Genomic DNA, 288358 nt, shown 5'->3' with positions numbered 1-288358 from the left:
GGTTTCCTTTCACATCCATTTTTAATCAAGATCTCTGAAAAGTTCAACGAAAATTAGAATAAGAAGCGGCATCCCTGATAAATTGGAATTATACCCGTATAGCGGGAAGCATAATTATGTATGACTAGCTGGCCCGGCGAACTTCGTACCGCCAAATAGTTTAATGCATCTCATGAAAAACTTTAGCTGGATGCACACCTGAGGAGGTGCGATGCGGCATTTTATTTATATGGATAACTAGCCGTCGGGCTCGCTTCGCTCGCCATATCCGTCTAGCCAGGGAGCTCCGCCCCCTGGACCCCCGACTGAATCGTCCAAGAATGAGATCAGCAGGCTCGCTTCGCTCGCCTGCATTTTTCATTTGAGCATTTTTATCATATGTTAGGACAATCCAGTCGGGGGTCCAGACTAAACGTCTGGCTAAACGGATATGGCGAGCGAAGCGAGCCTGACGGCTAGTAATATAATATTCCCAGGATTGAAGTAGCAATGCCCGATCAATTTTTCCGCGATAAATGCATTTAAATCTTCAACTTGGTGCCAACCTAACAAAGTCAACTCAACTTAATGCCAACCTGACAAAATTATTAATTGAGTTGCCAGTTAACAACTGTTTCGAAGAGGTACTCTATCTAGATTATAGTTCTGTAGTAACATATGATATGGAAATTTTAATTATAATTAAGAGATTGGGAGAAGAAGAATATACATGCTGAAAGACGAACTTTAAACCCTTGAAAACAACCCTTAGAGTTAAAATATTGCCAAAAGATTTCTTAGTGCGCCTCTAAAGGGACAACTGAATATACCAACCAAATTTGAACGTTTTTGGTCCGGTAGATTTTTAGTTCTGCGAGTGAGTCAGTCAGTCAGTCAGTCAGTGAGTCAGTGAGTGCCATTTCGCTTTTATATATATAGATTTTCCACTGCAAAATAAATAATTTACTAAAAATCAATTTATTCTGAACACCGAAGACAGCACAATTATTCGAAACAAAGCAATGTCTTTAGAGCATGTAAGTCTTTAACCTGAGGCCGGACTGCTGGACACTCAGAACAGTCTTTTTTTTTTAGTCTGGGCGTTTGGATTGTAAAAAAATCAAAAAATATTTTTGAAATGAACTATTGAGCTTCAATAGAGTTATAAAATAGAAAGAAAAGATAGTCTAGTCAAAGTACCACTCAAGTAAAATCGAATATTATTGGTGATAAAGAGTATCATATTATCTAAAGCGATAAGAGAATCAAACAAATTGTAATTCAACAATAATGAGAATCCATTGGCAGAATTAAAAAATTATAAAGAGGCTTATTTATTATTGGCAGATCATAAAAAATAAAAGTTTGCATGTACATTTGAGGTTAGAATTCTTTGTTTTTGTTCTAAATGAATCAATCGATCTAGGATAATTCGACAGTTCTTTGAATCAATACCTAACGAATCAGCTGATTGCTCGATCAACCAATAAAAAAATAAAAATTCCATAAATTTAATTATAAGTTTTACTCACAAAACATATATTATATACACTAGGGAAGGTTTATGTAAATAGATAAGGACAACTATTATTGTTACATGAGTATTTATTGCAATCTAAAAAAGTATGAAAATCAAGAGTACACAAAGCTCACATAAAAAATTAAATGTATACTGTTTTATAGTATTGTATATCGAGATTTATTTATTGGAATAATCTAAGACAATCACTCAATTTATTTATATAAAAACTTTTTATTTATCTTTGTATAACAAAGTTGGAGAAACCCTGAATCTGAAGTAACCAATTGAATTGAGTCTTACTAAAATTAGAAAGCCAATCAGAAGGAAGCTTACAAATCGTTCAAGGAAGAGATGAAATTTTTCTGAAAATCATTTCTCTTTTGGCTTGTGATCCCGATCTGTGAGGACGCACATGGAGATTAGGGTTCTTTCTTCCTATTAAATTCTAAAATCATCAAGCCAACCCCTTTTTAAATGTAAAATATTTGTAATTAATGTTTGGTTATTTGTGAACTCAGTGTTGCTAAAGAGTTCTTAATTGTTATCTGTTCCCATAAATATATTTTTAATACTGAGAGAAATTTATAAGAAATCTGGACCACACACGAGCCCAGCAGAGATGAAAAGGACCTACCTAATTAATTATTGGAATAATTAATTTACTCTACAAGACCTTCAAGAACATCATTTTTGTGAGTGCAAAAATTAGTCTTAAATGAGCTCATTTTTTAAGGCCTTTAACAGTGAATTGGGGAATTAATTAAAGCGCTATATAAATTAATTCAAGTTTAAGAAATTCGCAACGTGTTGAATACTATCATAATATAATCTATAAGAACGTTCTATGAATTTATTGATTTATGTAGGAAGCTTACTTCCATGCACGACACGAACTCGTAAAACCCTGAGATTATTGAATGGTTATTTTTATTAATTATTATTTACTCATTGATCAAAGTATGTCATGTTGAATCTACAGACCAACAGGTTTTAAGTTGTAGAATTCTGAATTGACTGGAAGTCCATGTATCAGTATTAAATACAAATTTATAATTTTTAAAGCTCACAACTGTGAATGCTATTAAGCCTTGTGATAATTATTCAAATTATAGAAAAGAATTTATTTGAAGAAAATTATAGATATAAGAATATTTTATATATATTATTCTATGGGAATATATTTTATGTTTTATGTCAGCATACAAAATCATAGAAGTTCTTATTATATCCCAACTCATCTCGTGATATACAGTTTGAGCTGTCTTGGTACCAAGAAAAAATATTTTGCAGCACAAAAAATTAGTGAATCAATTAATATTGATCTTATCAAGAGCATTCATTACTTATCATCCTTTGATGATAGTCATACTAGTCCGCCAGAAAAATCATACTGATAATTATATTAATAAGGTTACAGTTATATCATATAAGGATCCAGAGAACTTCAAGAACTGGCGTTGTAAGTTCCAAGGAATTTCAGAAGGGTAAGTTGGGGAATACCTGTATTCATGATAAGCGTTTTAAAAATCAACTAGAAAGATCATAGTTAGTTTTCATTATTCTCGATTGAATATATGGTTACTGATAATCAGTCACCAATTATCTTTTGACTTCCTTATTGGTATTCTTCAAGAACTTCACGGAAGTGGCGGTAAGAATTATTGATCACCAGTCATTGAACCCTGTGGTGATTAATTATATTGGGAAAATTCATGCATCTACCACTGAGCTAGAGCTGCGGTCTGAACCCAGTATATTTGTGAGCCGGACGGCCTTAATTTTTTGCGAATTTATTTGCAAAATAGGGATTTTAGCGACTGCTCTTACAAATATCAAAAATACCACACCACATATGAATGGGCAAAAATCTACGCCTTTACAGCATCAAACGTAGAAGTCTGTGTTTTTCTACTTGGATTTTTTGCATATTTCCACTTTTTACTCAAAAACTACTCACACTACAGCGTCCAGACTAGTTTTATTAAATTTTTCAGATATTTTTCCATACGAATCCAGCATAAGTTTCTCAAGATCTAGTCCCCAAACAATTCAGAATCGGTGTATTTCACCAGAGGAACTGAGTTCCGGGCGAAATTTTTCACTCTGTATAGCTCGCTAATGAAGCATTTATGGAAGAACTTTTTTCCTTATTTTTACCTCTATTATCACGTATTGCCGATAGAGGGCAGATCATGAGAGATGCTCCTAGCAAATAGGTCTGTGATACAAAAATTTGAGCTGAGTCTCATCTGTGAGATAACTTGAGATGAAAAATTGATCACGCGACTAATCAACACCCTTACTGACAACGATTTTCTAGTAACTAAGTTTTATAGAAATTTATTTCAATGAAGCTTGAAACGGCGGTCCTATATATAATAACATTTTCATCTAGGGAGAGCACCTTTTCGAATATAAAATTCTATGACAGTGACGAGACTATATTAATTTATTATTCAAGTTATATTCAGCAAGCAATTTTTGTTGGTATGATGGATCTCAAAAACGACTATAACGACTTTGGTAGGATTTAGGTTATAAATATTTTACAAAAAAATCTAAAATCTAAAATTTTTTTAATTCCCATAGCGAAGCACGGGTACCCTGCTAGTATATTGATATAAGAGTTACTAGCAAGGCACCCGTGCTTCGTTACGGGAATTAAAAGATAAAGTTATTTTTATGAAACATTTATAATCTAAATCCTACCAAAATTATTGTTATAATCGTTTTTGAGATTACGCCAAAACTTGACATGAAAATTATTGAGTCAGATCATTCGAATAATTAATTAATGTGTTGGAAGTGCTCTGTAGAAGAGTAGTCCAATTGCAGCAAATCTTGTAGAATATTGGGCGGGGCTTAAAGGGCCCTACACACCTACGGATTTGGCTCGCGGATTTGGCTCGGCTCGGGAGAAATCCATGAGTGTGTAGGCGATTTAATTGCGAGCCGAGCCAGGCCGAGCCGAGCCGAGCCAAATCCGTCCAGGGCTACTGACGCGGCTCGGCTCGGGGGGAAATCCGTGAGTGTGTAGGCTCTCCCGGCTGGGCGCGTGTAGTTACCATAATCGAAATCGCCTAAAAATCGAGATAGCAAAATTTTTATTTCAGATTCGGATTAGTAGAATGGTTCGCGGGAGCTCTATGAAAACGCTGTGCACTTTAATGATAATTATGAAGAATTCTATTTCTATGAAGAATTTGGTTGAACTTATAGCAAGAAAGTACTAGTACTGTAAAATAATAAAATACCAGTGTTTCACAACAATATTTATTAGCATTAACATATTTCAATTCTTTATTCAATAAAAATGAACCTTTTTCTATATTATTTTTGTCTATTTGTAGGAAATTTTATTGAGGAAGCTGAAATTGAATAACAATTTTTTTGTATCTATTTTTAACAGGTTAATATTGAGTATGACAACCTTTTTCGATCAAAGAATTGTCATAGTATTTTAAATACTATCTTACATAAGATATAAAGAGTTCTATACCGTACTTATTGGGAGCTGGTTGAGTCTTTACAATATTTTAAGTATAGAGGGCTCAATTCTCTATCTACTGCCACGCTGAGTGAATTAAGAGTTGGTGTGTCGCTGTAAGAGAAAGAGAGAGATATTGATTGATTGATTTTATTGATGGTGTGCTAGGTCTCGACAGACCCATTGCACAAAAGCATCATTACAAAATATACATACATATAATTAAACAAAATAAACGATAGTAACATGAACAAAATGGTATTAATGCAATTAAGAAAAAGAGAAATTAGTAGATAATTGGAAATGACAGATTAATTGTTATAATTAAAAGATAGCAGAAAGCTCTATCCAGGAGGAAGAGAGAATAGAGAAAAATAAGGGCACAGAGAGAAGAGATGGAGAATAAAAGTAAAACATATATAAAAGAAACTAGAAATGAAGCACAATTACTTTTAAGTGGCGTTGAAAGATCTGTTAATGAAACTGCACTTCATCGGACCTCAAAAAGCTTACTGAATTCACATCCGTCAGAGAGAGAGAGTGAGTGAGAGAGATTGATTGATTACTTTATTTATGTAGATTACAATATATACTGGCTTATACACTTATATACAATAGCTTATAGATGAATTTACATAATATAGACTAAGAAAATAATTATTGAACTCTATATGATATGAAAAAGCAATTTGTAATATAATAACTATAGATAATTATATTGTTATGCATCTACATAAATTGGCGGAGCTATGGACATATCAATGTCTATTCTTCGGAAAGAATATTGAAAATATCCTAGATAGAGAGGGAGAGAGAGAGAGAGAGAGAGAGAGAGTGTGTGTGTGTGTGTGTGTGTAGAGAGACAGATAAGATAACAATAAGGAGGAAATGGAAGTGAAAATGGTCAGAGTTGAATCCATATTCAACTCTTTTCATATTCATAGTTGATTTTTGATTTTCTGATTTCATATTTGGATTCATCTTTTCAAAGTTTAAAATTTTAAAAATGTTCATGTTTAGACCTAAACTTTTAAGTGTTCAAACACTTCTAAAAACCTTTCCCTTTGTGAGCAAAAAATTATTATCTTATTAACCTAGTACGTTTTTACTATGATAATAGAAAGCTATATTAAAAACAGCCATAACTCCCTTGTTTTCTGGTATTTTCGACTATGGGACTTAAGCTTTAATGAATTTGGGGTTGCTGAATTCAAATCTGAAATCGAAATTCCTCTATCTCCAATATTGGACGATTTAGATTTTGATGGAGAGTATAGATAGCGTTGAAAAGTAGGGCAGGCCGGGCTCACGTTGCTTACTACTAGTGTGTAGCGATTTTGCTCCGAGTCGTTCAAGGACACGAGCCAAGACAGGCCAAATCCGCGAGCCAAATCCGTAGGTGTGTAGGGCCCTTAGAGTCCACCTCGACTTTATTCATTGGTAATTAATATTTCCCGTTGACAGTTATCAAATTAGCAGTGATCATCTTATTTTTGTTTTTGCTTGATGCAATTGAGCATTAAATTCCAAATTAAGTTGATTCCGAATTTGATGACTCTGGTAGCCTATCCATGGATCTCTTGCTTATTCTGGAATTTTTGGCATAGCCTGTCACTTACTATTCGTTTCACTCATCCAAAAGTGTAAAAGCAACCAATCCACTGATTCTTTCTTCCATGGAAGTCCATTCATACATAAGAGTTCATTCATAATAGTTAGTATAACATATTGTGGCTGATTTCTCATGTCCTAAACTTTACTATAATAAATATTGAAGTGGGATCATTTTAATGTAAATTTGCATAAATTTGAATAGAGTGTATTCAATCACTTTGATTATTGACTACCATTATATGATTTCTTTCTTTGATCTTAGCTTACAATCTAAAGCTAAGGGATGAAAATTTGGATGTAAACTAGCAAGTAACTCAATTTAATTTCTATCTTAATTGACAACTTTAGTATTTACTTGCGATCTATCAATATCAATAGGTTTGTCTTGTGCCATGCAATGACATCATGGAAGGAAATAGGAGCAGCTGATGGAATTTTTTTTTCGATTTAGTTTTTAGCTGATTTTCAAACATGAAAATATCAGGCCCAGTAGCACAAAAGCCTGTTCAATTTCAATCAGGTTTAAATATCATGAGAATTAATCAGAGCAGGGTTTTTTTCTAATAGAAGGCGAATGAGAATTCTCTTATTGGTTCTCGTGGTATTTAGTCCGGACTATGTATTAACAGATCTTTTCATTTTGTAATCTTTTTCATTTGCTCAAACTTTCTTACTTTTTCAACATACTATGGGGAACTTTTTTCTGATCAGCTGCTACTTGAGGGATTAATAATCCTTTCTCAAGGAACTTCAGCGAATTTTCCCAGAGTTGAGACCTGTTCCAAAATAATGTTTTTTGTCGCCAACCCACTATATTCGTGATTTAATCAAAATCGTTAGATCTGTTTTCGAGATCCGTCCGACATACATACATAACCACAAACACACATATTCAAACAGAATTGCTTTCTTAGTATAATTATTGACTTCAATGATTATAATTACATGCAATGAGAGCTTATCTCACATAATAATAACAGCTGGCATCAAAAGTAAAAATTTAATGTCAAACATGATTGAAATTGAAACAGTCGCGATCATCAACATTATTATCTTCATCTGATCTGAAGTAACCAAATTATAGTAAGATTCACATAATTGTGTCAGAATTGTTCGAATGGGGAGCATTGATGCTATTAATGAGGAATACTGATAGTCAACTGTTATGCATATTCTCCTATATTTTTATCAAAAGCTACCTCCTATTTTCTTTAGTAAAGCAATCAATGTTTGAGAATAATTGATTCATGGGGAAAGCGCCTTACTTCTATGGAAGATATTTTTATATTAGGAAAAGCAACAACAGCTATTTGGCCGTTTTAATAAATAGTCCTACTCTTTCGCCCAAGTTAAATTTTGGCCGAATTTCCTCATTCTTTACAAATTCCACAACGGACACTTCTGAAGTTTTAAAAATACCCTCCATTTATATCATACTGATTTATTGAAATTTCATCGAAATTGTTTAAGCAGTTTTCGCGATCTGCCGGATATAGAAACATAGTGTTGAAATATCGCCAAAATATTTCTTAGTGAGCACCTAGGACGTATAAGAAAGCTATATTCCAAGTTTTGTTGCAATCCATCCAGTAGTTTTCCAGAAATCGTGATCAGTGAGAGAGTGAGTGAGTGATTGAGTCAGTGAGATAAGAATTTTATAAGTATAGATTTAGGATGTTGGATTTAGACGAGCTATTCAATAACTCCTGCTCTTTGCCGAGTCAATGCTATACTATAGCACAGAGAAGAAATATAATTCCTTCTACTTTGTGACTATAGTAAGTAGTATGATGCATTATAAAGCAGCTGATACGAATAATAAGAAGACTTGGAATATACTAGTAGTTCTGTGAACAGTAGACCTCACGCAGTATTCTCATCCACAAGTAGTAGACCTATGGTCTACTAAAAATAAGTTCCAAATTTGGAACTTAAGGTCCTTACAGTATAAGGATCCGACACGAACAATTTCGATCAAATGCAATTCAAGATGGCGGCTAAAATGACGAAAATGTTGTCAAAAACAGGGTTTTTTGCGATTTTCTCGAAAACGGCTCCAACGATTTTGATCAATTTCATACCTGAATAAGTCATTGATAAGCTCTATCAACTTCCACATGTCCCATATCTGTAAAAATTTCAGGAGCTCCGCTTCATCTATGCAATGTTTGATTTTAGATTCCCAATTATCAGGCTTCAGATACAGTTTAAACAGAAAATTTCAAGTGGAAAAGATTGAACATGAAAATCTCTACAATAAATGTTCAGTAACATTTTCACCTAAAATAAGCTATAATAAGCTCGAAATTCGATAAAATGTGATTATTTCAATTGCAAAGTGTTGGCAACAGTTGATTCTATGAAATCATTCACTATGAAGAGATAGCAGACATCGTTTGTCTCCAGAGTTATTGTCCTGACACCAGCTGGCTCAGATCTTTGAATAAGTAGACTTTAGATGCGCGGGAACACTAGCGTCAGGTAATCAATTTTCGTAACGGCAAGGAAAGTTGTGTGAGTGCGCCACACCAGATTTTTACTCTAATATTGGCGTATGAAGGAGGCTCCTTTTTTCTTTTATATTATCCTTGAAATGCAAAATTCCCAAAACCTTGTATATACGTCGACGTTCAATTAAAAAAGGAACGTACCTTTCAAATTTCATGAAAATCTGTTACCGCGCTTCGTCGTAAATGCGCAACATAGAACATTTAAACATTAAGAGGAATGCCAAACCATCGACTTGAATCTTAGACCTCACTTCGCTCGGTCAATTAGCTGTTTATCACAATATAGTGGATACCCCATACCTCCAAAATCCTTAAAACACCAATCAAACTAATATAGCAACCACCAAACATCTATAAAGATTTCTCAGTCCATCCCTCAAATGGCGCCGACCCAAAATAACAAACAATAACAACAATGAGGTTGACATGTGACACTGTTCAGAAAAGCGCACGCCAAGATGAAATCGCAGAGCATATAAGAGCACATCGCATCGCATCGCATCGCAGACACACTCAAATCTCCTTGACTGCAATTTGTCACCGCTGTTATTACACAGAGAATTCTGTGTATGTTAATGAGAAGGCGGCATGATTTAGTGTACACCTGATGGAAATGTAAGCTCTTCCACTTGCTGCTCGCTCGCTTATCCCCCCCCAAACTCAGCACAGCTAACATCAACATCACCATCATCAACATAGAATAGTAGTACATGTGAGTGTGTATATCTGTGCCTAGTATTAAATCCACCCCCCCCCCCCAACAACATCACTACCAAGTGTTATTATCAAAGGGACCGCGGTATCTCTTTCCCCCTCCCCCAGCCATCACTGCATACTCATCCCAAATATGTTTCCTTATCTCCTTATTTCCCACTCCTCCTCACCCAAATACAAACCTCATTGCTTTATTGCAGCAATACTACATGCTTGACTGGAATTCGCAATTGCGTTAGCCTGGCCCGAAATCCTCACAAATGAAGGCCTTCTGCTCTACTCAACCACCCCCTCCTTCTCCTACACCTACTCTCCATCTGTCTTCTGTCTCTACCACCACCACCACCAACATCACCTCCTCCTTCACCACTTCCTCATCTCATCGTCCTCCTTCACCTCCTACTGGACACCCCTAGGCAAATTTCGCAGGGCCTAGGACCCACGTGCCTCCAGTTATATTAATAAGTCAGCTGGAACTTTGTGTTATTGTTTGTAGTGTTATTATTATTGTTTGTAGCTGCAATCTCCACGTGAATGCCGGCTATTTGAATGCAGCGTGCAACCGAGCATGCACTCTCACTAGTGAAAGATGACATGAATAGCAGAGAGTCATCACCGAAACAATATCGGTTGGTTGCTAAAGCTAGACGAAGTAGAATTTTTGGTGTCAACACACTGAAAGAACTTTAGTACGATTCAATTATTTATATACTCTTACCAGCTTTTGACTTTTGTACATGATAGGTGAGATATTATTATGTGATAAGGAGTTTCTATAGAATGATCACGATCTGTGTAGGCCATGTCATGATTCATGAGAGATGGTATTTCTTGTTTTTAGTGAATTTGATCAAAGTAAGTTATTTTCTGAGCTCAATCATCAATTATCTCACTTTTATTTCTTACAAACCACCAGTAGAAGGCTAGTATCTACTTCTCAGTAGAATTTATCAGTGGTCATTGCACATAGAATTATTGTTGAATCGTGCTCAGAATATGATGTGAAATGGAAGAATGAATTAGCCAATACTGAAGAAAAATTATTACGAACAGGGATCGTCACTTTAGCAGGCCACAGGCCAGCCAACATTGATTCTGCAAGAACCCAGAATTTCAACTATATTTTGAAGAAAATATTTCACCTGGAATATTCTGCATTTCAAAAATAGAGTATTTCTTACAAAATGCATTATTTATACGAATCATAATTCAATTTAATTTTCTTTGTTTTATTCTGATTTGTATATTCAGATTGATGATTTAGTGTATAAATTTAATGGACGTATACATAATATTATGGATATGGACGTAACCTACATAATATTTGGACAATTTGAGACAAAATTAGAAAATTGAAGAAGTTTTGTGCCATAGCCTGTTTTTCTTTTCCGACTACTGTATTGTTTATTCTATCCAATATATAAATAAATATGAGTGATTCTGTATGTATTAATCCTTAATACGTGTTCAATAGGGTAATCATATTTTTAAATACTATAAATATTGTAATGACAAGTTGAATTCTTGAATAACATGAAGAATGTTATAGAAAACTAACGTTTTATTTGCCGAGCTCTGAATAAAGTTAGTCAAGTGGAGAACTATAGTATCAAAAATCCCAAATGCAAATCTAAAGAATCAGCTATCAACTCTTTCTAATACAGAGTGAAAAAAAACAATATCAATTTTTCATGATACTATTCATCCAACTTGAGTAAAATAGTTGTAAGTTTATTCCATTTACTTTTCATGGAGAAAAGTATGTCAGGAAGATGGAATCCTTCTTCCCTGAGGCAATTTTCTATTCTAATCAGGAAGCTCTTATACACTCGTTCCAGTCACCTAATGACCTACTAAACACTAACTAATTAATGATTCGAAAAAACAAAACAAACAAAACCTACTCTAGAGCTTAGTACGCCATAGTGGAGTAGGTCAATTTCCACACAGAAAACACTAAATATGTAAAGGACACACTTTAAGAAATTTGTATTGTAACTAACTATTGCATGTAATTGTAATTGATCTAATATTTTCTGTAATTGATGTAGTAGTTTCAGTTTTTTTGGAAATAGACATTTTTTCATTCATTTTAGTGTGCCGTCAGTGATCTAAGCCACCTCAGTAAGTATCGCCGCTTTCAAGTCATCTAAAAAGATTTTTGTTCGTGAGGATATTTGAAAAAACAGGTTTATCGACATAAAACCCATACTTTGGATGACGGCAATAAGTACTGAGGTAACGATGATCACTGAGGATACACTTGAACGAGTGTGGAAGAGCTTCCTGAACAGAATAGAAAATTGCCTCAGGGAAGAAGGACTTCACCTTCCTTACATAATTTTCACAATGTAAAGTGGGTGATACTCACAACTATTTAACTCAAGTTGAATGAATAGTATCTTTAAAAATAGTTATTTTTTCTTATTCCCAAAATGTAAATGTTTCTCGTAGTCACCCTGTAGTTACTCAATCTTCTCTGATAAAGAAAATGAACTTTTGTATCAAAGGCTATTGTATATCCAAGCTATTCAAGCCTATCAATTGAGAGCTTAAAAATGCTCGAATGAAACAAAATTCTAAGAGACTATTATGATCCCGAAATAGACCATGAATACTTATTATGCAGGGAAATTAAGCTTTCCGTTTTCTATTTAGAAGTTTTTCTTTTTATCAGTAAGAGCTAATCTGTAAGAGCACCATTGAATTCGCTCAATAATTGCTCAATATGATTTGATATTGAGGCAATACTGAACTCGAGTTTTGCAATAGACAGCTAATCTGAAGCGTCCCCCTTCGGTAAGCCTTTCATTCGAAACCGTGAATGCAATGAAAAGATCTGTCTCTTCCTTTTGTTAATCTGAAACAATAGAATTCACCAATGAAATTCAACAAGAAATGTTTCTTAATAGTAGCTACATTATAATCCACTTCTCAGAAGACATCTATTTTGATCAAAATTGATTTGAGCTCATTGATGTACCAAAGCCGCATCTCCAAATGAAATAAATATGAACGGGAAAAAATTGTCAGTGATATTCCTTCCATTTGGAACAATAAATTCACTATTTATTTCTCTCGATCCTTCCCGATCTTTGTCCTCTATCCTGCAGTTTTTTCTTCAATATAACACATTCAACTTGAACAATAGCAAAAATATCGTGAATAATTTATTATTCACTTTATCATAATTTTTTTTAATCATAAATTAGAGAATTTACTAAAAGTTGAAACATATCGAATCAACTTAATAATGATTAGAGAATTTATAGTTACCCTAAGCTGTAATACTCAATACCTCCATTATTACTTCACATGAAGCTGATTGATCCCTTGAACGTATTATCTCTGTTAGAAAGTTATCTACTTTACATAATTTCTTTCAGAAATATAAAACGTAAACTTAGTAAGGTTGCTTGATAAAATATCACCTATTAAGAATTTTAATTCTTCAAATTCACTTTTTAGAATAATTAATATATGTAAATAGGCTATCAGGAATCTATGAAAATCATTATGGGAACAATGAAGGTCTGAAATTAACAGAATGCCTCTCTTGTTTTGAATTTCAGCTTCACCTTTCCACCTGATTCCCAGCTAAACGGTTGCAATATTTTACGTACACGCAATTGCGTGTATGGTTGAGAAAATTAATGATCAATGACTTGGAGCTAAGTGGCCGACGAATACCTTGATTAGAAACCGCTATTTATTTCAGCAATTTAATTATCTATAGATAGACATTAGATCAATTTAAAAATATCTATAGAAAGATGATTAGAATAATATTATGAATGTTACCCACCAACCGGATGGGTTTTTTCTTCTATTGATACAGAATTTCTGTATTTCAGAGGAGAAACCTGCTCACAAACATTTAATCCTGCAACCCACAACCACCACTTGAAAGGCAACCACAAAGTCCACAAACCACAAAATTCTCAAATATAAGGCGTCACTTCGTACCCTGTGAAAGCTGTGCAATATCGAGGTAAACCTATCAGGTGTCTACGATGAATGTTGTGCAAGTGTGAGAGACAGGGAGTAGGTGAGCGAGATGGAGAACCTTCTCCAGTATTCGCGTGAACGAAGCAGCACCATCGTCCATTTGCAATTCATGAGCCATTAAAACGAGTTAACGATAAATTACAGTACGACAGAGTCTATAGTCAATTCTGGATTAGTTAGTCTAATTAATTTTCGACATAACAGAGAAGGTAAATGGGAGCTGCCATAGTGAAATCCTCTTCAAATTGTCAGCGTACTTTAAATCCGACATCAATGTACCCTTCCAAGCAATGCTGACAGTTCGAAGCTCTCTTTACCTTAGCTGGGATTGGTGGCACAGTTCTCATAGGTTGATGGGGTGGGGGAGGGAATAGTTTCGGGTGCTGATTCAGGGTGGGTGGGGGTGAAGGAGGGCTCGCTTTTATCCGATTAGTGAGTTTCGCTGTTGTGTCTGATGTTGGAAGGGTCTGGCCTTTATGCATAGTGAATAACTGCACACACGTCAAGAGAGTGTTGAGAGGTTGCGATCTAAAGACTCGGTTTTATGTATCTAGGAAACGGAGTCAGATTTTGGAGGAAATTGGTTCGAGTTGAGGTAGAATGTGATTGACGATCCAGTGACTGCAGAATTTACCTATTTAATTCGAAAATTGGCTGATACTGGAGGACATTTCCACCAACCAACCCCACAGCGTCAAGTACGTTCCACTAAGTTATTGTATTTCTTATGCCCATATAGTGGTGCCCTGAACCTGAATAAGAAATAAATCATCAAGATAAGTCTATTATATTTTAAAAATATAATTTGTTTTAATCCAATAATTGGATCATGTGAGCGTCACATGAGCCCTAGGCTTGTGCCAGAGTGATACTGGGAGGGAAAAGTGAGAAAAGAGTCTAAAGTTTATTATAGCACTATATTAAAAGAAATCAACACGGATTATCTTGATTTTGGAAGATTGTCACTTCAGTATTGAGAAGTTACAAGATTACTAGAACATTGTATCTTCCATATTTCTCCAACAAAGCATATTATTTTCGTTTATACTATTATTGGGAGTAGCTTCAATAAAACTTGATATTCATCATTAGCTACATGACAGTTTTGTCTTTAGAGGTCCAAAAAGATCTAATTCAGACTAGCCTTTTCTTAATCACCGAGTTGAAAGGATATACTGCTCTATGGAAAAACACACATTGAGATGTATTATTGTCTGATTTGAAAGTGGAGAATATTTTGAATTGATTTGTGAACAATTGCATTTCACAAATGGAATGATAATTTTTGAAATTGAATTAATGTGCTTGAACGGAGGCCATTCAATTGATTCTGGACAGAAACATAAATAAAACTAATTCTCCGATTTGACACAATTCTCTCGCTGAAAGATTATGTGTAGCAGTGGTGCAAATGAAACACTTTTTGCAGAGGTATATCACGTTTGTAATAACTTACCGGCACTTCACTCCTGCAGCTGAAGGAAATAGAAAATATGTGGGCAATATCTCAAGCGAGAATAGCAACACAGCCGCTCTTACATGCCTTAATGTCCTCGAATATGGCATTTCAGAAGCCAGGCAAAGCACAATCCAACTTATACTTCCATATCTTATCTACATTACATGAGTTGTTCGCAGCCTGGTAATTGGATTACTTGAAAGTATTGTACATTCATTTCTCATTCAGATTCTGATTACCCATTCTAACAAGGTTTAGGGGGTGTTATGCCGTTAGGGAATTTTACCATTCTAGTATGAGACAATAAATGAATTAATGTTTTGGAGACTGTTTTGGAGGTATATTTAGACTCAGACTCAGGATATAAACTTGATATTTGATTCTCGTTTAAATCAGTTTTTCTATTCTTATTCTCTAAAAATCGTGATAATTTGGATGAATGAATTGTTGAAATTTACCGTTTACTCTCCTCCTCCTCAAACACGTTTATGGCCGTTTTGAAGTATTCAGAAAAATTATTCGAATGAGGTTGCCAGATATAATTTAAGTACGATGCTCCAAGAGATCTTACACAAATTATATGAAAAACGTTTACACTCGATACAGAAATAACACATTTATAGAGATATTCATGAGTATTATTCACATATTTGTGAAAATAATATATTGAAAAAATGTCTTCATGCTATGAAGAAGTATCCTGCATGGAGTATTCATCTCTATTTTGAGTGGGAAGAAACTCACTTCAAAGAATACGAAACCGTGTTTGCCTGTGAAGCAGGTTCAAACTCGATCTCCTCTCCAAGACCTGAGAGAATAAATTGTCAAATTACATTTGAATAAACTTCGAGGGGCATCTGAAATTGCAGAATTCTATTGGGACGAAGAATGTGCTCAATCCGCTTTATAAGCTCGAGCAGAAGTACAGGTTTAATTTTGAACTCCTTGAGAGGTTTCGCAGAGCTTGCTCATCAGACCCCAACGCTTGCAAATTCAGAGACGACTTATTCCTACCAGCATCTCTGTATCTCTGGAACCGTTTTGACTCTGCATGGCTTCGTTCTATTCAATCTGCGATTGGAATGAAACACTTCTACACATTCAATGCCTGCTGACACGAATATTATCAGAATCATTGCAATATGAATATTCGTCCTTACAAAATTTCTTTTCAAAGGGAGTGGTGCATAGAGGTAACCAAACAAAATGGAATAAAAAATGGAACATTCTCAAAATGAGAAAAATTGTACTCAATTTTAAATTGTAGTCTACATATTGTGTTCAGGACAAATTAAAAAATTTAACTCTGACATAATTTCCAACATTCAATTTGAAAGACATGTATTGTGTTGAATAATATAAGAGCTCACAGACATATCTATTACTCTTGTGGAAACGAAATTATTAAAAATCATCACTAGTTTGAGACATTGTTGAGAAGTTCCATTACATCGAAGTACCTAAGTCACTAAGTCAACTAAAAATTCCTTATACCATACTCTTTTAATTTAGAATCACAGACAAAGTTATCCTGTCTTGTCATCATTATTCCACAATGGAACATGGGATAATTGATTCGTCCACAGAAGCTTTATGCGAATTGCATTGACTCAGTCCTAGATCATAATTCTGTTTGTTATTCACTTCATACACTTGCTTGAAGGAACCCCGATATCATTTTGCCGAGGAGTTGTGAATTGGAGTTGGTGTCAGGGTATCCATCAACCAAAACACGTATGTGTTTTGAAGAACTATTCTGACCAAATATGCACCTTCGTATCATGATATCTTTCTGGGGTATTGAGTTTGAACTATCGACCAACCACGTACGTCTTTGTGGGAAACTGAGTCGGATCTATCAACCAATCACGTACGTCTTTGTAGAATAAGGTCTGAGTCGAAGGCACCAGCAGCTTTTAGGCGAACTTGTCCCATTGGACAAACACGCACGCGCAGTCGCGAGTTCTTCGTGTGGAAATTGTGGTGCGGGGGTGGTTAAAGGAGGGGAAAAAGAGCGTTCACTGACCCGTGTACAACTGGAGTCGATAAATAATTCAGGGGCAGTTGTAGGGCAGGTGACCATCAGAGGCCAAGTCAGCACACAGTTTGCGATGACGTTTTGCGCCCGATTTTGTGCGTGAGCGTGATTTGTGGCGGCAAAGAAATGCCCCAGCGGCCGGGGCACGTTCCAACCCCACACACCACATTACACCTCCACACTTATCGAACAAATAATCTGATATTAGATTTGGGCGCCGCTGTATAGGGTTATTTGACACCGAGAAATTAATTGGTATTGTACTGAAAATATTTCGTGTATCTAGGTTAGCTGGGTGAATTGAGGCAGTCAGTATTTTGAGCAGAAGGGAATTTTCCAAAGCTAAAGATATTCTATAATACATGAAAATCAAGACTCAACGTTGAAAAAATTTTAGCATTGAGCCGAAAGAAAAAGAAATCATTGAGAAGTATCACAGAAAAAGTTACAGAGCAATGAGTTGAGAGATGATAAATGAAGAAAACCGGTAGTTTGATATCTGATAGTAGAACGAGAGAATAAAAATGGGAGGGTATAGAATTTGAAAGAGAATAGAATAAAACTGATCTGGAATGAAAAAGCACGACTGAGGAGTAGAGCAGAATATGGATAAATAATTGTTTTTTTAAATGTGATCACCAATGCTTCTGCATAATCAACTTGAATTCCAATTTCGTAGTTCAAAAATCCGTTTCAATCTATAGTATTACCGATTCTATTCAAAATCACACAATTCATGATCAAATCAAGTATAATATACTGTATAGTTGTATCATACCAGAGATCAAACTGATTTGAATGTTGAGCAAAGAAATTAATCGCGAAAGATCGATATGGTGTATGAGAACACTTGACAGTTATCGCTTCAGTTTAGAAGCACAATGGAGACTGCATTTTACCAATAATTCAATCCCACCGATTGAATCAGGAAGAAATAACTGGATTCATTTTGTTTTCGCTAGAGGGTTCACTTTCGAGTTGGGGTGGACCATGCCCTAATATTGTGATGAAAAGGGTGTTTGATCAGTGAGCCTAACCTGATCCAGAGTAGTGGTGGTGCAGGAAATTGAAGGAAATTAAATTGAGACAACTAGCGAAATAGTGGGAGAGGGAAAAGAGATGGAGACAAAATGTATATATAAGCAATTTGCTCAAGCATGATGGTTTGCTGTCTCTGGTACCCAACTTTATGTTTTGACTCCCCCTCAAAAACAAATATATCTCCTGCCCCTATACTAAAAGCTGGTCCTCTCGGGGAAACGGAGTGGTCCCCTCTCAATCAGCTCCATACTCACTAACATATATATATTTCGAAAACTTCATGAAGGCTACAACACCACTTCTGTTAGCAAAGAAGCATTATTCTCAACCAGGTTATGCTCGAATTTTGGGATCAATGAAGCTGTTATGTGCCGAAGGAGATTAATGTAGTTATTCCTGGATTGGACAACTAATGGCTCCATATGGTGGGGATAGATTGATTACTTTATTTATGTAGATTACAATATATACTGGCTTATACACGTATATACAATAGCTTACAATACAGCAAAATTATAGATGAATTTACATAATATAGACTAACAAAATAATTATTGAACTGTATATGATATGAAAAAGCAATTTGTAATGTAATAACTATAGATAATTATATTGTTATGCATCTACATAAATTGGCGAAGTTTTGGACATATCAATGTCCATTCTTCGGAAGGAATATTGAAAATATCCTCCCCACTAACTCTCTACCAAAACGTTAATTTCATTAATTAAACTAAGGATTCATTTATAATTGGGAATATTGTAAAAGTTTTAATTAATATGAATATTTAAGATAAAAAAACAGAAAATTGATAAAGTAAAATAATTATATAGGTAGATAAGATCAAATTATTGATTAATAAAATGAAGTAGGCTGGAAGTAGATCAGGGTTATCAACTTTCAGTAATATACAGCAGTATGCAGTGGATAATTAAAATAACATGAGTTTATATAATATATATATATATATATATTATATATATATATATATATATATATATATAATATATATATATATAAAATTCTTTCTATAACAGGTTTGAAGGTTGTCATTCTATAATTGGTGGGATGGGTGAGGGATGGTTCTCATGTGATCGTTCTAGGGCCGGACAGTTTCAGTCATTTGTTCCAAAAGATGTTTTTTTAAAATCAAGATGAAGCTCGCTCAGCTCTTGATGGACCTGATAGGAACAGGAAGTGCATTCCATGCACGAAAGGCACTGACTAAGAAGGATTTTGTGAAAATAGTAGTTCGATGATTGGGTATCCTTAAAGTACTTTCTCCGGTATGTGAAGCATCTATCCTCCTACCTTCAGAGACAAAATTGAAATCATCTTTAAAATAGTTTGAATTACCGTATTTCAAGATATCTCTAACAAGCTTGACTATTCGAAGAAGCCTTTGATCGGGAAGCTTTAATGTTGAACTAGCAATGTGGGCTGGGGTGATATGATCATGGCGTTGGAGAGAGTAGACGAAACTTAGACAATAATTTTGGCAACGCTGTAGTTACTTGCATATCGTTAAGAACAGAATTACAATACATTGAATGTGGGAAGGTGAGAGATTGAACCAATGATAATTTAATGTTTCTAGGGAGGATATCGTGCATTTTCTTTGTTTCCTATTTAAAACCTATTTAAAACACATTGTTTCCTACCTAATAGATAGGATTTGAACCAAACTAACGAGTTGTGACTGAAACCAAGTAAAGCCAACCTATTCAAAAGGACTGTATGATCAACAGTATCGAATGCTTTAGAAAAATCCAATAGGGTGAGGATGGTGCATTTTCTTTGGTCCATAGCTAACCTTATATCATCAGTGACACGAAGCAGAGCTGTCTCAGTTGAATGGAATATCCCAAAGCCTGATTGAGAGTTATGAAGCTTACTATTGTTGTCTAGAAATTTTACAACTTGAGCATGAGTGAGTCTTTCTAGCACTTTGGACAATGCAGGTAAAATACTGATTGGTCTAAAATCCTCAACTTTATTGGGTGATGGAACTTTATTTAGAGGGCGAACTAGAGCAAACTTCCAGTTTTGGAGAATTGCCTTCTTCAAGTGACTTGTAAAAAATGTATGTAATGGTTGGTAAAACAGCAAATAACATCTTCTTGATAAATTTAATAGGAATTTTGTCTACACCCATAGCATTACTATGAATACGTTGGATTGCTTTGAAAGTGTCTTCTTCTGAGATTGGATGAAAATGAAATTGATCAGTGATTGGTAAATCTAAGTTTGTAACCTGCTCTACAAGATCATCGATATGAGTAGCAATTACAACTTCGTCACGTTGGTTAGAGTGTGAAACGAAATGGTCATTTATATTGTTCAATGGTAAGTCAACTCGGGGATTCGATTTCTGTTTGCCAAGCCCGAATTCTTTCATTCCCTGCCAAAGTGATTCAGAGTCTTGTCTATTGTTTGTCATGAACGAATTCAAGTACTTAATCTTCGAGTTCCGTAATTCCTGTTTAACTCTATTTCTAAGGCTCCTATACTCAATCAAACTGTCCAAGTCAATTGTCTTTTCAATTTTTCTATGTGCTTTGTCTCTACGTCCCATCATCTTAAGTATGTCTTCAGTCATCCACGGTACTCGTCGTTTTCTATAAATCCTCCTTGTCACATAAGGTGCATGTTTGTCATACAAAGTCAAAGTCCAATTCTCGAAAGTCTTGACCATGTCATCAACTGAGGGTAACGCTTCAATTTGATGCCATGGAGTATGGGCCACATCAGTCAGGAAGGCGGCTTCATCAAAGTTTTTGAAGTCTTTATAAGTGATAATTTTCTTTTCTGGCTTAGGTATCTTATGGGAAAGTACACAGTAGATCGAATCATGTCCAGAAATAGCTGGGACTGGGATTTGGCCAGCTTGAACAACCTCGTTGGGATCACTAACAATGAGAAGGTCAATGAGTGTGTCTGATTTATTAGTATGATGAGTTGGATCGAGAGGTAAAATAGTCATGTTTAGGCATTGGAAAATAGTAGTCAGTTGAAAGAAGTCAAAGTTACGATTTGTCATGTTCAAGTCGGTGTTCATATCCCCCATAACTAGTATACGGTTATAACAAGGCATAAGAGAAAGCAAGGCATTTTCAAAATCTGTAAAATGACCTATTTTTGGTGGGCGATAACAAATACCAACGAGTAATTTATCAGTACTAGATAAGGATAATTTATTCAAGTAGCATGAACTCTGGTCTGGAACAATACTTTTGTTTAGATGTGATTAAAACTTTTGTTTTGAAACCATCTTTCACATCAATTGCTACACCCCCACAAGCTTTATTCAATCTATCATTCCGGAAGAGATTATCTCTAGGTAATGCAACAAAATTCGATGAAATACTAGGCTTCAAAAATGATTCGGAAATTCCAATTATATTGAAGTCCTGAAAACGGAAGATTGCTCTGAGTTCATCAATGTGGCAGCTGAGGGATTGATTGGACGTTAAGGTGAGCCGCCTTGAAAAGTTTTTTGAAAGAGTGGAGCTTATTTGCTAGAAACATACCTGCCTCATTATTACTATTATTGAAATAATCACACCTACTTGAGGGCGAGCGAGCTGACGTGTCAGTGAGAGGCATCATGGAAGCAGCATACCAACCGTGAACCGACCTCAGAACGACACATGACGGGGAAAATGGGGATGAAACTGATAAAACTTAACCTAAATGGAAAAGTCTCTTGATTCGAGTGCATCCTGTATGCCTTGACAGTTCGGCTCTCTTCACTATTTAAAAACACTAGTTCAAAAAATTCACTAAACACAATAAGATGTAGATGTTTTGATCTGTGGAGTTCCGGTGATGAATAATCAATCCTAATGGTGAATGAGATGAAGATTGAGGAAGAACTGGTAATGGAAGATCAAGTCCAAGTGGAGATAGAGCGAGTAGGTATCCAGTAGTGGAAGAATCGAGTCCAAGTAGTGGAGGTAGAGCGAGAAGGAATCCAATATTGGAAGATCGAGTCAAAGTGAAGATTGTGCGAGAAGGAATCCAGTAGTTGAAGATCGATTCCAAGTGGGGACAGAGAGAGATGGAATCCAGTGGTGGAAAATCGAGTCCAAGTGGAGATAGAGAGAGATGGAATCCAGTAGTGGAAGATCTTGTTCAAGGTGGAGATAGAGCGAAATGGGATCCAGTAAAAACTGCAAAAGAGAAGAAAAAGCCCGCAGAAAAACGAAAAATCTTTGAAGAAAGTTATCAATTGAGGAAAGATACATAATACAACTGATAATGAATAATATTTGCATGAAATGGAAAAGGAATAGTATGATTTAATGTGAGAAAGAATCGAATATCAAATATGGATATTATTAGAAAGTAATCATATAGAAAGAGGAAAGGTAGAAAGAGAAACTGATTGATTGAGTACTTTATTTTTGTAGATTACAATATATACTATCTCTAAGAAATAGAGATAGAAAGAGAAATAAACATTTGAACATGCTGTATAGCTAGTGGAAAAATCACAAGGAAAATAATGATAATAATAGGGAAGAAGAGAAGAGAGAATAGGAATGTACACAATTGAGAAGAAACTGAATGAAACTGAACTATAGAATAAGAAATAGAACATCGTATTGTGATCTTGAATTAATCAAGGAAAGAAGAAGAAGAAGAAGAAAGGGAAAGAAAAAGAAAGAGAAGAAGAAGAAGAAGAAGAAGAAGAAGAAGAAGAAGAAGAAGAAGAAGAAGAAGAAGAAGAAGAAGAAGAGAAGAAGAAGAAGAAGAAGAAGAAGAAGAAGAAGAATATGAAGAAGAATAGAAAAGAATAATAACATCATCGCAAAAATCACAACAGTTATATTAAATGTAATAATTACAACAATATTCTAGTAATCATAATAATTATAAGATTAAGAAGAGAAATGAGAAAGAAAAATAAGAAGTAGAGGAGACGATTGAGAAAGTGCTAGATTATTTCAGATGAGTTTTGAATAGGATTGAACGGTGAAGTATGAAAATATTATTTAGTATTAGAAGTATAATTAACTATTGGGAGTTGCAATAACGATAAAAGTAGTAAATTAAGTACTGTAATATTCTAGTGATGAATGTCTAAGATAATGTTAAATGTAACACAGCCCCTCTATAAGCATATGAACAGACTACCCCCCCCCCTTCTGCTCTATCAATAATTCTTCACACATTAGCTTCTATTGTTCTAGCTGTGGCAATAGTAGAAGATATCATTATGTACACCTAATATAGAAGAGATTACTATCTATACCTATAGATTACATCTATATCTATAACGTATATTAATCATCCAATTCATTTGAAATTCAGCATTTCAAAAATTATTAATTATGGAAATAATTTTGGTAAGAGATGTAATTATTAGTAAGAATAGAGATAATGATTTTCTAAGTACCCTCTTTAGTATAGTAGTTGATGCATTGAACGTAGTTTTGGGAATTAATATCAAGATAAATTATAAATCAGTATTAACAAATGTGGTCTCCTTAGTTTGAAATAATTGCCTTATACAGGGTCTGTATAATAAGTAACCGGACTGACCTCAGGAAATTTTTTATTGGCAAAATATGTACAATTGTTTTTTAGAAATCTTCAAAGTAGTCCCCATTGGAGTTGATAACACGTTGATACCAGATTTTCCAATCCCTGAACGCTCCCTGGAAGTCGGCAACCTCTATGTTGTCTAGAGCCCTCGTACTAACACATTGAACGTTTTCCAGAGTTCCGAACCGCGTCCCCTTGAGTTGTCTCTTGATCTTGAGGAACAAAAAGAAGTCCGGTGGTGCTATATCCGGGCTGTAAGGAGGATGTGGCAACGTTACCCTCGACTGTTTGGCCAACTGCTCGGTGACGAGCAGGCCGGTGTGCGACGGAGCATTGTTGTGATGGAGGATTCATGAATCGGCAATCCCCAGACGGGCTCTATGAACCCAAGTGGTTAGTCGACGGAGCACCTCTCTGTAATACTGAAGTTTGGCCGGGTGGCACAAACTCTTTGTGACTGACCAGTACTACAGAGAGTTGCTCCATCGACTAACCGTCCGGGTTCATGGAGTCTGTCCGGGGATTGCCAATTTGTGGATTCCCCATCACGACAATGCTCCATTGCACATCTGCCTGCTCATCACCGAACAGTTGGCCAAACAGTCGAGGGTAACGTTGCCACATCCTCCTTACAGCCCGTTCATGGCACCACCGGAAATCTTTCTGTTCCCCAAGATCAAGACACTTGAGGGGACGCGGTTCAGAACTCTGGAAAATGCTCAATGTGCTATGACGAGGGCTCTAGACAGCTTACAGGTTGCCGACTGCCAGGGAAATTCAGGGATTGAAAAATCCGGTATCAACGTGTTATCGACTCCAATGGGAACTACTTCGAAGATTCCTATAGAAAAATTGTACATATTTTGCCAATAAATAATTTTCTGAGGTCAGTCTGGTTACTTATTATACAGACCCTGTATATAATCATAGATAGCAGTGAAAAGATTCATTTATAGAACAGAAAGCCAGCTCATGAAAAATGCCAAGGTATATCTACTGTGAAATCTATTAATATGAATTTCCTATTGTTGTAGTGAAGGGCACCTTAGTCATCGAATCCTGGAATTTACCTTTATTTTTTGAAGGTCGGTCATCCTCTCGACTGTGTGGACCCTCTTGGATCCTTACTCGCCGATGGAGATCTTGATCCTCCCGTCAGATGACCAGACATTCCTGTGCCCATGATGGTCGCCCGCAGCATTGAGGATCTTGAGATGCTCCACAGTCAGATCCTCGCGAATGGTGATGCCGGAACCGTTCAGCTTCCTCTTAGTGGCGAAGATCATCTTCCTGGTCTGGTAGCTGCAGAGTCGAACTATGATGGGTCAGTCCTTGGGTTTCGCTTGCCCTTGTTGAGGTGGTTGACGCCTTCCAATGTGATGTGAGCAGTTGACATCTGCCAGAGTCACGGGCACGTTCAGCTTCTTGTTAAAGACATCAAGCGCCAGCAGGGGATCCCAAAAATATGTATTGAATGTCGGCGCCCGTATTGCTCGAGGTCTTCGACCTACAGATGACAAGACACCTCCAGCTCACGAATTCTATCGTGCAGCTGCTTGTTCTCCTCCTTCAATGCCTGAAGTTCCTCGAAAATAGACTTCACAGCCATTGAGACGGCATTTTGTACAGATTCTCAGATTTGCTGTCGAATAATGCGGAGAGTCTCTCCAGACAATGATCCAGAAATAGCTGGAGAAGGCCCTGGCTATGGAGCATTGACCTCATTCTTCGGAGTGCCTCTGTTTGGTCGAAACATAGTGTACCGTTACGTGGATTTACACTTTTACAGGCGAGAAGGTAGACTGAAGAATTAGGAATGTTTTTTCAAGATAAATAAAAAGAGTGTGAGTTAATCAAAAATATAATTGAATTTAGCTCGAGAAACTGAATAACTTGATGTATAATTTGTAGTGAATTGAACTGTATAACCCTACAAAATATCTATTAGGAGACAGAGCCAAACTAACGCACATTTAATCACTTGACATAACCAGAGAGAGCCATAACCAGGGATAGGAGAGAAAGAGGAGCTTGATAAATGAGAAGGGGAAATCTGTGATATCAACGATGTACTCCGATAATAATCATAAATAATAATGTATGGGCTGAAGATGAAATAAAATGTTTTCTACTGAATTCCGTGAAAGCGTGAGAGCTTGAAGGGAATATACTCTAATTTGTGTTAAGTTCAACTCCGAATAGGCCTATATTATATTATATGTATTTTATATCTTATGTGTTACACCAAGTTAAAAGTTACATCAAATAAAATATAATCAACTTATTTCATGTAGGCCTAATTGTTTTCACTCAGAATTGAGTGATACAGCCTTCAACTTGGAATATGAATTTTCGATTTTTGACCTTTAGAAAACTTTTGTTTACAGAAATGCTCCCAAACTAATGCCCGGTTGCAGAGTCGTTATATAAAATCAAACATAGCTATGTGAGACATCACTCACATAAATGGTTGGTCGTTGCACAGTCGTTTGCGGAAGCTCATTCAGCTATATCTCGAATTAGCATCACACATAGGTCACACTGCAGCTCTATTAACTTTTTTCCGTACATTTCCGCACATGCTTCTATCCAACCAATGTCTTGGCATAAAGGAAAGTTTTAATCGATATCACTGTGAACATACCTAAAAGACCTCACATGAAATTGATAAACCATATCTCTTTGCGTCTCTTGGCTTTTGGCGAGATTTCTCACCATATTTATTTGGTGCCATAGCGATTTGGAGCTAATAAACAACTTGAAAAAACATAGGGAGAGAAAAATATTAGATTCAACAGCACGACTTCGGGCCCATAACTTAAATGACTGTTTTTAGCGATCGGAGACATAAATAAGCTCTATTTGACGACTCTGCAACGAAATCATGTGTCTAATTGTGCGTTTTTAGTTTTATGGGAGCTATAGTTTCCTTTGACATCTGTGCAACGAAAAGTGGAGTTATGGCTTCATAAATAAGTTAAATGCCTGATTTTAACTTTATGTGACGACTCTGCAACCGGCCATAAGTTCCTTTCCAGAATCTTACAACTTTAGAAGAAAACTGAAGATTTCATACACAATTTTTCTTCCGATTGAAATAACTCGATCAGTTTCCAATAAATGACGTCATCTTCTGGAACTTCCTACATGGGACTCAATATGGTGAGCAGCTGAGAGTAAGTTGGCCAAAGTAACTTGCCAAAAATATGGAAAAAGTAGAATGCACTTTGCTACTAGGTAATCTGCTACTATCTGACATGCAGAAGTTTATGGTGTATATTGGAGAATGGAGAGCATTCATAGACAGATATGAGCGAAAGTTCGCTAGACACTAACTCTATGGCACTGAGAGGAAATGTAACGCACTGCTACTCTTTTTATGCCAGCTAGCAGGGAAGTTTCTGGGTCAGACCATTGGACATGAGGAGTAAAAGTAGTCTGGCCGTTCATAACTTTGCTGCAAAATTAGAAAAGGTTGTTTTAAGATGATGGCAAACAATGCATCTAACGAAGAAAGTTTTTCACAACTTTTCAGTGCGCTTGTTCTTTTGTTAGCTATTTTGCTGACGATGCTACTCTTTTGGCGTACCATTAGCTCCCCCTTGAAGAAGATGAACAAGGGAGGGGGAAATGACGAGCAGAGAGAGAAAGAGAAGTGTGAGATGAGGAGTAGGAATAGGAGGGAGGAGGAGGAGGAAAAGGAAGATGGAGAAAATAAGGAGGAGGGGCGAAATAGGAAAAGGATAATGAAGAGGAAGGGCGTGGGAGAAGTGTGACGTGAGAGTGAGAGAGAAGAGTGAAATGAGGAGGAACGAGAGAAACAAAAAGTGATGCTTGAAGAGGTAAAGACGACTAGGATAGATATAAGAAAAATGAAGGCTGGAAGAAGGATTTAGAAAATCATAGGGAAAATAAATGAAGAAAAAAAGGGAAGAATAGAGAATGATTGGGAAAGATGAACGTGGAAAATTGATAATATAGTAGAAGAAGGAAGAAAAACGAGAATGGAATTGAAAGCGGCTTGACGGTAGTGGTAAATAAAGTAGACAGTTGAGTATCAAACATCTGATGAAAGTGGGAAGAAGATAAACATTGAAATTATCAAAGAGGATTGATGAGATGAGTGGAATATTAATAATTGTTGATATTGAAGCAGATGGAGGGAAATGTAACCAAGAAACAGGAAGAGGCTAACACGAGTATTATTGATTGATTGAGTACTCTATGTAGATTACAATATATACTGGCTTATACACTTATATACAATAGCTTACAATACAGCAAAATTATAGATGAATTGACAAAATATAAATTAAGAAAATGATTATTGAGCTGTATATGATATGAAGAAGAACAATTTGTAATAACTATAGATAAAATAGATAATATTGTTATGCATCTACATAAATTGGTGGAGCTTTGGACATATCAATGTCCATTCTTCGGAAAGAATATTCCAAGTATCCTTCCCACTAACTCTCTACCAAAGCTATTATGAGGAGGAGGAGGAGGAGGAGGAGGAGATGAAAAAATGTTATGATAATGAGAGAAATTAGTAGGAAGGAGGGAGTGAAGAGGAGATACAGAGATAATATGTGAAGAGATTGAGAAGGAATGAAAGAAGTTGATAAAAATGTTGGAAGGATAAGAAAGATAGAAAGAAAAAGAGAAGGAAGAGGAAGGAAGCTGATAAAAGGACGAGAAAGGGAAAGAGAGAAACAAGAAAAAGATGAAGAAGAAGAGAGTTAAGCTGGTTCTGGCAAATATTTAGCAGCAAATTAATCACCTTGCAGCCTTACTTCCCTACTTCTCATCTTTCCATTACGGTACTCTGCCAACTTTATTCATTTTGAGCAACATACCTTATGCACGTAGCGAGCTTATCTGTGTAAAGAGAGCATTAAATGCTCGCGCAATATGGAAAAGTTATCGGAATATGTAATACCATTCATGAACGTAATTCTTACCCAGTTTTCTAGCTCTGGAGTCGCTACTCCCAGCTCAGAAAAACAGAATGGTTTGCTGCTCAGTTACACTTTTTCATCCATGAATTATAATGTTTTCCAAGTATACAATATGCAATACCTTCTTCAAATATCATCAAATTAATAATTTCATTCTATTGATATTTGTATCAGCAACATAAATCTTTACATTGATGAATTTCGACATAAAAGGAAAAACGCAGGATGGAACGATTTCTAGATGGATATCAAAATTATCAAATAATGCCATACTGTTCAATAATACCATTGTTCAGTTTCATTCTACCATCATCAAATAATACTTTTCATTGGTGATTCTACTCTCTAAATCCTATCCTTTGAAGAATTGTTGTTTGTCATAAGTTTTGTTAATAGTAATACTGGTACAGGATGGATATGGATAGAGTTGGAAAAGTCTGTTGGAAGATTCCAATCATCTCTCAGGTTTTTTTGTAATTCAATATGAACAGAATATCTCGAAATACGTATCTCCCATCAGCTTCGAGAATATTTCATGGAAATCATTCAAATTGAATAATTCATGGAATAAAAATTCGAATTCCTTATAGTGCATGACTTTCCAGACACTAGATTTTAATCTTATTCTTCTAAATAAAGTTATTCAAATTAAGATGATAGATAAAAGAGGATTTCCATGAGTATCTTTTATTCCACCTTCTACTCCTGATAATTTGGAATATTTTATTCTATAATTCATTACAAATGTCTGTTTGTCAATAGTTCCTTCCACATGAATCACTTTCACCAGCTTCACAATACTTCTATTCTTACTACAACACAAGTGACTGTAAAATACTCTGGTGAGAGGAAATAATGTAGTTGAAAGCGACACATGCAACTAAATCGACAAGCGACAGTATTACAACCTGAATTATTACGACTTGCTCCAACAGCAATGAACAACGTTATGGACTACAGAGTGTTCTACATCATCCTTCCCCGCTCCTCTTTCACTTATACTGTATGTTGTCATAGCAGATTTCATCCTTGCTATGTTTACTGAATGCACACAAACGGCAGAAAACAGTCGATTGTTTGAAAGTGCTGTTCTATCTCACTCTCTCTCTCTCTCTCTCACTCTCTCTCTCTCTCTCTCTCTCTCTCTCTCTCTCTCCCTTCCTCACATACATCTAAACCTTTCTTCCCACAATTCCTCTCTCTTTTCATCAGTCCCCGCCACACTTCATCATCACCGACTATATTAAATTGGCTCTCCGACTTCACAAGAGATTGCTTTTTTGGTCAATTGATTCTAAGCGTAACACAATTTCGTGAATCCACGCCGGAGACTACAAACGCCCTGGGCACAAGCGCCATCTAAATCATCAAACGCAAACGGAGCCGACGACCACTCTAAGCTCTTCTGAGCTCTGACATAACGACAAACTGATAATGATTGTGCTATCATCTCTCACCAATCTTACATGCTTCTGGGTATTGCTGTCTACTGATTGGAAACCTTGAAGGAAGTCTTACAAAGAGAACATATGGATCTAACAAACCTAAGCATGATAGAGAGATAGGTAATTCAAAGGATGCTCCTGGCTTGCATCCATGAATGATAAAATGAATCAACTGATTCGTAGAATTGAAGAGGACCTCTTAAGGCGAAGACCACCAGTGAGGCATTACAGTATTACTTGTGGTCAAAGAACTCATTCCATCCCTGTAAGTCTCATTAAATATTGTGAAACGTTGGTTAGAATAATGTAAGGTCCTGAAGGATTTATTTGTTATCACTAAGGATGATGATAGCATTGAAGAGAAATTCTGAGAAATATGAGATGCAATATTATCATGATGGAAATCATGGTGTAACGTAAGCATTACTCCAACTAATAATAACATTTATTCGGCATAACCGGAGTTGTCAGCCAAAGATGGTAGTTATTTAATCAAGATTGAAATTGCACAATAAATTTGACCAAATAATGAGATCAGATTGCAATTATTATTGATTATTACTGCAGTGATTATTATTTTTAGTACCTGATTACAATTTGAATTGGCATTAATTCCATCCCCTCACATCAACTTCATAATCTCTCAGGTGTTGTGACAGATAATATCCAAATAACACTCCAACTTGACACGTGAATGAATACAGTTTTTCTGACTGAATCCTAAAAACGAGAGACTACGATATGACAAAACCAACATGAAAAGTGTATTCATGTAGCATTTAAATGTTTTCAAACACCACTCACAACTAATTTAGTACCTGAAAGCTGAGCTCCAGAGACTCGTGCAGAATTAATCTGAATCGAAATGAAAGTTGTTGAAAAATTGTTTGTATCTGACACACTCAAGCAAGCTGGAATGTTTTGCAGCCACATTTAACGGACTATGAAACGCGTTTCCGCCTGCACTAACCGAAGCCTCGCATCCATTTAGCTTCCATTCAAACGCGCATAACAAAAACGTACCTTCCACTGTGGATCTGACATAAATAGATATAATTGCCGACCGTAGAAACAATATAGATATCAGCAGATGGAATAGAAATAAAGCACAATACACGTTATATCAACGTGGCACTAACCGCGAAATGCTCACAAAAATTCAACATTGTTGCCTCAACATGTTCGAAATACTGTACCTCCACTTTTATTGGATTCAGTATAGATACAAGGTTGAGTCATGGTTATGTGGATGCACAATCAAGAAATAGTGAGTATGGTTGTGAACTAAGGATTCCTCACCATGTTCCATCTTCAATTATTTGAATTTATTAATATGAATCAAATTCGTAATCCATTCAATTGGTTTATTGATTTGAATCAACGTACCAAGAGATTGCAACGGGTTCTGTGGCATTGAATGACTTTTTTGCTCACTAAACAATCAAACTACTGTAGGCTGATATTATTACGATAATAAATAATAGTATGGCTATTATCAGGATGATAAATATTAGATCAACTTTTGAAGTCAGAAAGGAAATAAGGAGATGGATTATTCACAATCTATGAAAATTATAAATGGAAAAACATATCAAACTAAATCAAGCTAGCACAATCAATTAAGTATACAGAACTTCATACTGAAAAGCATAAAAAAGATGAAGATCTCCTCAAGAAAGATGAGAAAATGGCAATTTAATAAATTTCAAGAACTTCATAGTTTCTTGTTATCTCGTTTATTATTTTCAACTATATTGACTAAACTAACCTTCACAGTATACAAATCAGTGAGTTGATCATTTTTGTCATTTGCAGCTCACGGAAGTCTGTTTCAATCATATTTACTTGGCTCAGCGGCTAGAATGACTTTATAAAAAATTATAACTCCATAACAAATTATTAAAACAGCTTGGAATAATCGTGTCATCATAAATCACATTCCTAAGAAATATCGTATTTTACCTAAACTATACTTTTAGCGAAAAAACGTTACTGAAAATATCGTATAGTTACTTTTACCGAAAAAACGTTACTGAAAATAGATATTTGGAAAAATACACTCTGGAAAAAATGTTCTCGGAAAAAGTGCATTTCTGTTGGTTAAAATAATGTTTTAGGTAAAAATGTGTAATGATAAGCTTTGTAAAACAGTTCATTGTGATTCTATTCCCGAGTTCACTAGAGATCTTCGGTGGTAGCCATTCTAAGGCCGTTTAATAAAATACTAAATCATCAATTTGAATCGGCCCAGTCGCGACGCCAAAGGCACATCAAGTGAATCAGATATCCTGAGGTACTCTAGAATCAGAATATTTTGGTATGCTTCCAACTTCATAAACTTGCCCACGAAACCCTGTTTTTGTGACATAAGAAGCCCAACTATTCCCGGTTTACCCTTATTTTTCAATCAAACTGTTTCATTGGACTATTATTGAGCCTTGCTAGAATTTTCAAATGGAATAATCTACATTGATTAAACGGGGAACGGTTCCAACAAAGCTTAGCCAACTTTTTTTATTGGGACTTCTGTGACGCTCTCGAATTTTTCAATTCTCTTGTGCTATGATGCTCATGTGTGTTTTACCAATCTCTAGTATGCTTTATTCTTGTGAATTGATATTTTATGATTCATGAAGCTTTCCTGTTCAGGATTCCCTTGAGTTTTGTGATACTCTTCAGGGCTAGTGTAATATTCGAACAATCATCATTATCTTGCGAAGTACCAAGGAGCAGACTGTTGAAGCAGGTGATAGGTGAGACTGGAGATGGATTAGTTCATTAACGGCAAGCTGTTAATCAGAGCCAACGAGTTGCCGGCAACAGTTTCGTCTGAATTGGCCAAGCACTCACACGCCGCCGCCTCCTCAAAGTACCTCAACGACTTGCTATGCCTTGTCTTGTCTCATCAGATGCCGCTGAGGAGCTGAGGAGCTGAGGATGTGCATCACTCCTCACTTTGCTGCGAATCACTCCAAGACAACCCATGCCTAGTTCTGATCGTAATCGTACTTCAACTCCACCCCTTTATTTCCTTCTCCTCGTCATTACCCTCCTCCTCCTCCTTGTCATTTTCCTCCAAGTCCTTATGCTCATCCTCCTACTCCTCCTCCTCCTTTTTCTCTTTTTCCTCTACGTTCTCCTCCCACTCATCTTCCTCCTTCATTATCGTTATAACTACCCTCATTATCATTACTTCGATCATTGATACCGCAAAAGACAATATGAATAGCAATTTATAGCTGAATCGCTAGTTTATCTTATTTCTCTTTGATATCCTCTTAGACTCTTGTACTGTACCACAATTATTGTTCTTCCTTCCTCTATAATAATATTGTTCTCTCGATTTTCCGTTTCTTTTTTTGCCTCCTTCACCTTCTTCCACCTTCCCTCATCACACTACTCATTTTTCTGTTCCGTTTCCACTATCTACTTTTCCAGGCACCTGATAGTCGCTTTTCCTCTTAACCTCAATTCCGCTCGGGTTTCCTTTTCAACCTACTTCTTCGTTTTACTTATATTCCCTTTTCATGCTCCTTCTCAACATTTTCAGCAACTCCTTTCATTCAATCTTCTTTTTCCAATTCTTCTTCATCTCCTTTGCGTTTCACTTTTCCTCCTACTTCTCACTCACTCACTCACTCACTCTCTCCTCTACGAATCAATCTGAAACAAACCATCCAACTCTTCCTCCCACTCCTTCTTCTCATCATCTCTCCTTTCCGCTCATTCGTCTACTCCTTCTAAACGCGTGCCTCACCAATCCAACCTAGCCATGAGCGTGTAATTGTTTGTAATTGTTGAAGAGAAGCAGTTGAGGCATGTAATAACGGTGACTTTGTTCCACGATGAATTCAATCAACCTGCACCGGCATTGCAAATAGTTTAGACTTGAAAACATGATAATACAGAAACACAGTAAAGCACCTCTAATCCAATCCAATACAATGGAGGTATATGTTTATTAATGGGAGGGAGGAAGACTCCTAGCTGCCTTGATGAGGTATATGATGATTAGTCAACACAGAAAAAAAAGATAAAAATAGATAATAGCTTCTGAAATGTTTATTCTCAGATTGCAAGCAGGAACAAGGAAAATTTTAATATCTGTATATATGAATAAGTGAATAAATAAATATTTATCAATCACTTCATTACTATAATTACTATCGGATGTGTGTACTGATAGTATGGACCACATAATGTTATATATTCATAACAGAAACAGCGTGAAGTACTAGTAAGTGTGATCAGTACCAATCAAGGTCAACGTTTCAGTTATGTTATGCAGAAAAAATCATTGTCTGAGGTTCAACAGCTTATATTCCGGCTGTTCATTTGTAAACGCACGCTGCACTTATATTGGATTCGATAAATTTTTCGATGTAATTTAATAACGAATACATCAGATTCTAGAACGCCGTTTTCGAAACTCTTAGATTCAAGCTACAGAGGAGGATACGATAGCGCACCAAGAGTGGAATATATCTTATACCACTTCTTGGATTCATTAAAAACATCTTCTAGAGCAAATAGAACATTATTGGATAGTGTGTTATATCCATACATGCGATAGTAATAAAGTAATAGTGGTATAGTGATTTGTGAATCCTCAGATGCACAGGTAAGTAGTTTCCGCTACCAGTAAACAAGTATACATTTCCTTCTCAAGTACAAGAAATTAAAGGCTACTCAACAGCAAATTGAATATTCGGAAATGATTATTATTCTACAGTAAAAATAACAAATAACAGACTACTGGACGATTTTATTGGGAAGTTGTACAATTCTCATATTCAATACTTGTCAAAAAAACGTTACTAACAATATTATTACACATTTTCCAAAAATTAAGTAATTATCTTTTTATTCCACCTGCACACTGCAGCTCACTTGTTCAGACAGTGCATTATCAGTCAAATTTTCAGAACTATCGTTTGATTCAGATGTCAAAGAAGTTGTCGTCTCCTCGTTGCCACACTCAGAGCTGGTCTGAGTTGAGCAGTCTTCGTGACTGCTCGAATTAGTGGAGTTTTCATTGATAGTGGGATAAGTTTCCGTTTGTTGGTAACATCCATCCGGTGAAGTAAGACCTACTTGGTAGCAATAATTATTATTTTCATCCACGCAGTCATAGGCATAGTAACATGGAGCCCCGAATGGGTTTACATGAAGGATAGTATTGGCTCTATCACTTCCATTGAATACAGCAAAATCGTTATTCGGGGCTATGTACGGCTGGTAGAAGATTGGTTGGGGGTATTGATAATTAACAGGATAGCATGAGTAGTCTGTATAATAGTAGAAATCCATAGGAACACTCCCTTGCTGAAAGTATGGAGGAAAATTATGGTTCTGTTGGTGAGTGCTTGGAGGGTTGTTGAGATACCCAAGCTTGCCATTGCTCATCATGATTGGATCCCCGAACGTGTAGAAATCCTTGGATGTTGCGGAATCAACTTTTTCTGCTTTTCTGCTTGGAGGTCGACCCGATCTCGAAGATGGCCTGGATCCTCTAGGAGGAACATTATTTGAAATGTTGTAGGTTCCTTTCATTATGTAACCGTCAGCATCGTTGGCGTTGTGTAGTGTCGACTCTGTAAGTGTGTGCATAGAAGTTATGATACTAAGAAAATCAACAATTTTCTTGGAGTATCAGTCGAGTTCAGGACCTTATAAGGTAAGGAATTTATAGCTGTCAAGAGAAAATAGCTGTCACTTGGTGGGAGAATGTATCTTAAATTTTAGTTGTAACGTTCCTTTCTATTGGTGGAAATTTTTCTAGAAAATAGTAACTCCCAATCACAGTTAACGTTGGTTAGGTCTATCTAGTATGGACGATCACACAGCTGTCCACGGCAAGACGAGAAAAGCGAAGTGCATTCACTCAGCGTCTGTCCTCTGTCATAAGCAGTACAAAATGTACAAAATGAGAATAGTCCTTTTGATTTGAATGGAAGATGGTAATGGTAATTCAAACTGATAAATGTTGGAAGAAAATGAACGATATATGTTTTGTAGAAATTTAGAATACCTATTAGTAGGAATTAAGATATTTTTTTATTTAAATTATTTTTGAAGAAGAAGCTATTAACCTAAATTTCAATAACTGTTGTTTAAATCCAAATTGACTGATGTTTATAGTATATTATTATGAGTTCTATCAGGATTTTGTATTATAGATTTTATTTGTTTGTTGATTCTAATGAAAAGCTTTCTTGATTCTCAAGGAAACACCTCTCATGTAATTTATTCTTTTAAATTACACTATATATGTAATTTATGTAAGAGAACTGACTAAACTAACAACAATACTCGAAAGACCTTGTTATGAAATGTTGTTCAATCAACTTGTGATTTATGTAGGCCTATTATGGAATACTATGTACTCACTTCTTTGTATAAAGGGCATGACCCTAATTACAAATAAATTCTTTTCTATTAAATCTAGATATTGAAGTAGGTAATGTCTATCTGTGTTTTAAAGTAATAAGTATTGATTTGAGTTTTATATAACCTAAAGTAGGTTGACTTTATGATAACTGAAGTTAAGTTAATGTTGTATTATCCTAGTTTATTTTTTTAATCTAACAGCGGTCAAAGTATGGGATCAACGTACGAATCCATCAATTTACGGGTTCATGAACGTGTGTCTTTAAGCCGCGGAGACGCCTCTGAATCGATGGCCGTCCTAGAAGCTTGGGGTATGCTGTCTCCTGTCCATCTGGACGTGAGGAGCTCGATCACCGAGCCAAGATACAAATTGAAGAAACAGCTATGAGGTAACAACTTTTTCCAAATTAAACGAACGTCCCAGGAACTCCGGATGTGACAGAATGGGTTTTAATAATTATAGACTTTCAAAAAAGGGTGTAAAACGTGCGGAATTAGACTTTTGTTAAATCGTAATTTTGTTTAATATTGACTAAACATTGACAAGGGTTGAGTTATTGTTTCCCATTCCACCAGCGTTGAAGGAGGGGTATTGTTCTCTCTTGACCGTTCCATGCCCCCATTCAGATATGTTTTACCCAAAAAATGCACCGGAGCAAAACTATTTATATCTTACAAAGTGAGAAAATGCTTTGCTTCATTCTTATCTGGGAAATCCAAGGTAGAGCTGTAACCTTAAAATCTATTCATCAAACATACTCGTATAGAGAATAAACAATATTAATATTGATTAACTAAGAGAGATTGAGCGACTATGATAATAATTTCCAGTTGTTTAGGTATGCGTAAGCATTTTCGTTGCACACGAAAGTAAGCTGTAATTAATGGTATTAGACGAGGGGTGAAGATAGCTCATCATGATTCATAGAGTACCCTTGCTTTGCAATGGGTTGCTGAGTTTAGCTGTAGGGTAACATTCTACAAATAAATTTGAAATACCATCTATGTATTTTCATCAGGTAAACTATGTTTTAACTATGTGGAATATGTCAAATTCACTTTTGTTGCATTCCTCTTACAAGTTATTGACAATATTTTCAATGGATCATTATTTTACCACAATGATCTATTATAATGACATCTAGAAGAATTAAAACATCAAGTATAGGATCTGAAGAAAATATTCAAGAAGCTGTCTTAAAAGTTAGGTTGATGAAAAATATATCAATCAAGTAGAATTATATAGATAAATAAAATACATTACCTAAAACAACCGCGAATCATTCATTTATATCGTAATAGAAACAAAAAATTTAGAAGATATTATCAAAATTTAACATTATTCAAACTCTTGAATACTTTGGTTATGATTTTGAAGGAGTTTACTGTTTGTAAATAAAATATTATTCAATCATCTGTTGCCTTGGTAAGATTATGACATCCCTACCATGCAAGTGACAAAATTGCTCGTTTTCTCATAAATATCTCTAAAAAAATTGTAAATATTATTTTCTATTATTGTGTAGCATTCTTCTTGGATAATAAAACTTTAAATTTCCACTTTAAAAGATTAAAGCTAAAAAGTTCCTTTTTTTGTAATTCCAACAGTAGAAAGCACTCAATGATTCCAATTTCATGAAAAAAGAGCACCATTCATGAAGATGAGCTCTGTTATGTCTACATAGTTTTAGCACTCGTTCAATTTTTTGTCAATTGCAAATAATCTATTGGCAGACTATTTTATTCTGTTTATTTGAAATTCCATATGTATTAAAAATTTTCGACAACATTTAGGAGAGGAAGACTACATTGTATAAATTTTTCATGAATTAATAGATTCAAAAAAAAAATTAAAAAATCTGGTGTGGCGCACTCACACAACTTTCCTTGCCGTTATGAAAATTGATCACCTGACGCTAGTGTTCCCGCGCATCTCAAGTCTACTATTCAAAGATTTGAGTCAGCTGGTGACAGGACTATAACGCTGGGGACACACGAGGTCTGCTATCTCTTCACAGTGAATGATTCAATAGAATCAACAGTTGCCAACAGTTTGTAACTGAATAATCACATTTTCTGGAATTTCGAGCTTATTTTCAAATTTATGTGAAAATGTCACTGAACATTACTTGTAGAGATTTTCATGCTGAATCTTTTCCACTTGAAAGTTTCTGCTCAAATTATATCTGAGACCTAATAATTGGAATCTAAAATCAAACTTTGCATAGATGGGGTGGAGCTCCTGAAATTTTTACAGATATGGGACTTGTGGCAGTTGATAGAGCTTATCAATGACTATTTCAGGTGTAAATTTAATCAAAATCGATGGAGCCGTATTCGAGAAAATCGCGTAAAACCCTGTTTTTGACAACATTTTCGCCATTTTAGCCGCCATCTTGAATTGCATTTGATCGAAATTGTTCGTGTCGGATCCTTATAGGGGAAGGACCTTAAGTTCCAAATTTCAAGTCATTCCGTTAATTGGGAGATGAGATATCGTGTACACAGACGCACATACGCACATACACTCATACACTCATACACACACACACACACACACCACACACACACCACACACACAACACACCACACACACACACACACACACACACACCACACACACACACACATACACACACACAGACCAATACCCAAAAACCACTTTTTTGGACTCAGGGGACCTTGAAACGTATAGAAGTTTAGAAATTGGGGTACCTTAATTTTTTCGGAAAGCAATACTTTCCTTACCTATGGTAATAGGGCAAGGAAAGTAAAAATCTGATGTGGCGCACTCACACAACACTTTCCTTGCCGTTATGAAAATTGATCACCAGACGCTACGGTAGTGTTCCCGCGCACTCAATTATTCTACTATTCAAAGATTAGAGCCAGCTGGTGACAGGGTAATAACGCTGGAGACACACGAGGTCTGCTATCTCTTCATAGTGAATCATTTAATAGAATCAACAGTTGCCAATAGTTTGCAATTGGATAATCACATTTTCTCGATTTTCGAGTTAATTTTTAATTTTAGGTGAACATGTTACTGAACATTAATTATTGTAGAGATTCTCAAGCTCAATCTAATCCACTCGAAATTTTTTGTTTAAATTGTATCTGAAGCTTGATAATTAAGAATCTAAAATCAAACTTTGCATAGATAGGGCGGAACTACTGAAATTTTTACAGATATTTGACTTGTGGCAGTTGATAGAGCTTATCGATGACTATTCCAGGTATAACTTGGTATAACTTCGAGAAAATCGCGAAAAACCCTGTTTTTGACAACATTTTCGCCATTTTAGCCGCCATCTTGAATCGCATTTGATCGAAATTGTTCGTGTCGGATCCTTATATTGTAAGGACCTTACGTTCCAAATTTCAAGTCATTCCGTTAATTGGGAGATGAGATATCGTGTACACAGACGCACATACACTCATACACTCATACACACACACATACAGACCAATACCCAAAAACCACTTTTTTGGACTCAGGGGACCTTGAAACGTATAGAAATTTAGAAATTGAGGTACCTTAATTTTTTTCGGAAAGCAATACTTTCCTTACCTATGGTAATAGGGCAAGGAAAGTAATGAAACGTATAGAAAACATGAAATTATGGTACCTTAATTTTTTTGGGAAAGCAATACTTTCCTTACCTATGGTAATAGGGCAAGGAAAGTAAAAAATCAATAAACACAATCATCCAGTGTAATTTTATATTGCAGCACAGGTTATCATAATCATCATGATCATCATCTTCATAATCGTCTTTTAACCACCCAAGCCCCAAGCAAAATCCTAGGAATTGATCAGGTATCACCCTAAGCAATAAGAGAATCATGCGTTTCCAGTATAAATAAATTCATCTTCAATTTCGTGTACTCACACTACTAATAACTTCAGAAACATTCCCATTTTTAGATTATCCAGAAGTAAACCAGCATCGGTAAAATCCGCCATCAACATGAGCCGATTTTAGAAAGTAGAGACACAGATTCAACTTATTTTACTTAGTCTATGATCTAACCATATTTAGATGTTTACCTAGTCTATGGTATAGAATGATAACTGTAGTTTTTTTCCAATGTTTCCATCCAGCAGATCACTGAACCAATTTCCATCCATAGCGAGATTTACTTAAATCTGTCAGCATTATCTTATTAAAATGGAAACGTAGGTGTTATTCACAAGGAATGCTGTACATTTAACAAGCAATGAGCATCTATTGCAAACAGCACCTATGCTCCCCGTTCGAACAATACTGACAGTTTTAAGTGGATTACACTGTTAGGCTTTTGTTAGTAGTGACTGAGTTCAGCCCACATGGAAAAGCAGCGTCCCAGGGGCTCGCATGATTTGGCCCACTAATTACTGAATTCCTGCGCACGCTTAATTGGCTTACAATAATGGCGACTCATCTATTCTCTAGTGCATGCATTGCTTATGCAGCCGCGCAAATAGACCAGGACGACTGTTCACTTTTTGACAACACTCATTGTTGGCAAAGTCCCATTGTGCAGTCGCTCTGAATAACACATCAGCACTGAACATGATGCTCTGCTACAGCACAATAAATATACTCTACACAACATATACAGTATACAAGCTCATACCTATGGAACATAGGTATACAAATCATTGACAGGTTGGGAGACTCTAATTCATATTTCATGGACCACACAGCGTTGCTGACACTTTTCCGCCACACGCGACTCGACACGCGTTGTTCTGCAAATTAAATCTGAAAACGGTGTTGTTCGACAACAATGCCAACGAATTTGGAAAAACTGCGCGTCAGATTTCTGTCAAAAACTTGATGACACCATCCAGATATGCAGCATTTGTTTCTATTTGAAGTGTCACTTTTATTATTTAAGTTGTATCGCTGGTGATCAGTGATAATAGTTTACTTTTGTTATTTTTATTGCATAACACTATCTATTGAAAAATCTTTATGCCTATATATACAGGTTTGGTGAAAATTATGGAAAAAGCTTAATTATTGAATGAGCGAAGCGAATTCTATGTTTCAAGTAGTCAATCGGCGTTTGTCTGTTTGTTTGTTTGTTTGTTTGTTTGTACCGCAGTTACAGTCGCAGTTATGGTCCGATTTGGATAAAATTTGATATACAATTACTTTGAAACAAGGCGCAGAAACGTATGTATTTAATTTTTTTTTAATTCATCCCCGTTTCAAGATGGCGGCCCTTTATTCGGAAATTTTACCCTAAAAATCAACCTAACTTTTCTATGCTTCATCAGATCAGGTTCAAATTGGGCTCATTCTTCTCAGCGCTTCAAAGCTGTATTATTAAATGTATCACATGTTGAAAATTCTCTAATTTCTTGAATTCGATTTTTTTTAAGTCCCAATCCAAATTTCAGATTATTTATCTTTTCAACCGTGCTTCCGAGCTCAAAAGTGTAGAAGACCTTTATTCTTCAGCGCTCCAAGGTGGTCTTATTTCATATATCACATGTTCAAAATTTTAAAAATGTAGAATTCGATAATTCCCCCCCTCCAAGTCCCAAATTCCAAGTTTCAGACTCTTATCTCTTTAGCCGTGCATCCTAGCTCAATAGTGTAGGAAACTTTTATTTTCCAGCGCTCCAAGGCGGTCTTATTTCATACATCACATGTTGACAATTTTTCATAATTCAATCATTCCCCCCCCCCCACCAAGACCCACATTCCAAGTTTCCGATTTTTTATCTCTTTAACCGTGCATGCTAGCTCAAAAATGTAAAGAACTTCCATTTCTCAGCGTCCTCCACCGATCTTATTGCATTTATAGTCAGTAGTGATTTTAGTGAATGTAGCGAATTCTACTGTTCTCTGAACTACTAGTATTATTTTTGAAAGGGAAATTTAACGGTAGGTTTCATTGGGTATCCTATTTGAATTAAAAAAGAAAAAAACACTTTTCTGTTGCTTCAAAATTTTGGTCAACAGAGGAGGGTAGAATCTCACTAGAGAGCTGGGTTTAACTCTGGACTAACAAAATAATATTATTCTATTTCTCCCAAAGGTTTCACACGAACTTGGCCAATAAAATAAACTGAAAACAACTCGATAATCAATATGGGTATCTAACACAATATTACCTTTACAACAAGACAGAAAGTTACATTATTACAATGTTTGTCGCAAACTGGAAAAGTTTTTTTAATTCATGAAATCGATACCACTTATGAGTTAGCCTTTGTGACAATAATTTGTTAGCGATTTTTGAAATTGTATTTCACCTGCCGAGGGGAGAATTCAACAAAATAACAGCATTGCCGCAATGCTTGCTAATATTATAATGACACAAATATAGAAACATAGAAACAGGCATATAGTAATACATGGACATTTACTCAATAATCTCATAAGTGGCTAGCTCTCACAGGGAGAGAGAGGGTGTGTTTGTGTGTGAGAGAGAGAGAGAGTAGAGTAGAGAGCTGTCTAAAACTCATTTGCGTTGATTACCTAATACTCATCTCACTATAATCAATTATACTCACTGACGCACAATATGAAATTGGATCAATATTAATTAGTAAGTCCTTTGATATTGTAATATATTATTCGTGTTATCTATCCAAATAATAGAATTGCGTGCTTGGTGTTGTGGATTGTACACTATTTACTGCCGGATTAGTCAACACAGTCAGATCCAATTTGCTGTCCACTAATTGCATGCATAACGGACGAGTCTCCCAGCAAGCAGAGTCCAGCTGCTCTCTCAGCTGCTGCACAATTCATCCATCCTTCATTGTCTGTAATCGTAAACACAACATAACTCCTACGGTTCCTACATAAATTTATCTATCTGGAAAAATATAGACAAAATTTCCTGATTCTTCCAAGTTTATCTATAATCCATTGGATTAATGGACCTCAATTCCTGATTTTTCTTCATACGTTTAATTATCCTGTAGCCTACTGTCCATCTTTTTAGTAGATGTAAACAAGAATTTTCGTCTGGTCTGGCCCAGGTTAAACTTGCGCAGTCATTAGAGCAAAGATTCATAGATCATAGGAAAGCAAAAAAATAGATTCCGAATCAACTTTTGCCGCTCACCTGATTAAAACAGGACTCGCAATCACATGCATAGATAGCTACCAACCGCAGAAGAAGTTGCACAAAGATAAATGGAGGCTATTCTGAATTCCTGTAAGCAATGAGCATGACATGTAACTTGATTATCATCTGAATGATTGCCATCAGTTTTTATTTATTCTGTCATTCATCTACTTTGAATTATAATTCTATGAATAAATTTTGTTGGATCTTGTAAAAGTGCATGATTAATATTTTATATAGGATTATGCTACAGAAAATTATGCAATAATCAGATGATTCCACCCTTGGCGAAATAATGCAAGTTATTGAAAAAATCATATCATTGTAGAATTTTAAAATATTGATTGAAACTTGTGAATATTGTCAGAGAGAAATCAGGTGATTTCACCCTAGGATCACCACTTGATGCTTGCTGTTTGTGAATTTCCTCATTTTGAAGGTATTCATTCCAGATACTAGCAGTTTTTAACACTTTATCATTGAACTTACATTTTCGAATTTATACTCACTCGGAAGCTTATGAAATGGAGAAGTTTTTGAATTATTGAAACCACTATAATCACCCGGAGAGAAACCGAGAAAAAACGGTTTGAAATTTCACTTTGAATTTGAAGAATAGCACTTTTCCAAGTTCAAACCCTAATAAAAAACTACAAAATATCTTACAAAAAATAAAATCGCATTAATCTTGTTAGAAATGTTTTTCACTTTTCAACAATACCCTTGAAATTGGAATTTGACCAGTAGTTTTTGAGTTATAGAGTATTTAATGACCAGAAGTACGCTTATTCTGAAAATATCGAAAAATCTATATATCTCGAAAACTAAGGTCGATAGGAAAAACGTTTACTGAACATTTTTTGTCAGAAATGTCGAGTAGAATCTAAATCTGTTACAACTTTGGTGGGACACCCACAAAAATGTTGAGTTGAATAATATGGAATATTAATAGTGTAGAGTAATATGCAATTTTCCATAAGAATTGGAATATATAATACAATATTCTGTGATGTTTTGAATGCATTGAAGAATCTCGTACATTTTCCCATCCAATCAAAACTAACTCATCATCTTTATAATGAGAAACAAAGAACGAGGGGAGCTGAGGACTTTACTTCAACTATAATTTCCTATTCTATCAATGAGCAAATCCATGAGAAAGGTGGAAATACAAATTAATTAAGGTTACAAACCATTTATTACATGGGAGAAATGAAGAAATATAATTTTGTTCAGTTATAAAACTTTGGAAATGTCATACATTTATTTTTAGTTATAAAATTGAATTCTATGCAGGAACTAAATTAGGAGATCTTTAATTTCAGATCTGTAGATTGTAAACCACGATTGAAACCATGGTAAACACAATATACATGTTCCATGGACTAATAGTGATCATGACAATTTTTTTTCCAAATGATCAACCTTTAACTGTGTTTATTATTAATCCTGCATAATGATATGTTGAAGCTTGTCTACATAAGTATCGTCAATATCTGCTAAAAGAGTACTGAGATTTATATTTTTATTTATATCAAAAGTAACCCTGAAGAAAAACAACAATCTTTCCAATTCTTCTTTGAAATCCGCATCATCCTTCTTTCTGATATCAATCGGTAACTGATTGAAGAACTTGCTAAAAGAGTTGCATCACAATATTCCATACTGCATTGAATATTATCCGTCAAATTTAATTCACTGAAGAATATTCGTTAGAAACTTCCACCGAACTACGAAAGCTCAGACTACGTCTCTCTGATATTAGTAGAAAGAAGTAGTTACAGAGTGAAACTGCGGGTGTAAAACTGAGAATGTGCGAATAAATTAGTATGTATGAAATTTTATGAACGACTATCATTGTGGAACACTTCCAAGTGGGAAACTGGCAACATTTATTTGCTCGTATCGTTTTATCGGCGTAAAGTAACTGGAAAACTATCCATGTAATGGCTCGTTGATTTTACATCGTCTTCTTCAATTCGAGCCAAGAACATCAAAATTCAAGCATCCATTGTAGAGCTCCAGTGTTGCACGTTTCTTCGTACATCATATTTTCATAATATTATTACATCAGAACCCTATCTCCTATTGTTTCAATCAAATGACTGGGAAAAATTATGAAATCGTGATATAAATAGAATGTGTGCAATTCAATGCCTACTTCTAGTGTATCCAGAAATCTCTCAAGGGGGTCGATTACAGAGAGTTGACTCCATTGAACACCGATGTTCAAAGACGCCACTTTATTCTGGGGATGCCCGCAAAACAATTTCACCCTACTTTGTAATTAAATAACTTGGCATAATCACTATAATTCATTTACTTTAGATGAGATAGAGATATGTTTAATCATTTCGAGTGATTATTGTTTTTTTCACAGAGATAAATTTTATTTGAGATATTTCCTCAAAATTTTTATCCTATTAACTACCAAAAATATCTATATCTAAAAAATGATCTGTGTTTGAGAACAAAATGTGCTTAAAGGGCATCAAAACTCAATATTTTTAAACATTTTCAACGGCATACCCACGAACATTTTTTATGAAATGAGCGATTCAACGCTAGGTAAGTGAAGCACAGTAATCGCTAATACAGTACTAATATCCAAATCTGACACTTTCATTTCAAAACTGGAATGATCACTTCAAATCCTATCATTGGAAAACATGCCAACCGAAGTGTTTCGTTTGGAAGTAGAGTAGACTCTGATACATGGAGCAACTTTGACATCAATCAGAGTCCTAGTTTTGTTTTTCTTCCACTTTGCAGGCCAACTTTGACTCCCTTTGACAACATTGTAATTTTGTTGAATGATTGAATCATTCATGACCCTGAATACCAACCACTTGAAGAGTCAAACGATTCCATTACAATTTTACAAATTGTTCCCTGAATTCAGTTCAACTTTTCAAAGAGATAACACCATTTAAATATGTTTTACACAGAAAAAGACCATTTGCAGTGAGCCTCCAAGCACAACTCACTTCCAAGCTTGGCTTTTTATTTATTGGCAAGTCCATTAAGAACCTCTTTATTTATGAAAGAGCTCTTACGGCTCAGTGGACAGCGTTATTTTCTCCCTCTCCCTCCATCCGTCCCCTTCCCATACTCCCAACCCTTCTTAATTCTGCCTACATCGTCTCCTATCCAACCGCTTCCTTGCCTTGTCCTTTATTTATTGGTCTTTTTATGAACGTTCTTATCATGAGACACTCACTCCTTCTATCTAATATAACGCCTCAGCAGAGATGAGTTGTCACTTTTAGAAATGTGCGGTTTGGTGATCTCAAGTCAACTAAATACTGTCGAACTAACATTTTGAAATTCTACAGTAACGTAGAGAGAAAACATGACTGTATTCCAATAGCCTAGTGTTAGCCACGTCATTTAATCTTTAGCGTGATATTTTATTACAAGCATGTTCTGGGTTGCACCAGGCACGATAAATTCTAATACTGAATGAGCACAATGCTGACCAAAGAATCTAGAATTCTAGATTCATTGACTGTGGGGAGTTGATTGTTGTAATGAGTATGATCGATAGATTCAAAATGCTTGTTCCCGGTAAATACAATGAATAATAATGAATGTACTGTAGAAATCCAATCCGAATGGATTTTAAAAGTAAGTAGATTGAATTTCAGCATAATTCCACGAATTTCAGATATGCTCAGAAAGCACCCTTTTAGCAAAGATTGATTCACACAGTGGAATATTTTACCGGCTATAATTAAACTGAATAATACACTTATAAAATACTGAATAATTGAATAATACACTATATGTTATTTAATCGAGACTTTTTTTATAAATTTTGGTTTTTGTGAAAACTTCAATTATCCGAATATTTCACAATCCGAATGAGGTCCAGTCCCATTCACTTCGGATAATTTGGAGTTCTTCTGTATAAAACTGTTTCAATCTACACCTAGAAATCAGGTAGCTTGACAAATTGAATAATATTTTTAAAATTTTATCATCATCATAGAAATTAGAGCACAATGTTGTCGGGCAATAAAGTCGTCATGAACTATAGTTAGCTTTTGATCGAAGAATCATTCATTAATGCAGCTCATTGAGTTGTTTTAAAACATGGCATTCTATTTACTATATACAATAATAAAACCGAGAAAGCAAAGCTATCGATAGAATCGTAGGACAAACCTCTCTGTCAATGAAAATTCTGAGTTCTCTTCATCTAAACTTCAAGTGAAAGTATAAATGTGGATCTCAATCTCATGAGTTGACTAGTATGTAACAGTTACAATTTTATATGATTATTGCAACACATGAAGCTTAATTAAGCTTCTGATGATTTTCTGAGGGGAATTTATCTTGATATGTTGTCTTGATGATGATGTGTTCTATGGCATGAAAGTGGATTGATGATATTGTAGAATTCAAACGTTCAAGACAACCAAATTGATTAGAAGTGTTCAGAATTTGTTTATAGGCGTGTAGTTTTATAGATAATGTAGTAAAATATGCTGTCAGAACAAATTGGAGCAACGTTGCACAGATACCAGTTGCGATAAGATCTTTCGAAGAAAATGTAACGTATTCAAGATAATAACATCCTATTTTGTAAAAAGAAGTGAAATAAAGGTACCCTATATCTTGAAATATTCTGGTACCAGCCAGTTTAGTGAGCAGGGCCCTAAAACTGCCCTGGGGACTCCTGAAATAGGGCCAAAGCACAGCAACGCCTCTTTCATTAGGGCAATGTTATCACTGGCTTATCCCCTTCATTTACATTTACAACTTATTCGCTTTTCGCAAATCCTCCAAGGACATTAACGTCCTACCAAATCTTAAGAGGAAATCTCCTTATATCCTAACACAAAAGAAATTTCCATCGCTCTTATAAACGTTATACAAGCTAGCAAATTATTCGTGAATCGATAATCTCCCTCACAAAGAACGCAACAATTAGAAGATACCTTCATAGAAATAATGAAAAAAAAATTATTAAGATTACAAACTCAAATTCGACTAGAGTCAGGTCCACGTTACAAAGGCATTGAATGAATATAGAAAAAAAACGTGGCCAATTCTCTGCCTTGCTACTGCCATATCTGCCTTGCTACTGGCTGATACCGGTATATCTGACATTATATTAACAGTTTATACTTGTTTAAAATAGTCAATAATATTTTATTCGCCAAGAAAATATGTTTTTCAGTTATCTGATTCTCAGTTAATCAATTTTCATAAATTAAATGTAATATATTTGTAATTGATTATATTTCTACATTGTTGAAGAACAATCTGGCAATGTCACAGAGCTAGAAAAGGATAGTATCATCTGCTTTGACGAATGATAGACAAGGATATCAACACCAATGCTAGTCAACTACTGCCATTTCAACGTGGACCTTACTATATTGTACAACAAGTATAATTTAAAAAAGCAACGTATGAGTTTAATACAGGTTTTAAGGAATTAGAGAAAAATTGATCATTGTGGAATTTCTTTAAAAATAAATGTGATTGGACAGATCTTATAAAGATCGCAATATAAAGTTTGTATCCAATGAAGTGCAATAGAATATCCTAAAGAAGAATCGCATTATGAGTATAACAATGATATTAACGTTTCGAAGTAGTGGAATGAATTATTCAAACTGAGTTTTCTTGAGGCTTGTCACACTAAAGATGTCATCAACCACTAACAGTTTATGAGACAATTCTAATTAATTCATAATTTTCATCCTAGCAGTAAGTACTTTCTCCTTCCACGTTGTTTGAATATATACTGTATACTGTTTCTGATGAACATTTGTAATGGGAGGAAAAATACGTGATGTTGGCTATTGAACAGTTTGCTCCTTCCTCCCATCAACTTGATTGCTCCGATAAATAAAGAAACAATTCCACTGTAACGGTGACACACTATCTCTAATCACTCTTGTTGTCAATAAAGGTGTTGACTGAAGCAGAATTCTAGAGCAGACTGTAATCGGAAGCGAATTGTGCAGAATTTGAATCTAATACATTGTGGCACACTTCATTTCGGAAGGCGGCAATGAAACTGGTGACGTGGCAGATGCTAAAGAAGTAGTGAGTGTGTGTAGTAGGTGTGTGCGTGTGTCAAGTGAAACAGAATAGCGCACACGAAGCGGGAGCTATTTCTCGTGGCGGATGCAGTCTATTAGTATTTCAGGGCTCGATTTACAGCCGGGGGTCTCTAATTAAGAAATGCGGGGTTGATTTTGTTAGAGTAAAAGGAAGGGGGAAGGTGGTGACAAGGTTGTGGTACACGGGCTCGGTGGGGGGGAAGGTAAGGAGGTTTAAGAGCAGATTGAGTGGATCCAAGGTGCTACCGCACGACGCACGTACATAGTAGTAGTGTCCTGTTTTGGCCAGGGGAGGGGAATGGTGGGAAAGGAATGAAAGCAGCAGCAGATTTTGCCGGGAAGCTGCAAGACGACGTGAGGGCAGGCGGCAAGATTTGGCTTGGATTCGTCGGCTTGGCAAGAGGTGGTGGTTCTTCGTGGATGAGCACTACTTCCTCTAACTCACACTCTCTCTCTCGCGCACCCTCTCTCACAATGCTCCTCCTACCCCTTAATACGTGTGACAAGGTGTGGAGGAATTCGTAGTAGCAGGCGTCCTCCTCCGCCTGCCTGCCTTAATGAGTGCGAATGTATGTATTTATGTGTCAGCGGTGACGGTTTCGTCTCTTATTAAACTCACTCGAAAGCCAAGCGAGTATTCTGTCATTACAGCTTTGAAAAGTCCCGGCTCTACACTGTTTTGTTCGCGATCTTAATAAGCTGAGCAAGCAGGATTTCGTTCGTAGTCCTGATCTTCTTCGAGAGAAAGACACAGACGAGAAGAGAGCAGGGTGTTTCGACCCTTTAAAGCACAAATTTAATGACTGCGTCGCGTCTCTTCTCAGTCGTTATCACGTATAGTGAAATTCGCTTGAAGCTGTCACCATTGCTTGAATGGGTAGAATTGATGTTATCCATAAATTATGCTGACAGTTTGAAGTGAATCTGACTGTAGCTGCCAGGCTGCCAGGTCTGCCCTTTTATTTTCTCTGTGTGCAAATTTCACCATTACCACCTATCCCATTCTACTCCAGCGTGAAATCTGCTTCGTTTTTATCCGGCCATCCAGGATTCTGTTTTGAAAACATCCTTTGACCTCTATTCTTGATCCCCAGCTGGTTCAAACGACTGAGTAATCACCAGAAGAGTTATAGATTCATCGCTGTATGTGCTGTCATAACTGTCAGCAGTAACGTAGATTCAGTAGCACTATAGAAAAATAAAATAATACTTTTCAAACTGTCTGCATACTTTTCAAAGCTATTTTTCATTCAATGGAACATGATGCGGAACAAACGTTTGAAGGCTGAATTAATTTGAATGTTGACTCCACTTGAGCCGCTGTACTTTTGACAATTGGTTCTGTCGGAGAAGGCTCAGTAGTCTGGAAGTCGTGTGATACCCCGAGGTCAGTCGAATTTGAACTGATCAATGATGTAATCTTAATTTTAGTGGTTTGAGGGTTTTGAAAATTATAACTTAGTTAAGGATTGACTGACTGCACTTATAATGAAAGTAATAGATGATAAACGGATTACAAAAACATTATTCACGTAAAAAGTCAAATCAGTCTGTCTTTAAGAGACCAAACCTCTCTCTTAAAGAGACCAATATTCACAGCGTCACATTCCATTTTGTGGTGGGGGATATCAAGTACTTATCTAGGATCTGTCGTCATCGAGTCCGGTGTCCAAAGGGGTGTTTGAGAGGGTTAGACCTTCAGGCATCGGGCTAGTGGTGATCAGATCAGAGACAGTCCTCCGGTCCCCCATGGCAGTGTTGTCCGTTATCACTAACCATCTCGGTCGGCAAATTGATCTTCCACAGCAAGGCATATTTACAGCTCAATACAAGAATAATTGAAGAATAAGAGAATAAAATAACTCAAGAACCTGCAACATAAGTCACAACTACTCAGTAATGCTGTAATAAATCACAATATGAAACACATCTAAACGTCTACAATATGGAAATGAATATCTAACATAAATTTAAAATCAATAATTGATTTAGAAAATTATCCAATTGTGATACATAATGTTCACATGGTAAAACCTTCATAGTTATACAACTGAAGATACTGAATAATGGATAATTCATATAAATAGAAATAGAAATCTAAGTACCCTTTTTAAAATTATTTAGTCAAAAAATGTTACTAATAGATTTCTATTTTCATTTATATTTAAGAGTAGCCCTGAAGAAATAAAGACAATTGGATGATTTGATCTGATATGGTCAGATTTTTATTTTGGAGCATTGAAAATTCTCATGTTGAAAATTCATTATCACCTTCTCAAAAGATATTCGGTTATGCCTACGATCTAAGCGAACCAGATTCCACAATTATTTTGAATTTGTCGATAAACGAATTGAGAACCAATCAGCTAATTAATAAGAATCAGTAGTGGACGAACCTGTATCCTGTAACAATACTCATACCTTCATGACAAATTTCAACATTAACTAGGCCTTTCTCTCGTCCGCTGGAACGAATAAATAGCAATGAATTACTCGAATAATCTGCAAGAGAGTAGCGTGAAAATTTATTTCCCCAGCGAGTTGAAGTCTGACATAAATCATGAAACACAGATTCAGAGCTCTTCGAGGCTGAAACTTGGAAAGTGGAGAGCCCCAAACATGTGGTTGGAGCTGCTGTCTCAAGTTTAGCAATGCAGGCGCGCACAGCACAGCTTTAACTTGAAGTTTACACTCAGTTTAGGCAAAGTGAAGGCTGCAGAAAGAGACAGACAGAGCAGGAATAGTGAGAGAGTGTGAAAAAGGGAACAGGCAGAGAATGTCACCGACTAAGATAAAGCAGCCAGATTTTGTTTTGTCCACTCGCAGGCGGTTTTTTTGTGAAATTTTTCCAGTTCAAGTACCAGTACTTACATAGTAAATGTAGATCCTCACAGGAACTGAGAGTCAAGCTGTGAAGAACTAAGTCCAGACATATCGAAGTTTCTGAATGAGTTCAAACATACTTTTAAATTGAAAATAACTTAGTGTAGAAGTAAAGACCTATATGTCTATATATCTATGTGGAATTTTACTGTAGAAACAATTTTCATCAAGAACAGTGTAGTAGTAATAGTAAACAATATAATAGTCATTTATGTAAGAGCGTAAAACGCGACTTTATCGCTCGAGTCAAAACAGTTACCACGCAACGCTTAGGGGAGCGTGGTAATTTTCACAAGAGCGATGAAAAAGCTTTCCGCTCGAATTGCATAGTGTAACGTATCAAAATCTGATGGGTAAATAAAATCCCTACTTGAAAGAAATTTATAGGTCTAAAGTGGAATAATAGTCTAGTATCGCCAAATGCGATAACGTTTTTTAAGATTAGATAATATCAGGTATCATGGCTAAATTTAGAACAGCCGAATAGAAATAGAAATAATTTGCCACCTATATAATATTATATAAAGTATTGAAAATTTGAGGTTAGGTGTAAAATATCTATTGAACGGCGACATAATGATCGATTGAGTCGCATAACGTAAAATCTAGCCAGACACCTTGGCAGAAATTTATTTATCTATTTCCATCAGATGCCGAATCTTGCACCCTGAGATATATATATTTATTGGAAACTGTAGAAATTAATATATATTTGATTATTGATTTGTCAATTTATCATGCTCTCATTTGGGAAGTAATATATAAAGTAGGATTATCCAAATCGACAAGCAACAGCAAGTTGATGTCAAAGCTACATGCAAATAAATGCATATGATCAATGAAGTGAAAAGCACATGGTAAAGTTTCGTGCTATAGAACTGGAAAATAGTACTGATCTGTGATATTTTATTTGATTTCGTTCTTGTTTCATTATATATTTTGTTGCTCTATATATTTTCTATATTGATCTGACTTTGAGATTATTCGTTTAATATATGTATCAAATTTTTCATGGTGTACCATTCATTTTATTCCCCAATACCATAGGATACAATTATATATATATATATAATATATATATATATATATAATATATATATATATATATTTGTTAATTATCAGTATTAATTATTGTAAGAGCTCCTGAATGAGCCTATTAGGATCTGGGTGAAATTATATCCTAGAAAACCACGACCAGATTTTATAATTATTAATTCTCATGCTCTACCGATTGACGCCAAGCAGGAGGCAAAGCGTTATTCCATCAAAAATAACGTTACAATAGGTACACATTTTTTCTACAACAACTGCAGTATTGGATTCCAATACAATAACAGTTTTTTTTATAATTTATTCAATTATTTTGATAAATCAATGTAATAATAATAAAATGATACAATTTAATTATTCTATCTGATCATAATAATTAATTTTATAATAATTTATTATTAGAATAATATATCATTAGAATAACAATTAGTATCATCTGCAAAAAGAAATTAGTAGGACCGTGATTTGAGCCTGGGACCTTCAGCTTAAGAGGCAACGCTCTACCATACTTTGCCACTATAACTGTTGGAAATAGGGCGAAAAAGTAGGCACATGAACTTATTGGAATTGCATTTTTCTAAAATATAGCCTACTGCACATGTGCTGCGGTTAGCGAGCGTAAAGAAAACAGCTGGCGAGCGTAAATTATATTATTGCTCGCTTCGCTCCTCACAAAACAACTGTTTTATGATGAGTTTTCAGTTCGTAAAGAAGAACTTTAAGCCGGCACCAAAATGCATCATTCGGCAAACACCGAGCAGCGACTCGCCGAGTCGCTAGTAGTGTGGATGGATGTTTGTCTATTCAGCAAGCACCAAAAATTCGTGCTCGTTGTTTCAGCCCAAGAATAGTATATAGTGAACATATGTGTTCACTGAGCATATGAACATATGTGCTTGTCAACTTCCGTTCAATCTAATAGAATCTATAACGATTAAGTTATAACCATTTTGTTAATAACTTTGGTGTAAACCCAGCTTGAAGATGCATACCTCTTTAATGTCTTTGATTGAAACTATAGACCTTATACAAATACAGTAATAGACTTGCTTCTCCACACATCTGTGTAATCACTTGTCAGCTGATTTATGATGAATAATTCTACAGTCTGATTTTTACTTTCCTTGCCCTATTACCATAGTATTGCTTTCCGAAAAAAATTAAGGTACCCCAATTTCCAAATTTCTATACGTTTCAAGGTCCCCTGAGTCCAAAAAAGTTCTTGGATCCAAAAAATCAAAAAATTCCATTCTTTCAATTATGGAGAAATACCACAACATCTCATACCATAGAATCAAATTCCAAAAAAGTGCCGTAAATGCGCAACACATAACTATATAAACATTTAAACATTAAGAGAAATGCCGGTCAATTATACATAGGTTACGTCCATTTCAGATCATCACGGAACTGGATGAATTATATCATATGAAATACAAATTCAAACGTGAACTGAGTTTGTTAACATTTAAAACAGTTGACATCTGGTACTTGTGGATGAGAATACTGCGTGAGGTCTACTGTTCACAGAACTACAAGTATTTAGACAATTTGAAACTAAATAAGAAAAATTGGAAAAGTTTTAGGTAATAGCTTGTTTTTTCTTTTTCGATTATTGTATTGTTTTTGCTAACCAAATAAATGAATAAATTAACATTGATCTCGATATTGAAGATGCTCTTCTTGCTTATCCAGCTTTTATAAATAAACCAAACTAACCCTATGTACCCGGGTCAATAACTGTATAGAACATGAAAAGCACTAGAATTTCAACTTCAATTGATTAAAAAAAATTTGTAGAAATTTTTAAAACATTTAAATAATTTAGTAACCTGGACGGGACTGGTTATTATCTAGTTTTCATCAAGATTGAAAAGGAACATTCCTGCCAAATTTCATGAAAATCTATTACCGCGTTTCGCCGTAAATGCGCAACATTTAAATATATAAACATATAAACATATAAACATTTAAACATTAAGAGAAATGCCAAACCGTCGACTTGAATCTTAGACCTCACTTCGTTCGGTCAATTATACATAGATTACGTCCATTTCAATTTCTACACCAAATCAGAATCTGAGAATATAGATATTTGGGTATATTGATAGTAAAACCTTCCTAAAGACATGAAACATTTAAATTCACAAAATAAAGAATGAAACCACTTTAATTTTGAGCTCGAAAATATCACGTTTACCTTAGCTACATAACAGCTGTTTCATGTTGACAGAAGATGACATTCAGTTGACGAGTATTTGCATAGCCACCTCTAATACATTAGATATACCTCTATATATAATAGATTATCTATATAAATAGATATATAATAGATACCTCTATATAATAATAGATTAGATATACATTAGATAATACCTCTAATATATTAGAGGTGGCTATGGTATTTGCTATTCCCAAAGCGAGCAAGTACTCGACAAACCACGCATGTGTGTAGATGTGTGCTCGTTGATCAGCAAATATCAAGACGAATAGTTCGCCGAACGCAGAACATTCGCTGCTTGCCGAATGACACTTGTCTGCTGGAGCCGGCTTTACGAGCGGGCTTTATTAGCCTTTTAATAAAAACTTAAAAAGATTTTAACAACTAGTTTCAATCATAGGTCGTTTTCAAGTAATGGTCATGGTCGAAAGTAGTCTTTAAAATTTTAGTAAAAGGGTACTAAAAGTTTTTATATTGTTTTCATTTGAATCAAGTAGTCCATATAAGCGAAGTGATTTTCTAAATTAATACTGTAGTAGATTGAGATATTTCTAATAGTACTCTTCAAGTATTCTAATAGTACTTGTATATAACATAGAATTGTAATATTTTTTTTAACACTCATTTTTATTATAATCGACTAGAAAATTACCGTACAACACATCCAATGTGATCACCAACGCAACTTTCAATCTATACTTATAAAATTCTGAACTCACTCACTCACTCACTGATTACGATTTCTGGAAAATTACTGGATGGATTGTAACAAAATGTGTAGCTTCCTGGAAGGTCCTAGGTGCCCACTAAGAAATCTTATGGAGTACAAAAGTTGATATTTCAACTTGTGATTCTTAATTATTTGAAGTTTGTCTTCTAGCATTCTTATTCCAATCTTTCAATCATAATATTGTAATGCGTCCATGTTTCCTGTGTGTTTCCATATTTTCATAAATAGAAAAATAATAATAAAATGACAGTAATTTCCAAACGATATGTTAATAAAACTATGATCTAGAGTGAGTACCTTTTTGGAAAGCTGCTACAACTGAAATTGGCAACCAAATTAATTATCAGTTATAATTATCAAATAATTATAACTCATAATTAAATAATAACTAAACTTATTATTAACAGTATAAATTTATCAGATTGGCAGGAAGTTAAGGATGGTTTCTGAACAATATTTGCGTTCTATCATTTTTTTCTGGTTAGCACTATGTTGGAGAAATAATTTAAAATACACTTTTATAAAAAAATAATTTGATCGATCGCTGCTGCTCCAATCAGAGCTAAGCCCGGGAGTATAGAAGATGATTAGATTTTTTCGTATGCAGTCTAGTCGAACCGGAGACCAATTGAGAGAAATTGCAAGAGAATTATCATACGGTAATGACATTCTTAAGGAAACAAACAAACCTCTTCGATCCACAGACAAAATTCCAGAAACTTTAGAAATTTGAGTAAATAAGTTCTGCGCATGCATTCACGTGTTGTGCCTTTGAAAGTCTGTCGAAATTCTTCTTCTCTGGAATGATTTTATTGAAGGAAAGGAGGGATGTCCACGCCCCAGGCCCCAGTGCCGAATATACTTGCCAAACTAGCAGGAACATAAGTTGCAAAGCACACAGCTTCCAACTTGAGACTGAATAGGCTCGCTTGGTCTACGGCCCTGAACTAATGGCCTTCCTTTGTCTTCCTACTGCCTCCGTTCTGTTCCTACTCTTTGCCAACGTCTTCTAGAGTTATCGCGTTGTCTTCTTCTTATTTATCAAGACATTGCTTTCCATTTTGCACGAAAATGCCAAAGTAGAGCTGATCCGTTCTATGTCTGTACATAGATTAGCTTCGATACGCTCTGCTTCTCTAGTGGTTTCAAAGTATGTAGGTACTGAGTTTCAACTTTGAAATCTACGGTAGTGGTAGGAAATGTTTCTGTTGGTTTGGAAGTTGAAATGGTATTCAGCGAACAAGGAGCGCATTATGAACGAGTTTGGAAAACTCAATCACTATCATTCACGATTTTCATGAAACAATTTCAATTTCAATTGAGACTGAAAACAAAAGAGAAAAGAAGACGAAAAGGGGAATATTTTGTCTCTATAATAACACTTTAAACTCAGTTGCTACTCATTGAATGTGTTGTTACGGTACTAAAAACAGTTCAATCTCAGATTGAAGTCTTAAACCTTTGTTGCACAGTCCACTAACCTTTGAGAAAGTAAAGATGGATCTAAAGTTAAGATGTTAACCCATTTAATTTGTGGTTGAAAGATGAAGTGAAAAATGTGAGCAATATACACTAATGTTGAAAGTATTGGATCCCGGTTCTGATCTGATTATAACGTTCTATTGCTTAATAATTATTACTGAAGTTTGGAGCTTGGCTGTGGCTTTATTAAGTTATGAACTTATCAAACAACAGAACAGTTGCAAGCGATACTTGGCAGCAATCTCTGCATTATTCAACTTTTTAAATCGGATTTCAGGCTTCATTGGTAGTTGAATCAATTCATTCGATCAAATTATTAATGCATTTATGTTTCCAATGCGAAAGCTCCACCATCTTTGTAAAGGCGAACAAGTTTTGCAGCAGCTCTTGAAATATTCGTGTTTCCATCAGTCTGAATCAATATCCTTTGTTAGAATTTTGTCATGACTGAGCAAAAGAAGAAAACTTGAAAAATTAGAGAACCAATAAGTGGATCTTTCTCTAATTATTGTTCCTTCTAGACTTACTATAATTGAATTTCAGATGGTGGGAGTAAACAATTATTACTAATTATACGGTACCATATTTTTACAGTACCACTACCGTTCACTATAATATATACAATATAGCCTACTTAACTATAGTTTTCAATAATGGTACAATACACTATAGTAGGCCTATATTTAAATATTGATAATAAATCAATAATAGGCTATTTATTTGATAGTGATGGAGTTTATTTTATTCCTGAATCATTATTTATTTAGAAACAAATAAATTCATTCATTTATCTCAATCCCGATGTTTTCTAACGCCCATGATATCAATATCAATTTCAATATATCAATCACTCAGGAGAAACATATGCTTCATGCCTTCATTTATACTACATATAATAAGGGAATGAACTGTCGGGATAGGAAAATTATGTTTGACGCATCATTACGTCTGAACTTCTTCTTCTTCTTCTGGTGCCTATCCGTTACCGAATGTTGGCATTCTGGCAATTATAACCTTGTTGACAGCCGCTCTAAAAAATTCCGGGGTGGATACTGCAAACCATGTTCTCAAGTTCTTCAACCAGGAAATTCGTCTCCTACCAACACCTCTCCTGCCAAGAACTTTACCCTGTAGTACACATTTTAACAACTGTTATTTAGTTCCATTCCTCATAATGTGTCCCAGATACTTCAATTTTCGTCTCTTGACAGTGTACATTATTTCCGTCTTCTTATTGAATTGTTGAAGAACCCTGTTGTTGGAAATTTTGTCCAACCATGATATTTTCAGGATTCGTCTATAGGTCCACATCTCGAACGCTTCAAGTTTCTTTGTTGTTGTTTCAGTCAGGGTCCAAGACTCAACTCCATATAACAAAATGGAAAATATATAGCAACGGAGGAGTCTAATTTTCAGTTCAAGGGTCAAATTATGCGACTTGAATACTTTTGACATGATTTTTAATGCCGCTCTCGCCTTTTCAATCCGAGCCCTCACCTCCTGAGAATGGTATCACTGCTCATTCAAAACTGTGCCCATAAGTTGGCACTCTCTCCACTACCCTACCATCAATAGTAAAATGCACATTGTCAACTTTTTCTTTACTAATTATCATTGTCTTTGTTTTATTAATGTTGACTTCCAGACCATATATTTTACTAACTTCAGCGACTTTGTCCATTAGCAGTTGAAGTCCTTGCGGGGTGTCGGGCAAAAATTACTGTATCATCCGCATACCTGAAATTGTTGAACTAATGGACTGATTAACTTGAAATTTTGCATATAGATTTTCAATTAAACGAGAATGGTTGAAAGCCTATTTTCAATTCTTCAAGATTCCATTATGTCAAGTATTAAAATAGACCCTTGCGGAGCACGCGTTACCTGCTAGTCCTGCATAAAATTGCAAAATTTTGATAAATAATATTGATTATGTCACTCTTTGGATCTTATTGAAAATGATTAAAAATAATTTTTTTCACCTAAGTATAGTGAAGTGCTAGTGCAGCTGTAGTCTCCTCTACCTACTATCATAGAGGAACGATAGTATAAGTAGATATCCCATGGTATAGGGCGTTTATGTCGCAACTTTTACTGTTATCCCAAGCCGATAGTTCACATAGTTCTTTCCTATGCAGCTGTGTGACGCTGGTAGTCTCTCAAATTGTGCCGCCGTTCATACACTATCACTCCAACAAAACAGTGAAAATTGACAATAATCGACAGTAATCGGCTTGAGGTAACAGTAAAAGTTGCGACATAAATTCCCTATACCATGAGATATCTACTTACGTTATTGATTCTCTATGCTACTATCACATATATCAGCTACACTTGTCTGACTAAGTAGCTTCTCCTATCTGTGTTTCTAGAAATGTTTATGTACATTTCTTTAGATTACCAAACGTGACTTTACCTCGTTATTATGGATTGGAATGTGATTAGTAGTTACATTTCTGTGTACCTTATACGGACCAATCTAAAGCTGCGTTCTAATGCTCATCTAATGCTGACAGCTAGTAGCTTGTGCTGCAGTAAAAACCAAGTAAGTATTGTGGTGCTGCAAATAGCCTCACGTTACGAGCCAAATTGTGTGGAGTACTTCTTGGGGGAGTTACTATCGCCTCCAAGGTTAGGTCGACACACGTATAATGAATCTTGCACTGAGTCACCAGTATTGAGGTTAGAAATTTGAAAATGCGCGCGTGGACGCTAAGTGAACACCAGACTGATTGAGTCACTACAAGATTCGATACAATCGTCTGAATCGCAGGAGGCATAAACACTCGCTCACCCTTGATTCTTCTTATGACTGATTGTATAATGATAAAACTTTCATAGGTAGTGTAGCGGTCGCTAAACACTGAATACAGATATCTTAGAACTATTACCTGTGATGAAACCGCATATAAAATCATACAGGTCGAGCAAAAATCCCGATGTAGATAATCTACGGGACTGCGTCTCTAATAAGTTCCGAAGGATTAAGATAGGGTACTAAGGACCAGAGATCGTTCGGAATATATTTCGAGAACAGAGTCTTGTCGGGCTTTATGCTCTATTGTAGGAAATTATATTATTTCCAGCTGCATCTGCCATACAGTCGAAAAATTCGTTTCCAAGCCGAAGTTGGTAACAGATAAAAGCTGATATATGAGCAGGTAAGGACAGAGAATAGGTAATCTCGATCTGACCCCACACACTACATCCACTTAGATCTGTTCCAATATCCAGGTTGAATCAATTATTTCAATGATCGTACTTGATCGGTTCTTGATAATATAGAACGTGTCAGACACAATAATTGACAGGCTTAAGAAATAATCGAACTCAGAAGACGAATTGACAAAATGGAAATATAATATAATAAAATATATGATTTGACAGTGCAGATTTAAAGCTTGGATTACAGATTGAGAATAGTTTAACATTAATAAAATAATTAGAAATTTGTTTGTGCTCGCATGATACCATGCATGATCCGACAGAATTTATAATTGACAAATTTAACAGTTTTTTAAAATAATGAGAACAAATAATAAAAGATTTTTCAAAATTACTCAGGTCGTGGTTCTGGCAGCGGAGGATAGTTAATCAACTACAAGTTCTTATAAATTCTATACCAGATAAAGTCTAGGATCTTAATGGTTATAAGCGCTTGTCGGCGTGGCCATTACTTTAACAGAGAAAATTCTATATTCTCTGCACTGTATTTTCTTTTGAAGCGAAGATTGGGGCCCCAAAAATATAAAGCTCACGTGAATCCTCTTGGTGGTCGTGGTTCCTTTAGATCAAATTTTGTGTGGTCGATGGCTAGTCCAGGCTTCGGTCTTAGCATGTGTGGAATTTTAATTAAATATTTCCTTCACCAATAAATTAGGGAATAATTAAATTAGAATTTCTAGAATAATCAATTGATGAGTGAATTTACAAAATAATAGATAAATTAGCCTAAGATATTGGCTCACAGATAAAAAATACAAAAATCGAACGAAATTTCAATAATAGGTCTTTGGTAACTTTTTAACAAGGTCTTAACGGTGAGGATTTTAAAAGGGAAGTGTCTTGCCTTCTTCTAAGCCTTTGGCTAGAACCCTTTTCTGAGAATCTCTGTGTAATTAATTTGCATGAAAATTTGCCATTGGTAGAATGATTATGACGTAGGCATGACGTCAGTGGCAAGCAGTAAAATATAATTCCTTTGATTACAATAATAACTTAATTTGTATAATTTTTTAAATTGCTTAATTCTCTAGATACAGTTCCTCTATACAGTGTACATGCACTAGCATATATATTATGATAAGGCAGGTTTGCTGGCTGATAACAGATTAACATATGTTGCTTTCAAACGATCATCCCTTTTGGTGCTATTTCTATGACATATGATTGGCTTGCCAAAGAGATTCATTCACCATGTGACTCAGTTGAATCAATAATTTATAATTTAATATTTCTATACAATTCTTATTATATTCGAAACTGTTATAATTAATTTTTGCTGCTCTTATCAGTGATACAATATTCATGCTATGACCTAGTTCGTTATAACAACATTTGACATTATAATGTAATTTTGTGAGTAATAAATAATTTTAACAATAATACATACATTTTATTTTTCTATTTGAAATTCTTTATCCTTTTTCGATAGTTCTTAATTTTAGAAATAATATTATAGTTTGCATGAAAACCTGGCATGACATTTATAATATATTGAGTCAGTCAGCTGTGTCTGAGCTGCTACAAAACATCTGATGAATTGTAAACAAAAGTGTAACCTCCAAAAGTTCAATGAGCAATTCATAAATGATTTGTACTTAATTTGCAAAATAATTGTAATTTCATTAAATGATTCTTTGAAAAAATGTGTAGTACAAAACGGTACTCTTATCTTATACTCAGCTGTTGATAAGGAAGCCTTATCGCTCGGGTGCTAACTGTTCGTTTGGCAAACCTTTTATTTTATAAGGGTAATTATAATTTTTCTAGTTAATTCTCTCTTTTCATGAGATTCACTCAAAAAAAAATCATCACAGTATATGTAGTATATCTGAAGGTGTGAAATTAAAAAATACTCATGTAGAATCAACAAAAGCATAGACTCACTTTAATAATAATTATATCATGATGGAAGAGTGCTGGAATAGTAAATATACATCTCATCTCACATAATATAATATCAAGCATATTTCGGTTTTAAAACTGATCTAAAACAATATTGCAGCAGTTTAAAAATATAGGTACATCAAATTATGAATAATATAGATAATGTAATAGAGAGCTGGTTGCAGTCGAGACACCGAGCCGAACGGTCGTGCTTATCAGAGCTCTCGTTCATGATGGATTTGGCAGTTTATCGTGCGCGTATTGGCTTGTTTCGTCAACTTAAATTTCGTTTATTGAATTCAAATGTGAAAGTAAATATCATGCAAAGTGTATTGTATTGGTTAATTGTTTCTGTGTTACTTGTGATCGGAGGTGTCGAACTTAACCCTGGCCCAGGCGATTCAAAGGTAACCTTAGAGGACATATGGTCGAAACTAAACGATTTGACTGACATAAAAATGATATTAGTTCAATTAAACAATCAGTGGCTCAATTTTCAACGGCAATCGATGATATCACTAAAGATGTTTCTAGTTTAAAGGACAAAATAACGTTTTTAGAGCATGAAAATAGTGTGATTCGTAATAAAATGGACGATTTGGAGGGTTACTCTAGGAGGTCGAATCTAATATTTTATAACATTGAAGAGCGTAATAATAATAATGATAATAGAAGATCTACGGCCGGTATCAATCAATTGATTGTGAATCTAATAACTACGGTTATGAAAGTTAATTTAATCGATGAGGATATTGAGAGAGCTCATAGACTTGGTAGATATGTAGGGAAAAATAGACCAACAATAAATAGTGCGTTTTAATAATTCCAAGAAGAAAATGGAAGTTCTATGAGCTTCTAAAGCTTTGAAGGGTACAAACATTGGAGTATCTGAGGACTATACTAAGCAAATTAGGAGTGTTAGGGAAAAACTGAAAGACTTTTTCAATCAGGCTAGAAGACGGGGACTCAAAACGTTTATGAAATATGATCACTTGGTTATTAATGGAAGAAACTACTTCCTTGAAGATCTTGAAAAAATGCGAAGCGATGGGCGTTGGATTGATCTCATTGGTCAGGAGCCAAGTCAGGAAAATGGCCGTGAAAATTGCCAGGAGGACGCAAATATTAGTGGAAATCGTGAACATCGCGACGCCGAGTGACCAACTACCAGTTCTCACACTAGTCAGGAGATGCAGACTTCCAGCCCGGGTTTCCAGCATCAACAACCCGTCGACGAGCCGGATGTGGGGACGGCGGCTGACGCGACGCGGCTGACGGCACGTCCACGCGAGGCGCGGCGTGGCAATTCTGGTCTACAGAGCTGGCTGAGAGGTGGCCGAACCCAGGCCAGAAGCATGCCAAGAAACCAGCAGGCTGAATTCATATAGCAGCAGGAGTGTGATCGTTCACGTGTGTCGCAGCCACCAGCAGGTTGTATAGATAACTTCAGATTGTTACATTGGAACTGTCACGGTATTTCAAACTTATATAGACTTGATGCACAACAATTAGAGTTTATAAACAATTTTAGTGTTGTAGGGTTAACTGAGACCTGGGTTTGTGAGAAAATTAACGATATGGACTTGTTTAAAGACTACAACTTAATTGAAAAGCAAGCTGTAAAAACCAGTTCATATGGTAGAGGCAGAGGAGGTTTACTTGTACTGATAAAGAAGGATTTAAATTATGAAATAATAGAGTTTTTTTGTTAGAATAAGTATTCCTCATCAAAACATTTTAGTTGGTATAGTTTATCTCAGTTCAAGTAATTTTGTTAGTGATTTAGAAAAATTGAAAGATTTTCTTATGAGGAGAAAGGTATTATCATATTCTAACCCGGTTTTGATAGCAGGAGACTTCAATTCGAGAATAGGTCAACTCAATCAATGTTTGGATGAATCTCTAATTAGTTATACGGATTTGCCTTATGATAGGATTTCAGAAGATAAAGTTGTAACGTCTGAAGGAAAAAGACTTATAAGTTTGATGGAGAATAATTCATTCCATGTGATTAATGGTAGAAGTAGAAGTGACACCCCAGGCAATTTCACTTTTGTTGGCCCGAATGGAAATAGTACAATAGATTTAATTTGGGTAAATAATAACTTTATTGATATTGTTTCGGATTTCAAAGTAGTTGAAGAAATGTTAACATCCGATCACTTGCCTATACTATTGGAAACTAAACTCCAACTAAAAAGAATTAATAGTAGAGCGAATTGTTATCGCAATGTAGATAGATTAGAAATTAAGCTACGTTGGTCAGATGATAGGGTGGAAATGTACCAAGCGTCGATGCAAAACTCCGATAAACTGTTTATCATCACTGAATACAGTGATACTGAATCATGCTATAATAATTTGATAAGCGCAATAAAAGAAACCGCTAGTAGATTAGGTTTATGTATAAGTCCTAAGAATAACTTTATTTTTAAGAATAAACCATGGTTCGATTTAGAATGCAATAAACTAAAAAGGTGTCTAAGAAAAGCATACAGAGATGTAAAAAAACATAATTTTGTGGACGAGTATTCAAATATCTACTTTACAAGAAAAAGAGAATATAAAAACTTATTGCAGGCTAAAAAAGAAACCTATTTCCAAAAACTTAGAGAAAGACTTGGTAATGTAAAAAGCTCTTATGAGTTTTGGAGTGCAGTGAGGACATTCAAAGGAAGGAAAAGTACATCCAATGATATCAATTTAAATATTTGGTTCGACTTTTTAAAAGATAAATATAGAGAATTAAATATAGCTGTAGCACCAGAATTACAAGACGCTACTCATCCTTATTTAGATAAACAGATCATGCTGCAAGAATTGAAACTCGCATTTAAAAAAATGAAAAATAAGAAGGCTCCTGGTCCCGATGATGTAAGCAATGAGTTTTATAAATCCCTACCTCTTCAATGGAAATATTATATTCTAGCTCTTTTCAATCTGGTTTTGAGTGGAAAAAATTTACCGCAGGAATGGTCCCGGTTGAAGATGTTTTTCTTATTGAAAAAAGGAGATCCGCTGGATCCAAATAATTATAGAAGTATAGCACTTCTTAACACTATTGTTAAATTATTCACGGGAATTTTGGAAACTCGAATTTCAGCTTGGGTAGAGAGCTGTTCATTACTACCGGAGGGTCAAAGTGGGTTTCGAAGAGGGCGTAGTTGCACGGACAATGTATTTGTTCTTAACACGCTCATATACAATAGTGTAGAATTTCAACATAAAATATTGTATGCAATATATGTAGATTTCCAAGCCGCTTTTGACTCAGTCCCACATAATCAACTCTGGCATGAATTAGGAACGTTAGGTGTTAGTGGTAAACTGATAAGAGTTCTGCACCAGCTTTATGTGAATTGAGTGAATGCGAGATTGGATATAGGTAGTCAGAGGGGATTGATAGCCATAGAGAGGGGGGTTTTGCAGGGGGACACAATCTCTCCTTTGTTGTTTTCTCTATACATATCACATATGGACTCTTATTTCAGAGGAAAGGGTTTTCGCGGTACCAGAATAAATGAACATAATGATATATTAATGTTGCTCTACGCAGACGACATAGTTATTCTGCCTGACAGCGTTCCTGATGTGAGAAATAAACTAAGTTGTCTATCTGAATATTGCAATGAGCTAGGATTGAAGGTTAATACAGATAAGACTAAAATTGTTCCATTTCATAGAGGCATGTTAAAAGGAAATTTGAATTTCAGTTATCAAGGGGAAAAAATAGAAGTTACTAATAAATATAAATATTTGGGAGTAGAATTTAGTAGTTGAGGTCGGTTTGTAAATTTTTGTAAATTAGTTCTGAGTAAGGCAAAGAGTGTGACCGCTTGTGTCATGGGAGTTCTGGGTAAAGCTAAGTCTGAGTCTTGGGACAGTAAAATGAAATTGTATGAGGCTACGGTGCTGCCCGCTGTCCTATACGGCTCTGAAATCTGGGCTCTAGGATATCTGGATTTGATAGAGAAGGCCCAGTTACAGTTTTTTAAGAGACTTCTACTATTGAATAAGTACACACCAAGCTTTGCTCTAAGACTTGAAACTGGAAGGTTGAGGTTGTCACATATAATTTTTCGTCAAGCATTGAATTTTTAATAATAGATAATAGAATAAATGAGAATAGAAACAACTGGATTAATCTAATGAAAGAACAAATGTCTCTTGCTAACTTAAGATACTTTTTAAATGTAGATTTCACTATATTGGAGAAAGAAAGTGACTATATTATTAGGAAACATGCAAGAGCTTTGTATATGGCAGATATAAGTAAAGCAATAGAGTCCAGATCTTTTCCTGGTTACATAGTTTTAAATCCAAATTTCATTTTAGGGGAGCAGCTAGGATGTATCATGTCATTTTCTAGAGTCAGATGCATAACACAATTGCGGATGGCAACGCAGATGAGTATGTATTTGTTTATGGATGGAAGTGGCACCTTTTTTGATTGTACTATCTTATGCCCTCTATGTAATTTTCAAGAGGAGGAGAGTCTGTTTCACTTTCTTATTAGATGTCCCATGTACAATGATATCCGGCGACGTTATCTGGCCAAATACTCTGTTAACATTGTTCAGGACGAAGATAAAGTTTTGATTCTCTTGTCGAATCTAAACAGAGATAAAATAAATAATATCTATTTTTATACCTTGCAGCTATTCGGATAAGACGAACAATATTAAGTTTAATTGGATGATATGGTGTAGCTTGTACTTGAATCCACATTATTGATTGATTGTTATTTTTCGAATTTAATATGTTTTATTGCAACCTCCAATATTAGCGTTGTTGTTTATTTCCATGTTATTTTTTCCATGTATTTTTGCAACTCATTTGTGTAACATTATGTTGAACAAATTAAAATGATTTATTTATTTATTTATTTAATAGAGAGCTGACTTACAGTATATTTACATTTCTTATTCACTTTACTGTACAAAAACAAATATGGAATTTTCTTCATTTTCTTTCAAAACTATAATAATAATATGGATATCTTCCTCCAAAGAGGAAGAATAGCATAAGTTAAAGAGACTGTATAATCAGTAGTATTTTTATATTTATTTTTAAAAGCAACTTTCCACAAGTATTTGAAGCCCAGATGATGATGAGGGGATGAATGATTATAACGATTATAGCAACAAACGTTTCTATTTATGATGATTTCATGAATGGATTATACAGTCTATAGCATAAACTATATGCTTCATTTCTCTATGCTTCCCCTCAAATGATGATGTTGAAAGAATAGAATAACCATATTATAACTGGATACATAAGACACATCTTCAAATAAAGAGGATGTGAAGTTTCAAACAACGCTTATTTTCTCACCCAAATTAATGAAAACCGTTGATAATATTGATTCATAAAACATTGAGCATAACTTACTCCATTCAGATAACACTAAATCAATTCAAAAGCGGCGCCTCCATCAAACAAGTCAACATGGGTGAAGAGGCGAATGAAATGTCTCTGATGCTAATTGTGGCCAACAATTCATTAATGATAACGCGGTAAGTCACTGTAATTAAGGACCCTGAGGTAACTCACTATTGATTACCTCTCTCACCCCAACCAATCCATTGGCTCATTGCTGTTTCCGATTTCCATTTTGCCACTTCCACTCTTCACCCACCCTTAGAACCCCCCCCCCACCACCGCCACCAACCTACAGTCGGGGGGAGTGATCCCTGTTCCAAAGTCAGTACAGTGCAGTACACTTCTGTCAGCATTGATTAAATGGAGTGCATTGATGTTAATCCTGTAGGGAATGCTGACAGTATGAGATGAATCAGCAACTTGCCTTCCTCGCATTTCAGCAACAGTGTTCTCCCCATACAGTGAGATTCACCTTGAACCGTCAGCATTCCTCATAAACAACACCATTGCTTCCCGTTCGAACAATGCTGACAGAATCTTATCTGTATTACTATAGCTGCTCGTCTTATCTTACCGACCAGACAGAGTTGATGTGTTGAAAATTGGACGGACACAATCGATTTGCATCAATTCTCAATAATTATATTAATGAACATGCAGAAGGTGGGCTGCAGGTACCAGGTATCCTGGTATATAAGGTTACCAAATACTCTCCTGTTAAGCTGCGTACACATATTCGTGCTTCCAACCCGCACCGAGCACGCTCCTCCCTCGTACCGCCCTCGTACCACCATCGAACCACAGTCGCACCGCCCACGCACCCATCATGAACGTTACGGAAGATGTTAGATCTTCTCGCGTTCCCCGGTCGACCACTGTTGCTCGCCGGTCGATCATCAATCGCTCTGCTGGAGTGACGTTCGGTTGCGGAGCAGAGCGACAGTCTGTACGCACCTTTACTTAGCTCAGAGCTTAATTTGTGCCGGAACGCACCGGAACTGCGTTCTGGTACCACCCAGGGCGAACGGAACGTAACGTAATTGCAGCTAAAAATATCAAAACTCGCGTCCACACGCATGTGAATGAGTAAATGAATGAGTAAATATGACGCAATCATGGGAGGGGATACTCCGTCTTTTGAGGATCAACTGTGGGTTGCGTGAAGCCTTCAAACCTTAGGTTTCTTCATTTTTTAGGTCGTGTTTATACTTTACAGTTTGGCTATACGTCACCGTATGACTCTCGGGAATACGATATTTTGCCTATCACAGTCACTGCTCATCTTGAGGAACCTCCCATGTTCAGAAATCTACTTTCTGTAATAAACAGTATTGCAGTGTCTAGTGCCGAGTGTGAACGAGGCTTCTCAGCAATGAACTAAGTTATGACGCCCCTTCGATCTTCCCTTTACATAAACACGGTATGTGATCTTCTGCGCATCCGCCTCCTGGGACCTCCTGTGGCAAGATACTTACCTGAAAGTCAGTCAGGTGTTGGCTGGCAAGAGGACACCACTCTGCTATCGACACAAATTCAAAAAGTCGAAGTGAGCAAACTTACAATGAAGACAGTATTGTGCTGTGGGAAATATTTTCTTAAAACTGTTACTTCCAAAAACAAACTAGGCCTACTTTCACTACTTCCATTTTATTTCTTGAGTTTTGACAGTTTTTCAACAAGTTTTGTAATAATATTGTAGACATAGAAAAATATTACAGTTTATCTTACAAGCTAGTTTTCATTCTCATTTCTCTCCCTTCTCAAGGTTCTGGCAATTTAAAGTATTATCCTTTACCATATAATTTGATCAAATCTGAATTTGTTTGACGTTAAAATTAATTGAAAACAGACTTGAAACTGGGGTTATAGGCTAAATTTAGACAATTTTTCCGGGGGTAATCCCCCGGACCCCAATCCCATGGGGGTATTCTATACCCCCCGGTAGTCGGGCTAGCCAGAGTTTCGGCACCTCAAAATTTACAAATTAAGCACTGACTTAGCTACATCAGCGGCTTCTAATGTAGAGATCTAGACAAGAGACAGCATGCTCTAGAACTTGGCCTCTGTTTCTCACTACACAAGTGGGTCTCAGAGGTGTACACAAACAGAAAGTATAGTGCACGGTACTATAACTGAACGAGCGTTAGCGAGTTCTCACTTTTGACTTACTAAAGGGGTCACTAATTAATATAATATTGAAAATAAACTAGTATGCATCAAATGAATTATGTAGGCTGATAGAATTATAAAATGAAAGTAAATTAAATAAGCCCCACTATTATAGTACGTGGTTGGATCTTCTATGACTGAAAAGTCTCTAAGAAAATAGAACACGCATTATTTCCTACTAATCAAGGAGCACATACCTCTCTTGAATGGAATAGAATTCAAGTAGAATAGGTAGTATAAGAGATGACATTGAGCCAGTTGAACAATAGCCGGTTAAATTTTAATCATGATTAATTCCAAGAGAACCAATCAGGAAAGCCGTCTTATCAAAAAGGCTTTCTCTGATTGGTTCTTGTGAAATTAATCACGTTTAAAATTGAACCGACCTATCTATATTTATGTGTCTTACAACATCCGATAAATCTTTCTACCCACAACAGAGCTTAATTTTGTTACTTCATACAATAATTCATTTAATATGAAATGTTATAAAAGTATCTCAATAATTTTTCTATCCTTTTCAGGTTGATAACAGGACCTGATTATATACCAGGCCATCTGCACAGAATTAGAATGGTGAGCAGTGGTCCAGGCAATGAATGCTCAAAAAATGGTATAGAGGGAAATGTTTGGAAGACAATTTTTGACCCCAAAGTTCTGTTGAGGGTAGTAAGGGGGTGGTTTAAAGGTACCATTTTTTGGTTTCTCGCATAAAACTCAAAAAACTATGTACCTTAAGGAATGGACTGTCATATTTGTTCTACAACTTTTCTTATAAATCCTCCAGATTTCTAGATATCCGCTCTTGAAGGTGTCACATTTTTGAAAAAAAAACACGTTTGCCAACATTTTTTTTTTTAAATCCATGTTGATTATAAGCTTATGGAGCATTGAATTCTCTACAATTTGAAGTATAATTTCACACTTTTACGAATTTCCCTACACCTTTTGCAGCAGCTTTAGTTTTAAGTGTGAAATCTCCATTTTTGCAACAATAGACCAATTGACAAAGGAATTTGGAGGGAATGTCAAATCAAATTGGTTTTTATTATCATGATTTCAGGGTACAAATATTCATATCATACAACAACGTTACATCTTCTGCAACCAAACAATCATAAATGAAACTTACAGTTGAACTAAAAAATTAATCATTATAACTAAATTTAGTTGCTATTATATCGTAGCTACAGAAAATACAACATTATATTTTAAAGAACTTCATGAAAACTCTCCACAAAGGCAAAGCCTGTGTGTGGAAGAGGGTCTTGGCGATGATTGGCTAACGTCGGACTGTCCCCATACTTGCATCTATCACATTCTTGAGTAAACCAGGTATTAATATCAGAGAAAATTTGAAGTTTAAAGGATTTTAAGTATAAAAGATGTAAACATTTAGAGTTAAATTTGGACTATCATTACACGACATTTGCTTTATTTATACAATGAATGAATTATCACTTCTATATTTGTCCTCCCAATCTCCTTTAACCAGTCATTAAGATTTTTTTATAAATATATGTATTAAACCAAATTTTTGACTTCGCAGCTTTGTTGAGACTAGTAAGGAGGAGAAAATATCAAAAGTCCCCATTCCTAACTCATGTGCTAAGGGGATGAGGGTGGTTTAAAATTTTCATTTTTCAGTGTTTTGCTTTCACGCTCATTATCTTGGGAACAAAGCGTTCAACAGACATAACTCCCGAGATATTGACTCTAGAAGGTGTGTAATTGTTAAAATAACAGGTTTTTATCCAATGTTTTGATCTTTCAGGGATTATAACTGTCCAACAATGCATCATAAAACTTATGTGTATCTAAGTTTTGTAGAGCATTGAATTCTCTTTGAAATGATATATTATTTCACTGGTTCTCCTTTAATTGTTATAGCAGCTTCAATGAAGGAGGTGAAATTTCCATTGCTACAACAAGTGTCAACTCAGCGGTTCCACACCTTCAACAGAGGGGATAAAGATGCACACTTTTGCTTTATTCACCTACTAACTAGTGCAAATCAAGCTGCAGAGTCAAAAATTATGTCACAAACACCCCATTCAAATGTCATTGTCAAACGATTAATTGTTGCAGCAATGAAAATTTCACCCCCTACATTGAAGCTGCTATAACAATGAAAGGAAAACTTGGAATAGTGGAATAATGCATCATTTCAAAGAGAACTCAATGCTCTACAAACCTATGATAAGCATAAGTTCTTATGATGCATTGTTGGAGAGTTATGAGCCCTTAAAGAGCAGAACTTTGGATAAAAACCTGTTATTTTAACAATTACACACCTTCAAGAGCGAATATCTCGGGAACTGTTGGGAATATCACAAAATTCCACTGAACAAAACGTATAGAGAATTTATCAAGCTTCATTTGTGAATAGTTAGTTATGTCGGTTGAACGCATTGTTCTCAAGATATGATCGTGGAAGCAGAACACTGAAAAATGCACATTTTAAACCACCCTCATCCCCTTGGAAAATGAGTTAGGAATGGGGGCTTTTGATATGTTCTCCTCCTAACTAGTCTCAACAAAGCTACAAAGTAAAAAAATTTGTTTAAAACATTTCCTCCAAATTCCTTTGTCAATTGGTCTATTGTTGCAAAAATGAGGATTTCACACTCAACACTAAAGCTGCTGCAAAAGGTGTAGGGAAATTCGTAATAGTGTGAAATTATGCATCAAATTGTAGAGAGTTTAATGCTCTATAAGCTCATAATCAGCATGGATTTTTCCCATGCAAACTTGTTTTTTTAAAAAATGACAAACCTTCAAGAACGGATATCTCAATATATCAATAACGAAAACTAGAGGAGATATTATAAAAAAAGTTGTTGACTGAATATTGTAGGAAATTATGTAAGCTTTAATTTGTTATATGACAGTCAAGTCCTTAGGATACATAGTTTTTGAGTTTTATGCGAGAAACCAAAAAATGGTACCTTTAAACCACCCCCAACTTCTTATCACAGGGAGTAGGGGTGATTGTTTACTTCCTTACAGAACTTAATAGAACTGCAGGGTCAAAAATTGTCTTCCAACTTTTCCCTCTATAACCTTTCCTTGACTGGCCTAAAGGGTCAAGCCACATGAAACGTTTTTTCCAAGCTTTTTTCACTGGAGGCGTTCGACTTGGCAGGGCAGGAAGCTCTCCGATTGGCTGATTATCAGCTGATTGGATTGACGTTCGGGTAGGCCTATCGCAACACACAAACGGAACGCGAGCAGTTCGCAGGTCGCAAATTCCGGTTCGTGCGCGAACTTGTGAAGCTCACGTATTTTAACGTAGTATCAGCATTTGTTTCTGAGCGTTATGAAAATGGAACGAATATGCATTGCAGAAAAGAATGAAAGTGTGATGACATTTCAATTTTTTAAATGCTTTTCAAAGCCATGAATTATCATGGAATCAATGAAAAAGGGTACTGTATACTTCTATTTTATTTCAACTTTTTTGCTTCAATTAAAACCAGGCAAACTACACAAATACTTACGTATTATGCTCTGTGGGTATATGCCATGTGCTACATTCCCTGCCTAAATCCCCCTTAGATACTTGCATGCAATTCATTTGAAGAAGTTAGACATAAATTAAAATGTCGGTCTGATAATATATATTGACTGCATGATATTTCCAAGGCCGAAGTGCCGAATATAATGAACTATATTATTATAATGATTTATACATTATAATAAAAATATAATTGAAATGAAACATTTTTTCATTCTAAAAATTACGTTAGCCTATTCAATAGGCAATAAATTTTTCTTTTAAGCGCAATATTATCACCAGAATATTGCGTTAGCAAGAATAGAAAGAAATGCAGTCCGCAATAATTACCTGATTGGGTTTGCCGAATAAACAGACAGAGGAACGTGATGTGAAAGACTACCATGTGAATGTAACAACATGTCGAAGAAGAAGGAGGAGGAGGAGGGTTGAACAAGAAGGGAGTGAAGGTTGAAAACAAGAGTAGGAGCAACTAGCTAACGGAGTTAACAAGAAGTTTGTTGAAAACTCCATTTATCTGCCTTGTGTATGGAATACAGCGGCGGCAGTTCAGTAGTGCCCTGCCCAGTAAAGGTTTGTAAACAAGAGAGTATCTTCTTACAAGCTAAGAGAGCCATGACATACAAGGCTATGGTCGTCGTCTTTGTGCCGAGTTACGAACTACGTATCACAACTATCTTGTTACGCTATGTCTAAACCTCTTTGTTTCCTAACAACTCAATACCTGTCCAAGTAAACAACCACAAAAACACGCGCTCATCGTCAATGTTTCAATTCCCGTCAGGAAGGATGTTGACAGTATTTTTGACGTATGACGTATCATTCTCCAGAGCTGTACAGTATTAATATTCATGAAGCTTATGGGGCAAAAATACAGGCATTCCACACAGGAATCCATTAAAATAACTCAGTATGAGTAAATCAAGTCAAACTAAGAGGAACAATAATATGCGGAGTAATAGGTACTTGTGTTGTTTGGCTTGTCTCTTCATAGTTTTCATTCATCGCAATATCATATTCTAAATTGGTCTTTGCTTTATTATATTTGCTTTGTACTTGTAGTTCTTAATATTCATAGGTACTCTCAGTAATGATTATAATTCAATAATATTATTATACTATATTTCAATAATAGAAATACTCAATGATTTTAAGCTGAAGGTGCTATTTCATGTTGTAGGCCACTTAGGCCTACATATTTTCGTAGGTTTTATTCTGCTATATGATATTTTCTTTTATCAGTCTTAAATAATTTAGTATAATATATTTGGTGTGTGATATTTTTGTTCAGGTAACAGTTTTGCGTTCTTATGCCTGTTGTTTCCAAAGTTGTATTGGTTTTTTACCTAATGAATAAATTAATTAAAAGTGCAGTGAATTACCTCAAGGGTGCCCCTTCCCAAACTCAATCACGCATTTTTAGATGTCGCAACTTGCGACTAAATTTTGGGGAGATTTTTAGAAAAAAAGGGAAAATGGGGGGGGGGACTTTTCCAATATAGGCTAGTTTTTATGTACCTAAATTGATGCCAAATTTAGGGGGGGATTGTGCGACATGGACCATGGGGGGGATGGGCACCCCTGATAAGTCTCCCTTATCCGAATTTGATAATACTGAAGTAAGTACTACACTACTATGACTGTACTGGTTATTCACTCCACAGCTCTGCTTTTTCACTGGAGAAAAACACCAACACTAGGCCTACACCAATTATTCTACAAATTCCCGGGCTGACAAATAATTTTTGAATAGTAGCGCTCATCCAAATTCTATCTAGCTGTTCACCCTGTTGTCAATATTTGCAGTAGTAGAATTCTTCCGGGTGAGTTACAGCATTTAATTTGGATTATCGTTCAATAATAATAACCAATTATTCTGATGTTTTCTTTCTTTTGAACCTCCTTACTACGATTTATAGAGGTAGACAAGATTAAAAAATCGCAAATAAAAGTCATCATTTAAATCTCATTCATCAATAAGAAGTGCTAAGCTCTACAAATTCAGATCAGAATATCTTGCAAAAATGTTATAAAACGTAAAACAGTAGGCCTAGGCTATACCTGTAAAAACTGAATGCTGTTTTCATGATTGATTTTTTACAAGTTTTTTAAAGCAGATTGGACTAATCAACTCACATCATTTCGAAAAATTATCGGCGAATAATTTCACTAATCTGAGTGAAATAAATAGCAAGCACTATTCTTACTTTTGTGAAAGTTAAGAATAAATAATCTACCTACTTTTGTTTGACTTATGCTGTTATTGTAGAATAACTATTGGAAAAACCTTTGTACAAGGAAGAACTGTCTTTCTTTATATTTTGTTACAGTACGAGGTTGTACTTGAATATTGACTATATCAAGGTTCATAAGGTTGAGAATACTACTGTAAATATGTGAGCTCTTCGGTTGACCAAATAATAAATAATATACGCATTAATATTTTCAGCCTACATACAACAAAATGTAATGTATAACAAATAAACAATTACCAAGGAAAATGGGAGCCAATTGAAAAATGGAATACAAAACTTTTAGTTCTGTAGAAAACTTTAATACCAAAATAATAAAGTATATTTGAAAATAATGAGGTAAGAATATTTCTAGAACATAAGTATGAATCTACAATCACATAGTTCATTGATTTTGCCAAATGAAAAGTTCAAAATCATAAGTTGATAAATATTGGAACACAATAACTTACATTTAACGTTTAAAAATATAACAGTACATGACAAGCATATTGACAGACAGAATATGACTTATAAATATTAGTAATGACTTCTATTTTCAATTGATGGGGAAGTAAAAAGGTATTGCAAGGAAGTAAATAATGAATTAAAGATTCCAATTTATTAATGTAATCACGCTCCAGTATAGCTTCTTGAATAATAATGTTTCTTATATTTTGAAAATTCAATATTTCCTAACCAATTCTACAGATTAATAAATTTTTGAATTCATATTTGGCATTTATAACGAAAGCCAAGTTCTTGGAAACTGTAATTTAATAATGATGAATTGTTTCCAAGGTTCATTATATTGCAAAATAAATTTATAACTGGATAATTTTTAACCATATCAGACCGATTATGTTCAACACCAGATATATTATCAACTATTTTTTTTACCCCCAGTAATCAAATAGATGTGTGAATATACTGAAGATTCCAATTTTGAAAAATATGAGTTGGAAGTTGAACTCTTATTTAAGGCATTTATTTATTTATCATGGATAAAGCTAACGTCGAATAAATTCATGGAATGGTCACTTCAGATAGGTCACTTTATGCATTTATAACTCTTGGTTCCCGGTCATTGATTTCCAGCTCATTATTTTCTCCTAGCTTCGAGTTGGAAGAGCCGATCCCACAATTAATGAGAAAAGGCAAGAAGATTATATTGGATTACAACCATTTTATACCTTTCCTTCAACTGTTAAATTTTACATAGAAGAATAACCCATTTCAATTCATTGTTTGCTGATTTGGCAACTTGTCTTGACTGGTACTCAACTTGAAGTTTCTCTAGAAAATACCACTTTCTAGTAGTATTCAAGTAGAAAATCGATAATCAATCCATATATGACACAAAGAGATAGTTTAAGCGATCTATTCCAGTTGGTACACAGGAAAGACAGAACATAATTTTAATGAACAAGAATAAGGAATACGCTACCTTATTACATTGAACTTACTCAAGTTGGTACAGTATTTGAGATAAAACAAAAGTCCATTAATTCAGGCAAATTACAGTAAAGCATAAGCCTCCTCTGATTGGTAAAGGTATGAATGGAAGATTGAATAAGGATAAAATAAAATAAGGGATGTAGATACATAAATATAAATAGACAGTAGGTTATAGCAGAACGCTACAAAACTAAATAGTTAAACTTGAAATGGCAAAATTGGTATAAACAATAACAAACATAACAAAATAATCGGTATCACTATGAAACATTCATCTTAAAGTTATTTTTATCTAAATATAAAGATTCTCATGCTCTTTCTTATTCTGACTAATAAAAGAGTTCCAAAAATCAACTCTCATTCCATACTTTCTTAACAAAAAAGGTCCATTACTTCAATGAATACAAAGCTCATATACATGAAAAAGATTCAGTTACTCATTGCTTGAATGAACAGGATTTTCATATGCGTAAAAAAGGTTTATGGCTATCAGTCAAAATGAAAAAGTGCATTGAAAACATATTACATTATAATCATCACAGAAGGAGTATAGCATTAATACTAGAGTATTGAATCGGTCACAAGTCTAGTTTTTGCCTGTACTCGAGTAGGAGGGGAGGCTCCTTGAACCTCCATCTTGTCACATACACAAACTTCAGCGTGTGATCCTTCCCCAACAGCTCATCACTGCACAAGATGTCAATCTGAAAAAGGAACAGTCATGATTGAGACTTTGCAAGAGTCGTTCGGTAGAGACAGTTGCTCCCTTATCAGTAGTACTTTGTCACCCTGTGTTCAAATCAATCGGGGTTTGTGTTCAATATTTCTGGTGACTCGTTTCGACAAAACTTCTTTCAGTAAAATACGTGAGTTTTTCCCCCGTTCCGTTTGATTTCCCAAGTTAAAAGTATGTCTGAGTGTACTGTTTGTAAAACTTCAGCATCAGCACGTAATGCTAAAATTATTTGCAGTGATTTTGATGAATCGTGTTATGGAAACTGTGTAAATATGTACCTATGAAGTTTTGAGGAATGTGTGTACTGCTCTAGATTTAAATATACTTCCAGAGAATATTGGTGTCTGTCATCGCCTGAAAAAGATGCTAGATAGTAATCGTCCTGCTGGTATCATAGTGAAATTTGTTAGGAGAGAGGAAAAAATGAACTTAATTCACAAGAGAAAAGTGAAAAGAAATTTTTCTGCTCGTCACTTGGGTCTCAAGGTTCCATAACATCTAGTTTATATAAACGAGTGTTTGAGTCGAGGTAAGAAGAAGCTCTACATTGCAGCGCGACAGGTGAAGAAGGATTTAAGGATACGCATATCTCTGGGTGCAGAATGGTCACATCCTCACGAGGAAGGAGCAGGGATCGCAGGTGAAAAGAATAACATCTATGGACACTCTAAATTCCCTGTGAGAACGACTTATCAACATAAGAACTGATAAAAATTTAATTTCTTGTTTCATTACATTTTTGTTTTCAATTATGTTTTTGTTTTGTTTTTTGATTACAGATTTTTATAGAGTCGATAACTTTTCAATTAAACATTTACTTTATTCTTGCTATACTTTTTTTGCTATTATAATCGATGAGTGACGATTCTTTTGTAGAGTTCAATGATCTGTTGGAGGTTGAATATTTTACCTTCATTCAATGATAGAAATTTAATGCTAATAGGCGATATAAATTTATGCTTACTTGAATCTTTTCTGAGTAGACTTTAATGAGTAGTGGCGGTTTCACGCAGCTAATAAATTCTCCCATTCGTTGTAATCGATGTATAGATCATATTTATTTCAGGTCAAGAGACAATATATTGTCTCAGGCCCATGTACAGGGTGACACAGAATAACGGGAACTTTTAAAAACGCCATAAAACAGTAGTGGTAAGGGCAAAAATGATTTTTTTTCAAACTAATGTAATGTACAAGACTTGCCATTTGGGGAATTATTAATAACATCTATCACTTTCAGACAATTACTTCTTTAAGATGGCTTCCTTTTGAACGAATACACTCTTGAAATCTGTGTTGACGATTCATTGATCGCTGCTACATCTGCGTTTCCTGGTCCCATGATCTGTCCACCTGCGATTTTCTGTTTGTGGAGCTATCTCAAATCAAACGTTTTTACAACTTGACCAATAGCTGTGGTTGAATCAACAGACAATTCAAAATGAAATTAACAATATCCCAGCTGAAATGTTGCAGCAATCGTTCAGGAATCTCAACACACATTTCAAGAGTGTATTCGTGCAGGAGGCAGCCATCTTGAAGAAGTAATTGTCAAATGTGATAGATGTTATAAATATTTCTCAAATGGCAAGTCTTGAACATTACATTAGTTTAAATAAAATCATTTTTGCCCTTCCCACTAATGTTTTATGGATTTTTAAAAGTTCCCGTTATTCTGTGTCACTCTGTATTATCATCTGGTCGTAGTGATCATGATGCAACTATCTGTCTTTTAAAATCAAATATCGGGGACCGAGCTTCGCTCTGGAGTATAGAAGCATAAAAAATGTATTACGATAGAAGAAATTATAATAACATTCATAAAATTCATACAGAAATGTTCCATCTAATAACAGTAAATTGAGATTAATTCCCAGAGGAATGCAAAAATTTCCCTCACAAAGGCCCAGTTGCACAAAAGCCAAAAAGCTTTTAAGCCAAAATGTTGAATTTTAATCCTGATTAACTTACGCGTGAACCAAATCAGAGAAGACCATTTCAAAAAGATGGATCTACTGGAATTAATCAGGATTGAAAATAACCCGGCTTTTTTACAACCGGAACTAAGTACCTGATTGAATGGTTACAAAAGTTCAACAGCTGAGTCATAATTTTGACAGTCCCACACACATGAACTCGCTCACTCACTTCCATCACCAACAGACGACGAAATAATTATTATCAGATGTCTTTCCAAGGATGAATAATAATTATCCTTTTAATGTCTTTCAGCGAATTTTTCCAGGGATGAGACCTAGTGCAATCGAATCTTTATATTATAAACCTACTATGTTCTGAATTTCGTGAGAATCGTTAGAGCCGTTTTCGAGATCCGGTGAAATACAAACATCTAAACATATAAACAGAAGTTGCTCGTTTAATGGTATAGGATTTATTTTCTATCAAATGTCAAACCGTTTTATTGTACAAATCAGAAAATTAAAACTATTATTTATTTATTCATATGCAAATACAATTCAGGTAAAAACAACAGCCATTCACCCAAAACTGCTTTAAGCCTTAATTTGGAATACACAGTCTAAATATAACTTACGTAACTTAAATGATAACTTAATTCGCACACAATTTTGAGTCCAAAAAATGTATCTACTACAATTTTGAATTTATCAGATTAATCAATTTCCAAATATGAATCCAAACTAGAATCTTCCTTCACAATTGCAAAAAATATTGAAAATTTTTCTCAAAACCAACATTATACTCATGTAAACATCAAAACCTCTGAAAATATATCAACTGCATCACTCTCATATGACCGCCATCTTAAATTTTAATATTAATAGAACTTTACTTTCTAACCTTTTGAAAAATGCAGTTTGGACTGAAGTTTTCAACACAATGAATGTGTCTGATGGATTTGATATATTTTTTTAAAAAAATCACGAAATAGTAAATAAAGCCACCATTGAGGGTTGAAAATTAAATAGAATAAATTTCAAGATTTTGAAACCCTGAATGACGGTTGAGCTATGTACAAGACAACATAATAGAAATTGGTTATATAAGAAAGTAAAGAAAAATCCAATGAACTTTAAAATGAAAAGAGAATTTGACATTTTTGCATTTAAATTGAAACAGGATAATGCAATAGGAAGAACCAATACTATCATAATTTGTTTGAAAGGAATAAAAATAACCCACGAGAACAATGGGATACAATCAATAAAGTTTTGGGTACAGCGAATAATAAGAAAAATTCCCTAGATTCAATTAGGACATTTGACAATCCATATTTAACTGTTCAGCAACCGCTTGAAGTAGCTGAAGAGTTAAATAAATTTTCGTCTCAATTGTAAAAAACTTACCGATCAAATCGATGACTCTAGAAATTTGAACCCTTCTGATCATAATAAAGTGTTTCCTCCACTTTCTGTGCAAAACTCTTTTTTATTTTTCCTTACTTGTGTGAATGAGGTAAAACGATTAATTTCTCTATTGAGTCAAATTAAAGCATCTGGAATTGACGGTAACTTATCTTGGCGTTAATCGTTGAACTCTCCAGTGGTTTCATAAGTCCTTTGCTAACTTATTTGATCAATCTAAGTATTGAAAGTGGTGAATTTTCCGCATGCTTGAAGAGGACCATAGTCATCCCATTATTTAAAAAAGGTGATTGCTTGGACTCAATTATAATATAATTATAGGCCTATTACATTATTATCTGTGTTCTCGAAATTATAAAAAAATAGTTAAAGTAAGAATTCAAAAATTGTTCTATTTAAATAATTTTCTGAGTGAGAACCAATATGGATTTATTGAGAAGAAATGTACAGAGGATGTTTTGTTATCTTTCTGTTCAGGAATTTTCAATGGGCTCAACAAAAACTTAAATGTCTTGGGCCTGCTCATTGATATAGCTAAGGCTTTTGACTCTGTGGACCATAACATTCTTTTGCATAGATTGAGGGAGGCTGAAATAAGAGGCATTGCTTCAAACTGGTTCAGAAGTTACTTGGTGGGCAGAAGTCAGTGTGTTCGGGTTAAGAATGTTCTGAGCTCTTACTTGACCATCCCATGTGGGATACCCCAGGGCTCGGTATTGGTACCAATTTTATTCCTGGTGTATATAAATAAATTATGCGCAAGTAATCTGAGTGGAACAGAAACTTGTTTTGAGGATGATACGGCTCTGCTGTATTTTGAAAAATAAATTGATACTGCAACTTCTAAGATGCAAAGTGACCTGGATTGGCTAAAAATTTGGTTCTCAGTGAATAGGTTGACTAAGTAAAACCAAATTTGTACGTTTCTCTTTGAGATCAAAACCCATCCTGCAGGTTCCCTTACTATTCAAATGTGGTGTCTGCCTATCAAATCATAATGATTCTTGTGTAAAGATAGATCAGGTGCAGAATATCAAGTATCTTGGTTTAGACCTTGATGAGAACTGCAATTGGAAGGTTCACGTCCAATCACTCAAAAAACACATGAATATGATGCTTCGTAGATGTTATTTATTGAAATTCATTTGCCCTAGTAAAATTCTGAGATCTGTATATTTTGCTATTGCAAATAATATGGGCTTCAATATGGGTTAAGCTAAGGGGGGTGCATATAAAAAAAATTAAAATCTATACTTTTTGCACAAAAAAGACTAATTAGAGTGATGACATCATTACATAGGAGAGCTTATTCATTCCCCTACTTCCAGGTCTTGGATATATTGTCTTTAAGGCATTTATATATTTTCAGGGTCTTGAGAATATTCTTTTCAAGAAGTGGTCAGATAACAGGGAATGCCTTAGTTTTCTCAAACAAATTGAGAGACAGAAATTTGGTTGTTGTGGCAAACCCTTTAAGTGATGCCTTCAAACGGAATTACGATTACAGTGCTCCAAATTCCTTTAATAAGTTACCTTTACATATTACATCCACGGGCTCACTGGTAACATTTCTGAAGAAATTAAATCACTTTCTATTCAATTTCGATTTTGATAAGATTGAGGAGTTCTTTTCCACATTAATTCTTTTTCACAGCGTTTTGTGAATTTCTACTATTGCTTCCTACGGTTCTAAATTTTTTCTGTCCCAGGATTTTTCATGAATACATTATTACTCTAGTTTATATATAAATATATAAAATCTCAAATTCTTCTTAATTTTATTTATTTTCCTAGAATTGTATTATATTTTTTGGTTTCTACAAATAACTTTCGTAATGTTCACTCCTTTCAATTCGTTTTCTGTAAATAGACAGAGCTTCTTTTATTTTTTGAGGCTCTGTCTCTGCAAAGGTCAAAATAGTTTAATTTTCAGAGTAAGTAACTTCAACTCAGCAAATAGCTAATGAAGTACATTAATCATAACTCTAACAATAGATAATGTTTTTGTTAGTTTTGATTTATTTTCATTTATATAACTTGAATCAGAAGATAATATTTTATGATGTATTTTAGTTTATTATTCCGTTCAAAATTATTGTACTGATTTGTTTTAAGAATAGTTCGTTCTTTTTTGTTTGTAAATTAGTGTCAGTGTTATGAATAAATTTCAATTTCTAAAATTATTCAAGACTCAAAAAGCAAGCAATAATTTGTGATTTATGTATTATTAAATAAATAAATGGAATGAATAACAACACTATCCTCCCCGCACCACCTATAACAATTATATTATATTTATGTAGGAGTGTACTATATATATAATTAGGAAGCGATTTGTTGTGGTCGCGCTTATAAACTATCAATAAGATAAGTTAAGATCCATGCGCCTGCTACTACCGTTGCAAGGGTCACTACTTTGAAAGTTGAACCCCTCTAAATACAATTTGAGTTTTAAAAATTATCATTAACCACGCACAAGCCTAGAGCTCATGTGAGTATCAGCCCCAGCAAGAAAAAAAATAAAAACAATTATTAGTAAACAACTTATGAAAGTAGCATACGGAATAACCGGGATTATAATGCATACTGAACTCCCTCTTTCATTTATAGATGATAAAAAATCTCATTTGGATAAGATGTCAAATTTTCAACCACTTATTATGAGGTCAACAAATTCTGTTGACTGTTATAGATCACAATTTTTGGAGAATTTTCTGGGGACAACCGACTCCCTCTTTTTATGAGAGAGCAAAGCAAGAAAAAAGATGATACCTGAAAATAATTTGTCAAAAAATTGAGTGACTTGCCGAATAGTATAGAATGAAAGTGCAGAATGATGGTACTATAGTAGAACGCAATGATTGAAAAGTGTTTTGTAGAGCTAACATGGAGCTTTACAATGGAACTTCGGAATAGAAAGGTTAGAAACAAAGGAAAATGAGAACCTTAGATGAAATAATAGAATAGTTGAGTTTCAATTGCTACTCACATCTCTATATTTTTCAGTGCCATCCAAAATTTTCTTGGCAATGAATTTTTTCAAGTGCGTGATCGTTGCCTGAGAAGACAGCCTCAAATATCTCCTCTTCATTGATTTCAAGTTTTCAGCAGTGCACTCCAATATAACATTCACCTGAAAATTATGAAAATGTTAATAGCGATAACAAGCTTTAATAATCATTATTGAGTTTTCCTAAATCGTCTAGAATTGAAAGTCTGAAATTTTCGTCTTAAGTGCGTCTGTGTGAGTAGGCCTATTGCCTTGGAATAATTCGAACGATAGGTGAACAATTGACCAACTGAATAAATATCCTCAATGAACAAGAGTTTTCTCTCGATTGTATTATCATTGTAACTACGTGCTAGAGAGCTGGAGTAAACAGTCTAGTCCTAACTCAACCTCATGAATAAATTATTCACACATTACAGCCGTTTATAATATGAACATATAACCAATATATATAAACATATAACATTTTTAATTATAATTGGAAAATGAATCATGACACAAGCTGATCTATAATTGGCATAGCGATTTTAGTATCCGAAATCTAAACAATAAATGTGAAATGGGATGAGTTGTTTTATAAAGGAAGATTTGTTATTGCATCATTTTATAGCTATTTCAATGTAACTAATAATTTAGTAGTGATCTACTAAACCTAATGTATAATGGATATCAATAGTTAGAAATCCTAGTTTCCTATAAATTTAAAAATCCTAGCTGGAAATAGATCCTAGTTCATTCAATGTTGAATGAAGTTGAAAAATGAAAATTCATAGAATATTTTCAAGGATATGAATGACGTAGATACTGTAATTAACAAGTACTAGACACTTCTTATGTAGGCCTACGCCTACATGTAGAAGAACGACCGCTTTTGTAGCTGAACAAGGAAAGGTGGGAAACAAAAGCGAAGCATTGCAACTGGAGGTCATTTGATACAGCATTCAGTGATGTTATGCTTATCAAAAATGAATGCTTTTGTTCAGGAGAGCCAAAAGGACGAGGAATACACTCCACTCATAATATGCATTCAATTTTAAGAATTTAAACAAGTACAATGGTAGAAAAGAGGCATCACTGCCTAAATTTCTTATCCAAAATTCAATAAACAAACCAGATGGAAGCCAAGCAAGATATGAAATAGAATTAAATTGAAACTAGTTTCTCAATTACGTTAAAAACATATGATTGATGGTTGGATGGATATTATATAAATATTATTCCGTCTTTCTGACCTTTTCGGCGACTCAACATGGACAGCAAACAGGAGATAATAATAATCAAGATATAATAATAATAATCATCAACAATAAAGATAATAATCATGAACCAACGGAATAACACTTCATACAGAGTTCACAAGAAACAGTCATAGAAATACCTGGGCGTTACAATGAACTATTTTCTGCGCTGGGATCATCATCTCAATGAAATATGCGGGAGACTGAAGAAGACCAACAACAGATTCAGGATCCTGACAACACTGGTCGACAAAGAATGCCTAAGAGTAATCTACTTTTTTCTAGCACAGTCCCTCATGCTGTATGGGATTGTAGGATGGGGAGGAACAAGCTTCGTACACATCGAACCGTCTTCAGGGTACAGAAGCTGATCATGAGGGTCATCAACCAGAAGCCACCACGCTATTCATCGGAGCAGCTATTCGATGAGTTTAACGTGATGATCCAAGACAGCTTTACTCCAAGGAGATACTATGCAGATTACACACGAATCCAACAACATTTCAAACCAGAAACCACAACCACAACACCAGATACAGGAATCTTCTCATCACCAATGTTGTAAGAAAGGCAAAAGACAATTCAATCATTTAGCACCAAAATTATAGCTCATCAACAATTTGTAAGATAATTTTGTATGAATGTTCTAGTTCATGTATTGAACCAGTTGACTTCATTGAGCTATCCAATTCTGTTTAAGTTCAACAAAACATACATTGATTGAAAAGTAGCTGCTCCTACTATAGTGGAATAAAAACATCTCCCAAATCGGAGGGATATGCGGAGCAGAGGAAAGCATAGACATAGCGGCCGTGATGTTGCCATGCTTAGGCTAGTTTCACACTCATTCGGTTCGTTTCGTTTTCGGCAAATTCCGATAAGTGTGAAACGGTAATTCGGTTTGAATTCGGTACCGAATAGAAACCGCATAGAACCGAACGCCCCCGCAACACGAATAGGTTTCATCATATTCGAATTCGTTGCTAGGGAAACAGGAAAAAAACAAAGTTTTAACACACGCTTGCCTTTTTTGTTTTTATTTTAACCTAATATCGTGATTATCTGTTTCAAAATTTTCCAAGTCAAAATCATATGGTCAATTCATTTCAGTTAGTTCACATTTATTTCTCAATGAATAGTTTGCTAAAAAAATATGAAAGAGATAAATTAAAACTCAGGGAGAATTTATATTTTTTCATCATTATTTTTCATTTTTCCACGAATATTCCACGATTTCATCAATGGAGAGAAGAGATGAAGTTTATATAGCTTAACATGTTTCAAAACAAGGAAAAAAATTTTAATTTAAAAAAATAATCTCTCTGAACATCCACAATTAACATAATAAAAAAGAAACTATTCAAATAATATTCACAATATTTTCAATTAACTTTAAAATTTTGTTGTTCAAGAAATAACATCTTACAATTTAACATCAGCTGTTATATTTAAATATACCAGCATGAACTGTGAAAATCCAAACACAGCTGTGTTTGAGAAGAAAATACCTAATTAGAACCGTACGAATTAAAATCTGACATGTATGAAAGCCTCATTCGTTTTCGGTAACGAACCGAACCGAACCGAAAACGAACCCGAATGCGTTTGAAGCTATCCTTAAGCGGATAGCGTTCTGTAGTATTCAGCGAGTGTTCTACACCTCATGATAATAGCGTACGCAGTTTCCTCTTTGGGAGCACTGCATAGAGTGAACCTGTTTGTCAACTTTGGCAACTGCACTTGTTTCTATGACTTATGACATGTTAGCCAACTATTCTCGTTCTAATTGGAGGTAGACATCTCCAATGGAAGTTGGCCCCTCCAGGTGAAAACGAAAGAAGATTTAGTTCTAGTATAGGCGAATGTCGTGATGTAATCTTACTTGTTCGTCCATGCGATGTAAGTCGAGTTCTGCCACCTGCTCGGGAGTCGGTTTCTCCTCTTCCATGCCCGCATTCGGCAGAATATCTTTGGGACAAGGCAGTCCTCTTATCCGATAGAATTCTCTTTCTCGCTTCATCTCATCTATTTGAAAAAAAATTGATGAAATTGTTTTAATACATGACGATATGAAGACTTGAAAGTAGGCCTACTTACAATAAATTGACATTGAAATGGAGAGTGGAGACTTGATAAATACTTGAATTTTATCTCTACTTCACTTCAAAAAACGAATGAGGATACATAACAATTTAGGAGCAAAATAGATTTTATAAAATTGCCTCAATTTCCATCGTATGTTGATCATAAACAAGAACCTCATCAATAATACAACTAGCGCATTACATAGTAATAATAGTGTATAGCAAATGATAATGGATAATTGTTGTATATTAAACATTCAAAATTATAACCTTCAACCTTGTCTATTCGATAAGAAATGCTTGGATAGAATTGATATTTTATCATGTTTTATATAAACTGGTTAATTCAGCAAGTGCAATTTCTATATTTTATTCAACTCAGACAATCTTCTTCTTCCAATCCGAATTCTATAGGAATTCGTTAGGTACGTTAGCTAGATCTACTTAATTATTATACTTTGCAATTCAAAGACAATACTGAAGGAGATAATAACAATCAATTGTTTGAATGGACCACTAAAAATTATGGAGCATTTTCAAACGTTATATTGACACTACAAATTTGAATTGATGTGATCAGTGTTTTTTCAATTCCAACATCAAACCAAGTTTGATTGGAAATGAAACAATGTTATTCAAGTGAGCCTACTCATTTATACAGTGAAGAGTTTGCTGACATATACTTGAAGTCACACCGAGACGATTGTTAATTAAGTAATTTTATGAAGATAATTTTCGGAGAATTTTGGACGAAATAAATTTAACTGACGCATTTTCAATAGGAATATATTTTCTACAATAATAAATTGTATAATTTTCTGCATTACTTTACTGACACAATTCTCGAAAGCATTAGAATCAAAAAGAGGAATTACACATAAACTGAAAAGTTTGCAAATTTGAACAATAAGATTTCAGAATATGGATGATTAAACGAAATGCACATGAATACAACAACTTGTATGAACCAAATATTTTGAAAACTATAATGAACCTGGTTATATAAGCGACTTTGTTCATTCACTATGATTTCCACAGATAGGCCAACTGCAAGAAAGAGTTATCATGCATTAAGCTTTTGTAGGATCGTGAAATTCAAGACAATAAGTTTTTAATGAATGAAGCCACTTACTTTCTTGTAAATTCGGTACTAATTTGTAGACTATGTCTTGCATTGTTCTATCGAAGCTTATGTACTGCAGTGGATGAGACTGATGTATGACTATATTACAGGTAGGACATGTGTTGTTCTCTTCTAAGTGTTTCACCAGACAGCTTTTACAAACTGTAAAAGAAAGAGCAAATGTTGAAGTGTGAACAAGTTGAATCAAATATGAGTTATAAATGCTACATTTTTCACTTCTGCTGATGAAAAACTCATGCATTTGCTCATCTAAGAGGATAACAGTACATTCATTTTCAGTGAACTAATATTATTTGATTGTACACTGTTATCAGAGAAGTTGTAGAATTGCTGAGAGATTTTGATAGTGTAGAAGTTCTGCATTAGAATTCAAACGTCCGGTGGGATTCGAACCCACAACTAGGTAGTGATGGGTCAGAAAGCAGTCTGACGGTGCAACGTCGAATGCAGTCGTCTCGTCTATCCTGGCCGATATGCTTAGTTAAGTAGTAAATTTAAGTTGAAGTTTTGTTGTTGTATTTGTAATTTTCTGAAATACATTTTCTGTTTACTTTTGATAAATTGATTTTCGTGTGATAATAATTAGGCTCTATATTATAGTTAGCCTATTTATAAGTTTCTGTCTATATTTACATCTGATACCGTATATAAATTAATGGGACTCATTGCACAACAATGTAATGTTTTTAAAGACCTTTTATTTTGGATTAAACACCAAAGACCCGTTAAGAAACGTATTAATGATACTTAGAAGCCCATTTTATCTAATTTACTTTTTGTGTAATTGAGAAGTTTTTTATTTAAAGTTATCTAATTTAAGTTAAATCCAGGATCCACCGACAAAAAAAACTGTTTTTAAATATTTTATTTATAATGAATAATAATCACACGTCAATGAAAGTAGAAGGAATTACTTACATGTATGGAGGCACTCAGTAACGGTTGTGGCATCGATCAAATATCCTCGACATATTTTACAAGTGATGTGCACGTTTAGAGTTTTTAATTTGATCCGTCGCTCCATTTTTCAGACGAGTGGAATCTGTAAAAGGAAATTGATTAGAAACACATTTTAACTTCTCTAACCCCTTCTGGATTCTCCAAGCCGTTACATTAAAGCTAAGAAACCAAAATGAACAAACAGCTTTGTACTTTTTAATTAGAATGTTTATGGACCTATTTATGTATGTGTGGGTAGAATCGAAATATATATAGATTGAATATAAAATACCAATATCTAACCAATTTTATCAAAAAAGCTGGATATCTCTGCCAAATTTCTCATTTATTTTGCTTCACTCCACTCTTCGTAAATGCGCATGAGACTGAAGACTGAATATACAGAATCCAGATAAAACAAAAGCACCATGCAAAAAGTGTGCGCTCACCGTGAAGTATCACTGCCATTGAAACATGAAACCCCCACAGTAAAAGTTATACTGTTATACTGTATTATGAGTGAATCAATTCATAAGACTGCCGTCTTGCAATGCCCAGTATTGTAGTAAAATACATCTATAGTTACTCAAGTGGACAAGTAGGCCTACACTACAATTCACAATTTGTGACTTGTAAACTCAAATAACTAAGGTTTAACGGATTAGAGGAAGAAAGTACAGGTACTATAGTGTTCATAATGTGTCTGTCCATAGAAAGGCGAGACCATGCATGCAGATGAAAAACAAAATCTGGAGAAACACATTGTGACTTGTCTGTCTTGCTTCTATGGCTCTTTCCAGATTTCGTTTCTGGTGCATTCAATTTGATCATTCTGTAACGATACTACAAGTCTGTACAGAAATGTTATATCATCAGCAAAAGGCTTTGAACTGTACACTACACTGGAACTACACTGTGAGACTAAACTGTGGAAATAGTGGAGCCTGTGGTTGTTGACCATCAGACAATTATGCTTCCATTCAGTCACACCTGTTCTATGGTATTTTGGCATGGGGGAGAGATACCAATATGAAGAAACTTTTTGTTGTACAAAAAAGGGCCATAAGGATCATTTGTAAAGTAGATAGTAGAGCAAATTGTCGACCTCTGTTTAAAAAACTTAATATATGATTGTTTATGCTTTGTATGTGTTTGAATGTCTGATGTCTACCAGAAAAAATCTTTCCATCTTACCCATAAATAGTAATATTCACAATCATTTTACAAGACAAGCAGAAGCACTTAGATTATCACAGTGCAATTACCATTTAACTTTGAAGTTTTGTTGAATTTGGAAAGAGGTTATTTAATAAACTGCCTGCTAATATTAAAGAATGTGATATTAATAGTTTTAAGTTTTTCGTTAGAAAGATTCTAATTGACTGCTGTCCATATGGTTATGAGGATTTGTGGTGATGTCTGTGTATTTTCTTAACTGTGATATAACTGTTTTAAAAATGTTTATTATATTATATAGAATTTGCTTATCTTTGTCTTCTTTTGTATATATTACGATGTGACTGTGATGACTATTAATGTTTAATGTTATATTTTAGATTTTTTTATTTAATTGTTGACTTTGTCTTGCATTTTTGTTAAAGTGTTCTGACAATAAATGAATCTTAAATCTTGAATTATGAAGATAATTATGTAGTTAATTATGAAGAGTTTCCCACTCTTCGCGGGATTGAATGGGAAAACCCGGAAGCACTTCAGGGTCCAAATGTGGTTTTCAGTGAGTTTTTCAATGTCTTCAACTCACTGTTTACTGTATTTTTCCCCTCCAAACTGAATAGGTCCTATGGAGTCTCGAGTGGTAAGCCTTCATCAGTGGATGCCAAGCAGTGGTATACAGCCGACATACAGCAGAGCAACATCAGGGCACTGGTGCTAGTTGCCAACAGGCTCTACAGATCGGCCGTTGCTGGTGTGAAGTGAAGGACAACTATTAATCAGCCTATCTCAGACTCAGGGACCTCTCCTCTCCCTCATCTACATCAATGACCACGGGCTGAATGGAAGTGCTGTGCTATTTGCTGATGACACAACCCTAGTTGCCAGGGATGAGGATGTCGACTTGGCGTTACACAGGTCTGCCCAACTATTGGAGGTTGTCAGTGATTGGTTCCGGATGAACAGACTTGCACTGAACGAGAGGAGGACGCAAAATCTACTCTGCACTCTGAGGCGGAACCCTCCAATCTTGGGGGATTGCGGTGTGACGCTGCTCGGATTCATGATGGATGCCACTTTGACATGGGAGCAGCATGTTGACATGATCTGCAATAGACTGTCAAGAGTGTCTTATTTGATGCGTAAGCTGAGGGGTCATGTTTCTTTGGAGTACATGGTTACGGCATACCATGGCCTCTTCCACAGCCATATCAATTATGGAATAGTGCTTTGGGGTCATGCAGCAGGCTGTAGAAGGATCTTGCTTCTGCAAAAGAAAGTCCTCCGGATCATCACCTCATCTCATCGGCTGGAGCACTGTGCGCCAATCTTTAGGAGGATGAGGATTATGACGGTCTATAGCTAGTATCTCTTTAGTTCCCTGTTACTGTTGAGAAGAGGACATCATACCTTTCAGCAGAGAGGACATGTACATAGTCACAACACAAGGAGGAGGAATGACATCAATTTGCCTCAGGCCAGACTGACTCGATCTTATAATAGCTTCCTTGTCCGTGCACTTGAGATTTACAACTGGATGCTTGTGTATTTCCGTGAACAGGAGAAAAAAATCTTCAAGAAGGCACTTTGTGAGAAGCTTGTGAGTCTGGATGAAGAGTCAATCCAATGTTTTCTGAGATCTATGGCCGACCTCCCATCTTGATCTCAGTCTAGTTATCAAGTTTCAAGTTTTATTTTTTATGACGCAATCTATCCAGCAAGTGCTGGTCATGGATGGAGACTACTGAATTACTGAATCACTGTATTTCAAATAATATCAAAATATTGTCGCAAAAACTTAATCTCCCTAACCTACCCTTTAACCTTTAAAACTTATTGAACAACAAATTTCAGGTTCGGTTCTAAACAAATGTGTAATTTTTATAAGATTTAGGATTCAAGATTCCTTTATTGTCAGAACATTAAAAACAATAATGCAAGACATTGTCAAAAAATATACAATCACAAACTTAACAATGTATCACAGGTCATAAAATTACATCACATTATTAAGTATTTCAAACTGTAAGGTTAGCAGTCAATTATAACAAAATTTAACATAAATATATCACAGGTCATTAATGTTACAAATTACATCACATTATTTATACATTACATCAAGTCATTACTGTAAGGACAGCAGTGGATTAAAATATTTTTTAAACAAATTTTGAACTGTCTAATCTCAAGCTCTTTCATTTCAACTGCTAACTTATTGTACATTCTTTTTCTAAACGCAACAAAACTATTCATCATAGTGTGGTAGTTACACTGAGTCATTCTAAGTGCTGTAGCCTGTCTATTAAAATAGCTGTAAACATTACTATTGATTGGAAAACTGTATTAACATTTTTCTTTGTGTACATCAGGGCCGCCCCGAGGTTAATAGGCGCCCGGGGCGAGATTTTGATATGCGCGCCCCCCCCCCAAAGTATAGCGTGGTGAGGTAGTATTTAAAAGTAAAGGTACATTGCTCTTCCAGGAGGAGAACTTCCATTATGGGCTGCATCCTCTCATTGATAATCATGCTATAGATTTTGTAAGCAGTGTTTAGCAAGCTGATTTCTCTATAGTTGTCACAGGAACTTCTTAGTCCAGTTAATATAGACATAAAAAAGGAGGTGTGCTTGCAATTTATATTGTAGTTATGATTTTTAAATGTATTTTTTACAAATAGTCCAGAACCTCGTATTTTCAGCTCATTTTCCAGTTTTCAGCTTTTTCTGCCAAATCCAGTGATCTGACGGAAAAATTTGCTCCAGCCATTGTTTTAGATTATAAAATGAGATCATTCGCAACTATCTATCTCCAATAAGTACTGAGTTATGATTTTAAGAAATAAGTGAAATTCAAAGAAAAAATCAACCTGTATCCTGATCTTAGATTTTAGAGCACAAAAATACGCCCAGAGGGACTTTGAATTATACATTTAAGTAATTGGTAAAAATCGGAAGATATTGTTGATAAAAAATTAATGCTCATCAGAATTAATTTTGTCTTTAAATTTTAGGCTACTCATTTTTGAAAAATCATAACTCAGTACTTATTGGAGATGGATATAGATAGTTGCGAATGATCTCATTTTATTCAGAATTTTATAATCTAAAACAAAGGCTGGAGCAAATTTTTACATCCGATTACTGGATTTGGCAGAAATAGCTGAAAACTGGAAAATGAACTGAAAGTACGAGGTTTTTGGGCCACTCTGTATCTAGCACGAGAAAATTTTGCATGAAGAAATTGGTTCTGGACTTTTCTCATGTATTCAAATAATATTATATTAAAAATCTGGTGAGGCGCACTCACACAACTTTCCTTGCCGTTATGAAAATTGATCACCTTACGCTAGTGTTCTCGCGCATCCCAAGTCTACTATTCAAATACATGAGACAGCTGGTGATAGGACAATAACACTGGAGACACTCGAGGTCTGCTACTTCGTAGTGAATGATTTAATAGAACCAACAGTTGCAAACAGTTTGCAATTTAATAATCACATTTTCTCGAATTTCAATCTTATTTTCAATTTTAGGTGAACATGTTACTGAACATTAATTGTAGAGATTTTCATGCTCAATCTTTTCCACTTGGATTTTTTTGTTTAAATTGTATATGAAGGCTGATAATTGAGAATCTGAAATCAAACTTCGCATAGATGGGGCGGAGCTCCTAAAATTTTTACAGGACTTGTTGCAGTTGATAGAGATTATCAATGACTATTTCAGGTAAGAATTTGATCAAAATCGTTGGAGCCGTTTCCGAGGAAATTGCGAAAAACCCTGTTTTTGACAACATTTTCGCCATTTTAGCCGCCATCTTGGATTGCATTTGATCGAAATTGTTCGTGTCGGATCCTTATAGTGTAAGGACCTTACGTTCCAAATTTCAAGTCATTCCTTTAACTGGGAGATGAGATATCCTGTACACAGACGCACATACACTCATACACACATACACTCATACACACACACACACACATACAGACCAATACCCAAAAACCACTTTTTCGGACTCAGGGGACCTTGAGACGTATAGAAATTGGGGTACCTTAATTTTTTTCGGAAAGCAATACTTTCCTTACCTATGATAATAGGGCAAGGAAAGTAAAAAATCAGAACTACAATATAAATTGCGAGCACCAATGTATATAGTGACTGGACTATATCTCCCTTCTTGAAAAGAGATTTGACTGTAGCCACTTTCCAAACTTCCGGGATCCTTAATTATTGTCTCCAGCCATATCAAATGGAGGAAGCCAAGTTTGAAGAAGAGTTCCCTATGCTTGAACAGCTCCATATTTGAACCATCCGGTCCAGCTTGTCTTATTTTATTCTCTTTTCTCACCTTGTATTCTGCAGGCTAAAACCTATTTTATTTTAAATTTCCGTTGATATTCCTAAATTGAAAAATTTTGAATTTATTTTAAATTGAAAAAATTCAATTTAGAAATACCAATGGAATTTAAAAATAAATAGGTTATAGCCAAGGTTTTAGCAGAATACAAGGTTAGAAAAGGGTATAAAATAAGAAGTTTTATCACCCAGCATTGGACAATGAAGCGACCAATGACGACTTGCAGGTTGCCGGGGCAGTGGGCGCGCACAGGCTCACTCAATGACTGGAAAAATATACACCTATGCTATGCGTAGAGTGACTGTATATACCAAAGTTTTTATTGTTTATGCCACAATTAACACCACACATATAATTAATGAGTTATACATAGAAATGGATTGATAAGAAAATGGTTCAAGACCTTTAACGTGAAGGTGAAATAAAGGTACTTGAACCGAAAATGTCGGGGCGCTAATCATCATAAGACCGCGGCGCCCGGGGCGACCGCCCCGGTCGCCCCACCCTTTGGGCGGCCCTGGTGTACATCATGCATTCAAAAACATAAAGTGCAGCAATTGTCATGATTCTTGGGTTCTTAAACAATGGTCTACAATGGGTTCTACTATCCTTATTACAAATTACTCTAATAACTCTCTTTTGTTTATAAAAAGTTTCTTTACATTCGAATCTCTCCCCCATGCAACAATGCCATAATGCCAAATGAGACTGAATATAGGCTATGCATAATAAACAGCAATTAACACATCATGACTTACAATATGTCTTAATCTGCTAAGCATAAAAATACCTCTAGATACCGTACCTTACTACACAGTAAGCTGACATGTTTTTCCACTTTAATTTATTTTGTAATGTGATGCCTAGAAAATTCACATGATTTATATTAACTTACATCGGCCACTTGAATCAAATTCTAACAACTGTGTTTTGTCTTTGTTGAGACAAAAAGAGATTAGCATATTTTGATATACTATCAATCATTTTCATATTGATAATAAAGGCTACCTACGTACACCAGATACGGAGTTACTGTACCCCTAAACTAATGTAAACATTCCTTAACTGACTGATTGAATAATAGCAATTATTATAAGACCTAGGAAAAAATAAGTTTCCTGAACTTGTAAAGATACTATCAATATAGGCCTAATAGTGATCACTGGTGGACGTCAACTTAATGTAGCCTAAGCCATAATAAAATTAAGACATAATTAGAATATAGTAAAACTATAAAAAAGAATAACTTTGTATGAAATGATAACCAGTATTGACAAACTTGAACATTTTAATTTTTGCAGGTAATTTAAAGTGTTAACCAGTTTTTGTATATTATAGTTCAATTGCTACAGGCCTATTCGCCTATTAAAGGTTATAAACTAGGTTAGTTTCCATTTATTCTGCTGATTCAAATGAAATCTTGGAATATGTAACACAACTATATAAGGAAAAAGTGTTAATTTCTTGTTACTTACTCAAATATTGACGTGAAGAGCCTTTAATCCGTAATTTGTTTATTAATACATCATCAAAAGATGTTCAAGCAAGTTTCAGCTTGCTTTCTGCTACAACAAACACCATTCCAAAATAAAACTTCTGAATAATTCACATGAAAACAGTTTAAGGATTTTAAATACTAAAATTAAATTAGACAATCTGAAATATAATTTTATCTATTTTAATCTACAAATAAAATGAATTAACCAAACACAAAAAATGCAGAATGCTTAACCACACAATAAAGCCACTGCCATTTTTGTAGCACACAAAAGCTTTGACAAAAGCTCATCCTTGCCGGGTGCTGACACGAATACATCATAACTAAAAAATTTAGTTGGAACTGACAAAAATCATCATTCAATATTATTTGCCATTGATAAAATCCTCTTTAATATTTTAATTTTTTAAAAGTATGATTTACATTACCTCTATTCTTCCGATATTCAATAGGCAATGACAAATTTCTGTATGAGATTGGTCAAATTGGACGGGCCAACCCGTCACTCCCGTCAGCCGTCACACTCTCCTAACCCCAAATTAGAAATACCAATTTATTTTTGAAATAAAACTACAATTTTTAGTTGAAACTTAATCATGGAAACGTATGATGTTATTGTCAATCAACCAGTTGTCATTGATAATGTAAGTACTTAAAGCTTTAATTCGTAATTATATCTGTGGTGAAAGTAACTAATTCATAACCTTATCGTGTGCCGTACCAAATCCATAATATCTAATGAATTTTAAATTCTAATGTGTTGTATATTATAAATGATGCTCAATGAGCAATCAGTCATTATTTCAACAACTTTCTATCTCATTCTGTTTATCAAACAATTGCCGACAAAAATTCATATACTTCGGCTATTGACGCACTAAAATCTGCATATGTAAAACCAATAAATGAAATATTCGCTAGACATAAATTGGCAACTAGAAAACAGTCTTCAGATGAGACAATTGACCAATATAACCAAGCTTTACAACAACTGAGTAAGAATTGTGGGTTTGCAGATGTTGATTCTGAAACTCATAGGAAAACATACATTCGTGATTCATTTATCCGGGGCCTCAGCTCTCATCAGATAAGACTGAGACTTTTGGAGTTTGACAAACTAACTCTTGATGAAGCTATTGAAAAAGCACGTGCCTTGGAATCTGCCAGAAATCAATCAGCTTCTTACTCTTCTGAAATAACTCTTAATGCCACTTCAAATAATTCTTCAGAAAATTCATGTAAAGAAACAAATTTGTCAGCTGTAAAAACTGGAAGCTCAAATTTTCAAAAATGTTATTTTTGTGGTCGTCAGCGACATAAAACACGTCAGCACTGTCAGCAGTGCCCTGCACTAAATGACTCATGCGAAAAATGCCAGAAAATAGGTCATTGGAAAAATGTCTGCAAATCTACTAAAACTTCTTCATCTTCGGCGCTTATTGCAGCCTCTACTGTTCTTGAAAATGCTACAGTACAAGCTCAGGTAAACAACATTCCTACTTCTGCTTTGATAGATACAGGAAGCTCTGAGACATTTATTTCACACTGTTTTGCTAAAAAATGTGGACTTGAAATGTACCCTACAACTGGTGTAGTGTCCATGGCTTCAACATCACTAAGAAAGAACATTTCCTTTTATTGTGTAGCTCATTTAGAATTTTCAGGTCAACATTACCCCAAAACAAAATTCAGTGTATTGCCTGATTTGTGTGCTAATGTTATTGTAGGACATGACTTACTTAATCAACACTCTGAACTTAGAGTTTCATTTGGAGGAACTAAACCCCCATTGACTATCAATTATCTGGCTCCAGCAAAGATAGAACCTCCACCACTTTTTGAGTTTTTAACTAAAGACATTAAACCTATAATTACTAAATCCCGAAAGCATTCTCTTGAAGACACTAGTTTCATGGAGAAAGAAATTGAGAAACTGATGGAATTATTGAAGAAAGCAGGTCTCCCTGGAGAGCTCAAGCATTTGTAGTGAAGAACGAAAATCACAAAAAGCGAATGGTAATAGACTATTCTCAAACTATTAACCGATACACACATCTTGACGCATATCCCCTCCCTAGTCTTGAAGATATTGTTTCTAAGGTCTCAAAAAACTCTGTATTCACCACTATTGACTTGAAAAGCGCTTACCACCAGGTACCCCTACGAGAAAAAGATCGACCTTTCACTGCATTTGAGGCATGTGGCCGTTTGTATCAATTTCGAAGGCTTGCTTTTGGTCTGACAGATGGTGTACCCACTTTTCAGCGAGTCATTGATAATGTTATTAATAATGAAAAACTTGAAAAAACGTATGCATACCTGGATGATGTGACAATATGTGGTAAGAATCAGAAGGAACATGATTTGAATCTCAAAAAATTCTTAGATGCAGTACAAAAATATAATTTTACAATCAATACAGAAAAAAGCAAATATTCACTTACTTCAATAAGCTTGCTTGGCTATAAAATTGAAAATGGGACAATTTCTCCTGACCCTGAACGTCTGAAACCATTGCTCAATCTTCCACCCCCAGATAATAGAAAGGCTCTTGAGCGAACAATTGGAATGTTTGCACACTATTCCAAATGGATATCCAATTATTCAGATAAAGCTAAACGGCTTCTTACAGCAAAGACCTTTCCTTTGACTTCTGAAGCTATAGCTGACTTCAATCAACTCAAAACTGAGATTTCTAAGGCAGTAGTTAGTACAATTGACGACTTTGAACCTTTTGTGGTTGAAACAGATGCATCTGATTTTTCAATTTCAGCTGTCCTATCACAGTGTGGACGTCCAGTAGCATTCTTTTCTCAGAAGCTGAATGATAGTGAGCGTAAACATTCATCCATTGAAAAAGAGGCTTTTGCTATTGTGTGTGCTCTTAAAAAGTGGAGACATTTCTTACTTGGAAGATTCTTCAAAATTATCACTGACCAGCGCTCTGTATCATTCATGTTTGATATGACTCATCAAAATAAAATAAAAAATGAAAAAATACAACGATGGCGACTGGAGATGTCATGCTACAATTACGAAATAATTTACAGACCAGGAAAGGACAACCAAGTAGCAGATGCACTTTCCAGAGTGTGTAATGCAACTCAAACCGATAAATTACACTCCCTACACTGTGACTTGTGTCACCCTGGAGTGACCAGAATGATTCATTGGGTAAGAACTCATAATTTACCCTATTCAGTTGAGGATGTCAGAAAAATGACTTCTTCATGTCAAACATGTAATGCCATAAAACCTCAATTTTTCAAGAAATTGAAATCTACTCTCATAAAGGCGACACATCCATTTGAAAGATTAAGCATGGACTTCAAGGGTCCTCTTCCATCAAAAACTAAAAACAAATATTTGTTGACAATAATTGATGAGTACTCTAGGTTTCCGTTTGCATACCCTTGTCCGAATATGAATTCATCAACTGTAATTCAGTGCCTTGTGAACTTGTTTACCACATTTGGTTTACCTTCTTATGTACATACTGACAATGGAACCTCTTTCAAATCCAGAGAGCTGCAGGAATTCCTTCATAATCGAGGAGTAGCCACTTCCATGTCATCACCTTATAACGCACCAGGAAATGGCCAAATCGAACGAGAAAATGGTACAATTTGGCGCACAGTGTCTCTTACATTGAAGCATAGAAATTTGGATGTATCTGATTGGGAATCTGTGCTCCCAGATTCTCTACATTCTATTTATTTAGGTTAATGATGCTAATTTATACAAACAGAAATGGACGTGGCAAAAATCAGACTTATGCCAAATCTGTCGGTAGTAAATACCAACAAAATGACAAATCCCCTACTAATTTATCAAAAACCGAACAAACCTATTCTTTTAAAGATAAACCATTACTGGTTGGCTCAAACAACTCTCAGCAAGTCAATGGTCAGGATTATAGCCTAGTAGGTGTCAAGCTAGCCTGGTATCATCTTGGAAAGATAAAAGCGGGTACAACCGAGAATAATCTAAAAACATTTTTGACAGATACCTTCCCTGGACTTAATTTTATTGTAGAAAAACTGGAAAGCAAAAGTGTATCATATTGTAGCTTCAAACTTTGAGTTCATTTTGATCATAAAGATACTATCCTTGATAACACGAAATGGCCAAAGTATGCTACTCTGAGACGTTTTTTATTCAAACGCCCTCAGGAAGCAAAACTGATGAGTATAATTATGAATAAGAGCGAAGTTATCATGGATGTGAATAAAGTTACCATGAATGTAAGTAAAGTTACCATTATTGTATTAAATGTTCAGTGTATTAGAACAAAACTCGACCTTCTTAAATTTTTATTTGATGACATTAATACTGACATTTTCTGTATGACTGAGCATTGGCTGAAAGAGGAGGAGTCAGAATTTTATAGCGACCTAAATAACTTGAATCCAGCTGCCGCCTATTATAGGAAGCACCATTCAAACGGTGGTTCAGCAATATATCTAAAAAAAGAACCTGAAATATAAGAAAATCTATGTTAATAAAGTTTGCGATGAACTGGTCCTGGAGATTGCTGCTTTACAGTTGCTTAAGCCCTCAATGATTGTGGTATCAGTATACCGTTCCCCTAACAGTAGTTTGGATCAATTCTTTGAAAAGTTTGAAATCTTGCTGAAGTTTTTATCTAAATTCAACAAAAAAATGGTTATAGGTGGTGACTTTAATATTCACCTTGAAACCCAGAATGAACTAAGCTCCAGGTTCACATGTCTACTCCGAGAATACGGGCCCTACACTGCCAACCAGAGGTACAGCAGTACTGGATAACATTGCAATACTAATCTTGATTCTTGGGAACATAAAACAACCGAGGTGGACCCAATGATTTCTGATCACTGTGCTGTTGTAATGGTAGTCCAACCCCAAATTGGCACTGTCAGCGTCCAACCTGAAATAGCATGGAAGGCTGAATATATCTTCTACAAGAGAATAGTCCGGGAGGAGCACATTCCAATACTTCGCGGAGAACTTAAACGCATAAACTGGATGACAACTCTTGATAATGTAAGACCAGAATTTAGACTTGATAAACTCATCTCAGTCTACATTAACAGTTTCAATCAAGTATTTCCTCAAACGTATACAAAGAAGAAATAAAATAAAAATATAACCTCCAAACCACACAAATCCTGGTTTACCAAAGAGCTTCGCAACATGAAGGACTTGGTGACACTCTTACACTTCTTCTACAAAGCTGCCAACTCATCTGAGCAACAAACTGCATTGTATTCTAAATACACAGACATGAATAGAAGGTATAGAAGTGCTGTAAATGATGCAAAAAAGAAACACACAGCAAATTACATCAAATCAGCCAGCAATGTCTGCAAGGCTGCATGGAGTGTAATAAATAGTCATAGGCCCAACAAAGGAGAAGTAGAATTTGTACTGAATCCCGACGACTTCAATGACTATTTTACAACAGTTGCTGAGAAGATACAAGCAAGTTTACCAGCCAACGATATGGAACCATCTTCTAACATCATGTTAACACAACACAGAATGACTGAGTGGAAGGAAGTTAGTCCATCACAGATAGTGAATCTAGTAAGAAAATTCAAAAACTCGAAATCGCAAGACATCCACGGCATATCATGTAATATTTTGGAAGAAACCATCACAATGATTGCTGAAGCAATGGCCAGCGCAATAAATGAGTGTCTGAAATGTGGCAGATTCCCTGACATTTTGAAAATCTCAAAAACCAGACCAGTCCACAAGAAAGGTGCAGTTGACCAGCCAGCTAACTTCAGGCCAATATCAATTCCTCCCACCATGGCAAAGGTGCTGGAGACTATCATGAAGCAACAAATGGTGGATTACTTCGAAAGTAACAACCTCCTCTGCCAACAGCAGCATGGTTTTAGAAGTGGCCGCTCTACAACAAGCGCACTGATTGCCCTGACTAGCGAAATCCAGAACACACATTTGAGACTGGTGATATAATGGGCCTTACACTGTTCGATCTGTGTAAAGCCTTTGATTGTGTTCCACACCTAATCCTCCTAAGAAAGCTGGAAAAGTATGGAAACAGCGGTCCGGTCCTCAATACCATCAAAAGTTATCTTGAAGACAGAAGCCAAGTAGTCACAATGAAAGGAGCTTTGTCAAAGACCAGAGATATCAAACACGGAGTGCCGCAGGGTTCTGTCTTGGGTCCCCTTCTATTGATCCTTTTGACGAATGACTTTGTTCCCAGCAAGGACTCCATACTGTTTGCAGATGATACTACGGTGATGTCTAGAGGAATATCAAGTGAACAGGCAATGGCAAGGAACGAAACTCTCACACAGGAGGCAAAGAGATGGTTCCAAATAAATAAACTTAATGAGGACAAATCCCAAATATTAATATGCTCTCTGAAAAGCGAAAAAACCCGAAAGCACTACTGATCAGTAAAATTATTGGGTTTTTGGCTTGACAGAAAATTGAAATGGGACACACACATTTCAAAGACTTGCTTAAAACTAGCAAGAGTCCTACATCTCCTAAAAAATTAAGGTATGTTGTCACTAGAATACTTGATGACAGCTTACTATTCGTTGTTTTACAGTCACATAACATACGGAATCCTTCTTTGGGGACATGCTTCACCCAGCTCAGATATACTATTGCTACAAAAAAGGCCATTAAAATAATCACATTCTCTGACCACCTGGCACACTGCAGGCCACTATTCAAAAAGCTGAGAGTACTTACAATCTTTAGCCACTATGTACTCTGCTCACTTCTATTCATTAAGGACAAAGCAAACAACATGACAAAGAGAAGCAACATACATACCTACAACACTCGACATGCGGCAGACCTGGATGTACTTCGAAGCAGACTTACAGCAACTCAAAAAAGTTTTGAAATATCAGCACTGCGACTGTATAATCAACTCCCTGAATTTATAAAAAAAATTGTAAAACAAAAAAGTTCAAACAAATATTGAAGGAACGCCTTATACAACGGCCATTATACTCATTGGCAGAACTAGTGGATGAGCCCTTATACTCAAACACGAACAGCCGCCATCCCACAGTTTGAGGGGTGACCCCCTGAACTCCCTGACACAGTCTTTCCGGTTCTCCCGGTCAAGGACGAAGAATTCAAGTATCTAGTTAAGTAAGTAACTTGAATGTTATCTAAGTAACATGCAAACTTTCTTTTTCAGGGTTCAGGAGTTATAAAGGCAGGTTTTGCTGGAGATCAAGTTCCAAAATGTTGCTTTCCAAACTAGTGAGTATAAAGAATATTCTGTTAATTTCCGAAAAATAATAAGTTGGGATAAATAGGTAATTCATAAAATAAAATTTAGTAAGGTTTCAAAATAGAAGTTTCATTATTAATAAATTATACCTAATTCATTTAATATTATACGTATTAATCATTGATGAACTAGGATCTAAAGTACCTACTACAAAAAACTTGACTGTTGGGCTCAATTAACATAAAATACACACAAAGGACGTCGCGCAGAGACACAGTATAGACGTAGGGGAAGTGTGCCGTATCCAATGCACAGCAGACGGGCAGGACAGTGGCATTCTCATTGTTTAACATAATTCCTCTGGTCGTGGGTACAACACATTCAAATGTAGGCATTTAAGTTGTATCTGTTCTATTCAACAGGAATTTTTGCTCGTTCTCATTTGCAACAAATATGGGGAGGAAATGGCTTTGATGTATTTGATTAGGTGTCACTGCCTCATTATTATTGTAATTGGAGCTTGCATTCCACGAAATGTGTTCTTGAAACAAACAAGCTCTTGATGGGCTGCCTCCTTACACTAACCAATAAAGTAGTATTCATAGATTTGTGACACACTGTTTGTTTCATATCCAGCAGATTTGAGGTACGAACAGAACGGCCAGGTCGATGTGTAGATTCAGCTCGCTAGCAATCTCCTATTAACTATATTTATTATTTATTTACAACAATATGGGAGCACACGGGAAAATCCCAAAAATTACTTCCCTATCAAAAAAATACAAAGAAGTGGAAAATTGAGTGAAATAAATACGAAGAAAAAACTATTCTATATTAGTGAAGAAAATAAAATGTTATGAGAAACTAATAATATACTGAATACTGAGACTATATGAATATATACCGGGTGTTTCAAAAAAAATGACTCAATTTTAAACAGTTATATTTATTTGAAAAAATGGTGTACACGAACCAATTTTACATCAAATTACTCGAAGAAGTATCAAGTTTATGATGATGCATTATAAGTGTTCTATGTGCCCTACTTTTGAGGCTCGGACGACATCCAGACGGTAGCCAAATTCATCCCAGACTGTTCGGAAGATGTCTTCTCGGACTGTAGCTACTGCATCAGTTATCCTGGTTTTAGCTCCTAAATATCAAGTGCTAAGGGAGGAACATAAACACGATCTTTAACATTGTTCCAAGGTGGGATAGTTCAGTCCGAGAAGACAGACATCTTGCGAACAGTCTGGGATGAATTTGGCTACCGTCTAGATATCGTACGAGTGGAGGTCACATAGAACACTTATAATAAATCATCACAAACTTTATACTTCTATGAGTAATTTGATGTAAAATTGGTTTTTGCACACCATTTTTTAAAATAAATATAACTGTTTAAAATTGGGTAATTCTTTTTGAAACACCCGGTATATCAATGACTCAAAATATTTTATAATTGCACAGTTGCTTAGTGGCATCTATCTCCCCCGCGACTTACTCGTTCTGTTCGCACATTTAGCCAGTTCATACATCGCATTGTGAATTTTTATATTGGATATTGTAGTGTAATAATTCAGAGATCGGCTAACCAAGTGTTTTTTTTAATAATCATTTTTTATATAAGTGTTTTATGTCATTTTTATGTCTAGTTAATAAAACAATTATCACAGTTAATAAGTGTTTCATTAACTCAAGTGATTGTTATAGAATTTCATCAGAATTTTCAAATAAAACAATAGTATTTTAATGTCAATTGAATGTCTGTAAAATCTCTATGCACAGCAATGCACGCTACGATTCAATAGAGATGCGTTATCCTTAACCTGTTTGATATAAATAAATTGTTGATTCATGAGACAAGAGGCGTTTTTCAAAAGATTCGGCACGACAGGACAGGAATCTCTTCGATTGGCTGATTCAAAAGAGCTTTCTTTCGATACAACAACCCAATCAGCCAATCGCAGAGCTTCCTTTCCTTTTGTGCCGACTGAAAAACCCGTCATGTGATTTGGCTAGTAAAGAGGGCGTATACGGCTGCCTTTCCGACTAGTGCAAAACAAACAGATCACGAAAATTGCGCATGTGAAGTACTCTATTCCCCTCATGCCGCTGCAAACCCAACCATATTCTCCTGATCATCTTTGAATACACTTATCACTTCTATATATCTAAAATGATATACATCCTTTAATATGCATCTGATTTATTAGTTTCATCGTATGTACTAGGATTTGAACCAAGCTAGATCATTCACATCGTGAATTTTCCTTTGCTAGAACTATCGTATTTTGCTTTGACAAGAAAATTTACCAATAGTTTTTTTTTTAAGTTCTTAAAATCTCTTTTTTCCGCAGCATCGGCAGGCCTAAACACGTACGTGTAATGGCGGGTGCTTTGGAGGGCGATCTATTCGTGGGACCAAAAGCAGAGGAACACAGAGGCCTACTAAGCATCCGGTACCCCATGGAACACGGCATTGTCACCGACTGGAACGACATGGAAAAGATCTGGCAGTACGTCTACAGTAACGACCAGTTGCAGACTTTCTCAGAGGAACACCCCGTACTTCTCACCGAGGCGCCGCTCAATCCTCGCAATAACCGCGAAAAAGCAGCCGAAATATTTTTTGAATCGTTCAATGTGCCCGCTCTATACGTATCAATGCAGGCGGTGCTCAGTTTATACGCAACAGGTCGCACGACGGGCGTAGTGCTGGACTCGGGCGACGGTGTCACACATGCTGTGCCCATCTATGAAGGATTCGCCATGCCTCACAGTATCATGCGAGTGGACATCGCAGGCAGAGATGTTTCCCGGTACCTCAGATTGTTGCTCAGAAAGGAGGGCAACAATTTTAAAACTACCGCCGAGTTCGAAATTGTGCGGACAATTAAGGAAAAAGCTTGCTACCTGTCAATCAACCCCCAAAAGGAAGAAACAGCAGAGACCGAAAAACAACAATACACACTCCCTGATGGCAGTACCCTCGACATCGGACCTGCTAGATTCCGAGCACCCGAGGTGTTGTTCCGACCTGATCTGATAGGCGAAGAATACGAAGGCATCCATGAAGTCCTCTTATACGCTATTCAAAAATCTGATCTAGACCTTCGTAGAGTACTATTTCAAAATATAGTTCTATCTGGAGGATCCACATTATTCAGAGGTTTCGGAGATAAGCTACTATCCGAGATAAGAAAATTAGCTCCCCAAGATATTAAAATTAGGATATCAGCGCCCCAGGAGAGGTTGTACTCAACATGGATAGGAGGATCAATTCTAGCTTCCCTGGATACATTCAAGAGGATGTGGGTTTCGAAACGAGAGTTCGATGAGGAAGGTCGTAGAGCTATTCAAAAGAAAATGTTCTGAATGAATGTGGTTTGTGTTGTGCTGATTAATGACATTCGAACAGTATGCTACCATGTGGCTTTAATTTATTTTCGATTAAAATTTAGTTTACTTAGGTGATTTTTTACAAAAATATCTCAATAATGTAAATTATTTATCTTCTTCATCCTGGAGAAAACAGGTACCGTACTCATAAACAAATATAAAATCTCATTTGTACCATCAAACCCAATGTACTAAAATGAAAAAAAAAATCGCAAATTCTTCGTATTGTCATGTAATAAATCTAATTTTCAATTCTGGTAAAGTATACTGTAATAATGTTATAAAATTTATTGATTTCATCAAAAAAATCCATGAAAATTATAAAAAATTTAAATTTTCTTGTTCTATCTTGTCATAATATAATTATGAGGGTTTAAAAGATAAGTTACTTGAATGAACAGAATACTATGATCATTCCACCTTACAAAGTTTCCTAGTGAAAATTAACCATTCATTCAATTGAATAGATACAACCTCTTATTCAATCAGTCAATCGCTGAGAATATTGAAACCCATCTATTAACGCACACTGCACAACATAAAGAAGCATATTTTCAACACAATATTGTTTATGGATTATATTGTATGTTATTGAAACAGAATGTTTATCCTGTGTTGGCTTGTAAATGTATATTGCTGATGGAAATGTTATTCCAATCCACTTGATGTGCGGCCCTTGAGATACAGTAAACAATTCTTGTGTATTACATTCGATTGTAATTAATTCTTGAATTTCATATCTTTCTAAAAACCTGATTAGCAAAAAAGACTCGTCTCAAGTATCAGTAAGAAATATATGGTGAAGTAAAATAATATATACAGTACTCTAGTAAAACTACAGAGCTATTGTCTTGCTGATGAGACAAAAAACCTGTGCTAGACAGACAAAAAAGTGCTACCAAATTGAAAAAATGAAGCTATAACTTGAAAAAGTTATTTATTTTCGAGAAATTCAAATACAATTCCAGCCTAACCTTTTTAAAGCATGTTACTAATTTATTTTCAATTTAAACAGAATATACAATTGATGAAATAATATGTATGAATGTCGTAAAACTTGAACTAATAACCTAATTTTTATGCTTAAATTGAATTTTTTATTCATTCTGCATTGAAATTTGATATTTATATCAGTGTATAGATAAAAATATGGCTAATGTAAATTGTAAGTATCGTAATTGCTATTATTAAATAAGTTAATTTTGTAATAATTTAAGTTGAATTAATATCACGACACAGATTGAATGCTATTGTAATGTGAATGGTTGTTGAATGCCATTTAGTGTTTATGAGAAAAAAATAATTTTGGTAATTTATAGAGCACATTAATAAAATTGGCATTTATATTTAGTTTCATAGATTTCTTATTATTCCAACAGCCTAGTTCTTGTAATTTTATTTTTTTCCACCTTATTTGGAGCCTTGTGGCGAAACTATCGATGGAAAAGAATGCTATCAAATACAATCAGTTTTTTTCCTAATAATTTTGACAGCTTCAGACCTGGTTGCAAAAAAGCCGGTGAAAATTTAATCGTGATATTATTTCACGAGAACCAATCAGAGAAGGCGTTTTTGAAAAGACGGCTTCTCTGATTGGTTTTCGTGGAATTTATGACGATTGAAATTAAACCGGCTTTTGTGCAACCGTGCCTAAGGCTGTCAAAATTATTAGGAAAAACCGATTGTATCTGATAGCATTCTTTTCCACCGGTGTAAAGTTTCGCCACAAGGCTCTTAGAAGCAGGGGTACCCACAAGGGGGGGGGCATGGCGCAATTTGCGCCATCAACATTTTTATGGGGGGGGGCATGATTTTTTTATATTTTATGTAAACATTTTGAATCATGGCTAAAAATCAAGGTATTAAATAGAGATATTATCCTAATGTAGTTAATTTTAATACTTTTTCCCACCTTTACAATGTTATATTTTGCTAAGTGTAACTCAATATAAAGCATAAAAAATACAATTGATAATATTTTGTATGCAGGAGTTTTAGCAAATCTAAGCCTATGAGTTTGAAGGTAAAAATAAATTATCTTTGACAAAAATAAATTATAACTTCAACATCCACTATTATTCTGATTTCCTTTGCTTAGGTAATTAATTTTCAATGGTCCTTTGTTTGAGTTTCCTTGCTGTTGCAACTTAATTTTCTTAAAAGCACAATGATAAGTTAAATTGTAATGTACATTTCAATCTAATAATTATTCTAATCTCGAAGGCGTTTCATGATGATATTAATGTCTCTGAAATGGGAATGCAATTATAAACAACATCGCAAACTCTAGTGAATTTGACAGAAGAAAAAACGTCTCTTGTCAAAAATTTGTAAAAAATATCAAATGAAGCCGATTTCAATCTTTCAAATGTAAACCCTATTCACCACAACCACACAGTAATCAAGTAATAATTGTAATGCTTCCTTACTTTTTTCTGTTTTGTATAATAGTCCAGTCAAATAGTCGTTTTTCAGGAAACAGCCCGAAAGAATTTTTCGCGACGGTTCTATATGTATTTTGGGGCGCTGAATTCTAATCTGGAATTTGCTGACACGCCAGAGGCGGCTTCACCCCCAAAACTCCCAAAAAAAACCCAAAATTTCGGACTTTTTTCAAGTTTTCCATTTAATCTTGAGAACTTTTCGAAAAAAGCATTCTCTAAAATATTAAACATAATAAAATTTTCAATAAATTGAGTGGTCGTGCAGGACTCTACGATTTTTGATTCCGGAGCTAAGAGTTTTCAAAAAAGGGGTATTTTTTAAGGGGTTTCCAAAATTATGCAAACCTACCACTTCTACCCTATACAACTAGGATCTTTTTCTAGTAATGATAGAAAGCCACACATCACGTGAATTAACAATATTAATTCTGAACAGAATTCCTTGGGTATTTTTGAATTTAGTAGTGGTGGGAGGGGGAATACACCCAAAAATAGAAAATCATGTCCTACAGCCAAAATTCACATTTTCATGGCCTTCCTAACAAAAAAGAAACACATTTCGGCTGAAATCACCTTACGAGGGTTATGTTCTATGAGAATCACTCGTTAGATTTCAGTATTTCCTAGTGGGGGGCACACATAAGGATAAGGATAAGTCCAGGATCAAAACTTAAATCACTTATATAACTTTTGACTGAATGATCACATCTCCTCGTACTACAGCTCGTTCATATCAGCACGTCAAGGCGGTTAAAAATCATGTATCATGCCACTAAAATTTGTTAAAAAAAAATAGGAAATTCCTCCTTTAGTGTATTTCAGCCCATATTTCAATGCATAGAAAAATGACCGATTTCTATATTCAAAACTGTGTGTCTCGGTAACTCAAAATGATACTTGGTCTTGATTTGAAGAAAAGAATCTCCTCTTTTATGGGAGGTGAATGATTTTTGTAAAAATATAATCGTGAAGTAAGTCTCGACAGTTTTTCGATATAAACAGTAATGCAAGATCAATTTAAGGCAACTCAGCTTATAGAGCATGAAATTTTCTCTCATTTAAGATTAATCGCAAGTTTCTATCATGTATTGTAGGTACTCATTTTAGAGACTCTTTAATAACAGTAGAATCGCAAGAAAAATTAGAAAATAAAGATTATCATTCAATTGACTGTAACTCTTGAACGGTGTTGAAAAAAGAAGTATAATTTATGGGAGTGAAAAGAGGAGAAAATTCATCACAACATCGACTACTTTTTGGATTTTTTATCTGAAGTGTTCCACAAGATACGCAACGTTGCATATGCGAGATTGTGAAAATGGGGGAAATATCACAAATTTCTCGCACATTTAAAGTTGCGTATCTTGTGTAACACTTCAGATAAAAAATCCAAGAAGTAGGTAGTCCTGCGCTACCACTCAATTCATTGGAAATTTGATTATCTTTAATGTTATATAGATAATGCTTTTTCTCGAAAAATGCAAGGTTCTCGAGATTAAATGGAAAACTTAAAAAAGTCCAACATTTTGGGGGTGAAGTCGCCCTCTTGCGTATCAGCAAATTTCAGATTAGAATTCGGCGCCCCAAAATACATATAGAACCATAGAAAAAAATTATTTCGGGGCTGGTTCCTGAAAAACAACCATTTGACTGGACTATAAGTTGTTATCCTATTATATTAAGCGAGCAATTTCTGTATATCTGTTTATATTTTTCTATTTTTATATCTGGTTATATGGTTATTTATGTTCAAGGGATCTTGGAAACGGCTCTAACGATTTTCACGAAATTCGGAATATAGTAGGTTTATATCAAAATTCGTTTGCACTAGGTCTCATCCCTGAGAAAACTCCCTGAAGGACATGAAAAGGATAATTTATCCTTGGAAAAATAGATGATGATTTCGTCGTCTGTCGATAACAGAAGATGCGTGTGCCTGTGTGGGAGATCAGCTGTGTAATAAATTAGCTTATCATATCTCGCGAGAAATCTAGAAATTTTAATTGACTCGATCAAAATACAGTAATCTGATTTGTTGACATGAGATGGTATATATATCTTAATATTCAAAGTTAATCATTATTTTACAGTTCTAAGTGATAAGTGAGTGTTATTTTGTTATTCAATTTGGTATGTAAACAATCCAAATTAGACGTTTTATGTTTTTATAAATAAATTTTCAGCATAAAAATTTTGTTTTTACTTCTCTTCGTTATAAAAAACAAGTATTTTATCTTCGGCGCCCTGCTATGATGCCGATCATAGAACGTGTTCGCTAGAGAGGAGTCTGGATTTCTATTGTTGTTGGATACTTGCGCAGTAGGGTACAAAAAAATTTCAAAAAGTGAAAAATCTAAATTATATGATCTTGTGGAGCCCTTAGACTTTGATAGCTTTGGACACCCAGACGATTTCACGTATGTAATAGATGGTGGTTTACTGCTACATCGAATGAAAGTGAATAAAAAAAAAAAAATTGCTGACATATGTGATAATTTTTACTGGTATATACTACTGAGAACTTTATTTTGCAATTGTGAGACAGGATGTGGATCCAGATGCTGGTGTAGAAAGGGAGGTGTACACTGTTCACCAGCTTGCTTAAAATGCAGAGAATTTGGTTGTACAAACAATCCACAACCAATCCTCAACAACAACGCTGACATTCTAGAACAACAATTAGCAACTACTATGGGAGACGATAATACAGTTTGAATATTTTAAATAATGTAACTTTTTAAACAATTTAAAAAAATTGTAAAAATATTTTATTTATTAATAAAGTGTACTTTGGTTTCATTAATTATTGTTTCAAATTATTTTTTATATCGGTACCCTTTAAAATAATAAAAAAAAAATTCATGAAAATCGAATGCAATTTAGCACTTTTGCCCTTTGACCCATAAAATTGCAGGGAAAATTAAATTTATAAAATTTTTGTTCTAATTCTTTAAGTTGCTTCCCATTAAAACAACATTCAAATAAATTTTTATGATAATTTAACGCTATATACACATTTTGCCCTTAAGGGCTGCCCTTTGGGTTTTGGATGATGGAATATATAAGTTTCAAACATTTCAATTCATTTTTTAAATCGCTGCCCTTTTAAACACACACAGTAAAAATTTTATTGAAATATAACGAAAGTTACCAAATGTTGCCCATAAATGTGTCCTTTTTAACCCTTACGTTGGGCTCATTTTGTATCTCAAATTGGTATTTAACTAATTTTTAATATTTCAAAAAAATTTGGGCCTTTAATTAATTATTTTCGCATTTTTTTTTCGAAATTTTATAACTTTCTTTTATTTTACCCATTTTTACCCCTTTTTTAACCCTTAATGGGTTAAATTCAATTTTCTCCGCCCTGAAAACTTATAGCGTTTTTTCTACACATCCTAACGAACAATTTGAGCTATTAAAGATTAAAATCGAGGCTGTGGTTTTTTTTTGTTTCACTTTTCGATATTTACGGTTTCAGGTGCTATACTAATAAATCAAAATTCGGGGAAGAAAAAGTTTTGGTATGTGCCTGTTAGTCCTTCCCCAATCATTTTAAAGAATTGAGTTCTGTTAATCAATGAATAAATAACGAACAAAGCTCGGTGCCCCGATATTTGGTATTAATAGATAGAATTTACAAAATGTACTTGTTCAGATGATATCTTTATTCCAAAAAACAAACCATTTAAAGATACATTTTCTTCGACTTGTGTTATTTACTCCTTTAATGTTAAAAAGTAAATACTACCAACAACACAACATCAGTGACAACCTGTTCCAATTTATGATAAATATCGGGGCTCCGAGTTCCGCTCTGGAGTACCTACAAAAGCATATAAAAATTATTACGAAAGAAGAAATTATAATAAATATTCATAGTTCATACAGAAAGGTTCTATCTAATCACAGTGGATTGAGATTGATTCCCAGGGGAATGCAAAAATTTCTCTCACAAAAGCATGTTAAATTTTAATCCTGATTAATTTCACAAGAACCAAATCACAGAAGACCAACTCAAAAAAATAGCTTATCTGATTGGTTCTACTGGAATTAATCAGGATTAAAATTGATAAATTCTTTCAATTTCCTTCAGCGAGTCTCCCCAGGGATGAAACCTAGTGCAATCGAATTTTTAAATTATAAACCTACTATGTTCTAAATTTCGTGAGAATCGTTAGAGCCGTTTTCGAGATCCGGCGAAATACAAACCTAAACAGAAATACAAACCTAAACAGAAATTGCTCGTTTAATAGTATAGGATTTAGAATACCTAAACTTGCCGACATTATATATTGTATGAATAAAATCGTTCCAAATTTGTATGAATGTTTAGGTACCAAAATTGCTATGCAATATTCTTTTGCAATAAAGAATTATCAATGATATTATTATTCAACTTTTTATAAATAACCTTAACATTTAAAAAGCAAAGCCTCCCTTACTTATCTTTCAATATCCTATTAAAATATTTGTCATATAGTTTTTCCTGATGTAATGTAGTACTTTCTAGTCCTCCCGAACAAGAACGGGTGCACTGCTAGTCTCAAAAATGATATCAAAAAGATACTTTATTTCTATTTTAAAAGAGATAAGAAACGATGGTATATATTTTCACAATATTATGAAAACAGAAAGAACTCCTCACAAGACCAAAGGTAAATAATGTCCATTAGAAGCTTAGAATGTAAGATGTGAATTTTATTGTCATACACTGACTAATGTTAAAAACTAAAGGGTTGGGAATTGGGGTACTTTGGGGGGGCATTACACTTGGATGGGGGGGGGGGGCATGCGCCATTACCATTGGGGGGTTGGGCACCCCTGCTTAGAAGAACTACACCGCTGGATTCTATCACGACTTGAGCCTGTCATGCGTTGTCTGTACCTGGAAGAGACACGTTTCTAACTTGAAAAATTAAACATCGATATAAAACTTTTTGATTCGATGTTCTGTAATGAATATTTTCAGATTCCGTATTAGCACAGGCAACGAAGTGTTATAGAGGGGAAAGTTTGGAAGACAATTTTTGACCCGCAGTTCTGTTTAGGGTAGTGAGGAGGTGAACATATCAAAAGTCCCAACCCCTACCCCTGTGCTAAGGGGGTGGGGGTGGGTCAAAGGTACCAGTTTTTGGTTTCTCGCATATAACTCGGAAATTATGCATTTTACAGACATGACTATTCTATAAGAAATTAAAGCTTACATAATTTCCTACAATATTGATTCTACAACTTTTTCGAAAACAAAGCTCTACAAATCTAAGGTGAGCATTCATTTTTACGATGCATTGTTGGAGAGTTGTAGGCCCTGAAACATCAAAAAATAGGATTAAAAGCTGTTATTTTAACAATTTTACACTTTTAAAAGTGTATATCTCGGAAACTGTTGGAGATACCACAAATCACCACAGGACAAATATTGTAGAGAATATTCATCAAGCTTCATTTTTGAATAGTTAGTCATGTCGGTTGAACGCATTTTTCTCAAGATATGAGCGTGTAATCAAAACATTGGAAAATTCAACTTTTAAACCATCCTCATCCCTTTAGCACAAGGGGTAGGGATGGGGACTTTTAATATGTTCACCCCCTTACTGGTCCCAACAAAGCTGCGAAGTCAAAAATTGGTTTCAAAACATTCTCTCCAAATTCCTTTGTAAATTGGTCTATTTTTGCCTAACTGAAGATCTCACACTCAACACTGAAGCTGCTGCAACAGTCGTGGGGATTTGCGTAAACTTGTAAAATTATACATCAAATTGAAGAGAATTTGATGCTCTGTGAGCTCATGATCAGCATTGATTTTTCCTAACGATATTCAAAAAGTTATGAGCAAAAAATTAAAGGAAAATGTGTTTTTTTAAATGTCACATCTTTTAGAGCGTATATCTCGAAAAGTGAGAGATATAGAAAAAGTTGTAGAATCAATATTGTAAGAAATTATGTAAGCTTTTATTTCTTATAGAATAGTCATGTCTGTAAAATGCATAATTTTCGAGTTATATGCGAGAAACCAAAAAATACCCTTGAAATTGAAATTCGACCAGCAGTTTTCGAGTTATTGAGTATTTAATGACCAGAAGTGGGCATATTCTGAAAATATCAAAAAAATCGATATATCTCGAAAACTAAGGTCGATAGGAAAAAAGTTTACTGAACATTATTTAATTAAAGTGGATTTTTGACAACGTTCTAAGTCTATTCAATTATGGAAAAGTTCCACAACATCAACATTAACACTACAAACTTAATTACTGAACATTGTTTGTCAGAAATGTCGAGAAGAATCTATGGTCAACGGCTGTTACAACCTTGGTGGGACACCCGTACATCGAACTACAAAAGGAAAAAGTCAAGAACACAAAACATTTTAAAAAATGATATCTTCTATTCATTACATATAACACTGACAGTTGTTTTAGAATAATAATACGAACTTGATTGATGGAATTTACATTCATTTGTTCAAAAAACGATGCACGATTATTATAAATGTGTTCACTCTTCATTATTATATAGTTCAATTACTATTATAATTGGCGCTTTCAAAATACATTGTAGTTTTAATACGTTATGTTGTTTGGATACATAAAAGAAGTCTAGAACTAATTTTTGCATGCAAAATTTCCTTATGCTGAATGCTTCAAAAACCTCGATTGTCTTTCCAGTTTTCAACGATTTTCGCCAAATTCAGCAATCAGACAGAAAAATCATTGTTATCTTTTCATAGATAATACAATTTCGAGAACAATGGAATAATTTGCAACTCTATCGTAATAAGTACTGAGTCACAATTTTTTTAAAACGAGTCAAATTTTAGTAAAAAGTTGAATTATTTTACTTTTTAATTAACAATAACTTTTGATTGTCACCATTTGAACGAATAATTCAAAACCCCTTTTGGCGTAATAATAAAATTGAATGTCTTGAAATGACCATTAACTTTAATCTGCTGAATTGATTGTTTTGGGATATTCATTATTGGGATTCGGATTATGATTGATTTCGATCGTTCAAGTGGTAAAAATCCTTATAGTTGCTATTGAATAAGTTATTGTTGATTGAAAACTGAAATTCTTCAACATTTTTTTACGAATTTGACTCATTTTTGTAAATTATTAATTCAGTACTCATTGACGAATGACAATAGAGAAATGCGAATGGTTTCATTGTTCTTGAAATTTTATCTACAGAAAAAAAGTAAGAATGATTTTTTCTGTCCGATGGCTGGTTTTAGCGGAAATCGCTAAAAACTGGAAGAGGAACACAAAATTTGAGGTTTTCGAGGCCTTTTGTATTTGACTCAAGGAAATTTTGCATGCAAAAATTGGTTCTGGACTTCTTTCATATATCAAAACAATATATTTTTCCTACAGATACCTTGAAAAGTGACCATTTCTGCACTAATTGCAGGCCGCAAAGAGTCACTTTTCCGCTCTAGTGCGCAAAGTATTACTTTGCGTACTCCAGATTTGCAGCATGACAACGCAAAACAGTTAGTAGGTTATATGGAGCACCAGTGCAGGAAAATCAAAATTAAGTTGGTAACACTGACTGTGGTATAGTGTGGTCCACGTTATAATATGACAGTGGAGAACGGTGTTGCCTTGCCATTATGTGCCTTGATTAATTTAATTATTATTATTCAATTTTAAATAAATTAAGGTTTTTATTATTAATAAAATTACATAGAAAAACATTTGATGGATTTCAGGGAATTTTACCCATAATTACCCACTTTTCATATTCAATGGTAACTGTAGGAAAAATTTAATGTGAAATACGTGCGCAAAGTTCGTTTGCTGCACTCAAGAAACCATTATTCCGCACTCGCCTAAGGCTCGTGCGTAAACGTTTCTTTCGGTGCAGCAAACTGTCACTTTGCGCACTAGTTGCACAAATAACTATTAAAATAGGAATACAATATATTTTGCAAGTACCCCTCCTTTTTCATCTACGGTATTCATGTTGATTGGACTATTTTATTGTCTTTTTTCTTTAGGGCTACTCTTAATATAAATAAAATATAAATCTTAGTGCTTTTCGAGCAAAAAAATGGCATTAATGTCCGAAACATGTTGTGATAAAATAATTTAAAAAGGGTACTAAGATTTATATTTTGTTTATATTGACTGGACTATAAAAAAGATGGTCATGATTGTAAATTGAATGATCATATATTTATAATAAATCTCAATTTTTCATGTCAGTCATGTGCATAACTTATTCTAGAAGTTGGAATAGACGCCTGAATACAGGAAATTTGTTATGTTTAAAAACTACAACGAGCGAGCAGATTTTATGCTGCTGTCAATGAGTATTCAAAATATAAAACTAGAGTTTGTATGTGCTAAAATGCTATAGAAACAAGCTCACAAAGAAACAAGTCTGCTTACAGACTTGAGCGCCACAAACACGCGCATATCAGTTTTCATCAGCTGATTATATCTGCATTTGTATAGAAACAGTACGTATCATCATCTGATAAAATGAGCGTATTCGTGGCGCACAAGTATGTACGCACTATAAGAAGACAGATTATAAAGACCAGCATTACAAAACGTATAAATACAACAGCTTAGTCGAGACAGTAACCAGTTGATTCCGTGATAGAGACATGCAATTCGAGTGAATCAGTTCATTTTGGTTTTGTTTCTTGGTCGGTGACGTATCTGATGAACACATTATTTTCGGGAAGTGGATCACGGACTGTTTCCTCCTCGTACATGTACGAGCAAGCGATTGCCAGAGCGGTTCCTGCAAAACCAAATATAAAATAAAACGTTTAAATGTACATCTTCTAATTCTGTAGATTCGTTAAAGGCCGGTTTCCGAGCTCGGGATTTAGCTAAGTTCTAGAATTTAACTGACTTTAAACTCGAGTCAGAAAATTGGCTTTCCGAGTCAGAGCGTTAACGTAGTTGAGGACTTAAATAGACTCTGGAGTTTAGAGATCACGTTAGAGAGTGGAGTTTATAATTTCGCTTTCTGAGTGAAGGGCTTATAAGTCCAAGACTTGAATTAGATTCTCGCCTCTTTCCGAGTCGAGGATTTATAAAAAATCGTCAAGTCCAGAACTTAAATCAGCGTAATTTTAAACCCTCGACTGGGGTAGGGTTTAAATTTAAGTTCTAGATTTAACTGAGCAAACACAATTCAGTTATTGTTTTGGAGTAGATGAAAAGCCAAATAGATGTCATGGAATACCTAAATTATTTGGATTAGTCCATCTTAATTCATAGTTTATAGTTTGCAAGTTTTTTTTGCAATAAAATTGTATCAGAATTATGCGTAAAAAACTAACCTTATTTTACGAATGTGACATAACCTAAAAATGTTCAAGAAAAATAATACAAGGATTGGCTTGGAATTTATATTCCAATCTGAATGTTTTTGATCTGAATGTTGTTGTTATTAATCAATGTCATATTCAACATATTAATATAACAATAATAAATTATTATTCCAGTTTTTATTTAAACAAATACGTTTTCGAACTCATGAACTTACGCCTTATGAAATTTTTATTCCAAAATCACTGATTAGGATCAATGATCAATAATAGCATAAAGTAAAATAAAATGTTTATTCATTCATCTTTCAAAAGGTTAGGTTTTGCTTTGATTAGGCCTACAAAGAAATCGAAACGTATTTTCACAAAATAGTTTGGAGAGCATGCTCATTTGAATTATCCCGCTGCAATCAGCTGTTTTCGTTTTGCTATAATGCCAACAATATAACAGCAAAATATTGTGAATTTCCCTCATGTTTACTACATTAAAGTCCTTGACTCAAATAAGTCGAGAACTTTATAGACCCCTGAGTTTAGAAGATAAAATCGTGACTCAGAAAGTCGATTTAGACCCGAGCGCTTATTTCAGTCCTGGACTTTGTAAGTCCAGAACTTATAGATCCCGAACTCGGAAACCGCCCCTAAAAATATGGATATGAAAATTCAGCTCTTATAGTCTAGTTCACATTTAATTGTGATTGATAATATAATAATACATGGATTGCTGATGCCAGAAATTGAAAAATAGCTCAATTCGCAGAATATTCAACACAATTATTTTATTGGATGAATAGATTTTTTTCAGATATGGGTAGAGCTCAAGAACTTTAATCTTACCCATATCCACATAGCAAAAAGCTTGTTTACATAACTAGAGCAAGAATTATAATAGCCATTTTATTTATGGCAACAAATTATAGAATGGACAAATAAGTAAGATAATGGGTGACAATAACTGACCATCATGACTGAAGCAGATTGATGAAATGGATGTGTTGTAGCGATGGAATTGGCACAGCCTCTTCTTGTTGAAACCATCCCAGATATTTACATAGCCATCGGATCCAGCTGTTGCGAATGTGTTGTATCCTTGATGGAAGCTAGAATAAAATGAGATATTTCAAATCAATCAAGGATTTATATTTATTTAAGACTAATAATTGTTTTAGAGTGTATAAGATAAAATTGTATACAGGGTGATTCATAATTATGGTAAAATAATTTAATACGTGATAGTGTTTTTTGTTTAATCTATTAACCAGTTATTTGTAACCATTCCACTTTGCTTTTGTGTTAAGTGTTAACTTTTTAAAAAATGGCAGTTAATCTTAGACATTATTCATATTCCGAATTAGCTGGCATGCATTTAATGTATGGAATGGGACACTACTGTAATAGTACTGAAGCAAGACGTTTTTATCAAGAGAACTTTCCTAACCAAGTATGTCCAAGTTCAAGGTTTTTTGCCACTATTCATCAACGTCTGTCTGAAACAGATTCTTTGATATCCAAAGAGCACATTTATGCAGACAGACCCCGATCTACTATGACTGTTGAGTTAGAAGAACAAGTTCTTAATGAAATTTATGAACATCCAGAGAAGAGCACAAGAGAATTGTCAGTGCAGTTAAATGTCAATCAATCTATCATTTGGAGGATACTAAAATAGCAACAATTACATCCATACCACCTCCAGAAAGTTCAAACTCTATTGTCACGAGACTGTATTCCCTGTGCTGGTATTTGCCGATGGTTTTTAGTAAAACTTGTTTACCCAAACTTTTTAACAACCGTTTTTTTACCAACGAGGCACACTTTACAAGAACAGCTATCGTTAACGTCCACAACCAACATATTCGGGCAGCTGAGAATCCTCATGCCATTAATCCTAATCTTCCACAACATCAGTTTTCAGTAAACATTTGGGCAGGAATCGTAGGAGATCATTTACTTCTGTTCGAGCTTCCTCCCAGGCTCAATGGCATGATCTACTAGTCTTTTGGTATAAGTTTAATGTCATTTAGATATGCTACTTTCATATAAAAAAAAAACTTTTCATAAAAAACTGAATATTTTATTTGCAATCAGCTACAACTTATGAGTTAGTTCTCTCCTCATAAAACAGCAAATTTTTGTGGTGTAATGTACTACATAAGAATACATTTTATCCAACTTTTATTTAAATTTAGTTTACACAGCTTACATCATTCTTTTCAGAATTAAATTCTCTAAAATTTTTATTGCGAGGAATTATTTGTTTACTGGTCATTAAAGAAAGTTATTGGGCATCAAACGTAGAAGTCTGTGTTTTTCTACTTAGATTTTTTGCATATTTCAACTTTTTTCTCAAAAACTACTCACACTACAGCTTCCAGACTAGTTTTATTCAATTTTTCAGATATTTTTCCATATGATTCCAGCATAAGTTTCTCAAAAACTAGTCGCCAAACAATTCAGCATCGGTGTATTTCACCAGAGGAACTGAATTCCGGGCGAAATCTTTCACCCTGTATAGCTCGCTAATGAAGCGTTTATGGATATATGTTTATATGAACTTTTTTTCTTATTTTTACCTCTACTATCACTTATTGAAATATTTTACCATAATTATGAATCACCCTGTATATCAAATATAAGAATCGAAATCACATTGTGAAAATTCAGCTTGAAACTGGCCAGAGAATATTTATAAGTTTTATAACTAATCGAATCCTTTTTTTTGATTCTATCAATTATTATAAAGTTATTACTGCCAGTTTTGACTGGAAAATCGAGTAGCTGATGAATGATTGTTACAATTATTCTCAATAGTATTGAGAATGATAGATCGCATTAGCCAGTGGATGAATTTTTGTTCAATAATCATGAATAACAATTGTTTTGTTATATTTATCTTAATGTGATCTATGTACTCTAGGTATAAACCATATTGGTAAGCTTGCCAAGTTACTTCAACAAAACTTGATCAATTCATAATTTGACTCGTTTTGAAATTGACGAGACGGAATCAAATACGTATAATATATGCACCACTATATATGATCATTTAGTTTGGGAATTTATAATTTCCAATGTCATAATATTGTATTATGATTATAGTGTTTTATACAATAAATGAATAAATAAATAAGGTAGCATGAATCACACAGAGTTGTCACAATTTAATAAACCTAACGATTCGTAATGAAAGTGATAACAAAAAGAGGTAACTTGATGTTTGTCTTTCGATGAGGCGGCTATCTTCTTCCAACTAATAAAAAGTCAAATGTCCATTTGAAAAAATGTAATATTCTTAATAGTCCAGTCAATATGGACATGAAGAAGGGGGTGTGTGCTTGTAATTTGTATACTAGTTCTGATTTTTTAATATATTGTTCGGATATTACGACAAGTCCAAAACTAATGTTTTCATGCAAAATTCCCTTGTGTTAGTTACAGTGGCCCAAAAACCTCGTATTTTCGGTACATTTTCCAGTTTCCAGCTATTTCCGCCAAACCCAGTAATCGAACAGAAAAACGCTCTTGTCTTTTTTTAGATTACTGAATATAATTATAATTTATTATTACTCAATATAATCTTCTTCTTCTTCCTTGCCTTTTTCCCATTATTTGGGGTCGGCTCTCTTGGATCTTAGTCGCCAGTGATTGCAATCTTGGGTCGCCTCTGGCATTAGTTGCAATTGTCTCATATCCCTAAGCACTAGTGCCATCCATGTTAGGCGTGGTCTGCCTCTGCGCCTTGGCTGTGACTCTATCTCCAGCACTTTTCTAGTCATGTTTTCGGGTGGGCGTCTCTTTACATGGCCATACCATCGCAGTCTTCCTTCCATCATTTTTTCAGCAATTGGCACAACTTTAAAACTGCCACGTACATGAATGTTCTTAATGTGGTCCAGTCTACTTACTCCTCCGGCCCATCTCAGCAGTATGAAGTTTCTCTGCGTGTTGCTTTTTCAGAGGCCAGCACTCTGCACCATATATCATTGCTGGACGCACTGCAGCTTTATACACTTTGCCCTTAATGTGTATGGGCATTCTATTGTCGCAAAGCACTCCTGTCAGCTCTCTCCATTTCATCCAACCCGTATTAATCCTGCTCGAAATGTCTGCATCAATGCTTCCATCGTTGCTGATGATCGACCCCAATTATTACTCAATATAATACGGTATATAATTCTGAATAAAATGAGATCATTCGGAATTCTTTATCTTCAATGAGTACTTAGTTACAATATTATTAAAAAATAAGTAAACTGTTGAAAAAAATCAAGATTGATGATTTTCAGTTTTTGATCAACAATATCTTACGATTCATCATCAACGTAGCCTTCTCCCATGTTATTTGGGATCGGCTCTCCGAATCAAGTTGCGCCATTCTTCTCTTTCAATCAAAAATATCTTACGCTGTTGCATATCCATACTTTTTCACTATTAAAATTAAACTTGAATTTTAAAATCATTTATGGAGTGAAAATGCACTTACATTGGTAGTCACTACAATACATGTGGAGTGAAAATGCATTGGTAGTGTTTTTTAAAATTCATGTTCAATATCTTACGATTGTTAACATTTATATGTATAATTCTAAATCCTTTGAGGCGTAATTTTGTGCTCTACAATCTGAGACCAGGTAGAGCACTCTATCTCTTATAGATTTCCCGGTACACCTGATAAGAATGCTTCTTGTATTAAAAAAAAAACACTTCATTGTTAACTTCAACCATCATCACCGAGTCCATTGTCCTCAGATTGAGATTTCACTCAATGATATAAGTTCATAAGATCATGTTATATAGCAGTAAGAGTTCCTAATGTGAAATTCACTGTTAAATTTTTCAAGTAGTATTTTAGGATAGAAAAAATTAGCTCATCAGTCTTTAGACTAGATGGCTAGTATTGACCAATAGAAAAAAAAGTTATATAAGAATAATCCGTTAAATGCACTTTATTTAGTTGAGAGGCGCGCATAAGGACACTTCGAGGATCAAAATTTTAAACAGTCATAGCTTTTGACACAATGATCGGATCTCTTCGTACTACAGCTCATTCTTCTTGAACTACGATCAGACTACTGTATATATAATTGTTTTCAGAGTACTTTTTCCTTTGTGTAAATTGTGAAATTCGATGATTTTTCAAAAGTCGTCAAAACAGCTGTTCTACCTACAGATGTAATATCTCGACTATGACTGTGTTATTTTTATAAACTGCTCTCCCTACCTACCTCATGCACGAGAAGGAGGTTACAAAGTCAATTTCTCAAGGATGGGGTGGACCCCACATTAGTTTCCCAGGGAAAAGACTCATGCCAGTTGATAGAGCCTATAAAAAACTATACAGGGTATGAATTTGAAAAAAATCGGTCAAGTCATTTTTGAGAAAATCGTGAAAAACATGGTTTTTTAGTAATTATCTGCCATTTTTCTCAAGAATATTACGGAGCTCCTGCAATTTTCCCAGAAATGAGACTCATGTCATTTGATAGGACTTTTGAATAGCTATCTATGGTATAAATTTGAACAAAATCGGTGAAGCCGTTTTCGAGAAAACCGTGAAAATATGTTTTTTTTAGTAATTATCCGCCATTTTTTCCGCCATATTGAATTGAGTTTTATTGAATTTCTTATTGTCGGATCCGGATCCTCATGGACCTTAAGTTTAAAATTTCAAGTCAATCGGTTAATTAGGAATGGAGTTATCATGTTCACAGACATATACACACACACATATATAGGGCAAGGAAAGTAAAAATGATACTGAACCATGATCATTTTATGAACGAGACTAACCTTATAGCATTTACTGGATAAATTTTCTCGATTCCATCTTCCTTGATACGGTGACACTTGAAAGCATACTTTTTCTTCTGCATTTCAGCACCGGTATCCAAATACTCCACTGCCACTCTTCCTTCGATACTGCTAAGAACGTAACCCTGAGAATTGAAAACAATTTGTGTTCATAATAACTTGAGACAGTAAATTGTTTTCTAATCATTCCACGAACTTCAACAGCTAGGGTTAAATTTTGTCTGAAAATTTACTGAAAAAATTTAAGAACATCATCACAGAATATTTAAAAACACAATCAACCATTTTCTAATAGTGAACGTTTGTTACCATCATCTTGAATTGAATGGGTAAAACTGTATTCAAACAGGATATACTGTGTAAAATGACCATAATAAATACGAAAGAAAACTTGCTAAAAAACTAGTATGATATCGTTTTTAATTCTCATAAATTCGTGAATACTGTAAAGTTCGTTTAAATTTATTCTGATATTTATCATCAAGAGTCTTATATCAACAGTCATTTGCGCATCCTCTTATTAATGCGTTAATGACATTACACTATGTTGGTGTAATGGTAAAATGAACTAGAATCTACCGAATTTATATTTTGGATAAAGAAATTGTAAAATATCATTTACTCAATGTGATGTTCATGTTTCAAAATGAACATTGTTTATTCGACAGAGGCTGGCTCAAACAGCACTCTGGTTTGTGGACTGTATAAATTACATCGAGAACCTTTTGGGGTTGTCTGGCGTCGGGTAGCAAGTTGAACAATATAATGGCTAAGTGCACAATAACATAGGCCTACCTTCATGTCCAAATCCTCCTTGCTTCTAGGATCCCGGGTCCAGATCACGATACGAGACGAGACGACACTTGTAATAAATCACAATAAATCAATAAATCACTTTGCAAAAATCGACATTACGAGAAGTGAGCTGTTCGGTTGGCTGGCAAACGGCAACTGGCTGCGATTATGCTATGCGCATCAACGTTCAATTGCCCCCTCTACCACACAACACCAGACAACAAAGAGGAACATTCATATAACGTCCGAACAAACATGGTTTATTCTAATCTAATTGAATTTGATTCATTTCACTTTCATAAAATTGCCTTTCACTAGCATTTCCTGTAGCATTGTGCTGTTCTTTCCTTGATAGAATATTGAATCGTATTATTTTTCAAATTATTCTCACCTGCTTGTTAGGGAAGCAACGGATGCAGCGAGTCTGATACTTCAAGCTGGACTCCCTTCTCTGCTGTATGTAGCCCATGTTTCGCAGATCCCAAACGAATACTTTGCGGAAAGCTGTACCGACAACCAGCTTCTCACCACACAAACTCATTGTGTAAACCTGAAACAAACATACAATTGATTTATAATGCAGGAGGTTCCCATATTGCGGATATTGTTAGTTGTTTAATTTAATGAATTAAATGACGTAAGTCCTAGCAAATGAAAACACTATATTGTTATTAGTGATGTGGATCGGGAATATTCCCAGTGGGAAGGAACTTATGATTTGGCAATATTTCCGGGAATATTTCCGAGGCCAAGAAATTTTTGGAATTTATGGGAACTTAAGGAAATTTATAAAATTGTTCTAAAAATTATTGAGATTGACCAATCACACTCATATTTTACATTAATATAATCAATAAATCATCATTCTATTTGATATTGATCAAGCTCAGCCACATTTTACATTGATATAATCAATAAATCATCATTCTTTCAGCCTGTTTTTGCTCACTCACTCACTGTCTTTTAAATACTCGTATAGTCCAGTCAATGAAAGAATATAGAGGGAAAATCTTGGAACAGAATTTTTGACACTGTAGCTCTTTCAAGGGTAGTAAGGGGGTGAACATATCAAAAGTACTCACTTCCACCCCCTGTGCTAAGGTGGTGGGGGTGGTTTGAAAGTGCCATATTTTGTTTTTTGCATATATCTCGAACAATATGCGTCTTTCGAAAATTTTTGTCGAATATAATCATAATATTAGCCTAAAGCTCAAAAAGTATCCTACAAGTTTCATTCCCAACATTTTTACTTTCCTTCCCTATTACCATAGGTAAGGAAAGTATTGCTTTCCGAAAAAAATTAAGGTACCCCAATTTCTAAATTTCTATATGTTTCAAGGTCCCCTGAGTCCAAAAGTGGTTTTTGGGTATTGGTCTGTATGTATGTATGTATGTATGTATGTATGTGTGTGTGTGTGTGTGTGTGTGTGTGTGTGTGTGTGTGTGTGTGTGTGTGTGTGTGTGTGTGTGTGTGTGTGTGTGTTGCGTCTGTGTACACGATATCTCATCTCCCAATTAACGGAATGACTTGAAATTTGGAACTTAAGGTCCCTACACTATAAGGATCCGACACGAACAATTTCAATCAAATGCAATTCAAGATGGCGGCTAAAATGGAGAAAATGTTGTCAAAAACAGGGTTTTTCGCGATTTTCTCGAAAATGGCTCCAACGATTTTGATCAAATTCATACCTAAAATATTCATTGATAAGCTATATCAACTGCCTCAAGTCCCATATCTGTAAAAATTTCAGGAGCTCCGCCCCATCTATGCAAAGTTTGATTATAGATTTCCAATTATCAGGTCTCATATATAATTTAAACGAGAAATTTCGAGTGGAAAAGATTGAGCATGAAAATCTCTCCAATTAATGTGCAGTAACATTTTCACCTAAAATTGAAAATAAGCTTGAAATTTGAGAAAATGTGATTATTCAATTGCAAACTGTTGGCAACTGTTGATTCTATTAAATCATTCACTATGAAGAGATAGCAGAGATAGATAGAGAGTGTGTATCCAGCGTTATTATCCTGTCACCATCTGGCTCAGATCTTTGAATAGTAGACTTGAGATGCGCGGAACACTAGCGTCAGGTGATCATTTTCATAACGGCAAGGAAAGTTGTGTGATTGCGCCACACCAGATTTTTTCATATCTCTAATAGTTTTCTAGGTATGAGCTCTCTAAGGTATCACATTTTGAAGAAAAACCCTTCCGGCTCCGACATCTTTTTAGCCTTATAACTTTTTAACGATTCATTGAAAAAATCCGTGCTAATCATGGGCTCATAGAGCATTATATTTTCTTCAATTTCATCTATGGTCTCATTATTTTACGCATCTCCCAACGATTGTTGCAGCCGTTATAGTGTTGAGTGTGAAATTTACAGTTTAACAACAATAGATCAATAATTGTCAGGGAAATTGGGAGGGAATGTTTGGAACACAATATTTAACTTCGCAGCTTTGTTTGAACTAGTTAGAAGGTGAACATATCAAAAGTCCTCATCCCTACTCCTTGAGCTTAAGGGATGAGGGTAGTTTAAAAGTTGCATTTTTTTCATTTCTGGCTGACACGCATGTAACTGGGAAACAATGCATTTCAGCGACATGGCTGAGTAAAAAAGGAAAACGAAGACAGCGCACATGCAAGAGTTCTGTCAAGCTGTCAGAAGGGTAAATCAGTGAGGTGCTAAGAGAGCGCGCTCTGAAATGATGCGCGCTCTTTTCGTACCTCTACGATTCGAGTTTGACAAGTTAGTGTTGACAAGGGTTCAAAATTCAGGCTGATATATATAGCTTGAAACGTAAGTCTCTACATTAGAACGAGCGTTAGCGAAGTTCTCACTTTTGACTTACTGAAGGTGTTTTCTGCCTGTTTTTATGTTCGACAAGAACTTTAGAGAGAATTGATCAATCAGCTTCAAATTTTGAACACGAATTCTTCAAACCTTTTTACAGGTCAAGTTTGTTGGACAACAAAATTGGCTCACTCCTTCAGGATATAGAAATAACATTGGAAGTGCATAAGATGAAAAATTGTTTTGATTTTATATCACACAGACTGTCAGACGGACAGACTTTATGTGCCGACACATGATTTCAGTTGCAATAATTCCAACAACATAGAAGTCTAGATTACTTCCATGTTGTTGAAATTATTGCAGCTTTCAAGCAGCTTAGAAGTAAATTAGCAGAATCGTACTCCAGTCAAAAAATAAAATTAACACTTAAAATTAGAATCAAAAATATAATAAACAGTTAACATAAATCGAAGTTCACTGGAATTCATATCAATAAATTCGGCTTAAATCTAATCACTTCAACACAATAATTGGAGAACACTAACAGAAATCTACAATTTTAATATTTTTCAATATTCACTATTCGGTCCTCAACACGTCGATTTTTGTTTATTGAAGAAAACTAGAAAATAAGTAGTAGCATGTATATTTATATGTATTATCAGGGAGAACGAAGATCTGTCAAGCTGTCAGAAGGGTAAATCAGTAAGGTACGAAGAGAGCGCGCACTGAAATGAAGCGCGCTCTGTTCGTACTCTCACGAAAATGATTTATGACCAACCTTCAGCCAGGTAGGATGCGCGTCCTCTTCGTACTTTTGAGTAAAAATGAAGCTAGATAAATTTCCTACAAGTTTTGTACAGTAGAGTTTTGTGATATCTTCTTTAGTTTTTGAGATATTCACTTTTAAAAGTGTAAAATCTTTGAAAAGACAATTATTCTTCCAACTTTTTGCACTTTCAGGGCTTATTACTCAACAACAATGCATCGAAAAAATGTAATTTTTCACACAGGGGGTAGGAGTGAGGACTTTTAATATGATTACTCCCTTACTATCCTTGAAAGAAGAGCTACGGGGTCAAAAATTGTGTTCCAAAATTTTCTCTCTATAATCTTTCATTGACCGGACTATAGAAGTATTTAAAAGACAGTGAGTTGTAGAGCATTCAATTCTCTTCAATTTAATGTATTATGCTTTCCATCAATTTTTATAGCAGTTTCAGTGTTGACTGTGGTAGGAGTGAGGAAATTTTATATGCTTACCCCCTCACTATCCTTAAAAGGACTGCGAGGTCAAAAATTGTGTTACAAAATTTTCCCTCTATATCTTTTTGAGGATTCGTTGTCTGGACTAGTATCTTATTACAAGTTAAGTGAGCCTCAATGACTCTTGAAAGTTTGTGAGCTGTGGAATTATTTTCTTTTTAATATTGAATTGAAGTCGAGTATGCTCCTTGTTTTAGTTTATTCATTTTGCTGTATTTTATAATTTCTCATTTTTGGGTTATATTCTACTCTAATCTTTATTTAGAGGTAAATTATTTTTGTGCGGAGAAATTGAATAAAATCATGCAAAGACAGTTAAATTACACTCAATACTTTGTTGACTTTGTTTACCAGATTTGCAGGCATTTATTAGCAAGTAAAAAAATCTTATTCAACTTGTAAGACATGAAAGTAGCATGATAATAGTGGTGCAATTGAATGATTTATTGAGTGCTCATTTCTCCTTTCAGTGATCAGTCTATGAACTTCAAATTACTGTTTTCTTTGAACTTACTACAATTTATAAGTTATTCATCCTTATATTTTTTACATAAATCTGTTGTATAACAGGTGATTGAGACCATGTGTAACAAAAAACGCCTTTTTCGGTCATTTTTTATGAAAGAAATCATAAATTTCTTCAAGTTCCCAAAAATTCCCGGGAATTTATGATTTTTGGGAATATTTCTCTTAAATTCCCTGGGAATATTTCCTCGATCTTAAATTCCCGGGAATTTTTCATCACTAATTGTTATAGTTCCAAAAAAGTTCTTAAGCTTTGGCTTTAGAGAAATCCGAATTGTCTTTAGCAGAGGAAGTATTATTTCAGATTAGAGACAAATTTCAATTATATTTGTCAAATATAAGAAAGTATGTTTAAAAAGGTTAGAAACGACATGCACCTTGGAACTGGGAACTGAGATTAATAGCTAATAATAAATTCTTGGCAATCGTGCATATATTACGAATTATAGTAATTCAATCAAGTTGAAAGGAACAAAATGAAAATATACAGACCACTTATAAGGCCAGTTATCACGTATACGTTTGGGGTGATCCTGTTGATTTTCTCCCAATCATAGTTCTACTCTTTGTTTCTAAAAGTTTTCTACTCATCTACATATTCTCTGTTCTGTTCAAGTCAATTTTTTAATTGTTTTAATAAAAATGTAGTGCTAGTTTGCAATAGGTCTTGCAAGACATGGCAATACATTGTAGTTTGTGATGAAGAATCAATCAATAATCAATCATTGATTTAATTAACTAAGTGTATTTGATAATAATAATAATAATAATGAATGAATAGAGATTCAGTATTACACTCACCTTATCAGGTTGAGAATAGTTTCCTACTAATCGATTGGTGCGAGGATCCCACATTTTAACCGTCGAATCCCAGCTTCCGGTGAGAATACTGTTCACGTCTGAAGAATATTCTATACACCGTATAGCTTGGTCATGCGTCCCCACAACAGTTTCTGACGAAGCACAAACAAAAACAATAAATTAGTACAACTAGAACCAAAGAAAATTGGATAAAATACTACAGCTATTATTAAATATTAGTGCTAAATAGAATATTAAAGTATTAGAGCCACATTTAACGCTATGTGAGGAATTGGATGAGCGTGGCAAGTTCAATGTAAGAATGATAGCTCAATGTTGGAAAGAACATTGGAATAAAGTATTTTCAAGATAATATGATTGAGTGTTAATTCGTCTAAAACAGTAATATTGTGATCATGATGTCTCTGGTATAAATTAATAATAAAGAATAGTTATTGTTATTTGAAAAAGTAAACAGACGTAGCCTAAGTAAAGGGTGATCACGAAACTTGAAATCTCTGGTATAAATTAATAATAAAGAATAGTTATTGTTATTTGAAAAAGTAAACAGACGTAGCCTAAGTAAAGGGTGATCACGAAACTTGAAATCTCTGGTATAAATTAATAATAAAGAATAGTTATTGTTATTTGAAAAAGTAAACAGACGTAGCCTAAGTAAAGGGTGATCACGAAACTTGAAATCTCTCGTATAAATTAATAATAAAGAATAGTTATTGTTATTTGAAAAAGTAAACAGATGTAGCCTAAGTAAAGGGTGATCACGAAACTTGAAATCTCTGGTATAAATTAATAATAAAGAATAGCTATTGTTATTTGAAAAAGTAAACAGACGTAGCCTAAGTAAAGGGTGATCACGAAACTTGAAATCTCTGGTATAAATTAATAATAAAGAATAGTTATTGTTATTTGAAAAAGTAAACAGACGTAGCCTAAGTAAAGGGTGATCACGAAACTTGAAATTTTTTTCCAGTATGTAGGCCTACCATGGATATTGTCATTTATATAATATTAAGGGGCGATGTACACCGGAGAAACACTTAATATAAAAAACGCCTGCGCCGGGTATGATCACTTTGAAAGCGTATAGTATGTGCAAGTGCACATGAGCCGAAAAACAAAGCTTGAAAAGTTCCATTGAAAGAAGTTGGGACTTGCATGTAGCTGCAAGTGCAAGCGTTTAGTATGATTGTTCCTATATTCCTATTGCTCTTTCCAAATTTTGTTTATCATCTGACCGCTTAGTTGTACATAACCAAGCTTGCATTGGCACATACAGGGTGGTGGGTGAAAAGTCCGAGAACGGCTTAATATCTCATACACAAAGATAATTTGACGGTGGGTGTGATTGGGGATCCTACTCAAATTGAAAAAACTACCTCATAATGATTTTAAAAATCTGGTCCGCCAACCTGGATCCGCCATATTGAATGCAACTTCATTTTTTTAAATAGGAAAGTGGTCGTGCGATACATGATTTCGATAGGGAATTTCAAGAAAAAATTAATGGTGGAAACCGCATATCGATATCTCAAACCGTTTCGGAAATATTCACATTATCAATCAATGCTATTCTAAGCAGAAAAGAGAGAAAAAAGTCTGAGAACGGCTTAGTATCTCATAAAAAGAAGTGATTCCAAGGTGGGTGAGATTAGTGATGTTACTCGAATTGAAAATACTACTTTACTAGACTTTAAAAATCTGGTCCGCCATCTTGGATCCGCCATTTTGAATGCAACTTTATTTTTTTAAATAGGAAGGTGGTCAAGCGATACACATGATTTCGATACGGAATTTCAAGGAAAAATGAATGGCGAAAACCGCACATCGATATCGCAAACCCTTCAGAAGATATTCACATTATCAATCAGTACCATGCAAATCAGAAATGAAATACATGAGTGGTATTCTGGGTCATGCAAGTGAAACCTGCTGAATAGCGAGAAAAAATCACCCAGCACTGTTAACATCAATCTTTATCCACCAACGGTTCCTCCACACCAGATAAGGCAAGCTTATGCTTGCACGGCACTCTGTCATCATCAACTTCTCACAACGTCTAAAGGTGTGTTTGGTCAAAAAAGAGCTTTATTTTTCAAATTTTGTTTTCCTTACGAAATTGATGTTTTTATTTTTTCCCTGTCTAATAATAAAGATGAAAACATCAAAGGTTTGAGGTTGAGTGGTAGACAGGAGTTAAAAAGTAGACAGGAGTTCAGTTGCTATCAGACCTCGACGAAGGACGGTCGTGTTTTTAGACTCTCTTATCGCAGTTAGATAAGTGCGGAGTGAACTGTACAGAATATTGGTTATGTTTAAGATGGTATTCTGCTAGTTGTTTTTCGTGTGTCGAAACCCGTTAATTATTTTGAAACTAAATTCTCTCAATCAATATTTTTTTGTGTTCCTGTCTCAAGATGTCCATGTGTTCGAAGTGTGAAGTGCAATTTACAACAAACGAAGGTATTAAATGTAGTAAGTGTAAACTAGATTGCACTAGACTTGGTAACATAGAAAAATTCAAAAAAATGAACTCTCAAGTCAAAGCAGCCTGGAAATGTGATGATTGCGTCGGTAGTGCTGAATACGTGAATGCGGGACTTGAAGCTAAACTGAGTCAAGTACTAGAGGAAATAACTGCGCTTCGAGCTGTATTCGAGCCAAAGATTGATGCATTGAGTGCAGATGTTGAACTATTAAAGCAATCCAAATATACGTTAGAAGAAACATCCGTTAAACATGAGGATAACCTCACTAATTTGAATAAAATTTCCAGCTATTTGAGTGAAAGGAATAGCAAACTGGAAGATGAAATCAATTTCCTTCATCAACGCTCCAGATTGGATACTATTGAAATCACCGGCATTCCACTGACGGATGAGGAAGATATCTACGAAGTTTTGGAGGCTGTAGCTCGAGTGATAAAGGTTCCTCACCGACTAGAAGACATCTCGATTGCGCATAGAGTTCCTAACGTCAAGGGCACAAGCAACATTGTAGTCAAATTTGTGGCGAGAAAATCCAAGATAGCGTGGCTGGATGCAGCTAAAAAGAAACAGGAAATAAAGAGCACCCTCCCGGATTCCCACGTTTTTATTAACGAACATTTGGCTCCTCACAATAAAAAACTTTTAGGTTTGGCTAGAAATCTCAAAAAGCAAGGTAAATTGGCCTTCGTGTGGGTAAAAGATTGTAAAGTACTCGTTAGAAAGGACCTTTCATCTCAGGTTGAGCGTATTACAGGAGTAAATGACCTGGAGAAATATTCAACTAATGATTAAAACTATTAATAATAACTTACTTTCGATAAGACATGTCTTCTTTTAATAAGTTTTAGTAGAGCATTTACGTTTTGATTTTGATATGAATTCAGTATTTCTATTTTACAATTATATTCCATTTTTCGATTTTTTCATTTTTTCCTGTTCGAATTGTGTTAGGAAGGATATGTCTTTAATTGTGATTAAGATCATCAACGTTATTGTATTTACCGTCAATGAGCAGTAAAATTCTAGTGATAAGATAAAACTATTCCGAATATTTTATCAGTTATACTTTCTCGGTTATAGTACTGAAACAGTTACTCATTTTTACTGATAAATAAGCTTCAATGAATGAAGTTTAATCGAGTATCGATATTTCGGTCTTACTACATAGATTTTATTTTAGCTTATCTTTAAGTGAATGAATTGATTGGAGATGGTAAATCGTCTCAATTTTCTTCTTCAGAATACGGAGTTTCGACATACTTTTTTTCTTTTTTTTTACTTTTTCAGCTTTCTAAAAAAATTGAGAAAACTAGTCTCTTAGTTGAATAATAATTATTATTATTATTATTATAAAATAATAATAATAATAATAATATAATTATTATTATTATTATTATATCCAACAGCAACAATCGCACACACTCTGCACACAGAAATACTAATTCACCGCATTCTTTTTTTCTATTTCCTACCAACGAGGAAGAAATTTTACAATTCATTGCCTCACTTAAAAACAGTTCAGCTTCCGGTATAGATGGAATATCAAACATGACTCTCAAAAGAATAGCTAATTCTGTAGCTAAACCGTTAGCAGCTATTATAAATAAGTGTTTTGTGGAGGGTGTTTTCCCTAAACATTTCAAAGTAGCCTCTATCGTCTCACTGTTCAAGTCTGGTGATCCTCAAAATCCATCAAATTACCGGCCGATTAGTCTCTTAAGTGTTTTTTCCAAAATAATAGAAAAAGTTATTAAAAGCCGTCTGCTAACCTATCTAAAGAAACACAATATTATTCACGAAAATCAGTTTGGTTTTCAAGAAGGTAAATGCACAGAAGATGCTATTGTCAAACTTGTGGAGATCTTATATAATAATTTTAATGATAGGAAAAAGACATTGGGAGTCTTCCTGGACCTGAGTAAGGCATTTGACACTATCCCACATTCTATGCTTCTGGAAATACTGCAATGCCTAGGCATAAGAGGTGTACCCCTGGAACTTTTCAAGAATTATTTACAAGGTCGTTCCCAATTTCTGGCTATGGATGGTGTTACAAGTAAAGCTAATTTATCGGTCTATGGGCTCCCGCAAGGTACAGTTTTATCAACAATTTTGTTCCTCATCTATATTAATGACATGCTTAACCTGGAAATAGAAAATTGTGAAATTTTATCATATGCTGATGACACTACTTTACTATTCACCACTAACTCCTGGAACGACATGAAAAGAGTTAGTGAAAATGGTCTCAGTAAAATTAAGGCATACTTGGATCACCACACTTTGACATTAAACACCACAAAAAGTACTTATCTAACTTTCTCTCCAAATCAAACCGGCCAACCTAATAAATTCAACAATATTAAAATTCATTCACATACCTGTCTTAGTAACAGATTGGTGAACTGTGACTGCCCGATAATAGCGAGTGCTACAAAGAGTCTTCTCTTATATATAATAAAAAACAAAAATAACTTCAGACTTCGAGAGACTATGATTTGAGACCATCTAGCATTACTTTTCAGAATGATCGTACAGTGTGCTGTACGTGTGCTGTAGGCAGTTTGACTTTGTAGCTAAAAGACTACTGAATCATATACCTTTTGATTTTGTCAATTTTAGATTTAACAGTAGAACTAGGCATGAATTGGATAAATGTATTGTAGCATTCAAGCTCAATGAAAAACTATTTTGATACAAGTAAAATTTATTTACTATAGATCCTATACTTTCTGTATTGATCAAAGATTTTCTCCTTCCAAAGTTATAATAACCTTTAGAAATAACAAATATCAAACTTTTTTGTAACTATTGAATAATGTATTCTTTTGTAGTGAATACCTTTCCCTCTTATTTTCAATGTTTTTTGAACTGATTCATGAATTAAACTACGTGATTTTCCATTTCTTTTTATATTGTATATAAATTTCAATATGCTAAGCATAGTGGATACTGTTTACATAAATGATATGCTATGATTATCATCATTTTATAATGATGCAGTTGTGCTGCTGTTCAATATTTGTAATTTATATTTTGTACATTTCTATTTTCACGAATTATTGCAATTAACTTTAACTGCCTGTATATTTAATATTAATTTCTTTCATTTTATAGAGTAGTTTTTCAACATCCTGTTTCCCTCGATATTGTTATTATGTTATTTATAGCGACTCATTCCTGCGCTCAGGTTAAACCTTTGCAGGGTTTTTTTCTTCTCAATGTGTCTTGTAAATTGTCATATAAGGATTAGGTTAGACAAGTTTTGTGAAAGTGTTGTATTTTATACTGTAAATTTGTTTTTTGAAGAATAAATGATTTTTGATTTTGATTTTTGAAAAGTCCTAACTCCGCTCAAAAAATATTTTTTTCCATTTTCATTTTTTCAAAGGTACAAACTAAAAAAATATGTAGCCTAGGCTATGAGTTTCGTTCAAAAATGAGTGTGTAACAGCTATTCCGAATCCCCCATATTTCATTGCCAAACCCTGTATGACATCATACTTGTCAAATACAATGCCGGCCATTAACGACAGGAAAAGTGTCGAGCGCCTGTGAACACAGATGTTCGATGGACAAGTTGTGCAATCAATGAAAAGCTTCGAACAAAATTTTTTGAGGTTAGGTTTTGCATCTTCTATTTTTAGAGCTTATTTTTCTTCGCTGCTTCATTTGAGGATGAATTATTTTCGTATCATTAAAATTTTCCACGATTTATTTATTTTATTGGTTATGTATTTCATTTTAGGAGCAGCAGTCAAACAGCTGTTTTTCGTTCGAAGCCTTTTGTGTGAATGTCTTTTTATTTTCCTTGCCCTATTACCATTAGCCCAGTCAACAAAGTGTTATAGAGGGAAAAGTTTAGAAGACAATTTTTGACCCCGCAGTTCTGTTGAGGGTAGTGAGGAGGTAAAACATATCAAAAGTCCCCACCCCTACCCACTGTGCTAAGGGGGTGGAGGTGGTTCAAAGGTACCATTTTTTGGTTTCTCGCATATAACTCGAAAATTACGCATTTTACAGACATGTCTATTCTATAAGAAATTAAAACTTACATAATTTCCTACAATATTGATCTGACAACTTTTCCTATATCTCTTTCACTTTTCGAGATATCCGCTCTAAAAGATGTGACATTTTTGAAAAAAACCACATTTTCCTCATTCTTTTGCTATTTTTGCTTTTATAACTTTTTGAATATCGACGGGAAAAATCCATGCTGATCATGAGCTTATAGAGCATCAAATTCTCTTCAATTTAATGCATAATTTCACAAGTTTACGCACATCCCCGACTGTTGCAGCAGCTTCAGTGTTGAGTGTGAGATCTTCAGTTATGCAAAAATAGACCGATTGACAAAGGAATTTGGAGAGCATGTTTTGAACACAATTTTTGACTTCGAAGCCTTGTTGGGACCAGTTAGGGGTGAACATGTCAAAAGTCCCCATCCCTACTCCTTGTCCTAAAGGGATGAGAGTTGTTTAAAAGTTGAATTTTTCAATGTTTTGCTTTCACGCTCATATCGTGAGAAAAATGCGTTCAACCGACATGACCAACTATTCAGATATGAAGCTTGATAAATTCTCTACAATATTTGTTCAGTGGTGATTTGTGATATCTCCAACAGTTTTTGAGATATGCGCTCTTAAAAGTGTAAAATTGTTAAAATAATAGCTTTCAATCCAATTTTTTGATGATTCAGGGCCTACAACTCTCCAACAATGCATCGTGAAAATGAATGCTCACCGTAGATTTGTAGAGCTTTGTTTTCCCTTCAATTTTAAGTATTATTTCACTACTCAATGTTTTCCTTCTATTGTTATAGCAGATTCAATGTGGCGGGGGTTGGGTGAAATTTTCAACTCTGCAACAAGTGTCAACTTAGCAATACCACACTTTTAATAGACAGACTAGAGATGCGTATTTTTGCTATGTTCACCTCCCAACTAGTCTTCATTAAGCTACAAAGTCAAAAATTGTGAACCATATGTTCCCCCCAAAATTTCACCCCCCCCCCACATTGAATCTGCTATAACAATAGAAGGAAAACATTGAGTAGTGAAATAATACATCAAATTGAAGAGGAAACAAAGATCTACAAATCTACGGTGAGCATTCATTTTTACGATGGAGATGTTGGAGAGTTGTAGTTATTGTCCTGTCACCAGCTGGCTTAGATCTTTGAATAGTAGACTTGAGATGCGCGTGAATAGTAGACTTGAGATGCGCTTGAAAACTAGCGTCAGTTGATCAATTTTCATAACGGCAAGGAAAGTTGTGTGTGCGCGCCACACCAGATTTTTAAGTTCGAATACATGTCCGTTCACCATGTTTGACCACACCTGTGCTGTATTTAGTTGCCGGCCTAAACAAAACTGACAGCATTTGTAATATTCAGGACTTTGGTGAAAAATATATCATACTTGTAAATGTATTTCAAGTGTATCATATAAATCTTCATAATTAAAATAAAGTCTAAATTCACCTTAACGCGTGAAATCGAGTTGAAAAATCTGACTAGGCTAACCTCATTATTGAATTAGCTTCCAAATAAAATGAATTACTCACCTGTATTACTATTGAAATCGAACATTTTGAGCGTTTTATCCAATCCACCACTGAACGAATGCACAGCATCCTGTAAATAAAATGATAAATTTAAAAGATTAAGGTTTTCCTGTAATTGTCAAGCGAGACATGATCCAAGTCACAAAAATAATGCTCTAAGAGGATTCGAAAAAACTGATCAAAATAAAGGCCTTTACGGTACTAATAAAAAAATAAGAATGACGATTTTAATTTCAAATCTGATTGTATTTATAATTGTATAGGCTTATCTTATTTTCTCAATGATTAGCAACTCAACTTGAAGATAAGGTTACATTTTTAATCATCATAGGCTAATGATAATCATCCACATTGAGTAGGCCTATCAACGCACAGGTGATAAGAATGATTGAGGAATCATTGTCCCTCATAGCGGAGGAAGCATAAAAATCAGAAATATAAGTGGAAGACAAATCATCACTGTATAAGGGTCAAAACATAGTGGAGCAGCGAAAGTAGTTGAGAATGTTGAAGATAATGCATTTATTTAAAAGTGTCGAAACATAGTGAAGCAGCGTAGGTAGATATTGAAGCATCGGTCCCAGATTTCTTTTTAAACTTCAACCAGTTAGCTTGCTCGGATATTTTCGCAATTTCTTCACCTCGATAGTCGATTGGATTGATTTGTTTATTTACCGGTATGTTATAATATACAGAGTTATCATAAAAGAATGGTGCGGTTTCGAACATGGTTTAAAGAAAACCAAAATTACTTACAGTTAATGTAGTTTATTCATCTACTTTGTCGTCTCAAACAGTTATATAATTGATCAGTTGCGACCTTAAGACTCTGACACCAGAACTGAGCCAGCCAGGTCACGAGATATTATTATTATATACAATTAATAAATTTCAATATGTGCGCCATTAGTCGCTCAACAAATGTCCAAACGATTATCAATTTCTCTCCAAACATTCACTAACATTTCTCCGGTTATAGTTGTCATTGCTTCATTAATCCTGTTTTTTAAGTGGTTCATCTCGCGATTTTTTTCTTGTGGAGTTACATAAAAAACATTGTTCATTCACAAAAAATTCGGGACCTGAACCACTTAAAAAACAGCAATGACAACCATAACGGAAGAAATGTTAGCGAATGTTTGGAGATAAATTGATTATCGTTTGGACATTTGTCTAGCGACTAAGGGCGCACATATTGAAATTTATTAATTATGTAAAACAACTGTTTGAGACGTCAAACTAGATGAATAAAATACATTGACTGTAAGTAATTTGGTTTTTCTTTAAACCATGTTCGAAACCGCACCATTCTTTTATGACAACCCTGTATAATGGTTTACAGGATAAATTAAAATATTGCTTATAATATAATAAAATTTTGCAAAGTATGGATAATCGATCGGAATAAAGATAAAATGCAACTTGAATAACAATGGTGTAATAGTGTAAAGTATTTTACATAGTTCGACTGATTTTTAACAAATAATTGTTCATTCTTGGTAAACGAAATAAAAACCTTTTAATTAATACACAACCGAAATATGATGAAATTTATTATTTAAAATAATGTCTAAATATGCGGAACATAAAACTAAACTGAAGAACTGGATAATTAGATTTTTAAAATGAGATGTTTAAAATTCAAATAAAGTACCTACAGTAACAGTAAAATAATGCATGGTTAACAAACTAATGCAAACTAACATATTATTATGAAGTGGTTTACGTGGCGATGTAAGTTCGGTTTGATAAATTCGTGGTCAACAATAGTGTATAGCAGTTGAAATTAGGCTCTATATATCAGAAATTGAAGTTTGCATACAATGATACCTCGTTCATTCAGTACTCGCTTAACCAATATTCCCGTTTATCTGTGATGACTCCAAGAGGAAAACTGAAGAATGTTCACCGTAACTTGCTATATTTTCAGCACAACGGCAGTTTTGATGACTTGGAGTATGCTTAGCATTTTCGGCCCACTGAACAGTGGTTGTACGTTTTTACACTCACAGATTTCTCGCCGACACGACACGCAGAAAGTCCTCCGATTGACTGAGAGTCTGCTGTTTGTTAGTAAGAATTGGCCAATTTTGGGGAAACATGTCAGCAAGGAATAGGTGAATGAGGGAACGGCTCTTCACTCAGTCTGTCAGTGAATTGAGTACTGTGGAAACTATACTGTAGGAGAACAATATTTTTATGTAAATGAAAAGTAAACGCAACCGCATTACGCTAATGACCACCCGTATTGTTGTTGCTAAAATACAATATTGAAAACTGAAAGGATTTGATTAGAACTCTCAAAAATTACAATAGAAACGTTTTATCCAGCAATTCGCTTATCCGCAATGATCCTGGTCCCATCAAAACCGGATAAACAAGGTTTTACTGTAAGATGAAAAAGTGGTGAACATAATTTGTGAATTGAGCCTAATTGAGATTGCATTGACGACATTGGGTTGAAACATAGCTGAGCGGCATTTGTTGATGAAAATAATGCATGTATTCCAGTGGGTGAGTAACATAGTGAAGCTGTATATTTTAATAGATTGAAATACTGCATGCTTCATTTCCAACATTTTTGAGCTTTAAGCTAACTTCGCCGTTCTACTATGCTTTGATCAATTGGTCCAAAGTTTGTTAATTAGAGTGGTCTAATTTTGACTATTCACTGCGATACCTTTGGCACGAAGTTTGCAGTAAAACCTTATTATCGATCATGATAGGCCTATACAGTAGTATGTTATTAAAAGATATTTGAAGAGAAATGTGTATTAACTGTACCTGGAAGCAAACATCGAGGACCGGCCTCTCATGAGAGTATTTCATTCTGACGCTATTGGCTTGGATGTCGTACAATGTGACTGAATTATCCCACGATGACACCAACAGGAACTGAGAAGAGTTTGGGCCGAATTTGACTGATGAGATGCCATCCTCAGGTGGTGATTTCAGCTTGAACTCAGTTCTTGTATCACTGACTGTCATTTTGATGCTGGAAATAAAATAGCAAATATGAAGCAGAATGCAATGAAGGACATAAACATTTTATCAAAATACAAGTGAGTAGATTTTACAAATATCAGCCAAAAGTCGACAAAAAACAGGTTAATCCTCCTATTCAATATTTAGTTTTAAGGAAATAAGACTAAGAAGCTTTGCACACTAGGCCATCATGGAAGCGCCACCATAAAAATTTGATGGCATTGCACACTACAGCCACCACTTGACTCATCACTAGTTAACTCATGATCAGTTGAAGAATGGATGTGGAAGAAGCTGGACTATTGGCATATGTTGTGCTGCGTGTACGAAATCGAATTCTCAACTCATATTAAAAAAAAATGTTTGATATGGATATTCTATGTTAAAGACTGATGTTTTTTCGTTCGATTACACACGAAAATAGTGAAAATGGTTTTAATGAATAATGCTTAAGAATAATAGTTATGTAATGAATAGTGCCCAAGAAAAATGGTTATTTAACCTGCCAAATTCATTTTGTTTAATTTTCTGTGAGGTTATCTTTTTTAATAATAAGATTTACCAGCTCCCTCCAAGAATTTTTCTTCATATACCGGTCTGCATATAATTTTGGAAGTCATGTCCCATATAACTGGTCTGCTTTCAACTTCAAGAATGAACCTTTTTGTATCAAATTGCTCACTAGGCCTATTCATTAAGACAACTTCAACAGACAACTGTACTGAACTTGATTTGAATTGAAACTGAACAGGAGATGATTTTATGGTGGCTGGTAGCTGGTGGCTCTAGTGTGCAATAACAGATAATACTCAATGGTATGACGTGGTGGCTAACAAAATCGGCGGCTCGAGCCACCACACACCACATTCTTGGAAGCTCAGCTTGTGGCTCTAGTGTGCAGTGACAGATAAGAGACAATGCTACCACGTGGTGGCGTGTTACCACGGAAGCGTCACCACGTGGTAGCATTGTCTCTTATCTGTCATGTCATTGTACACTAGAGCCACCAGCTACCAGCCACCACAAAATCATCTCCTATTCAGTTTCAATTCAAGTCAAGTTCAGTACAGTTGTCTGTTGAAGTCGTCGTAATGAATAGTAAACAATTTGATATGGGACATGTCTTCAAAATTATACGCAGACCGGAATGTGAAGAAATTTTTTTGGAGGTAGCTGGTAAATTATAACTTTTCGTGATTGTTTCTTAAGTCTTGATAATGGATGAAAAATGTTCCCTTTGCACTCCTGTCAAGTAAAAAGGGATGAATCCAAAATTTGTGATCTCTGCGACGACGATTTCATGCACGCAGCACAACATATGCCAAAAATCCTGCTTCTTCCACGTCCATTCTTCAACTGATCATGAGTTAACTAGTGATGAGTCAAGTTGTGGCTGCGTGGTGGTGGCTGTAGTGTGCAATGCTATCAAATTTTGATGGTGGCCCAGTGTGCAAAGGGCCTAACTGTTTGCTAGCCACCACATAGACATAAATTGCCCTTTTCAGAGACAGGACTGTGGTTTGTTAAGCTGATGACACCTCAATGCTGGATATCAGTGGTGACATGACTGACCTGGGCAGAAAGATACGTGCTTCTGAGAGGGCTGTTGCGAACTGGTTTCGGGCAAATCTTTTCCTTCTCAATGACGAGAAGACCCAAAGAATTGTGTTTGGCCTCAGGAATGGAGTACTATATGATTTCCCTCCAGTGAAGCTGCTTGGCTTCACTCTGGACCGTGAGCTTTCCTGGGGCGGGCACATTCAGGTAGACTGTGGTAGGTTGAGCAGGGTGCTGTTTTTGCTCAGGAGCCTGAGAAGATGTGTACCAGAGGCCCATCTCCGCATGTGTTACTTTGCCTTCTTTCAAAGTGTGATGGCATATGGTATCACCTTGTGGGGTGGTGCCTCTGAGGTAAAAGATATACTGCTGGTGCAGAAGAAGGCCATCCGGATTCTTTGTGGGGCAGAATGTTTAGCGCATTGTAGGCCTCTTTTTGTGAGTGAAAAGATTCTCATTGTATTCAATCTCTACATTTAAAGGCATTCCACAGTGTCCGTACTTTGCCTACCAGGGGTGATGTGCATAACCATGGCACCAGAAGCAGGCTGAGGCTGGACCTGCCATATTGTACATTGGGGAGGACCCAGAGCAGCCTCATTTACCAGCCAGCTAGAATTTTGAACAAGCTGCCAGTTTCAGCCAGGACTCTGCCAGAGACGGTCTTGAAGAGGAGACTGAGGGCTTTCCTTCAGGAGAACCCCTTTTATTCTCTGAGGGAGTTCTATGATTGTGATCCTCAGACTGTAAGTAGATACTTTTTGCATTAGTCTTGCTGCTTCTTCTGCTTGCTGCTTTCGGGTTTTTCTTTTTGTTCTTGACCTGTCTTATGACAGTTTTTTATGCTCTTGACTTGTTCACTTGTGGCCATGCCTATGACCACGCCATGAACAGAAACTCATTATTATTATTACCTATAGAATAAACACTCAACTTGAGTGATTGTGTTTTAACCTTCCGATAGTTGCCCCCTACTCAATCACACAAGTAGTCGCGTGTTGTATTTTTTACAACATCCAATTTTCCAAGTGTTATGTACTCTGTTTACTGTCAAAACATATTAATTAATTGTATAATTACTTTTTCCATCTTCTTGGATTATTATACGCCTATGAACATTTCGATGATTTCCATTTCATAGCCCAATAAGGTACATCAAGCAAAGCCATCAATTCTGTGTTATTGGTCCGTTTACAGTCACCGTATACAGTCTTTCCCTATCTTATGCACAGTGCGACTTATGCACTGTCACGACTAAATGGCACCTAAAGACTGAACCATTGCTCGGTTGATACTACAACTCAGTGGAGTGATGGGGGAACGTTTTGGAATGCATGGGTGACTCACTGTTGTACTTTTTACAACAGCGCGACTTCTAGAAGGTTAAGCAACCCACCCGGGTATTTGAGGCTTGTATTACAATAGGCCACCAAGATGAGAAACCAAATTCCTAAACAAGTCGCGAGGCATTAGGCTAGTTCTTATAACGCTCATTACACTAGGGTCATCCACCAAAACATCAGATTCTGGCTGATGACTCACATGAGTCACCAGCTTGGCCATCAATTCTAGTGTACTGGAGCCAAGTTTGCTTTAGACTCGGTCACCAATGGTGACTCTCTTGTGATTCATCCTGGTAGTAAATTAATACAAAATACAAACCTACTCTTTATATCAAGTTTGCATAAACTTGCATGAACATGTTGCAAGTTCTACTTTATTATTAAAATAAGTTATTATTTTGCTCACTAAACTAGGGTTGTCAGATTTTGGTGTCTAGGCTTTCTTGACAATAGGCCGTCAATGGCCTAGGCCTATTTTGTTAAAAGCATAAACTAGACGGATTGGGATAATATAATATAAAATATTGTGTGACCTTGCTGGCTACGGTCTGAGGCCCGTTTCACAAAGCTACAAGTAGGTTACAAGTCTTGTTGCCAACCATGGTTTTGGAGAACAGCTGATTACTAGCGTTTCACAAAAGCAGAATTGTAAACTTGTAGTTACAATGAATTTCTACAAGTTTACAAGTGATTTGCTTGTTACGAACAAGTGTTTCACAAAGATTTGATTTCTTTGAAACATATTCCCGCCGATTTTAAACAGTTGATGAAAATTGAATTCAAAAATTAAGTATGCTTGATAAGTAATATTTATTTTACGAATTTATAGATTTTCTGAAATATGATATTATCATATTCGAGTTTCTTGAGAAATACAAACAGAAAAGTTTTCAAAAAACCAAATCAAAGGATGATTCACAGCTATTCCGTTTACATAACTCGAACATCTTCAGGGCACGTAGGTTATGTTTACTGTGATCATTGTATAAATATATTTTAGGTTAAGTTTTAATATCAGTTTACAATACAATTTGATCAAATTATTAATTTTGGTTAGTATGATAACTCTGTCATGATTTTTATGGTCATATAATTTATATCACAGTATTATACCAATTGACATCAAGGTACCCACTTGAAATTAGAAACAATTAATTCAAAATTACTATTTTAATTGTAGCCTACTGAACCAATTTTTCTACTATTTTCTTCAGTTATATTATATTTTTAATGTTTTTACCTATTACCATAAGTAAGGAAAGTATTGCTTTCCAAAAAAATTTAAGGTACCCTAATTTCATGTTTTCTATACGTTTTATTACTTTCCTTGCTCTATTACCATAGGTATGGAAAGTATTGCTTTCCGAAAAAAATTAAGGTACCCCAATTTCTAAATTTCTATACGTTTCAAGGTCCCCTGAGTCCAAAAAAGATGTTTTTGGGTATTGGTTTGTATGTGTGTGTGTGTGTATGAGTGCATGTGCGTCTGTGTACACGATATCTCACCTCCCAATCAACGGAATGACTTGAAATTTGGAACGTAAGGTCTTTACAATGTAAAGATCCGACACGAACAATTTTGATCAAATGCGATACAAGATGGCGGCTAAAATGTTGCCAAAAAAAGGGTTTTTTGCAATTTTCTCGAAAACGGCTCCAACGATTTTGATCAAATTTATAGACTATTACTTTCCTTGCCCTACTAGGCATAGGTAAGGAAAGTATTGCTTTCCAAAAAAAATTAAGGTACCCCAATTTCAAGTTTTCTATACGTTTCAAGGTCCCCTGAGTCCAAAAACATGATTTTTGGGTATTGGTCTGTGTGTGTGTATGTGTGTGTGTATGTCTGTGAACACAATAACTCCATTCCTAATTAACCGATTGACTTGAAATTTTAAACTTAAGGTCCTTATACCATGAGGACCCGACAATAAGAAATTCAATAAAATTCAATTCAAGATGGCGGAAAAAATGGCGGATAATTACTAAAAAACCATGTTTTTCTCGAAAATGGCTCTAACGATTTTCTTCAAATTTATACCATGTATAGCTATTTATAAGCCCTATCAACTGGCATAAGTCTCATTTCAGGGAAAATTTTAGGAGCTCCGTAATATTCTTGAGAAAAATGGCGGATAATGACTAAAATACCATGTTTTTCACGGTTTTCTCGAAAACGGCTTCAACGATTTCCTTCAAATTTATACCATGGATAGCTATTTATAAGCCCTATCAACTGACATAAGTCTCATTTGAGGAAAATTTCAGGAGCTCCGTAATATTCTTGAGAAAAATGGCGGATAATGACTAGAAAACCATGTTTTTCACGGTTTTCTCGAAAACGGCTCCAACGATTTCCTTCAAATTTATACCATGGATAGCTATTTATAAGCCCTATCAACTGACATGAGTCTCATTTCTGAGAAAATTGCAGGAGCTCCGTAATATTCTTGAGAAAAATGACAGTTACAAAAAAAAACATGTTTTTCACGATTTTCTCAAAAACGGCTCTAACGACTTTTTCAAATCTATACCCTGTATAGTTATTTATTAGCTCTATCAACTGACATGAGTCTTTTTCCTGGGGTACTAATGGGGGGTCCGCCCAATCCTTGAGAAATGGACTTTGTAACCTCCTTCTTGTGCATGAGATAGGTAGGTACACGGTTTTTACTTTTTCTTCTTCCATATACCGTGGGTACGGTAGGTAGAGCAGTTTATAAAAAGAACACAGTCATAGTCAAGATATTTCATCTGTAGAACAGCTGTTTTGACGAATTTCAAAAAAAATCATCGAATTTCACAATTTACATAAAGGAAAAAGTACTCTGAAAACAATTGTATATACACATATACAGTAGTCTGATCGTAGTTGCAAATATGTTGCCGTCAATCGTCATTATGTTATTCCCCTAAATTATTCTCGTTTGATAATGAGGCTTATAGTTCAATGAGCAAGGAAAGTTGTGTGAGTGTACCACACCAGATTTTTTTGAATAGTCATTGATAAGCTCTGCTACAAGTCCCATAGGCCCTATCTGTAAAAATTTCAGGAGCTACGCCCCATCTAAGTTTGATTTTAGATTCTCAATTATTAGGCTTCAGATACAATTTAATCCTAACATTCCGAGTGGAAAAGATTGAGCATGAGAATCTCTACAATTAATATTTGGTAACATTCTCACCTGAAATTAAAAATAAGCTCGAAATTCGAGAAAATGTGGTTATCCAATATTGCAAACTGTTGATTCTATTGAATGATTCATTATGAAGAGATAGCAGACCTCGTGTGTTTTCAGCGTTATTGCCCTGTCACCAGCTGGCTCAAATCTTTGACTTGAGATGCGCGGGAACACTAGCGTCAGGTGATCAATTTTCATAACGGCAAGGAAAGTTGTGTGAGTGCGCCACACCAGATTTTTTCATTAGCGTTTATAATTATTCGTCAAGATATATTAAGAATAACCTTTCAGGCAATCATTCCAAGTAATCTGCTTATAAATAAATTACTTGATTCCATTAATTAATATTCATTATTTTGACCTAATATTAAAAAAATAACTTGATTTTATAAGCATTTAGTTGGAGTTGAAGAGGTCTCGAATAGTTTGCTCTAAATAATGGTTAATAATTCTCAGACATTTAAGTAGCCTTCTAGTCCACCTCATTTCCTCCCTTTTCCCTTTAGTCCAGGAAATGAATGCTCAAAAGGGTATAGAGGGAAAACTTGGGAAGACAATTTTTGACCCCGCAGTTCTGTTCAGGGTAGTGAGGAGGTAAACATATCAAAAGTCCCCACCACTTAGCCCCTTGTGCTAAGGGGGTGGGGGTGGTTTAAAGGTACAATTTTTCCGTTTTTCGCATAAAACTCAAAAACTATGTATCCTAAGTACTTGACTGTCATATAACAAATTAAAGCTCACATAATTTCCTACAATAACCATTCTACAACTTTTTTATATCTTTTCTAGTTTTCGAGATATCCGCTCCTGAAAGTGTGACATTTTCGAAAAGAATAAGTTTGCCATAAATATTTTCTATTTTTGCTCTTATAACTTTTTAAAAATCGATGGGAAAAATTGATGCTAATTATGAGCTTATAGAGCATTGAGTTCTTTCCAATTTGATGTATAATTTCACACTTTTACGAATTTCCCTGCACATTTTGCAGGAGATTTAGTGTTGAGTATGAAATCTTCATTTTTGCAACAAATGACCAATTGACAAATGTATTTGAAGGGAATGTTTCAAACAAAATTTTTGACTTTGCAGCTTTGTTGAGACTAGTTAAGAGGAGAACACATCATAAGTCCCCATTCCTAACTCATGTGCTAAGGGGATGAGGGTGGTTTAAATGTTGCATTTTCAGCGTTTTGCTTCCACGCTCATATCTTGAGAACAATGCATTCAACCGACATAACCAAAAATTCAAAAATGAAGTTTGATAAATTCTCTACACTTTTTGTTCAGTGGAATTTTGTGATATTCCTAACAGTTCCCGAGATATCCTCTCTTGAAGTTGTGTTATTGTTAAAATAACAGGTTTTTATTCAATGTTTTGATCTTTCAGGGCGTATAACTCTCTAACAATGCATCATAAAAACTTATGCTTATCGTGGGTTTGTAGAGCATTGAATTCTCTTTGAAATGATGTATTATTTCACTATTCCAAGTTTTCCTTCCATTGTTATAGCAGCTTCAATGTAGGGGGTGAAATTTTCATTGCTGCAGCAATTGATCGTTTGACAACGACATTTGAAGGGGGTGTCTGTGACACAATTTCTGACTTTGCAGATTACTTCAGACTAGTTAGTAGGTGAACATAGCAAAAGAGCGCATCTTCATCCCTTTTGTTCAAGATGTGGAACCGCTGAGTTGACACTTGTTGCAGCAATAAAACTTTCACCCCCTACATTGAAGCTGCTATAACAATGAAAGGAAAACTTGGAATAGTGAAATAACACACCATTTCAAAGAGAACTCAATGCTCTACAAACCCACGATAAGCATAAGTTTTTATGATGCATTGTTGGAGAGTAATTAGCCCTGAAAGCGCAAAACATTGGAAAAACCTGTTATTTTAACAATTACACAATTTCAAGAGCGAATATCTCCTGAACTGTTGGGAATAGCACAAAATACCACTGAACAAAAAGTGTAGAGAATTTATCAAGCTTCATTTTTGAATTCTTTGTTATGTCGGTCGAACGCATTGTTCTCAAGATATGAGCGTGAAAGCAAACCGCTGAAAAATGCAAATTTTAAACAACCCTCATCCCCTTAGCACATGAGTTAGAAATAAGGACTTTTGATATGTTCTTCTCCTAACTAGTTTCAACAAAGCTGCAAAATCAAAATTGTGTTTAAATCATTCCCTTCCACTTCCGTTGTCAATTGGTCTATTGTTGCAAAACTGGAGATTTCACACTCAAAATTAAAGCTGCTGCAAAAGGTGCAGGGAAATTCGTAAAAGTGTGAAATTATACATCAAATTGAAGAAAATATAATGCTCTATAAGCTCATAATCAGCATGGCTTTTCCTCATTGATTTTTAAAAAGTTATAAGAGCAAAAATAGAAAAAAATTATGGCAAAAGAGAAAAAGAAGATTGCATTTTTTTCTTTAAAAAATGTCACACCTTCAAGAGCGGATATAAAAAAAGTTGTAGAATGAATATTGTAGGGAATTATGTGAGCTTTAATTTGTTATATGACAGTCAATGCCTTAGGATACATAGTTTTCGAGTTTCATGCGAGAAATCGAAAAATGGCACCTTTAAACCACCCCCACCCCCTTAGCACAAGGGGTAGGGGTGGGGTCTTTTGATATGTTTACCTCCTTACTATAACCTTTCCTTGACTGGACTACTTGTTTTGTGTACCAATAATAATTTATAATATGAAATATATCATATCTAGGACAGTAAGTAAGTAAAGTAATTTGTACTTCAATCATAAAAAGCATACTTAACATTTTCCAGAATTATGCTGCTTAGGAGAAGAGGGAATCTCAAGCGAGTATTGGAGAGGATGTGCAAAAGATATTTTAGAACATCTGCGAATAGTGACGCTAAGAAGATTGACGTGAATGATTTATCTCGTGTGAGAAATATTGGAATTCTAGCACATATTGACGCAGGTTTGATATTTTTGACTCATATTTTGGAAGCATTCAGTCACTGTTTAAATGAAAATTCTACTATTATTTGCATTTGTAAAATGGATACCTTAGTACAGTTTTCATTAGATGGTCTTGAGATGCCTGTATATTTTAACCATTTTTTTTCAAAATAAACATTGATTAATAATCACGATAAATCTTTTACAGTTATGGAGATACATTATTCTTTTTAGTACAGAATTCTCAATTCATCATCAGAGTGCTGAATATATCCTAGTGATTTCAATAGCTACTTAATCCACACCAAGACCAGCGGCTATTCCGAATTAATTTTGTTATGAATAAAATTTTTGAATTTCAGAATTTGCCAACTATAATACTTGATACTTGAGGTCGTTGTCAAGGACTGGGGTTTCCAGATCGGCAGTGTCATTTCAGAAGAAATAATAACCACAAAATGGTTATTGGTGTTGTGGAGGAGCAGCCACCCCAAAAAGAGGTACCTCATCCCACTCCTGTAGGGAATACAGAGGCCCATTTCTTACTGCAGCACACAACTCCATATATCGCATGTCTTGCACCTCCTCGGCAGTGTGTTGAGAAGTCGAATAGCCTTAGCAGGAAAACTTCTGTAGGTCCCCCCCAGTCTGCATCGAGGTAATTCCAGTTTGGCAGCATGTCGAGTAATGTGGCTGTGTATGTCACTCCGCTTGAGTAGTTTGTCTTGATTTTTCTTGACATACAACAGCGAGCTCAGTATGTATTGGCTGTAGATGGTGAGAGCATAGGACGACAATGATCTCTACAGCCTGAAAATGACATTAACCTCAATGCTCTCTTTTGCAGAAGTAGGATATTCTGTACAGCTGGAGCATGACCCCACAGCAGCACCCCATACATCAGGTGACTTTGAAATAGTGCATGGTTTGCCATCACCAAGCATATCCGGTCAACCACATGTCTCAACTTTCTCAGGAGGTAGATCACTCTAGACAGCTTCTCACATACCCGGTTCACATGGTGATTCCAGCTAAGTTTTCCGTCTATCCAGAAGCCCAGCAGTTCAACTGGCTCCACTTCAACTGCTTGCCTCTTCAATGTGCACATCAGTACATTTGTCTTTTCCTCATTGAGCTTCAGTCTATTAGCAGTAAACCACAGCTTTGCCTCTTCAATGAGTCTGGAACCTGATCCAACGAGGAGCCCCTGGAAATCAGTGTGGTGTCATCCGCAAAGAGAACTGCACTCTGGCTGCTTGTGAAGTTGTTCATGAGCAATATGAACAGCAAATGGCCCAAAACTGATCCTTGCGGGACTCCATGATTGACATGCTGCATACTTGATGTGGCACCACTCAGCTGAACCACCTGCTTCCTGTTCTCCAGGTAGGAGATAATCATCCTGAGCACTGTGCCACCCAAACCATATCTCTCAAGTTTGTTTGTGAGTATTTCATGAGGCACACAATCGAAGGCCTTGCTGAGGTCACACATTGCAAGAGCAAGTGAATCACCATCCTCAAATGCACTCTTGATCCTGCTGGTCAGGGCCAACAGAGCACTTGTGGTGGAGCGTCTTTTTCTAAACCCATGCTGAAATGGGGACAGCAGATTGTTACTCTCAAAGTACTCTGTCAGTTGTTACTTCATCTCTGTCTCAATCACTTTTGAGAGAACCGGAAAAATGGAGATGGGTCTGAAGTTGGCAGGATTATCATTTTCCCCTTTTTTTTATATGGGCACTGTCCTGGCTATCTTGAGGAAATCTGGAAATCTACCCATCTCAAAACAGCAGTTTATTGCTTCAGCCATTGGCTCAGCCACAAGCCAATTTCTGCTAATATCCTGAAATACAACTTTCAAAGCCTATCTGCTCCACTTCTGCATATCATAAACTTGAGCATCGCTTCGGGCGAGTTTCCTGACGCCTTCAAAATTGCAAAGGTGATTCCATTGTTCAAATCAGGAGACATTACTGAGAGTTCAAATTTTCGTCCAATCAGCCTACTTGGCATATCTTCCAAAATCCTTGAAAAAGTAATGAGAGACCAATTAACAACATACTTTGAAATCAATACATTACTAACTAATTCTCAATATGGATCTAGAAAATCAAAAAAATATTTCAGATGCCCTCTTCGCTATAGAGATGTAAATTTTGCCTTGAGAAGTAATGAAAAATGTGCATTGATGTTCTTGGATTTGGCCAAAGTATTTGATTATGTGGATAGGGGAAAGTTGCTCAAAAAAATGGAACTGATTGGGATAGAGGGAAACTCATTAAATTGGTTTAAATCTTATTTCAGTAACCGTAAACAGTTATAAATTGAGGAAATAGCCAGCTGAAACAAGTAGATCGAACTGCATACATGTGGTAAAATTAACAATACCTCTTGTAACTGTGAGTCAATTGCAAGGGTAGACTCTTACAAATATCTAGGTGTAATTATTGATAATAGATTCAACTGGTCTGCACATGTTGCTTATCAGAACAGCAGACTAAGAAAAATGATCTATGTTCTTAAGAAACTTTGAGAATATTTGAACAAGAACGAAATCCTAACAATTTATTACGCATTTGTTCAATCAATTATTGAAGGAGGGATCCTAGCTTATGGAGGAGGATTCAGAACTATTTTGAATCCTCTATTCATTACACAAAAACTGATTCTAAAGGCTGCACTTGGGAGGCGTTGGGACTACTCGACTGAGGCGGTTTTCGCGGAGATGGAGGTGCTTGATGTCAGGCAATTATACATTAGAACTTTGGCAACATACATATTCAAAAACCATTCTGACATATTTAACACTATTACTCATAATTATACAACAAGGAGAATACATAACAATATCCAGATGCCAAGGGTAAATAAGACCATCTTCACTACTAATTCATACTACATAGCCCATGTTCTATTAAAAACTTACCTATAGCTGTAACAGACTTCATTAACTATTTAAAATATCTGCATTCAAAATAGCAATTAAGGGGTGGATTCGGGGTATCGGTAGAGGCGAGACTTGTGAAAGATTGATCACGTCTAAGTTCAGATTCTAGGGATGGATTCAATTGAGCTTCAAAACTGATTCTATCTTTTGAGGTGTGTGTGTGTGTGTGTGTGTGTGTGTGTGTGGTGTGTGTGTGTGTACGAAACAAAAATTTTACAAATTTTGATAATGGACTCATATTAAATATTCTAATTACTTATTTACTTGTTACTTGCTTCGTCTTCTCCGTAGTCAGTGACCAGGGATTCGTCAGGTTTTCTCTCCTTGGGATAGTTTGAGTCGGCAGTTCTAGGCCGTTGTGCGTCCTGTGAGATGTCTAAATGTATGTTTTTCCACATACTCCGTCATTTTGTAGTAAGGCTGAGCTATTAGGTACCGTTTGAGTGCAATGGCAAACGACCTGTTGTCTTCCAGTGCCTCAAATTTTGATGGCAGCAGGTTGAAAAAATATGCTGGGGACTCCTTGAACTTTTCGAGGCGGTGCTTGGGGAGATTAATATCGTTTATATTCCTTGTATTGTATCGTTGCTTGTCACCCCTTAATGAGGGCCATGAGGGGGTTTCTCTTCGTACCAGGATCGTGGTCTCAAGAATATATAGTGAGATTACTTTCAGTAGTTGATATTCTTTAAAGAGCGGCTTGCAGTGTTTCAACCTGTCTACTCCCAGTATTGCTCTTAGGGTCTTCTTTTGTATTACAAGTATCTTATCCATGTTTGATGCTGAGCCCCTTGCCACAATACCGTATCTCAGATGAGAGGCGAACAGAGCATGATACGCCATGAATGCTGTTTTCTCCCCGATATATTGCATAGTCTTCGAGTGAAATATGCTGCAGATGATAGTTTTCCACTTAAGTGTTCAATGTGATGCTGCCAGGATAATTTCCTATCTATTATGATGTCCAAGAATCTGGTGTATGTAGCTGAAGTTATTTGGTTATTGGAAAGATCGTCCAGGTCAGCATTTAAAGGTTTGAATTTGATGTGCACTGTTTTCTGTCTGTTGATTGTGAGTTTTTTATTGCAAGAGTTGGTTGCCCCCTCCAGTGCAGCATCAATTACATTTTCAGTCACATCCTGAGATTCATGATAAGTATTGTAGTATCATCCGCGAAGAAAATTCAATTACTTCTTTTGTCCATATCTTTAGGAAGATCATTTATTTAAATCAAGAACAGTAGCGGCCCAAGTATTGGGGCACGCTCCTATTTTAGGTGAGGATTTAGAGAGTACGATACTGTTCTCTTCATGATGGTCTATTTCAACATATTGTTTACGGTTCGTGAGGTAATCCCCCAACCACTTCAGAGCATTACCCATAATGTTGACCTTTTTCAATTTCATTTTTAAAGTTTCCCAGTTTAGGGTGTCAAAGGCTTTCTTTAGATCAATGAAAAGGCCAGACATTGTTTTGCGCTCCTTCCACATTTTGTTTATATTGTTGCACAAATCTGAAATTGCTGTTACTGTGATGCGTCCCCTCCTGAAGCCTTGTTGGTATATTGATATCAAGTTATCTTCAAGGTGTTTTATTAATTGATCATATTTATATGGCACGTTCAATTATGTTGGATGTTATGGGTAAGTTAGCAATCGGTATATAGTTTTTTTGGATCTGCTTTGTCACCTTTTTATATTAAGGGTAAATCTTACATTAAATATTCAATTTCTTTCATATTGTGTGAATTAGAAAAATTTCAAACGCTGTGTTTAAAAGAGAATGTATTTATCAATCTAAGAACAATGAACTCAATCAATCATTCTCAACCGATGAAGTGGAATAATATTATCATTCTATGATAATATTTCTGCAGTTCCATGAACGATGAAATCTATTTTGGAATAAAATTACTTGACACTTTTTCCCATACTTTCCAGGTAAAACAACGACAACTGAGAGGATGCTGTATTATTCTGGGAGAATCAGAGTAATGGGAGAAGTACACGAAGGAAACACAGTTACAGATTATATGGAGCAAGAAAGAGATAGAGGTATGTTTCAAAGACCAACAAATTACAAGAAGAGAGTAAACTGGTTGTTCATAGCTACTCACAAGCTAGGAAATCAAGCATGAATGGTGGCTAAGAATCTGCCTGCTGGCCAATTACGGAGGGCCTTCTTGGATGAGCCTTTGTACTCACAACGTGAGTTTTTCATGTTGGAAAGCAGCTTGATAAGCGCATAATTTCGGCTAATTTCCCTTCTGTGTTATGTTTTTGTTTGATTCTTTTTGACAAGTAGGTCAGCAGGCCTATTGGTTTTTGAATGTTAACGATAGAACATCGGTACCACAGGTAACTGATCTCACAAGTGATAAATTTAATGAATACTTCCTTGATAATATAGAGTCAACAAAACAAAATATCCAACAATCAAGACATGATATGCCATATTATTTGAATAAATTTGTTCATGCTAGACAGAATAATATCAACTCTGTTTTCTCAGTTGGTCATTCCAGTGTTGAAGAGGTCTATAACGCCATTTTTTCTCTTAGTAATAGTATGAGTTTGGATGTGTATTGTTTGAATTCTGCACTTTTAAAACTTGCTGCACCTTATATAGTGGAGGTATTGTCATATCTATTCAATCAATGTGTTGAAGAGGGTGTAATTCCTGTGTGCTTGAAATTGTCAAAAGTTATTCCACTGTATAAGAGAGGTACTAAATCTGATTGTAGTAACTATCGACCAGTGTCAATCATACCAATCATTGCAAAGGTTTTTGAAATATTACTAAATACTCGATTAGTTAAATATTTTGAGGGTGAACAGCTTTTTGCAGATAAACAATATGGTTTCAGATCCAAAAGAGGAACCAATACTGCAATTCGTAATTTTGTGAAAGCTTGTGTGGATGCTTTAGATAGTAGAGAAAAGGTAATGGGGTGCTGGTATGATATGAGTAGAGCATTCGACACGATATCCCATGATATATTGTTATATAAGTTGAAATACTATGGCTTTGATCGGTTTGCTTTACAACTTTTTAAAGAATATTTGTCAGGGAGGTACCAATCGGTTTATTTTAACGGGTCCTTTTCAGCATATCTGCCTCTCAAATCAGGGGTACCTCAGGGATCCATATTAGGACCCACTTTGTTTATAATATATGTTAATGACTTACCATTAGCGATAGGAGACGATAGAGTGAATACATACATGTATGCTGATGACTTAGCAATTCAGGTAAACAATAAATGTTTAAATTTAGTTGAACGTTTCATAAATGATGCAAATACCATTATAGAGGACTGGACAGCAGCCAACTCACTTAGTCTGAACAGCAACAAAACCCAAACGATGAAATTTTCCTTGGCTAATTATTCAGGAAATGAGGAGGTGAAGTTTTTGGGTGTGACGTTGGAGGCAAACATGAAATGGGGCATACACATTGAAAATATCTGTAAAAAAGTTGCTAGGGGTGTATTTCTCATCAGGAAATTTAGACCTTTTGTCAATGTTGATGTATTGCTGTCAATTTACTATGCACACATTCAAAGTCATTTGTCATATGGCATAGTGGTTTGGGGACACTCGTCTGAAATGAAAAAGCTCATGATTTTACAAAAAAGAGCTGTAAGAGCTATTTTTAATGTCCACTGTAGAACTCATTGTAAACCTTTGATCAGAGAGCTACAAATACTGACGGTACCATCTCTTTTTATTCTTGAGTGTCTGTTGTATGTAAAAAGTTACATGCATGAAATGCAGACAAATAATTACATTCACAATTATGGAACACGACAGAACACATTGTTGCATAGAAGTCAATGTAACTTACAACTAACTCTGAACAGTTTTCATGAATTTGGTAAAAAAATTTATAACTTGTTGCCAGCGGACGTCAGAGCATTAAATATGAGCAGTTTTAAAGAACGCATGAAAGATATGTTGTGTAAGCTTTGTGTCTACAGTGTTAAAGAGTTTGTAGAATGTTTGACACTAACTTATAACGCATCTATAGACATATAGAATATTATTGTTGTTGTCCTGTTTCTATTATTGTTGATTTGTTATTATTCCTTATTATTACTATTATTGTTAGTGTGTAAAAAACGTTACCATACTTCTTCATGTATTGATGAATGAAGAATGTTATAAATTGTAAATGTACCTGACTTTGTTATACAATTTGTTTTGTAATGACAATAAACAATTTTGATTTGATTTGATTTGTGTTTTGCTGATGTGTGCCTGGGGCCCAATACCCAACTTATGAATTCAACATATTGTAACAAAATATTTATCATATTTCAAAATACTCAATCCAGAATAGAATACAAGTTTATAACAGGATGAGGAAAACAAATAAATTTTACTGTAATTACAAGCCTATCAGATCTAATTGGTATTCTACAATAATTGATCTTGACTAATACAGTCTAAGATTGTATTCATCTAAATTGAATGGTTGTGTGGCAGAGAGGACCAGGAGTCCTAACTCCGCCCTAATAAAGGCATATAATCAATCAATTAATATCTTACTGTATATTACCTGCTCTCAATCTTACCAAAATTCTAATTTTTATGTAACAAATACTATATTCATGATCCTAATTATTTTTAACAATAAAAAGCAGACAAATTTCACTGTAATTACAAGCCCAACAGACCATCTGTCTTGATATATATTTCCTGCTCTTAATCTATCATCTCAATTACTATAAACAAGCTATATTCATGATCACAAGTATTTGTTGAATTGTAGGAATCACAATAACATCAGCAGCAGTGACTTTGCAATGGATGAAACACAAGTTCAACCTGATCGACACGCCGGGACACATCGATTTCACCATGGAGGTGGAGCAGGCTCTGCATGTCATGGATGGTGCTGTTGTCGTTCTAGATGCGTCTGCAGGTAATCAAAATTGCAATGCTGTCAAAATACATTTCAAAAGTGAAAATTTATGATTTGCATACAAACAAAAATTGAATTTCTATACAGTAAGTTACTTCTCAATTGAATCACATCATCATTGAATAAATAATAAACACATAATCAACACATAAATAAACACATAATCATTGAATACATCATCATCATATCATTTAATATGATATTAGTTATAGTAGTTTAATTTCACTAATATAACGTATTGTGACGAATAGGAAAGTGAGTCTTCCCTATTTTTTAAAATTGTGACAAATTGATTTTTAATTATCATCAACGGTAGACTTTTCCATAATTCAAATTAAGTATAAAATACTTAATTATAATTATTACGATTATTTAAAACCAATGTTTTAATTTGAAAAATTTGGGGCTTCACCATTTCCCAGATGGGAAGAGAAGTTACAAAAGAGATACATAGCTAAAGATGGTAGAGTAGATTATTCAAATAAAATTGAATAAGTTACATATTTTATTATACAATATTTAAACAAAATAAATCAATTTGAAATGAGAAAGGAAAAGATTTCTATTTCTATACAAGAGTAAACCAGATTGAGTCTAACCAAGTTTTAATATTTTTTTATGAAAGAAGAAATATGGTTTCATTCAATTTTAATTTGATCAACTTCATTTTAAAATTATTCATGCAAGAGGATTCAAATTATTACGTATGCGAGAGGATTTCCTCTTATTAAAATATTTCACATTTAGATGATCGATAACGAAATATTGAATTTGATAAAAAAGAATCAAACAATTTTGTACGATACCACATACCAATTATCTTTATGGTGACCATCTCGTCAGCTTTGTCTGGGAGGTGAGGTCCAGAGAATGGCCCAGGCTATTCGTGAGTCAATTATAAATGTGAGTTATAAATTGCTGCCTGGTGGGTAGACTGGAAAGCTTCACCACTATGTTTGCTCAGCATCTTCTCTTCCAGTCAGCACATATTGGCGTCCTCGTGATCTGGCTTATATTAGCCATTATTAGAGAATAACATCATTATTATTAAATTTCCATTATGGAATTATATTTTTTAATGAATTACTTATCAAATTATAACTTATTCCGATTGCCTGTGTGAGTGTCATAACTCATGGTTCATGACAGTATGTAATATCTTTTTTTTTATTGCGAGTGCCACCAGACACTCGATGTGGATATTCATATGGTGGAATTAAATTATGTTTTGAATAGTTTCAAAGATGGGAAAGCTCCTGGCTCTGATGATGTAATTAATGAGTTCTATAAAGCTTTACCACATTGTTGGAGAGTATATTTGTTGAACCTTCTAAATAAGGGTTTTAATAGTCAAATAATACCACATGAGTAGTGCAAGATACTAATGTTTGAACTACACAAGAAAGGAGATCCCAAGAGCCTAGCAACTATAGGATTATTGCCCAAATTAATACAATTGTGAAAATTCTTACAAGAATAGTTGAGATCCGTTTGTCGTTGTGGGCGGAAATAGCGGTGCTCTTCCAGAAGGACAAAGTGGGTTTAGAAAAGATCGGGCTGCATTGATAACATCTTCGTCCTACACTCAATACTATTTCAAAATGTAGAATTCCGACATAAGACAATCTATGCATTATTTGTGGACTATGAAGCCGCATTCGATGGAGTACCTCATTATGATCTGTGGCACAAGTTGGGAGTGAGTGGTAAGATTATAAGATTCCTTAGTCAGCTTTACAGACAGGCAGAGCTGGTCCATATGAATGTATCTATCCCAGTAGGTAGAGGCGTTTTACAGGGGGATTCTATCTGCCCACTTCTCTTCTCTTTGTATATTTCAGACATAGAACATTACTTTAGAGAGAAAGGTTTATCTGGCATACCTATAGATGATTCCACTGATGTTCTAATTCTCTTGTACGCCGATGACATTGTCATCCTTGCAGACAGTCCTTCCGACATAAGAAACAAAATAAAATGCGTGGAGAATTATTGTGAAAGTCTGAAATTGAGGATCAACATTTCCAAGACCAAGATAATTCCATTTCATAAAGGAAGGTTGAGAAAAACAGATTCTTCTATTATAAGGGCGATGAAATAGAGGTCTGCAATAGATATAAATACTTGGGCGTGGAGTTTAGCTCTTCAGGTCGTTTCAATGTACACTGCTTATCTATAATAACAAAATCCAAAGGTGTCAGTGAAGTAATGCTACAGGTTTTGAGAAACGCTCGTTCGGATTCATGGGATAGCAAAATAAAACTGTTTGAAGCAGTAGTCCTTCTGACGGCGGTGTATGTGGCGGAAGTATGGGGCTTGGCCTGTGCTGAGCAAGTAGAGAAAGTTCAACTCTTGTTTTTCAAAAGACTATTGTTTTTAGGCTCACGTACATCGAGCTGGGCATTACGCTTGGAGACAGGAATAGTAAAAATTGTTAATTTGATCATCTTCAAAATTTTAACATGGTTGATAAAAATATTAAACATGCCAGAAGACAGGTACCCAAAGATTTGCATTAGAAAACTTATGATTTTGTCGGGAAGTCAGTTCTATTAAAACAGAAATAGTCTCATCTAGTAGCATCACTTAGTAGGATGAAATGGGATATAGTAAGTAGGCATGGTTTAGCATTGTACGAAGCAGACAAACAGGAAGCATTTAATTCAATTTCTTTCCCATTTTACAAGGTTTTAAATCCCAATTTTTTCTGGGCGACCAGCTTAGAATGAGGACACCATTTAAATATATAAGATGTTTTACACAGCTACGAACGGCTTCGAAATTTAGTTTTTACCTTTATCTAGAGAACCGTGGAACTTACATAGATAGGTAGTACTGAGTACTGCCCGCTTTGTAACATGCGGGAGGACGAAACACCCACTCATGTTCTTGTACGCTGCCCGATGTATGTAGAAATAAGACAACAGTTTCTTAATAAATATGTAGCAAACATAGTTAATTATAAAGATAAAGCTCTAGTTCTCCTTTAAATGTAACACCAGATAAAATAAGAGATATTTACAAATATGCGATTAACGTGCGAAATTACATCTTAGAGACTAAGGGATGATCTTTTATTTTTTTATATCATTGTAATTGTTCATTAATAATCACAAATATTGTTGGAACAGAAGGGTTGTTTTACAGGTTGTTTATAAAGTTGTGGTAAAAGTTGGTGCTTTTGAGAAGCAGGTTATTGTTTTTATCTTTTGTTGTTGTAATGTCTAGTCAATATTCAATATCTGAATGATCGTCTATTGTTTTACTAGTACAGTTTTTTATGTCACGGTGACATGTAAAATTACTCCCCCATATACAATCAATGATATTTTAATAGCTTTAAATCTGTGTTCTTGTTATTTTTAAGGAGTCTACATCAAACTATTTTTCATTTCAATAGTGTTATCCAGAATTCGAAGAGGAGTTGATCAATTGTGTTGATGTTGTAATTGTAATTTATGTATTATTTATGTATTTTCAGTGTGCAACTCTTTGTATGGGGCATGGCCCTTATGACAAATGAAGCTTATTTATTTATTTATTTATTTATTTATTTATTTATTTATTTATTTATTATTTATTTATTATTTATTTATTTATTTATTTATTATTTATTTATTTATTTATTTATTTATTATTTATTATTCATTCATTTATTTATTTATTGCGGATGATTCCAATGATCTTTTTGCTTGTGCGTGAGTAATGGAAAACGCGTTTGTAATTTGATAAGATTATCAAATGCCAATGCCTTAGGCGGGCTTTGAACCTACTATCAGGTAGCGCTAGCAGACTTGATCGGTGCAACACCGCAGTTGTCAGCTAACCTGGCTAACCTAACCATATAATTTGTTCATAGTTTCAGATTAGTGTCCATTATCATGTTCACATCTGAGAATGGATGACATTCATTTATAAAATATTGAAATTTCTCAATCATTTATTAATATCAAAACTCATCCCTCTTACCTTCTTCAATAGAATATTTCATTAAAAGCAAGCAACGATAAACAAACAAGCATGATCAAATGCAAAATTAGCTTTTTCACTGTGTAAGGTACAAACATTGGGAAGCATAATTAGTGTTTAAACACTGGAAGGACAAATGGACAACACTTACCAAGTCCTGATTCTAGATGTGTTTGTTAAAGTTATAAAGAGTAGTTGAAAGTAAAAAATGATCTATCATATTGTTTATAAATATTCAATGTGTGTTTAATAGTCAATTAAAAGTGTTATCGATGAATCAATTTGACGATTCATTTCAGGTGTTGAAGCTCAAACATTGACAGTTTGGAGACAAGCCGATAACTACGAACTACCAAGGATAGTGTACGCCAATAAAATGGACCGAAACGATGCTAACCTGGAACTATGTAAATCAACCCTATCTTCGAAGCTTGGCGTCAAAACACTGCCTTTGCAGATTCCTTTTAAAAGTTAGTATTTTATTCCATCAGTTGCCGGAGATGCAAGAGTTGTTGGGGTCAGGAACTGGAGACGTGCTGCCATGGATAGAGTAGAATGGAGGCAAATGTTAGAGGAGGCCAAGATCCGCTTTGGATTGTCGAGTCAATGATGATGATAATGATTTTATTCCATCATCAATTCAATTACATCATCATTTTTCAACCTCTTGCATTGATTTTCATAATCGAAAAATAATATGAATGTCAGTCAATATTCATTGATTGAACCTTCAGTCTTCCCTTGTGGGTGTGCTCATATATTCAATTCAACTTAAATCCAACCAACACCATTAGCTTGTAAAACTAATGGATATTAAGATTCTTGTATAGCATCAAACACACTTAATAAACAACCTACTTGTATGTGGATTATAACAAAATAGATTTGAATGATCTACCTAGTTGACTTACTGAAAATTGTTGGAATGAACCTCAATTATATGCATTCTGCTCTCAAATTTATAATAAAAATAGTTGTCCATTGAATTGTGGAGCCATCGAGTAACAATCTTCTTGAATAATCCTGGCGTAATGTTATGACTCGATCCAAATTAGCCAATTAGAATTATTCCAGTCTGTTACTATCATTTCGCACCGGATTCAGGTGTGAATTACTTTATAGGAATGCATGTAAAATAATTTCTTGTCACACTAGGGAGGATGTAAACTGCAAAAATAACCAGTCATGTGCAACTTTGTGTGCTGCAGTGATAAATTATTTAAAAATCAGCAGGTAACCCGTGCTCCGCAAGGGTGTAATTAAGAACTTGACAAACTGAAATTTAAAATAGGCCTATAGCCGCCATCTCCAGTAAATTAATAATCTACATGCAAAATTTAAAGTTAATCAATACAGTAGTTCAGACGTGATAATGCGTCATTCGTGAATCTCCTATCCTTTACGTGTATAAGCCAATTCTCTCCTTTATTATAATAATAATAGATTATCAGAATTCCTGCTACACAATTCTTACACTGTATTTCACACTAATCAGTACTTTCACCTCCAATAGTATAAACATATTGTAAATCTGATATAATGTACTTGACCTCATACATGATATTATATTAATTGAATAAACTTAGAACGTTGTCAAGAATCCACTTTAATTGACAACGTTCTAAGTCTATTCAATTATGGAAAAGTTCCACAACATTGATATTATATTCTCTACTCAAACTAGATCAAATGAATTTTATCAAAAATTCAGGGTGAGCCCACTGCTGAACTAGTAGAATTGTGGAAAAATAATACAAATAAACAAGCTAAAATAAGGTTTTGTAGTAGTTACATTAGTCTTTTACCACCAAGTACAACATAGTACTGTATATCAAGAAAATACAGGGTGGGGCGGAGCCGATTGACGAGTTTGGAAGGGTTGTAAGTAATGAACCGTTCAACTTGGAAAAATTCTCTAATGGGTTCAATTCAGTTTGATTTATAGTTTTTATTGTTATTTTTTTGGAAATTATATCAGTTAAATGGCGGCTATAAACAGCAATATACTAATTAAGCGTATTTTTGAAGTTTTTAGACGCATTATGGCACACTGCGATTGGTAAGGCCGGCATCTCTTCGCTGATTCGCTACTTTAGTTCTTCCAAGGTGTGTGGGCGATCTTTGAAAACTTTATTTTTGAGGTAACCCCATGGGAAAAAACGCTGGGCGGTGACATTGACGGTGATGTTGCCATTCTCAAAGAACTATGGCCAGCACGCTCACCCGATTCAAGCATATGAGATTTTTTCTATGACATTAACTGAAAAAAAGTTTCCAAAGATCGCCCACACACCTTGGAAGAACTAAAGAAGCGAATCAGAGAAGAGCCTTACCAATCAGTGTGCCAAAATGCGTTCTAAAACTTCAAAAATACGCTATATCAGTGTATTGCTGCATATGGCCGCCATTTAACTTATATAATTTCCAAAAAAATAACAATAAAAACTATATTTCAAACTGAATTGAACCCATTAAAGAATTTTTTTCCAAGTTGAACGGTTCATTACTTATAAAGGTGCGTACAGACTTTCGCTCTGCTCCGCAACCGAACGTTACTCCAGCAGAGCGATTGATGATCGACCGGGGAGCAAGAGTGGTTCGACCGGGGAACGCGAGAAGATCTAACATCTTCCGTAACGTTCATGATGGGTGCGACTGCAGAGCGGGGGTGGAGCGACTGCGGTACGATGGAGGAACGAGGGCGGTACGAGGGCGGAGCGTGCTCGGTGCGGGTTGGATGCGCGTATATGTGTACGCAGCTTAACCCTTACAAAATCGTCAATCGACTCTGCCCCACTCTGTACTTAATTTTAGCTATGCTTGTTTGTACAACAACTCTCGCTCTTGTGAATCAGTTATAATTCTTGTAATGAATCCTATTTCAGACGGTGGAAAGCTGGAGGGCATAGTCGATGTGGTTGCAAAACAGAAATGTATTTGGAGCGGAGAGAGTGGCCAGCAGTGCAATAGGATTCCCTTGACAGAAGCTGATGGAGAAATCTGGGAATTAACAACGAAAGCAAGGGAAGAGCTGGCCGGAGACCTGGCAGACCTCGATGATAAGATGGGCGACATTGTGTTGGGTCTCGACTCAGTCGAGCATATAAGCGACAAAGATATTTACGAAGCTGTTCGTAGGGTTACTTTGTCACAGGTAACTTCTAATACTCATTATAATAAATTTGATAATTATTCTATACTTTACTATTCTATTCTAGATATGATTTTACGGGGTTACGAATAGAAACATTGATTATAAAAACTGAGTCAGTACATTACATCTAGTTTAAACATGAGCCATATTCATAGTACAGAACTCACAGACTAATACTCATGATACTGATATGATTTATCCTAAAGTATATTTTAGCCCAGTCACGAGGTACCATAGTGAAAAAGGGACATTTTTAAAAGTTAATTAATTCCGAACATACTACATTTTTATAGAGTATTGGACAGCTTGAATACAAAAATCTGACTTTCTATCCTTGTAGCTTTTTACAAGGTGCCCCAAAACCTCGGATTCTGACCATGAATGAGGTTGTTGATATTGAGTCTAATGTTGGATGTATAACCAGACAAAATGGAGAAACTGGATGTCACACACATCCGACATCCCAATGTCAGCCACGTAGTCAGAGTCGAGTTGGAATGTAAGGGGACATGTTGGACTAACTCGTGATCAACCAGTCTGAGCGTGAGTGTTGAAATATCCGACTAGTGGTCTTACTATCATAGTACCGGTACAAAATTGTTGGACAAGGAATCTGTAGTATAACAACATATGTTTTGAATTTGTTATTACTGTTACTAAGTCTCCAAACAAACTCATTCCAGTTCGAAACCTGTATAGTTCAAGTTATTAAAAACCTTTCTTAAGGTATTAAATACTTATGTCGTGTTTACTCTCATTCCTATTACAATTTTAATAACTTTCATGGTTTTTCAAAATATCATGTCCAACAATTATATCCGCACAAAGCTCTGGTAAGACCGAAAGATTTGCTTGTTTGTAACAGTGATCAAGAATGACAAGATCTACTAAGCATTGTCCTGTCATATTGGATGTGATTGATGTAGTCGCCATTGATACAGTACCCCTACCTGGTCTTATAGGAAGACCTAGGTTAAGAGCAGTAGAATTGTTTATAAAACTCAGAGAACTCCCTGTATCTATCAAAGCAGAGACAGATTTTCCATTAACCAGGGCTTGTACTGTACTCTTTGTCAATCCTCCAGGCGAAGCTGCTAGGTCAATAGAGTTCATAATATCTTTCGATTTTTTTGATTGTTTGGTTTGTAATTTACTCGACCTGCAGACCTTAGCAAAGTGCCCCTGTTTTCCACAATTATGACAAATTGTATTTTTAGCTGGGCAGCTGACCCGAGGATGTCTCAGATTACCACAAAAATAGCATTTTTCATTAGCAGCAGCTAATAAACAGTTTTCTGAATCAGTATTCTGATTGCTTGCTTGAGTATTTTGGGAAGAAGTTGCATTTAATTGGGATGAAGATTGGAATGCTAATGATTGTGCATATGCAAGTTCCAGGGATCTGGCTTGACTATATGCCTCTTCTAGTGTTAATGCAACATTCTCTAGTAAACGCTGGCGAATTGTAGGAGACTTCATTCCAGCAATAAATGTGTCACGAATATAATCATCCCTATTTCTTTCAGCTGTCACAGCTTTAAATTCACAGTCCTTACTTAATAGTTTTAAGGCATGAAGATATTGATCAATAGTCTCATCAGGCTGTTGTTGACGTGCAGATAGTTTATGTCTTGAAAATATTTCATTTACAGGTTTTACATAGATTCTCCTTAAAGTAGATATAGCATCATTATACGTACCACTTCCGCTTATGTACTCATAAATATCTGGAGTGATGAAGTTGATAAGTGTTTTGAGCGTTTCAGAGTCTGATGATTGTGATGCGATACTGGTAATGAAGTTCTGAAAAGTTTTGTGCCAATATGTCCATTCCTTGCTTGCAGTTGATAAGTTTGGATCCACACTAAACTTGTCTGGCTTCAGTATCGTATTCATTTTACAATATCAAGTTATTAAAATTGTAATAGGAATGAGTGAAAAACCATGAAAGTATTAAAGTAGTTTTTGGTGGAAAAAAGCCGCAGTTAACCGTATGCAGCGTGGCAGCCTCAACTGTAGAACCCGTGTCATTGTTTTCTAATTTAAAACCGGAATGTAAACCAATTGCAATCAAATATCATCGACACAGTACGGATGATTTGAAGTTTATTGAAAATGAAGTAAGTAAAATGCTTAAAGACGATGTTATAGAGCCCAGCATTTCTCCATGGAGAGCTCAAGCGTTAGTGGTTACAAATGAAAATCATAGAAAAAGAATGGTCATTGATTACTCCAAAACTATAAATCGTTTTACATTACTGGATGCTTACCCACTACCAAGAATCGATGATATTGTAAACAAAGTTGCAAATTATGAGTTTTTCAGTACTATCGACTTGAAAAGTGCATACCACCAAATTACAATAAGGAAAGAAGAAAAGCACTACACAGCATTTGAGGCATGTGGTCAACTCTACCAGTTTAAACGCATTCCGTTTGGGGTCACTAATGGAGTGGCAGTGTTCCAACGTGTAATTGACCAAGTTATACGGTTTGAACAGTTACAAGACACTTATGCTTACCTTGATGATGTTACAATCTGTGGCAAAACACAGTAGCAACACGATATAAACTTGAAAAAGTTTATCAACGCTGCAAACAAATACAACCTAACTATCAATAATGAGAAGTCTTCATTTTCACTGAAATCGATCAACTTGTTGGGCTATCATATATCTAACAAAACTATCAAGCCTGACCACAGCCGATTGGAACCACTGAAAAATTTACCTCCGCCTAGAGACACTGCATCGCTGAGGAGGACCCTTGGTATGTTTTCACATTATGCATCACTAATACCAGATTATGCCACTATGGTGATTCCTCTTGCCCGTACTGCATTTCCCTTGTCTAAAGCTGGGTTACAATCGTTTGAAACTATAAAAAGTGAAATAATTGGATCTGTAGTAAGCTGCATTGACCCTGAAGCACAATTCATTGTGGAAACTGATGCATCTGAGAGCACCATTGCTGCTACTTTGACTCAATCAAACCGTCCAGTTGCATTCTTCTCAAGGATACTTTCACCAGCAGAACAAAGACATTCAAGTGTTGAGAAAGAAGCACAAGCCATTGTAGAAGCACTGCGAAAATGGCGTCACTACTTGGTTGGCAAACATTTCAAGCTAATTACTGATCAGAGGTCGGTAGCTTTTATGTTTGATAACAACCGTCATGGTAAAGTGAAAAATGAAAAGATAATGAGGTGGAAACTGGAACTGTCTTGTTTTCATTACGATATTGTATATAGACCTGGCAAAGATAATATGGCTGCTGATGCTCTGTCTAGAGTATGTTCTTCAATCCAAAATCAGGAAAATCTATCAGTTGATTTACATGAGTCTCTATGCCACTCAGGCATAACACGGTTGTACCACTGGGTTCGGAGTAAAAACTTACCCTACTCAATTGATGAAATCAGACGCATAACAAACTCCTGCAAAGTGTGTGCTGCTGTCAAGCCCAAATTCTTCAAACACAAAAGGACTCTGATTAAAGCCACTTCTGCATTTGAACGGCTTAAATATCGATTTCAAAGGCCCTCTGCCTTCATCAAGTCGAAATCGTTATTTATTGGTAATAGTAGATGAGTTTTCACGGTTCCCTTTTGCTTTCCCATGTCCAGACATGTCATCATCTACAGTTAAATCAAAACTGAAAACCCGGTTTTCTACGTTTGGGGTTCCTAGTTACATACATTCAGACAGAGGAATATCATTTATGAGTCAAGACTTGAAAAATTACCTAAACTCGCATGGAACTGCAACTAGCAGAACCACTGCTTTCAACCCAGCAGGTAATGGACAGGTTGAAAGATATAATGGTATTCTATGGAAAACGATTGAGCTAGCATTAAAAACACTTAATTTAGAAATAAATCAATGAGAGTCAGTTTTAGAAGATGCTCTTAGCTCAACAAGAACATTACTTTGCACAGCCACAAATCAAACTCCTCATAAGCGTATGTTCTTACACCCACGTAGATCTGGAAACAATGGTGTTTCAGCTCCTTCTTGGTTTCTCAATTCCGGCCCTGTCTATTTAAAAAAATTCAATCGAACATCTAAATATGAGCCACTTGTTGAAGAGGTCCAACTTCTACATGGAAATGCTGAGTATGCACATGTAAAGCTACCTGATGGAAGAGGAACCACAGTATCAACACGTCATCTTGCTCCAGTTGGAGAGTACGAAAACAGAGATCACGAAGAACAAACCGATTCTGAAAATAATGGAAATTCTCAATTACCAACTTCCGAACCTGAACTTGAATACTTCCATAATCCTCAAGCAACCCAAAACCAAGAAAACGAAACTAGTACTACTGCCGAGAGCTTACAACCTAGACAACAGATTACTGGACAAGAAAACCAAAATACATATCCAAGAAGAAGTTTTAGAAATAGAAGACCTCCTAATTATTTGAATGACTACATTCATTAACTCTTTGGGGGGGAAGAATGTAGTATAACAACATATGTTTTGAATTTGTTATTACTGTTACTAAGTCTCCAAACAAACTCATTCCAGTTCGAAACCTGTATAGTTCAAGTTATTAAAAACCTTTCTTAAGGTATTAAATACTTATGTCGTGTTTACTCTCATTCCTATTACAATATCAATCAATTTTCCAGTTTTCTGCGGATTTCGCCAAATCGAGCCATCGGACAGGAAAAATCACTCTTGGCTTTTTCAAATTTCCAATAAAATAGTATTAAACAATTCGGAACTCTCTACAGTACTTTACACCACATGGCACCAAGTGACTAATAATTATTATTCTCAGACTGCTCAATGACAACATAACAGGATATGTTCTTCATTCATTAAACAGTCAAAATTGAAAGTAGAATAATTGAATGTATTCAAATTTTTATCTTAAATGCATGTATTGTTCATGCTTGGTTAAAGTATCAAACATTTGTATAATTCATCCGTATTGAGTTTTCTGTTTTCAATTTATTTCAATGTAGTGCTTTTCCATTAATCTTTCCGAAAAGTTAATATACATATAAAGATGATAACATAATTATAACCATAAATAATACTATTATACTTGCAAAAAATTAAAAAGTAATACATTGAAAAAATGTTGGTCAGTAGGCCTACTCATCAAGTGTTGATATCACATGGCATAAAAATTTCGTAATTTGAGTTAAATAACACTACTCCAATAACTATAACATACATGTCTAAGCTTGTACGAATATCATTAATAATAACATTTTCCCTTCTCTTTAGATGCCGTTTTGTTTGATTTTCAGAAAGGTGTACCTCTACTCAGTGGCAGCTCTTACAAAAACGTCGGAGTACAACTTGTTATGGACTCAATAGTGCATTACCTACCGTCGCCTCTGGAAAACAGTAGACAAAGCTTTCTCACAGAAAGTTTCAAAGATAACCTCTCAGCAAAAGTGTTCAAAATAGTCCATGATAAGCAAAGAGGTGGAGCTATCAGCTTTCTAAGGCTCTACTCTGGAAAAATTACCAAGGTAATCTCAAAAACACCCATCACCAAAATTAGTTGTGACAAACTCGAGCTTTTCAGTTTCTGCTTCATATTATTTTAACTATAATTCTCTATCATATCTTGTTTTGAATAACATTACTTGAACCTCTGTCTCTCAATAATAACTCTTCTCATTCTTTCTATGATAGTCTACTCATTTTCAACAACATAGTCTCACATTATTTGCGAGCCGATTTCTATTAATATTAGACAGTTTTCACTTCAAACATGTAACCAATAAGGAATTTGAATTGCCACTTTTTATGTTGTAAATGAGATGGAAAATCATTTACACTTGAAGGTTCCAGTAAGATGTGATCTAGATTTTAAATAATTTCGAAATCGTTACATGCTTATTCTTGTTAACAGGGTCAAACTATACATAACTTGAAACAACCTGGATCTGAACAAATTAGCAAGCTAATGGTGGCCATGGCAGATGACTATGAAGAAGTTCCTGAAGTTCTTTCTGGAAATGTAGCTGCTGTCACTGGACTGAGGGTATGTACATTCCTCCATTATTTTTCTGTGAAACATTATGCCTCATTGAAATAGCTGAGAAATTCATGATTTGTTAAATTTAGAATTAATATTGGAAAGTTTGATGGCAACGTGTTATGTTTAACATTTTTAACAGTAGTCAAACAAGGTGTGCTTAGTAAAATGACAACATCAACTTTTTCCATCTCACAGTGGTGAGTATCATTCATTATGATACTCCATCTTGATACAATCCATATATCTCTTGAGTAATTAACCATTTCAAATATCCACCCAACGTCTTACATATTATTGCTAGTTATATTTTGAAGTTTTCCAAATCTTTCTGACGTATTTTGAATCACTTTTCTTCAATAAGAAAAGATATGATGCTTCGTAAATAATGTTAGAGGGATTAGACTTGCCCCACTACTACTGTACAGCATTCCAATATGATATTATTTTACTTACGGTATCTATATTATTTATTTAATACAAAATTACTTATCATTAATATGATATTGAATAGCTAAAACAGGCGAACCCTTTAATATTCCTCTCCCAAATTCAGATGATGCGTTCAAAATAAGGTCAAGTCATTTTTTTACTTTTCACTCCACATCACAATTGTCCGTTATACAAACTATCTATTATTATCTTAAACTATTTACGATGACTATGATGATGCAGTTCGGTTTAAAACATTCACACTATTTCGTAGCCAGTCAATATCAATTATCTCAAATTGATATTAATAATGTTTGTGGTTTACATGATTAATTTTGAAAGTTGTTGAGATTGGTGTATAATTTGAATGTTACTGTTTTATAAGGTCGATTGAATCACTGAGCGCTTAACGAATTGAACCTGTTCTGATAGGTGATTGGTTGATTGTTGCGCACAGAATGTGAACACCGGAGATTTGATAACCAGTTCCAGTACGGCTGCTAACACGGCACGAAAATATCTGCTCAACAAGAAAAAGTACACTTCAGAGCAGGTCGATGAAGTTTTTGGAGTGGGCGTCCAGGTTCCTGACCCTGTCTTCTTCTGTTCTGTCGAGCCTGCGTCCTTGGTAACATTCAAAATATTCATCCTAAAATTCATGAACAAAAATGAAAATTTTCAAGTTTCTACAAAACTCCTATAGTACTAGAAAAATATACTGTGATTTGTATTATCGGAAAATACTATTCTGTTATCTGAAAATATTCTCTATTTTAAAATTTAATTCAACAAATCACAGTGCAACATTGAAAATAAATTAGTGAAACAATTTACAATGAGTAATAAAAATAAACAAATTTTACAATGAAGGCTCCTTCAAGATAAGTGATTTATTCTTAAAATTTGTATAATTCTAGAAAAATATTCTGTCAACTGCAACTTTTATAATACTCCCGATATTATAAGTAAATTCAATTCATCAAATTTTAATGTACAATGTAAAGTAATAACAATTTGCACATTTTACAATATTATGCCTGCTTCAATCATACGATTTGTTTGTCAAGTTCTCATTCGGTGAAGTTTCCAATTCAGTTCGTGAAGTTTTCAGTACGTCAAGTTTTTAGTTTGTCAATTTCTCAATCCGTCAAGTTTTCAGTTTGTCGAGTGCTAGTTTTTCAAGTTGTCAGTTCGTCTATAGTTTTTAGTTCATCAAGTCAAGCTTTCAGTTCGTTACGTTTTCAGCATGTCAAGTTTTCAGTTTGTTTTTGTAGTTGGCGAAAATTAGCGTTCGAGACGAGCTGGCAAAACATTTTTGCCCGAGTTTTCAGTTTGTTTTTGTGTTTGGCGAAAATTAGCGTTCGCAACTCGGGCAAAAATGTATTGCCAGCTGGTCTCGAACGCTTTCCCATCCTAGCTGTGAAATATAATATTCAGACTCAAGAAAGAAAATTAATCACTCAGGATGAAAGTTAAATTTTTGATTATCATATACTCAAACTCGTTATGTAGTTCACATTACACTATCTTAGTGTAATGATGTATCTTTGGCGCAAATGATTGATTTCAAATATTTCTACAGAAATTTCAAACTCCAATGGAAGTGGCCCTGAAGGAACTACAAAGAGAAAATCCCAGTCTTCAAGTGAGCTTCAATTCCGAGACAGGTCAAACGGTGCTTGGAGGTGAGTACTTTACCAACAAGTGTCTATGTTTTCATTATTATTATTATCATTATCATTAAAAATGTGATTACTTATTCCAACTAAACTTGAACTCTTAACTCTTTGTACCTGCATCATTCATCTATACTGTAAACAATCATTATCTACATTATTCTATCCTTATTTTCCCAAGCAATATTTGTTTGATAAGATGAATCAATTTTGATAAGATAATAATATAATAGACATAATAATGTAATATTTTTAATATTAGAATATTTTTTACGATTGAAGAATATTCTTCTTCTTTATTCTAATTAGCTAATTATTTATTATTTTAATTTTTGATTATATTATGCATTCTCTTCTCTCATGCAATCTTCATTTGTACGGTATTTGTCCCATTCACGCACTCTCCTATTCATTTCCATAAGATTGATTCTCAACAAATATAATGAGAGTCTTTGTTATCAAGTTTATCAATGTTTTCATTTGAAACCCCAAAGTGAATCATGGAATTTCAAACACTAATTTATAGAAGTAGCCGATTTGGACAGAAGTCTGTTGTGCTTTTCTTGATTTGTCATTGCTCATAATTCAATAAATAGATAACTGAATTGTTGATCTTTTACAGGAATGGGAGAATTACATTTGGAAGTTATCAAACAACGTTTAATATCGGAGTATAAAGTTGAAGTTGATCTTGGACCTCTTCAAATAGCTTACAAAGAATACCTCTTGAATCCAGCTGAGTATACCTTGGAACTGAAACACAAAATTGGTATGTTTCTACTATAATTTGTTTCTTCATTTATTCATTTGAAAGTCCACAGGCAAAGACTACAGGCAAAGCCCAAAACAGTCTTTTTTATTGCGGATGATGCCCATGCCCCCCACCCACATGAGCGTTTTGCTTGTGTGTGGGTAATGGAAAGTGCGTTGGTGGATTGATGAGATAATCAAACATCCATGCCATCGGCGGGATTCGAACCCTCGAATTAGGTGGTGCTAGTAGACCGAATTTTATAACGCTCTTTACCACAAGTCACCAGACCAACCCGGCCGGCAAATAGTCTCCAATAACATCTAAGATCTAAATCTAAATTATAGCGATAAATAATTTGTAGTTAGTACTAATTCATACTGAAAGAGGAGTGTTAGGGTACAACCACAATGAAAGCGGAGCGGAGCGTGGCGTGGCGTGAAGGAGCGTCGTGAACAATATCATGTTGAGTAATGGGATAAAACACATTGCAAGCGTCTACTCGCAGAGCGGAGCGTGGCATCAAACTTTGGAACAAGCTGGTTTGTTTTTTGGAGCGTCTACGAGCGGAGCGTCAAAGTGCGAGTGCCCTACTCTTGTACATACTAGTAGTCTACTCTTGTACATAATAATGCACTTGTTCTACTACATTTTCTACTACCATCTAGTACACTAGTATATTACATTTAATGTTTTCCCAAATTCCCCTGTAATGTGTATTATTTGATTATTAAAAAGAACATTCATCTATTGCATTTTGAAATCAAAAGTAAGGCTTTTCTAATTCATTTCATTCAAATTTCTATGAAATATGGCTACCTTAGTGTTACTTATTTATTTACAATGAAAATGACACTTATGTAATAACATTGGTGATTAAAATAATAAGGTAGTCCTTGTGCTATTTTTCTCCCAAATTTATAGGTGAAAAAGTCCGTAGCGGTAGCATGTCGAGAGCATTGTAGTGTTAATAGAATAGTGTAGTATAGTTGTAGTAGAAATAGTTATATTTCGATAGTTCCGTATCTGCGCCTTAGTGGAATTAGGCCTACGCGAAATTGTCGAAAAGTGCGAAATTGCAGTACGTGAGTGCGCGTTCGAGCGTCCCGGTTAGGCCGGCCGGTCAATGTTCGCGACACAATCGCTTTGCTGAATTTTTGATTCCCGAGTTTGAAGAAGAGGCAACAGAAGAAGAAGAAGAAGAAGTCAAAGCGAATGAAGAAAAAATGGAAACCGGTAGTGTAAACGCAGTGTATCCCTACAAAGGAGTCAACGCCGGAAAAGGTCATCGACCCAAATAATTTAAGAACAGCGACCGGACAAATATTGTATAATAGTTGGAAGGAAGCTGAAAATAAATGTGTAATGATGCAAATCAAGAATGAAGAGCTTGAAACGAAGCTAGAGCAACTGATTAAAAGAATCTCTCTTCTTGAGAAAAATAGAGAGAGTAAGAACCAGCCTCAGTCATCTACTGTAGGAGGAAATTTGAAAACTGATGAACTAACTGCCGGAAAGGAAGAAAACAAGAAGCTACATTTCTCTACAGATGAAGAAGAGTTAGCAAAGGAGACTGAATGGATTCGAGTGAAATAAAGAAATTCAAAAAAAAGGAAGACGGATACCTCGCTTTCGCCCCCCCCCCCAGCCATCAACAAGCAGTGCAGCAACTGACAGCCAGCACACCAAGGAAAAGAAGAATAAAGTAGTGCCCCCGCCTCCTATCATTGTGAACGATATAAGAAATTTCAATACGTTTTTGAAAACTTTGAACAGTGTCTCTCCAGATGACAAGTTCAGAATAAAGCTAGTCAGTGATGAAACATTCAAAATCAACGTTCTAGATGTAATTACTTATAGAAACGTGAGGAAAAAATTGGTTGATACTGGCTATAAGTGGCATTCATACAAAAATAAACAGTCTTGACCCATCAGAGTGATGGTAAAAAACTACATCATTCATGTAGTCCAGATTCCATACTTGATGATTTGAAGAATCAAGGCTATAAAGTCCTGGAAGTGGTAAATAAACTCAAATGGAAGACTAAGAAACCATTGGACACGTTCCTGGTATCCTTTAGCTGCGAGGAAGATATCAAAAAAATATTTGAATTGGAAACGGTTCTTGGATGTAAGGTGGAAATTGAAAATATAAGGAAGACAAAGCTGATAGCCCAATGCAAGCGTTGCCAGGCTTACGGTCACACCCAACGTTACTGTAACATGGAACCAAAATGCGTGAAATGTGGATCAAAGCATCTAAGTAGGGACTGCCAAAAATCCAATGATGTCCTACCAAAATGTGTCCGTTGCGGAGAAGCTCACCCTCCCTGCAAGTTACAGAGGGTGTACTGTAGCTATTGAACTGCAGAAAATCAGGAATGCGGCTCAAAAAAGGAAGACAAAAACTCCCAAGAGCTCAATCAGTCAAAATCCAACTACAAAGCTTGGAGACAAAAATACTAAGCAGGTAGAAATTCGTGTGCCTACTCTGAGTAGAAGAACATTTGCACAGACTGTTGTAGGAAACAAAGGCTTTAATTCGAATAGCTGTCAGTTTCATAATATGGAGGGAGATATTAATCAGGTGCTGAAGCTCATTTTACATAAGTTAGACAAGCAAGAAAAAAGTATCTTCTATCTTCAAAGCCGTTTTGAGAAGTTGGATAAAAATTGTTCTTCTGAATTGTAATGCTGAATACACTTAGAATAGTTGAATGGAATGCTAATGGACTCCTTAATCGGCAACAAGAATTAGAAGCAGTTTTAAATTTAGAAAAGATAGATATTTGTTTAGTTTCAGAAACTCATTTCACTAAACAATCTCACATTAGAATCAGAGGATATAAGACTTATCATGCTATACATCCCAGTAATTTGGCGCGAGGTGGAAGTGCTGTTATCATCAAGGATAGTATCCAACATCATGAAGAAATTAAATATGAGTCAGAAAGAGTGCAATTAACTAGTGTAGCTGTTCAAACAAGAACTTATAAGTTAGTTGTGGCTGCTATCTACTGCCCACCCAGACATTCCATACGAAAAGGAGAATATATAGCTTTATTTGAGATGTTGGGTACAAAATTCATTCTTGGAGGTGATTTTAATGCAAAACACTTTTTTGGGGGTCACGTTTAACAACCACGAAAGGCAGAGAGCTCTATAAGGCTATTATCGAGTACAGTTGTGAGGCCATTTCTACCGGAAAACCAACCTACTGGCCCTCAGATATACAAAAAATTCCAGACCTAATAGATTTCTTCTTAATTGAGAATGTGAGTTTCAACTACTTGAGTATTGAGGAAAGTTTCTTCTTTGATTCTGACCATTCTCCAATTCTTCTACAGCTGAGTGAAACTATAATACAAAAACAAAATGAACGGTCAGGGAAGAAAAAATAATCCTTGATGTACCATTGAGAAGCATGGAATAGCTTGATGGAGAACTGGAAAAATTTGTCATTGACGTGCAACAGGCAGCCTGGTGGAACACCCCACAACTAAGAAGAAGAACTGTAGGAAATAGCTACCCAACAGAAGTGAGGGAAATGATAGCTGAAAAAAGGAGAGCTAGGAAAAAATGGCAACAAACAAGAACTTCACAAGATAAAAGGCAACTTAATCATTTAACTCAACAGCTCAGAAGAGAAATTCAACAAATTAAGAATGAATCAATGAATCATTATCTGAGGAATCTAACAGGAGATGAAAACACCGACTACTCTCTCTGGAAGGCAGCCAGGAAATTGAAAAGACCCATTCAGCATGCACCACCAATTAGGAAACAGGATGGCTCATGGGCTAGAAGCAATACAGAAAAAGTTCAAGCATTTGCTGATCATCTGGTAAACACATTTCAACCACACAATCATGATGAGCTAGAAATTGAAGAGGATTTTATTCAGGAGAGCGAAGAGCTTAGACATGCTACACTGGATGAAGTAGAGAAAGAAATAAAAAATTAAATACAAAAAAGCACCAGGATTTGATTTAATAACAGGAGTAGTATTGAAGAATTTACCAAGGAAAGCTATAGTGAAATTAACTAATATTATAAATGCCATTTTTAGACTCAAATATGTTCCTTGCATGTGGAAGGTAGCTGAGGTGGTAATGATCCCAAAACCTGGAAAATAGCCTCACAACATCTCATCATACCGGCCAATATCTTTGCTTCCAATAATGTCAAAACTTTTTGAAAGAATATTGTTGAAAAGGCTGACTCCGATTATTGAAAGGAAAAAATTGATACCAGATCATCAATTTGGCTTCAGGAAAAAACATTCAACAATTGATCAGGTACACAGGATTGTAAATATAATAGAAAGGTCGTTGGAAGAGAAAAAAGTTTGTTCTGCAGCATTTCTGGATGTGAGTCAAACTTTTGATAGAGTCTGGCATGAAGGACTAATCAATAAGTTGAAAAAGTTACTTCCAAAGCAATTCACAGACATCTTACATTCATATTTAACTGGACGATACTTCGGAGTGAACCATGAAGATGCTTATTCTGGACTAGGAGAAATAAAAGCAGGAGTACCACAAGGGAGTGTTTTGGGGCCGATTCTCTATCTTCTGTTTACAAGTGATCTACCATGTCTCGAGAATAATACAATAGCAACATTTGCCGACGACACAGCAATATTAGCTATAGATGACAAGACTGAAAGTGCCACAGCAAAACTTCAAAGATCTCTCGGAAAAATTGAAGACTGGACAACAAAATGGAAGATTAAACTCAATGAAGCAAAATCAGTTCATATCAATTTCACCAACAAGAGGGCTCAACCCATACCAATAACCATTAACAATCAAATAGTACCATTTTCCAATGATGCCAGGTACCTAGGTATGACTTTAGATGCAAAGCTTCGTTGGAAGGTCCATGTTAAGAAGAAGAGATAAGAGCTGGGAATAAAATACAAGAGACTCTGGTGGCTGATTGGAAGGAACTCCATCCTGTCAATTCCAAACAAAGTACTCCTGTATAAGCAGATTCTTAAGCCAGTATGGACGTATGGTATACAACTTTGGGGGTGTACCAAAGACAGTAATATCAAAGTCATACAACGCTTCCAAAACAAGGTGCTGGGAAATATTGATTGATTAATTGATTGAGTACTTTATTTATGTAGATTACAATATATACTGTCTTATACACTTATATACAATAGCTTACAATACAGCAAAATTATAGATGAAATTACATGATATAGACTAAGAAAATAATTATTGAACTGTATATGATATGAAAAAGCAATTTGTAATATAATAACTATAGATAATAATTATATTGTTATGCATCTACATAAATTGGCGGAGCTTTGGACATATCAATGTCCATTCTTCGGAAAGAATATTAAAAATATCCTCCCCACTAACTCTCTACCAAAACGTTAATTTCATTATTTAAACCAAGGATTTATTTATTAATGGAAATATTGTAAAAGTTTTAATCAATATGAATATTTAAGAGAAAAAAACAGAAAATTGATAAAGTAAAATGTTTATATAGGTAGATAAGATCAAATAATTGATTAATAAAATGAAGTAGGCTGAAAGTAGATCAGGGTAATCAACTTTCAGTAATATACAGCAGTATGCAGTGGATAATTGAAATAACATGAGTTTATATATATATATACAATTCGTTCTATAACATGTTTAAAGGTTTGTATTTGTGGGATGGGTGGGGGATGGTTGTCATGTGATTGTTCTAGGGCCGGACAGTTTCAGTCATTTGTTCCAAAAGATGTTTTTTTAAAGTCAGGATGAAGCTCGCTCGGCTCTCGATGGACCTGATAGAAACAGGAAGTGCATTCCATGCACGACAGGCACTGACTAAGAAGGATTTTGTGAAAATAGTAGTTCGATGATTGGGTATCCTTAAAGTACTTTCTCCGGTTCTAGTATGTGAAGCATCTATCCTCCTACCTTCAGAGACAAATTTGAAATCATCTTTAAAATAGTTCGGATTACCGTATTTCAAGATATCTCTAACAAGCTTGACTATTCGAAAAAGCCTTTGATTGGGAAGCTTTAATGTTGAACTAGCAATGTGGGCTGGGGTGATATGATCATGGCGTTGGAGAGAGTAGACGAAACGTAGACAATAATTTTGGCAACGCTGTAGTTTATCATTCAGAGTGACTTGCATATCGTTAAGAACAGAATTACAATACATTAAATGTGGGAAGATGAGAGATTGAACCAATAATAATTTAATGTTTCTAGGGAGAATATCGTGCATTTTCTTCAATGCATGCATGGCTGAGAATACCTTTTTACAAGTTTTGTTCACTTGTTCTGACCAGTCAAGAGTATTATTCATAATAATGCCTAAATTTTTAACTGAGCTACAGTAAGGAATGTCATTACCATCTACACTAATTTTGTGAATCGATTCAAGGTCAATATTGTTTATAAGACGAGAATATCCAATTATAATGGGTTGTGTTTTGATGGGATTAAGCTTAAGGCCATTTTTCTTTGTCCATTCCACTATCGAATTGATATCCTGATTCATTATTCCAACTGTTTCATTAATTTTTGTTATGGGACAGCTTAAATAGATTTGAAGGTCGTCTGCATAAGTATGGAAACTGGAGAATTTGATAATGGAAGAAAGGTCATTAGCATACAAAGTGAAGAGGAGAGGGCCTAAAATTGAACCTTGTGGTACTCCATGCATAACGTTTTTCCAAGTAGACTTTTTGTCACCGACAGATACACATTGTTTCCTACCTAATAGATAGGATTTAAACCAAACTAACGAGTTGTGACTGAAACCAAGAATAGCCAACTTATTCAGAAGGACTGTATGATCAATAGTATCAAATGCTTTAGAAAAATCAAATAGGGTGAGGATGGTGCATTTTCTTTGGTCCATAGCTAACCTTATATCATCAGTGACACGAAGCAGAGCTGTTTCAGTTGAATGGAATTTTCTAAAGCCTGATTGAAAGTTATGAAGCTTACTATTGTTGTCTAGAAATTTTACAACTTGAGCATGAATGAGTCTTTCTAGCACTTTGGACAATGCAGGTAAAATACTGATTGGTCTAAAATCCTCAAGGAGCATTGCTGATGCTCCTTGGTACGTCAGAAACAGCGACCTACACAGAGACCTGCAAGTCGACCTGGTATGCAGCGAAATCCAGAGGCATGCAGAGAAACACGAGGCTCGACTCCACCAACACGACAACATCGAAGCAATCCAGCTGCTGGAAAATGAAGGATTGGTGAGGAGGCTGAAAAGGAAGAAGACATTTGAACTGTTCTAGTGCTGATTCCAGTGCCTTGTGTCCAGTGAAAAGCAGAGCAGTGGAAATTAGTGAAACCCACCTGTGTAGTACAGTCATAAGCAGTGTACTAATAATATTGGAATTTGAATAGGAGAGCCTATGGAGGATTCTCTTGTATGAAAAATTCATTAGTATTATAGGACAGAAAAAAGTTGCTCATTAGTCCCTAGACTAGATAGCAATGTATCGTTGAATATATAAAAAATAGAATAAAAAAAATTAGAACCATTGAAGAAACACAAACTTTTAAACTTTGTAATTAATTTTTAATTACAAGTCTTTCTTCATCAGATATTGGATTCCTCTAATTAGTGACTAGTTTTTTTCAAATCAGGCTTTACTCTTGTTAAAATGTAATCAAAGGTTAAAGTTGATATTTGCATTTACTCCAAAAAAACGCTTGACGCTCGGACGTATCATGAACGCTCTGACCACGCCACGCTTCGCTCCGCTTTCAGTGTGGTTGTACCCTAAATTAGTATCAGATACAAAGTAGTATATGAAATAATACAATATTAAGAGCTGAATTTATTATAAAAATAACATTCATATAAAGAATATACATTTCGCTCAATACTTCCCACGATTAAATGTTTTGAAGGAGAGCATAATTTTTTCTGTATGTTAGCTTAATTCTCCTCTTACACATCAAGGAAGCCTTTCCTCGAAGTAACAGGTATTATCAATTGATTATTTATCAATTTTTGACATAAATAATCAATTATGTTATTAACTAATCTATTATCAATTAATTTTCATTATCCTGCTGTCAAAATCTAACAAATTGACATACTTTGAATAATATTTTTAAACAGCCTGCTCCTGAAAGGAGGCATTCATTAAAAAAAAACAGTATTACATATGCCTACAATTGAAGATTTATTAAGACATTTGTAGCTCTAGCAATTATACAGATGCTACTTTGTAATCAATTCCATTGTTCATGAAAGTGTCCGATTAGAAGTACTCAAATTATCAAGTATTTCAGCTAATCAGCTAGAAAGAAAAAGTGTTTGTTGTCAAGCTCAATATTAGAATTCTCAATTATTTTAGCCAATCCAAATACTATCATTGAATGTGATTTGTAATGAAACAAAATAAGCTAGAAAGAAAAAGCTTTACCAGATATGATTTGTAATACAATATGCTTTTGTCAGGTGGTGTACTCCATGCGATGACGTTGATGATGTCAGTGAAAGCAGTGAATGCTGACGAAAAGGTTGAACTGCTGACGTTGGACAAACACCCTGACTACGCACCCCACCTCACCACTGTCACACCGCGCCAGATCATGCTCTTGAAGCAGGGCATCATTTCGGGTTTACAGCATGGTCCCGTTCTTGGATCGCCTGTAAGTTGTAGGCTACGGTATTCATTAATTCTTCATTCTGTTGCTCTCGCCCAGTCATATCCATATTATGATAAATGTAATTGTATTGATGAATGAATGAATTGTCGAAATATTTTCAAATACGGTTCTATCTACAGTATATTTATATTATCCTACATGATATTAAAATATTGACTTGTGGATACTGTATGGCTTCCATTAGTATATTACCGGGTTTTTATTCATTGCGTGAAATTTTTTGAATCATACACAAGAAACAATACATTCACGTAATGGACTTGACTTTTAAAACTTATACAATTCTGCTAAAACTAATAAATAATTTGAAAAATAGATTTTAAAAATTTGTGAATAATATAGTGTATTCTATAACAGCTCGAATTTTCATTCATTTGGGATGTCTGTTGTTCGTCCGAAGAATACTTGGAAGCTATTTGTTCATTATTGGAAATATTTTTCCGTGTTTAGTTACTGGTTTAAACTTGCTTCATGAAACTTGGGTAACATTAAGTGCTCATTTTAAAAAGCATTCTCCTTCAAGAATATTCACATCGCCTTGATCGATTTAAATTTTCAATAAAATTGATATCCTTATCACTTCCATTGTTTGGTTGATCCCCTATGAATTACAGTGCTCTGGCAAAAAGCTGTTCGGTAGCTAAATTTTGAGAGGGAAATATATAGAATAGTAGCATAATGGTGATCTTGGACACGGAAAGTAAGTAGTTGCAGTAAGTTATGAGGCTCAATTTTACTTTAAGTTCTTTCTAAAACATTTACAACATTTTTAAATGTTATTGATAATTTGTAAATATTATTCGATATTTTTTTATTGTTGAATGATTAATTTGAATTTTGTTTTTCATCAGGTGGTAGGAGCCAGCTTCAAACTTCACAGATTAGAGTTGAAACGTGGAACATCCGAATCCATTTTCATTTCTGGAGCTGCTCAATGTACCCAAAAGGTAATTGCCATTTTTCATAAAATCTTTTTACATTTTCAACTTCTGACACACTGAAACATGTATGAGTGTTTTTGTGTGAATAAATGTGTGATAGTTAACGATACTCCATTCATTCTAGCGATTCATCATTTTCATTTATTACAACTCCTTAACTCTGTCTTGCTTGTTGCGCATAATTTTGTCATTTATCTACAGTGGATTTAAAAAAAATGGAAAATGTATACCCTTTTTAATAGTGAATATGTTGGTAACGCAGTGGCAGACCGTCTCAGACCACAGTACGTAGCTTCAGCAATGTCTTTTAAAATAGGTATCTCCAAACAATCTGTCCATGTCAAACCGGCGTAGCATTGCCTCGCGTCGATGGTGCTACATAATACGCATCGCATCGCCAATTACGTTTTCCACGTAAAAAAACGTCGGAAACGTTGCTATGGCGGTCTGAAATGGCTCAATTTTACAGCGGTCTGAAACGGCCGTTCAGTTTCCATGTGGGCTCCTCATGCTATACTACCTTTCGACCATACATCTAACTGATCTATGTTGGAGTGAAGAAATTTGACATTTTGAAAAAAGCTCTGTCATATGAGACATTTCCAAAACTAAGACATGATTTGAAGATTATTGTATGATTTTGTTTTTAATTTTTTTGCCGTGGGTGAGCTCTAAGTTTGTGAGTGGGTAATAATGAATGAACTCACAGTTTCAGGTCAGAATCATATTCAGAGGAGTTGGCTCAAGCGGTCACCCTTCCACCGAGAGTACCATGCCAATGATTCTTAACTTATCTAACCGATAGCTTATCAGCGCGACCACTGAGTCAATCCGATTTTTGTAATGCTATTTCTACTTTCAACATGAAAATGACTTGAGATTTATGTTTCATAAACTTTATTTGTTCTGATATAAACTATAATACAAAATTATAATTTTGACAGCTGCTACAAGATGCTGGAACGGCTATTCTTGAGCCAGTAATGTCGTTGGAAATTGTGTCTGATGACAATACCATTTCTACTATCCTGTCAGACTTATCGAATCGACGAGCAGTCATCAGAAACATTGGAGTCAGAGGACATTGTAAAGTAAGTCCTTCATAACAATAACTCTGAATTAGTCGATTGTACTTTACTTTCAAACTAGTAATTTTTGATCGTCCATTCTTCTATGTACATTTTTGTAAGTATTCCTCATATAATTTTGAAATCAATTTTCATTTATGAAATTTCTAAAACAGATATAATGCGGTACTTTAACTGTGTATTTAGTCATGTACAATATTATTACACTTATATGAGAAGGCACATCTACAACTAATTTTTGTAGTACTGAACTAATACGATTTGTAAACATTTTACATCCATCAACCTGCACTCTTATCGATTTCAGTTATTATACATGTTCATCAGTAGTTGAATTATTTGGATTTGATATTCTTTGTTCTCATAACCCATTTTCATAATTGCTTCTCGATAGTTTCCTCTTTCCCTGTTCATGCCATAATTTCATATTTTTCAAAAAACGTTTCAATCGATATGTTATTTTAAATACGGTAGGTATTCAACATCATTTTCTGGAAATTAACTGGAAGGATGAATGAATAAACTATGCATTATATCGTTCTTACAAAATAAATCTTGAAAAAACATCACGAATAATTATCAAGAATGCTTCAATATTATTGTTATATTTCTCGATGATTTCAATTCAAATTTCAGTTTTCATTCCCAAATACTGGAAATGAGTATGATGATGAATTTACAGTCATCAATAAATTCAAAAATATCAGTCGAACACATCTGCTTCTTAAATATAAAGTTGAAAATTTTCTCAAAAATGTCGGTTAAAATTCTTTTAGTTTTAATTGTGATAAAGTAGATTGTACTGTACTACAAGACTCATTCGCAGCAGTTATCATCAGAAAAATTGATTGTAATGACTCTTCAACCAAAACAATATATTATTAACTTACTTGAATTCATACATTTTTGAGAATTTAAATATAATGAACATCATTTTTAAAAAACATAAGACTATAATAACATTTTTAATGATTTTCATTGGTTTTTATCTTTTGTCAGACAATTTCAGCGCTTGCACCACTATCGGAACTCCTAGGCTACTCAAAGTACCTTCGGATCCTGTCTTCAGGACTAGCGTCCTTCACCATTGAGTTCCATGACTACGAGCCAGTATCCTCTGACCAACAAGCCAAGGTCATTCAAGAAGTTGGTGGATTAATTTAATCAAAGACTTCATTGTTGCGAATATATTAGCGTGTAAATAAATGTTTTGTTAGTGAAAAATATCGTTTTTGTTGATTATAAAATATTTATCCATAATAGTAATAATGGGCCTAATAGGTTTTATCAATGTATAATTCATCCGACACTAATAACAGAAGTATAAGTATACAAACACTAAGGCCTGGTTGCACAAAAACCGGTTAAATTTTAACCGTAATTAATTTCACAAAAACCAAATTAGAGAAACCGTCTTTTCAATAAATCCTTCTCTGATTGGTTCTCGTGGAGTTAATCACGGTTAAATTTTAGCCGGCTTTTGTGCAACCGGCACTGAGAGAAAATATATCGAGTATCAAGTTGAGAATATTTAGGTGGTGGGAATGCCAGCTCCTGAAGTATTCTCCTGGTTATCATCAGCAAAAATTCAAAAAGTGATGACTCCTCAACCAAAAAAATATTTTATTTAAGTTGTAACAGAATGAATAATAAACTCTACTAGGTTTCCTCCATTATTAACAGAGGTGAAAAATATGAAGACGAGTGTGATAATTTCCTCAAGTTTCTACCCTAAAGCTGCGGTCAATGTAATGTACAGATAGTTTTACAGCTATTTATATTGAATTATCTATTCTTATTGTGTTGAAGTAGGGGACTGATTTCACAACCACATTTTCCACTGAAGAAAATGAGAAACTAATTTCACTACCACAGTTCTATCTAGAAGAAAGGAGAATACTAATGGGATCACATGCTTCTATGACTCTCGTCCTTCTTGAACTGTTAACTCAATCATCAGATGTAGTATCAAATACCGTTTTGCTATGTGATGAGGAACCGGTAAGGTAATGGTAATTGAAACGACTAGACTACTAGAGATTGATAAACAATTCAGCGCATATGGAACTAGTTTCCCAAAAATATTCTAATAAATTAGTAGTGTTAGTAACAATAATTCCAAGCCGTTTGATAGTTTCGAATAGATTGATTGTACTGTTGTGACTTTGAGAACTTGATTTTGAAATTGAAGATGGCTTACGGCATTTAACTTTTGCTTTTCGTTCAATGATATTTACTTATTTATTAGCATTTGATCAAATGCAATTTCTCATCAATTTTCATCTGTATACTGTGTCCTAGTACCGTATGAAATGAGCGCTGCTATCCATCCAGAGATTGTCAGTTTGGTGTAAGGGTGAGCACACCTGACTGGCAATTAAGTGGTTCCCGGGCTGGCAAATAATTTTTGAATTTCCTTCTAGCTGTTCACCCTGTTGTCAATATTTACAGTAGCAGAAGTCTTCCTGCTGGTTTACAACATTTAAATTTGGATTTTCGTTCAATAATAATTACTTATTCATTAGAATTTGTAAAAAACACAATTTGTCATAAATTTCCACCAGAACTTGATTTCTTATCGAATATCATCGTTATTCAAATTGCATAAAATTAATTATTCCGCATAGTGTTGCAATAGAAAAATTTAATTTTTTTTCATAAATTAAATATTTCTTGAGAAAATGGACTGAAATTACTTCGAACATTTAAGATATAATTACTATGTTCAATATTGTTGTAATCTAGAGCAACTGTTGTTGAAATGCACAGTAGCCTGCGGATGACAGTTTCGAAATGGAAACGTTGCTACCAAGATGTCTGCTGTCGGGGGGCTGAAGTCCAAGTCGAAACTCGTCTTAGGGTAACTTTCTGTTGGGAGGGGGGTCAGGTGTATCAAAGGGCTCGAGATAGATCTGAACAGTGAGTGGTCCGAGAATCCATCTCGTAAATAAACATAGAGGCAAAGGGTCGGTTAGTCTATCGCTGAAGTGGAGGGAATCTGAATTCTTAGCTAAGATGCTGGAGGCTGAGAAAGTTGTTGCAAGTTGAAGCACTGCGCGGCACAGACAAAGTTTCGAAGCTTCGAGATTAAGGAGTCTACCCAGTACTCGCCCCTGTGATGGGAGGTAGTCTCCAGGAGGAGATAAGTTATATCTGAATTTATGTATAGATGGGGAGGGGAGTGGTTTGCTGCTCGACTTGCTTATACAGGGGCTTCATCAGTTTCCAAGTCTTAATGAGTGGCCAAACAAAGCAGTTAGCATCCAAGCCTGACCTTTCTTGCGAGAAAAACAATTTCTCACAAGACCTCTCCCACTCAGGTGAACCCTTGTGAAAGTAATTAATTAATTAATGAATAATGCGCAGTATCAGATACTGACTCAGTTCCTTCCTCTTTCCACAAGAAACTTTTCCATCTGCTTGGAAGAAAAGCTTCAAAGATCTCCTTTTTAATAAGCACTACTTCACCATCATCCCTCAGTTCAATTAATTCCTCAAGCATCTGATTAAGATTTCAGGCCCAATTACGCGGTCGCCGGTTATTAGCTTACAGCCAAAGAAGTCCCTTGACAATTCCGCCAGCATTCTTGACCCTTTGATAATAAATTCCACGCTGCAAAGTCGGATTACTCCACCACTGCAAAACAATGCCATCAATTATTTTCAAAAGATTCTCGACTGTGATTCGTTGTCGTTGTAGAAGTTTCAAAGACGGTTATTTCGTACAACGAGAGATTTGAGGGTTTTGAATCAGCCCCAAGAACCAAAGAAGTGGGAGTGTTTTCTAGAAAGAGAAATTACATCTTCGAGAATAATGTAATTTAGAACTTGGATCTTTAATAGGAAGGATGTAAACAAATAATGATTAATTGTAGAACTTCGCCTGTTACAGATATGGAAATGGATGTTCATGAATAAAATTGGGAACCCTTAATAATAATTAGAACCTCCTATTTTAATGGAATGAATGACGAACTATTTTCAACTAATGCAACTCAGTTTTATTCAGAAACAACATGCGTAGAAGCCAAATTTGTTTTAATAAGCTTTAACTTTACTACATGAATAATGTTTGAAAAATCTGTAGAGTCCACTCTGCCATTGTAGTAGATTCCTAAAAACCTGATGAAAGTGTGAAAAGATTTTGAGATTTTCAATGTTGATCCACTTTTTACTTGATTAGACTAGAAAAATTTTCTCCCGCCTTTTTTTAGATTATAAAATTCGGAATAAAATGAGATCATTCGGATCTTTCTATCTCCAATAAGTACTGAGTTATGATTTTTAAAAAATGAGTGAAATTTGAAGAAAAATAAATTTTGATGAATTTTAGTTTTTGATCAACAATATCTTCCGATTGTTACCATTTATATGTATAATTCATAATCCCTCTGGGCGTATTTTTGTGCTCTACAATCTGAGATCAGGTAGAGCGCTCTATCTCATATAGATTTCTGGGTACACCTGACAACAATGCTCCTTGTATTGTGAAAAACACCTAATTTTCAGCTTCAACCATCATCACAAATTAAATTTTCCTCACATTGATATTTCGCGCAATGAAATAAGTTCATGAGATTATGTTCTATGAGAATCACCCGTTAGATGCACTTCATTTCAGTATTTCTTAGTGGAGAGGCGCGCTTGAGGACACCTCAAGGATCAAAATTTCAAAACACTTATAACTTTTGACACAATGGTCAGATTTCATCGTACTACCCTTCATTCTTCTCGGCTCGTCAAGGTGGTCCAAAATTATGCATCATAAGTCAAATTCGGTCGAAAAATGGAAAATTGATTGTTGAGTGTACTTAGACCCATACTCCAATTCACAAAAATGGCCATTTTATAATCTAAAAAAAGGCGGGAGCAAATTTTTCTGTCCGATTACGAGATTTAGCAGAAATGGCTGAACACTGAAAAATGATCAGAAAATACGAGTTTTTTTGGTCACTCTGTATCTAGCACAAGGAAATTTTGCATGAAGAAATTGGTTCTGGACTTAAATTGCATGCACCAATGTATAATAGTGACTGAACAAATATAGGTTATGGGAATTATAAACGGATCAATAGTACTCATTTTCCCCCTCGTTAATCGAATGGAATTCAACGCAATTTCAATATAGTAGGAATCAATCTATTTGATATACCCTAATAAATTTCTGTACCGAACCAATAATTTAAACCGATATTTCCTCTTTGTTGACTCGATAATTGACTTATTTCTACACATCCTTTCTATATCCGGTCGTGGTTGGATTGATAAATTACACAACTTATAGAAGCAAACATGGAGTGGGATTTGGATTGGGAGCTATCTCCACATAGGGAGAGCCAATGACCACTGCATGAATGAGGGCTTACCTCCTTTTAACCAATCTTCATACCCGTGAAAATTGATAGATATCGTTCCTTCCCTCAAATCCATTTCCTCTTCTCTCTCACCAACTTAATCTTCCTCTTTCTCTCTTCTGTTAACCACCTTATGTGGTTAAGAGAGCTCTCTCTCTCTATCTCTCCTCATTCTTATTGGATGTGAACCACATTATCTTTCCTCCTTCAAATTGGTTGTGATTCTTTTCATTCTGATTTCTGATACTCCTTTCTCGTATCACATAATCATTCATCCGAAAGGTAGGATAATTCTACCAGTACTTTCTTTTGCAAATGAGTTCGCTCTAGTAACCTACTTCGTTTATCTATCTTTTGTCAACTGTCTCTTCCCCACCAATCGCTTCTCTACTTTCACAGTCTCTCTTACCCTTATTTAACATGTTCTATTCATCAATCTATATATATCTTTCTCTCCTCTTTCCCCTTTTCAACTTGGTTCACTTGTCTCTTATTTGTCCATTCATCATTCTTATTATTGAAGTTGACTTTTTCATTTCTCCTTTCATACTCAATATTTCGTTTATTTCATCCACAGTTTCTCTGGATTTTCTATATTCTTCATAATTTGTGCTTATTGTCTCATTTTCCAGTCCCACTACTTTCCTCTTTTCATCTGGTCACTTATATCACGCGTTCATTCGCGAGCAGTGAGTACGTTGGGAGAATTCATTGACGTTAAAATCATTGCCTGGCTCATTGATGTGCTCTTCCCTCCTCCTCCTCCGCCTCCTCCTGCCTCTCCTCACCCTCCTCCACCTCATCCTTCTCCTCCTCCTCCTACTCCTCTTCCTCCTCCTCCTCTCCTCCTCCTCCTCCTCCTCCTCCTCCTTTTCCTCCACCTCCTCCTCTCCTCCTCATCATCATCCTTCTCATCCTCCTCATTCTTCTCTCCTCCTAATTCTCCTTCTCCTGTTTCGTCTTTCGTCTCCTTTTAACTTACATCCTTTTCGTCTTTCTCATTCTTTCATCAACTTCTTGTCTTCCTTTACCTATCATCTTGCATGGTTCTTGCTCAGCTGAGTTTCAAGTTGCCAACAAATTGGAAGGGCAGTTTAGAGACCGAAAAACGACTAAGCGAAAGCGAATGAGGATGAAGTAGTGGAGGAGGAGAAGGAAGAACAGGAGCAGGAGTAGGAGGGAGAGGAGAAGAAGTAGAAGAAAAACAAGACGAAGAAGGGTAATTGAAGAAGAAGAGTCAAGTCGGAAACACGCCATTTCGGAGGACAAGATATTACATCCCTTTCAATTAGTTGAGAAATGCCGCTCAATGCTCCTCTGCAGCTAGCACCAAGATACTACCACCATATCACTGGCCCCCTCTCCCCCGCCAACCCACCGTGTATTAATGAAAAGAGGGTTGCCGGTCGGCCAGCAGCTCTCAATCATCTCCAGTTCAATCTTCAATCACAGAAGAGAAGGAGCAAGTCGGGCCGGAGCGCAAAAATATAGACAGCCTTCACTTCACTTCACTTCACTTCTCTTCTCTTTGCAAGTACGGTACAATCAGCTGCGGCATTCCTGGAGGTCCAAGCATGAGCATGATAAGACAAACCGGCATTTCAGTCTATGATTGAAGGATCTGCTGTAATATCCCTTGTTTTCCCCTTACTCTTCCCTTATTTGTTGTTATTTCTTCATGTTTCACATCATTTCACTTTTCTCTTTTACGACTTGAATTTCCGTTTCTTCTTCTTCCTCCTCAACTTCACATCCATTTTTCTCCTCTTTTCCATTTTTCACTGTCTCTTTCTCGTCACACCCATTCGTCTATCTACTCCTTCTTCTTTATTTCTCTTTCCACATCTCATCACATTATTTTCCTTTCCTCTTTTTTCTTGATTTCCCTTCATCCTAATAATTTATTCAATTCTCGACCGCTCATCCTGATTCTCATCCTTATTAAATTTTTTCTCAACTAATCGATGATCTATCAATCTGGGATTCAAACTGCAATAATAACTCTATTCAAATCCTTCTCCTTCTTTTACCCTTTTATTTTTTTATGTTATTCTCTCCGCCTATTTCGCCTCTCTCTCTCTCTCTCTCTCTCTCTCTCTCTCTCTCTCTCTCTCTCTCTCTTCTCTCTTGAACGCCATGAACATATCACCCCAGCACACATTGCTGGTTCTACCCTGAAGCTTCCCGATCAGAGACGTTTCAGAATAATCAAATTTCTTAGAGATACTTTAAAATATGGCAATCCTAATTATTTCAAAAATGATTTTCAAATAAATTAAAAATGATTTTAAATTAATTGTTTCCGATGGTAGGAGGATAGATGCTTCCCATACTAGAACTGGTGCAAATACTCTTAGGATACCTAATCACCGAACTACTATCTATTCTAAAATCGTTCCTTGTCAGTGCTTGTCGTGTATGGAATAAACTTCCCAACTCTATTAGATGCAATGAGAGCCGAGCGGGCTTTATCTTTGAAAAAATATCTTATAGAGAAAATGACTGAGTCTGTCCAACCCTAGAGCACTGCATGACAAATATTCTAATCTCCCTTCCTTTCCATTCTTCATTCCATTCATTCATCCATCTTACATAACAAATACTAGCCGTCAGGCTCGCTTCGCTCGCCATATCCGTCTAGCAAGGGGACTCTGCCCCCTGGACCCCCGACTGGATCGTCCAAGAATAAGATCTCATTTTTCATTTGAGCATTTTTATCATATGTTAGGACGATCCAGTCGGGGATCCAGACTAAACGTCTGGCTAAACAGATATGGCGAGCGAAGCGAGCCGGACGGCTAGTAATATAATATTCCCAGGGATAGCTCTAATTGAAGTAGCACTGCCCAATCAATTTTTCCGCGATAAATGCATTTCAATCTTCAACTTGGTGCCAACCTAACAAAGTCAAACTCAACTTAATGCCAACCTGACAAAATTATGAATTTAGTTACCAGTTAACAACTTTCGAAGAGGTACTCTCTCTAGATTATAGTTCTATATTAACATATGGTATGGACATTTTTCAATTATAATTAAGAGAATAAGAAGAATATACATGCTAAAAGACGAACATTAAACCCTTAAAAACCACCCTTAGAGTTAAAATATTGCCAAAAGATTTCTTAGTGCGCCTCTGAAGGGCCAACTGAATATACCTACCAAATTTGAACGTTTTTGGTCCGGTAGATTTTTAGTTCTGCGAGTGAGTGAGTCAGTCAGTCAGTGAGTGAGTGAGTGCCATTTCGCTTTTATATATAATTATAGATTCATCATCTCATCTCAACATTTTCTGTTCTTTAGTATTGTACTCGTCATTATTACTCAATTAATTTCTTAAATCTTAATTAAATCCCACCCTATAACGTTTGTTTCATTTATCTATTTTGAATCATTAATGCAATATTGCATTCACTATAACTCATTCTAATATCATCCATCTTTTTCATTAATCCCATAATTCTAGATTCAAATCATATATTCACATGTTATAATATTCCCAACAGCTGTATTCCATCACAACCCGGTCGTGTGTTTATGGGGAGGATATTATTTTATATCCTTCTTAGAGAATCGACAATTATTTGTTGAAACACCGCCGATTTATGAAGTTACATTACAATGTTATATTATTGTTATTCTAATTGCATTTAATCTTTATTATCATTGGTCAATTTTTTATACGTTGTAAAATTCGTTGAATAATTGGCATTACCGTCATTTAATGTAAATTAGTGTATAAGCCAGTAATTATTGTAACACACATGAATAAAGAAATCCAATCGAATCTAATCTAATCTCTCTCTCTTGAAGACTAAGGGTTATGTGCTTGAGTCCCAACTCCGCCCTGATAAAGGCTTATAACAATCAATCAATTTCTCTTTCCCTCTTTCTTTCCTCTTTCTTCGTATTTAACTATTCTACTTATTTTGAACTCTTTCTTTCTTCTTAGTTGAAGAAGACTATCCTGACTGCCTGGCTCTATTCATATTTTTCGGTAATTTTTCCTTCATATATTTCTTCTACTGTTCTTCTTGGTATTCTTTCAATTTCTACTTTTGGGGAAGACATTCAAAACAAATCATTCACATCGTATCCGTACAGTATTGTTGTTCTGATGGAACGGAATTCACGCTACAGTGCTTTTTACAAATACCCCTAACCCCAACCTTTCTTCTTCCACTTTACAATTTCTTATCCATCCATCCAAAGTTCATGCTTATTGTGCTCAATAGAAAGACTTGAAGTTGCAGTTAATCTTTGCTGATCATCTCAATTCTAGCTCGAGCTTTTTATAACAAACTAGTTGGCCCGGCGAACTTCGTACCGCCGAAAAGTCAATGTATCTCATGTCATACTTGACTTTATTTGGTGAATCATGAAATTTATCTGACAATAAATATTTACATTTACATCTAGTCATGCAGCATTTATTATTTCGAAAACATATACTTCTCAATATATTGGTAGACAATCAATCTATTATTAAAGTATTGAATTAAAAAAAATATATATATATGTAGGTTGAATCAGTGTTTCAAATATGAATTTAATGCGTCCATATTTGTTGATTGCCAATAGATGGTCCAGGGAATATGCGATATACGATGAATCACACAGAATTCCTTATTCTTTCCATCTTCCATTTTAGGATGAATATCAGTTAAGCTGAATTATAAAAAAATTGTAAACTATTCTGTCATTCTTCAGTAATTAATGATGCAATATGAACAATCTCTTCCATGAGGTGAATCATAGGTATGTAAAATGGATTAATAAATCATTATTATTAGCCCCCTATTAAAATTTCTAGACAGAAACCATCCCCAATATTCACACAAAATATTCCCAAAGTTCCATGCCGTTCTGTCAAGTAGTTTTTAAGTCTATAGGGAACAAACAAACACACAGAGTATTAGGAATCGATATATTTTCATCTGTAGCTGATCTTCATGATACCTGTCAAAAATCTGGAAAGTGATAACTATTTATTCCCTACAACAAATAATATTTCTTCCCTATTCACGACAATATTGAATTGTTGATTGCAGCTTAAATATGCCAGTATTAAATACTGATATTTCCCCGGTAAATATGGATCAATAAAGTTCAAATCATTGACTTACAGTCATTATTGCAGACTGTTATTAACAGTAGCCTATCCACTCGCTGACTGACGCAGCCTACCTACCATTCGTTCCTCCATGCCAATTGAAGATAACTTGTAATCTGCTGTTGAAAAAGTGAATGCTAGATGGCGATTTCAATCAACAAATTCATTCATGAATCAATGGTAATTTTAATGTTCTGAATCAATTGCTAGGAAACTTACATACCAAGTCAAATATTATGCGATTTGACGCTTACATTTTCATGCATGGAATTGCGTTTGTATTTCGAGTTTACGAGTAACTGCAATTAATTATTGAAATTAACTTGTTACTGTGAATTTTCATAGAGTACACCAGTAATATTTAGTGTGATCCTAACCAATCTTAAAGAGTTTACGAAGATAACGCTAATTCCATATCCTATTATATTAAGCGAGTAATTTCTGTATACTTATCTGTTTATATTTTTATATCTGGTTATCTGGTTATTTATGTTCATTTTGAACGGCTCTAACGATTTTCACGAAATTTGGAACATATTAGGTTTATGATATAAAAATTCGATTGCATTAGGTCTCATCCCTGGAAAAACTCGCTAAATGACATGAATACCAATTATTCATCCTTGGAAAAACAGATGATAATTTCGTCGTCTGTCGAAACAGGAGATGCGTGTGTGGGAGAGAGACAGAATTATTTACAGCTGTGTAATCAATCAGCGAGAAATATTATCCAGAAATTTTAATCGACTTGATCTTATTTGTTTACATGACTAATCATTCTAAATTAGAGTATACGTTAATATAATAATTTTCAAAGTTATTCATTATTTGAAAATTTTAAGTGATTATTTTAAGAGTGTTATTTTGTTATTCAATTTGATTTGTAAATAATCTAAATTAGAACTTTTTTGTTTTTAAATGTTTGGACTGAAAATTGAACCTGAATTCAAATGTATGGAACATAACCTACTTTCTGGACTATTAATAGTGTATAAATCAAAATTCGGGGAAGAAACAGTTTTGGGCTGGGCCTGTCAGTCCTTCCCCAATAATTTAAAGAATTGTGTTCTGTTTATCAACAGTTCATGAATAAATAACAAGCGAAGCTCGGTGCCCTGATATTAATACTGAAAAGGAACGATTCATCTTCTAACCAGTTGCATATTTATGTTGACCAGTGAAATTTCCTGTCCACAAGACCCGAATGAACATAGGCCTATTTCTATAGAGAGGGTTGTTTTTCAATGAATATTACGGGCTTTTCTGAGTGAAGGGGAATGTGGGATCCTGCCCACAAAAAGCAATTACAGCCGATTCCGATTGAAATTTGAAGTCATAATAGGACGGTTTTGATACGCCTTTTTTACTCTACTTAGATCTCTCATACAGCCGATTATTCGAGAAGTAATTGAGCAGTGAAGAAGGCATTTTCCGATTAAAATGTTTTAAAGGGGCCACTTCAGCCCACAGATTATCTTACCCTTTCAATGGAACTGAAACTGGGCTGGTACAAAAATATACGATTTTTTTTCTGATGCATCCCAGTTTTTTCCAAGTAAGGTGTATGAGAATCCTCATCTACGTAGCAATATAAGATTGAAATATGTTGTTCAATAATGCATTCAGAAGTCCAGTACAACTGTAACAATACTGCACCAAGAGATAACAACATTCACATTGGAACATTGTCACCCATACTGTCTTGAGTCTGGGGTTGTATTTCAGAATGTTTCCCCATGTTATACTCAAATATATGGAGAAACTCAAATGTATTGAATTGTATTTGGAGAATAACTTCAAATTTTAAATCTCTTTCTCTCCATTTTCAAATCAAAAGTATCTTCGTGAAATTTCATTTTTCTTCAGTAAAGGAATTATTACTAATAACGTACAGGAATTTCACTACGTAAATGATCCAGAGGCAGGAAACATCTTTAAATCGTACCAAATTTTTCAGGGTGAATAATTAAAAAACAATATTAGAATGATTGTTGCTATGGATTGAAAGAGCCTATAATTCCAATATAGACATGAAGTGTCCGTATCATATAATGCTTCATAATTTGTAAACCCTTAGTTCTGCTGCTGATAAAAATTGTTAATAAAATTATACATGATAACTAGAATATAGGATATATAGGAAATAGGATAGTAAGTGGACATTTATTTATACTCAGAACATTCACATTTATTGTGATAAATTGGTAACAAGAACGGGTTTGGAACCAACCGAGAAAAGATAAAACACTCCCTATTTGAGAGATTTCCTTTCTAGTCAATCAATCCCATTAAAATTGATAGAACTTTATACTTCAATGTCCAAAGATCCACCTTCCTTTGTAATATTCACTTGAAAGTTCTAACATGGTGATGAAAAATGTAGAGGAATGAGAACAGAACTCAATCAAAGATAAAGTCTTCTTGTATTTTCAATGTTGGACTTCCATAGATCAAAAATGACGGAAGAAGAATAATAACTGATCAAGATTTTTTGACGAGCTTTATCAGCTTCCGAATCTAAATTGTGTTTTCTCATATACATTTCAATCTTCCAACTCACAAGCTAGACCATACTCTTACAGAAACTGTCCAGTCTTCATTTTACTGCAATAAATTCCTCTCCAAGCCATAAACACTGGAGACCCATCCATCCCCCACAGCTCCGGAATGTTCCAAAGAACTTGTAAGTTATCTTCAAAGACAGAAAGTTATCGTCTAGATCGCGGAAGCTTCCCTCCCCTCGCCTTGTGATCCACCCACATTGCCGCCCTTCTTATAGTACTGTGGTCGGGAAACGTTGTAAGGGTGCACAAGTTTCCTTTGCTGGAAAGCGATGGCAAGGGGTGGAGGGGAAAGGAAACGAATCAAAGGAGAAGGAGACACGCTTTAATCTTGGTGCACTGAAGGGACGAGCAGTTTCTTCTGGAGGCGGCATCCCTTCTTCTCTCTTCTTATTCCTCTTCCTAGTTTTCTTCTTTTCCTCTTCTTTTTTCTCTTTCTGTTCTCAGCAGTTTTCTCTCTTCTCCAACTTCAATACGCCAGAAGCATAACCTCAATCTTATAACGGGGAGGCATCTCAGAAGCATACAAGGAATATCAATATTTGAATCATCAACTAGATTATAGAAATAATCTTGGTGGAGTCACTGTTATTATGGCTGCGAAAATTATTACATTGTTGTTACTATTGTTTTAAATAATCTTCCCGTAATAATATGATATTTTTTCGAAAGCTGTTTTATTGTTGAACCGTCAAGAAATTGTGCGTGGAAAATAATGCGTAAAGATCAATGTGGTTGAGAACTAGAGAATAATACCGCAAAGTAGAGTAGTAGAGTGGTGATCGATGATTATCATTTTGATAAATATTATGTGCTTCATCTGAGCTATAAAAGAGGAATCGTTTCATCCTATAGATCTAATCTAATAGACCACGTAACGGTTTTCATTGATTACCACGGACATAGGACAAAGTATTGAAGTATTGATTATCCTCTCTGATTATTTTTTGTAAAATTTGCCAGATAGTGCCTTTATGAGTGAGTACTCCTCCGTTAGTAATGAGTTGACATGAAAACATGATCTAATAACCTTAGTGAGATTCAAATCCCCAACTCTTCAGATTAAGTTCCTTAAAGTTTAATAGCATCTTATCAAAATGAGCTGATGCATTCTGCGATTTTTTCATTTTTGATAATTCATTTTCATTTTGATGATTTTTCTAGTTACAAAACTTTTAAATACAAAATGTTCGTTCCTATGGCTTTCATACATTGAATTAATGATGTTTCAATTATATTAGTTTGATTATACCTCTACCAAACTTATAAAATGATACACTTATATAGAATGATATGTCGAAATTTTAGGCTAGTATGAAATTCAATGAATTTGATTCGAATTCATCAAGGATTGATTTGAAATAATTTCAGCCTACTCGATCTCTATATCAGGATTGACATCACTTCACGCAAGAGCTATGCTTGTAAAAATGATGTATGTAAAAAAGGGGCTCAATTACAATAGCCAAACCAACAATGGTAAATTGAATAATAGCTTCTACAGAAAAAAATATCGCACGCAAATAGGGGTGTGTGGGATGAAAGATGCAACCTCAACTGCACCGCCGTATACAGACATTACGCATAATAAGCTGCAAGACATTTGAATTGATGTGTGTGTTGGTTTTGAAAGGGAAGAAAGGAGAGGAAGACACTCAAGTATCATTGAGACTGAGGGGGCGAGTGGGCCACAAATCTTGTCATTTTTTAGGATGTCCCGATGAAAGAAGTTGAATAGAAATTCTCCAGGAGCGGAGCACTTATAATCGAGCGTAAGTGAATATCATTCTAGCTGTTGGCCGTTAACAGGACTGACCACTTGTCTAGAAACAGGTCCTGGAAACCTGCTGTTATCCTGCTACAGGATCCTCGTTTCTCGCACGCACACTCACACACGCACCCTTCCTGCGAGCCTGGTCATACCTAGGATCATCCCGTACCAGATCTTCTCATCTCGGCATTATATCTCACGCTTTACAGCCTCCTCATTAGCAGTTTGCACTGACCTCTAGATCTTGAAAGAGGTTAGATAGAGAAGGAAATAAGCGGAGTAGGGGCGACTTATTGCAGCAGCATCCGTCCACCCCACACAACTACTACTTCGCTGCTGAGATTTGTGTGTGAGTCGTAAACTGGCATTCATCTTTGCAGAGCAATCAGTCGGCTTCTTGGTTGCTGAACGTTCTTGTTGGCATCTCTCCCACGGGAATATGGCCCTAACTCGTTCATTTCGAAGGTACGATGCTGCTCTGCTGGTCAATCATTTCTTCATCTGGCCCGTCAAGGTGGATCGAGAGGAAAATTATCACCCTCAATTCTATAATATTCTAGACAGACCACCATCCGCTAAATTCTAGTTTAGAAGGCTAGAATTTGAAGAGCAGTATAATCATATTGCATTCAATCAAATTATTATTCACTTTACTTTCTATCTTCCACTGGAAATAAGATGAACTACAGTTCTTTTAGACGTATTTGCAGTATATATTGGGCATTAGTCCAAATCAGTACAAAACTCCACAAATTAAATATTCATGCAAAAACAATATGCTACGTAACCCCATTCATTCATAGAAATCACGAAAAATCAAGCTTATTAATTACTTATCATTGCCCATGCAAAAGCAAGAAGTTCATGGAGGCATCATCTGCGATAAAAATAGATGGGTTAATAAAATTTCCCTGCAATAAATTCAGTTCACACGTGTTTTCTTATACGTATTTGAATTTTCAGCAGAAAAATAAGCTAGTCCTAGTAGAACCGGGTTTTAAATTTGATAAATGAATAAATTTCAACACGACTTCACGATTGATTCGATTGATTATAATCAGTAACTAACACTTAGAATAGCTATAACGGATGAACACTGAAGATGCTATTCTATAAATCAAGTTATTATATAATAGGTGAAATACTACAACTATAATAAATATCATCTGAAATTCTATTCAAATGTGGAGAGTTTGAAGGTTTTTCAATTGAAACTATCAATATATAATGATAAGCGACGTGCAATTGTTGATCTCGTCCCATTTCTATGAACTGTTCTATGTATCCTACAGCAAGAAGTATTATAATGATATCAATCTTAAAAAAATCAACTTTAAGTATAGTTTATATAACTGAGAGTGCATATTACCTACTTCACACGAAGACTTTATCATACTGAGCTGTTCTCTATTGTATAGTATTCTTGTTTGAAATGTCATGGATATGAGTAAGAACCATATTGGTCCATCATGTGTGATGTTGCGTTCAGAGATGTTGCTGTTCATTCTAGAATACCTAATACACACACATTGAAAGTTACCTGTGAGCCACGTACCAACTCCTCTGCAACTACTTTGACCTCGAAGTGAACTTTGAGCTTTGAAAATTACACAATGCTTGCCTGTATTAAGGTGGCACAGGGCTTCCAAGTTCTGATAATATTTGAACTAAGCCAGTTGTGTTTAAGTAGCTTATAAGTTGGGCAAAACCTGAAGAAAGACAGTAGAATTTGCTCACAAGCTCGACTTCCTTCGAGTTGCTTTGTATCAGGGCTTAGTTGGCTAGAGCCCGGTATTCTGCTTAATGTATTGCAAATTTCTGTTGTTTGGATGGAACTTCAGGGACCAATGATCTGGTGAAGAAACCTCTTTTCGCAAATGAGGGATGAAGTGGAGACCTAATCATATCTTGTATATTTGAGATGTGACATAAAAAATCTCTAATATTTTATATCTCAGAAAATTCTCCTCACAATCGTGATCCTTGTTTTTCCAAATCTTTAAAAAAGGTTTTGTTTGACTGTATCACGAGTCAAGAAAATTGAGAAAAAAATAGTTAATGGTAGCTGTTTAATTGAATCTCTTCCTCAATGAGATGCTCGTATTTCAATTTTCAATTTAAGTAATCTAAAAAACTATATCAATCACTCATAGTTGTGAAACAGTTGGGTTTAAGATCATAAAATTGGAAATTTTTAATAGAATCTATTATATTTCCATATAAACCAGAATTATATGATAATTTGAGCTTTGTAAATGGAACAAACTTGAATAACTCTTATCGAGTTTTGGGAAGATTGAGAATTTATTTTCATCTCCCAACCAACATTAACAATCAAAATTATTCCTCTTAATATCAAAATGTATTAATGGATTTCCATGAGATTTTTGTTTTTATTCCACAAAATAAAAGTCTCTTATAATTTATTCTGATCCCACGTATGACACAAGGTTCACATCATTCACTGATGAATCACTTCCTTGTTTGAAATAGTTTGGAACAACTCACAAAAATGTAATTCACGAATACCTATCCTCCTCAAATCTAGCCATGATAAGGGATATAGGAGACAAGACCATATGAGTGACAGACTACACAATGATCTCAACTTTTGTCCGCTCCTCACTCTTACATCCGTTATTTTTCAAAGGCGAAAATCATTAAAATAGGCCAAAACTTTTTTGGCTTGGGGTGGTGAGTGGCCCATTTGCGGCATACGTAGTGTGACTTGTGAGGGTGATTTTGGTTTGATTAGTGATGGTGAAGGGTGGGAAGGGTGGTGCAGTAGAGGGGGTATTTGGCCCGAGGGCTCAAGCAAGTATGGTAGAAATGCGGGCTTTACACTGAGACTGAGCTCCAAACAAAGTTTATTAATTAATTAGCCATTGGGTAATACAATCTATAGAGGCTGTGCCGCCGTCGTTCCTCAAACTTCGGGCCGAATAAATGATCGGCGAACTTGGGAGCCTCCAACCTCGAATCTCGGAGAACTGAAAAAATGGCGCCTGCAACTTACGTCGTAAATTGAAATTGTTGCAGTGGCTTGACGGGGACTCCAAAGCAGAAGCCCAAGTCCTGGGGCGACGCCTCAAGCCCCTCTCTCATGCTACCCAAAGTCCTCCAGACATTCTCCTCCAGCTTCCGAGTTCGCTACAGCTACAAGCACAATACTTCATGTTAAGGGGGTTTATGCTGAAAAACGGGCGAATTAACGGAAATGTCGTCAATTTACACTTAACTTTGGAGATTTCTTAGGAAAATAAGAGTTCTTAAACCTTAGAAACCGTTTTACTGATACATATCAGAAATTTAATTTCAGCTCCTTCTCAACATGATATTGAAAACCGTAAAATTTGATATTGAACCTGTAATAACAATAATAAGTTTCCAGCCAAAAAACTGTTACTTTTGTCTAGAATTTTCCATCCCATTACTAACGAATAGCAGAGAAAATGTATATTGAACATGTAATTGTTAGTTGAATCGATGATTTTGATTGATTAGACTCCATTTGAATTATTATAATGCAATGAATCTCAAGTCATATGGAAACACTCAACTCTGAAATGATGGATATTCATGAATCATCATAATAATCTATGATGATGAATTAAACTTACAAATAAAGTTTTCTCACAAGTATTATCATAACATTCATTGACCAGAATACAATAATACCTTACATAGAATATATTAGCTTATAGCTAGAGGGATTTCAAAATATATGTATTATGAAATTGAACTCATTGAGATTAAATTTTAAATAAATGAATGAATGAATTCTCTCAATAAGTGAATAAATTGAAAATAATAAATCAAACTCATTCATTTGAAGAATCTTATCAGCCTTTCCAGAATATATAACATTTCTTCTCATAGAGCATGAAGTTATCTATAATCTCTTGTAGTTTGGTAACATTCAACCTAATGATGAGAAGTTTTATGGAATCTATAAATTAATGTGACATGGACTTTGTCACAATTTATTGTGAGGTACACTTTGAATCATATAATTTGTGAAAGTGTTCTTATAGTTTAAATAGCGAATCAAACAAATTCGAAGACATCCTGCAATTTTGCAATATCGTAGGCTACCTGTTAACTCATCTTCTGAAAGTCTATCACAATATCTTGTAACTAGATTTCGCAGCCAATTGTTGTTGACAAAGAGAATGCAACCCTCCAGCCTCCAGTACAAAGTGTGCACGCTAATGACGTTGCCAACTACTCTCAACTTTGTCGATTGGGTTGTCGTCTGATTGGGCAACCAATCGCAAAACGATGTTCATCACTGAAGAAGGCACCGGCAAAATTCTGAGGGATACAAAGTAAAACTGCAAGGAGGGAGCAAGACAGAGACAGCCGGAGACGATGGCTGTTAATGAAGTGAAGAAGTAAAACTAAGGACGAAGGGCCTTACTTCTATTTTAGATGGTCGCTCAAGAAAGGGAGGGATGAACTAGCACCTGGAAATTCAGACGACCTTTATTGATGAACTTAGAACTAAGTTCGGTCCGCCCTTTGATGTTCATTGAATGCTCGTTCAACTTGACCTGCTCGGGGCGCACTTTTTATCACTATCTTTGTTCATCCCACGAGTCTTTAACCGGAAAAAACAATCGCTAAGCGTTCAGGAAAGTGAAGCATGAACTTTCTGTCGAAGGAGTAGTTAAGTTGGGGGATTATCGATGCTTGAGAAATTCTCTAGCTCAATCAGTTGGTCTCAAGTTCGTCTTTGTGGATCTAAGCTATGATGATAATCTTGTAATAATGAAGCTTGTCTCAGAGATACTTTACAGATCCATTTTACACAACTGAATTTTGAGAGATGCTTTTAAACTTATCGAAAGAGGATTTTTCTACTTTCAAGGTTTATGAAAACGATGAATAATGTTCCATTTTCTCTAGATTAAAATGATAATATCTCTAAAAACTGAATTATGGATCTAACATAAAAATTATAAGTGAGTATGAAAGTGAAAGTGGAGTGACTTTTTTATTGAATTTGGAAATCAGACAATTTAGAACCTTTAAAATGTTAATGATCCACTTTTCGGAGTACTAAATATTAATGAAGAAGGGTTCTCAAAAGAAGATAGTCTTGAAGACACATGTGACCAGCAATGTTGATTTATGATCTATCTTATAACGAGGTTCCATACAGCTTTCTAATGGTAAAAATCCACACTAGTGGTTGATCCATATCCCATAATATTATATTTCTCTCATGCTTTACACTAATCAGTCTGAATCACGCTTCACATATCAAAAAGGAAAATAGTAAATTATCCACTGTGAATGAAGGTTGCATTGGGATTCCCAAAAAGTTATTCAAATGTCGTTCCTTGTAGATCACTATTTGAGGGAAGGAATCTACTTATTCATTATCATATGAATGAAAGAGAGTGGAGAAAAAAATGAAGAAGTACTGGTATAGAAAGAAAGTATGCAAACTTATTATTGTTCCTATCTATTCCGACAATTTCTTTTCATTTTCCTAAAAGAAGTTGATGTTTTTTTTCAGAAACTGATTGAAAATGTAATGAAAGTTGTGAAAGACATCCCAAACCAAGTTACAGCACCGAGGAGAACGATTCTAGTACTCTGCAAACAAGAGCACGTCCGGGAAGATGATTGGCGGAGTTGCAGTGGCGGCGTGCAGAAGAAATGAGTCGCCCCCCGCCCCCCGCCAGAAGGGTCATGATGATGATCCGAGTTGCATCTAATCGCGGCACGCCCTATCGGCCAGCTTTGCAAGTTGCTAGACATCGGACTGGCGGCGTTTCTCAACAAAGTTGCAAAGTCATTTGCAAGTTGGTTTGTTGTGGGCGGGGGGCCTGGGTAGGGTGCATTCGCGGACTCCTTAGCGCTCGAACACTAGACGTTATTAAAGTTTAGCAATTTCAAGTTTTGATTATAACCGAAGCGGGGATTAGACGTTTGCCCCCCTCCCCCCCTCCCAAGCCGAGGGTTGTCTCGTCACAGGCCTGACAACTTAAGTAGAATTAATTCAATCTGTACAACATGTAAAACACTCCGATTAGTGGCAATCGGACGTTGGACCCTCTCTCACCACTTCCAACAAGATTTACTCAATCTCCTTCCTTCCTTCCTCCTCCTTGTGCTTCTCCTTGACATCTTCCTTCGTCCTGCAACTATGTCTACTTCACAGGGCTTAATAGTTGGCCGTGCATCCACTCACCTCCTCCTTCTGCTCCTCTTCCTCCAAATAATTCTCCATCTTCATCACTCCCAGCATTCTCTTCGTCCTACTCATCTTTCTCCTCCTTCTCCTCCTCTTCCTCCTCCTCCTCCTCCAAAGTCTTCAGCTCGTTCTCCTTCTCCTTATCCTGCTCATTCTTATAATCATCCTTCTCCTCCTCCTGCTCATCCTCCGCCTTCTGCTCATTGTCTTCCACCTCCGCTTCCTCCTCATGAATCTCCTACCTCATTGTCATAATTTTTCTCTCTATCCTCTGTATTCTACTATTCCTCATCCATCTTTTCCCAGTTCTTCGCTTCTCCTCATCCTCCTTATATTTCTGTTACTCCTGTTCAGCACTATTATCTTTTCTCAAGAGAGCTAAGAAGTTCGGTGTAGTTGGAAGAGAAGAAGGAATAAGTAAGAGTAGAGGAGAAGGATGATGACGAGGAGAAGGATAAGAATTAACATGGGGAGAAAAAGAATAACAAGAACGAGGAGGAGAAGAATGAAGATGAGGAGGAGTAGAAGAATGGAAATGAGGAAGTAGAAAAGTAGGAGGAAAAGACGGAGAAGGAGGAAGAGGAGATGGTGGTGGAGAAGTGTGAAGAAGCGCTGCTTCTCCCCCTTCTTCTCCTTCTTCACCTCTTCCTCAACTTCTTGGCTTTATCTGAGCAACAACTGAACTGTGTAAGCCCTGAATATACGCCGACCACCGACAGCCCGCCGCTTCTGCTAATCTCGTATCTACTGTGCTCTGCCCCGGTCGGTCGGTAGACTAGCAGCACTGGACTGCACTTTGTCGCTTCATCGCTACACCCGACAACTCAAAGTCTGATAAACCCCCTCACCCTTCAATAATATCCCTTCACAGTTAAAGGCTCACTTGTGAAAATAGCTTTTTGATATCAATACTACGAAATAGTACACGTATGATGAGAGAAATTTCTGTACAATGAACTGTACTTCACAAGAATGATAAAAATTAATTGGGAAGATCCGTTCTGATTAATAGAAGGATTTGATCCTGGAGGAAGATTGACTTATTTTACTTATATCTTGTAAGGAATTGCTAAATAATACGGGAAACAATACATTTCCAACTGGAAGTGAGAGAAGAGTGAGAAAAAAATAATTTGTGGACTTCACCAGCTCATTATAGGCTAATTACTGATAAATTGGGACAAAAAGGAGATAGACACAAAACAACTGAATTGAAAAGATAAAAAAAAATTCATTGAGGAAAATAAATGCTAAGTGTAATTGAAATATAAAAAAAAATGTTCCTGTTCTTAGAACAGAACCGATACAAAGAATCTTATATATCAACCTTCGATAAACTGTAGTTGGAGGAGTTGTGAGTTAGAATCTCACCGACCGCATAGCTCAGACAGCCTCCATGGCATCATTCTTCTCAAAGTAATCAGAATACAGTACTGATAATACGAGTAATATAACATTAGAATACTAATATTGTATTTTATTTTACCTTGATTCTATCCATTATTCAAACACACGCTTATGAGAAACATAAAAAATAAATGATAAACATAGAGAGTATGATACAGGAAAAATTTGCGCTATTGAAGTATAGCCTACTAGCTATTGTACTGCGTTATTTAGCCTCCGAGTTTTTCGTGCTTTAGGATTTATTGGCCTAGGATATAATAGCCTATGCTCACTCTAAAAGTATCCTTGGCTCACTGTAGAATTTTTCAATACTTCTAATTGAATTATTATATACATTATTATAGCTAGATTGGGATTAGATGGAGTCCGAGAAATCTTTATAATATTGATAAAATACAGTCAGTTATAGTCTTTATAATGATAACTTATTTAAATAGTAAAGTAATTATATAATTCTTGCCATCACAAAAATTGTATTGTAATGTTCTGATGTAATAAGAAAATACTGATTATTGCCATTGTGTGATTGTAAACTTTCATGCTCTATTTGATGATCATCATTAGGAGGTTCTTCATTCACTCACAACACAATGATAAAATCTGAGTGGGTCCAGTCCATCATCATCTTTGTTCCATGGATGAATATTATTAAGTGATAATCCTCAGTTATTCCACTTTGAATAACTATGAATGGAATAGATTCATCGAACTTCAAAAACATTGTACAAGCAAGTGCAAGGAAAAAATTATTTTGATTATAATTAGATTATTTCATATTATTTATGTCTGTACATATTTTAGTATTATGGATAGGAATGACCTTATTATTAACCTCAACCTAAAAACCTTATAATATGCCTAAACATAATTATGATGATAATTATTATGAATTAGAATATAGGCCATTAATAAAGCTTCGAATGCCCAAGTGGCATTGTCCCGCTTACTAACAAGTCGTCACCTTAGTAAGTGGGTCACACATATGTTTAGAATGACCGAGTAAAGATTCAACCCTCTCTTTTAAGGGCAAGCTGCTTTTTGGGATACCTGCGGTCGTCGACAAGGGCTCGGATTGCGTCATCACACCCCTCCATCACTCTCCACTCTCTCTCTCACTCTGGACAGCATCCCCCCATCCACAACCCCTCAGGCACCCTGACCTGTCCAAACAACTTATCTTGTTTGCTGCCGGTCGTCCAGCATCCTGATCTTGGAATCTCGTGACCAGTTTAGATCATGTGTCCGGTGGCCAAGTGACCAGGTGCACTTGCATGATTCAATCATCAGTCGGTCTCAGACATGCTGGTGGATTGTAGTGTGCTCACTGAGCAGATGTGCTTTTCATGGATTACTATTGGATTAAATATTCAGGTAATCGAAGTTTATTTATAATAATGAAAAACGTTTTAACTCCATTAATGAAAGTTTCTGTGGTTATTATTTTCAAACTTCTTGCCCTCTCTTAAAAGAAATTGTGTTGGAGTCTATAATGATAACGCTACCTTATTCAAATTACTATAGGCCTTATTAGAAAAAATCGATCAGTAATGATAACAATACTGAAGCGTAGAAGAATAGTGAATAATATCAGCCTTTTCACAATATTCACCGTTTCTAGAGAACCTTGAATTTGTATTTTGACAAAAAATAGAGATATTCTCATTCATTCAATTCTTAATATCAGTTTTATTATTGAAAAGGTTGAATAGAATGTAGATAAATATCGTACTGAATCATTGAACAATATTTACTCAAACATCAATAATTGGTTTGAAATCTCTGTCCTATTATGTTAAGCGAGCAGTTTCTGTAGCCTGTATCTGTTCATATTTTTATATCTGGTTATTTATGTTCAACGGTTCTCGAAAACGGCTCTAACGATTTTCACGGAATTTGGAACATAGTAGGTTTTGATATAAAAATTCGATAGCACTAGGTCTCATCCCTGGGAAAACTCGCTGAAGGACATGAAAAGGATAATAATTATTCATCCATGGAAAAATAGATGATATTTTCGTCGTCTGTCAAAACAGAAGATGCGTCTGTGGGAGAGAGACACAATAATTTCCAGCTGTGTAATCAATCAGCAAGAAATATTATCTAGAAATTTTAATCGACTTGAAAATAATCTGATTTGTTGACATGACATGATAATCATTCTAAACTAGAGTATAAAATAATCATTTTCAAAGTTATTCATTATTTGACAATTTTAAGTGATGAGTGAGTGTTATTTTGTTATTCAAGTTGGCTTGTAAAAAATATAAATTAGAACTTTTTTTAATGTTTGGACTGGAAATTGAACCAGAATTTAAGTGTATGGAACATAACCTACTTTCTGCACTATTCAAAGTGTATAAATCAAAATTCGGGGAAGGAACAGTTTTGGGCTGTGCCTGTTATTCCTTCCCCAATCATTTGAAAGAATTGTGTTCTGTTTATCAATAGTTTATAAATAAATAACGAGCGAAGCTGGGTGCCCCGATATTAAAAATGTAAATAGACCGCTGTATAGGCTTAAAAGTCACTTTAGACTGAGTTTTTCCTGACGGGCAAAAACATACAATTTGGAGAAGTAATGTGAAATCACTAACACTGCTGTGATGAATTCTCGAAGTACGATCATTTACTTTCACTTTATTGACATCTCTCTTTATTAGGTATTACAAGTTCAACTCATAACAAGTTCAAGCTTCACAAGCAAGTTCAACTTAAATATTATGGCCTCAGAACTTCAGTAGAGTCTTTTCACATTAAATAGCTGGAGGTGGAAGCAGTAGATTTCGCGACTTTTTCAAGAACCTATCCACTTGTTATTGGTTAGGCGACTGACTGCCTAACACGCCTCCATTTGATGGAAATACTTTCTTCAATTATTGGAATTGTTTCATTGGAGAGTTACGCTTCATCGCAATTTTCGGGAACAGGTGACACATTTCTTCGTCTTCTCTGGGTTTACATTGGCTTTTTAATTATAGTAGATTAGCGTTGATCCACTACTACCCTTCACAAACGTCTCTCATCGAAAGTTTATTATAAGATGGAAAATCCAAGCGTATAAACCACTTTTCAAACCTGAAATTATCCAATGATGATTTATCCATGGAACCGCCGTTTGAAATTATTCGATATTTTTGTACTATAGTGTTGGCCTTCTAGCTTTTCATACTATAAATCAAGCCTTGAAACAATCTTCTCAATTGACTGGTAATAAGCCAGTTACACACACATCGATTTCTGGACGTTCAATTTTTTGCTGTTCTTATGAATTGTACCAGATTAAACGGAACTTGACAAACATAATCTGTTTGAGATCATCTGAACTAATAAAATTTATAAGGTCAGCAAAACATTGTAAGTCCAAAAATCGATGTGTGTGTAACTGGCTATATTCTCACAATGTCAAACCATGATCTGTGAACCAATATTGCCGATATCAGCTACAGAACCAGCATCCCTTCCGAATGAGGGTAGCGGCCATCTTCGACTGCGGGCCCTTTGTAGGGCTGTAAGGGGTGATGCCCTCGCGGGCTCGGGCCCTTTCTCTCTCCTACTTCCTTGTTCGAAATCGATCGCTGTTGCAAAAAGAGCATCATCGGCTGCCAAAATTGACGGCCATCTTGGAGTCGGCGGTCAAAGGAATTCGCTCAAGACGTTCCGCCACCGCCCGACCACACACGGCCAAGATTTAATAACGTGACGGAACGTGTCGGACGCCTAATCTTGTTAACAACTATGGCCAACTTATATTAAACTGGACGCGCACATCTCCTTGGCGGAGAAGCTTTCTATTTGCCTTCTGAACACTATCAGAAACGACTCCCTGTCGTCCTCCTCCTCCTCCTCGCCTCCTCGTTTGCTACAGATTCAAATCACTAACCAAACCACGTTCAAGCTTGTCAATTACAACATCATCTTCAGACGCATCGGTTCCGAAGATGATGGATGGATTAAGACACTGATAAAAACAAAATTGAACTAATGAATTTCTAGGTGGCTCTGCAATACTATGTGTAAGCGTTCCAAAATTAGTGAATTAAATAAAAAACCAGTTGATGAACTAGTGAACTAGTGATTGATGTAATGATATATGATTTTTGGGTCTACTGTATCAGTTTCTGAAGGAAGAATTGGGACTATGGAATTGATTATTTTGATGAAAAATCTTTCAACTTACCAAAAGAAACACAATTTGTTATTTACGGGGGTTTGATAAGACTACTTTTCCAGGACATTAAACTCTTAACTCATTGGGTGTAGCTCTACCAACGACGGAGTGATTATCAATCTGATGACAATCAGAGAGAGATGTAATCTCTCAAGACTAATTAATCTACGCAAGAATAATTGACATGATGACGCAAGACTAATTGAAGTGGTTTCTTTTGTGTTCAAAAATTCAGAAATTTTCAATGTCGACCGAATTAATCATGCATACAGAACTCGAGGTAGAAATGCATGTTTGTTCCAGCTCCCAATTCATAGACTCTCTCTGCTTGAAAAAGGACCGTATTATTCAGGATTGAAGTTTTATAATTGTATTCCAGAGGATATTAGGTTGTGTGGTGTTTATAAAGTGTTTTTATCTAAGATAACCAGGACATTGGTAGAGGCATGTCCCTATACAATAGAGGAGTGCTGCAACGCATTCTCAGGATCCCGATCCTGAACTTGACATGTTGCATGCCACTTGAGCCTTGCTCAAAAATGTGTGGCTTTACGCAACTAAATTGTAATAATAATAATAATAATAATAATGACAAGTAATTACAAGATTGACTCGTAAACGAGTAATACCGTACGGATCAGGTAACTTTACAAAACCAAGTTTTGAAGATTAGAAAAATCTTCAACAATGGAATATTCAAGTGTGCAGCTCAGATTTGAAAATTCAAATGAAGGATGATCTAGAAACAAGATATAACATGACACTTGATATTATGACGAGTCTATTCTAGACTGGTGACGGTGACGAGAGTGGTAACGGATAGAGCAACTTATGGTAATGGGCGCTCTCATATTGTCACGTGCTTCCCTTTCGAGATGGACGTTGTCACGTGTCAATGACCAGTTTCTATCAAATCTACCTGAATAGACGACTCAACAGATGTGTCTAACAGCTCAAACGAGACAGATGACTAATGTAGAAGGACATTGCATACCTGTTGTTTCTCATAAATGCATGACAGTGATTCAGGCATTCATGGAAAAAGGTGTGTTCCAACAGGAGATGGATTGAGCGATCAAAAGGTGGAGGGTGGAATAACTAATGAAGACTGTAGGTGGTCGAAATGTGTCATAAAACACGGAAACATGGAAACACATTCGATCAAATTAAAACAACGTTACCAGAGACTAAATTCGTCGCATCAACTTAGTACAAACACAAGTTGTACATTATGGAAGCTTCGCTTTATGACTGATCAAAATAGCTGGAATAGTTGAACATCGGAAATGGCTATTACAGACCACTTGACCAGCACTTGAACCTGGTGTCTCATAGATTTGTAGCTGAATAGTTGGACATGTGTTCGATAATTCACCAGCAGTTATGTCTCAACATCTTGTTAGTCAGAGTTTTGCCTCATCCTGGTAGAACCAGTAAGTACTCTGTCGCTTGACCATGTTAACATGCAACTTGATTGGTCCACTAAGTGTGAAATAGTTCACTTTTGTTTAAGTGGTTTGAGAGCGAGTAGGATGCATTTACGCAAAACATTAATCGCATCATCTCTAGGCTGTTTGTTTCGTCTATTAGTTTCTGATCGTTGGTTTTGACATCTCCATTCGATGAAAAGTTAAATAATAGAAATCTCGCAACTTTCGCTTTTTCTTTTCTAATGATTCTTTTCAAGTTAAATTATTAAATCTTAATACTGGAATTGAAATTGCGATAAGAAGAGAGATAAAGTTTACAAACTTAATTGCTTCAATCAATAACCTTCACAATCAATGAAATCACACATTTCGTACACTTCAGATTATTAAAACCAGATCATAATTTGAAACTGATAAGTACTTGTATAAAATCTAAGGCAATACGAATTATAACACTTTTATTCCTTTTTATAAAGTGAACGGCATTCACAAAATTTACTACAAGGTTTCATTTTCAATGTTGCTTTGAAAAACATATTATTTTCTCAAGGGCACTATATCTTCATCGAAAGCTACTTTACTCTTTTTATCTCAATTCTATACTTTCACTATAAATTCACTATATCTTCATCGAAAGCTACTTTACTCTTTTTATCTCAATTCTACAGTAGCATTACATAATTATGAAATCCTGTATAGGGAAAACGCTTTTTAAAGCTCCATGAATTCACTCCCAAAAATCATGATTATATGGAAAAGAAAGATAAAATTATTGAGTAAGAAGTTTTCCAGAATAATATTGCCATCCAAATTTGTTTTATACTTGACCATAAATCTGAAACTAAACGAACTGTATGAAAATCATGTGAAATTCAATGGTGCATGCAACCGAAGAAACCCTTAATGGTGGAGAGAAAAGAATTATAGCCGGAGCTCCTTGTTTTTGGCGAGATGTTCTGAAATGAAGTTTGTGAAGACCATTCAAGAAGTGGCCTGATGAGTTTTGTTGGTTTTGAGGAACGGGTAGGAGGTTTTAAGTTCTCAATATTTCCATCTTCATTCGCCTAGAGTCTTTGTCTTGCTAGCTGTTTACTTCTTGAGTATGAGATGGACGTAGTATATATGTATATTTTCTTTCTGATATCTATATTTGAGGAGTATAAGTTGGCTGAGGGAACGGGGTATTGATTCTTCTACGAGCGAAGTCTTCCTTCCCCATTGCGCGATGGAAAAATGCCCCTCCTTTGAAGAGCCTGAATTTGCATAATTATTTGCGGATGGCTCTCTCTTTTTTCCGCTATTCTTCCATCGCCTGTTACCGGTCCCGTTCTTCCTCCTCTCCTTCTACTCTTTGCGCATTCCTCCTTATTTTCGCAGGCTTCAACGACGATGGAGGAAAAGTTCAACTTCAGTCGGGCAGAAGCTGATGTCAGCGCCGACGTTCTGAAGTCAGTTCGCCTCAACTTTTTAAGAGCTCACGTACTGTTAAGCCGGCTTTATCGAGTGGAAATAATCGCTGTAAAAACTTCCACCTCCTTATCATTATCATACTCCTCCCTCTCATTCCCTTCTTCTAAACTTCTCGCTCGCTACTCACCAATCACAAACAGTCCTCAAATCAATGCGATCGAAACTTCTTCGTGGTTCCCCAATACTGAAGCGAAACTTGTTGGCATTCGACATTAAGAAGTTAACTACAGCCATAATTCACCGACTTGGTCTGTCGTAAAGCCAGGAACAGCATCCTAACTGGCATTCAATTGCTATCAAAACTAGCAAGTATTCCACGGCTGGGTCCCCATGTAGAATTGTCCTTGTAGAAGTTAAACTACCTATGACTGAGTGACATAGTAGTTTCGGCATTTTTTGATCCAAATTTGTTATAATATTTTAATTATTGTAAGAATTAATAATTTTTGTGATTAATTATTGAATTATTTTAATGTTGAAGTTTATTATGGATTTGATCCTTTCAAGTAGTGTATGAAGTAGGTATGATTCAAAAAGTTGAACAATTAAGAATCATTCTCCTCATAGCTCTCAACATCAATATAATAATAAAACTAATTTAGCGACAAACTGAATAGAACAATATTCAACTTTTTCTTGATGATCTCAGATCAGCGAACTCTACTTATCCTCCAAGCTCTCATTATCAATTGTAGCTCAATTAATTTTTAAAATCTCCTATTCTTCTCCAATAAGAAAATTATGAATAAACATCAACGAACTCATTGCCAGAGTTATATTACAACAACAATTGATAATATCATCATAAAAATACATGCCTGGGCGTTCACATTGATTTTGTGTTTCATGGCTTCCAACCACTGACATCATGCATGAATAAATAAATATTATCAAAATAATGACGACTCACATGTACTGGACAGCCATGATTCATCTGAATACTGAAAATTGATCCTATCAAAGTCATATCCAAACGTATATTGCGTCACATATCTGTGGCAGAAATGATCAAAAGGGTGACTCGGATAACCCGAGTTATGTCTGAAGTATGATTCCCCACAACTGCATTCTCGGATAAGAGAATATTATTGACATTGCTTTTATTGACAATTTTATTACTAGTAAAACTAATATTGAATACCACTAGCTCTCATAAATATGTCATAATATTGGGCAGTACTACAAATTTTTGTGGCAGTTTTATTGGTCGATAAGAATAGGCTTCACGCTACTATAAAGACTCATTCTGTAGGGTTATTCCCTCTGATTCATTTCTGTAAAATGTGGAATTTTATTCTATTTGTTATACTTTTGATTACTTGACATTCTTGTTCTTCGGTGATTTCTGATACTTATTCTGAATTAATATTTTCTGACAACGTTCACCTAATTGAAAATATCATACATATTATAATTTTATAATAGTGAGAAAATACTGATCTTCCAAGCCTATATGTAACAACTGTATATATATATATATATTATATATATATATATATATATATATATATATATATATATATATATAATATATATATATATATAACTATATTTTCGTAGAATTTGATAGAGCTGACAAATACTGTCCATAAACAAAAAGTGAAGTCACAATTCTAGTAGTTGATCATTCATATATACAACTATTATAAGAAAAATGAAATTTCACTTTTGTTGGAATAACTATCCATAACTAGTTTTATTTTTACAGCCTTATGGTAAAGCACAATATGAAAATTTGAATAATCATTCTCTCGAGGTTCTCAATTGACATCCATTTATATATTCTATCGGAGAAATAACCAGACTCAGTAATCACACTCTGATCAAACTGTGATTAAAAAGTGATCAGATTAAGGCATAAATAGTGATAAATATCTCAGCATAATAATATGAGACTAAGCTGAGAAGTGATAAGAGTCCAGATTCCAGAGAAAAAAACGCGAGTTTAGATAACTCTTTCTCGAATTTGATAGACTTTTTACAACATAACGGAACTCTCATGAGGAAATTTATGATCCTCATCATCAAAGTTCTATCATTGTTTTCAATTTTATTTTACTGATCAGTAACTATTGCAATAGCGATTAGACTATCTAAAAAAAAAAAAAACACTTTCAAGACACGATGCAAGTAAAGTCAAGTCCAATAAGGCCTTCTCATAGTGGTTGGATTTCTTATTTTTTGATGTGACGGTCGGAAGACGCGCGCTTGCCAAATGGGGTGCGGGGAGCGCATGACGTCATCATGCCTTCAAGATGGAGGAGTTTTTGCACAATTCTTTCGGCAAGCAAGATGGTCGATACAGCCTCCTTTTCTGAGAGCTGCGCCCTTTGGATCAATAGTCTTTACAGAGATGTGATTTGATGATGCCTTCTACCAGCTTCCCTCCTTCTCCTCTTACCCTCTTGCAGACTGTGGCCCTCTTTTCAATCGCGGTACGGGCCCTCTTTTCTTTATTCGCGATGCAGAAACGACTACGAGAGAGCGAGAGGTATTCATTGAGACAAAAGAGTGAGTGCAATGGGAAGAGTTTTAGAAAAGCAAAAGAAAGTAATGGAGAAAGAAAGGATAAAAGAGAGGGGGTGAGTGAGAAAAATATAGAAAAGGAAGGATAAACAAACAGAGAAAAAAGTGAGTAAGGGAAGGCGGAACAAATAGCGGAAGGAGAGTAAGACATGAAGGAACAAATGGAAGAGAAGTAAAAGAAGACGTTACAAGTGAAGAAATAGAGTAGAGAGTGAAGGAGATAGAAAAGTGAATAAGATGAAGATGGATTAAAAAGAGGTAAAGTAATTAAAGAGTATCACATACTCTGAAATGGTGAATAGAGTAGATAAAAAAGATGTGTCCGAAGAGGGAACACATAAAGAAAGAAAAATGGAGAGAAAAAGAGGGAGAAATCTAAAAGTGGAAAACACTGTGGGAGAGAAAGGTTGAATGGGATAGTGGAAGAAAATGTTCGTTAAAAATGAAGAGGAAGACAGAAAGGAAAGGAGAATGAATGAGAAAGAAAGGATCAAGCTCTAAGGTATGAAGAAAGTGAGGAGCAGATACAAATAAATAAATAAATTTACTTCCTTTAAAGAATACAACAAACAATTAAAACATAAAAAGTACAAAATATCTAGAATGTAATACAATAAGTCTATAAAAAATATGGAATTTAATTCTATTGGATATTAACCTACTCAACTATGGGAAACCCATGTACTAGAGAGCGAGAGAGACCGAAAAATAGGAGAGAAACCGGAGAATGAAAGAAGTGGTTGGAAAAAATAGGAGAAGAGAAAGGAAGAGAAAGAGAAGGAATTGGAAAAAAGAGTGGCAACAGAGAGAGAGAAGGAGAGAAAAATTAGAAGAGAGGAGATAAGTGATAAAGAAAGTGAGGATCAAAAGATAGGCCTATACGCAGAAGGACTGGAGATGAAAGAAAGGAAAACAGAAAAGTAAAAAGGAAGTGGAGAGTTGAATGATCCCATTGAGTCAGTGTACAAGCCTACTTCCAATGCTGTGCTGTGATTTATATGCATTCCACCAATTTTCCATTATTCAGATGTGCATGCATTCAGGTTTACCAAGTGCAAAGCTGGAATGACTCTGGGTATCTGCTCAACTCTGTAGTCTATTTAATTCTATTGACTTCGATAATTTGACTAAACAATAATAATTAATAATAATTGTATAAGTTTCGATGAATGATCAGACTGAACAATAATAGTTGGCGACCTTATTTGAAAAAATAGTAATAATAATAATATATACTTCACTTTTAATAAATTGTGAAATGCCTCTATAATTGTATGATATGAAACACGAAAACCCTTCTCGATTTTTACGTACAACTGAATGGGATATGAAAAGAAGGAGGACTTCGAATGGAATTATTCTGATTTCACAATCAGATACGGTTTTTTATAAAGCCTGAAATGAACAAGAGCAATTTGCAACTTCATCATAGAAATTGATTGAACAAACGGAAAAATGATAATGGAAGATGGATATTGGAGAAAGAAAATAAATAAATGCGAGTCAACAGGAATGAAAAGAGGAAGAATACGCTTTAAATATAAGACATCTCAAGAAATAAAATAGGAACTGGAGAAAGATTTTCTTTTGGAAGTTTCTCTTTTTTTATCTGCTCCTATCCTCCTCCATATCTTAGAACTTGATCTTCTTTTTTCTCATATCCTCTCTTCCTTTATGTCTTACTCTTTATTTATTTTCCTTCAATAAAATATCTCGTACAGTCATGTGAGAAGGAAAATAATAACTGTGAAAACGAGTGAAAAATTGAAGAAAAGAATACTAGATAATAAAATAGAGAAAGGCTAGATTGAGAACAAAATAGAATAAAAAAACAAGAGATAGTTGATGTAGAATTAATGCGAAATAAAAGCAAGAATAATTGATTATTGAGTTATATCTTTATCTTGCACTTGTTAAATATCTTCTCAAATCATCCTACATACAAATCGTGTCAACTAACTGCGTGATACCGAAGAATCCATAAATCCAGTAATCTAGAACTCAATCCAGATAATTCTGCTGTAGTGACCAACAAACAGTTTATGAAAGAGGTGCGCTTGAAACAGGGTAACAGCAACCGGTCCAAAGAGCACCAGGTGTTGACACTGGAGATGCTGTGTTCCCTACCAGCTGCCGACTGCTCTCGGCTGCTGGACCTGGACCTGGACCTGGTCCAGGGGATGTTGCAGTGGTCCAGGATGCAGGATGAAGGACCGGTCTCACTAGTCGACACCTGGACCATGGATCCACCGGATGCACCCTTCTGCATAGTAAACAGCGTCGCGAGATGAGACGTGTTCACCTTCAAGCGGCGACCTACTTCAATGCGCTCCGTGTTTAGAATGTACATTTTTATTACAGAGATGAATTTGACAAGAATCAGGACTGATCGAGTAAAAATCTAGGATTATGAATAAATAAAAAAATTGAAAGAGGATTAATTAAAATTAGGTGAACAGCTAGATTAATGATTTCCAAATTAATATGGAAATTTTGTTGCTCAATCGGATTCATAAAATTGATTAAAATTGTAGCCTACGTCATTTATTAATATAATTCATTCATTCGATCATCATTTCATTTTCATATTTGTGATTCAATAGGAAGACTCGCATACATTTTATAAAGCATGAAAAAAAGATAAACCATATTTGATAACAATATTCATTATTGAATGATAGTTGCATCACAGTAAAACGAATATAAAATAAGCTTCTCACTTCAAAAACTGAATTAAACAAAAATGCATTGTAATCAAATGAACATTACGATTTCGCAATCAGATGGACATTGATAAATGTTTGGTGTAGGCTAAAACATTTCGTACTAATTATATTATTTTTTGCAGCCTCTTAAAAGTTTGTTTGTAGTTTTTTTAAATGCACGTTATTAGGGCTGTGCAAAGGCTAAAAATAAACTTTCTACTGGTGATATTTTTCAAAGTTTTCCGATTTGTATATCATCAAGCTATCAAAATGAAAAAAATTTCTCAAGAAAACTTTTTTTCAGATTATTACTTTTTGAGATACTTTTCCGGGACAGAATATTTCAAATTCGGTAAGAGATAAATTCTTGAGATTCAGAGGATAGATTCTTCATAGTATTGTTGATCTAGTAGAACAAAAATTTTCTGAAAATATAAATTTTTTGATAAAGTTCTACGATTTACCAAAAATAACGTTTTTTAAGCTATTTTTGGTAATTTTTAGTAAATTGAATAATTTTATCAAAAATTAATATTTGCGGAGATTTTTTGTTTTACTAGATCAACAATGCCACAAAGAATCAATCCTCTAAATCTCATGGATTTATCTCTTACCGAATTTGAAATGCTCTGTCACAAAAAATTATACTTTAGGCGCTCATATTATCTCAAAAAGTAATGATCGGAGAAAAATGTTTTCCCGAGAAAACTTTTTCATTTTGATAGCTTGATGATATACAAATCAAAAAACTTATCGAAAAATATCACGAGTAAAAAGTTTATTTTTAGCCTTTGCACAGCCTTAAATTAGCCGAATCAGGTAGAAGAATGATATTTGAGAGGTATGAGGAGTATAGTACGACTGTTCAGTCGTTTTTGTTGATCGTCATCTATTTTTTTGTGCGCTATCAATTTTCAATTTCATTTCATAAGAGGGAACATGACAAATATTGTAGAACATCGATGTCGAAAAGAAAACATTTTTCAAAAATAACCGTTTAACTTGGTGAAGTCATTCAACCGATATCAGTAAACTTATTAAACTTATTTAGTCAACTCAAATCTTTGATTATCAAGTTGAACGGGATAAAGTTCAATGTGCCTAGGCTCTGATGATAGGGTTCAAGCACCTCCACATTCTCACATATTATGTAGGTTCTGGTGTATGTGAGCGTGCCAATGTGTGTGGAGAAGAATGATATAAAGCTACCTGTTGCTTTGAAGGATTTTGAGTCCGTCTCCCCTTATTATCCAATTCTGGTGTTCGTACGATTACTGATGCCGAGAACTACCCCGCATGTTTCTTCATCCCCAATTCGACTTCCCTGCTTTTTTGAGTCGATGTTTGTGTTTTCCTCTCTCCCTCCCACCAACCCTCTCTTGCTATTATCTTCCTCCTCCTCATTTTGTCTTTTGTCTTTTCTTCCTTTCTGTACTTTTAATTAATGCCGGTGAACGACTGTTGACTCTGTATAAATGGTTGGCCAGATGTGGTGTTGTATCTTCAAAAGTCAGTCATAATTCATCTCGTTTGTTCCAATTATGCATTAAGAAAACTCGTTCTGAATGTTTTCGAACTAGTTTCCAGATTATTTATGAATTCATTACAATTTATTGATAAATTTTTATTGGATAAAGTACATAATATGGTTTTTGTAATGGGTTAAAGCTTAATTATGGTTTTTGTCACATGATTGTGAGTAATCAAGTAGTGATGATAAAGATAAAATTCATCGAAATTTTCCTTGATCGTTATCTTTATTTGTTTTCTGTTGAAGTGAGAAAAGAATTATGAGCGAATTTTCTTATCACGCATTCGTAGAGTTGACTCGATACTATATCTTAAATATTCTCACATATAGTTTCATAGCATATTGATGATTTGACTATAATTAACATAATCAATCGATAGAATAATCATGGTAGAAATAATGTCTGTGCAATTATTCCACATTGAATAATTCAATTGGTAAAATCATCATCGTGCACAATAACTATAACGAAGTTTGCAGTTACAAATTTCCTACTGTACTTTTAGAAGAAGAGGTTGTTGATTTGAAACTTTAAGGTATAATAATAATAATATCGAGTGACCTGGCCGGCTCAGGTCTGGTGTCAGAGCAACTGATCATTTTAGGGCCTCTGACATGACCTAACGACTGCTTTTTAGGCAGCCGGGACCGACGGCTTAATGTGTTCATCCGAAGCACGGGAGTGGCATGAGATAAATATCTTGCCCAGGCCGGGATTTGAACCCGGTTACACTTTAAGGTTATTATCAATATACCCTGGATTGAAAAAAATATTTATGATAAATCTTGATAATTCCTTTTGCATAGGAACAATAAATATGCTTCCTATGATCTCTATAATCAATTTTTCATTAGAATATAATTCTAATGATCGGAGAAGTGACTGGAATTCAATATTTTCGTCAAATTTGATAGTATTATTGAAAAGCTCTTATTACGGTACACAAAGTAAACTTGCAGAAAGACTTCATGCTAAAGAATGCATGTGACGTAAGTAATCAATACAATACGTTTGAAACAATATGGTACCATTCGCTCTGTTTCATGTTCATTTCTGATAATGAACCGTACATTGTCACTTCGCTTTGTATTCTACCCATTCACCGCTTGGAGCAGCACAAGCGGAACTATATACGTGGAAAGTTGAAAAGTAATGAACGAACTGACGGAACAATGGAGAGAACTTTTGCAAAACTTCCGCACCGTAGGGAAAAGAACTTTTTTCATTAAAGTTTGCAGCGTCAAAAAGTTGTAGAAAGCTGCTGGGTGATCGAAGAAGAATCGATTGGTGGCTGCAAAATTAATAAAGCCGGCCAGCATTTTTTATTAAAAAACCAAAAAGAAGTGGACTTCTCAATATGAATTCATTAAACAAAGAAAAAACTTCCTGACCTATTGTTTGTAGGGAGTAATTGGAAGTCAGCCATTATAATTTAGTGCTTCTATTCAATAGACTATTCATCGAATCTTATTGGAGCTGGGGTAACTGTATGGACGCCCTTCCTGTGCCTGGAAGATTGAACAGTTCCGTGCTCATTTTAATATGATCAAACAAAAGAATTTTGTTGGAATCAGAAACGGAAGAAATAATAAATGATCTCTGTCACTTGTTGTTGACGAAGGAAGTCATTGTATATAAGAACACCCAAAATGTTTCAGGGAAAAAAATTACTGAGCAGTATTCAGTAGAAAAGTGTTCACAAATAGATTCAAAATCAATACTTCATCATTAGCTGGACATAAGAGTTTCATGGATATACATTTCTCAATCCAGGTGAAAAGCGAAGTTCCAACACAATTTACTTTTTGAGATAATGGATTGAAAAACTGAAGATAATGAATTAGATAATTGTTGCAAACCCAAAAGTATTGAGAAAATCACAAAAGCTGCGAGCATTCATGCTAAAGAGCTCAACATGTGAAACTGATTACTCAGCTCGGAAACAGTGCAGTTATTCTCATTCTCCAGTTTATATGATTACTTTTCTTCTTATTCTAAGGGCCAGGCCATACTTATAATAGTTATAAATAGTTTTTCACGCGTTTTGAGACGTTGTTTGTAGGGTCTGCAGGGCAGGAAGCTCTCCGATTAACTGATTTAGTTGCCGCCTGAGAAATCGCTTAATATGGTCTGGCCCTAATAAATTGAGGTTTCATTAGTTTGAGTATACTTTATTATGTATATTTGTGCATCTATGTGTTGTATATTTGACGCAATCAATTATACATGTTTTAAAAACAATAATATGACAAGGAGAGCAATACATTGGAGAAGCATTGCTCAATTATTTATGTTTAAACTCATTTTTCTGCCTCTAATTTCCATGCCTTTACAACTCCACTAAATCAAAAACATAAACAATCCAAGTTTGTAGCGACTGATTAAAACGGTTCATCCAGATTTGCTGACACAGCTAAATTGATACTTTCCACAGGTTTGATCAGGAACTAAAGGATTGGGCAAATAGTGATTGAAGATTCTGACCCAGACAATCATCTTGGCAGCACAATCCTCCCTCTTCAATCCTCCCACAACAGTCATCATCCTACTTCATCCTCCATCCTTTATCGGGATAAGGGGGAAAAGGCTTACCGTGTATCGCAGGCAGAATCGCCCCTCAGGAAAACCATTGCAACAACTTATTCTCGCTCCTCCTCACTTTCTCCTCCTCTCTCTCACTCACCCTCAACATGCACACACGCACGCACATACACCAACCGCCTACAGCCTCTTACCACCCCATCCCTCTTCGACTTCCTACATCGGCATCCCTCCTAATAACGTTTCATTCACCCTTATTAAGATGCTTTGCATTGACAATATTCCATTGCAGCTCTGAGTTTTTGCTCGCTTCATTTCATATTTATGGCAAAGTCTCACCAGATAATTATCTGTTGTTTGATGCTCTGTTGCTCATGACTCTCCTAATGACAACAATAATTTTCTCAGTATAGCTTTGTTCAACAAATAAAATTTATCAAATCATATTCACTTTTTCAAGAATAAGAGTATACTCAACAACTTAGTAATATAGTCTCATTCGATCACGAATAATCCTTCGCAGAATTATCCATAACGGGTCTGAGTTTATTTTGTCACTACAAAATTCTTATCGAAAACTTAATAACCAAATTATCTTACTCCAACTCTAGTAAAATAACCCCTCAAATTCCTATTTCAAATGGCATACTGAAGTCTATCGCTATACATTACTGTCCTATTCCTATCTCATATCAACAACAGCTTAAGATGATTAAACTGTACATAACTATCCAATTCATGAATAGAGTGATTTGTTATATAAAAACACCCTATATTCATCATCGTTATTATCCCATTACTAATTCAGACTACTGTTATTGAAATTGTTGAGTTTTTAGTTGAGAGTGAATTATTCTTGGGATTCTCTATTGGGAGTTCTAGGATCAGTCTACATTTTTGAGAACGATTAATTCAGATTGTGATTGTTGGTAATAAGATGAGATCCATTTGGAAAGGTTGTACTTAAGTCCAAGTAATAGCTATTTGAGAATGGATAATGAAGATAAATAACTTGTTGGGCTCGATTTGTTTATCTGAGGCACCATCACCATATACTTCTCGTCGGCGGTTGGACACATACCAAGATATTATCTGAAAACCTGAATTGCTATGGCAGATAACATTATTACTGACAGAATGGTTCTAGATATAATCTCTACGTTATTCCAGATACAGTAATTCCAATAATAATAATAATAATAATAATAATAATAATAATAATAATAATAATAATAATAATAATAATAATAATAATAAATAATAATAATAATAATTTTCAATTTAAATCATATCAAAGAGAAATAGTTGTCAATCTTGGGTAGAAAAAAAAATTAATTGATACATTGATAATAATTCATTTAATTGTATTGTGTAGCAATAAAATAATAAAACAATGGGATTTCAGTTGTTGCTTGTCACAAACATAATACACAAGAAAAAATATATAAAAAAAGAAAGAATTTATGAAGATCATTCAAATTCACTCAAATTATTTAAAAGAAAGTGTTTCATCTTATTCTTAACAATTGAAATTCTATCCAGACCAATCAAATCATCTGGCAACTCATTGAAAATAGTTGGTACAACATAACTAAGTTCACATTTACCATGATAATTATTGTATTCGAGCACAATAAACCTCTTATAAGCATCACCTTGTCTTCGCTCATGCAAAATTCTACTTGACATTTTATAGTTATTAGAAAAATAATCATTTAATAAGATATCATATCTGAAAAGCTCGTTTACAGGAAGAATGCTATATTTTTTAAACAAATTTGGCTTAGGGTAACTCTCTTGTTTTGAATGAACTATTTTCAGCAAGGAATTTTGTAATCTCTTAACTCTATCAATTTCATAGCCACTTGCATTACCCCAAACATTGACACCGTATCTTACTACGGATTCAGCTAGGGCTTTATAAACAACTATCAATGTCTTCTTTGAGACAGATCGCTGTAAGTTATATAAACCAAATAGACATGAGCGAAGACGCTGGCATACACTATCAATGTGAGGACCCCACTTTAAACAATCATCAATGAAAATACCAAGATACTTTTGAATTGTAACTTGCTTGACCTTTTCATTACAAGTACAAGGAGTTCCAAAGTTATTCTCATGTAGACAATTTAAGGAATGCATAGTAATATTAGTAGACTTTGAGCTTTGACGTGGCGGTCTCATATGCATACAAGTGGTTTTTTTAAAATTCAAAGTCAAGCCATTATCATGGATCCATCTTTGCATTCTATCAAAGTCTCTTTGTAGCAATATTCTTGCTTCATCAAAACTTGTGTGGCTGGCTACCATAACTGTGTCATCAGCATACTGAAATATTTTAGTTTCCTTTGAAACACCAACCATTGTGATTACTGACACCAGATAAAGCAATGGTCCAAGATTGGAACCTTGTGGCACACCAGAGGTGACAAATTCATGGCGACTGTAGGATTTTCCTACTTTAACAGTAACCTTTCGGTTATTCAAATAATCTATTAACCAGTTAATACCTCGTCTTGACAAACCAATTTCACTCATGGACTGTACAATTTTATGAAAAGATAAAGTGTCAAACGCTCTCTTGAAATCTAGAAATAATATTAAAATATTAAAACATGGTAATTCTTATTTAATTTATTATTTATATAGTTACATAATTGGTATAAAAGCTGACCAGTTGATTTGTCGCGTTGGAATCCAAATTGAGCTGAAGGGATTAAATTGTGATTTTTTAAATGCATAACTAATTCATTACAAATATACTTTTCAACTATCTTTTCAGGTGAAGAAAGTATTGAAATAGGCCGATAGTTAGAAATTTCTGATCTGGATCCATTTTTGAAAATCGGTCTTATTATGGAAGTTAATAGCTCAGTAATAGTTCTCAAATAGCTATTAATAATAATAATAATAAAATAATAATAATAATAATAAATAATAATAATAATAATAATATAATAATAATATAATAATAATAATAATCATCATCATCATCATCATCACAGGGATTAGATTTATTAATTAACCTGTTCCGGTACCCATCTCTTTCTTGGCCTCCCTACATATCTTTTTCCAGAAGGGCTATAGTTTTGGACTTCAAGGGGCATTCTTCCAGGTGGCATTGTAGCCAAATGACTGCAACAGTTGCGTCTTTTATGTACATTATTACATGCAGAGGGAATAATAATAATAATAATCTATTTGATTGATCTTGAACTTCTGAGTTGGTATTCACATTACCAAATCATCGGCTCAAGTTCCATTGGCTCTGAACACTTTTTTAAATATTAATTCAGAGAAAATATGAACTGACATAATTTAGTTATTTTACCCTGAGAAAATTCCATTTGAACTATTGTAGAACATTGTAAATCTTTGAAATATAATCACCCACTTTTTTAAGGGAGCTATTTCCAACATGATCAATAAAGTAGTTTGTCAATCAATGTGAAAGTTTCCACTGTTTATTTCAATGCTTTCAAAGGTAGAGTCTTTGAAAGAACTTTAATTATTGCAACAGATCAATCATGATTTTCTATTGCTCACTTGTAAATTAATTTTCATTCTCTAGTATCAATGTGAATTCCAGGATAATTTCGTTGATGAACATGTAGATTCAAACTCATCTCACGGTTGGATGAATTAATAACTCGCATGCTTAGGCATGACTAATGCTACAAATGAGAGTAATAGAATTCCTGTAATGTGCACATGGGTAAAATTAGCAATTATTACAAATCCGTTACTTGCTGAGGAAAGTTGGAAGTTAGTTAGGCGGCAGGCTAGTGACGTAACAGCAGTTTAGGACGCTACGTAGAGAGAGGCAAATTAATGCGACTATTATCGTTCTGCCATTCTGTAATTGGTTCATTCTGAGCCCTTTAATAAGGCATCCAACGGATACATCATGCTCATTATCATTCCTGTTCTTGAATTACAGTTTCAAAATAGCCAACACTCGTGCGTTGATTAACTTTCGTTCATCAATATTGATAAGAATATTCTTCGACAATGTGATTTGAAAACTGAATATGATTGAGTGGAGGGAAATCACGTTTTTTGGGTAAAATATCAAACCTTCATGATGAAGGAGTGAGAATAATACATTTTGATAAGGTAGAGTTAATTGGTTTAATTGGCGTAAAATAACTGCTCCAAGCTTCTACTTTACAGCTATATCGCATAACAGTTTTCCAACGCAGAATTTCCATCACAAAATTATACTTTACCATTATCAAAAGTATTCCTTCTCCAATGATTCAATGTTTCACCATCCGATCTTCGAGATTTCTTGAGAAGTAGTAGGCTACTCTTCCTCGTGGCTTCCATCAGAGGGAAAAAATACAATATTGTATCCTCTTTTCTCTCTCAAACCAGTTCAATTATGTGGATTTCAATAGTCAATACCATAGATGATATTTCTTTTGCACAAAACTGCGAAATTCCTTTTCAAAAGTCGAACAATTTGAGGCTTTAAAGTGTAGTTTCTTAATAGCTTCTTGACGATAATGGGTTTGATTTTCTAGTTTGAGTACAATTTTCAATATTATATTATCTAACAATTTCGATCATAGAAGCAAACTTAACTATAACATGAGGAATGCTAGACTGCTTGGTATCGATTATAAACGGTGAGAGCTCATCCTAGTCTGAAATTTAAATTTGTCAATCTAAATATTGTCTGTTGTCACTGAAGTCAACATGAATGATCTCTGGATAAAAAATCAATCAATCGATCAATCTGGTGGACATTTTCTATTTAGGAACTATGAAAATACATTTTTGAAGTACTGCTTACTCGGTTTTTTTAAATATTCAATTCTTCCAAATTGTGTGGAGGCAAGCTTGGTAAGCCTGATTATTTGAAAAATTAGAACAAGTTGAAAGAATTAGATGTAAATTATTGTGAATAACAGAAGACCATAAGGACATATTTACTATTTACACCAATCATTGTTCCTTAAAAAATAGTGGATTTTTCGAGTTAGGCTATTGTCAAAGAGAAGTAGGGATATGGAAGAATATCCTGTCTTAGCGAATTCATAACATGGAGGTCTCTCAATATAGAAAAAAAATGTAATTGAGAATTGTGATTATGAGGAAAAAGTTCGATATTCACCTCCTAGGTCTCTTATGTAAAACACCCTATGTAAGCGTTTGTAGCCTCTCTACTTACAGTGCATGGATTTCGTTATTTGTGGCTACTCAGTACTGTATTTAGGATTAAACTCTTCAGTGAGTTCAGCAATGTGCCGTTAGATAGCGTAGAATGCTTTTTCAGGAGCCTGTAAGTGCTGCTGAATATTCCCTGGTGGTGAAAGTGAGAGCTTCTAGGAGAGTTCAACAACTTCCAATCACCCTTCAGCTGCGCTCGAAATGCTCCCCTCAAAAACTCCTCCCTTGCTTTGCGAGTAGTGACGCTTTATAAATAAGTAACCACTGTAGAAAAAGCAGACCTCAAAGAATAATCTACAACTGCATGCTACTCTGTAGTATTGCTTCCGTGTGAGGATCACTGTCTATTCGAATGAGACCATTGATTGCACTTTACTAGTATGAAATAATTTTGAGAAAATTCGTTTCATATTTAACTTTAATTCCAATTCTATACTTGATGGAGAAAATGATAATTACCTCGTAGAGGAGTTATAAAGAGGAGAATAAAATGAACCACTTGAATAGAATTTGTTTTGCAAGTCTTAACATTTCATCAATAATTTGATTGGTATTTAGTCCTATTAGGATTAGAATATGGTTCCTGTTCAATCAGATATTTTGATCATATTTCTTGACTGTCCTATCTAGGAGTTGATCTACATTTGTTCTTCAATAACTTTGAATCCATCAAAACTTTCTTCTGTAATGTTTAACTCAAGTAACTCAAGTATTCTGGAATGATGAATATATTCAAATAGTAAATACAAATAATAATAAATCAGGAGAACACCAATTTATTTTCAAATAATCTCCAATTTATCCAGTGTTTAGTATTGTAATAGTGGCAAAAAACAGTAAAACTGGAGATTCACGAAATTTTAAATTCATATAAAAGGAGATTCTTTTAAAGTTTCTGTTTACCGGGTTTTTGATGCCAACCAAATAACTTGAACCTGGCGACGTGCAGAACAATAGTTGAACAATAACAAAAGAAGTCACCTGTGCACAGCAGATTTTACAGCAGATAATAATCATCAGCAATGACTTTGTTACTTGCTCCATGAAGTAAAATTTGAATGAAGGTTCCAGATCATCTAAAACGTGTCATGATAATATATTATATTCCTGTACCAATTGTAAAAAATACACTTCAGGTTGTGTTATTGGAAAAGCATTAGTTATTTTGATCATTTTCAATTCCTACAATATCGCTTCAATAGAATAGTACCCAGTTGAAATAGTTGAAAGAAATGCATAAGAAGCTTGATAACTCATCTGTCAATTACTTCTCACTTGTTTTCATCAAGTACATTATAAATGCGCTAAACTTCCACTGAAGGGCTCTTCAGAAAGACTCTTAACTACCAGGAATTCTGGTATGAGAATAATAACCGGAAGTTCATCAAGAGGACCCAGTAATTCAGTCGACTTTCGCTATATTTCGTTTTCCTCATTTAGATTTTGTCATTTTTGAGATTGACGAGAAGGATGAGCTGTGGTAAGAGAAGATCCGATCAGTTATAAGTGTTTGAAATTTTGATCCTTGAGGTGTTCTTATGAGCGTCTCCCAACTAGAAAATTAGATGCACCTAACAGGTGATTCTGATAGAATTCAACACTTGTATAACAATATGATCCAAAATATTGATGTGATCGGTTAGGAAAGCATCAAAAGTAATTACAATGGAAAATTGGTATTTTGGCTGTAGGACATGGTTTTCTATTTTCCCTAGTACTCCTCCACTCCCTTATACTATAAAGGAAGTGAATATTACTTATTTTATCTGTGTTTAAACTGAATTTCAAAATTTCTGAGGAAACTTTTTCAGAATTAATTGTATTTCCACATGAGATGAGATTTTTCGTCATACTTCATAATACTCAAAGTTGTATAAGTTCTACAGAGTAAAAGTAGTGAGTTTCCAGAATTTAAAAAACTTGAAAAAATGAATTGAATAGATTTACGCAACAGTGAAAGCCCAAACAGACACAGATTTGGCGTAATTCGTAGCATGCACGATTAATGAATGTAAGGTTGAGAATTCGAGACAAATCAAACTAATGTTTCTTTTACCGCTGAAAATTTTTAACCCTGTTGAAGATCATCGACGTAATTTTGAAAAAAAATTATAAATAATAACCCCAATCCGTGATGTTTTCTGGACATAAGTAGATTGGATTATACAACTCAAAATTTTATCCTGTGCAAAGCACGGGTTACTTGTTAGTGTCAAAATAGAACTAAAATGTTTGAATTCGATTTTTTCTTTATGTAGATTAATCAAATGGTGGCTTAGATACCAGATTTAACTGAAATTGTATTGTTAATTCAAAGTATGAACAGAACAATAATGTTATTCAAATCAATGAATTTTCAAACAAAACTCAAAGTGCACTTCATAGGGATAAATCATTTTGATTAGTTTCAGGAAATGAGTTGTGTTTTGTTTTTTGTGTTTATTCGAGTTTATGAATTTTTTATTGACTATCTATTATATTTTTTGAGTTTAAAATAATTTTAGTTTTTCAATGTGGCTATATTATGATTTAATAAATATTTATGTTTAGAGTGAGTAACATTAGGTAATATCCCAGAGTGATTATCATGTTAATTGTCGCTTACCAAGTAAAGTCTTTTTCTATGAGTCTTATTTCGTTTAGTTAAGTCAGTTTAAGTTAAGTTAATTTATGGTGCAATGGACAAAAGAGAACAATCAGTTACAAAAATGAAGAAATATAATCAGGTTAATTGAGAAATATAATTATTGTTATTGATTGTTTTTATTGTATGTAAAGGATTATTTTTATATATCCCTCAAATAGCTTACAGCTAGAGGGATATTATCGCACTATTGTAATCAGATCGAGTGCAATATAATTATTTGAATTCAAGATAGCATTATTGTGATCTAACTACATCAAAGATGGAACAGATAACAGTCCTCATTACTTGAGAAATATGGATATTAGAAAAAAAATTCCCCCTGATTGAAAAAAAGCTTCACATGCCGGGAATCGAACCCGGGCTCACCCGGGGTGAAAGCCAGATATCCTAGCCACTAGACCACATGGGACTTGGTACGTTAAGATAGAGTGGTAAAGATTAGAATATAGGTGACTAGAGAAAAGAAAAATAATAGGAAATACCATAAGTAGTGAGAAAAGGAGATAAGTGTGAGAGAGTGTGGAAGAGAGAGAGAGAGAGAGAGAGAGAGAGAGAGAGAGAGAGAGAGAGAGAGAGAGGAGAGAGAGAGAGGGAGGGAGTGAATAGAATAGAATAGAATGACTGCCTTTATTTTATACCTGGGAGGGCGAAGTTAGGGCGCAGTCGGCCCTCTCTTACACTTAACCCTCCAATACAATACTAAATTGTGAGAGAGAGAGTTTGATTGTGCGTGTGTGTGAGAGAGAGTGAGAGAGAATGGAAGATTAGATTAGAGTTCTTCATTCATGTATGTTACATAATGAATTTGCTTTATTAATATAATTAATATCGGGGTACCGAGTGTAATATAATATGTGGTTACAATTGAGGTATTTTAGATTAAATATGAAACAAGCTCCTTAGCATGTAAGAATGTATTGTATTAATTCCAATTGTAGCTACTGCTGACTCATTGTGCCTTATATGGTACTACCGGTTGAAAGAAAATTCGTAGACTGCTTTAGGAATATTATTTTGCAATCAATGGAATAATTAACTGCTCTGAATTTATCGTATGATTTTGCATAGTCGCTGAATGAGCAGTATTGGATAACTATGAACTAATTCTACCTCGATGAGACTCCTTTATTGAATTAGACAATAGTAGCTTGACTATCTAATTGGAGAAATTTATTGTAAGAATTCAAAATTTTGGCAACGCTCTGCTTAGCCAGCAGTCCATAATTACAAATTGAATTCTTAAAAGCCTGTCACAATAGACTTTTTGTGCAATCCCATGTCACATTCTGTGGTCACTGACTCTTGTTTCAAATTTTTCCAATATCGTACGATATCGTACCATTTTGGCAATTTCTATTGAGTGGGGGGTTAGCTGTTGTTCGGCGATGACGACAAATACGAGGTTTCTTGGTTGATTCGGGAACCCCAGCCAATGATTCTAATTCCAACCGTCACCTGAAGAATACCCAAAAGCAGCGACCACGGGAGGATGGAGTGGACAACTGTGAGGGTGTACATTGTGGCTGGTGAGTCCCTAATTCATTATTAAGCTTGAGCCACCCATTGTTTCATTTTGACCAGTCCAGTTTATTCATTGTAATTCCCTCTTTCAAATTAAATTAAAGTCTTTCTAATATTTTTCAAGTTTTAAAAGCCCTATTGGAGTCATCGATCCCAGCTGATCACACGAGCTTCGCTAGTTATTTATTTATTGATAAACAGAACACAATTCTTCAAAATGATTGGGGAAGGACTAACAGGCACAGCCCAAAACTGTTTCTTCCCCAAATTTTGATTTATACACTATAAATGGTCCAAAAAGTAGTTTATGTTCCATACACTTGAATTCAGGTCCAATTTTCAGTCCAAATATTTGAAAAAAAAGTTCTAATTTAGATTGTTTACAAACCAAATTGAATAACAGAATAACACTTAATAATCACTTAACACTTTATACTGTTTTCACTTTAAACTGTGAAATAATAATTAACTTTGAATATTATGATATAGGCCTACCATGTCATGTCAACAAATCAGATTATTTTGATCGAGTCTATTAAAATTTCTAGATTTCTCGCGAGATACAGTAAGCTGATTGATTACACAGCTGATCACCCACACAGGCACACGCATCTACTGTTATCGACGGACGACGAAATTTTTATCTGTTTTTCCAAGGATGAAATTATCCTTTTTATGTCCTTCAGCGAGTTTTCCAGGGATGGGAACTAGAGCAATCGAATTTTTATATCATAAACCTACTATGTTCCAAATTTCGTGAAAATCGTTAGAGCCGTTTTCGAGATCCGTCTGACATAAATAACCATAAATAAATATAAATAGCCAATAAACAATAACCAAATATAAAAATATATACATATATAAAGAAATTGCTCGCTTAATATAATACGATTATTCCTATAAACTAAATAGGAAAATTCCTATACACTAATTCACATAAAATGATAATATTGCTTATTATTCAACGAACTTCACAAAGTATAAACAATTAGTTTATTGAGAATAAGGATTGGATGTAATTTGAAAAACGATATCCTTCCCATTAACACACGAAAGAGAAAAAGATTCAGATTCCGTAATTAATTTGTTTAACAATACAAAATACAACTGACGTTCTAGCGTTAAAAATAATTACCAGTAAGAGAAAAATAACATGATAACATATACAGACTCAAGAGTTTTATAATGAAATTGAGTAAAGAAATATATGATGAAATAAGCGAATATTTAGGTACTACTGTAATGTTTTCACATGAAACGGTGAAGTTTGGACCTTTAGATGTCCATTCCCAGAAAGGGTATCGAGAATACACTTCATCACTTGACCGTGTATAAAGGTTGGAAATTCAAGCGAAATATTATTATGCCTAGAAAATTAATCAAGAAGTGAAAATAAATCATTGAGAGTAAATTAATTGACAGAATGGAGTGAATAATAATTAAGATTGAAGATTCGTACATTTAAATCACAAAAAAATGTTAATAAGGAAGGGAAATTATAATACAAAACAGAGGGATGTTGAATAAAAATGCTAAGATCCACTCCACAAAGATTTGGAATTAAGAACTAAAAGAACTGATTTAGAACGTATAATAATTCGATGATGCCAAATTTACATGAGTTAGAATGCAATAAAAAAACTCATAATTCTCACTAGGGAGTGGAGGAATATGATGATAAAGTATTAAGGTTTAATTTGAATGTCATGCAGCTCTAGGGTTGAACGGTTCCAGCCATTTTTTCGAACAGGTAATAAATGTACATGTAGGGATGAAGCCTGCTCGACTCTCTATTGACCTAATAGGATTTGGGAGTGCATTCAATACACGACAACCGCTAACAAGGAAAGATTTGGTATAATTTTGTTCTTTCCCGATCATATTTATATGATTTGTAATTGAATCCACAGAAAATAAATGAATAATAATAAATAGTTGTTCGATGATTTGGTATTCTTAGAGTATTTTCATCTGTTCTAGTGTGGGACGCATCAATTCCCCTACCTTTGGAAACAATTTTGAAATCATTTTTGAAATAGATTGGTTTGCCGTATTTTTAAATGTCCCTAACAAGCTTGATTATTCGAAGCATTTTCTGATCAGGTTGCTTTAAAGTTGAACTGTCAATATGGGCTTCAGTGATTCGTTCATCACGTTGGAGAGAGTAAACAAACCTGAGGCAATAGTTCTGACAGCGCAGAAGTTCGTCGTTTAAAGTTACATTCATATCATAGAGCGCAGAATTTCAATACATTCAAGCGAGGGAATTTAAGCGATTTGACCAGTAGTAACAATCTGTAACAATCTAATGTTTCTAGGAAGAATATTTTGCATCTTCTTCAATGAATGCTTGGCAGAATACAAATTTACATGTTTTATTGATTTGATCAGACCAGTCAAGATTTTTATTCATAATTGTAAGGTTTTTAACTGAGTTACAGTAAGCTATATCAATACCATCAACAAACTTAAGGATATCATCAACATCAAGAGAGGAAAAGGGAAACAGAGATTAGATTAGAATTATTCATGTATGTATGTTACAATATTTACCGGCTTATACACTAATTTATATTAAATGACGGTATTGCTAGTTATTCAACGAATTTCACAAAGTATAAAAAATAGTCTTGAGAATAAAAATTGAATGCAATATAAGAAAAACGATAATAAAATATTGTGATGTAACTTAATAAATCGGCGGTGCTTCAACAAATAATTGTCGATTCTCTGAAAAGGATATAAAATAATATCTTTCCCATCAACACTCGACCGGTTGAGAAAGAGAAAGAGAGTGAGTACCGTAAGAGATAAAGAGAGAATGATACAACGTGAGAAAGAAAGAGAGTAATGAAGTGAGTAAGAGAGGAAGAGAGTAAAGAGAGAAAGGAATAGAGTGAGATAGCATAAAAAGAAAGAGAGAGTGTGAGTGGGAGAGAATAGTTTGACAACGAGTGAGTGAGAGAGAAGTGAGGCGTTGAAGTTAGCAGAAGGCAAGGCTAGCGTTGACTTGTCAGAGGCACGTGTGACTTGACTGTTGCGGCGGTTTGCAACAAAACGCGCTTTTGCGGTCATTACTGAATTAATCACCTCACTCACTACTTGCAAGCTGAAGAAACGGAACGCTGAATCCGAGTGATTGACAGTTCTCAAACTTCAAAATACTGGTAAAACTGAATTAAATCACTTAATTTAATTGATTCAAAGTTTAAGTTGAAGAGTATTCACTGTATTCACTACTATGTATACACCGTGAACTGTGAACTATAATACAGATACAGATATGTTCACGAATTTATAAAGTTCAATTGCACACCACAACATTCATATTCCTCACACAATGATGACGCACCACGATACTCCGCTCACTAGTAAGCGTATTGGGCAATTAAATAAATACATTATTTCCATAAAACACTGTGAGCTGTGAAAACTTCATTCGGGAATGAGAATGGTTGGTTCCATTCATATCAATGATAATATGCTTTGAAAAGTGTGGATCTCGCAATGCATCGGATTGTCTTCATGCTATTAACATGCTGGAAGGTTTTCTTTAACACTTGCTTCAAGAATATTGATTCATTCTCGTAAGTTTCATGACAATTATGTACTCATTCGTGTTGTAATTCCATAGCTGATAAATTATAAATTGAAATATTTAATTTCAATTGGAGAGTAGTTGATGATACTAAAGATCAAACGATTACCAAGACTGCCATGACAGGCATTTTATTTATAATACATTCAATACAAGTTTTAGCCTATTATTCATTATTGATTCAGTTCAATTTTAAAGTAGGCCTATCAATTCAAATATCATTATCATCAATATGATAAGAAGCCAAGCAAAGCCTAAAATCCTCAAGTTCTTCCAAGGGAATTAAGGAAACATTGCATTGGAACATATTCAAACATTGAGAATTGATACTACTATATTGATAGGTCTAATAAGCTATTAGGTCTAATAGCTCTTGAACGTGGTGTTTTAATTTTTCAAGTACAGTATCTCAAGAATTATAATATTTTATTTCAGAAATAATATACATCTCCAATCTTTAGCAGCACGTGTCTCAAGACAAACTTCATAAGGAAGTTACTGTCATTCTCTCCAATTTACTTGATCGAGGGTTATCCGAGTTGCTTTGTTGCCATTGCTGTCCATTCTTGGGCAGAGGTTGCGAAAACGGAAGGGTAATAAGTCTCTTTGTTAGAGAAGAGTTCGTCGAATACAATGCTTGTCGTTCTTTTCTGTTCCCTTATTACTCTGACTTTTCCCCCCCACGCCATTCCACCACGCCATCAGGGATTTGCTTTAATTTGCAACTCTTTGTTTCGGCTTCAAACTTTTCCAAACAGATTTCATCACGCTTGAGCAACTCATCTTCGAGCTGACATACACTTCCCATTCGGGCAAAGCGTCGCAAACTTTTATTTTAAACTTAGTCTTTCAAAATTTTGGCACACAGCTTACAAGTCGCAACTCAGCAAATCGCTAAAGTTTTTCCAGTTCTGCTATTCAGAACACTCCCGAGTAAAACTGTTTAATATCTACTTAAATTTTCTGCCACTCTAATTTGATTCCGAAAGTCAAGGATTCCACGTTTGCATGGCAAGTGCTTTTTATGCCTTTCTAAGAGGATTATCAAGTCGACGCAACTTATAATTTCCAAATAGAACATTGCGTTGAATTACTGATTGTGCTGAGAACATTCGGACAACTTATTCGTGTAATTAGATGGAGAGCATCATTTAAGAGTGATTTACCGAGCTCGGAAGCTCTCAAGCATTAATCGGTCTCCTCGTACTGAAAATTAGCGCCAAATTATTTCTTCGTTCAGCGAGATGGAATAATGACTCTCAATTCGAAATGTTTTGTGAGAAATAGAAATGAGATTATGAAGAGAGTTTTGGTGCTCTTCGTCTTGGTGTTTGAATGTAACAGTCACCAGATAGAATATAAAATAGAAAAAGAACAGGAGTTTAGCACAAGTTGTTTCTGGAATGATACAATATGAAAACTGATAAATTGAGAACATAAGAAAAGTTGAATTTTATAGGAATTGGACTAGGTTTTGATTGAGAGCATTCATGTTTGAAATGTAATTGGAAAAGGAATATCTAATATTGAGTAGAAAAAAAAACTGTTACTCCATGATAGAAAAGAAGCATGAAAAATAAAGTTGAATTAGAACGTTGAAAGGAGAAGAATTTATGGAGAAATTTCAGAGAGCAGGGAGAATGGACTAACCAGAAAGATACCTCTCTGGTATCAGTAACATAAACTTTTCAGATTCTAGTCAAATTTGAACATTGATATGAGTGGACAATCACCCAAAATTTATTACTTCGAGGTCAAAGGGAATCACTAAATTTGTCTAGACAATTTTTCTAAAGCTTTAAAAATTGAAATTTTATTCATCCAATCCCGATATCAAAAATATTTTTCTCTCAGAAGGAGATTCAAAGTTATCATTGTAACGTTATTTTTGGTGATAACGGTTTGCCTGGCTTGGCTGCAGTCGGTAAAGCATGAGTACAAAATTATAATGACTCTGGTTGTTGTTCTTAGAATACAACTTAGACAAAATTCTTATAGGCTCGCTCAGGAGCTCCCGCAGTTCACTGCTCTTGTATAATTTATATAAATCTCTGGAACGTATTATTTCCAAAGATTTGATTATCAATGCTAAATATCGCTGACTAAACCAACTTATTCGGTGAAGGATAAAGCCGGATGGTAATTTTCTTAATATTTCAATACTGATAATTCGATAAATAAATATGAGATTGGTCATGCATGGAAGTGGAGAAATAAATAAAGGATACACCATAAAAAATTTGATACATATATTGTACAATAAAATATTAATGACCAAATAAATGTAAAAATATATATAGAGCAACAAGCAAAAGTAATAAAAATAAGAACAAATATATCAAAAATAAAATATCACAGATTGGCTCACCACTTTTAGTTCTTTAGCACGAAACGTTACCATGTGCTTTTAAATCATCAATCGTATGCATTTATTTTCATGCAGTTCAGGTATCGACTTGCTGCTGCTTGTCGATTTAAAAAATCTCACTATATATCTCCTTTCCAAAAATAATAAAATATAATCAATTGATAAATCATGAGTCATAAATATATTAATATCTATAGATCTCAGTATATTTCTCAATATATATATATATATCTCAGGGCTCAAGGTTCGGCCTCTGGTGGAATCAGATAAATCAATTTACCCAGTGAACAAGAGCTACATTCATATCTCTATAATTTGCTAACAGAATTAATGATTGAGTGAGCATTTATTCATTATAATATTAAATTTAAATATTTCTTTAATCTGTGTATCCTTAGACATATGCATTTGATATAATTCATTTAACTAATAATATATGTTTCTTGTACCTTCTAAGACTTGCGCAAGTTTTATAATAATTTTTAATATTTATAACCTTTTCGACGAGCTAGCTTTTTATTTTTGTTTCACTCGAAGCACTGAGGGCGCCCTTAATTTATATATTTCGACAATTTATCACTCACGTGCTGAATTTTCACAAGACGATGGTAGCGATCCGAATTTCCTGGTCGTCCTGAATTTTTGGTGGCTGAAGTCGTCCTCTCCAAGGGAATAAATAAATATCTAATGACTTATGCTTTAATACAGCATCCCTAAGTCTTATACAAAATTAATTAATGAATTTATATTTCAAGTCTTTCAAATGTACAATTCAACAAAGGGACTTGTGCTCTATAAAATTTAGTGTCGTTCCATGGTGGCGTCTGGCAGGCAAGTGGGGAAGTCCTACCCTTATTTTCTACAATCCTATTTCCGACTTGCAAATTTACATATTATATTTAAATATTTCACTACTACGCCATTAAAAGGATCAAATAGTCCGTGCCAATCTACTAAATTATTACCTATATCTTAGGTATAACATTTTATAATTACTCGGACCATATCCGATACATAAACTGAGTAGTGATAATTTATAAATTCTTATCATTTATAAAAATATTTATATATACATTTGAATCGGCTCTCTATTGCCGCCTATCGATTACTGTTATTTGATTGGTTCATGCAAATTCACTACTGTATCCATGCGCCTATGACTATCCTACTTCCTTAATATTTTATTTATTTATTCTGGTGTATTTGTTCATGCTCATTACAGATAATAAATATTTTTAAATGTTATAAGTTGTTTTTCCCTCTATAATTAGTAGCCATGTGCTTTCCAAAATCCTCTAGTTGAATACTATTTATTTACAACAAATTTTTTGCCAAGGTGTCTGGCTAGATTTCACATTATACGGCTTGATCGATTATTGGGTCGCCGATCAGTAGGTATTTAAGCCTAACCTCAAAATTTCCAATACTTTATAATATAATAAATAGCAAATAAAATTCTTTCCTATTCGGCTGTTCTAATTTTAGCCATGGTACCCGTTATTATCTAATCTTTCATTTGTTGTTATCGCATTTGGCGATAATAGAATAGCTGTTTTGCTCCAGACCTATAAAATTCTTTCAATTAGCGATTTTGCTTGCTTATCGAATTTTAATATGTTACATCATCTATTGTTAATCCACCTCAAAAACACAGCAACTGAAGCCTTGGATAAATTTCAGGATTGAAAGTTCATAACAGAAATTGAAATAGTTCGAAAGTGACCTGTTTAGAAAAGGAGATATTTGATATTCATTTTCCCAACTTACGACGGAGAAGTAGGTTTATTCGTATAGAGGCTACGGGTAGAATTATTGCAATAGAAGTAAATATATGATGAGTTTGCGGAGGGAAGCAAGAGAAGTATTTCTCATTTTGGGCAGTATTTGTGTTGTGGAAGGCAGTATTTTAATATCATGGAAGAAAGCGTGAGGCAAGGAAAGTAAAAAAGTAGCTTTACTTCTGCCTTCCGCGCATCTTTCACGAGATTAAAAAGAGATCTTCTTCCTCCCGTTGTCATGGTTACTACGAAGGAGCTTGAAATGGAAGGGGAGGAGAGGAATAATTTTAGAAGAAAATGACATTAGAGGGAAGCTCGTTGCTCCTTAGTATCTGCAGCCGGGAAGAAAAATTTCCCCTGGGGAGCACGAGTAAAGAATAAAGGAACGAGCGGGAATTTTTCAATTTTGTCCCTCTTGGCACCCAACGTATGTTCATTAATTTAGTGAGCCGGGTATGATGAGCTGACAAGGAGAGATAATTTGCGGACGGTGTAGTGCGCCAAAATGGCCTCTTTTTCTCATTATGCCACGTCAAGGGTTCATCCACCCCTTGCCCCGGCCCACGTCACGATGAAATTCCATCAAAAGCCTCACCACATCATTTCTATCGCCACTCACTTTTGTCCTAGGTGAAAAATTGAGACTTGTTATCGTAATCATGATGTTGATCATAAACAAGGCACTGTGGTTGTGGGACATGTGCATGCTATTTAAATCCAATTAATTGTCTATTACAGTAAGTACTAAGTAATGTCACGGAATAGACAATCTATAGAAGTTTTAAACAAGTACAGAAGTTTCTCTGGTTATGCCTATCAATTTGTCTTTAAATTAAAGTGGACTCCATTCACACGTGAGATTGGTTCATCAATGAATGCCATTTGTTCATCTATCTATTACTGGTGTTATATCATATATCTATATAATATTTTCTGGTGTTAGTCAAGATTTATCAGGGATAAATTCACAATTTCAAATTATAGTAAATTTTTCAAATGTATTGCCGAAGACTAAATTGAATTTTTACAATACTTGTCTCTCTTTGTTCACGGCATAGAATATATCATTCAAAAGACAGACACGGTTGATCATCCAATTGTTTATGCTGATGGCATATATTAAAATAGAAAAAAATTCGACTTCCATGTAAAATCCAGTTATTCAATATTAGGTTCTCTAGTATTACAAAAAAGAATAAAACGTCAGTAAGGTGAATATTTTGTATAACACAATGGCACCATTTATTCCTTTCAACGAAAAATAGGTCCCATAGAATGATTGGAACTTGTGGTTATTGGTGTGTTGATGATGTACAACCTACAAAATTCATAAATCATCCGCTTGAACTATCTGTTGGTCTGATTTAGTATTCAGATCACCTTTGAAAGTATTGATAGCAGAGTCATAAACCGCAAGTCTCTATGTTTGAGCTCAATCTAAAACCCTCTTATTATTGAATAACTGAACATTGTAGCACATACATTTAGAAAATTTGAATAATAATCATAATTTTTATGACATCAATTACTTATGGAACAAGCCTCAATGGTCGAGAAAAGGAAAATTCAGTTTCCCTGAGGCATAATAATAATTATTGAAGGAATGAAAACAATTCTCAAACATGCCTTATTCATTGTCTGTAAAGAAAGCGTGTGGTAAAGACAGGTCTGCTGTCTAATACAATCAGTGTTTTTCGGCGAAAGTGTGTGGGCTTCTCAATTGGGCTACGGATGTCTCAACACTGTCTCTCATTCGACTTGGCGTGCGATACACCGCGGACCACGCAATCTTAATTGCTGGAGAAGACAGGTTTAAGAGGGGATGGCTTTGGATATGGGGTAATTTGTGTGGGAGAGCATTCAAATCCAGCTGAATTTTGGCAATTATGACTCAATATTGTGGCTAATGAAGCCTACGTTGTCATGTAGTACAAAGTATATTATAGCCTAATATGAGGAGCATTCATATAATTCGAATTTTCTTCCAGATATAATTTTGCTCTCAACCGCCATGTAGTGATCACTATTCCGGAACAGTTGAGCCATGGATAAAAAGCCTAAAGTTTTCTCATGAGTCGATTTTGGATCAGTCTATACTAATGTTTAATTATTTTGAATCTGCAACTGAATATGGATAATTTATATATAGTGATTTTGATTCATTTTTTAATTATCTTTACAATGATCTAAAGATGTTTTTCTTTTGAAAATTGTATTAAGTGTTTTTTTTTGAAGGAGGGTAGAATTTCATTTAATATTATTTACGGCCTTGATTCTGTATCAAAGATTGCAACATATCTTTATCATACAAAAAGCAATCAATTCTTAGATGTACGCCTTTTCAACTATGATAAAAGTAGACAAATAATTTATATTTTTAACATTTTCATTCCATTTTGGCAATGATCTTCACGATTCAAAGATTCTTTGAGTTTCTTGAAAGGATACTATCAAGTTTCTATTATACACTATAGTGATATTTCAGGTATAGTTCAACATACAAAATATTCTATTGTTTGGCATATTGAATATTGAATAGATTGCCAGTAGAATGACATTATAAATGGAATACAGAATGACGAGCGAAGTGAGTAACGTCGAATAAGGCTTTTTAATCAAATTGCTTGATTGGGAAATGATAATTTACTGCTTATTTCTTCGACCTGTAGCACTTCTACAGCACTTCACTTCGAGTCCTATGCTTGGTATAGAACTCTGCCAGCTGGATTTACTAACAATGATTACTTTCTTTTGCAGATGGAATTTTCTCCCAGTCAGCTTGATGAAATCCATTCCGAGAAAAAATTGGAGTTCTAGAAATCAGGTACCGCAATCCAATGCTCATCTTTTTCTGATTCAGTCACTTTTCAAAAGTCTCTATGGAAATAATAGAATTACATATAAGAAAAAAAACCAGTAATATGAAAAATGGAAAAATTCTGAATTTTATCAAACATGAGATTAATGTCAATCATCAGAAATGTAGGGTCTCCAGTAGTCGATGAACAATAAAAATTGTACCCTTAAAATTGTCATATTCGAAGGACATCAAAACTTGTTACCTATTGTAGGAGTGAATCGAACATTATGAAAAATCAAGAACTTTACATTATTAACTACACCGTGTTCAATGAGTTCTTTATCATAAGGTCTCAAACTAAAGATAACATTTTCAGTTTTCCTTTCATTTAAAAGATAACCATTAGCCCTGAACCACACTTCTGCATCCGCCAATGAAATGTTTACAAGATTTGAGAGTTCTGCAAAATTATCTGAGGTATTCAAGAACGTTGTGTCGTCAGCATATAAAACTGTTTTACTCAATACATTGTGAGGCAAGTCATTTATACTTATCAGAAACAGCAGAGGGCCAAGAACAGAACCCTGAGGTACCCCATATTTTAAATTTACAAGTTCAGACCACTCACCCTTAATACAGACTGCCTGCTTTCTATCTTTCAAATATGAACCAAATAGTGAAAGTGATTCACCTCTGAATCCATAATAATCAAGTTTTTCCAACAAGTCAGAATGGTCAACACAATCAAATGCTTTACTCAGGTCACAAAATGTGACCTGGGTATAGCACCTGTTCTCAAAGGCCTGAATAACATCAGAGACTAGACTCTCCACAGCATCTACTGTTGCCTTACCCTTTCTAAAGCCACACTGGTCTCCAGATAATACCTTCTTTCGTTCTAAAAATTCATTTACTTGCTCGCAAATCAGAATCTCTATGATCTTGGATATAACTGGTACTAAGGAAACTGGTCGGTAGCTCTCTGGTTTACCTTTATCTCCTTTTTTGAATATAGGGCACACCTTAGATATTTTAAGAATATCTGGAAAAATACCCTCTAGCAGTATTCTATTAATACACAGAGTGAGAGGAGTCACAATGAAAGGTATTATTGATTTTAAAAAACTGTTAGACATGTTGTAATAATCGTCACTATATGAATTACTTAAATGCTTTGCAGCTCTCAAGACATCTTCTTCAACAATAGTTTTCCACTTGAAAGATTCATTTGACCTATTATTTGCTTTATGAAGACAGTTCTTTGCTGACTTATTTGGCTTTACAATGTCACTTTTTACTTTGTCTACAGATTCGACACAGTACATATTAAAAGAATTTGGTGATATCATAGGCTTTATTCCACCCGACAGGTTACAACTACTTTTAATTAGATCCCAAGCAGCCTTACATTTATTTTTGCTACTATTTATTAATGTACTGTTATAGGAAGCTTTGGCATTAGACATTTCTCTTGTATACTCTTTCTTCAGTGCTATCAGCTGGGCTTTAACTACATCACTACCGGTGCTCTTATAAAGAAAATCGAGAGACAGAATTTTATCTTTAGTCTTAGCAAGGTTTGGGGTGTACCACTTTCCTTTTGTTTTAACTACTCTATTTCTAGTATTGCACTGTTTTGAAACCAAGTAACAATTAAGAATGCTGGTCAAGGAATTAAAAAAAATATTAAACATTGTCGACGCATCCAATGAATCATTGAGAGCCAGCAGGCTCCAGTCAGTGTTTCTCAGAGTTTCAATGAGAAGAGGAACGTTTTTAGAAGGTAACATGAGTTTGGTAGTACCACTTGAATTATCGGAAGCGTCAGAATCAACTATACATGATATTTTGGGTGTTATCAGACTCACCAACAATCCATCATGGTCAGAAAACGGAAAATCCTTAACCACAGAACACTTAACTTGACAGCGTTGACAATTTACAAAAACATTGTCTAGGCAGCTATCACCTCTGGTCGGCTGCGAATTGATACAAAAACAGTTATTCTGTCGAAGGATGTTGAGGAACTCCAACGCGGTAGGCTTTGTTGTTGTAACATCAAAGTCCGCGTTGAAATCACCTCCAGCTACAATGATATAACCCTCCCATTTAGATAGGTGAGTTAGAAGACTCTCAAGAGCGCTTAGAAATACAAATGGATCATAACCTGGCGAATGATAGATACAGATTATTATAATCTTAAATCTATCAACTATGATAGCTGATGCTTCTAGGTTGAATTCAGAAATAAAGCTATCTATATTCAAAGCTCTTGCTTCAATGCCATTTGCTACAAAAATAGCGGTGCCTCCTCTAATGTGGTTGGTTCTACAAAAATAAGAAGAGCAATAGTATCCCTCAGGGTGTGAGTATTCTATTTCATCGTTACACAACCAATGTTCTGTCAGACATAGAAACAGAATAGGAGCCCCTGAACCACTTTTTAAATCTGAAACAAGACTTTCCAAAATAACTGATTTTTTATTCAGCCCTTGTACATTCAAGAACAAAAATCCAATACCTGCCTTCTCAAAGTCGGTGTTATTCAAGCTATATACATCTATATTTACAGGTTCCACCTCACTACAAATCAGACCTTGATGAGGAGATGATATATTCACAAAATAACCATCATCACCTTGACTACAACTATCCACCAGCCTTAGGGTGTCTGGCCTAAAAAAGAATTTGTAAAAGCCCCTAATGGAATGGATTTCTGCTCATCAGCTACCCTATTTACTACTTCCATTATTTTACTACAGACATATTTCTTTCCCCAAGTGTTCAAATGTAAACCATGTGAGGTGTGAAGTCTTCTACCAATGTCACTAATATTAATAAATGAAACATTTCTGAAGTGTTTACATAGATTGAAATTTTCCTCATTAGCTTTCTTAATTTCTTGATTGATAGCAGACCACTTTGGAAGGTCATGCCTGTGAGGCACTGAGAACACAATCACATTTTTTGCCCGTCGATTTTGCAGATCGTGTAGCTTGCTGCGAAGTGCTGAGTGAAGCTCCTTCCTCTCATTGCAGGCGATATCGTTTCCACCAGCCAAGAAGACGCTCACATCGTTGTCGCTCAGCTCACCCGACTCCTTTGCCACATCCCTGAATTTAGCTCCCGGCTTCACCATGTGCAGAGAACTGATGTTTTCTAGCATTGAAGTGCTTATATACGTCCCTACCCTGGCTGCTCGCAAACAATCGTACATTTAAAGACCTTGAGCTAGTAGGCCTAGTCCTGGAATCAGTTCTCTTAGCCGGCAGCAAGGGCTGTGATTCTTTCTCCTCCAATACAGAGAATCTATTTTCAGTCTGTGTAAATGAACTGAAAGCACTAGTTCTAGGTCTTGATGTATGCTTGGGCATGACAAACTCAGATCTCGAATTTGGAGACTTGCAATCTTCTAATTTTTTAATAGAATTTAGTTCTGACTGCAATTTTTCAATTTTTTCTGTAGCAAGTTGAGAGTCGCATTGCAAAATATTAATAATAGCATCTCTCGAGCTAATATCCTCCTTCATCTGTTCTGAATTCTCCTTCGATAATTTTAATTTGTATTTGAGGTCATCAATCTCAGCATTCGCCCTCTCTTCATTGTATATAGAGTCATCGAGATTATTTTTCCTACTATTCTTTTCTTGAAAGAGTTTTAAATGAAGTGACTTGTTTTCTGCTGCCGAGTCAGCCAATATTCTCTTCAAATCGTCGTTCACTTTAATCGAAGCATCATATTTGTTAAGAAGGGAGGTAATTTCCGGTATTAAATCAATTACTGCATCCTCTGAGTACGTTTTTGAGATGTATTCAAGAACAGTATGAATTTTCACAGCAACATCCATGACTTGTTCATCAATCAACCCTTCTTTAAGACTGCAAAGATCTTTTTCCATCTGCGTTTTCAGTATATTTCGCCCTGTTCGTGTCATCATCATATAGCTTGTGTCTTGAAACTTCTCAATATAACCCCTTCAAGAAAAAAAATGACAATAAAGGGGCAAAGGATTAAACATAGAACAATCTTGTTGACAGCTGTTATCTACCAGGGAGCGATGATAATAATAATTGGAAAACTATGCTGAGATGAGTGAACTAATCGGTATGAAAACACTGTAAAGATGATAAATGTTATCAGCGTCACGCTGCTATCTGTATTGATAAGGCAGTCCTATGATGTGATTAAGTATATACGATGATTAAGTATATGAGTATAATAATTATTTTTATTGAATCTCTGAAGTATCTGATTGAACTTTAAAACAAAATACTTTTTAATGAGCTAAACATGAACATAATATAACTTCGAGGAACGTGTTCTTTGTTTTCCGTTCCCGAATCAGAACAACTTCTTCAGCTAGAAGGGAGCTCATCAGGTTTTTAATATCAATTATTATTAGTATTCCATCTCTAACCAAACCATTTCTAACGAAAAAGTTTATTAATTTCGTTCAAGCAGGACCTGTTTCTGAGCAGTATCTGAACAGGCAATGGGAATTTCCCCTGTAAAAGAAATAATTACATCTGGATTATGTAAATATCGAGAAAACATCAAGTTCGAGAAAACTGATGGAAAATGGAGCCATTTTCCTCAGAGTTCTCGGAGCAACTTTCAAAAAATATGATGAAATCATGAAAGTGCTGTTGGCCTTTACAAAGTTCATTTTGAATATTTATTATTTTCTTCTTTCTGAACTTTTACTGAAAGCTGCTCTTCCACTCATTTTCAAGCCAACAGAAACTTCTCCATGGGGCTGTGGAATAAATTTCATTCAAAATTATCGTAAAATTCTCACATCAATGTTTTCGGCCATTCTACAAATTATGACATACTTTACAATATTATTGTAACATACATACAAAAAAAGTAGTACTCCAGGCTTGAACTATCTCTCCAATGAACTCAGTAATGTCTAACTAAGGTACCTATAACAGAATATATATTTCAGCTATTGATCATTCAAAGACTCACATAGGTCTATCAAGTAGTATTATGTAGGTATTCCCAAAAAGCATGTAGAGACCGATAAGTAAATGACGAATTTTGAAGAGGAAGTTAGAACCTGCGAGCATCTTGCAGATCTATCCAACAGTAGAATAATATTTAGAGTGATTATGTAAGCTCTCTTGTTTCTTGATCTGAAATTGTGTGATGTAATTTATACAAGCAGCACGAATGAGAGTAATAAAAACATGAAAAATCTGGTGTGGTACACTCACACAACTTTCCTTGCTCATTTATCCATAAGCCTCATTCTTAAACGAGGATAATCTAGGGGAATAACATTATGCCGATTGGCGGCTAAATAATTTTATTAAAACTACGATTATACTATTGTTATTGTTTTCAGAGTACATTTTCCTTTGTTTGAATATTATGAAATTTGAGGATTTTTTAAAAGTTGTCATAACAGCTGTTTTACAAATAAAATATCGACGTGTGTTCTTTTGCTTAAACTACTCTACCCACCTACCTCAAGCACGAGAAGGAGGTTACAAATTAAATTTCTCAAGGATGGGGTGGACCCCCTGTTAGTTTCTCAGGGAGGAAAGTCATGCCAGTTAATAGAACTGATATATAACTATACAGGGTAGGAATTTGAAAAAAAAATCGGTCAAGTCATTTTTGAGAAAATCGTGAAAAACATGTTTTTTTAGTCATTATCCGCCATTTTTCTCAAGAATATTACGGAGCTCCTGAAATTTTCCCAGAAATGAGACTCATGTCAGTTGATAGGGCTCATAAATTTTTCTGGCTCTAAATTTTGTTAAATTACACAAAAATATTCAAATTAATGGTGATTTGAGTGTGATATTTTTGTTTTTTATTCTGTTTTTAACCGTCAAAATTCAAAATTCTTAGTTTCCGTTGTTTTTTAGTGAAAATGGACTAAATTTTAGAAAAGTGAAACCATATAACCCTATTTTGGACTTTTAAAATGTGATCTAAATTTGGGAGAGAAATAGTAGCCTATAAGGAGTATCCTTAGTTTTTCTCTCCCATTCAGTGCTACTTTGTAAAAATAATAAATAACTAACTAAAAAATAAAATAAACTAAATAAATAGCTATCCATGGTATAAATTTGAAAAAAATCGTTAGAGCCGTTTTCGAGGAAACCGTGAAAAACATGGTTTTTTAGTCATTATCCACTATTTTTTCTTTATTGAATTTCTTATTGTCGGATCCTCATGGTATAAGGACCTTGAGTTTAAAATTTCAAGTTAATCGGTTAATTAGGAATGGAGCTATCGTGTTCACAGACACACACACAGCCACACACACACACACACACACACACATACAGACCAACACCCAATAATCATGTTTTTGGACTCAGGGGACCTTGAAACGTATAGAAAACATGAAATTAGGGTACCTTAAATTTTTTTGGAAAGCAATGGGCCTACTTTCCTTACCTATGGTAATAGGGCAAGAAAAGTAAAAAAATACTGAACTGTAAAAACGTATCTGGGTATGACGTTTGAACAACGTAATGATAGAGTTCAATATTTCAAAATAAGCTTAATCATCGTTAATATTTTAATATTTTTGTTTCAGATTCAACTTGATCGCTGCTAAAAAGATTGCATCAGAAGTGTCAAGTTTTGGACTGTATTTATACCCATATGTGAAATGATGAACAATTTAAAGAAGGACTAGTGTTTGAATAAAGACAAATATATATTGGAATCTAAATCCTCATCAATGCTGTTGTTTTTTTAACAAAAAACACTTTATAATATTACCATGTTATTTCATGAATAAAAATATATTTATAGAGAGAAAGACTTATTTCCCATTCCCATAATATTTTGACTTTATTCAAGAAAATAATTAGGAGCTTGATTAATGATTGAAAGTTTAAATTAAATGTAAGTGATCAAATAGGTTGACAACTTGCAGCAGATTATCCTTGTAGCATTGATATGTTTCTTTTTTCGAACTAACATTGAGTTGATACAATGATTAGCATTCATTTATTGTATTTTTCATGTTGAAAAATCCAATTTTCATTATTTTTTGCTGAGTGATTGGTAATTAATATTCAATAACTTCCTTGTAATACTGAAAATTCTGCACGGTTCAACATTTCAGTAGAATTTCATTGAATATTTTCCATGTAGAGGAACCCACGGTATCTAGATGAAAATATATTCTCATATACCGTGGAAGAACCGCGAAAAAAGCTTTCTATTCAAGACAGACTAATTTCTTTTCAGCAAACGCATTTTTCATCACGAATTTTTGCAACCGCACTCTTGCACCCTCCAGAGACAGCTCGAATTATAATCGGGCGAAGTTGAGCTAATTATATTATGCAGACTATTAAAAAGGGGGGACGATATTTAATTATCTCGGCAAACCGTATCGATTGTAGCATGAAGAGGTCGACGGCCGTCAGCCCTTCTCCTTACAGCTTTGATCCTATTCCTTTCTATAGGCTGCAAGCACCATTCACTCCATTTTCGACAAGTAAGCACCCTTGAAGACGAGAGAATACCCCCAACCACTTCGTCTTCTGATGAAACCACCCCCTCCAACCAGCCCAGCCCGGCAGTAGAATCTCTTTTATTTTCCTTCATACACTCTCCAACCTCCGCACTGTAATGGAACCCCCCTTCTTACCCGCCTTCATCTTCCTCATCCTCCTCACCTTCACCTCTTCATTTTCTTCTTTTCAACCTTCTTCAAACCATAATTGGAGCTATTGAATAGCAATGGGGTAGCAATGATTAGAGCACCAATACACAGAGGTCCTGCATCGTTCGTGCATTCAACGGCCTCTATATCATAAATGAACATGTAGGCCATATCTTTTCAAGCCATTTTGTTTGTTGGATTGAGATAATTATAAGCTGGTGTACTTGTGGGTGGATTTTCTTGTTGGCTGCCATATTTTCTTTTGAGAAGGATGCACATCTTTTCATAAGGATCATTTTCAGATCCTGCGAATAAAATTTTGAAGTCGCTCAGAGATGTAGTGTCTGGAATTTTCAAGGTGAAAGGAAGGAAATTAGATAAAAATCTCACATGTTAATCATTGGACACAAAAATATGGAATAAATATCTCTAATCACACTCAGTCAAGATCTATTTCGTACTGTACTAATAAATGAGGTGAATTAGAGTTGAATAATTATACTGTGGATAGCTCTCGTTATTTTAGTTGATGATATGTACATTTAAGTATTGGAAAAGGAGCTTCAATCATATGAGAATGATTGATTACCTACTACATAATGTCACGATATTCTTCTTCTCAAGGAACTAAAATTGACAAATGAATTATAGAAAAATCAAATTATAGAAAATAAAAATATTTCTATCATGAGAAGTTTTTGTAAACCAATACAAGACATAGCTAATGTAACTACTGCTACTATCTCACCTTATGTTTATAATGTTTCACTATGTATCTTATCTTGTATGTAATTTATATATGACTAGCCGTCAGGCTCGCTTCGCTCGCCATATCCGTCTAGCCAGGGGGCTCCGCCCCCTGGACCCCCGACTGGGTCGTCCAAGAATGAGATCAGCAGGCTCGCTTCGCTCGCCTGCATTTTTCATTTGAGCATTTTTATCATATGTTAGGACAATCCAGTCGGGGGTCCAGACTAAACGTCTGGCTAAACGGATATGGCGAGCGAAGCGAGCCTGACGGCTAATTATATAATATTCCCAGGATTGAAGTAGCAGTGCCCAATCAATTTTTCCGCGATAAATGCATTTAAATCTTCAACTTGATGCCAACCTAACAAAGTCAACTCAACTTAATGCCAACCTGACAAAATTATTAATTTAGTTGCCAGTTAACAACTGTTTCGAAGAGGTACTCTATCTAGATTATAGTTCTATAGTAACATATGATATGAAAATTTCAATTATAATTAAGAGATTGGGAGAAGAAGAATATACATGCTAAAAGACGAACTTGAAACCCTTAAAAACAACCCTTAGAGTTAAAATATTGCCAAAAGATTTCTTAGTGCGCCTCTAAAGGGCCAACTGAACATACCTACCAAATTTGAACATTTTTGGTCCGGTAGATTTTTCGTTATGCGAGTGAGTGAGTGAGTGAGTGAGTGAGTGAGTGAGTGAGTCAGTCAGTCAGTCAGTCAGTGAGTGAGTGCCATTTCGCTTTTATATATATAGATAAATAATGGATATATTGTGCACTCATTTCTGTATAAATTATTGTTATGAATATGAATTATTGTAAAACTTACCTCATTTAGTCAACATGTTTTTAAAATATGTCAAAGGAGCACAGCCTCATAAATTATTCACCTGTCAATAATACGAGAAGAATGTTCTTTATTTTTCATATTTGAATTTATAAAATATATTGAAGATGTTGAATTAGAAAATATTGAAAGACAGCATGCAATAAAATAAATAAATTAAAGTTGTGTTCACTCACCGGTATATAGTAGTTGAATTGTGGTTATAAGCATACAATCACCTGTCAAGCGCTTATCTTTGTACCGTTATTATCAAAATTTGTCACCCTTGCTATTGCTTTATTTTCTTTCGTAAAATTAAAATTTATTTATTCTAAGTATTTTTTATTTCCTCGCACTTCACATCACTGTATCACACGGCTTGTGCCAATGTTATCGTAGGTCAGTGATTCTTGTAATCACCACGTGAATGTGATGTCTGATAAGGGAGAAGCTAGCTTCATACGGTATGTTTTAGTGATAAGGGGTTCGACTTTTGTTTGTATTAAAAAATATCCCTGTTTCAAATTTATGTAAATGACTGTTTTTGAATCACCGCATCTGGGAACTACTTTCTTTATTTGTAAACGTCATCGTGACGAAAGAAATTTTTAATTTAATCAACCAATCAGAAGCCCGGATTTATTTATTCAAGGGTGTATGAATTTAAGTATTTTCAAGAATAACCACTTTCCAGATGATCATCTAGCGGTAAACAACCATGGTTGAATGTTCCAGCAGCATAAGTCGAGCAAAGGCCTCCCTGAACTATATTCTTGGCTGTGTCAACCGGAAGTGTTGAGCTCATTGATATATTCGCAAACGCCACGTTACACCACATTCCATCATCTGTGATTGGTTATTATCTTTATATTTTTATCGAGTTCTATGAAGACGGTGTAATCGAGTCGAAAGGAGAGAATAACCACCTCCCAGACTGATTACTCCGGACTCATTCAACTTTTTCTTTGTATTGACCTTCCTGCTCCCGGGCGGAGGTGAACCTCAAACAACGTGGAGATCATTCATTATAAGAGGTAACCCCCCAGGAAGCTCATTACAAGAATTATCTATAATCCATATAATTATTTTTGTGAGAGGATATAATTGTATCTGTAATACAATACTAGTATTGTAATTGTATTTGTAATACTAGAGTATAATATGATAACTTTATGAGACTTTTAACATAAAATTTGAGGTCACAGGTTACATGATTAAGGATTGAATGAAATTTATCATAGAAAGAGACTACCTCCTTTGAGACATTTTGTAGTTGGAGCATAGATCCTCATCTCTGTAAAAATGTTTTTCAATATTGTCATTTTATATTAAAATTGTCAAAGTATTTCATATTATCTATCCCACATAAGGTTTTATGGAGTGCTTTTTTCTTTTCAATGTATCATGAAACAATCTAGAATCTGAAAAAGATTCTGTTGAAAGATCAGTGATGCTTATAAGATCACAGAAATCAACATGATAGTAATTGTCCATTCAATTTCCGATTCGAAAAATATCAAATATAATAATGAATATGATGAAGCCGTATCTTGAGAATATTAGAGAATACGTGAATCCTATAGTACAGGAAAGTATAGAATCCAAATAAAGATGAATTACGATTACAATTCAGTTCTGTCTTAACAATATTGAATAAGTTTATTGTTGATTGTTTTTGAACAGATATTGTGGTATTTCTCCATAATGAATAAATGAGACACAGATGTTGTCAATGCCACTTTAATTTCTAAAACAAAGTTAAAGTGTTATTGACAACATCTGTGTCTCATTTCTTCAAGTCAATTGTTATTTAGTTTATAACTCAGTTTATCGTCAAGTTATCAATTGATAATTTTACATCCTGTGAGCCCGGATTGCCACAATATTTGTGAATACTATAGAAAAAACAAATTATGAATATGTTAAAGAAGTGTCTGAAGGAGAATGCTAATTTCTTGAGGATATGTGAATCCTATAACTTAGTTACAGAAAATCCATCAGCACAGTTTCGAGAAACAAGCTGTGACAAAGCTGTGCCGACTTGGTCCTATGATTCCTTCATTATAGTTCAATCAGGCTGAACGATGTTCCCCCTTGACCCCCGCCCGGCCCTGCCGTTAAGGATGCTTGCGGTGCCTCGAGGTAATGTCCTTTGTGTCGGACAATTATCCTATTAGGGATTAGCTAGTAGGATACCTTGTCGGGTGAAACGGCCAAGGATTTGATTGATCCCAATCACATCTCAAGCGAAGCGGCCAATCTGCGACCTCCTAATACCTCCACCACTTCAGGCATGTCTTGATGACAAACCAATCTAAGACATGCTGTAAGACAAACAGCGCATTTAATTGAGAATTTTTTTGGATGTGAGGTAAGGTGTGAAATGATAATGCTTTTCATATAAAATGAATCTTTATTCACAAAATAAATTTTATCTGCAGTTGCTATGCTTTTATTATAGGAATGTAATAGGGATTAAATGTGAACTAATCAATATTGCCAAAGTCACTGGTTTATTAAAACCAGTTGAGATACTAGTTCCGGTTCTTACATCATTATCAATCTCTAGTGAACAGTTCAAATTTATTGTTTTGATAAACGAGTGGCTTTGGCAAGCAATGTCAAGTTGTTTTCAACTTGTGGATAATTTCCACATCTACTATAACATCACCTTCACAACAATACAGGAAAGTTAGAGAAAGGATAATGATGAAAACGATGGTAATAATAAGAAAAAAAATGCCTCTATATATTAAAAATAATTTCATGAAACTAATTTTAATTTCAGAAAAATGTCACAGAATTAACCTGAATACATCTAATAATTATTTAATAATCATTTAATAATTATTGTCGTATTATAGAATTAATGTGGAATGAAATTCATTATAACGTTTTTGCGTAATTAATATGGTTATTTCAATGAATAGTTAGTTTGTTATTTGCAAACACAAGCAATTGGACTATCTATAAGCAATAATCAATGCTTGAATCAATGCATTCAGGATTACAGACTTGTTGGAGAACCATTTTGAGATGATATCATTATGTATGTGACTGAAACTGTAGTAGTTTTATCAAAATAATTAGATTTTACCGCTGGGCATCGATTTAAGCTGGGCATTTACGGTACCGTAAGCATCACGGTGCCTCTTATATATTCATTTAGATTTAGTAAACTGCAAACTGGAAAGATATTTAAATAAGTTTCAAGATAAATACATTCTTTAGTAAAACCTTGAGTGATTGAAGATGAATGTCATCTTCATTATAATATTATAGTATTATAGATTCACATAAAAATGAAATGTGTACTATTGAATCAAAAACTTTACATGTGATTCTGAGTAATGATTGCAATATTATTGAAGTTATTGAGAAAAAGTAGCTGTTGATAATGTAATTGGAAGATCTAATTATTGAAAAATCCTTGTTATTGGAAAAAGTGATACACGCAAAGAAGTATTGTTTATCAATTATCAATTCGGAACAAGAAAATAATTATCAAGTTTTCCATAGATATCGGTCGAATAAAGAGACTGACACTTGAAAAATATAAATTTAAAACCTGATTACAAAATACAAAAGGTAGACAGATTCAATAAACAAGATATTTTTTGATGATCACGATAAAACAGGTTCAATGAAAACATTTCCAACGAAGTGAGAATGATTTTAGAATTGTTTTTACAATCTTCATTGTTTTAACAAATTTTTTGTTCGTTTGGTATTTCCTGTTTGATTTGAATTGAAAAATTAAAGAGCTTTTAGTTGGCTGATTGGCATCTTTAGATCCTGAAAATATACTCACCATTAAAATTTTAGTGATTGTTCAGAAATCGAAGAAATCTTACAGGAGACATCTTAAAACTGCTTCAGTTGTTGGAATTTAAAAAAAAAATGGAAGTTTTTTCAAAGAAGAATACTCAAAAGAAGTTTGACAAATTTGAGCCAAAATACTAACGTTCCATTGAAAAGAAGGAACGGTTCAAATATGTTTACGATCTAAATTCGATTGGCTTGATATTGGACTAGATTTTCTCAGCCACAGCCTTCTTCTAGAAACATTCTAATCAATAAAAACTAGAGCATTAAAGAATGTCCCACAAAATATCTGTGATTATAGAAATTCTCTCAACACGAATGGGTAGCCTTACCTTCAATAATACAAACTCTCAAATAAGCAAAACAATAAACAATTGCAAATTAATGGATAACAATGTTCCATTAAAAATAAATCTTAAGTACTATTGAAGTATACTATTATCATTGAGATTCCTTGCCTCAACTCAATTTTGCTCAGTAGCAACGTTCATTTCAGTTGCGGCCTCAGCTCCTCTCACAGGCTTGGAAAGGAACATTGATCGACGAAAATTGTCTTGGAAAGCGTTCAAGGGTGCTCCCTTCCCCCCTTCCACCCGACCACCAACAATCGGCCACCTCTCCTGGGTGTGGTTGCTCCTTCTTCTGCTTCTTCTTCTCCTTCATCTTGCCTGTTCCTTGCCTTTCGTTTCTTGCATGCGCCGCCTTGCTCCTTGTTTGCTGTATTGATCGAAGCCCTTTCTGCCTGGTCCTCGGCTAAGATTCCCCCACCACTTTCTTTTCGTGCCTTTCTTCCGTCCTTCCATCCTTCCTTTGGCGGTCCTTCTCTTCTCCTTCGATCCTTTATCACGAGCCCGCCATCAGTCAAGGCCTCCTCCCAAACCCTCATCCAACCCAGCGTGTGCTGTGCTCATTCCACCCCACAGCACACAACCCTTTCTCAACTTGGAGCTGTCTTTCACCCCTTCTTGCTCTCATCCATCTTCTTATTTCTATTTTCCCTTTCTCCTTTGTATTCTCCTCTCGCTTCACGCTTGCTATTATCAAACTTCTTATTCTTATCTGACACTTTTTTCACGTCATATACTTCTTTACCTCATACTTCTTCCTCTATTCTCCTTCTCTTCCACCATTGACTATAGACAGTTTCATTCCTATAGTCAATGCTTCTACTCTCGACTTTCACATGTCTCCCAATTCTCATTTTACATCTTTATCTTCTCCTAATCTCTTCTGGAGATTTTTCCATTCCCAGTTATTATTCTTTTGTGATGTTTCCTCCTCCGTATTATTTCTATTTTTTCTGTCATGTTTCCACTCATCCGTTTATTATTTTCCATTATATTCTTTCCCAATTTACAGTGGAAAATGGAAAATTACACTACAAATTATATTCTGCATTTCCTCATTTTTTCAATGAATATTCTTCCCTATCATCCTTTGCACTTATGATGTTCTTCTTTGTTGATCTTTCAATCTACCACGGTTAAAAGCTGAAATCAAGCTTTATCTTAATATTTTAAGCTTATATTCATCTTACCTATGAGATGCATTCTAATGGGATATATTTCTTATTCTGCTATTATCTTTCACATCACCCTTTTACCTTCTTCTTCCAACATATGTCTCCTATGGTATACTCCTTTCACTCGACTCCTCCTCCTCCTCCTTCTCCTCCTCATCCTCCTCTCCTCCTCCTCCTCCTTCTCCTCCTCATCCTCCTCTCCTCTCATCCACCTTCTTCACCTCCTCCTCATCCTCCACCTCCTAATATCATTTTCTTCTTCTTCTTCTTTTTTTCTTTTTCTTTTTCTTCCTCTTCTTATTCTTCTCATCCTTGTTCATCGACCGTCTTGCGTTATTCTTGTCTCTCTTCTACTTATTCACTTGTAGGTCGCAATACAACATACTGTTTAGCTCATGGCCTTTACCACCTTTAACTTGTCCCGACGTGCCCTAATGCAATTAAATAAACATGATTCTACGATGAACATGTCAAGAGTGTAATTCAATGTTCACTCTTGTTTACGATAACGTTGCCTAATGTAAGAACAATTTTTCACAAACAAACAATATGAGCGACAAAGCAGCTTACTGCTATCATAATATTTTCCACCAGAAAAACTATTTTCTTAACTGTTTTCTCGAAAGCGAACGAACCTATTACTTTCTTGAAAAAGTTTCTCTTAAGTCAATGAAATACTAGGCCTATTACATTTCCAGTAATGTCATAAAGCTGCGGCAACAGGATACTTTTTATACTACTACATATACCTATACCGTAGTTAATGATAATAAGAAATAAATATAAACTAATAATAATTACTTTTATGGATAAGTAGGCCTCTTTAATAGGCCTATTATACTCAACGATACTTCATAATATAACTAAGCTAAATAGAAATACAAATCTCAGTACCCTTTTTGAATTATTTTATCACAACATGTTTCAACATTGATGCCATTTTCGATCACTTGTAAATGTAATTTGAAAATTGTAATTTCGTAGCTTCAATCACTTGAAAATGGAATGAATGTTGAAACATGTTGTGATAAAATAATTGAAAAAGGGTACTGAGATTTGTATTTCTATTTATATTACAAGTAGCCTTAAACAGAAAATAGACTATAACTAAGCTACCTTTTCATACTAATCATGTGGAATATAATCTACTGGAAAATGTAAATCAACTCACAACCCTACAGTAAAAGATTAATTAAGTTTTCCTGTATAATAAATAAGTAAAAAATCATGGATATAACTTCCAGCTTCTAGCCGATGGTTACAATTTAAATAAATATTATCCATGAACTTCCTTCTTCTATTCTTGATATGAAATAAGCTCATTTATCTTCTTCTTCTTCTTCTTCTTATATCTATAAAAGGCTAAGCCCCGACAGACTGAAATCACACCACAGCCCAAACTACTGAGCCTAAAAACTTCAAATTCTGCACAATTGTTTATGGTAGCCTCAAGACATCCACTGAGAAAGGATTTTCAAAAATTTACCTCCCTGAGGGGGGAGCTTGCCCCCCCAAAAATTTTGTACTTTTTAACCGTTCATTTCACAGCAAAGTCATATGTAACTTTTTTGCTCAGTTACGAAAACAAAATAGATCTATGCAGAAAAATCTGATCAGGAGCACAGGGCGGTTCAGGAGAGGGCATGTTTCGAAATTTTTCATGTAAAATCACACTACAGCTCAAACTAATTGGCCTACAGATTTAAAACTTTGCACAAATATTCTTCAAACATGCTAGACGCGCACTAAGAACGGATTTTGAGATATTTTGCCTCTAAGGGTTTCAAAGGATGAAAAAGGATCCTATTAAGTAAGGTTATGAACATGTTAAGGTGAACGCCATATGGAACTGAAATAATTTACACATGATATTATAACATATGTTGTAATCATTAGAAAGCTTAAAATAATTTTATCAATCAGCTGATCAAATTAATTCTGCGTTGAGAGCGCGAGCTTGCCACGTGTGTATTCCATTGTTGTATGCTTGGCCAGTTCGGTTTGCGCCTTCTATCAGCTGTATATGGAGTCTCATAGACTACATTCCGATTAGAAAAGAGCACATAGATTTTGTTAGAGTTTGTTGATAATTCTTTTTTCAAATCCAAATTTTATTGCTAACAAAAATCACATTGAAAACTTTGTTAATAGACAACAAGATTACAAACATATACCTACATTTATTTGTAGCACGGCCAGAAAAAGACAAATTTGAGTACTATTCGTGAGTTCATTCAATGTAACTTATATTATATATTTTTCGTTAATTTTTTGTGAATAAAAAGTACGAGTTGATGAGAGATGTGAGTAACTCCTTATATTTGATCCAAATGGTTATTCATAATTATAGTAGTCGTGGTCACTGCAATCAAAAGTTTTTTATTCTGTGGCTAATAAATTTCATACACGTATTGATTGTCCATAATGTATCCAGTGTCCATAATAAAAGTGATTGAACTACTCAAAATTAAATGACTTACTGGTCCCTCATAGAATTTATAGTATTCCTGGTGATTGAGCCTGTCTTTTTCCAGCGTTGACTATCAATAATAAAGCTCTATTTATAAATAGCTTACCCGGCGAACTTTGTACCGCCAAAATTTCAATCTATCTCATATCACACTTGACTTTATTTGGTAAATTATGAAATTTATCTGAAAATAAATATTGTCATTCTCATCTTAATACAGACTTTCTTATGTGCTTAGTCATGCAGCATTCATTATTCAGAAAACATATTCTTCTCAATCAATTGGTAGTAATATCTATCAGTAAAGTGTTGAATTAAAAAAAAAAATATATATATATAGACAGGATACACACGACACGGATAGATTAAACACACTTAAAAACTTACATTTAAACGAGAATTTTCGGGGAGCTGGGCCCCCTTTGTCAATCAACCAGGAAGTGAAGTGGTGAGATTCTCACCACTTCACTTCCTGGTTGATTGACAAAGGGGGCCCAGCTCCCCGAAAATTCTCGTTTAAATGTAAGTTTTTAAGTGTTTTTAATCTATCCGTGTCGTGTGTATCCTGTCTATATTTATATTATAAAACTTCAAAGTGTTTTCTGTTAAGTGCTATATATATATATATATATATATATATATATATATATATATATATATATATATATATATATATAGATATATATATATATAGAGGTTAAATCAGTGTTTAAAGATGAATTCCATGTTTCCATAGTTGTTGATTGTCAATAGATGGTTCAGGAAATATGCAATGTACAATGAATCACACCGAATTCCATATTACCACCATCTTCCATTTTAGGATGAATATAAGCTAAGCTAAATTAAAAAAAAAATTGTCAATTATTCTGTCATTCTTCAGTACCTAATTAATGAATGCAATATGAACAACTCTCTTTTATGAGGTGAATAATTTTTTCCCATCATTTTCCAGTTTCTCAATGATAGGGGAAAAATTTCTGTTCAGAAACCATCCCCAATATTCACACAACATATTCCAAAAGTTTCATGCCGTCAAGTCAAGTAGTTCTCAAGTCTATAGGGAACAAACAAACATACAAACAGACACTCATATATATATATATATATATATATATATATATATATTATATATATATATATATATATATATAGATTTACATTCGGCTCAAACAAAAGCCTCTCTAAATGGAGGTAGAATGATAAGGTTGACAACTTTTAGTTCTGTTGTTTCAACAATTTTTTTTAATCACTTTCAAAAAAATCATGTAGTACCTACTATTGTGTTTGAGACACTTCTGGCGCTATCATAGTTTCACCACTATTCTGTTCCACAGTCCCATCTCTTGCAGTTGTTATATCGTTAACTATATCTATAATAAGTTAAAAAGCTGGTTTATACAAGTACGGGAAAAAAATTATGTATGACGCATCATCACGTCTGAACTACTGGACTAATTAACTTGAAATTCTACATATAGATTCTTAATTAACCAAGGACGGTTATAGGCCTATTTTCAATTCTTCAAAATTTCATTACGTCAAATTTCAGGTTGTCAAGTTTTAAAATAGATCCTTGCGGAGCACGGGTTCCTGCTAGTATTCTATATTAATTCACATCAAAATAATATTTTTTGAAATAATGTTACAATACCAAATTTCTTTCAACATTCAATACAAGAAAGTAAGTAGCATCTCTTATCTTAAGTATCATAGCAAACAAGCCAACTGCTTGGGGTTGAAGCCGCTCTGCAAAGCAGTGGAAAACTACGAGCTCGGATGGATCGTTGGAAGGAAAAAATATTGACATTCTATTCCACCAGACGGAATTAATTCGATGGCAAAGGCGTGAAAAAAGCTTTGTCGAGAAGCCAGCCAGCTTCGGCTGCGAAGCTGCAGATCCATCGATTCCTCTTTATCTTTCTTTTGTGTGTGACGTACAAATTTATACTTTCCATCCTGCTTCCAACACTCCCAGTCTGCTTTTTCCCAGCTCCATTCATCTTTATTTACGACCGATTGGCTTCTCAAATACATCCTCACACATTCTACTGTGCGCGTCTCCACAAATGCAATCTCACAAGTTATTCTTGATTAAAGGATAAGGAAGTCAATGTTTTCTTTGGGACAAAGCAATTTATATTGTAGCATGCAATTTATATTGTAGTTCTGATTTTTTAATATATTACTTGGATACATAGCAACTTATAAGTTGCCTTCTAAGAAGAGTTGAGTTGGTATAATATATTTAATATTTATAATATATTATATATATTTGGTCACAGCTATAGTCTATTTAGTTGTCAACTATAAAGTATAAGGTCACGTTTATATTCATTTACATTTAACAATGCACAAATCAAATACATGATTAGAAAAGGACCAACAGGCCCAGCCCAAAACTATTATTCCCTTTCCGAATTTTGATAGTAGTAAGCCAATTTCTGAAAGGTTGCTTCACTTTCAATCAAATTACCAAAAATAAACAAACAAAATTTAGAATCTAAGAAGATTGAAAACCGAAAAGAATAAAAATATTTCGCCAATTTCTGAAAGGTTGCTTCACTTTCAATCAAATTTCCAAAAATAAACAAACAAAATTTAGAATCTAAGAAGATTGAAAACCGAAAAGAATAAAAATATTTCGTATTTGAAACTGTAATTTGTTATGCAACTAAGATATATATTATAACTGGCGTATAGTTTTAACATCAAATTCACTGAACAGAATATTACTATCATAAGTTCTAGGTTTCTTTAGAATTGTCTCTATGATGAATTCTTGTATTAGAAAAAAGTTTTCAATATGGATATTGAATGCCCCCCCCCCTAACTACTCAACCATATCGCATTAGGGACTCTACTAGTTCCGTATATACCTGCTCGCATTCTGAGAAAAAAGCACATTTTTCAATTTATAAAATTTATGTGATAGGTATTTTAGTCTCTTACATAGGAAGTTCACATGGATGTCCCATTCTCAGTCCCATTACTATATATAACTTAATATATAACTTACTGCGCATTACAATCAGTGGTGGATAACAGACGTGAAAATAAGAGTTTTATAAACTCGTGAAAATAAGATTGAGATAAATGAAAACAGTTAAGATCTAACTGAATTCAGATGGTCAGAAAATGTCTTAGATCACTTTAAAGTGAAAATTATTCACTTGGAAATCTACATGAAATCCAAGTAGTTGAATCAATACAAAGTCTTAAAATCAGGTTGTATAGCCTAGTACATGGTTAATTATCAAGAAATGGAAATAAAAAATCCAAATACCCTTTTCAAAAATGTTTTACTCACAACATGTTTAAGTAAATGTCACTTAAAAATGACATTAATGTTGAATCATGTTGTAAGTAAAATTTCTAAAAAGAGTAATTGGATTTTTTATTTTAATTTCATGATAATTAATAGCAGCCCTAACCAAAAAGTTAATACATGATTAATGGATAATGGATGATTTTTCTTTTTATAGCTGTGGAGGTGATATTGTGCTCTATATCCATACTCTATCAAATGGAAGAACTCAAAATATTGTAATAACAAAAACTAGTTTCTTCTTATTTGAAGAAGTGAATGTAACAAAAGTTCTTCTATCCAATAACTCCTAAGCAAAAAGTGGAAATTTCAATTTGTTAATCGTGTGTTTCAACTGAATACTCAATCGATTGAAAAGCTACAGCAGAGTGACGGTGTCCTTTCAGTGAAGACACAAGAAGTGAGGAGTTTACAGTAGTTGGCTGGCAAAAGCCGACGGTAGTTCCACCTCATCCATTAGGCGGCCACAGACCACGTGACCTGACCGCTGACGGCACCGGATAAAGAAACGGCAACGGAGGCTGGTGCAGCCTCCAACCTCCAACCTACAGCCTCCAGCCTCCAGCCTCCTTGGTGGTTTGCAGAGGCAAGAGTGAACTATGACTGTACCCTTGCGCCCCGGCCACCAACAAACAATTGACTGTTGGAGTGACTTGGTGTATTGGAAAGCCGAATCGCTCACAGTAATTAATCTTTCCCCGAATCCCATTCTGCCTGCTTCCTTCCTTCCTGCTTCTGCGCCTCTACTCTCCTCCAAGTCCAACCGTCTGCTCCAGAAAGTATCTTTCTCCTTCTGCAGAGTCTTCTGCTGTTCACGTTCCAGGAGTTGTAGTTGTATAGAAGCTTATGTCTATTTCTAGACATGATTCGCTGTGTAGAAGCTACCTCAATTTGTTCATCAAGACTATAGGTCTTACTTTTACATCAAGTGAAATGCAGTGCAAGATTGAAAATATGATTGAAAAATGGCACACCATTATTGGACAGGCTCATTATTGAAGCTCTCAAAAGGAAAAAAAGTTAATCAGAGTAAATGAGAGTGAACAAATATTTTTCAAACTGTAAGCTTGTATAGGTTATTTTTGAAACAATTGGGTTGTTTAAATGAGAAAAATATATTATATGAATAGATATTACCAGGAATGTTATTCACAAACCGTAGTTTTGGTTTAAAAATGATGAGTTGTGGATGAAGTTGTCTAGCTGGATAAATTACTTCACATTTTATTCCAAAAATCAGTACCTCCAGTACATAGAATGTATTAATTCACGGTAGATTCTTATGAGATCATCTTATATCAAGCGCAGCGTGCAAACATAGAAGATTTGGAATTGTACTTTGGTATTTTAGCTTAATTCGAATTAATCTATGTTGAAATAAAAGAATTTGTTAAAGTTGACATAGGCGTAAGACATAACAATATGTTAGGAGCAAGGATGAGATAATAAAAATCACGTTAATGAGAACCCCAGTAGATAAGTTGCTTTGTACCTGTTATATATTAGTTGTGGATTGTTCTGGTCGTTATTTTATAAGCTCTTGAAACCAATTTGTTCCTCACTGTCAGAGACTTGATGAGTCCAAAATATTATTCAGGATGAATTTCACCTGAGAGAAACAGCTAGAAAAGCAATCCGACTATTTTACAGGCTATTAACGTCAACCGGAGCTGAGTCGCAAGTGTATGTATGCAGATGAAAGGTGGTAAACGCTTTGGACAGTTGGTGGGGAGGTGGCTTCGAAGGGTAAAGGAAGGGAAAGAGAGAGGAATAAGGGAGGTGAGTGATGACGAGAGTAGGAGAATGCAAGGCGAGCAACGAATGATGGTAAGAAAGATTGAGAAACAGTTCATTGTGAAGGAGAAGAATATGAGGCTGGTGCTGGGCAAGAACAGAATTCATTAGAAGGAGGAAATGATCAGTAGCAAAGCCATTATTGCAAATTAGGGAAGGAAGGTTGACTAAAATTTTGATTCTCAATGAGCATGACCTTACCAAAAACTTATGTGGAATAAAGAAATAATGAGCATTGGGAGGAGTACATTGGATGTGGTGGACTGCTATCGTACACTTACCCCTCCATTGAAAAAACTTACTCTAAACTCTATATTCTAACTAGAGATGAATGAATAGAACCAATGCTTCAAGAATAATAATAATGGAAAGAGAAGTGAGCAATGGAAGAAATGACGACAAAGATATTTTAAGTTGTTAAAAAAGATATTATGACAGAGGGTGCTAATTGGAGATGTTATGGTGCAATCATTTGAATAAGTTTTTCAAGAGATTGCGAAATGAATAAATAAAGTTTGTTGAAAAATTGTGCAGTAGTCAGTCAAGATGAAGATGTTAGTGCAAGGAGAAGGACAAGAAAAATACAAAAATGAAGACTGACCAAGGACTGTGATGATGCTCAAAGTCTAGGAATTCAACGAGAATAAGAAAAAGAAGATAACGATAAAAAATAACGATGAGAAATGAGAAGTGGATAATGAAAAGAATAAAAAGGAGAAGAAGAAGAAGGAGGAGGAGAAGAAACAAGGAATAGAAAGGAAGATGAAGACGAATAAGGAAAGGAGACAGACAATATAATTACAGAAATAAGAGAAGGATGAAGGATTCTGTTGAAGGTGTAGTAAAAAGAGGAATTTGATAGAGAAACAGCAGAACAAGAGATTGAGAGGTCACAAGGAAAGGAGGATGTTAGTGAAGAAAATGAGGAAGAATTGTAGAAACTCTGAAGAAAGTGAAGGGAAGGAGTCGAAGAAGATGGAAGAAGATGATGAAGTTGTAGAAGGAGATGAATAAGATGGGATGAAGAATGCGTAGGTAGAGAAATAGAAGGAGATTGGAATGAAGGTGAAGGGAGCATCAATGAGAAGATGGGGAGTGAGAAGAAACTATGCCCCATTTAGAATCCAGTTTCCATAAGAAGAACAAGCGAGAGACCCGAATGAAGCTGAAGTACACAGGAACAATATTATTGTTACTTGGGTTGACAAGCAGCGTGTGAATGACAGGGACTTCACCAGCTATGCTGTGTTGGAAGGGGGTAGGGGGGAGTCGGACTTCGTGCTTAGCCGTTTAGTTTGCTTCAATGGATAGTGGATACGGATGTGAAGTCTCAAAAGTAGGATTCTCATGCAACTGTCAGAATTGTTCATGACTAACACCTATGCTTCCAATTCGAATGATGCTGACAGGTTAATTTGAATCTCACAATGTTTTCGAGAGCACCTTGTTCTCTCGCCTGCCAGTGAACTCGCGTGCGTGCGAGCCTATGGAACGTGCCCCCCGGGCAAACAATATCCAACTTAATAAAACTGATTCTCATCTCCAATTATTGTTGCGGCTATTATTGTGTTGTCAGCGTGCTTATGGCTTACTTTATCATCGAAGTTTTGCTGCTCTCTATTATCAAAGTTTAATACGCCGATATGAGGCGGGCTCTCTCTCTCTCTCTCTCTCTCTAGTCGGGCTTCCTAGCAAATCAGAACACGTTCTCCACAAACACTGAGTGCCATCCAGTGGATGCACAACTATTGCCAATAGCTATTGTCATTACTCCTATGGCTCATAACTCGGTTGAAAGCTACTGTGTAATATTATTAAAATTCATTCAATCTAGCAAATTCAATTTATGTGAGGGTATTCATTTTATTGATTGAAAATACTCGTTTTTAATGGACCACAAGCAATAAACTAGTTAATAATAGTAAGATTAGTAATCGAAGTCCAAATTTTTAATTGAAAGCTCGAACTGATAATCTGTATCATATAGAAGCTACATTACCTTGTGAAAGTTCTGGTTTTAATGAATTATTCGTTTATTAGAAATAAGAATATGTTTTTTATAGTTCTTAAGCATTCTCAATCACATTTCAATGATGATCAGCATTATTATTGTAACATCACCGTCAGATAACATACCATAAAAATAGTGTAGGCCTATTACACTTGCAAATACGTCTTGCTACATATAGCTCTCCAAGTTTATAGTTCTTTACTATGATGTTGTAAAAACGTTTTTTAACAATATTTATTTATTCATTTGAGATACATATGAGAGCACAAGGATAATATCCCATAATTTCTCTCTTAACACATAATACAAGTAAAACAATTGAAAATGCAATACTTTATACAAATATTGAAAGAAACAAAAAGTCTTTATGGAAAGTCTCTCTGAGAAATATACATACAGAAAAATTAGACAAATTTTAGATAACAGAAAAAATAAACAGAGCAAATAATAAAATGAAAATATGAAAATGAAATGAAAAAAATAAAATGTTTCTACGATTATACAGAAGTCATTCTGAAAAGAAAGAAGAAAAAAATCGTAACTAGAGGTTCATTTGTTTACAGGAAATTGTTATTGTAATTTTCAAATGCAGAACTCCCAAATGAGCACACTCTTCTAATTCATAAGGACTAGTAGTTCTGCGAACAGTAGACCTCGCTCATGAATACAACTCTCAATCTAATGAGAAGGGCCAGTAAGTACAGTATATTGTGAAGATTTAGCCATGTCATCTATGATTTTCTCCATTGAAAGTGCTAGAGACACTGTTTGCAGAGACACCGGACTTATCGAGGAGGTATCGTCTCCATATATTCACAATATAAACATGTACTACAACTTTTCCAATAATTAATTATAAGAAATCGGTCAACTGACGGAAAAATGGAATATGCAGTAGGCAATTTAGATGATGAATCGTCTCACAGACGATGGTGAGATGGAGAATGATTCTAAATAAGATGGGTTTGTTGGTGACAATGACAGGAGGTTGCTAATGATGTTTTTCATGAAAAGTGGATTCAATGTTATGGCTTGTTATGCCTATGCAGAATGTTAATGCTCACAAATCGGTTTCCGATCTCATACCAAAAGGAAAACAAAAGACTTGACACTGTAGAGCGACATAAAATGCACAAAAAATGCATACAATACAATAATTATTGTACCTGATAAACTGAAAATTCAGTTAAGAAAAAACTAAAATAATAACTGATAGTTATGAATGAAAGAAGTTGGAGATTTAAGAAATGTTTATGATGTTAAATATTGTTTACAACTAAAATAGTTGTTGATTTATTAGTTGATTAATTTTTATGATTATAAAAATTGTCCACAACTAAAATAGTTGAGTTATCTGTAACATAGATAATAATAGTTATTTATGTATTGATATTGGAGATTTTTTAAAAATAATTTATCCAATTAATTTGATAAATCAATTCAATAATAATAAGATGATTCGATTCAATTATTCTATATAGTCATAATGATAATTTTATAATGATATTATGAATAAGCTGATAAAACAATTAGTATCGTCTGCAAAAACATTCTGGTAGGAACGAGATTTGAGCCTGGGTTCAACGGTGTGACAAACTACGCTCTAACTGGCTTGGACACCATGCCCTGATAACCGTAGATGCGAAAAAGTAGGAAGCATGAGTTGCTGTTTCTCCAAAGTTACGAAAAAGTAAGTTTTGAGGTTACTCTACGGGTTTTTAAATATTACAAAAAAACCGGAGGTCTTACCAAAAAATCGTTACACATACGTTTCTGCGCCTTGTTTCAAAGAGCTTGCATACCAAATTTCATCCAAATCGGACAATAACTGCGACTGTAACTGCGGTACAAACAAACAAACAAACAGACAAAAGCCTATCGAGTCGAAACTAAGACCTCAGCTTCGCTTCGGTCAAATATTTTAAAGTTATTATGTCATTTCAGTACCCTCTCCTTTTGTGGAGCCTTGGCTCAATATCTGGGAGGATTTTCCTCTACCGTAACCTTCTAGCTCCCATAATACTTTCATCTAGTTAGTTCGAATCGAAGTTCTACCGGAGCTTCATAAATTATGTAAATAGCTACACGTTCGTGATGGTGTGGGGATGAAGGTTAGACGTTAGTTGTATAGTTGGTTCCCAGAGCGCGTCTCGCAATCGCTATCGGCTGAGATATTGGAGATGTTATGCAAATAAGCCAACCACAGGGCACAGGCTTCTGGGCTCTTGAGGCCTGCTTCGGGCTCCCAGCTAGAAACTCGAGAAGTGGAGAGGTTGATCGTCTTCAGTGATCTGATCAAATATCAGACATCAGCTTAAAGCTTGGAGTTCAGCTTAGAGCTTGGAAGGGTTGAGCTTGCAGATTGTTATTAAAGAGATGGAGCTCAAAGCGCGCTTTATAGGTTATGAGACTAGTTATATGGGTTATTCATAGCATGCTATCAAGTAACTGAAGTTAGTAATGAACCCAGGTAATATCATGGATTAAATAACCATCTAGCCTCTCTATGCTAGTGAATAGTTTTTAAATACGGCCATGGTATTTTTTGTTGAACATCGATGTAGATGTAGATACAAACTCACACGGGTCAGCAGAACATTCTACCAGACAATAATAATTATACCAGACGTGGTGTGATAGTACCCCGGACCACCTTTTGCAAGATTTCTTTATAAAATGTTTACAGTTAAAATGCATAAAATAATACTTATACTATAATGTAATGTCGATAATACTTTGAGACGAAGTCTAAAAAGGACATCTTTCCCAAAAACAAGGTATTAATTGTTGTCAAAATATCACAGCTAGAGCAAGCTTGAGAAATATTAAAAAATTTTGATGATTGGTGATCACTCTGGATCATCTGACCTTGGTCACTCTGGATATTTTTTATATTTATTGGAGCTCTCATTCCACTGTAGTGTGTGTTACTGTGTGTCAATGGGAATTTCGCCCAATTTCTACCTTGATTCTTGCCAAAAACCTTCAACAGTGCTTAAAAGGGCATTCATTGGGTTTTCGAAGAAAATACTCCTAGACAAAATTGCATATATCTCACAGTAAGTATAAGTTTCATTTAGTATTGATATTATCAGTCAGGTGTTTCAAAGTCGAGAAGGATTAAAAGCTCCGTTTTCAAATTCTCCATCCCAGGATAAGTTTTTTCTCAAAAATACACAGCATTCAAATTGAAAAAAAAATTTACCGATGTTCGTTGGATTTCTATTTATTGAATCTTAAGGTGATTTGAAAATTTAACATTGCCTTCTAGATGTACGAAGACTATCAAAAAAATACTCTTGATTGTTTTTTAATTGAAGAAAGCATTCTAGCTCATTCCCTCTTCAAAGCATCTGCAGACTTGTCTACTTGATAATGAATAAATTGCGTATTGTGTTCAGATTCGCACGCTTCTAACAAAAACCTCTTTTGAATGAGCTTCATGAACCGCTTTAAAACTCGTATTACTTCATTTGGTTGGACCCATTCATCTTGGCATCTGAATTCTCAATGTTATAATAGCCTCTATTCTCCCAGACTCACTGAGGACCACATGTTGGAGACCACTGGCTTAAAAGGAATATCAATTCAAGTTTAAAATGATGTGGAGTATCAATGGCTAAATGATCATGGTAATTGAAGTTCACAATAATGCAAGTAGCATAGTGGAATAATTATATCTTTCAAACCATTCACGTCTGCCTCTTTAGTTTTATCAGGCTATGATTGAAAATGGACAGTTCCAACTGTTTTTTCTTGTTGAAAGAATATACTAAAAAACTGACAATCTTAATCCCTGAAAATAAGGCTAATGGTTAATTGTTTAAATTCATTAGTTAGTTTTAACTCAGCAAGTAGTATTTTCGTTTCGCCAGGGTAATGTGAATATTTTATTCAATTCATCATTCCTAGTAGCTTGTAGGAATTTGTATATTTCTCTGTTCTTTTATTTTCTGTTTAATTTTATTTGTAATATTGTTTTGGCAAGATGAACCTGATTTGATTTGATTCGATTTTATGCAACGCAGGATCCAGTTAGCTAATCAGAAGAAAAATGTTTAAGTATGCTAGGAATGTGATTACATACATAGACATTTTGAAATCTTGATTTTGAAGTAAAAAGTCAACATTTTGGTTTTATCTATCGATATTCAACTTATTTCACTAGTCTGGTAGCCTAAATTTCCAAGAAGCAGACCTAGAATGAACTCCCATAAAATGGTAGAAGAACCAAAAAGTAACGAGAAAGTGAAAGGTAGGTTGATAAGATGAGAATAGAAGTTACACTGAAACCAACTGCAAAATCAATAATTTTACAAAAAAATTATCTCATGATTAACTTTTAATTCAATTTCATTCCATTTTCCGTCAAATTGATCATTGTTAATTCATGTTCAAATCAGTATCACTCTTTTCTAATAAAATAATCATTTCATAACACCAATAGCCTGCCAAACCATTCATATCCGAGCGTATCAGTTTACATTTGAACAACTGCTGTACAATCGTGAAGAAATCCGACCAAACAATATAATACAGATTCAAACAGCTCATGATTGATGTTAATGCTTTAAAGACTTTCAAAATTATTATACAAACAATAAAAGGGTTGAAAATGACTTCACTCCTCGCTTTTTAGGTGACATCCGATCTGGACAGAAATATGAGAAAGGTCAGTGGAAGAGTTGATTTGGTGACCAGACGTCCGAGAGGAAAGGAAAGGAAAGGATACCTTGTTCTGGTGCCGCAAGAAAGGTCGGACAAATATTTGAGCAAGGGATGGACCGAGAGATGTGTTTGAGGTGGCCATTACATTAATGTAACTGTCAATAGAAAGGCTAGCCTTGTTAACTTCCTGGCCGCTTATAAGTTGATGTTTGTTAATTAACAAAAAACGCCTTCCAACTTTATCCGGGCGTTCAGTGTTTGTGTGCCGTGTGTCACTGGACACCAATGATGAGGGGGGGGGGCGCCTGCTTCCGGTTTCCTGTGCTGGCACCTTGTAATTGGGGCAGACTAGACTCCATGCTAACCAGTAATGAATTTCAAACTTTCTCTATGATAATCATCGGTAGTAGTTTTGAAATCAAAATTTTCTTATAAAAATCTGGTGTGGCGCACTCACACAACTTTCCTTGCCGTTATGAAAATTGATCAACTGACGCTAGTATTCCCGCGTATATCGAATCTACTATTCTACGATCTGGGACAGCTGGTGACAGGACAATAGCGCTGCAGACACACGAAGTCTACTATCTCTTCATAGTGAATGATTTAATAGAATCAACAATTGCCAACAGTTTAATAGAATCAACAGTTTGCAATTGAATAATCTTATTTTCTCGCATTTCGAGCTTATTTTCAATTTTAGGTGAAAATGTTACTGAACATAAATTGTAGAAATTTTCATGCTGAATCTTTTCCACTGAATTTTTTTGTTTAAATTGTATCTGAAGCCTGATAATTGGAATCTAAAATCAAACTTTGCATAGATGGGGCGGTGCTCCTGAAATTTTTACAGATATGGGACTTGTGGCAGTCGATAGAGCTTATCAATGAATTTTTTAGGTATGAATTTGATCAAAATCGTTGAAGCCGTTTTCGAGAAAATCGTGAAAAACCCTGTTTTTGACAACATTTTCGCCATTTTAACCGCCATCTTGAATTGCATTTGATCGAAATTGTTCGTGTCGGATCCTTATAGTGTAAGGACATACACACACACACACACACACACACACACACACACACACACACACACACACACACACACACACACACACACACACACACACACACACACACACACACACACACACCACACACCACACATATATACCGCAAAATATTATATTTTTTTAGAAGAGCTCGTTTGATAGGTCTCATCGTGAAGTCCGTCTTAACTAGTGGTGATGATAGGCTTGTCTTTTCTCATAATGCAGCTTCTTCTGTCACAGTTCGAGCAGTTTAATAAAGAGTTGTGGTACTAGTGAAGACAAGTTTGAACCGATTCATTATAGCCCAGTCAATAAAGGTTTTTTCGATCCGAAAATTAAAAAAAAGCTGAATCTTTTACCATCGATAGAACCCTCCCAGAGGGTCATTCTCCCAAAAGTCCCAAGAAATCCCCTTGGAGCTTTCCCCCCTAGCCCCCCTCAAAGTTGAAAAATGCAGGTAATCACGGAAAATCAATTATCTCTGTACCCATTGATCGGAAACAGTTCTATTATATGCCATTCGATTCGATAAATTTTGGACTACAATATTAGTTATATTCATTTTTTCAATAAAATTAACATTTTTCTTGATAAAATAATATATATGTAAAAATTTAGGGAGCTTGCGATTTGATTTTTTTGTTTTCTTTGATTAACTTCAAAGCAAGTAGTTTTGAAGAAAAATGAGTCGAATAATTAATGTAGCCACTCTCATTGCAAATACATTGATGTATATTGTTATGTATTAGCGATTCGATTTGACGCCGTGGAAGGAGAAACAGTCGACGCGGAACGGCGCGGCTGACTCTCTTAGCCATAGTAAACAGCAAACTGGAAATCAATTATCTCTGTAACCATTAATCGGAAAAAAAATCTATCATATGTCATTCGATTCGTTAAATTAAGGACTACAATATTAGTCGGATTCATTTCCTCAATAAATCGAACAGTTTCCTTGATAAAATAATATAATGTAAAAATTTAGGGGTTTTTCGATTTGATTTTTTTGTTTTCTCCGATTAAATTCGAAGCAAGTGATTTTAAAGAACAATGTGACGAATATTATTCATTTTAAATAATCTTCATTTTAAAACTATTGTTTGTAATGTAAAGGATATCATTTCGTTATTATATCCATTAAATAAATGTATGTATCTTGATTTAAGTGCAGTAGCATATACTTATATTTATTTTTTGTAAAGCTTTTTTGTATTTTGTTTTTGGCAAATAAATAAATTCAAATTATTGTAGCCACATTCATTGCGAATCCATTGATGTATATTGTTATGTATTTGCGATTCAAGTTGACGCTGTGGAAGGGGAAACAGCCGACGCGGCTGACTCCCTTCACCATAGTAAACAGAATAATACTGCTGTCTACATTGCATCTCATTTACACTATGGCGCTCGAAACAATTAATTTTGTCTATTGTTTTAACATGCGCTGTATATAGATTTTCACTTTTCAATATTCTAAAAATATATTACAATTTTCTTGATTCAACCATGCTCATGATAAAAATCAGGATTTCCTTGTTTGCTCACAGAATTTATTATATTAATTTGAAGTGTGCCTTCTCCATACGAGTCAGAGGTAACACAATTTGATAACTCTAGTTTCAGATATTGATGTTTTTCAACGAAGTTTCATGATATATTATGTGTCCGACTCCTTCATCTTATCCTTACTATACAATGCATATTTCTGATCAACTATAATTACAAATGATAGTATCAAGCCGAAATGAATTGAGCAACTGAATTTCAAAGTTACTATCCACTGTTCAAATCGCACTGTGATTTCCTTTTACTTCCAAATGGATTGAATTGCCTCACTCTTCAACGTAACAATTATTGTAAAAAAACCAGTGGAATGTGAACGTCATTCAAATAGCATTTGAATTTCAATTTTCAGATCATGAAATTCATAAAAATCTAATTCTTGAGAGAATATAGTGATGAATTGCAAACAGTGCAAGTAACATTGATACAAAGCGATACAATGAAAATCAACATCGATTAATTTAATACTGGACTTATAAAATTTGTAACATTGATACAAAGCGATACAATGAAAATCAACATCGATTAATTTAATACTGGACTTATCAAATTTATATTACCGTTAATTTATATTATTTATAAAGCTTATAAAATGTAAACCAACATTTTAATTTTTTTCTACTGGAGCAAAACATCGATAGAAAATAAAGAAGAGCCCATTATAAGCACAATATACTTGTGTACAAGAATTCACTTGAACTAACTCATCACTTCAACCCTTCAATGATCACAATGAACTAGAATGGTATAAAAACAATGAAATTGATAATCAGGTACAATTTTCAAATACTGTAGCTTCACCCAACTGAATCTGTGAATGCTAAGTCATAAGAAATCATGTTCAATAGATTCAAATTGAATGCTTCAAAAAGACCATGATCTATTCTTTTGGTGTCCTAATCAAAATCAAATTCAATCAACATTAATCGACATAAAGAAAAGCTTATGCCAAACTTGTGTAATGAATGACAAGATGCGAGTGTAGGTGAAAAATCGATATGTTAACAAAAATAATAGAAGATGATGAATCATCTTTCAATTAATCTTATACGGTAGCGTACTTTGTGGTTAAATGTGAAACACTTTCATGTTCTCCTACCTTTTATGCATGCTTACTCTTCCTTAATTTGTATTTTTGCATGGCTTTCATCTTTAGAATCTACTGAATTTTCATATTGGACTGTCTAATGTAGATTCAACTAGTAAGAACGGAAGATAGGCTACTTTACAGAGAGAATCATAGAAAGTCTCAACTCAACAAGCCCAATGTATAAATTTTTTATGCCTCAGCCGTCATATTTATATATTTTGCTCAACTGAAGGTATATTATCAACCTGGCTTGGAGAATATTAACTGTAGAAAACAGCAAACACTGCACGCTATGATTTTTCAGGAAATTGCCACTGTTAACACTATTTTAATCTATTATTTATCTCAGTTTCCGACATTCATAACTTATGATAAATTTCAGCATAGAATTATGATCATACACACATATTTTAAATATGTATTACATTATGTAATAGTATGAATATTTTATCGGTTGCAAACAATATCTTTGTCTGTCATAGAATGCATGATTTAGCACATATATATATATAACAAAAATCAAATCAAAATCAAATCAAAATTTTATTCACAACTCAAACAGTTGAGGGTCCTGCCAAACCCAAAGGTTTTTCGGCGGGTGCCCAGTTACAGGAAAAAAATGAGTTACAAAAGATAAAATAATAAATTTAGACAAAATAAATATTACACTTCAAAGATTTTAAGTAAAAAATGAAAGAAAACTGATACAAAATGCAAAAATAAAATAAGAAATATACATCAGATTTTGATACAGAATTACAGTAATGAAAAAAGGGAAAAATGAAAATTAATTAGAAAGGAATGAAATAATAAGGGAAAAATTGTTTTACACAAGTAATAGTACATTTTTATCGTTGAGGCAGGCGGCAGTGACAATAAAAGGAAAATTTCAAAACTTCAGCCAGCAAAAATTGAAAAATACTAATAATGTAAGCATATGCTGTCGTTTTTTTAACTTGACGTTTCTTAAATTATGAGTACGTTTATAATATTATTAATTTTATAAATTGATTGTGCTGTTATTATTGAGAAACAACATTACATCCTTCTTAGAGTAATCACGAATATTTGGAGGTAGTCTGTTAAATAAGTAGGGAATTACATAATGTAGGGATCTTTTACCATAAATATTATTGAATCTGGGTACTACATATATTGACGGAGATCTTAAATTGTAGGGTGAGGGAGGAGTAAGGAGTCTATAGTATAAAGTTTCTTTGTGGAGTATTACAATTTTGAAAATATAGAAATGTTTGGGCGATAATGTATGATAGAATATTTGTAAGCTACGTGGGTTGTATGGATCAATATTGTTAACATAAGGAATTCTGGTAGTTATACATTTTAATGTTCTTAATTGTATTCGTTCAACTCTAGATAAAAGATAATCGGCTGCACTTCCCCATGATTCAATGCCATATCTAATTATTGGTTCCATCAAGGACTTATAAATCAGATATAGGCAGTCAGGGGTGATATTTTTATGCAAATAAAAAACTGTAGCGTTAAGCGCTTGAAGTTTTTTTGAAATGTAGTCTATGTGAGGACACCATCTCAGGCTGCTATCAATTATAATGCCAAGGTAACGGGTACTATTTACTAAAGTAAGAGACGGACAAGTGCAGATCTGAGAAGCATTCGCATGAAGGCAATGACAGTCGTGGCTTAATACAGTTGGATTTACGTTGCATCTCAGATGTGGAGATTTAAAGTGCATTAGTACAGTTTTTTTCCTGTTGATTATGAGATTTCTGTCATGGGACCATTTCAGAATTCTGTTGTAATCAAACTGTATTAATTGTTCAGCCACTTTTAAATTTTTATGTCCAATGATCAGAGCCGTATCGTCAGCATACATTAATACTTCTCCATGTCTGATTACTTTGGAAATTGAATTTACATAAATATTGTACAAAATGGGACCTAAAATGCTTCCCTGCGGAACTCCAAAATTGTCACATTTATATAACCCACTGTGATTGCCCCCTAGGTTGACCATGAAGTGTCTATCACTCAAATAGCTCTCAAACAATTTCAATACATTGCCAGTTATTCCGATATTAAGTAATTCTTTAAGAAGTATCCTATGAATAAGTGTATCAAATGCTTTTGAATAATCTATGAATAACGCAAGAACATGATATCTGTCATTCAGGAGAGTATTTATTTTATGTGTAAAATTTACTAGGAGTGACTCAGTGCATTTTCCTTTTTGGAATCCATACTGATAATTAGAAATAATATTGTTCTGGAGTATGTATTTATTTAATTGTGTTAATAAATATTTTTCAAAAATTTTTTCTGGTACTGACAATTTAGAGATTGGTCTGTAGTTATTGAAGTTATCACGTGCACCAGATTTATGAATTGGTTTAACTATTGAATTTTTCAGGGAGTCGGGGAAAATGCCTTTTAAATAGATAGGTTGATCATGCGGCAAACAGGAGTGCAAAAATAGTCTTCAAGGGTTTGCAGTTCCAATACTCCTTTACCATCAAATCCAGGGGATTTGTTTTTATCCATTTCATGAACTATTTGTTTAATGTCTTGAATAGTAGCTTGTCTTAGATAAAAGTTGTGATTAGGTGGGATTGAAACAGAGTCATCAAGAATTATTGGACATAAATGGGAAGTATTTCTAATATTTGTTATGAAAGAATCCGCGAAGGCTGAGCAAATTTGGTCTGGATTTGAGAATTTGTGAGAGAAATCTTTAAGGATTCTACTATCTGAGACGTCAGATGATCGTCCTAGAATACCATTTATACACTTCCATTTCTTCCTGATATTGTTTTTTGAATCATTGAAGCTTTTTATTACATAAGTACGTTTAGCAAGTGTGATATCTTTATTGAGTTTGTTCCTATAAACTTGATAATCATTTTTGTACACAGAATTCGTAGGGTTGCTTTTTGAACGCCTAAATAAGATATCTCTTATTTTAAGCTTATTATATAGTTCATATGTCATCCAATTATTTTTAAAATCATTGGAATGACTGGTACGAATACGAATAATTTTCTCAGATTGTTTTGTTGCACTATCAAAATTTAATTTAATCATATCATATACCAAATTGGGAGAGGAAAGTAATTGACAACTATTCCATTCACTTTGTTTCAATAAAGATATACGTTTTTTCTTATCTATGATAGTTTTGAATACTTTTAGGTCATGATTGGGTTTCGATTGTGGGTTGCAATGAATTTTGCAGCCAATGATATAATGATCCTTATGATGATTATAATGATCAACAAAATGATTTTAGAGAATTTAGAGAATTAAAATGTGAAAAATTAGTCTCATCACATGTCAAAACAATAGACAAAATTGATTGTTTCGAGCGCCATAGTGTGAATAAGATGCAATTTAGAAAGCAGTAGGCCTACTACTGTATTTTACTGTTTAATATGGTGAAGAGAGTCAGCCACGCCGTACTGCGTCGACTGTTTCCCCTTCCACAGCGTCAAATCGAATCGCAAATAAATAACAATATACATCAATGGATTCGCAATGACAGTGGCTACATTAATTATTTGGCTCATTTTCCTTTAAAACTAATTGTTTCGAAGTTAATGGAAGAAAACAAAAAAATCAAATCGCAAGCTCCCTAAATTTTTACATATATATTATTTTATCAAGAAAACTGCCAATTTTATTGGAAAAATGAATAGAACTAATATTGTAGTCCATAATGTATCAAATCGAATGGCATATAATAGAACTGTTTCCGATCAATGGTTACAGAGATAATTGATTTCCCGTGTTTACCTGCATTTTTCGTGTTTTAGGGGGCTGGGGCGGAAAGCTCCAAGGGGATTTCTTGGGACTTTTGGGAGAATTACCCTCTGGGAGGGTTCTATCGATGGTGGGAAATTCAGCTTTTATTTAATTTTCGGATCGAAACTGCTTTTTTGGACCTTCATTGACTGGGCTATAGTTCAGATAGTTTGATATTTTATTTTAATTGTGTAGTCGCGTAAACTATCAAAGGAGTCCAAGCTGAGGGGTATCTCGAAAGGTAGGTGATTTTCAAGTTCCATTTCATTTTATTCCAGACCACAAAAATTGTATTCTTGATGGCAAGCGAGTAGCGTTTAATATTATTATGTCTGATGAATTCATATTTCTCCATTCAAGAATCTTAAAAGTTAGTTTTTTATGAGTAATTGATTTTTTTTAAATAGTATATTTTTCATTTGAAAATAGCCTGATGTTAATAATAGAAATGTTAGTCATTCGTTCTTTCAGTTTTGTTATTATTTTTTGCACCCACCCATAAACGAATAGTTTCATACCTATTCGTCTATTACATATTTTAGTGAAGGCTAGCAGTAGCTTACATATTTGGTGGAGGCTTCTCCTCGCCGTTTTAAACTACAAGCTGTATGACAAACATTAGATTAAACGTGGTAAACTTTGATTACCACATTTGGCTTTGTCCATGGTACAATTTTTCAAGTAAAGGAATAAACCACCTATTGACAGAAGAAGACTAAGCTAAGAATCACTCTAGATGGAGTAGGGTGATTCCGGCAGCTTGCAGGTGTGCAAAATGAATGGCACGCGACCATCGCTGTTTCTTTCGCGGAAGACTACTCGTGTTAAGAACGGGTTTAAACAGAAGAAGGGTAAAGAGGGTTGAGACTTGGCTCAACTTGTTGCGAACTGTATGACAACAATGCTTAATCTTCTCGTGCCAAACTACTTTCTGCGTGCCAATTGTGAATTTTTTTAAAACTTGCACCTTTCAATGATGTGCATCCTAACTCTCCCATGATCTCTCACCTCTGTAATTGGTTTATGTCAAACTATTCACCGAAGTTGCCAAACTTGTTTATAAGTGTTCCTTTTTTTCTTTCAGCACCCTCACATATTGTGGCGAACTCAGATTCCGCAAACACTCCACATGTCATCTTTCTAGATCAGGCGTGATCACTTGCATTCATCTATAACCTCATAGTTATACTTAGTTTTTCATGTATAAAAAGCAACACAAGTCTGCATCAACTATTTGATGGGATGAAGAGAGCTCAAATGATGCATGTTAGCAAAGTGAGCCTGCCGGCTAGTAGGCTATATTCTCAACGGATTTTGCATTGGTTCATTGGACATTATCATCTGGCAATATTATTGAAGAGAAACGTTTTCTTAGTACACTGCTCATTTCTAGTAATGTACCACTTAATCCATCCTCAAAAGAAGTGACTTGAAGATTTCGCAGTATTTATCACATGAGTTCGAAACATTTTTAAGAAGAGAAGCAAAACAAGAGAATTTGAATTCAAATACATAAAAATAAATAAAATTCAACCTAGTTCATAGATTATATTCTAATCTTTTCTATCACTTCATTTTTCATTATTCATAGTCGAATGCTAAAATGTGATCTTAAATGGATATGTTCTAGGATGAGGAGAAGACAATTGAATTCGTGGTCAATGAACAATAAAAAATGGATTGTCATAACTTAAATTCAAACTGAAATGAACAATGTTTAGCATACTTGGATTCAAAACACTGTTATGTAAATAATATAATTTCAAGAAATATTCATCCATCCCCAAAAGAGCGAAGATGCTGATGCTTCCATTATCTATCATCGATCTAAAATCTTATCTAAATTCAACAAACTTAATTTTGGATCAATTACTTTTTACTACAGGAATATTAAGAAATCAAACATGATTATATATATTGAGGTACTTTATAGAATACTAGTGACTTCATAAGGGTTTTAGTAATTTGAGTTGCTTTAATAAGATTTATCAATCGTATTGATGATGAATAATGGAAATAATAAATGGTTAAATTTGTTTTCTTCTAGGAAACGAACTATACAAATCTCAGAAAAAGTTCTTGTCCAATCACTCCGACATAGAACTAACCTTACTAGAGAACCTTTTTGCGATTTTTAAGAGCACATAACGCATGTTTCATGGTTACTAGTAATTGGTACTTGTGATGGTAAAAATTATGGTTACTTGTGATTTTTTGCGGGCAGCAAATTGAATCGAATAACAGTCCTCGATAAAATATTGGAGTTCCACCTCTGAACACTGGATTGAAGTATGAATATCACAAACAAGCTTTCTTGATGCGAGTAGGCCTAATAATAAGCAATGCAGTGGGCACGAGCCACAGATCAGCATTTGATGTAGGGAAAACAGGTTGCCCACCCTTGCCAAAATCCGCAGATTCGCTATCACGCTGAATCAGGTTGAAACCGGATTGCAACAATGTTGAAGCACAGTCTCGTGCCAGACTTGTGCCAATATTCGCACCCTCACCACTTCGCAGTACCTGTTTTGCATACCTTTAGGTCTTGTGCCATTTTTTTGCAGGATGAGTAAATCGAGTCACCCTTTAATCTATTTTTTATGAAGCGAACTATAATAAGGCTCGTGTTGGAATTTTAAATCGTACTCCCTTGTACTTTATTTTGCATGCCAACTGGTCGTGTGCCATTTTTTCTAGTTGCAACTTTTTCTAGTAGATAACATCCCTAATTTGAAGGCATTCTAATTCATACGCACCCACACCTTATTTTGGATGCAGACGTGTGCCATTTTTTCTTCTCAAACTTTCCTTTTTCAAGTGGATAATGTTCCTGGTCCAAAGAAATTTTGGTAGAAGATCACCTTTTGCAATAATTTTTTTGCTTTGAATACTCTGGGACTGATTCCCTTCATGTTTGTTCGCGTGCTATCAGGTCTCGTGGCAATTTTCTGCTGAGTTTCTTTCTCATTCTCCTTCAATTCTCTAACAAGCGCTCAGACATTTTCTTCGATAACAGGAGTTACCTATTATATTCCTTTTCACTCAATCTTCTACTACTGCATTCCGCTACTTTTGGTTCAGCATTAAATGTAGTGTGGATGAACGTTTTTAAATCTCCATCTTTCAACAATCAAAAAATTCCTTCCACAATGGATTCAATCACTCACTTTCTCAAATTATCGTGTATAAGCTACTTGATAAATTCAATTTATTGATGAGAATATAGCAAATGGTGAGAGTTGAGGAGTATTTCCTGCCATCAAGAATTCGCCCATCAAAATGTATCGCAGAATCAAAATAGCTAAGCATTCATTCTACAGAGACCACACTATATTATAAAGGAGATCATAAAGGATGCCACTGATTCAAACCGAGAGAAGACAGATCAATTGAATGCTGTAAAAATAGGGAATAGTGTTGTAACATTGAAAGTGAATCCTAATTTATTACTGAATCTCATTAATGAATACTTTGTTAGTATAGGAGAAAACATGGCCAAGGAAATATCAGATAGATTAGGTAAGAATATAAGTGATATTGTAAATAATTATAAGCCGAATGTAAGAGTACCAAATTCTATAATTTTTCTACCCATAATTGAGCAAGAAATTATTGAAGCTATAAACTCTTTAAAAAACAGTAGTGCGCCGGGTCTTGATGGTTTTGTTACTATAGTAACTATAGGCCTATATCACTAATCAATAATATTGGAAAAGTTAATGAAAGTTCGGTTGATGAGCTATCTGGGAAAGTATAATATAATTATAAATTATATTTATAATTATATTATAAATATAATAACCATTATATAACTATAATATAATAACTATGATATAATAAATATTATAACTCATAATTTGCAAATGAGTTGTGCTCCATTCGAATCGGAGGTAGGGTAATAGCATTTGCAGATGACACGGCCCTGCTTTTCCAGGGTAGAAACTGGGATGAGGTATTTCAAACAGCAGAAACAGAAATCTCCAGGGTCACCACATGGATGGGGAACAACCTATTAACATTAAATGCAAGGAAAACACATTTCTCAACCTTTTCTATAACTGATAGCACCTAACCATCAGAATCATCAATGAAGCTCCATTATTGTAAAGGGGAGAATCGAAACTGTGATTGTCCTCTCATTAAGCGCTCTGATAGTGTTAAATATCTAGGTATAATATAGATGATCGATTGAAATGGGATGAGCATATATCGTACACAACTAAGAAAATAAGAATTCATTTATCATCATTTATAAGTTTGTGGCGTGAATGTTGTGGAACTTCTCCATACTTGAATAGACTTAAAAAGTTGTCAAAAATCCACTTTAATTAAATAATAAAAATTAATATTTCAGTGAGTTACAGTACTGTAACTTACAGCTGATGATGTGTGAGCACACACGAAAGCATGCTCCTGTGAAATATTAATTTTTATTTAATTAAAGTGGATTTTTGACAACGTTTTAAGTCTATTCAATCATTTTAGTTTAATAGTCTAATAAGTTTAGTATCATTTATCATCATTATACTTATCATTTATAAGTTCTACCAGCTTCGTCATAGAATTAGTGAAGATATGATCAAAATAGTATATTTATCACTTGTAGAGTCACTTTTGAGGTATGGACTGTTGGTTTGGGGTGCAGCAAATTACAACTTAAAGATTCAATTTTTAAAGCTCATAAACGTATTCTTAAGGTTATGACAAACAGAAACAACCGTTTTCCAACGAGTGAACTGTTCACCGAAAGTAGAGTTCTCAGCGTCAGACAGTTATATGTATTAGTTTTAGTGATTTATATTAAGAAGAATACAAATTTTACCGATTTAATTTTCCATAGCCACAACACCAGAATTAGAAATCTGAATTTTCTTCTCGTTCCCAGAATGAACACAGCTTTTGGTCAGAGTCTGAACAATATTTAGGTCCTAGAATTTACAATAAAATCCCCCAGATCGCAAAGGACGAAATAAATATAAATAGATTCGAAAGAGCAGTACGGGATTGGTTATAATTATGATACTGGCATTTACCAGACCGAGGAGCTCATTGTAAATAGAATATAAAATGAACTACTGTCTTCTTTTTATTCTACCTTTAATAACTAACAAACCTTTATGAGTAAAATTAGGAGTGATCCGTGGTCTAGTGGATAGAGTGCTTGCGTAGCAGCACAGAGATCCCGGGTTCAAACCCTCTCAATACCAAAAGTTTTTTAACCAGATCACTCCCGTGTTATCGGATGGGCACGTTAAACTGTCGGTCCCGGCTGAAGTATGACAGTCGTAAGGCCCATTGACGGCTTAAATTATATATTCAGGCGGTGGGACCTTCCCGCAAGGGACTCCCCACCAACAAAAGCCATACGAATTTACTTTTTATGAGTAAAATTACTAATTACATTTTTTATAAATGTTTTACAAAACAATATTATGATCACCTCGACACACATTATTATAGTGGGGTATCATAATTAGAACTAAGTTTAGTATTAGCAATTTTGTATGTATAATATAACAACTATGTATATGTTTTGTCAATAAACTCCTCTGGTTGAAATTCATTGGCAATCGGAGAAATGATGATGATTATTATTATTATTATTATTATTATTATTATTATTATATACCTTGAAATTATTAATTTTTGGTATTAATATGAATTCTATTGTTGGAGCATAGTTTGATCGAACTCACTCCAAATTTCAAGTGATAAGCGGAACCTAACCTTGAAGTGTTACTTCCAGAAAATTTCGGAAACAATCAAGATATACACAAATCTCATGTATACTTCATAATCTATAGAAAATTCCATAATACCATTCCTCTTTAATACCATATATATATATAAAACATGGTTCATCTTTAAAATCTCTGATATATGCTATTCAAAAGATATTTTATCTTTTATTTTCAACATACTAATTTATATATCGTGCAGTGATGATATTTGAATCACATGACACCTGTTGAGAAGATCCAAAATGAATGCTGTTCTTGACTTCTTCAGTTCTCACTACTTAGCCTAGCACATTAGCACTACTTAGCCTAGCACATTGTACTAGGTGTAAATAAGAAATCGTCGGATTGAATGAGTTCAGATTTATAACTCAAAAATGAGTATATTTTGAAAAGCAATATCCTCACATATTTTTGAAAAACTAGTAAAGTTTAAAGTACCATTATAGTCATTCATTGTTGGTTGTTATCTCTTATAAACCTCTTCAAGTGCTAGCAGGTTTACAATCATGATTTTCAACTCGATAATGATCGCAAACATTGATTATGAGCTGTGATTATCATGTATTCTCGTCTCAAATGAAAATCAAAATTTTCTCAGAAGAAAATCATACAATCGTGATCTGAAAATCGAGTAAATGTGTTACAATAATTATTGTAACTTGTTTAGCTCATAGGAACGTTACAAAAATTGTCATAATGGAGCTACTTTTGCTGATTCAATTATCTTGTAGGTTTCTCTCAGATCAAGTTTTATATATATATATGTATGTATATATTATATATATTATATATTTGTTAACCTACTCTAGAACATGGTACGCCATAGCGGAGTCGGTCAATTTCCATACATAAAACACTAAACATGTGGAGGACACATTATTAGAAATTTTTATTGTAAGTAACTATTGTATGTAATTGTGAACTATCTAATATTTTCTGTAATTGATGTTGTAGTTTTAGTTTTTCTTTGGGAAATAAACAT

The 288358-nt window shown here is 34.8% G+C and overlaps 4 protein-coding genes across 8 annotated transcripts; 2 read left to right on the top strand and 2 right to left on the bottom strand.

The window, feature by feature from the left end:
• Positions 1-76957: 76957 nt before the first annotated feature.
• On the bottom strand, positions 76958-97909 carry LOC111053460 (polycomb group RING finger protein 3). Of its 2 annotated transcripts, none has more exons than XM_022340360.2 (6): positions 97611-97909; positions 90589-90712; positions 89659-89811; positions 88325-88467; positions 85184-85327; positions 76958-78818 (listed from the first exon to the last, which is right to left on the bottom strand). In XM_022340360.2, exons 2-6 carry the CDS (start codon positions 90692-90694, stop codon positions 78693-78695), a joined length of 672 nt encoding a protein of 223 aa, XP_022196052.1. In that variant the 5' UTR covers positions 90695-90712; positions 97611-97909; the 3' UTR covers positions 76958-78692. The 2 variants fall into 2 exon arrangements, with proteins under 2 accessions (XP_022196052.1, XP_039282515.1); XM_039426581.1 differs by lacking the exon at positions 97611-97909 and adding an exon at positions 90913-91007.
• On the top strand, positions 97892-109604 carry LOC111053461 (beta-centractin). 2 transcript variants are annotated; one of them, XM_022340361.2, is made up of 3 exons: positions 97892-98277; positions 104814-104878; positions 107210-109604. In XM_022340361.2, the coding sequence occupies exons 1-3, from the start codon at positions 98230-98232 to the stop codon at positions 108225-108227; spliced, it is 1131 nt and encodes a 376-aa protein (XP_022196053.1). In that variant the 5' UTR covers positions 97892-98229; the 3' UTR covers positions 108228-109604. The 2 variants fall into 2 exon arrangements, with proteins under 2 accessions (XP_022196053.1, XP_039282514.1); XM_039426580.1 differs by lacking the exon at positions 97892-98277 and adding an exon at positions 99592-99913.
• Positions 109605-117066: 7462 nt separating this feature from the next.
• On the bottom strand, positions 117067-143083 carry LOC111053462 (mitotic checkpoint protein BUB3). The gene is made up of 7 exons (XM_039426579.1): positions 142852-143083; positions 140068-140137; positions 131993-132144; positions 126988-127146; positions 125781-125926; positions 120951-121090; positions 117067-119455 (listed from the first exon to the last, which is right to left on the bottom strand). The coding sequence occupies exons 1-7, from the start codon at positions 143053-143055 to the stop codon at positions 119337-119339; spliced, it is 990 nt and encodes a 329-aa protein (XP_039282513.1). The 5' UTR covers positions 143056-143083; the 3' UTR covers positions 117067-119336.
• Positions 143084-146872: 3789 nt separating this feature from the next.
• On the top strand, positions 146873-187857 carry LOC111053466 (ribosome-releasing factor 2, mitochondrial). 3 transcript variants are annotated; one of them, XM_039426576.1, is made up of 15 exons: positions 146873-147004; positions 151933-152090; positions 156961-157074; positions 159794-159946; positions 164215-164385; positions 166801-167069; positions 172334-172561; positions 172948-173079; positions 173963-174133; positions 175088-175190; positions 175804-175950; positions 184393-184586; positions 185456-185551; positions 186490-186636; positions 187633-187857. In XM_039426576.1, the coding sequence occupies exons 2-15, from the start codon at positions 151937-151939 to the stop codon at positions 187795-187797; spliced, it is 2244 nt and encodes a 747-aa protein (XP_039282510.1). In that variant the 5' UTR covers positions 146873-147004; positions 151933-151936; the 3' UTR covers positions 187798-187857. The 3 variants fall into 3 exon arrangements, with proteins under 3 accessions (XP_039282510.1, XP_039282511.1, XP_039282512.1); XM_039426577.1 differs by having other exon boundaries at positions 146951-147079; XM_039426578.1 differs by lacking the exon at positions 146873-147004 and adding an exon at positions 149325-149350.
• The last annotated feature ends 100501 nt before the right edge of the window (positions 187858-288358 follow it).

The sequence above is a fragment of the Nilaparvata lugens genome, chromosome 4 (assembly GCF_014356525.2).
Source record: "Nilaparvata lugens isolate BPH chromosome 4, ASM1435652v1, whole genome shotgun sequence".
NCBI lineage: Eukaryota > Metazoa > Arthropoda > Insecta > Hemiptera > Delphacidae > Nilaparvata > Nilaparvata lugens.
The sequence above is the reverse complement of the archived record's forward strand: the minus strand, read 5'-3'. Positions and strand labels throughout refer to the sequence as shown.

Excerpts from the sequence above, each read along its gene's own strand:
- LOC111053462 (XM_039426579.1), bottom strand. The coding sequence starts at position 143,055 with ATGACAGTCAGTGATACAAGAACTGAGTTCAAGCTGAAATCACCACCT. Across the intron at positions 140,138-142,851 it reads TCCTCGATGTTTGCTTCCAG|GATGCTGTGCATTCGTTCAG; the intron begins GTACAGTTAATA and ends TTTTATTTACAG. Across the intron at positions 121,091-125,780 it reads TATCCAGTAAATGCTATAAG|CTTCCATCAAGGATACAACA; the intron begins GTTAGTCTCGTT and ends ATTTTATTCTAG.
- LOC111053466 (XM_039426576.1), top strand. The coding sequence starts at position 151,937 with ATGCTGCTTAGGAGAAGAGGGAATCTCAAGCGAGTATTGGAGAGGATG. Across the intron at positions 159,947-164,214 it reads CGTTCTAGATGCGTCTGCAG|GTGTTGAAGCTCAAACATTG; the intron begins GTAATCAAAATT and ends GATTCATTTCAG. Across the intron at positions 164,386-166,800 it reads TTTGCAGATTCCTTTTAAAA|ACGGTGGAAAGCTGGAGGGC; the intron begins GTTAGTATTTTA and ends ATCCTATTTCAG.
- LOC111053461 (XM_039426580.1), top strand. The coding sequence starts at position 99,647 with ATGGTAATAGACTATTCTCAAACTATTAACCGATACACACATCTTGAC. Across the intron at positions 99,914-104,813 it reads TTCAGCGAGTCATTGATAAT|GGTTCAGGAGTTATAAAGGC; the intron begins GTTATTAATAAT and ends TTTCTTTTTCAG. Across the intron at positions 104,879-107,209 it reads AAATGTTGCTTTCCAAACTA|CATCGGCAGGCCTAAACACG; the intron begins GTGAGTATAAAG and ends TTTTTTCCGCAG.
- LOC111053460 (XM_022340360.2), bottom strand. The coding sequence starts at position 90,694 with ATGGAGCGACGGATCAAATTAAAAACTCTAAACGTGCACATCACTTGT. Across the intron at positions 89,812-90,588 it reads TACTGAGTGCCTCCATACAT|TTTGTAAAAGCTGTCTGGTG; the intron begins GTAAGTAATTCC and ends TTTCTTTTACAG. Across the intron at positions 85,328-88,324 it reads TACATCGCATGGACGAACAA|GTGAATGTTATATTGGAGTG; the intron begins GTAAGATTACAT and ends CATAATTTTCAG.